Here is a 288,358-nt window from a genome sequence, read left to right on the forward strand (position 1 = left end):
CTCCAATCCACATCCTACTATTACCATCATGATAATGTAAAACTGTCTTAATGTGGTGAAGTATAGGCTAGTATTACCTTATTATGATGATGTTGCTGACACTTTTACAGTTTATTAACCACCTTTCTGCAGTTATTACTGTTTAAATATGGGAATTAAGTGATAACAACTTCCAATCTCCATGTTGTTATCTCCTCATTTCTTCTTTATTACCCGGCCATTACCACATTAATACTCAGCAGTAACAGAAAGTGTGTGCTTTTCAGATGGTTGTTTTGCTTGAAGAACTTAACATTTTGACAGTAAGCTGTTATGGGGACCATCTACTTGACTGGCACCAGTCATCCATGAATTATTCAAAAAACATTCCAAATATCACGTAATATCATTCTAGCAAACAGAGGAGAGAGATATTCATATTTTATCATTTGACTCCTGACCTTTTCACAGGCCTGTTTCTCATTCATTCCCATTGCATCAGTATAAACCAATAAAATCTGACGGACAAAGCCTTGATCAAATAGCAGCGCCAGCGAGGCATCCGGAAAAGAAAAACTGGAGATGAGACTGTCTCGCAGTTGCAAGCACTTGGCAAGTAAAAATAGCTCCAATAGCCTCAGGTAAGTTAACTGCCTGAAAGTCCCCAAACTGATTTTAGGTACAGCAGCGTGTGTGGGTGTGAAAATAGCCCCAAGAGTCGTTAAGCTGCTTTAAAAGAGGCAGCTGAGAGGATGCAGTGATAAAATATGAAACAGCGTGATACTTAAACCAAACATTCTCACCTATTTACACCCTTTGCGGGATTTTTTTAAAACATTTTTTACGCTTTTGTTGTGACAAGGTTTCACATTGCAAATTACAGATTAGTTTTAATGGGCTCTTAAGTGAAATACTTAAACAACACATTCAAAGCAAGTAAATAGTGCTTATGCTAAAAGTGATTACATGAATAATAGATAAACCTTTACAGGTTTTTTTCCCCTTTCCTTTGCAAACATTTGTGTCCAGCATGCATTAGACATTTCTTTTAACATAATGAATAAAACACAATACCCGTCGAGTGCAGAATGGAATCGATGACACCTTTCCACTAATTAATTGTTCCTGTTATGCCGAACATCTTGAACCCCTCACAGCATTTTTCAAGTGTTTGTTTTGCAGCCCACTTCATGGTTTTCAAAAGTGAAGTAGAAATGATATTCAATTACAGAAATGAACCAGTCAGATGTTAATGGATTATACCAGTGTCAAAAAAAAAAGGAATTCATCAAGCCTCTGTCAAAGGGCGCATGGGGAAATGAGCTCTATCACTCCCAGTGAATGCAGCACTAAAGACATGTTTTTCTCCTTCACATTTGTGCATTTTTTTTTAATTTTCTCATTTTTTATTTTTAACTTTACTGCAAAAGCTCAGATCCAACTTTGTGTGTACTTTGGACACCCCCCTCGCCCACCTGGGAAGTGCCAGCATCTCCAAATGCGATTGTCAGGGTTAGTCAGTATTGTCTGCTGGAATCATGGGGGGACTGCCAGAGCCGAGGCTCCTCGCAGGGGTTCAAGATATGTGAGGGCTTGCATGATGAGAACAGTGGGAATCTACAATTTTCTTCTGCTTTCGCACCATGCCGCTCCATGTACTTAGAAGTCTGGGTGGGACTCAGTAAGTGTGCGAGGGGTGGAGCGAATATATGAGCAAGCGATGAAGTGAACAAGAGATTTGGCTAACGTGCGTGTTCATGGCTGCGTTGGAAAGCAAGTCAACCACGACCCCAGTTTCCCACAGCTACATAACCCAGTGCCATCTCATGCCACAGAGTAAGTTTGTAGCGTAAACCACCTGAAATAAATGAGACATATTTCTTATATATGTTATCTAGATAAAAAAAAAAACTAAGGCTACTACATCAAGAGAAACAGAAACTGAAAGAGACAAGGACGTGTATTTTTGACGCTCTTTCTGATGCATTGCTTTATTTTCATTGTAAAGCAGGCAGATGGCACAGGATGAAAATTATTAGCCTAATAATTATTAATGATCTGTGTAATTAGGTAGAAAATTTTTTTCATAGATATACGGCACACCTATTGTGCACCAGAAAAATGATGGTCAGATTGTCAAAATAAATTTAAAATTTCTAAAAAGCCTGTGGAAATGAACAAAGGGGATCACTAAATGCTGTGCTGCTCTCTCTCTTTCTCTCTGTCTGTCGCTCTCTCGCTCCCTCTTTGTTGACTAAAGTACCTTACAGTATACTGGATGCTGGTGTTAGTGGGAAATGAACCCCTAACCCTGTCAGTGTTACAGCCACAAACTGCCAGCTGTGATAAACATCAGTCTTGCAGCCCAGACATGTCTTGTGGGTTGATCACACTGTGAAACACATCTGGCACTTTTCACTGATAGCGGGCTCCGAGTACTGTAACTACACAGCCAGTCAGTTTTTGGCTGATGGAGTATGACAGCAGTGGACATAACAAGAGGACATGAAGAAAAAAATATACTGGAAGTTTAGGACTCCTTCATGTGACAAATAGCATTTGTCAGATATTTATCTTATTTGACATGATTTTGATATATAAAAATTATTTGTAGTACAGGGTTTAAATACACATGAAATCAATTCTACAGTGTCAATGGAGATTTTCAACAGAGAATAGATAGAGCAGTTTAATTCCTTATCTGTTTTGAAGATTGGTTAGCATAGTGACTATTTTAAGTTAGTCCAGGACTAACTTTTAAAGTCAAGTTCAAATAAATTTAATCTATGCAACACACTATAACACTATTACATTTCTTTGGTAATGCAGTAATCTACTGTAACTCAACAGTGCACTGAATTGCGTTATCACATTGCAGTTACAGTTAAGTTGTTACTTGTGTTACAAAAGTTCTTCACTTGTCTGCATGATGGGCAGATAGGAAGAAAACAAACACCAAACATGTGTGGTAATTATTACTAGATTACTTAAAAAAAATAGTAACAAATGATACATTATTGTTTTTTTAATAACAACCCAAACACCACTTCCAAAACCTTCCTGTACTACACAAAATTTCTGTCTTTGTGTTTGTTTCTTTGTCTGCACACTCCTCCTGGACCTGTGTGCCAACCAAACTTGGCACACAGGAACATTTTAGGTATCTGAAGGTTCTTATGTGTACCAGATGTTGTGACATCACCATGTTGCGTAGGAATAGCCTGAAATTACCTTTTGTTTTAGCATCATTAGCATTTAGCATTATCACATTGCCTGGCAGCTACCTTTAAACAGGCCAAAATGACTTTAATCATTTCTAACAACCACACAACAATGGGCTAAAAAGACCCAGTTTTTATTTGTATTTTGTTTTTGTGCTTCTCTCCATATGCTAACTTTGCTAACATCATGAACAGGTCAAACAATACGGTAGCATACTAGCTTAAAATTTTGTGCATTTCTTGATGTCTGTATTAATGTTAATCACAACCTAAGTTTATGCAGAACAGTGGCAAGTGTTAACTTGAATTATATGGTCTACTAAACTCTTATACTTAAAGATTTCATTACAACTGCCTTGTCCCTAAATATTTGCCTTGTCAAATCCTGATGTATCCGGCCTTATTGTTTAACTCCTAGCAACAATCTCCTCTTATCATATTCAAGAGTGAATTTAAATGCAACCTCTGTCTGTCTATAACGATTCCTTTGACTGAGCCAAATTAGAACTGTGTTGTAAGATCTTATTTGTGAAATGTAACTAAGAATTATATCCCTCATATATGTAAAATTCCAGCTGCTTTCCTTGTCTCATAACAGTATTCATTACCAACCTTGGGCTACTCCAGAATTAACGGGTCAGCGCGAAGCTGTTTTATACCCCTCTGAGAAAAGGGCTCTGCATCGTAAAAGCTTTATGCTGTAGCACTGGCAGACATTTGGCATTTACATTTATCGCCAGCCCGGGTTAATTAAACTCGACCTGCCCACCATCTTGATTAAACAATGGTAAATAAAGACACAATATTTCTCTACAGGGGAGAGTGGTGTCAGGATGGAGGGCATGATAAAGAACACTGAAAGGCCTTTGACACATACACAGAACATAAATGTGTATATGCATAAAACATGTCAAGGATCCTTTCTAACAGCGAGGCAAACACATCTGCAGCAGGCAGGCAGACGACAATCTTCCTTGCTGCGTGCCTTTTGAATCATACTTACGTACCAATCAAGTTGTGCATAAGCAAAGGACAACAAAATGACATATTTGTTTGTCTTGCTTTATTTTCTGTGGCTGAAGCAGCACTTCTGCAAACATCCCTTTCCCAGTCAATCCTCTTAACAGCCTTGCAAGGGAAGTGCAGGTAAACAAAGCCTTCCCTAACCCCACCTCTGCGCAAGTGCTCAGCCTTTAAAATTGATCTTAATGACTCATGGCTTGTGCTGGGGCTGTTTGTATGAATGTGGGAGTTACAGTAATTGCCAGGCCATTAGAATGCCCGGGATTGTTTTATTTGATTTTTCTGGGTGCTAATTCATTGAGCTTTCATTGGCTCGTCATCTGAATTGGATTTTGGAGCGCAGCTATCAATTTTCACCTGTTGCCATGATTCCTTCCAGGTACACTAAGTTGTTTTCTTTTTTTTTTTTCTTTTTTTTTTTAAAAAAAACTTAAAAAAAAAACACTAAGTTGTTTTCAGTTCACTATGGGTGCAAAAAAAAAAAAAGTTGGAGTTAAGAAAGGCTTATCAATTTGAGGGGGCATAGGGTTATGCTCATTACTTTATGGATTTTTTTCACATCAGGACATATTAACTCATGTTACACCTGTCTTAAAAGATCGCAAGCTAAGGAAATAAAGTCTGTTCATTAACAAAAGACAGATTACAAGGTTAGTTCCTGTGCGACTGATGAGAAGAAAAGAGGTTGAGAGGACAAGAACATGACCTGAGGAAGAGGCCACCTAAATAGGCTCAACCTACATAGCTCAATAGATTGAGACAAAGGACAGGTGTTTGTTGTCACTCAACAAAGAGCACCTAGAAATTAAGGTCACAGATCACCTCTCCAGGGGCCATCTGAGGAACCCAAGAAGTGAAGTCTTTCATAGCTGCAACACTGAGGTATTCTCTGGGCATTTGATAAATTTCTAACAATCACAGGAGATAATAAGATGTAAGAGCACTGCCACACCAACTCTCCATGTTGGAATGGGTCATAATCCTGCAATGGAAGAAACAAAGTTTAACTAGTAATTCGGGGGAAATGGAAAACAAATTGGCCTACTTTTTTGGGGTTTTTTTACAGCCCTTTACACTCAAATAATCTTTTGTTTAATGATATACAGGAGATGGGTTTAAAAATACAGCACAACAAAACACTGCAAATCTACTGCAAATAGAGTAGTTTGGAAAACTGGCCCCTTAGTTAACGGATGCACATCGAAAGTCAAGATGAGAGCCACGATTCGGTGTTGGCTAATGATGATAACTGCTGTTGAGCATTTAATTTATTATCTTTTCAATAATGTTTCAGACATCTTTAAATGTAGAAAGATGACCTGACACTGAAACAGAATTCAGTGCAGTATGGACGCAATCCTCCAAAGTTTTGGTTCATACTGACGTGACAGTTGCTGCAGATTTGTCGGCTGCACATCCAAAATGTGAAACCACTGCATCCAAACGATGCATTATGGGTTTGAGATCTGGTAACAGGGGAGGTCATTTGAGTGCAATTTCATGTTCAAGAAAACGGTTTGAGATTATTTGAGGTTTGTGACATAGTGTGTTATCCTGTGGGGAGCAGCCATAAGAAGACTGGAACACTGTGGTCATAAAAGGATGGACACGTCAAAAATGGCTTTAATGCTAAATGTTGTGGTGGCATATAGCGGTGTTTAAACAATGCTCAGTTGGTACTAAGCGGCCCAAAGACAGGAAAAATCAAAGCTTTCATTTACACCATAATTCTGACCCTACTAACAAAATGCCGCAGCAGACTCATCAGACAAAGCCACGTTTTCCAGTTTTCGGTTTTCCAGGTTTGGTGAGCCTGTTTGTAGCTGCTGCTGCACTGCATCTGCTTGCATTCAGAGATGCTCTTCTGCACACTTTGGTTGTATTTGAGTTGCTGTTCCCTTCCTATCAGCTCAAAGCAGTCTGGTCATTCTCCTCAATGATGTCACTTAAATCACATTTTTTTTCCTTAATGTAAAAACTGAGGTTGAACTCAGTTTTTAGGTCGTCTTAACGATGTCTACATGTCTACATTCATCAAGTTGATGTGTGCCTAAAGAACTGGCCAGTTTGGCAAAGACATGATGATAAAATGTGTTTAATATAGTTAAAGAGTATGTTGTAACCCAAACAATGACCTTTCCTTACCCTCACTGAGCTGTTTTTATGCCTGAAGATAACCATGTAATGTTGGTTTAACCCAGGGGTGGGCAACTCCAGGCCTTGAGGGCCGGTGTCCTGCAGGTTTTAGATATGTGCTTGATCCAATACAGCTGATTTAAATGGCTAAATAACCTCCTCAACATGTCCTGAAGTTCCCATTGTTTTAGGCTGTAGGAACAAATCAAAAATCAATATGGTCGTTTAGCCAGAGAACCTTATTGTTAGTTAAAATATAATGCTGCCATCACTTAGATAAAAGATTAAACAAATAGTTAATGTCTTTCCAGAAACCACTTCTATTTTATCAGATAACAAAAACAAAACAAAACAGTATTTACACATGTATAGAGTATTTAAATCCGCACCATAAACACTCATAAAATACATGCCACAGTGTGTGACATATCACCAGCCAAGCTTTGGCTAACCAACACAGTAAAATCAGTCCTGTGTTATTTGTGTTGCCTGCCACTTGTTGTTATTTCACTCTCATTTACCCACAGCACTTTTTCCCCCTCCCCACCCAGCACAGAACATTGTCACTGGACCATCACTGACTGACTGGGCTCAAATGAAATCTAAAATTGCTTTGTTTCCCCTTCCTTGCGCACACATGTCACAGATGTTGTCTGGCGGAGTAATGCGGCATGCCAGAATCAAGCATGACACACCATTAGCAATCGAGCTGACTGCGCATCGCTCTGCCCTTCTTCCATTGTTCGTTTGTGTTGGAGGGCGAGAAATAACGCGGCCCGAGAAAGAAGTGATCTGTGCAGCATAGTGCATCTGTCCTCTTCTAATCGCGGAGCGCGAGCCGCTGTGAGTCATCTTTACCCCGAGATGTTGGATTTTGACGCAAAAACAAACGAGCTTTTAGGCCTTTAATGAATTGGTAGCATGTTTGTCATGTGATTGTGTGCAGGAATAGAGGGAAAAACAATTAAGCAAAGCACCAGAAAGGCTATTAATGGGAGTGCAGTAACCAATCTGAACTGTCACATTCATTCTGCTTTTCAAATAATTTAGATGAAATAAACAGCGGGTCTGTCTGTGCCGCTCAGAGATCTGCCGCGATATAGTGTCTGTTTTCTCCCTTTCTTCAAGCTGCTCCGAGGTCAACTTCAGATTAACTAACGTGATGTATCCCTGCTGCCACAATGCATTACCACTCACATTGTTCTCCGGGTCGGCTCACAAGGCAGGCATTGCTTTCGATTACACCCTTAACTTTTCTTTTTAATTAAATGTACAGGCAGATTAATTACAGGGCAACTTAAATGATGAAAAAATTAGAGGTGTCCTGCAACATTGTGCTCGACGTGAATCTGCCCGGCTACCTCTCCGGCCCCCTCCAGCCCCTTAAGCTGTCATGCCCGCTGTTCAATAAGCAATCTGGCAGGGAGGCGTACAAACGAGTGGAGTTGCGTGGGGCACTTTGTTTCTGTTTGCCAGACAGGTTCGATTCTTCGAGAGACACAGCCCACAAAACCAGACACCCAGGGCTGGAGGCTGGGTAAAAACTAATTATGGTGGTGTTAAAAGGCAAGCTCAATGAGGCAAAGAAAAGACAGTCAGACTCTCAGCACCTCTTGACTTAGGATCTGCAGGCCAGCAGTGAAAGTTGGAAGGACTCGCACTTTTGATTTGAAGAAACTCACTCCCAAACGAGCTGCCTTCGAGGACGGGACGACGCAGGGGGAAAAAAAGGGAAATTTCCTCACAAACGTAACGGTGGGATCGTGGGTGGAGGAGCATCCACGTGGAAAATACTTCTACGTGTACCCTCTAATCAATTTCAGTTTGATTCACAAAATGGGGGAATGAAATATCACGGCTCATTTCATTTGGGACTCGGATCTCTGCGTGAGACCAGAGTAGACAGATATCCATCACACCCATCCAAATGATCATTGTGATAGAGCTGGTCTATATCTGGAAGACACCAGAGGGCCTTTAAAGAGGCTGAACAACGGATATGTGGGTATCAGATGAAGGCATTAGGGAGAGAGTCTGAGTGACACAAACATGTTATGAGAGATGAGCAACATCTGGTGCAATGGATCTTATCCTCTTGTCGCCAGTCATTACTTTGAGTTCATACGCAGACAAACTATTTTCTCTATAATCTTGGCCCTAATTCCCATGTATCCCCTGGCTTAATGGACTCTTTGGAGTATTAGCATGTTTTACTCTTACATTGCATTCTTAAAGTATACTTTAATGTTTCTCCTTTACACAGTCGCAACGCCTGTACAATTTGCTAATGCTTATTAAGTGCAGAGCAAAAGCTTTCCGCTTGCTTTGTTTAAGTAGCATTACGAGGGATTTTCATGAACATCTTGCGTGAATTTAGGCATTCGTTCTAGATGATCAAAACACACACACGCATATACAAAGCAAAGGAATTAGGCGAGATTGTGCATTATTTTGCTGCCTTTTGTTTTACTGCACTTCTGCACATACTGAAAACACTCTGTCACCATATATATATATATATATATATATAGAGAGAGAGAGAGAGGGAGAGAGAGAGAGAGAGAGAGAGAGAGCGAGAGAGAGAGAGCACATTATATTGCTCCCTTTCAAATCCAGTGAAATGTGAGGAAGAAAGGTAGAGAGCAATACGAGGGGCTAGAGAGGTGGTCAAAACTGCCTCCGACAAAATGAGCGTAGCCCCTGAACTAAGCCCAGGGGATTGAAAGTGGATTGAATGCATCTCACTATATATAGACAACCAGTGGCACGGCGGGAACGGCGATAGGAACGGGGGAGAGACACAGAGAAGGGGGGACTTGGAGTGAGTTGACGAGTGCGACGGGGATGAAGAAAAGGAGCACTGGGAGGAGAGAAAAAGAGCAGTGGTGTGTTACCAGCTGACCGCTGGAGCTTTTCAACCCCTCCATTGTAAGATTACCGAGACTGAGGGCCCTGCTTTCATGCAGCCGTTGAGCATTCTGGTACAGAGCCAAGCCCGCTGGCTGCTCTGCTGAGTGTCCCACCACCTCGCTGCACTATCAACACCAGGAAATGGACACAATTGGAGGAGCCAGACTAATTCCTGGATGAAGAGAGTAAAAGGGCATTGGTTTCCCAGGGGTTAAAATGCCTTAATCTTTTTATCCTCTGCTAGAGAGAACTATTCACAGATTTGATACACTCACCCTAAATCCTTAAGTGACACGCCGGGGCAAAGCTGGGGGGGAATACCCCCACAAACAGATGAATCCTGGCGGCCTGCCGAGGACGGTGGAGCAGTAAATGATCAAATATATGGTGCTGGGATTATAGTGCGAATCACAGCAGTTTTTGTATCGTCCGGTGAAGTTGGTATATTATTGTGAAAACAATGTCACATTCCATTATTAGCCGATGGAAGTTTGTCTGAACTCCTTCTCAACAAACAAACCTGCCATTTAAGCATTTATATTCTTTCCTCTACTCTCCTCTTTCTTGGTACTCTCCGGCATACTCATGCACATTCTCAGCATCCCCAGTTCCCTAATGAGGCGTGATCACTGTGTTAAACTGCTAATTAAAATCAGATATTAAAGCCTACTACCCATAATCCCTCTTGGCTTGCGCTACAAACACCAGGCTGGCTGTCGCCTGGTATTACGCTCCGACGGATCTCAGGCAGTAGCTCCTCTCACCTTCACAAAGCAGCCAGTGCATCAATCAGCAGCTAATCTTTAAACTCGGTAATGTCGGCCATCACAATGCCCCATAACCTTTGATGTTTCCATCTCTTTTCTCCTGCGTGACCCACTTGCAGTCACAACTTGCGAAAAGAGAATGTGCGTAAGCAAACAGATGACAGAAAAGAACTTGTGACGGTGTTCGTCTGCACTTTTCTGATTGGACACAACTTTAAAACCACGCAATGTGTCGGGTGTTTAATGTTGATCATTACTATGCAAGGCTCTACTAGGAAATTTGGCTTGACAAGTAGCACCCACCTAAAGATTGTTAACAACCCCATTCCCAGCGGCCTTAATCAGCAGACAGTGCCTCCCTACCTGCTTGAGAACAACTTGAGGTCAAGGTGATGCGCTGATCTTCAAACTCTCAAGGTCCCCATCAGATCAAATATTTACAGAATGCATCCAAATGTCATCTACAGCAGCCCAAACTGCAACCCAGAGGACATGATGGATCCACTGCCATTCTTGCTGTCATACTACCACCGTACACCTCCACCAAAGGCCCTGTATCGCTAAACTCCCCCTCCCGATAGACGTACTTCCACACTGTTGTGTAAGTTTCATTGTTATGGATGATGAGTGTATTTGAACAAGCGAGGCCCTAATTTGAAAAAAGTGAAAGCGACACGTCAGAAAATGCACTGACTCCGCCATCTATGAGGGATCTGGCTTTCACAGAACAGCTGGCGAGCCATTACGGAGCGCGCTCTAATGAACAGCCATGCAAAATTGATGATTCATTGATCTCCCAATGTTCGCTGGATTTCACATAATGAAATTTGCTCTTAATTCTCAATATGTTAAAAAAGGATGAAGAAACAACTCCCTGCCTTTGTTGTTGACGAAAGGCAAAGCGATGCGTCCATTAGCGATGCGTGCGCGTTATTTTTGTAGTAAGCATTTCCAGGCCGTACTCAAACCCCCATTTTACCTCTTAAATCTATCACAGCATCAGGAGAAAAAAAAATGTTTCACCGCTAAATTCCAATTAATATTCTCCGCTGTAGTACGATCAAGACCTTACTGATCTTCTGTCTCCTCTGCTCAGGGCAACGCAGCACTGAGGGCACTGCTCCAAACAAACTCAGGTCTCCACGGTGGAGAGTAGGGGTGAACTCTGAACCCTACTCTGCTACCTCATTAGCCTGCGTACACACCGGCATCTGTTCTATCATGAACCCTAATACGACCACATGAAACCAGAAAATAACTGCACTCATCGGACCAGGAGAGATTAGACGGAGGAAGGAGGGGGTGGGGTGACCAGACTTCGACAACTTTCAGCCTTCATTCATTTGGAGAAGAATTGTCTGCTTAATGGTAAAAAAATAACTAGATGAACCTTTTCAGATGGGATGTGGCTTCTGTAGTCTGCTGATTCTTTTTTTTCCTAGTGCCGTTCTGCTCGAAGACAGAAAAGCTGATGAAATAAGGAGAGCAGAGAGAGCGCGGCCAAGAAAGAGGGAGAGGAAATCGACAGACAGAGTGAGAGGGGTCATTGAGCACAACAGGAACACGGGACCCCACTCAGCTGGAGGGACTCTGGCGAGGACGAAGCCACCTATCTTATGGTGACAAGCAGCAAATGGGGGCCCATTACCGTACTGAATGCTAATGCCAAACTTTGGGCCCCAGGGACTGGCCCTGTTCCCCAACCACAAGGAGAGGAGACCTGGCAGGGTGCATGCATGACAGGCTCAATTCACACCCACAAGTGCAAAAGATAATAACCGTATAAATCATAAGAGACTCTTAGACTCTTTCTTTCTCACTCCTTTGCCGCTCTCAATCCGTGTTTGGACCGCTTCTAACACTTGCTGTTCCTAATTGTCCCCTCATCTATTTTTCTTGCCCTTCCCTCTCCTTACTCCCAGCCTCCTTTGTTTCCAAACAAATCTTCCACGTTTCTCTTCTATTCGCTGTCATTCACGCTTTGATTTCCCGGGGTAAAAAAAAAAAAAGCCCAAAGATAGCTTCTGAAAACCATTCATATTGATTAAACAATCTGTGTTCATCATATCCGAAAATAGTGCTGCCAGTGTCGATTGTAATGCACATTAATAAACAAGCGAGCAGTAGTTAACAATGGTGAACGTGTAGCATGCTGTGCTTCATAGAAATGAATAGCAAAGAATGGGTATAAATGCCCATCATGGGAGAAAAGTGGTTTCTCTATCTTGAATATTTTCAGTCGATATATATATTTCTTTTCTGACGGTTTCTCTTGGCAGGAAAGGAATTAATTATTGAAAATAACTATCTAAAATGTGGATGTTTGCCCATTGTATTCATGAAAAAGGGGGAGAAAAGTCAAGGGAAAGATGAAGAGAAGAGACTCATGCAGACTTGTCTCTCTGTTCCCTCAGGCCTGTGGTGTGGGCACTGACTCTATTTGACATCGAGATACAGTGCTGAGAAAGACAGAGTGAGGCACAGACAGAAACACAGAGAGGGAGACATCAGAGCTCTTGTGCCTTCAGGGGCTGTGTAAATGTGAGTCATGCCATGATGGGGTGACTTGTTCAGGGTAACATCACCCTTATAACTTTCATTTCGTTTAGGGAGTTCAGACAGTTTCAACTTCCTTGCTCCTACTCTCTGCCGAGTGGCAAAAAGAACTGAGATAAAAATAAAGAAGTGGCAAACTGAGGTTAGCTATTCAAGGGAAACAAGGAGATGTTTAGCCATTCCTGTACATGAATTTCATCTGCCCTGAAAAGCATAAACCGACTGAAACGAGGGGAAACTGAGTAGTACAGTATACAGAAAAACAAGCGCTGCAATGACCAAACCACAGCAGTACAACCGAAACAAAGATTGTAATAATGACAGTTTTAAATGACCAGTGAATCATTTATGTCAATGAGCACATTTTTCTGTCTTTTTTTAAGATAAAGGTTTAGGAGGTTTATTAGTTTTGCTAAATATTTGCAAACTTAGCTCTGATGCTGTGTAAAATGCAAATAAAAACAGAATGCAATGATTTGCACATCTCATAAAAATGTATCTGTATTTTAGCAGAGTAATATGATATTGAAAACACCAAGAGGTCAAATGACCCCTTTGGCAGTTGTAGTGGTAAAGTAACAAGAAAAACAGTTTTCTGAAGTGTTAGGCCATGGAAATTATTTTCACAGAATTAGCTTGCTAAATCTTTTAAGCAGCTCTAATCCCTTTTTAGGCACTTTTCAGACGTGGGATACATAACATTGCTGGCTTCATCGGGCTGTTAAAGTGCAGGCATTCTGCCATTCAAACGTAGATCACGCTTACTGAAATGCTCCGTGCGGCTTCATATATACCGAGATGGAGAAAGCCATCGCACCTCCACTTTTTTTGCCTTAAGAGCAAAAGGCTTTTTAAAGCATTGCCATTGTTTTGTACATTTAGCCCTCTCTAATCATTCACACTTACACGGGATCTGTGTGCGTGTCCTGCACAGTCCTGCAGCAAGTGATATTTACTCAGACCCCTTTCCACATATATATTTTTTTTTTTCTTTTTTTTTTCTGAAAGGGAGAAAAAGGTGAGTTAAGTGATTTTTGAATGTGTTATGATTGGTGCAGCTGCTGGGATTTACACTAGTAAACCTTTACAGAGAAAAAAGAAGCGAAATATCCAGTGAGCAGCAGTTCTCTGAGCAAAAAATGCTTTTAGAAATGTTAAATATTGTTCTGTTAATTGTCCCTGAGGTTAAAGAGGAATGGAAAGACTGGTTCAAGCTGATAGGAAAACAACAATAAGTCAAATGACCACTCGTTACACCCAAAGTATGCAGAAGATCATCTCTGAAAACGCTCTACGCTGAAGCAGATGAGAGATTCACATCATTAATGTTCACAGTGTGTGAATGTGTATGTGAATGGGTGGATGACTGGATATGTAAAGCGCTTTGGGGTCCTTAGGGACTAGTAAAGCGCTATATAAATACAGGCCATTTACATCTTTTTTTTTTTTTTTTTTTTTTTTTTTAAATATTTTATTTTCACTTACTGAATACGGGACAGACTTGACTGGGGGAAAGAAGGGGAGAAAGAAAGAGGGAAAGAGAAACAGCTGAGAAGAGGGACGGGGGAGAAGGGCAAAAACCAAAAACCAACAGAACGGGCAGAGAAGAAAAAAATGCATATATCAATCACCTGGGTCACCTGCTGAGAAAGAAAAAAGAAAACAAGCAGAAGAGAACAAGAGTAATAGAATAAACAACATCACAATGATATGTGGGAATATGACAGTAAATACTAAATGTTAAACATTATTGTGCAGCACATAAGATCAACAGAACACAGTGTGCTTTGAGGTAGGAGCCAAAAAGGGTGTAGTTTGTGGGTGTGATCACCCGTGTGTACACCTGTGAGCATGGACGCGCTTGTTTTTTGTTTTTTTAAAAGGTTCCTTCATGTAATAATCTGCTGGGGGGGCCACAGCCCCGTCCTCCAGGGCGTGAAGCAGGTGTGGAGGAGATCAAAACTCCAGACATCCAGAGGCCCCCAGAACACAAGAGACCAAGGAAGACAGAGGGGCAGCTGCGCCACTGTCCCGGAAAGAGCTGAGGAGAGTCCCAGATGAGGGCTCACTCAGCAGCCGCGGAGCAGAAGCCAGGGGGAGTTGCAGTGACGCGCCCGTGAGCTCCGCCGGCAGCCAGCCGCGCCTGAGTGCACCCCACCTCCGAAGTGGCCCGAGCGAGCCCCAGGCTCCAGGCCCCGATAAGCGGCCGCCAAGGAGTGAGCCGGTGTGTACCTGGACGCCCATCCCCGGACACAAAGAACCACCAACGCACCGATGTCTGAGGGAGTCCGCCACTGGCAGGGGAAGTGGTGGTAGGGGGAGATAGGCCTCCATACCTTGGAGGGCCTGAGATGTCCCCAGAGAGGTGGCGCCTGACACCCAACCTGACATATAGACACAGACATACAGGCACACACAGATACAAACATCCATTCCCACCCTCATGCTCTCATATGCACTTACTCCACACTCAACCAACGTGGAGACAGACATAAAGAGACGTTGTACACACGATCACACTCCCCAAGCGTACTCTACAAACCGGGTCTAGGTGCCCCCGCCCCTGGAGGGGGGGACTGCACCCAGACCCAGGTGGTGTTTCCCTTTTCCCAGACCGCAGTCGGACGGCCAACTCCTCCTCCTAGCCCCCCCGCTCCAGCAGGTCGCAGAGAATGGGGGTGAGAGAAGACTCCAAACCTCCCTCCACCCGCTCATTGTAATGTTGATGCATGTGTGTTCTAAGGTGCATTTAAAACCCAGGAGGGCTTGGAGCTACCTGCCAGAGAGCAGCAGGTAAGCGCATGGTCCCTCCTGCTAGCCCTCAATGTCTACGTGTATTTAAAATTGAGAGGTAGGCAACGATGCCAGGGGTGGGGTGTACACCCTGATGGTACTTTGGACTCCGTGTATCGTGCCCACCCCCAAGATCCTATATGTATGTGTAATGAGAGTGTGAGTAATGTGAATGTCTAAGTTGTGGGATAAAATTGAGGCAGAGGCAGCCAGAAGGGGACAGAGGGGGGTAGCCTCCTCTGCACCCTGGTGACATACCCCTACTCCAAGGCCCTGCATGTGTGGGTGGTTGTGGTGGAGCGGGAAGAGGGAGGCAGCTGGAGATGGGGAGGGAAGGAAGGGAGGGGCAAGTGACCCCTCCCTGGGGCCAGCTCCCCCGCTGACCCCAGTAGGCACCCCCATACTCCGCGACCCGCCAGGGAAAGGGGGCCCAGGCCCATCCAGACCGGGCCCAGTGCAGCAGCGCCGCCCGGCCCCACAGAGCCCGGGACAGTCCACCCAACCCCACCACAGAGAAAACTGCACCCACCCCACCATCCACTCATCTTCCAGACTACATAAGACAATAAACACCCAGGCTGAGATCTTCCTCCACCTCTCCTGTATCTCCCCCTCCTGCAGAGGGAGCTTTCACATAATGAAATTTCCACATATAAGCTCATGGATGTAGAGAAAATGCATCACAGTCAAATCTTTTAAAGTAATGGCAGCATGCAAGTTTGATGAGTTAAAATATTATTTTGTCCATGTCAAGTCTACATCAAGATTACTTGGTTTCAGCTCGATACCAAGTAAATACAGTATCACACAGTACTAGTGTGTGTGTCAATAAGTGAATGAGAAATATACTGTAAAGTCATAGGTAGAATGGATGAAGGTAAAGGTTGTGCAAACCACTCATCATAAATAAATGCTACAAGGTTTGACCTAAAAAATAAAATAAAAAAGTCTGCTTTCTCAATTTTTGTACAATTGTTGTCCAGACTGCTCATTCAGACATGCAGCTGACTCATACAGATGCCATCAGATTAATGCAGTGTGCTATGAAAATAGATGGCAGCAGCACAGTGTGCATAGTTAGAAGTTAATGTGCTAAAACATGTAAAAGCTTGAGTATGGTTTTTAATTAGTTTTTGGCTGCTTTATTCATTCCTGTTTTGTGCTATTAATCATTTCTTTGCTAGAACTTTGTAACCCATTTTACAAAAAGGAAAGAGAAATAAACACTACTTTGCTCCTGCAGTGTTTTATACTGATTTCTACCACAACCCTAACCCCGTAATCCTTTCGAATCCGGACGGGATTCCCGGCCGCGTCCTCAGGTCATGCGCGGCTCAGCTGGCTGGAGTGTTCACGCACATCTTCAACCTTTCCCTCTCTCTGTCTGTAGTCCCAGCCTGCTTCAAAATGGCCACCATCGTCCCTGTACCCAAATCCTCCACCATCTCCTCATTGAACGACTGGCGACCTGTAGCCCTGACCCCCATCGTAAGCAAATGCTTCGAGAAGCTGGTCAGGGACTTCATCTGCTCTGCACTACCCGACTCACTGGACCCTCTACAGTTTGCATACCGCCACAACAGGTCCACTGATGATGCCATAGCCCTGACACTACACACTGCCCTGTCACACCTGGAGAAGAGAGACACGTATGTGAGGATGCTGTTTGTAGATTACAGCTCAGCATTCAATACCATCGTTCCCTCGAAGCTAGACAGGAAACTGCAGGATCTAGGACTGAGCAGCTCCCTCTGCAGCTGGATCCTTAGCTTCCTGTCTGACAGACGCCAGGTGGTCAGACTGGGCAGCATCACCTCATCCCCCATCACACTGAACACTGGTGCTCCACAGGGGTGTGTACTGAGCCCTCTCCTGTACTCACTCTACACCTACGACTGCACGGCCACTAACAACTCCAACATCATTGTGAAGTTTGCGGACGACACTACAGTGGTGGGTCTTATCACCAACGGTGATGAGACGGCTTACAGGGAGGAGGTCAGCGCCCTGACCCACTGGTGTCAAGACAACCATCTCACCCTCAACGTCGCAAAGACAAAGGAGTTGATAGTGGACTTCTGGAGGTGCAGAGAAGTACACACCCCCATCACCATCAGCGGCGCTGCTGTGGAGAGAGTGAGCAGCTTCCGGTTCCTTGGCGTACATCTGGCTGAGGATCTTACGTGGTCAGTACACACAAACAAAACAGTGAAGAAGGCGCAGCAGCGCCTCTTCTTTCTCAGGAGACTGAAAAGATTCGGCATGAGCCCCCGCATCCTCAGGACCTTCTATCGCTGTGCCATTGAGAGCATCCTCACTGGATGCATCACCACCTGGTATGGCGACAGCACCGCCTACAACTGCAAAGCTCTCCAGCGAGTAGTGCGGTGCTCTGAACGGATAATTGGAGGTGAGCTTCCCTCCCTCCAAGACATCTACAGGAAGCGGTGCCTGAGGAAAGCGGGGAGGATCATCAAGGACTCCAGTCACCCCAGCCATAAACTGTTCAGACTGCTTCCATCAGGAAGGAGGTTCTGCAGCATCCGGTCCCGTACCAGCAGACTGAGAGACAGCTTTTTCCATCAGGCCATCAGACTGCTGAACACGTCATAGACACCTCAGCTTCACTACTGGAACTTCAACATTATGCACTCCACACTGTATATAAATGCCACTTGTTTTGCACATATTCAACTCTGTATATTTCATATATTTTATTATTATTATTATTATTATTATTTTATTTTATTTTTTTACTATTTAATTTGTAAAAATGTGTATACACACACACACACACACACACACACACACACACACACACACACACACACACGTAGGAAAATATTTAGTATACACATCCAGAAATGCATACACTATTATATATTGTACATATATTTATTCGTTTCAGGTTGGCCATTCTTGTATTTTGCTCGTTTGTGTTGTTGTGTTTGCACATCTCTGTTGCTTGTGGGGCTCACACACAAGAATTTCACTCGCATGTGCTGTGCCAGTGTGCCTGCACATGTGATGTGACAATAAAAAGTGATTTGATTTGACTTCAACAGCGAAAAGTGGACCAAATAGGAGACGAGCCCCAGACTGAGATGGGAGTAAAACCTTTGGGTAATGCACTCCACACAATAGCCCTATTTATTGAGGCACCTGAAAGAGAGCTTCATGGTGCAAAACAGCACATTACTGTGTAGGAGGACTGTGTAGGGTTTCAGACCAATCACATCCTTCATGCGGCTAACAATAAACGTGCAGGTTGGAACGCGGATAGTAGCGGTTCTTGGGTGTACACATGTGTAGGTGTGTATTGACGAAACAATTTTTTCTTATGGATCGACCGGTGTGCGCGTGTAGCTGCTCGAATGTCTGTGTGCACACATTTTTTGATACAGCATCTCTGGGCATAACGTAAACATGAAAATGTATGAGCGTGCTACTTGTCAGGGAAATGGTAAATTCACACTGTGTGTTAAATGGAGGATAATATTTCTTCTTGGAAAGCGAGAAAAATCAGAGAGAAACATGACAAAAGGAAATGTGAATGCAAAAAGGGAAAACACAGCCCCTCAGCTTTCTAATTGTTCACTTTCTCATGTCTGCGGTTTCTTTTTACGGCTCAAAATGTTGTAATCTAAAATGAAGGGAAACTGAGCAGCACGGTGGAATACATTTTAAAGCGAGCTACCTAGCTTATTGTGCATATGTGCCTAATTATTTGTATTAGTGTCTGTCCCACCGCTTTGCCCGTCATTGTGCACCGTGGCCATTTGGCCGCACACAGTAAGAAATGGAGTGGTTGGTGTTACAAATCCCATCTGAATTCCCCAGCGAAAGGGATTGAGTGCCCACCTTCTGACCGTGCATTCCAAAAAAGCAGCAGGATGTCCTCTTTGATATCTATCCGAAGAACAAAACACAGCTCCATTGCCTATAAGGTGGCATTTTCTATCAAAGCAAAAGGCCATAATCCAGACTTATACACTAAATCCTATGTACACTGACATAATGCCCTCTAAGCTGCCTAATTCCTTCTAGAGCCCTTATTGTTTTCTCCTCTGTCTCTCTTATTTCTGTCTGTCTTGCTCTTTTTCCCTCTCTCTCTCTTACTCGCACTGCATCTTTCCTTCATGTCTCCCTTTCCTCTCTATCCCTTTTCACATGCCTGTCAGTTCACCCACTTCACAGTATTGTTCTTGCTTTCTCCTATTTTTTTCCTTTACTTCTTTCTATTCATCTCCCTTGCTAGCCCTTCTTTTGTGTCCCCAACACACATTTTTACGCCCCCTACATTTTCTCTATTTATGTATCTGCACTTGCCTCACAATAACAAACAACGAAAACAACAACAATCTTCCGCGCTACGTACTATGCACAAACAACCACCTGAGTGCTGCCGGTTGCTAGGATACCCCGCGGCCATTATAGCATCTCATTATAGCTGGGATTTGCCATTTAATCCAGGCCATGTAATTGGCCTGCTCTCCAGCATTCAGGCAGGCTTAACTCCTCAGACAGGCATACATTCAGCCGCGATGCAGTGCTATCAACAAATGCAGCAAACTAATAGAGATAGAAATACTCGACCCCGGTGCTCTCGATTCACTCGCCGAGCGTCGTGAGTGACGATGAAACAGCACAAGCTTTGTTCACCGTCCAGCTTGACAACAGCTGCGGTCGGCCACAGTGTGTTATATGACACCGAAAAAGTCAAGCTACATGCGGTTGAATCGCACGTCCTTGTGTGGGTGTCATGAGTGGGAACTGAGCGGACACAGCACAAACACTCACAGGATTTCAAGGTGGCCTTATTACATCGGACCAAGCAAACGATCCCTGTTGGCAGATGTGTCACATATGTGAACAGACAACCACACACACACACACACACGAGATGACTGTCTCTGTGGAAATGTGGTGATGAGACATATATATACTGTAGAATTGTCATGTGGGAGTATGTGTCATAGACAGAGCCTTTATATGCTTACCACAAACTCTGTGTGAAAGATGGACTTAGCCGCCATGATGTCATCCATACTGGTTATCAAGCTACATTCATAAACCGCATTTCAGAGACACAAATACCTCCTAATTAGTTCCAGGGACAAACTAAAACAGTGAAGCACAAAGTCTTTGGACAGAGTGCACCAAAAACCTGTGTCAGATAATTCCATTCACAACATTCAATCAGGAACAAAGTCCTGGGTTTGAGTTCAGCCTGGAGCCTTTCTGTGTGGTGTTTAAATTTCCTCCCTGTGTCTGCTTGGGTTCTCTCTCTCCAACCTCCTCCCACAGTCCAGAGATTAATTTGGTTAACTGGTGATTCTAAAATGACCGTAGGTGTGAATATGAGCATGAACAGTTATCTATCTCTAAGTGATAGCCATGGGACAGATTGCCAACCTGTCCAGACTGTACCTATGGCAGCTGGGGTAGGCTCCAGGCCTCCCGTGACCCTGAATTGAATAAGCGGAAGCAGGAAATGGATGGATGCAACCTTCAATTACATCTAAGGCCTGAGACTGCTTGGTGACCATCTGGCAACCAACTGTTAGGAGAAAAAAATGAGTATACCCCAACCCCAAGATCCTAACGCTTTCCGGAGGTTGCTAGCGGCCGCAAGCAAAGAGGTGCAATGGAAATGTACTGTATGATTGTTGTGGTTATTAGCATGTTGCTGGACGATATCAAGTATCTCCAAAACAGTGGAAAAAGTTGTCTTTAAAAATAGGGTTGGTTGCAACATCAAAGCACAACTTTTACTCGTGACACAGCACCCTCTTTGCAACCGATTTCAACGAGCAACAGCCAGAAACCTTCACCAGTCAAGGAAGTTTTCCCTAGCAACCAGAGTTTGCAGAGGGCCATTGACTCATCTGTGTGACTGCATAAATGTATTTATGCAGTTTTGTGCTAGTGCCACAAAATCTGTCTAACTTACAAGTAAATGGCTCACCCTTCATGTGTCTATGCTTACCTAATTACCTTCTTGAAAAGCCGCTTGAAGAAACAAATGAAATTTCACTCATTTGAAGTCTAATGCTGTAGTGACAGAGGACAAAATACTACAAACTCTGTTTTTAAAACTCCAGAGTTGAACTATCTTCTTGATAAAACATGACAAGGCAGAAAAACTTGTCATTTTGTAATGTGGGTGAAGTGACCCGTTACAATGATCTATTGCAGTGTCTCTCTGTAATAAAGCCTCATTTGATGGTTAATCACAAATTTGTCACAGATAAACTTTCAGCTTAGCGTAACCTTTAACCAGCATCACAAAGCTCTAAAAGTTTTTTAAGCACTTTCAGCTATTTCTACATGTGTGTGAGTGTGTGTGTGGTGGTGGTGTCTGGTTCTGTGTCCTATCCAAGTAAGACTTGCAGACTGTTTATCCGCTAATGGACTTATGGCTCCCATATGGCAGCCATCATGGTTTCAGCACGGGCATGCAAATGCATGAACACAGTGGCAGCTGCTGATTACGACAGGCTCAAGTACAACAAATTTTACGGGGCCTTCCCTTAGGCTGTGATCCGTATAAAACTACAAGAAAGGTATTTGATACCTCAGAAGGTATTTCAATATAAAGTGGAGGAATGTAGAAGGATATATAAAAGTATGTGCAAAAGGCTTCTGCAAGTAAAGCAGAAAGGATGCCATCTAAAATGATGGCTTTTGTATTTTTCTTTGAAAAAATGTAAAAACCTCATTTCAGTCAAAGTGCACTGAAAATAAATCTTGTAATCTCAGACTGACTTTATGGTGCTGTGATCGGGACTCTTTTGAGGACACGTTCGTTCTTTGCGTTTCTTCAAATCTCTGTATTCTGTTCATAATTGAGTTTTATGAATGAATTTCATTTAAAGTCTTATTATGTTTACACTGGTTATCATTAATTCAAAATATATACAAGATTTGTTTTAAAAATTCTACAGAATAAAATATCTATTTTAATATTCCAAAACTGATGGCATAGGAATATTAGATATTGTAGAAAAATGCATTTATAAGAATGAATAATTAACTAATTAACATATTTCGCTTTTCACAGTGTATTTTTTAAAATCTACTAATAATAAATATGCAAAACATATGCATTTGTGCTTGTGTGTGACAAATTCAGCCCATATAACTTTGATTAAAATGCCAGAGAATGAAAATGATGAATCCCAAGTAAGGATTAGCACAGGGGTCAGCAACCCTAGGCATGCGTGCCAATGGGTTAACTGATGGCACGACCATAGCTGGACTGACCATCGGGCATACCGGTCATTTGCGCAGTGGGCCGATGATGGGGTTTTTTTTGTAACGGTATAAACAATGAAAGGTGGTGGATTGGCCAGATGCTGGCCAGTGTGTAAAAATAACTCAGTTGTTTGGTGGTGGCTATGGCCGAGCTTCCACAGATTCAGTAAAATTAACAAGTGGTGGAGGCCAGCAGGTGGATGAGGGAGAGGGGAGGCAGGAGGAAGAGAGACCCGAGGCGGTGAACTGAACTTCAGGTAAGAATTTATGACCTGCAGTCTATCTGGGTCAGATATAAACCAAGTTTAGGTGGAGTTTATTTTCGTTATGCTGACGTTTTACAGTCAGTTACAATAACTCGTACTGCGTATTAGCTAGTATGGCGGAGTTTCTGTACAGCTGGGTGGGTGCTATGATGTTACTGATAGTGAACTTTATTTTATTCATAAGGTTAGTTAGTAGAGTTGCCAACCGTCCTGTACAAACGGAATCGTCCCGCATTCAGAGAAAATATTACGCGTTTCGTGTTGAGCTGAGAAGGGACGCAGTTTGTCTAGGATGGAAAAAGACATTTATTCTGTCTTTACGCTGCACAGCTGCCTCTTCTTCTCTCATTCTCTCCCGCTGCCTCTCCTGTTGCTACATTAATCATGAAACTGATCAATGATCAGCTGATCGGCTTTTCTTGTTTGTTTATCGCCCACTTTGTTAATTTCAAGTAGAGCAGGGTGATATGACCAAAAATATTTATCACGATATACATTTAAAAATTTGCGATAACGATATAACTGACGATATAATTGACACTAGACAAAATACTTTATAACTCCACAACTTTATTAGTGCAAAAAAAACCATCAATGTATTTTCACTTAAACAAGCAGCTGTTTTTATGTGCATTAAAGTTATATTAAAATGTAACAGTGCAAATGCAAATTCCTTGCTGACAGTTTAACCAAAAGGCATTTCCAGTGGAAATTGGCCGACATATCTTCAGCATAACCATGTATAATATCCACAAAACTTAGACAGAGGTTATACACACACAATACGGTAATATTATGTTGAAGCACAGTACGTATCACTCCGCGAGGTACCTACCTACGATAGCCGTAATGCTCTGACAATCCATCAAGCGGTGCAGGTTCATAGCTTAGCAAAGTCGTACTGAAACATTTTCCAGCGCCGTGTACGACATAAAATCATTTCTAGGTTAGTAAACACAACCAGAATTCATACATAAGGCACACGGGATTATAAGGGGCACTGTCGATTTTCAGAAAAATCAAAGGATTGATTTTAAGTGTGCCGTATTTTCCAAACAACACGGTAATAACGACGGCTCGCTAGCATGCGCTACCAAAAATAGGGCTTTGTTGTGTATCTAACGGACAAAAGCTAAACCAGTTCCACACCACTGAAGTTGCAGCATTTTTACAAACCAATTCTAGTTCATCCGTTTCATTTAACAATCCGCTTTCGGTGTTCTCAGTCTGCGTCACCGCCATGTGCGTATGTAAACATAGACACTGCGAATGCGCGTTTTACCCATATTCTATCGCGATATTTCATTTTCCTATCGTTGCCCAAAATTACACCGGTATTACCATGAACGGTATGATATAGCCCAGCCCTAATTTCAAGTATCAGCTGATGTTTGCTGGAGCCACAGCTGTAAAAGCTGCTGGTCATGATGTCGGTTTGTATATCTGGTGAGAGGGAAACATGAAGATGAAACCAGGAGATGTCCTTACTGAATCATCAGAGCTGTGATGGAGAAACAGGTTTACCTTTTAGGTGACATGAATGAGTTGAAGGGAAGTTATGAACTGTTTCTGAGAGACAAATAACCCCAGGATCCTTTTCTAAGCAGCTGACAGCTGGTAACTGTGCAGGGGCGGGTCTAGCAAAGTTTTGCCAGGGGGGCCATGTAGGGCATTAATAGGGAAAGGTGGGCACAAAGAAATACTTTCTTATTCTTTAAAATGTCTGGCTGTTATTAAATAATTATCTGAATCTTACAACCAAAGTTTTTATCTGACATAAAATGTATAGAAATCATACATATACCAACAAGACTGTACATCACTGTCACAACAGCATCTGTTTTCATTCAAAGGCTTTATGGCTTTAATACCTGGTGGGCCGGTCTTTAGTCAAAATGCCTGGGCTGTTTTTTTGTCCCAGTCCAGCCCTGGGCACGACGCGCAGTGAATTAATCTAAGAAGGTGCATCAAAAAATAAATGGCCGCGCCAGCGGTGCACATTGCAAATCAGCTCGCATAGACACATTAGTTGTGCCGCTTCTTAATGACGGTATCTTAGCTAATAACCGCAACTACCAGATTCAACTTGTAATTGGCTAAAAATAACTTAGCCTGCTGGTGAGAGGGTCGTTGTTAGCTTTCCATATTCCGACACTTCAAAAGCTTCAGGAGCTGTCCGCTCAGCACAGCATCAGCACCACGGAAATACACGGATACATCCGTAGACTCAAGACACAATGCGTTTTCAGGACTTTCAGGTGTATGGACCAATATTTTATTTTCTGAACAAACCAGAAAGCTTTAATGAGCAGCTAGATTTCTCTCGCATTAACTGGCTGAGTTAATGCCAGTTAATGCAACATCGAAGCAGCTGGAATCCATATCTGTGCGTGTTCATAGAGCTGCATTTTCACCTGCTGGACATCACTACCTGACAAGTTTAACTGTCTTCAGAACATTGCAGAGGCCTTATTGACAGTATTTGGCTCTACATATCTGTGTGAGCAGATTTTCTCTCACATGTGTCCTCAGGTAGCCGTCTGAATGCTGGACACTCGGAGACCTGAGTCTGACCAGAGATCACATTAACACATGTGTATTTCTGTATTAACAAACATGCCATATTGGCTCAGTTTATTTTTCTTATCATTGTTGTGAGGAGACCATAAATAGCATTTGTATTATCTGTTGAACAGTCCATTTGCTGTTATGGATAAAAAGTGTCTTTTTTTGTTTCAAAATAGCTGATAACTATTCGCTGATAGCTGCCAACATCTGCAGACAAATATAATTCTATAAAGTGGCTCTATATAGTGTGTAACTGTTAATATAGAGCGTTATTACATTTATTGCGAATGCAATCATATGGCACACTGACTTCTGAGGAAATTTTAAATGGCACTCGCCATCAGGAAGGTTGCCTACCCCTGGATTAGTAGATCACAGACATATACTAAACCAGCCAGTCACGCCCATGGCACACTGGTTCTTACCATTCATCTTCATTCGACTGTTTTCACTCCATCACCGCTGAAGGTCAAGCTGAGAGATACATGTGAAAGAAATGGTCCGCGTTTTGCAGTCAATTATATGTTCATGTGCCAAAGACATGATGGAGAGGATGTGGGCATGTTGGATTGTGGAGACCTACATGGCATTCTTCCACTTCAGGGTGGGAGGATCACGCTGGGTGATACGCAGCTTTATCATGTGAGGTCTGCAAGCAGGACGATAGGAAAATGTATGGCCCCATGTTATCCCGGTTTCTTTCTGTCTCCTCAGTTTCGTGGACGAGATAGTGAGACGTTAGGGGCGCTTGCTTTGTGTGTACAGTGTCAGTGGTGAAGACTTCTTTTTTCTAATTAAGCCGTATAAAGACTTCGTTTAACCGAATGATTAAACAATATTATGCTCTCGTCCCAGGGCGTTAAAACCTGCCGTTCTGTCTGATTCTGCTGCTGTCTCAAAAATACACAAAAATGTCTGTTGGCAGTTGGTGCACCGACCAGTATTGTTTACCTTGAGATAATTATCCGCATTACATTAGAGGGGTTGCTATGGAGTAAGAACTTTTTCAGCTAGGTTGGCAGAGAGGAGGTTTTGTCCTTTGGGTTAACCGTGCACGTTTAAAAAGTATGCTCATCCATAAATAAGGAAAGGATTGGGAGTGATGGACCTGTCTCACTATTGCCATAAAGATGTCATGGACCATGACTGCTATTGGTTATATTTCATGCCCTGGAAATAAGAGCAGGCTGCAGTTCCAAAACTAAAATAGCATCCGATATCGATTTACAATTGTTCCAAGGAAAATGCTCTGTGTGATTCTGCATTGGTGCATTAGCAAGAGAGAGGTTTTTCTAAATATAATACCTTTCACCACAATAGTACTTGAGGTAACCACTGAGTCACCCCTGAATGGGGGCAACAGATGCTTCAGTCATAAACATACTAATTTAAAAAACACTTCCAAATAAGTATAAGCAATAAGCGTCACATTTGTGCAGATTATCTGTTTTATTTTATTTTTAATTTATTTTTAATTATTTTATAAAATTGGTATAGGTGTGTTGCTGGCAGTAGAAGAAAAAAAAAAAGAGTATGAGTGCAGATTTCGTCACCTTCAGCAGCAGGTAGGTGTTTTTATTTCTCCAGAATCGGGGTCAGTAACGAACCCATAACAGCTTGGGGCAACAGAATGAACTAAAGAATAAACCACATTACAAGAAGTCAATGAATTTGTAAGAACTGTTTTCAAAATATGTTTCTCTGTAAATCCTATTAAGGCTATATTTCTCCCATGGCTGCTATATCTCCTCCAGGTTATACTCTTTATTGTTAAATCATTTTTAAAAGTATAGATTCAATTATTCTTTTATCTGAGTGGGATAATACGACACATAGACCAGAGGATTCTTATATTTATGAAGCAAAATCTATTATAGGTCTTTGCCAAATTTTGTTTGCTATTACTGTCAACATTAGCTTCATTGTCTACTGTTTGGTCGTCACCGCAGTGTTACCTGCTTGTTTGGAGCTGGAGCGGGAGGACAATCCAGGACAAACTTATATATAGGGGTACTATTTTATTTTGTGACAATAAACAAAGAAAACTACAGAAAAAAATGTAATATTTTATAACATGATACTCTATGACCCATTACAGCAAATCTTTAAATCTCCAAATCAATCAATTGATTAAAAGACTGAAATTATTCAGAATATTTTAGGTTAATTTCACAGTGGCTCCACGGTGTTGTGAGTGGCTCTGTAGGGTAGTGGTTAACAAATTTGCCAAATGTCAAAGATCCCTTGTTCAAGAAGGAGGAAGCACAAATCTCTTGGACCAGTTGGGACACAACAGAAGCAGATTTGAGACATAATTTATGTCTCAAGTTTCCATAATTTGGAGTAGGAATAATTAGAACTGTTAGAATTAGACCCAATTTTAAATACTTTATGTCTGTATGAGACATTTAGGAAACTGTAGGCAGCTCAACAGCTTCTCTCATGTTGTGAACCTCTCACTGCTAGGAAGCTGTTTCTCCTGTTTGGGAGGAAGAAAGAAGTGCCTATGGCTAACTGAGTTGACAGAGAGTCTGCATTTAAAGTAAATCAGGTGAATGAGTCCTCTGATTTAAAGAGCTAATATATTATAAAGCTTGTACTGTAACTTACACTCGATATGCCTAATGGAGAGCACTGGTGGAAAGGGCCTAAAGCTGGGAGTTGAAAAGTTAGATTGTCCTTTCCTGTGTTTTCTTTATTGCAGTGTTAACTAAAAAATAACCTGTTACATTTATATTATTTTGTACTGTGTTCACCTGTTTTTTCATATTACTGTTGTTGGTCGGTTTTTTTGTAGGTAACACCAAAAATGCTCTTCTTATAGTAATTTCCCTAAGTCAGTTGAAGAGCATCAGACAGACACTTCCAACAGTAGGCATTGAGGCTTTACTCACACAGCAGGCAACACAGCTCCAAATGGAAGTAGTGTTAATATCAGCCGAAATCTCAGGAACAGATATCTCGTGTAGTGAGGCTGCTGCTGTGCCTTAACACCATAAATTGCAATGTCTGTGGTTTGGCTCTGGCTGGAGACCTGTGTTGCGTGTCAGATTGTCAAAAACATTTTTTTAAAAAAGAAGGAAAAAAAAGAAAACTGACCCTACATAAGCACGTGTTTTTGGTCCTGGCATGCCAGGGTTTCTCTCCTCTCTTTCTCTCTCTCTCCTTCAGGTGGAGTTGTGGGCCGCCGTTTCCTCGCTGGTCTGCCCGTGAGCAGAGTGTTGCTTTCTTGGACTTTTTCCCCGGGCACCTTTTCTCCATTATCTCACCGTCTCATGGTGTTTTAGGACCGGCTTGTGCCGCTACTCTCTCCACCAGATCGTTGTTGCCATTATGGAGGTAATTAGCCCTCACATGACTCATATCCAGTGTTCCCTCTAATTTTTCATGTGTCTGAGCGAACACACAAACTCCCTGAGCGGTCCCTTGGACCACTGTGAGCAACAGCAGACGTGTGCACTGTGGTCACGCCAGCATCGAATCCATCTAAGTTACATGGTTTATTAAAATAATCAAATTACAGCATTTACATTTATGTTAGACTACTTTTAATTAACTGCTTTAGCCCACTTACAATGAAAATTAAAAAAAATCTTGTTCATGACCTGTGTAGTATGTTAACACTATTGGAAGTAAAAATAACTGGAACTCCAATTTTGAAAACACAACTTTCTTTTTATTTTTATTTTTTATAAAGCTGTGACTTGTATTATGAGTCTGTGGTCTGGGAGAGAGTCCTGTAACTCTCTGTCTGCAAAATACAGCATGTAATGACCAATGTTGGGCAATTAATTATATAGTTACTTCTTCAAAAAAGTAACTGAGTTGTGCAAACAACGAAGTTTATTTGCAGCTGTTTACCTAAAAATGCAGCCATTGTTTAAATAAAGATTTCAATCTATTTACAGAACAATCAGCTGTTCTGCATCAAATCTGATGCCACACAAATTATTTGTGCCACTCCAAAAAATAATTTCTGTCCACTATGAGATAAAGGAGAACAACAGCCTGATACCTGCAGGCCTGACAACAGGAGATGTATCACTGCTGTAACACCTGTAACATTCAGCAGTCGCCTCATTGTTCTGACACACACAACAAAACTACTGACTACACTACACACTAAGTACACAAGATTTGCACTAAACGTTGCAAATCTCTCACATCTCAAAACACCGCTGTCACTCCTAAAATTAAATGCCATGTTGCCACATCATTTTTTGATTGGTCGACATGGTACATTTTTCCACCAATAGGAAAGGGTGGGGTTTTGGTTTTGCTCACAGGTGGAGTGCTTTCCAGCGTTTTCCTTGTAAAACGCCGTTTTTACCGTTTCTTCGGGCAGTAAATATAAACAACGATAGTATTCAGGAAGAAAACCAAATATTGCATATTTTTATCATAACTCTGGTTGTACGTGGCCTATCAACACAATTTAAAAACTGGTGTAAAGTCCACACACTTAATTGTTCCGTCTGTCCTGCTCACATCTCCAATGGTTGTACACGTTGTCATTAACGTGGCTTCACTCCATATCAGCCACGCCGCTTTGCTAGCTAAAACACCGGTGTCGGCACATAAGGATGCTGTCATAGCCTGTCAACAATGTTGATTAGCTGCGTATATACGAATGTGAATCGCATTATTGGCTGGACTATGGGATACGGTGGCATCGTTGTAATCCCATACGGGAACAGCCAGTCAGTCACTGACTAACACTGCAAAACAGAATTGTTAAAGTATTCATTGTAATTCAGGTTAGATTATTTGGTTTAGGTTAGATTTTTTTTAAATTCAGGTTAGATTTTTTTTTTTTTGTGCTCAACGCAGATTTTCTGTGCGCAGAGACCGTGCCAGCAGTGCGCAATTGCGCAAGCGCGCAGCTTAGAGGGAACATTGCTCATATGTCATATCTGTTCTTGTGCTTTTTGTCCTGTAACCCTGCTTTCCCATTTGCTGTTTTTTTGCCTGCCAGAAACTTCTATGTTACCTCTGTCTTCCCGGATTCCTGTTACTTTGAATAATTTAAAGGATACTTCTCAATTTCCTTACCGGAACCCTCCAGCTGGACACTGCACCAAAAAAGAGATAACTTACCTCAATACACCTGCCTGCCCACTCGCTTCCACATCTCTCTCCACTCCCTGGAATCCCTGCCAGCAGCTACTCTGAATCTCCTGCTCAAGATGTCGACAAGTAAGATGACAGACTCTGATTCCAAATATTATAAAATCTCATTAAACTCCCTTTGAGTTGACCTCGCTTCTCTGGAAGAATCTCTAGGCATGTTCCAGTAGAGAAAAGTCCTTCCTGTACCACTTACCTGCTTCCTGAGAACTGAAAGAAATTCAGTAAAACTGCTGCCTGAGTCTGGCATCAAGGTCCACCTCATGGTTAAACATGACAACTTGCAATTTACAGCATTCACCAACTGTAGAAAAGAGATGGAAAGAAAGTAGTTTTCTGGGACTTTATCAAACATCTTAGCACCAATGTTTCCTCACGGGGACACTTTAAAATAGTAAGGGGGGGGGGGGGGGGGTGTCAAGTAATTTCCACATTCAAATTCATGCAACCATGTAAGTGTAAAGTTTGGTGACAGGGGGGGGAAAAGAGCTCTAATGCATAGCAAACATTCCCATGATGTCCAGAGGTTACATTAACCAGTACTGCTGGACGTGCTACTCTCCTCCGCAGCAGTCTCTTCTCAGCAGAGCCCAGTAGAGTTGCCGTTTTCATGTGTCTGACTTGTGTTGTTGTTGTTTTCTCCTGTGGGCTGAGTTTTACACAGTCTGTCAATCTCCTGAGCGTCACACATTAGAAGGACCAGTGGAGTGAGACACCAAGAGTGATCCCTCAGGGGAACAACTCTCCTACCACCTCCCACCCCAACCCCTTTGTGTTTGTCTCTCTTTATCTTACAGCCTTCCTCTTCTTCGCTCCCTCCAGCGCTGTGTTTTTCTCACTGCATGCCCTCCTCTCTTTCTTCGTCCTCTTCTCTTCCTCCGACTCCATCAACAACTCCCCAGACTCCTGGCCAAGTTTGAGCGCATCAGATCCCCTCTGTTTGGAAAGGCTAAGCTACATCTGTTGACGCGCTCAGTGCTCGAGTGATCGGCCAAGCTCAGCCAACATCTCCCAGCATGCATCGCAGCGAGTGTGCAGCTAATGAACACAACTAAAGGAATGCGCTCACACCCGTCCCCTTCCTTTCTGTTTGATAAGTTTCACTCTCAATAGGGGTACTGTTTACAATGATTCAGCCCGGAACATAGAGTGAAAATATGGAGTCAGATGACCGTGAAACGTTTGTGGAAACCACTCAGTTGAAACTAGGATCGCCATCCATACCGTCCTCTGACTTCTAAGAAAGAAAGTCAGAGAATCACATGAAGACCACGAGTGAGACTTCTCCGAGATGCAAACTTTAAAAGAATGAGAGAATCCTGACCCAGTAAAACACATGACGGGCGGAAATCAGAAAAGTCAAATGAAAAACAGCAAGAGTCAAAATGTGGAAATCAACTTTCTTTGCCCTTACTGCTGAATTTACTTGAAGGATTGTGTCTTTGCCTTAGTATGGAGATATGGGGATACGCAGGGGTCTGAGAGTTAAGGAAATATGAAAAGGCAGCCCTTTTAACTTGAGCCACTGTGTGAATAGCCCCAGCATTCTTTTGGATTTAATGAAAGCTCCCAAAGTGAGTGAAAGCCTGAAATAGCATTAGCTGGCACACAATAGTAGCCTTAAATGTAGGTATTAAACCTTAACAGCTAAGACCTAATTGGCAGACCAGTGAATAGGCCAATGGGTGGCTGACTCTTAGGCTACAATGTCAGAATGCCTGACTAGCCAACAGCTTGCCCTTGTTTCCTTCAGTCTCCCACAAATGAGAAAAAGTTGGACGTCCTTCTTGACCGAACATCCGTATCGACCTCACATCTCCCCTCACGACCATTCTTTTGTCTACGGGCTTTTCTTCACTGAAGTGTCTGTGATATTCTCTATTGAACGTGAAAGCCTCAGCCTTTTTTGACTAATGCGATCACTGTATTTCTTTCATTTATATGTATGTCCAGCGTTAAGACTTTAGGCCTACTCGAAGAGGAGAGTACTCCTTTCCTCATTGCTTCCTGCATTTAACCAGCCTTCATGTGAGGAAACCAACACAAAAAGACTCAGATCCACGAGTCCGGTGTTTTCTCCACTTGACTTTTACCACAGACACTGGATAGGGGGTCCACGGTGCATCCAATCACTGACTCCAGTGAAGTGAACTACTCCCTGACCAATAGAGGAACAAGACACGGGGAATGGTGGAGTACAATCATGCAGTGAAGCTCCCATTATCCAGCCAAGTGTGCTAATCAAAACCCTGTGTGCCTGATCAATACCAGTGGACAACAGATTGCACTTGTGGGGAACCGGTGGATGTTAAAGGGGTGTATCAAAGGCCAGGGGAGAGGGGCCAGATAAGAAAGACTGCAGAGGCTGGGGTGGGGTGATGTGGTAACCGGGGACCAGTTGAGTGATTTGAGCGGGTATAAAATGAGACACTGCCTGGCTCACAGAGAGTGAAAGATCACACAAAGAGAGACAAACACACACCCTGGGTAGCTATTTAAAGGGATCATGCCTGGGATCTTTATAACACTACAGTCTTAGTGTGGAGAAATGCTTTACAAAGGCCGTGTGCTCCGCAATGCAGATAAATATTATGAAACACAGATTCTCAATTCATGTTAACATGTGTTATCTTTAGTCTTGTTGCATTTTAATGTACTGTGACATTCTATGTTGTAATTTTATGTATTTCTATGCCTGTATTAGATTGTTTTGCACTGTTTGATGGTGTGTTAAATTTCTTATTTATTGTTTTTGTCTGACCTGCCAGGGACTACACATGAAAAGTAGCCTTTTGGCTAACTCTGGGATATTTACATTGGTATGTTCATTAATACGAACAGGTCATTTTGAATAAAAATATTCACATTTTCAGCATCAGGGTTTGAACTGTTAACTAAGCCAAACATTTAGTATATGTGATAGTGCAGTATGTAGATTTCCACTGTCATAGATTTTAAGGTTTTAAATGTTTTTTCGCATTTGTTGATAAAAAATGTTCATATCAAGCTCTATTTCATTCGTCAGATTATATCATCATATATTATATTATCAGCATGAGTTAGCTGTAACAACCACTTTTTTGCAACCAAGATGGCAACAGTAGAAACGCTCATCTCAAGACTTCAAAACAGGAACAGCGGGTGCTACATCTAGCTACATCCATCTTTTACACTTTCAGTGATATTGCGCTGCTTAACAGTTCTTAACTCATCTTGTTTCTTCCTCTTAAAAAGGAGGTTTTTTTCCCCACTGTCACCAAGTACTTGCTCGTGGGGGGGTTTGTCTGATTGTCTGACTGTTGGGGTTTTTCTCTGCATTATTGTATGGTCTTTACTTTACAATATACAGCGCCTTTAGGCAACTGTTGTTTTTGTGATTTCGAACCAAATATGATCAAAGTTTCAGACAGTGAGTTTTCCATCTTAGCCAAAGCCTCAGGCTTCTAACTTCTCCATATACTCAGTTTTTCTATATGGTCATCTCAGCCACAGAAAGAGTTGAAGACAAGAACAAAACATTATATTTATTTAATTTACAGTTTGTTTTTGGGACCTCCATTGTGGCAAGAACAAAAAGCCGGGCTCACAAGTACCAGGTCCTATTGACAGAAGCCAGACGAGGGGCTGCCAGTCTGAAGTGAGATTTTGGGAAGGGATACCTTAAGATGAAGGCTTATTTAAAGCAAAGGATTCACTGAGAAGCTGCATCAAGGACCAGTATAAAACAAATAATTTCCTTTTTTGAAGTGTGAGTCATGCCACTCAAGCTACTCTAGCGGAGTCCCAGAATAAAAACATGGAAACGAGCATAATAGGTCCCCTTGAAACTAAAAGAGGATACACTTTCCTATGCAGGTGGCAAACATTTAGAAAATGATCAGAGAAAAACCCTTTTTGTATTTTATTCCACAGTTGTTGGTATGTGACTCACAGCACTCGTAAGTAGCATATTAACGGTTATGTTGGGCAACAGTAACAGTAGTAACTCTAGAAGGATTATTGTGATAAAAGGAAGAAGATGGATTTGAGTTTTTTGATCATTTTATAAAGTCCTGCTATTTTGGAAACAGAGTTCAGGGACTCTTTAAGAGATGGTCAAGTTGTATTAATGCTAAATGGTATGATAGTTGTGCTGGCTGTAACCGATGCACAAAGACCTACAGAAATTAACAACGTTCTTTGATCCTGCTGTCGTCTCGGTGTGCTTTCAAAAAGAAATCGTGAAGCAGATTTAAAGCATTAAACTTTTAGTTCTAATCACATCAGTAAAGCCGGGGCCTTTTATCCTCCAAAATGTTTCAAAGACGGGTACCTTTTATCCTGCAGTAGGAGCCTTTTTTCTGACCAAGTGCGGTGTTCTGCTTGTGGATAAACAGGTGTTAAGTGAACGTTTGAGATTAATTAAAGCTTGGAAATCAGTGCTTTCAGGGCCATGTCAGAGTGCATGTAAATGAGAAATTCAGGAGGCAGCTTGGATCTGAAGAATTAATCTAGGATAATCTATTGATCAGTCCTGATGATGACATTAATCCCCGCGAATCACTGTCATTGATACAGCCACATAATGGATTCCTATCAATGGAGCCAAATATGGCTCCACCGCATAACTGCAGCGCTAAACGAGGATATTTCTGTGCAGACGTGAGCTTAACAATAACTGCGAACGATAGAGAAAAATGAAATTGATAATTAGAGATAATAAGCGAAAATCAGTAATCAGATCAAACTGCGAAGGTTGTTTTTACATTTATCACGTCCACATTTGTAAAGATGTAGTGGAGTAATGTAGACAGAGATGAACTCTTACTTCCTCTGTGTGTGTTGAAACCTGAGCTCCTTTTTCTGTGGTTGCCTTTGAGAGCGCATTTGTAAAGAGACTCAGAAACTAACCTCTCACGCTTTACATTAAAATGTAGTGTCAGGCATTCTGCTCTACAAAATCAAACAATTAAAAAAAGAGACAAGGACATAAACTGTTATTCACTTCATTTGTGTTTATGTGTCGTAACATTTGGACAGTGTGAGAGTCTCTCCTCTCTTTCACTGTGTATGTTTAACTGAAAAGAGGACAATATGACGTTACACCGGCCGAAAGTGGCTGGTAATCAGCTGAGTAACCACCGATTACAAGGGAAAATTAGTGTTGACCAGCTGGTTGCAAGTAATTGTTAGCAGTTGATGTAAAATGAAAAAGCCCCAGTCACACAGAGGAACCAACCACTGAACACTAAGGTAAAAATACAAATTCCCCCAACCGGTTAGCAAAGAAGTTTCTGGAGGTTGCTTGTTATTATTACATTAAATTGGCCATAAAGGGATTTATGGTCATACACTGAAACTTCTGCTTTGGTTGCTACGGTAGCGAATTAGTGCAGTCACCTGTGTTTTGATTGAAAGGCACCAACTTGTTTGCAAACATTAACTAACTACTAGTGAAACTTTGAGATGCAGTCCAGAAATGGACACTATTGACCTTCAGAGTAAATGTGTTTCTTTCATCAGACAACTTTTACTTTGAAGGCAAACATTTTCCTTTTCCAATCTGTGTTGCACTTTTTCAAGTTTCACTACCGTCTGTAGGTTAATTGGCAAGTGTTTGCAGACAAGTTGGCATCTTGCAGGCAACTGCAACAACCTGCTAGCAGGCAAAGCAATCACAAGGAAGGTTTTGCTGTAGTACTTCCTTTGCAATTGATTTCACCCAGCAACAACTAGTAACCACCCACTGGCGACCACCAGTGGGTTACCAACTCGTCTTTAGGCCTGTGTGACTTTGGAAATAAATCGACAAGTAACACGTTGGTATTGACAACTGTGTGTCATAAAACTCACTACCGTAAAGATGATAATAATCAGAATCCGAAAGGGTTTTATTGCCAAATGTTGAGCAGGTTTACAACATTAGGAAATTGCTGCGGTACTGAGTGCAATCATACTGTCAGATAAGGCTTAAATAAACATAAAAATACAAATGAAAAGTGTTAAGTAGATAGATAGATATACATGAGTGCAGGTGGTGATCAGTGCAAACATGGAATGATGCAGTGAACACAGAGTAGGGTCATGTGTTAGTGGTGGGAACAGTCATATGGTAATATGGTCACTACAGTGATTTCTCATGTTGATTTCTCAGTTTTTACTTTAAATGGAGACAGAATTTATATCCTAATCAGTTGCAAAAACAATACCTATACTGGCTGCTTACTTGCATGTGTCTGTTTCATTATGTTTCTTTAAGAGGAGTCCAGACTATTTTTTACTTTACCTGAAATCTTAGGGCAGGGCTGCATGCTGGTTTGGGGTGTTATTCATTGAAAATCAATATTTTCCATTTCTGAGGATGCAGAATGAATTACTACTGAGATGAGCATTGTGGAGAGATTGAAGGCTTAGTCTGAGGCATCACTCATCTGAAGACTTTCACAAGGACATTTACTTCTTTTCCCTTGGAGTTAACTCAGTGAACATGGATCTCTGTTTTTCTCACTACTGTCAGAGCACATATCATCCACTTTGTCCTGAAGACCATGTCGCACAGCAACAGGAGAACCAGATGCACACGTGTAGATACGACGACAAATAACTTTGAATTCATCAGGTCGTTAACGATGTTAATTTGCTTTCTGGGGCTAGTCCTCTGGGTTAGAGCTACAACATGTTCTAAAGTTCTTATGTTAGGCCAGTTAGGCAAAGCTGCTCTTTTTAATGAACATGTCCAAAGAATGCCAACCATGTAATTCGGCAATGACCTCAAATCCTTTTTGGAAATGATGAGCTAAACACAGGCACACTCTAATTAATGAGCCACTCACAATAGGAATGAACAAATTATGGAGCCAGTTTGAAATGTCAAGATAACCAATTATCAAATGAAAATGGCCATTAGGTAGTTCCTTCTGGCCACAGGTGATGAAGCCACCTGAAATAATGGGAAAAGCAGAGGCAGAATGGGTTTTATCATTGTCTTAGGCAAAGTATTAGATCAGCCTTAAATGTAAGGTGCCTCGGGGGCCGAATATACCCAGAGAAATTTAGTATCCATAGCATAAAATGAATGCTCATTGGCCTCTTAAAGGATAGATGTGCTACATGTAAAATTAAATTTTTAATGACAATATAGTTGAACATTTTTCCTGTTTATGTGTCGTGACATTGCAGTGACCCCATACTCTCTAAAGCCACCTTGTAATATATAATAAGTAGAAAAATGTCCACCTATGTTTGCGTTTCTTTGTTTCCAGGCTTTTAACTCTGGCTCAAAACCACTACCTCAGAAACAGCGTGATTCTGAAGTAATGGTTTTCATGTTTATTACTTTTATTTTGAGGGAATATATTTCTGTTACTGTGCCTTATTAAATTTAAATTTAAATTCTTTGTGTGGTTGGCCAGTGTTGTGCTAAGGGATCTGTGCAGGCCAAATCCTTTTACCGCAACACCGGGCAATGCTAACATCATCCAGAGTTAACCTGAAATTATGATGTACAGCTCTCCACTAAGACTCCTGTGGCACAACAAGAACAAACAGCCAGTTTTTGAAGATATTCCAGAAGCCCCTTCCAGTAGAATGGAGACTGTAACAGCAACGTATTAAATCACAATGAAGAGCACGATGTCTAGGTGTCAGCACGCTTTTGGCCGTTAAGCTTAGTTCTAAATCTCCGCTACGTCGGCTGTTAAATGACCTGAACTCATTAACTTTATCCACTTTGATTTTATTTGCAATTCCGTCAGCTTACACAGATCATAATCGCTTCTGACAAAGGTACCAAGACCTGCACCGTCTCACAGACAGGACCCAGGAGATAGACATCATGTTTTAGTGAAGAATGGACTTCGGAGTGACTGGCAGATACCTCACTGAGACAGAGAGCTCTGGCAGTGTTCCAGCGAGAGGGAAAGAGAGAGACACACAGAAAGAGAGAAAAGGCAGCATTCAAGGGGAGCTCCACTGGAGAAGATGAGATGCCCTTTCTGTGCGCGCTGAAGGATGGACAGAAGGGGGGTAGGGAAGTGGAGGAAGAGAGAACAAGGGAGCAAGAGAGGAAAAAAACAACGGGGAAGAGAGAGGAAAGGAGGAAACTTTTCAGCCTGTGTTTTCCATTCAAAGACATTTTGACAGGGCAGAGCCCACTCTGTGGCAGGGAGGGGAGCCATTTTGAAGTCTCCTACCGGCAGCTTGAGGGAAGCAGGGAGCCAAAATAGATATATCTCGGGGCTGCCTGGGTTTTTTTTCTCTTTTCTCTTTTTTTTCCTTCTCCTTCCACCGCACTTTCTTTCCCGTTTTTTGACAGCCAGCTCCGAATCGCCGACCAGGTGTCTTCTCATTTTCTGCTGAAACAGTGGGACAGTGCACACAAACACTCCATCGCTGTTCATAAACAGATAAACACATGGGCGGATCAGACAGACAGGCAAACAGACACGCACACGCTTGCACATACATATAAACACAGCGGCGGCACTCAAGAAGTAACTATGCATTGGAAATGACTACCCTTCACACATAATGCTTTCCACACGGCTGCTGAAGTTGAGAGAGGGCGCGAGAGTGTGTGTGCGGGGGGGTGTGAGAGGAGGGGGTTGGAGGGACAATCTGTGACTATCTCCACTGACACAAAATGAGTGTCAGAAAACAGAGCGCTATTTTCACTTTAATGCATGCAAATAACAGGCAGCCACTGACACAGGGGCGAGATTTAGTATGCTCTGCAATTTTTAGGTCACAGGAGAAGGAGGGGTAATCCATCCTTATTATCCCCTCACCAGATCCTAATAATGTGGCTACTGTTGCATGCTCCGGCTCATATTTTTCCTCTTTTTTTTTTCTTCTTTCGGGAGGGTAGGTCGCGGGGCTGCTGAATTAGAGGAGTTATTGTGCCTAACTTCCCTTTTAAGTGTCAGATTTTCAAGCTTTTTCTCTGTGACAAGTGTCGAGCTCATTGATGTTCGGCGGGTTGAAGGGAGGAGTACGGAGTGTTGACACCGGAATTAGCACAATATAAGTAGCCTCGGACCAAATTTCCTCCAAATCAGCCTATTCATGACAGCCACAGCAACCCTTGTCCCATTGAAAATGAGCCTCTGAATAGATGGTTTAAGAGGTCCTCCTTTTGAAGTCTGAAAAGCAGTGTGTCCCCACTGGTGTCAGTGATTAAGTTGTGACTGGGTGTCTGAGTGTCTGGGTGGGGGTGAACAATGTCTACACAATGTATATGCCCCTTGTACTGACTGTCATGATATGGTGCCAGTGCTTGTAATTGCTCAGTTCTTTGAAGGCTGAGTCAAACATTTAAATATTTGGAAATAAACACATTTTAAAATTTTTATTAGCTAATAACACTTGGTATATCTTAGTGTGGTGTGCAATGTGTCCTTAAAATATTTGAGGAACTGAATGATTAAAAAATAAGTAAAGATGAAAGAATAAGTGTCAGCCTTAAATAAAACAATCTACAGAGATGAACAGCATCCAAAAGTCACCTCCTAATGAAATAGTAAAAGAAATCCAGTAAAAACCTGATATAGGACCTGAGAGATGCATGTGGCCCTTCACTTGATCCATCTAGTGTTCACTGACACCTCATCAGAAATGGTCTCAGTGGAAGGCTGGCTGTCAAAAAGCCAGGAAAAGAAACAGGGAGAAAAGACCGAGGTATGCCAAACTATGCAAAATATGAAATCAGTGAACCAGGTCTGATGGAGTGATGAATCCGAATATCAAAGTTAGGCTTAAATCGTCATCAGTATGTACAGAGGAGGTCAGGAGAGAGGGACAACAGTGAGCGTCTGCAGCCATCTGTACAACACAGAATTATAAAAACAGAAAAGTACCAGCAGATTTTGATCCACCATTCAATACCAGAACCTGAGCTTGGCATGACAATGATCCCAAACACACTGCCAATGCAGAAAAGCATATCTGGATAGAAAAACACACAGTGGTGTGTGTTAGTTACCAGTTACGGTTTGGCCTCCCCAGAGCGCGGACATCAACATTGTTGAAGCAGTGTGGGATAATTTTTACAGAGAACTATTCCTAAACACTACTGAAAGAAACTGGACGAAAGCTGCTTCAGAGAGTTCAGGATGTGTTGAAGAATAAAGCTGGTGAAACCAAATATTGACTTTCAAGCTCGTTAGAATTGTTGTCTTATATTCTGTATCTCCATGTATTTTTTTCACATTCCATTAAATCACTGTACCTATGTCTCATTTTCCAAGCAAAAATACTTTTTTTGACATTAAGTTAAGAGTTGTATGCTGGTTTAATATCAAAGTATTTACCATTTTTGCCTATTTCACACATCCAAATGGAAAAGCCTCTCAAACAAGAACTTATTAAATGCTACAATTTGAATTTTCTGTAAACGTGTGTGTTTAGCATGTGGTTTAAATGCAACCTAACCCAAAGAAAGCATGCCAGTGGACCCGGCAGATGTTAAGAAGTTTTTCGATAGAAAAGGTTTTATGATAGAAATTATTGATATTTCTGTATTTGAAACTACTTCTTTGAAATGTAGCATCATTTTAGATGATACGTAATTACCAGTTTACTATCTCAACATAATGAGATCTTATTATTTTTGTTCATGGTCTTTTTCAAAAGTCAGCAGTGACCCAAAAAGAAACAGGAAAGACCTTCCTCAACCTTGTGGCCACTACCAGCTCCACCACCATCATCAAGTTTGCTGACGACACCGTCGTGGTGGGCCTGATCTCTGATAACAACGAGACGGCCTACCTGAAGGAGATTAGGAATCTGGAGAACTGGTGCCAGAGGAACAACCTCCTTCTAAACGTCAGTAAGACAAAGGAGCTGATAGTGGACTTCAGCACTAAGCAGGAGAGGAACTACCAGACCCCCGTCATCAACGAGTGCCCAGTGGAGAGAGTGGACAGCTTCAAATACCTCGGAGTTCACATCACGCAGGACCTGTCATGGTCCTGTCACATCAACTCCGTGGTGAAAAAGGCCCGACAGCGTCTCTACCACCTCAGACGCTTGAGAGACTTCCAACTGCCCTCCAAGGTGCTCAGGAACTTTTACTTGTGCACCATAGAGAGCATCCTGGCGGGAAACATCTTAACCTGGTTCGGGAACAGCACCATGCAGGACAGACGAGCTCTACAGAGGGTTGTGCGGTCAGCTGAGCGCACCATCCGCTCCGAGCTCCCTGACCTGCACTCAATCTACAGCAGGCGGTGCTGGACCAAGGCCAGGAAGATCGTGAAGGACCTCAGCCATCCCAACAACAGACCGTTCTCTCTGTTGAGGTCAGGAAAGCGATTCCGCTCCCTGAAGACCAACACAGAGAGACTGAGGAGGAGCTTCTTCCCGCAGGCGATACGGTCTCTCAATCACACCACCACACAGTACTGACCCACACATATGGTTCTTACACACACACTGGACTTTCTGGACTTTGGTTTTGCACAACACTGGTCACTATATTCTTCATTTCCGGTTAATACTTGTACAGCTGCTGTTATTGTGTATATATTTATTTATATTTAGATTTCTTCATACATTCTTATATAGTTCTATATTGTGTATTGTGTATTTTGTTGTACAGTTATTTTATTTTCAACTTTAATTTATATATTTTATCTTATTCTTCCCAGTTAAATTTACCCTTCATTCTAATTTGTGTTGTACAGTTATTTCATTTTTAACCTTAATTTATATTTTATTCCTTCCTAGTTAAATTTACCCTTTTTAATTTTTCATATTTATTTCCTATCTTATTCATAGCCTTTTCCTTTTTTGTTCTCTTTAGGTCACGAGCAGTTGTCCAAGCATTTCACTACATATCGTACTGTGTATGACTGTGTACGTGACAAATAAAATTTGAATTTGAATTTGAAATTTAGCACACATGACACTAAGGATATCTGCACTTTGTATGCCCATCGACCATCCAAACCACCACTGCAGCTACATGGGCACCATGAACGCATTGCTTCAACCCCTGCTGGTCCTGTGTGGAGCACCCTTTATGTTCTTCATAAGCAGGAGAAATACGACTCCGGTAACCTCCAAATCTTTCTCATTGAAATGCTAGCTGGTGTGCTGACGTTAGCTACTAGTGAGTCTATTGCAGTAGCATAAGATGTGATGTGGGTTTATAATTTTTTGAGTTATGTTACGTTTGCCTGCCAAGTCCTACAGACGGATGTTACTTTTTCAGTTAGAAATAAACTTCTACTAGACATTTGTGGTCTGAATAGGCCGAGCTGTTGCGTACTTTTAAAGGAGGAAACCCTTGAATTGGGAAACAGATGGAGACTGTGTGTGTGGCATCTGCACAGTGTACATGTTCAAATGATTAAAAAGAAAAGCAGCTGAGCAAGCTTGTGAGTATTAGTATGCAATGTGGCAATAAGAAAATTAAAACTTACTGGAATATAAAACATACTAATAATAAACAGCATGACCAATGTCTGGCTGTTTTATCTGTAATTAGGGGAAGTTTAGGGGCTGAGTGAAGTAAGTGAAAAGTATAGAAGTGAAACAAACGCACAAACCCTCATTCACTTATAGTAATAAGAATAATCTAACCTTGTTTATTTTTGTTTAGCTCTGTCTATTTTTGTATCATTCCCCAAATTTAGTGAAGAGTCCTGGCTTGCTGATATTTTTGACCAATGAAATTAATTCTGAAAGTTTGAAATGTAACATTTTAGCTGGTCTGAATGAATGTGACAAATGTGCTACTTGAAATTCTAATTACTCTTAAAAAGTCCATGTAAAAATAGTCCAGTGTCCCAAATTAAAATCCTCATTCTATCACTTCTGAAAGCCTTGCGTCTTCGCTATGGCTTTCATTTGCAGGACTCAGGTGTGCGAATTCTTTAATATGTCACTGGCTTCAGCCTGTGCTCTGTTAGAGTGAGATTTTTGACGGATTTAATAAAAAAAACACAAACAAATTCAGAGTATACTGTAAGATACGGTGATTAAAATGCAAACCATCAAGCTGTATCAGTACTGGTGTCAAACCAGCAGCAAATATAACTCATGAAAGTCACTGCTGTTCTGAATGGATGTGTTTAGAAGGAACCCGAGAAGTAGGCATGCTGCTTTCTCTTCACATTAAAAGGCACGGCGCCATCCATGTTACCCCCTGTGACTAGCTGAATTATCTGGGCAGTATTGAAACTTTTCTGAACCAATTCTATTGTATTGTGATCTCTTCTACAGTTCTTACAAAGCCCAGAGGGAGAAGGCAGAACAAGGCGTTGGGAGTCTCAAAATAGCAACTCGCCAGAGGGAGTTAGAGAGAAAAAGGCTCTGCTGAGCTACACCGCCATCATGCCGGACTTTTCCTTCTCCGTGCTGTTGAGTCACCGCTTGTTGATGTTTCTCTCTGCGGTTCAAAGCCGAGGATGCCGTGACATATTACCTCTCGGGCAGCATTACAAAGAGTTGCCTAAGAGTGGCCCAGCTGGCTGCCTGCCCGCCATTCTGCAGACTTTTTACACATTCTTGACGAATGGTTGTATTTCTCTCCCGAGGCCACGCCGTCAGAGTACACGACGAAGGGGCTCGGCACGCGCTCGGCAAGGGACAGTGACTGACACATCCACGTAGCGGCGTATAAGGAAAAACAGGCACATATGCGCAGAAAATATGCCCACACACAAGCAGTGACACATATGGATACGCACGGGAAAGCAGGGAGAAAGATAAGGGCACGCACATACACGGATGCTAAGGGTTAGGCTCATTCCTCTAACAACGGGGAGTGTCGACATAACGCAGATAAGACACTGAGTGGGTGTGATTTCTGTAAAAAGATAGCCCTGACAGGGGAGACTGTCATTTAAAAGGCACTGTTCACATTTAGACTGGATTGCATCTTTTTGTTTCTACCTCTCAGAGAGTTTTTGTGCTAAAGTGTGCACACAGAAAAGAGGAATTACCTCACTAATATATAAAGCCTTAATTATATTATTTAATGCCACTGCTTGTGTAATGTCTTAAAGGTTGAAAATATATATAATTGTGTCATCGTCTCTTAACTGCCACACTTCTTGCAAAGTCCATAATTAATCAAATGCAAAGACAGGCCAGCTAAGCATCTGCGTTTTTATGTTATTCAAAGCCCACGAAATTATCCTTCCAACGACGACAAATAGGCTGATTTTTTTCAGACTGTTTAGGGAATGAAGAGTAGAGTTATCCAGCTGTCATGGCATAGCATTAATGGCTGGATGAAAATAACCACATATGCAAAAGAAAAAAAAATGAAATGGGAAAGCCAATTAAGGAGTTGCATGCATCCTGAATTGTCCAGTTGTTGTTATGCATAGCACATTTCCAAAGAATGAAATAACTAATAACGTATGAAAATGAACTTCTTCTTCTTCTTCTTCTTCTTTTTTTAAACTGTGACAGCTTATCCTGGATTGTAGATGTGATGTTGCTGTTATACTCATTATTTCTAACATTTCTAAACTAACTTTCACACTTTCAAAGCAAACAATTATGATCGTATTCCTGCTTTCCACATGAAATGTGGGAATTATCTGACGTTACAATGCTAAAGTAAAGTTCCATCATAAACCGTTACGAAGAAAAAACACCGCTTCTTTTGAACCTGTAATTTCGAAGCCGTGCTTGAAATAATGGTGCCAGTTTTGCTTGTGACATCTAAACTTTCCACCGTGAGCCGAGAAGAATACCTGAAGTCTTGTTGGAAAATTGCTAGCATTGTGGTATCTACTGCATCACGGATGAATGCCAATTAGCAAGACTTTGGAGCAATAAAGCAGGGCTGGCAATCGTGCAGTTTGAATGTATGAGTTCAGCATTCTGCATTCAGATTGCAAATGCAGTGCCAGTCAGAAAAGTTTTCAAATTTATTTTAGACTTCAAATCAGAGCAAACAGAGAAAAGCAAAGAAGATGAAAGCTTTGCTTTAAGCCTCACTGCTTTATTATTGTCATTCATACATTTTCTTTTTTTTTTTCTTTCTTTTCTTTGCTTTCTTTTTTTGCTAAATTATATTTTGCGAGGCATGACATGCTTGTATAGCTGTGCCTGGAAAGCCACAGGTCAAACAGGTGGAGTTAGGGTTCTTTTAGGATTTTCAGAGATAAAGCTATTCTTGTATAACAGAATTGAGTCTGAGGTTTTTGCTGTTCCTGAATATGATGCTAAGATTAAGATTCAATGCAAAGTCCAATGTAGTGACCAACGTTTTTAGTCCAGATTGCTTACATGTCAACATTTACTTCATAATAAGTGAAAGCAACAAACATGCCTATTTCTACTTTAATTTGACCTAAAGTAAGCTAAAGATCTGCCGCAGTGTTTTGAATGTTAATCTAAGTTTCTTTTTGTTCCAGATAACACCTCCAAATTTTCACTTTAAGTACTGTATCATACTATAGTCATACAGCAGCTGGAGAAAGGAACCCGGCCTAAACCATTTGGACTTGTGATGTCAGTGACTTTGAAATGGTTGCTCTGAAGGTGGGGACCAGGTCTGCGACCGACTTTGGTGCTAGATGGTGATAAAAATGGAAATAAGTTGCAGTCAGTCTTTTGAATGGAGTCAAGTTGGCAGTTAATTGCAGTGTGTTTTTGATAATATGACAACGAACTGTGATAAATGGGCCAAAATCACCAACCTGTTGCTGCCTGCTGCAAATATGTTCCTATATTACATACACAGAAAGCCACATTAAACAGGAATTCATGTTAGCTAACATTCATAGATCTGAAGCATAACAAACAATGATGCAAAAAAACATGCTCATCATGCACATCCTTACTTTAATATAGAAATATGACCAGTATACAACCAGCTGGCAACTTGTTAAGTCAGGTCCCTTATTACAAAGAGAAGTGTTGCACACAAGTTGTGCTCATCTAAAAAAAAAAAATGAATCAGACTGATTGCAACATCTTGGTAATCCGCCTGTTTATAAATTAGAAGGCAAATATTTACAAACCTTCACCAGTCTGTCTGAGAGTGATTGCAGATTTGTTGGCAGACAGGTTGCCCACCACCAGGCAACCCATGCAATCACTTTGTGATCAAAAGTGAGATCCTCAGCTACTTACAACCAGTCGCTAAATGTGAAAAAAAATTCAGTGCGGTCACCGCTATTTGTAATTTTACTCTAGTGTCACTAAGCCATAAAGTGGCCAACAGTTTGCAGAGCATCACTTGCCTCTCAGTCTACAAGCTTTTTTACAAAACTGTGTACATATTCTGTATGCGTGAATAAATTTGCACCATGTTGCTCAAAGTCTTCTATTCAAGTGTAAATATTATCCTCTAACAGCACAGAAACAACACTGCAGCTTTGCCTTCATGTCTTCATCTGCACTTTTAGACATTGTTATTCTGTATTTACTAAGTCCGAGTAGCAGACCTTCTGCTGTGAGTTGAAATCTAGCTATTTAGCAACCTTACGTGCAAGTGATCATTTTTATATGCAAGTAATTACTTTGAACTGCAACATTTGTCAGCGCGCAGAGGCTGTGATAAATGTAGAGAAAGGACTTGCCGAGACACTGGAGGAAACAAATGCGAAGAAGATGGATATACTGTATGTGCACTTTTGTTACCTATAAAAAATTAATCTGTAGAACGATTATTACATGGTTAGGATTTAGGTGTCTCTCTTCATTTAAGCCATATTGGTGAAATGTGTCAAATCAATCCGGCAAACCTATAATAACACTAAGGTGTATTTTTGTGCTTCAGCCATGCAGCCAGTGATTTCAATACTCCCATTCTCTCATCAGCGGACTACAGGAATGTAATTTCATGTTGACAACGAACATAATTGCAATTTTATTGCGCACAGTGTCACAGCACTACAATATGCATTAACCACTGTAATGTGCCAGTAAGGACATAGGCAGCTTGTATAATGTTTATGAAATGAAAAGCATTAATTCGACAGACTGTGCAATCATCTCGGTTTTTCATTTTTTCCCACATTTCGTTAATGCTTCCAGACTGTCCATGGGGAATGAGCAAAATAAGTAAAAGTGAAGAAATGTGTAAAAAGATGTGTTTCTTTTGAAGCTATGACCATTTGGAAATCAGCCATTACTCAACATTTGATTCAAAAATTCTAACGTGGAAAACATTTAGTCTAAAAAATACTTTTTTCTGTGGCCAAATCATGTGATGCATCATCTCTGATCATACCACATTTTAATCTCGATCAGTCATAGCGTGGGAGTATGAGTCACTTTTTTTGAACATCTCATTTTCAAAACACCTCGCTCTCACTGATGAGGTCTTTGTAACGGCATCGAGTGCTTTCCCTTGCGTCATTTTAGACCACTCATTCACTCCAGAGCCGGAGCAGTGTTACACACAGATATGATAATGATTTTCAGTGATGATGCTGAGCCTTGATCGCTAGGGTTCTGCTGGTAAACATGGTCCCTGAATCACCTACGTGCTCATTTTCACTTAGTAACTGGATATTCCAACAGCCTTGGGGCACAGAGTAACTGCTGTTATTTCTTGCCAATTCTTGTTTGATCAAGTGGAGTCACACTGGTTAATAAAAAGTGAGACTTCAAAGAAGACATCAGTATAAATGTGATTGTGTTTTGTTTATTCTTCTCACACAGTCACTGGGTCAAGATTGCGACAGTTTTTCCAGTGCAGCACAGATGCAGTAAATAGGTTAACTTTATGATGTATTTGATATCCCCCGTGTTCCTGTTGTCATAATAATTACTGTTGATCTAGGTTCAACATTTCAAATGAGCAATCACATTCTTATGATGTCATAGTTCTGCAGGGTGAGGAAAGAAAACCCTGCCGAAGTCCATTCAAAACCTCCAAAAGAGAAGAGTTAGGATCAGGGTTACAGGGCAATAGTTGAAGCTATGATCATGGGGTAATGGTTTGGTATGATGCTGTTTCCAAGCTACAAAACTATGACATCACAACAATGTGATTGGTCACTTGCTATGTTGAACCTGAACCACATTTGTTTTTGATGATCCAGGAACAACACCAACACAATAGTGCTAACATTAGCTGGCGCTCATGGGTGGAATAGTGCTCTCTGTGTTTATGTTGGGCAATCCAATATAATATAAATGATTATTAATACAGTAGGACCTATGGTGGCGCAGTGGTTAGCACTGTTGCTTCTGGATTAGGCCTTTCTGTGTGGTGTTTGAATGTCTTCCATGTGCCTTCATGGGTTTCCTCCAGGTTCTAAGGCTTATAAAGTTATATAAAGTGTTTTATGTGTCTACTATAACATACTTAAAGTCTGGTTAAATATGGCTTGTGGTCTTAAGTGCTTTGAGTGGTTGGAAAGACAAACGAAATGCTATATAAATGCCAATCAATTTACATGTCTGTGTGTGGTTGTCTGTCTCTTCGTGTTAGCCCTGTGATGGGCTGGTGACATGTCCAGGGTGTGCCATGCCAAAACAGCTCATCACAGGGTAAAGTAACCCAGTATTGTAATCATCTGACTTAAACAGGGCCAGATAACCAACAGACCCATCAATGTTTAGTGCACGGATACATGATGACGTTAATAATTATCTGTCTCGCTAATACAGTCAAAACACTGTGAGTCATACAGAAAGCAGCCCTTATTTCATACATAAGTCAAGAACTGCTGTGTGTGTTAGTGACTGAGTTAGAAAGCTCTTTTTTGATTTTCAGAGAAACTAATCATCTGAATCAGGGCTGCCCAATCCCAGTCCTCGAGAGCTACTATCCTGCAGCTTTTAGATGCATCCCTACTCCAACACAGCTGAATCAAATGGTTTGATTACCTCTTCAGCATGCCATCATGTTTGGCAAAGGCCTGATAACAAGCCATTCATTTGATTCGGGTGTGTGGGAACAAGGATGCATCTAAAAGCTGCAGGACGGTAGCTCTCGAGGACCGGGATTGGGCAGCCCTGTGAATGATCAAGTGCCCGCAGTGCATTTGCACCACTGAGCTCTCTCTGCTGTGCTGCTGTCCGAAGTGTTTTGAGCGGGTTTGATTTTAGTTCGACAATAGAGGGCGCAAGTCAGCAAGGATAAACCCACTGCTGGAATTCAGAGAGCCGTGTGCGAAAGATGCAGCTGCTGAGACTGGCTGCCTCTTGTCCTCTCCCCCTCCTTCTTCCCATCCCACTGCCCCTCACTCATTCACTCACTCATTACACTCATCCACTGTATCTATAATTTCACATGCGCACAGCGCCGCAATGCTCCCTTATGATGACCCTCAGTTCAAAGTTGAGGATATCCACACGCACACGTATTAAAGCACGTTTTTTCTTTGCACCTAGCACGACAACGCGTACGTGCTGAAACAGAGACGAATCCACCTTAAGCACCTTAAAAATGTTCTCATTTACGTACCTCGCAGGCAATGAAATTATGCTGCTGGAGAGAGCGTCCGCGAGCATGTCAAGGATGTCTCTCAGAAAATGTGTCCTGCACAAGCAGTTAAATGACAACTGTAGTATTCACACACTGCACACACACACACACACGCACTAATCTGATACAGGGAAGTGGGGTTTGCGCAGTGGCCGAAATAACGAAACCCTTTGCTGTGATCGTCTGGATAGCCATGCAGGGCTGATCTATTTATTTTCCTTTTTTTTGGGGGGGGGGGGTCTTATTCCCTCTTTGTGGAAATGAATTCATAGACACGGTCTCTCACATTCCTGGACGCTGAGCGGACTGAGCAACACGCAGCCGAAAGACACGGAGCTTGCCGCGTCGGAGAGCACAGCCACTGGAGACCACACGCATTCGTATAAGTAACCACAGGGAAACCACAGCTCTGCGCACACAGGAAGCCCTGTCCCGTCTCTCCTGTCCTGCTGCTGCTGTCGTGTTAAAACCCGAGAACTTACACTGTCTGATTTTTTTGTTTTACCACGCAAGTTGTAACATGTGTAGGTAACATTGAAACCGATCACTTGTGTCGGTCTGGCAGTGCGTAAAAGTTGCACTCTGGATTTGCGTTCCGGGTAATCTCATGCAGCACAGGGTGGAAAATAGTATAAGAGCGGTACGTTCAAGATTTTCAAATCACAGTTTTGTTTGGTTTTGTTTTGAATCTGATCTCTCGCCATAGCCACAACATAGGATGTTAATGGATTAATACGAAGCATCCGAGAGATCCTCGCAAAGTGCCGAGCCACGTCTGAGTGCATGTTCCTCATATGTCTCCCCCTTTATTATTATTATTATTTTTTTTCCTAATATTGCCTGCTGGCCTCTAGACCTGGCGATCGAGACTTTAAGTCCGACCCTGTTTACGTGCGCTGCTGGAGTAGGGGGGGAGAAGCGAACGGAGGAGGGGGTGGAGAGAGGGAGAGAGAGAGGGGGGAAAGAGAGAGACTGCAATATCATTTGTGAATCCCTCTCACAGTGCTGCAGATAGGGGCTGCCAACACACGCGGCGCGTCTGCAGGTGTGGGAACAGGAGGGATATGTTGGACAAAGTGAGAAATTAAACCAACCGCTTCCCAATAACTGCTTCGGATGTACATTCCATCTTTGTTTTGTTTTATTTTGTATATGTATTTTTTCTATTTTTAATATTACCCTGATTTTTTTCCAGTAGGTTACACATTCGTGCAGCAAGCTGGTAAAAAAGAAGCGAAAGAGATAGAGCGAGAGTACTATTCTGCTAGTTGCAAGTGACTTGGAGGAAGACAGCCGGACAGGTAATTTCTGCCTTACGTTCGTATCGCCGAGCTCAAGACAGTTAACGAGCTGTTAACACAGTCGGCCGGGTGATGACTTGTCTGAACTGAGCGGGCATTTAAATGATCTTCTGACATATATGGACATATCACCGGACAGAGGAATACAGAGGAATACTGGAGCCTCACCCAAAAATTAAAAGAGCGGGAGCGAGAGAGAGGAGCGTCTACAAACTGTGAGTAAAACGGAGCGGCTTGGACTGAATCTACTTTCTGGTTATTTGATGCTCGGACTATAACGTTTCGGCTTTTTTTTTTTTTTTTTTTACACGCATGACATTCAGATATTTTGGGAGGAGGGGGCCACTGTCCGGGGCACACGGAGAATCCGGCTTGTTCTCTACATCACTTTAAAACAAACAAACAGAAAATACTAAAAGAAAGGAAGGAGAGACATTCGAAGGAGGGAAAGCAGAGGAGAGCTGGGTAAGCCCTTGCGTTTGCCGATTTTTTTTCACTGCAGCAGGAGAAAAGTCCGGGAGGATGAAGTCTCACGCATCCCAGACCAGAAGGCTTCGCTCTGAATGAAAGCGATATTTCCTTCCCATATTCGGACTTTCTATTAGTGATTTTTTTTCACTTATTATTAAAGTGGACATTTTTTTCCTCTCCATTCCCCCTTCCTTCTCTGGGCTGAACAATGAGGACTACTGGTGCAGTGGACTATTTGTACTATTGCATGCTCATCTTGCAGCTTGTGCATCAGCCCGCTGCCAAGCAAGTGCTCCGGTACCGTTTAGCTGAGGAGGGACCAGCAGATGTCAGAGTAGGGAACGTAGCCACCGACCTGGGCATTGTCGCCGGGTCCGGTGAGGTGACGTTCACCCTCGAATCCGGGTCCGATTTTTTCAAGATAGACAACATTACAGGTGAGCTCTCCACCAACGAGAGGCGGATAGACCGTGAAAAACTGCAGCAGTGCCAAATGATATTTGATGAAAACGAATGTTTTATTGATTTTGAAGTGTCGGTGATAGGACCAGCGCAGAGCTGGGTCGACCTCTTTGAAGGAAAAGTCATCATATTAGATATAAACGATAACACCCCGTCTTTCCCTTCCCCTGTCCTGACACTTTCTGTGGAGGAAAACAGACCCATTGGAACCCTTTATCTGCTGCCCACAGCCACAGACAGAGATTTTGGCAGAAATGGAATAGAGAGATATGAGCTCATTCAGGACAATGGGGAGAATTCAAGGCGATTGGGGTCTTCTGGGGATTCGTTTTCAGGAAAGAGGAGATTTGAGGAGGGAGCGAGCAGGAGCAGTGTCTTTGAACTGCAAGTTGCTGACACTACTGATGGAGAGAAGCAGCCTCAACTCATCATTAAGGGGGCCCTTGATAGGGAACAGAGAGACTCCTATGAGCTTACACTGCGTGTTAGGGATGGAGGAGATCCCCCTCGCTCCTCTCAGGCCATTCTTAGAGTAATGATAACTGATGTGAATGACAACAGCCCTCGGTTTGAGAAAAGTGTGTATGAGGCTGACCTGCCTGAAAACAGCTCCCCTGGCGCCCCCATACTCCAGCTCAAAGCGGCTGACGCAGATGTGGGGGTTAATGGTCAAATAGAATATGTGTTTGGGGCAGCCACAGAGTCAGTAAGGAGACTGCTGAGGTTGGATGAGAGCACGGGGTGGCTGAGTGTGTTGCACCGCATTGACCGTGAAGAAGTGAGCCAACTGAGGTTTACAGTAATGGCCCGTGACCGAGGCCAGCCACCCAAGATGGACAAGGCCACAGTGGTGCTGAACATCAAGGATGAGAACGACAACGTGCCTGCTATAGAAATTCGGAAAATTGGACGCATTTTCTTAAAAGACGGGATAGCCAATGTGGCTGAGGATGTGGTGGTGGACACACCCATTGCTTTAGTTCAGGTGTCAGATCGTGACCAGGGGGAAAATGGCATAGTGACTTGCACAGTGGTAGGAGATGTGCCCTTTCAGCTCAAACCGGCCAGTGAGATGGAGGGCGAGCAGAATAAAAAGAAATATTTTCTCCACACGTCTGCACAACTGGACTTTGAGGCAACACAGGAATACAATGTGGTCATAGTGGCCGTGGACTCTGGGAGCCCCAGTCTGGCGAGTAATAACTCTCTTCTCGTCAAAGTGGGCGACACTAATGACAACCCTCCTATCTTCAGCCAGAATGTAGTAGAGGTTTCGTTTCCGGAAAACAATGCACCAGGTGAGAGGGTGACAACAGTGAAAGCCATAGATGCAGATAGTGGGAGGAATGCTGAAATAGCCTATTCCCTAGACTCATCAGTAAATGGGATTTTCTCTATTGATGCAGACAGTGGAGACATCCGAGTAAACACCATTCTGGATAGAGAGCTAACAGAGCGCTACGAATTCAAAGTGATAGCCAAAGATAAGGGCATAAACACCCTTCAGGGTTCTGCAACAGTGGTCGTCCTTGTGGCCGACAAGAATGACAATGAGCCAAAGTTCATGCAGGATGTTTTCACCTTTTATGTCAAAGAGAACCTTGATCCTAACAGCCCAGTTGGCATGGTTACAGTAATCGATGCAGATAAAGACCAAAATGCAGAAATGGGCCTCTTTATTGAGGAAGAGGAGGACATTTTCTCTATCGAGAATGAAACCGGGACTATTTTTTCCACCTTGTCCTTTGACCGAGAACAGAAAGGTACCTACACATTCCGCGTCAAGGCTGTGGATGGAGGTGAGCCTCCCAAATCTGCCACCGCCACAGTTTCACTCTTTGTCATGGATGAAAATGACAATGCTCCATCTGTCACTTTCCCAATAAACAGCTCCTACACCCTTCTTCCTCCCTCCACTAACATCAGAACTGTGGTCAGAACCGTCACAGCTAGTGATGCAGATACTGGCATCAATGCGGTCCTGAACTTCAGCATCATTGGGGGTAACCCCTTCAGACTTTTTGAGATTGATGCAGAGAGAGGGGTGATTTCGCTAATGGCAAAGCTGGAGCAGAAGCATCATGGCCTCCACAGACTGGTGGTTCAGGTGAATGACAAGGGGCAGCCTTCGCAGAGCACCACCACACTAGTTCATGTGTATGTTAACGAGACACTTTCCAACTCCTCAGCTGTGGAGGCCCAGGTGGCTAAGAGCCTGAGCACATCTCTGAACACCAACATCGCCGGCGACCCCAACTATGACCTAAGCAAACAGCGGTTAAGTATTGTAATTGGAATAGTTTCAGGCATCATGACAGTCATCCTCATCATTCTTGTTGTTGTCATGGCCCGTTATTGCCGCCCAAAGAACAAGAACGGTTATGAAGCTGGCAAAAAAGACCATGAAGACTTCTTTACACCACAGCAGCATGACAAATCTAAGAAACCCAAGAAAGATAAGAAGAAACAAAAGTCCAAACAGCCGCTCTACAGCAGCATTGTCACTGTAGAGGCCTCGAAACCCAACGGGCAGCGCTATGACGGCGTCAACGAGAAGCTGTCCGACAGCCCTGGCATGGGCCGCTACCGTTCAGTCAACGGAGGGCCGGGAAGCCCAGATCTGGCCCGGCACTACAAGTCCAGCTCGCCACTGCCCACAGTGCAGCTTCACCCGCAGTCGCCGACAGCTGGAAAAAAGCACCAGGCAGTTCAGGACCTGCCCCCTGCCAATACCTTTGTTGGCACCGGAGATAACATTTCCCTTGGATCTGACCACTGCTCTGAATACAGCAGTCAAACTATCAACAAGTACAACAAACAGGTAAGAAGACACATTTCAGTGTTCTTTTGTCTCCCTCCACTACTCTTAAATGTCTTCTGCTTTTTCCTCTTAGTGTTCTCTCTCCCATAATGCTTTCTGACAGGGCTAGTCTCAGTAGTCTTGTTGCCTTTATGGTGCTAATGTGTGTCAAGTTAGCGGTATTGATCTGTTTTGGTTTGGAGTGCCATTCACATGTAATATTGAAAGGAAAGAGAAAGGGTTTAGATTAGCTCAGGAAAGGATACTGTTACAACTTAACCAAATGTCCGACTATTTTGGACTTTTATCTCAGCGTGTTAAGCTGCCTTTTCCGTCATGGGTGTCACAACTCTTAACCTTGGCAATATGTGTTAGAAAACTGTAGACAGCTCACATAAGGATTTGGTTTGCAGTTATTTTATCCCAGAGGGGCGCATGCATGGCAGGGGCTGGCTGCACTCCCCTCTGCCCTGCCCTCTGTCTGAGACAAGGCTACCTTTTCTTCTCATGCAAGGGAGGAAAAAAAATGAATAAAGGCAAAAGAAAAAGGGAAAAGGTAGATGCAACACAAATGTGGCTTTGTTAGGCCTCTGAGTCACTTTGAGAGAATCTACTTGACTAAGAACATCTGGCCCCGAGTCACATTAACATCACGGTGTGCTTCAAGGTCTGCATCAATTCATTGACCTCGCAGTGAAAACTGACACTTTTATATCAACTCCCATGTTGTGCTTCAGCTTCACATCCTCCGTCTTTTCTTTTCATCCATGTTTATAAATGTATGCCGTCTTGTACCTGCTGCTCTTTCTCTTCCACACGTATCCGCCCTCCACTCGTCTTTCCCCTTTCATGTTTCCTTTTTCTTTTGCCTTGCTTCCCCCCCCCCCTCTCCCCCCACCTTTAATTCTCTTCTTTCTTTCACAGCACAGACAGAACTTGTAGGTGACGCTATTAGATTTTTAAAGTTGAGGAAGTGTGCGCTTTTATGGACTCGGTCATTATATTTCTCTGGCTGCTTTTGCACTGTTAGGTGAAGCAACAGCGAGGAATCAAAGATAATACTTAATGAAGCCAGCTTATTTGCGTTTTCGTGAAAAAGAACACCATTGTATTTTTCCTTTTTTTTCCTATGGAAGTCTAATGAATTATTGATCTTTCTTTTACTTTGTGTCAGCACTACTCCTTTTGAAATCGGTAGTGTTGCTCGCTTGCTTGCACTTTTTTATTTCCTGGTTTCCCCCTTCTCCTTTAGATATCTTTGTTCTTGCTTATATTCTTCCCCTTCCCCTCTAACTCTTCCTTGGACCTTTGTAGAACTCCCTTGCATGTCTTGCATCCACCTGTGCCGCCTCCCCCCCCGTAGCTCTTCCTCTCCCTCTATTTATTCCAGCCTCATCCACATCTTAGCCCGCACAGCCCAACTCCTTTTTTCCCCTACAGAGCTTTCTTTTTTAATCTTTACTGTCATCTCTCTATGCCCTTCTCTCCTTCCCCTCTGTATTTCTCCCCTTCAAATCATTTCAGCCCTCTTTTAACTTCTCTTCCTTCTCTTTCCCTGCTCTGTCTCTAACAGCCTCTAATATAGTGCATTCACTGAGCTGCTTCCCAGAGTGTGAGGAGTGCTGTTGTTTTCGGATGTCTCCTGCATAATTAAAAGGGCACTCTATTTGCTGCTGCGGCAGCGGCATGTATTGTGTGTCACTATGCTCCACTTATATAATTATTTATTTACTCTCTACATTAATGCACCGCTAACTTTTATGGACTGTGCATTTCTTACCATCCAGCATCTTGGAGGAGGAAAAACAACAACAATCTGCAGCGCATTTTTAAAATGTATTTCTTTATTTTTTGATTCACAGGTGCTTAATTTTGGAACCCAAATGGCATTAAAATGGTACAAAATGTGCTTAGTGCTCTACTGGGCAATAACATCTAAGATCACTGTGTCATATAGCTGGTTTATCATTGAATATACAACTTATAGCATGTGTTCAAATTTCCATTTATGCCCTCTGGGCTCAGTGAATACTTACTGTTGATGCATTCAGTTTGGGTCATAAGGACATAATTAAATGGCTACACAAGAGAGCTAACTGAAGAGAAGGTGTGTGCTCATGTGCTCCAATTATGGCATTAAACAGCCACCTCTGTATGAGATTAAGTAGTGAAGCGGTCACGCTCTTGATTTTAAGATCACTGCATCTAAAAATATTCTGTTGTCTGGCGAGTGCTTCTGAGGCTAAGGACATAATGAAACACTCTAGGAAACTCGTGCGCCTCGCTTATGGGAACAAGTTGTGCACAAAAAAAGTGTTAGAAAATGATAAGATCAAAGAATGCTGCTTTTTTTTTATCACGTTTCATACATTTTTAGACCTAAACTCATGTTCCTGAGCTAATTTAAATGTCAGATTGACCCTTTTTTCACATTTGGCCACAATTAGTTTCTTGTAACTCTCTTTCGGAACATTTGTCACCGTGCACGTGTTTTGTTACGCACACACATACACACAAAACCTTTCTTTCTGGCTTTTTTTATCCATCTGTGGGAAGAAATAGAGACGGGCGCAAGAATGACGGCCCTGTTAGCGGTATAGAGAATGGCCCCCACTGTTTCACAAGGGACTTGGGGTTGGGTGGAAAGACAGAGAGAAGGACAGCGAGAGAGGGAGAAAAGTGCTGACCACTGACTGTAATGTCGGAGGTATCGGGTTCCATCTTTCTCCCTTCTCGCTCTCCTAATCTTACAGTAACCGCACAGGCAACCTGCTCGGGCAGGTAACCAGGCAACTGAGGAAGTTTATCAGTGAGGCGAACCTTTCTTTTTAGCCCGACAGACATTTAAAGAGTCATTAAGTTGAGCTAACTGTGAGGGAGAAGCCAGCATGTCACCCAGCTGCTGCTGAGTTTGAACAGGAGCAGCAGCAGACCTGACATTTCATCTCTTCCTGTCACTCCATTGATTGCAGCTTATGTCATTTGTAATTGTCTTTATTTTCTTCTTCTTCTTTTTTTTTTTTGCTATATGCGCACAACATTATGCGTGGTCTAACTGCTCCTTATATACGCACGGCCAAGCCATTCCATCCAAAGGCTGATGAGAAGCGCATTCACTTAACAGAACACTTAACTTTATTACTTTTGGCAGTAGCTTCTGTTCTGCGCAGCGGCAAAAAAATAATACCATCCAACCTTGTGAGGAATGAAATCACTTAGTCACTGAATTAGCACAAGCCATCAGCTTTTGTTTTATCATTACACTTCAAAGCGGCGCTCGTGCCCAGGTGGATCACTTTTAATCAGTAGTGAGCCACAGCAGCTTGTATTCTCTGCTCTTGCAGCGTAGCCCCTCAGGGCAGTCAAAGCCGCCGTCCAACCACTTACACCAGGTTGTCTTGCCTCGGGGCTGATGCGGCAAGCATAACTGGACGCTGCCCTTAACCCGGCTTCCCCGGTGCTCGTCTCGTGCACTCCGGCCAGCTGTTCCTCCTGCACCTCTCCTGCACGAGCTGAATATGGCCGCGAAGCATCTGATTTGCATAGGGCAAACCCTCGCCCCTCTGCACTTATATAAGACAAACAATATCGCCATGCAAATGGAGGTCACTTGGGTGGTGGTTGTAGCCAAAACATAGGATGCGATTGCCCTTCAGACTCTAAGACGTTCAGGAAACCAATATGGAAATGTAGCTTTTTGCCTACGGCATCATTTGTTTTAACTTAGGAAATGTAGCTGCCTAAACACCTGTAAAAACCCACAAGTGCACCAATTTAAACTGACAAAGGATCAGTTAGCCTCTATATTAATGCTTGCATTTAGGATCATGTAATCATGTCTCTGATTTCAGCCCACTGCGTGTGTTTTTTGTATTCTAAATACACATATACAGGCATCAAACTCTCATAAGTGGGAGCTAGTGACTCATTCAGCTCAGTAAGACAATTACTTGCTAAAAGGTTCTGCTGAGTCTGTCAGAACTTTAACAGGTTTAGTCATGCCCCAGTCTCCATCTAATTGTTGATTCAGGTCACTTATTTTGCTTTGTTATAATGTGAGCCAGACAGTTGCAAAATCAGGTAAGCAGATAGCTGGGCATGTGGCTGGTTGATATAATCAGATCAGATTTCGACTGAGCCAGATCATGAAAATTGATTGTTCAGATTTAACCGCGGGATATTATTATTTTAGAATTTGACATACATTATGAAAACAACCCATAATGCATTTGGGGATTGTGTATTTTTGGTTCTGTCAGATGACTGTTCTGCTTAATAAAAAAGAAAAAAAAGGAAACTGAAGCATTAAATACATTGCTTTATTGCACAGCTCTACGTCCTTTCATTTAAAACCACTTAGAGTCGACCCTCACTGCTGGCTGTTCTACCTGCTGTTCTTTGCTCAGCTAGCATCCCACACTGTGATATGTAATTGCCTTTAGAGTGCTGCTATTCGAGATTTGGTAATCTTGCGTCCGTGCACTTCGGTCTAATGCTGCTTTGAAAAACTGGCACAAAACTAAGTTGGATTTTCTGATCCCAGACACGGGATTTCCAAACGCACATCATTAGGACCCAGATTAAACATTTCTGGCCAACTGGCACCATTATCAAATTAGCAAAACTGGTAATGAAAACATTTCAGCTTCACAGAAATTTCCAACAGAATGCCAAAAATGGTGGGAAAAATGAATAATCTTGAAATCTTGTCTTTAGTAAGAAATAAGATAATGTGCAATGAGCTGGTTTGTTTAATGCCTCATTATTATTATTAGTGCTCGTCCTTTCTACTGCTGACTGTGTCTAATTTGATCAAAATTGTTTTGGATCTATTACGGCTTAATTCAATCTACGGCTGCTCGGGCTTTTGTTGTTTATGTTCCTAAAGGAAAATGGAGGGAGTAAGAGAGCTCAGTAATACTCATGAAACTGCAGCGGGCAGCATTTTCTGGTATAATGTGGTTTGGTGATTTGAATGCACTCGCTCTAAGGCAATTACTAATCTCAGGATTAGACTTACCTGATATATGGGCAGAAAATGGTGGCGACTGAGAGAAAAAGGCAGGGAGAGATTGCAACGGCTGGTTGCTACAGTGCCTGCTATATTACTCTGCGTAATATTTTAATACTGAGTGTGTTTTTTTTCCTCCCCGCACCTCCTTTACTTATAGCACGAAAGCATTTCTTCATTTCTTTCCCCCTTCTTCTTCACCTCCCTCTTTTCTTTGCATATGGCAGCGAGCACATAAAAAATCGCAGCGCTTGCCATCACGGAGGGCAAAAAAGCTTCGACTCACCTGCAACGTTTGTCACGATAACATGGGGGGAGTGAAGTGAGGGAGGCGAGAAAAAAACAAAAAGACGAGAAATTTAAGCCGCGTGCCACCTTGATTGCTCTCCACGCTGCTGATTGTAAGTGGCAGTGTCGAGGATGCCACCTTCTCCTCGCCGCTTCTTTCAATTTGATGTCATCGAAAATGGAATTTCATTTCATACTCGGCAGCGATCACATTAGATAGGGCTTACCAGGATAAAGCCGATTCATATTTGCAGATTTGCTTTTCCTGTGGCACTATCAATCACCGCGCGCTCGCCATATTGCACACTTGTTTTTCACAGCAATTGTTCTGAGGAGTTTGTACAGTAAATTGACTTTTACAAGGCTCCCAAGGTTTATGATATGCTATGCTAGCCTCGTTGCTTTCCCCGTTACTGTCCCCTCGTATCGACTCCACAGGCCGGAGCTCAGCTAAATGAGAACAGCACTTAGCTCTACTGCTGTGCTGCTACACCCCCCCAGTAAGTTCCCTGTTGACAGGTTGGCTCACAACACAGATCAAAAAGTAAGAGGGGCTGTTTGTGAGACTAATAGGCAGAACAATAGCTTACTGTGACATTGCACCTCATCAAAATTGCAACAGCGTCTGGCAGGTACATAATAATGTGGGGGGGGGGAAAGGTCACAGGTCATTTGGTCTCTTGGTGTTGATTCAGTTCATTTTAGTGTATGAACAGGCGCTTCCCTTTGCTCCCACAACCACCTGTCGGGGAGGGGTGGTGATTTAAAACCCCATCCAGCATCAGCCATGTTGTCACATGTGGCCTTCATGAAAATGAGAATAAGAGCCGTGAAAGCCAGACACGCCCATCCATAATTTACCCCTAAGTGCCACCCTTTGCCACCGGCAGGCAACTGTAAAGCTCCTCAGGGCAAAAGTGAACTTGTTTATTAAGCTGACAGGTGGAGAAAAAGAGGCTTTAACTGGCATGCGGTCTCCCAGCTGGGCAGAGGAAGGATGCTGGACTTAGTAAGACAATGTGTGTGCGTGTCTGTGTGTGTGTGCGTGTGTATGTATCTCATGGTGTCGACAGGGGGAAAGTTGACAAGTTCAAAGATGTAATTGGACCGTATTTAATAAGTAGAGCGTTCATTCTGGATTCAGTTTTTTGTTGTTTTTTTGGTTTTTGCACCTGTTCTGTCTTTCTTCCCACATTTTTAAAAGTCCTTTTTTCGTGTTGAAAATCTGTTGAAATATTAAGATGGACAGAGACCTCCTGACTGCATAAGACAAAGTAAGAATTGTCCGCGATAAATAATGCATCCAAAGGCTTTGTTGTTTTTTTTTTTTCCTTTTCTTTTCTTTCCAAAGGATTTGCCTTTTTATTAACAGGCTGCAGTCATGCATATTTACTAAGCAGCAGACTATAATGGATATGACTTGACTTGGGTAGGGGAGGAATAGGACAGCTTGACTGCTTCTATTAGCCCTGTTTTGGTGCGGCTCCCACCATGTGGCCCCCAAATGAGATTATATGTGTATGAAACAGGAGGCAGAGCACTCACCGACCATCCATCAAAGCCTGGGGGGACCTGTGTGAAAGTTTGTGCATGTGTACTCAGTGGGTTCGCTCACTGTGTTGATGCATGTGTGCATTTGTTAGGGTGTGATAAAGTGTGTGGGTGTACAGTATGCACGTGTGTGTGTGTGTGTGTGTGTTTATGCATCCTGCGAGGACTGGAGAAGAGAGCAAACGGGGGCCTCCGCAGTTCAGCCTCTCCATCATCCTTGACGCCAGGCACACGCGTAGCGACATGCCTGAGAGGGTTTCAATATCCTGTGTATGTGTGTTTGTGTGCCTGCGAAGCTGTGTTTACCCAAGGAATGCAGTTCATTATATTTGTATGTGTGTCTGGTTATTACATATACTCTCTACACACATGCGTAAAGAAGCAGATGGAGAATGAAGGCGGGGGCAATACTTTATCTACACCTTTTAAAAATCCACAACAAGCTCCAGCAGTCCGGGTGTTGATAGCGCGCCTTTTTTCGTGGCTCTCAGCAATCACAAGTGCAAAGGACTTGGAACTTCTTCGCCCCGGCTGAGCTAATTATTGCAACGCCAGCGCGTATATATTTACCCTTTTCAGCTTAAACGTTCGCAGTTCCACGTATATTAAGTCCTGCAGATATGCTTGGAGGAAAGAAAAAAAAAAAGCTGAAATATTCATTAGCAAAGTACTGGCAGGGGCAGCAGAAGCCCCTGTATCGATGGGACCTTACCTGGCAGAGAGCAGGCTATTAGCCAGGCCCGATAAATCTTGTCAGAGGCTGGAAGAATCTGCCTGCCTGCTGAAGAATGAAGGTCACGGGGCAGCTGGAGTTACGACCGGCCTCGCGAGGTAGCTGCTACCAAATCAGCTGAAATATGAAGTACAGCTAGTCTTCTTTTTTTTTTTTGAAAAAGCAAATTTTTCAATTTGCCTCTTTCTTGGTGTACAGTTCCCTCTGATAGCTTCTTTCTCTGTGCTGCATAGAGCTATGTGAATAAGTGCTTCCTACGTGCATTTAAAAAAAATCTCGTCTTTGTACTCGTGTTATCATGAAGTAGAAGCATTGACAGCAATTTGAGACCAATCCAGTTTTTGTTCTGTGGCATCAGTAGTGTATGATTTCATAATCAGTATTTATTTATTTATTTTTTTTAGAATTGAAGCAATTATTCAGTTGTTATGGACAGAAAATCAAGCATAACAGACAACCACAGTTTCAGTCTCGTGGCAGCGTAGGGTCTCTAACTTACATTATAAAGCACTTTGAGGGGACTGTGGTGATTTGACGCTATATAAATGAAACTGTATTGAATAGAATCTTGCATGTTCCTGTTAAAACGGAGTTTTTCCTTCCCACTGTTGCCAAGTGCTTGCTCATAGGGGTCATCTGTTGGGGTTTTCTCTGTATTATTGTAGCGTCTTTACCTTACAATATAAAGCACCTCACATACCGACTTTTGTGATTTGGCGCATGTAAAAAAAGATGAACTAAAAGCATTTTTCTAATAATATCTTTTAGTTTTAGAACTTTGTTTGAGAAAAATGAGAAAAATCAGTCTGAAGAAGTTAATTTGGGCTTTTGGGAAATGACTAGGCTTCACTAGATCAATAATAATCAAAATACAATCTGTTGCGCCTTATTTACCATTGGAGTAATGGGTCTGCGATTCAAATATGTGTTCATAACTTTCGTGATGATACAGCGCTTCTGTGGTAGATTTTGCTGATTAAAAAGAAAAGAAAAGAAAAAGATGTCTTGACTAAAAAGCAGTTAAAGTTTTTGCACAGCTCTGTATCATCCTTCAAGAATAAACGGCACTGTATATAGTCTGACACCAGCCCTTGTGCGTTGTGTGTATATACTTCCTCGACCGGCGCTGTTGGAAACTGCAATATAAAGCAAAGACGACTGGCTTTAGTCAGACAAATTCTACTGTGGATTGAGGAGCTCCAGACATTTAATATGGTTTCATGTATTGATTTGCGGCACCTTGCCCTATAGCCTGTTTATTATCTTGCTTTGGTTTCACCTTTTACTATTTTTCTGACAGAATCTCAGGAGATTGAGTCCTCCCAGTTATTTCTCCTCCGCTCTTACCGGCAACAAAGTTCTTGATAGCGACTACACATTAGTCTCTCTCTCAAACTTTGCACTGGGCAAACAACTGGCCTGCTGTTTAGGTTCGCCGATGAGTGGGCGACCCCAGGTGCTTGAATAATAAGAACGTGTTCTGAGCTGTGGCTTTTGCTCAGTTTTCTTCGATTATGGAGGAGAGACAAACGGGGGGTTGTAATCAAGACTGAAAGACTGGCCTTTGACAAGGTTCATTTACTCTTTGAGTTGTTCCAGTGCAACACTTGGGACACAAAAGCTACCGGTAATTTTAAATTACAGAGTGGATTCAGTGGTGAGAAGTGCCTTGAGGGGGAGCCGGTCCACAGAGTCAGGGTGGGGGGAAATAAGGGAATGTTGTTACATTTGTTGCCATTCGGGTCGAGGTTGATGAGGTCTGGGATTGGGGAGAAAGGCGAGGAAATCAATCAAACTGACATGTCCGGGGCAGCGAGATTATTAGAATAATGGTAAACAAAGCAGCTTAAACATGACTGGGTTTTTCCTGTTTTTTGTTTTTTTTGTGCCTCAACTTTATTCCTCACCCAGCATTTGCTTATTAAGCTTCACTTTACGTCAGATTCATCACTTTTAATCTGCATGTAATGATATATTAATAACAGTCTTCAGTGGAAGGAGGCAAACTGCTGTGTGCGTAAGTGTATAAAGGAAGCCTATCACACAGTGAAGGGCTCTTATGAACTGGTGACGTGAGGGGAGCTCAAAGTGACATCGACAAGCGGCAAAGTGCCTACACGGGTGACATTTACAAGTGCGTCGCGGAGATCCCCAGCTGGACTTAGAGGGAAGATTGTTACTTTCTGTTTAATCACCATCAGAATTCTGCGGGTGCTGCATCAAATGTTTGAGTAGCGCAGATTACTCTCCCCCGTGAAGCCAATTGCGGGCAATCGTTTGATGTCTACGCAAATGTGCTTAACATGTATAACCGTTCCTGCCTCCCTTCCCTTCCTCTGCACATTTGAAAGATTTACGTCGGGGTGTGAGCATGTGTGTGTGCCTACACTTTAAAGTCTCTTTGAATAAGCTTTTCTTTGCAGAAGCAGCCTCTTCTTCTCTGTGAATTGGGGACATGACATGACAATTGGAGACCTTGTAATTTATGTTTAAAAATGCCAGCATTATCCGTGCCAGCGTGATTTTGTTTGAACACGAAGGCACACTGGCTAGGGTCCTCAGTCGCTGTTTAAAACCTTATGCCTGTGTTTGCGCAGGAATCCTTGGTGGGCTATCCATTGTTACTATGGCAATATACCTCCGCCGCACTCTTCCCCCACCCACTGCAACTTCTCCCGTGGCCATATGCCTGGAGTTTTTTAAAAGGTTTTCACTGCTCTCTCATCTCGCTTGTACCCGGTAATTCAGACCCATCAGTGCCAAAAGCTGAGCTCAGGGGCAACGTCCTGCTTAAAAAAAAGTCACGGTATTTTAACAGCTTTGGCCCGAAGTTGGATGAGGCGTGGGAACGTCATGTTCCGCTAAACTGTTTTGATAAAGCCATCTGGGCAAGCGGGGAGCATTTCAAAGATGAAGGTCCCTGAACACTAAATTGGCAGCAGTTTGCTTTACTACAGTGGGCTCATCTCTTCTCTGTGTCACATCTCCTTAGGGAACCTTTGGGATTTACTGCCCTTCCCACTTTGAGTTCTTGATTCATGAGATCAAATTAGACAGTGAGAGAACATCAGTGGTTGCACAATGCTTTGCTCTTTAACTCAAGGCCAGTATGTTGGCAAAGCCTCAAATGCGCTCTACTTGCTGGTTAACCATTTCCTACATCTATTTCTGCTCGAAATGTGTGAATCATAATATGAAACTGCTACAGACAGATTTGAAATACTAGGAGGGACCACTATAGCCAAAAGATGATCGTGAATTCCATCTGCAGTAAATTATACTGGGTGGTATGGCTCTGTTCATGAACTCTGCACATGCAAACTTGCATACTTGGAAAGACCCATCTCACATTTCCATGAGCGTACGTGGAAAGACAGAACCAGGTAGAGCAGCGGTAAAAACAGAGCAGGTATCAGTGACAACAGATGTGCCATTGATTCATTCAGACGCAGCATTAAGCCTAGATTACACTTATCCGCTAGGGTACGCTTTGGTCCGATTGATGTAAATTTCATCAGGGTCTGTGCACACATCGCTATACCTATCTTACTCGTCCACGGTTGCTTTACATTACACTGAACCGACTGCACATGCACCTCAGGCGAAGACCTCAAGTGGACTTTGAAGACGTATAACAGGAATAACAGTCTCCAGAGTTTATTCGGGTCTTGGAGGAGGGTTACAAGGCATCTTGCAGTTGTGCAGCAATTGTGGGGAAGTTTAAACAACTTAAATAGTTTGCCTTATGTGAGATTGGATAATTTTATGTTTAAAAGGGTAATAGCTGAGGCACCAGCCGATATGGACTGGCCCTGGGATCAGCTGACCTACTGGGATTGCCTGAGCTTAATTTTGTGGCTCAGTTATAAGCACTGTTACAAGTTACAAGAGGAGAGAAAAAAATATGCTTGATGTGGCTAAACAACAGCAGTTCCAGCCCTTTTGAGACAAGAAATGCTTCGCAAGGTCGAGCCTATTATTGATGGGACGTATTGAAATCTTGTGTTTTTTAAACATTCCACGCAATCTCGTCATGAATCAAGAGATGAAACAAGTTGTCTGTATTTTATTCCATATCTGAGGAGAATGACGACTGAATAGCAATTAATCCAGTGAATGATGGCTGAATAGTAATGAATTCATTCAGGGAGATTAAAGGAACTGGTGTTAAGGATCAAAAAGAAGGAATGGTGAATGCATACAGTGAATGCCTAAGGACTAGAGCGAATGACTAAGTGTGCGTGTGTGTGTGTCCATGTGGTTGTGTTTGTGTACGTAGAGTGAAAGGCAGTAAATCACCCTATCATAACAAGAGGTACACAGGAAGCTCATCAGCCCACAGCTTAAAACCAGAAGCAAGAATAACAGGAGTGAACTCCAGAAGTTGTGTGTTTGTGCAACTGTGCGTGCATGTCTGTATTTGTGTGCGAGTGTGTGTGAATCTAGCTGGAGAGTATCTCTTCACCGTAATGACTCTCGGCAAGCATGCAGCCTAATGAAGTGGGACTTTGCCTGTGTGACGACATGAATGCGCCTGATTGGGAAGTTGCTGCGAAATTGCTCCCAAAGACTACCTGCAGTGTTTGAACACGTTCGCTCCATGTTTTACGCTTGGTGATGATAAACACTCACCTTTGTTTTGTCAAATCTTGCAGTTCCACTACCATTTCATCTTACGCATCTAATCCTGTAAGGAGGTGCTGTATTTCAGTCTCCATAAGACATTGCTAGTGTGCAGAGGCAACTTGAAGAATTCTCTTACAATAATAATATCCCTCCTCCTCGTTCTAGAAAAGCTATAGCTGCCTTTAGGAACACACATTGGCTCCTGTATGATTACTGGCCTCTGCGCCTCTGCAGACTTGGTGTCAAAGCTCATAATGAGCGCTGTGGGCAGTGAGCGCCGGGTTCCTCAGTGCGTGATAAAACGAGGGGCAAAGAAGGTGTCTGTGCATGTTTGTCAGACGTGAGCAACGCTAACACAAGCTGCATTTTACCTGTTCCACCTGCAGCAGCGGCCTGATCTGCTTTGCCTGCTTAGCATGTATCTCACTCCAGGCAAGGCTGCGTGAGAGGCTCAGCTGTTTTTATTAACATCCAGGAGGTATAAAAAGGTTGACGAGGAAGACAACCAGGTAAAAAAAAAAAAAAAGAAAAAAAAAAAAAGAAACAAGCTCCACTTCATAAACTGCAGCTGATGGAACTGACTAGGCAATGTGTACAGTTTCTTATATATTGCCTCAGCCATCGTGGCTTATTTATACCGCTCATACTTTCAGGCGTTTGTGTGATTTTTCAGCTCTGACTCAAATACGCCGCACGGATATTGTGTGCTGTCAAAACGCAAATGGAATGGCGGCGAAAAACCCACCGCACCCCCCCTGAAAAAAAACACACGCACCCTGTGTCCCTCCCACAATAAGGTTTGATCCGAGAGTGATGCATTGTGGGAGGAAATGGACGCCGCCGCCGCTGCCTCACGTGTTTGCCGTGCACAGGCACAATGACAACAACAGTTGCGACAGCACTAGGAGGAGGCCCCTTTTGTACAGCACGAGCTGATACACCGAAAGGGAGTGACAGGTTTGAAAAATTGGCAAACAGTGTTTGCTGGAAGGCTTCCTTGGGGCTTGGGTACCTTTTGAAATCATGTGCAAATGCAGAGGAGTGTGAATGAAAAATAGCTGTGTGATCCTGCCATGTTGCTTCTGTCAAGAACGCGTGATTTTCTATCTTTCTTTCCCTCTCTCACTCCTTCTCCCTCCTTCCCTCCCACAGCTTGCTGTCATCCTCATCTGCCCCTCAAAGCTCACCTCTTTTTCTTCTTCTCCCTTTTCCCCTCTCTCTCTCCGTTTCTCATCATCTCTGTTTTAACGCTCCCATTCTCTTACCAACATGCCCTCCTCCGTCTCTCCTATGTGTTTTTGCTTTTCTCTCGTTCTCACACCCCCCCAACAATCCCCCCCCCCACGCCCCTGCCCCCCCTCCCTCTGTTCTTCCAGCTTAGCGGACGTGGTTATTTAAGGCTTAGAATCCATAAAACCCGCCTTAGGTGTGTTTGCTTTTGTTACTTTCCCAAAATGGTGCAGTGACTGCCACATTGTTTGCTGTTGATCCTCATTCAGCCACTGCCTGTTAAGAGGAGAGCTTCATGTGGTTTAGCGGTGACTCGCGGCCTTGATGGGGCCCTCCCGTCAGTAGGTTTTAGGTAGCGTACATTCTACCTGCCCCTCACCCTTTTTTTCTTTGCAGCAGGGCTGTAAATGTAAGTTATGATTACTACCTGTGTGCAATACTGCAAATTTCAGTATCGAGCCGATACCAAGTAAATACTGGGCTAATATTCCCGATATCGATAGCAATACTGATACTTTATAAAGGCAGGTTAAGTAGAGGAGAGAAGTGTTCATAATTCCTCATCAATTTGCTCATTCTGAACACATTTTAATGAGCACGAAAACAGATTTTTTCTTTACTTTACACAATAATTACATCTTTCAGATTTTTCAAGACCTGTCTCTAAGGTGCAACTTCTGTTTTTTAAATGTGTTATAGGCGATAATTAAAACATTTAACCGTCAACACAGTAAGGTTCACACATTTTTCATAGTTCATCTTTGAGGTATATTTTTTCATTTCCAGTTCAGTGGGCTGAATATATTTGAATATATATTATATATTTGTCTCTGTGTACGTAGTCTACATGTACTCTGGATTAATGTTGAAGTCTGACTGCATGAGAAGAGTGTTGTCTGCACCGATGTGTCTCCTTTCTTGATGAACGGGTTCAGTGTACTGAACTTAGAGGACAGAATCAAGTCTAGTATCAATCCGATACCAATACCAGCATTTGTATCGATACTAGCATGATTTGTATCGATATGCTCAACTTTACTGAAAACCATAAATGCAATGCCGAGACTAGCAGAAGCCCAACCAGTACAGCAGCATACTCAGCTCCAGACCCATGTGTACGAAACAATTAGTTAATCTCCCCATCTGCAACAGCAAGATTTTTCTTCACCCCCTCCCCTTCGCTGCAACTCAGACCGAAAACAGTCACAGCGTGATTCTTCCTGCACAACATCTGTCCCAGATTGCTCTACCCTTCCTAATTAAACCCTGTTTACCTCAACAGTCTTAAAGCAGACTACTGACTAATTATTAGGCACAAGCTCCTCAAAGCTGTGTTTAAATTTCACAAGCTGATGAGGGTGCTGCTTGTTGGAGCTGGTGAGTGAGCATTAGAAAAAGAGAGTGAGACAGGAACAAGAGCCTTTCCCCTTGAGCGTCCCCTTCTTCGTGTCGTCGCCTGGCATTGCTCTTTCACACCAAAAAAACTTTAATTAATGCTCTGAACAGTTGTTAAACATTGTTTTGGTATATTCAATGGACGAGACTATAAAAGAGTAGAGAAAAGGGGAAATGGAACTTGCGGCAATTTCCAGTCATACATTTTTAATGTTTATTTCACGGTTTCTTAATTAAGTCCATGCATCAGAAAAGCCCCAGTATCAGAAGGGAGTTCAGGGGTTGGGTTAGCTGACAAATTTATAATGCGTTTATTTTCACGACAAGGCCCATGAGGGATTTTAATAGATATATATATTTTTTTCAAGTGGAGTTACACATTTGCCCTTTTGGTGGAAGGACTGGTGGCCCTGGTTAGTTTGATTTCTACTCGGGAAGCTGTGGATACGCCGCAACACATCTTTTCACATGTGAAAATATATTGGATGGTTATCTGAAGCATCAGCACAGAAAGATATATTTTAATGATTTTTCGGCCTGGTTTTACAGACTCTTTAAAAACACCCACAACTCCACAGCTTCTCTATCTTGTGCCTCTCTCTCTTGCTCACACACACACACACACACACACACACACACACACACACACAGAGAGTTATCCTGGGCGGCAGCCTGATTCAATTAGTAGGAGGTGAGGAGCAGAGAGATGAGGGTCACTCTCGCCTGTTCCAGCCCGAATGGAGATGCTTCCTGGGAGACCCAGTTTGTCTCTAAATTTGGCTGCTCCTGGGTCATTGTTTCATCACAGCCCCAGAATGGTTCCCCGGGCTCCCCGTGACTCTATAAGTCTATCTATACATCTATAATGTATATTTCAATTTAAAAGCGCCTGCTCCCTTGCTGATTTTGTTTTCTTCCAGTGTTCCCTGTGTCACTGGAGTGAAAACCCTACACCCCTCGAAGCTATTGGGAGATGCTTTGTTTGTTTTTCTCTCCATACACGAGTAAAGCAATGAAGCTGGAATTTACATTTACCAGCAGCGTAAGTACATGCGTATTACTACACTGACATTTTATTTCAAGGCCAGGATTTTCCCTGAAGGCTTTATTTAAAAAAAAAAATACAAAATTAAAGCTGGTGGAAAAAGTAATATATACAACTTCTATAAAATCACTTATCACCTATCCCCGAAAATATAACGATAACTAGCCATGCTAGTGCTCCTGTGTTATTGAAGATTTTTAAATGAGCATTCATAACAAGAAAAGTATTAGATATAGATTTCCTGTAATGGCAGTTACTGACAACGGCTGGCCCTCCCATCAAGGTGTAATGGACAGAGGGATCAATGATGAATAAACAGAAGGCCTCAGTATTAGAAAGCTACTCAAACAAGCAGCAGTTCCAATCTCTGATCAGAGTCCCATCAGACCGCTGAGCCAAGAGGTTCAGCGGTCTGATAGGATGCAGAGAAAAAAATAAAAATTCTTCCATGCGAACCAGTCCATTACATGTATAAATAGCACTTCAGTGCGAGCTCACAAAGCATAAAACTCTGTGGCTGCTTGTGTTCACACATTATTGAGGTCTTTTACTTTGCCTTGTTTGTCCACAATGAAAGATTTCTAACCTTTTAGAGCGAAGGCCTCGAAAAGTCTTTCTGGTAGTGTTGATTTTTATGAGAGGCGGTGGATTTCATTAGTGATAAAAAAGGCCAGAAACGTCTCTCCAGCAGAGCCAGCTGTATGTCTTACCGTAGTTTCACGTGGATTATCAGTTGCTGTAACTGAGCAGGTAGAGCAGGTCATCTACTAATCTGAAAGTCGGTGGTCAATCCCTGGCTGCTCCAGTCTGCGTGCCAAATATCCTTGGGCTAATCCCAAGTTGCTCTCTGATGCATCCATCGGAGTGTGTCTGATATGTGAATGTTAGATAGAAAGCACTTAATGGGTGAATGAGGCATGTATAAAGCTCTTTGATTGCTCAGGTAGAGTGGAACCAGCAAATTAGCATTAATCAGCATTAAAATGATCTCCTTAATATTATGTAGATTTCCCTCATGTCGCTGACCTATCGAGGCGCGGAAACAGGACATGTGGTGGTGTTGCGGGGCGGCCAGTAACAGAGCCTTTGGGTTGGGGATCCAATCCAATACAAAAACCCCGCAGTCTTCAGTGGAGTGGGTGGTACCTGTGGAAGTAGCGCGCAACCGAATACCAGAACCGAAGGTTTCCCAGTTAAACTTTACCTTAAAAAAAAGTTAATCCCCTCACCTGCCAGTGATTTTAATGTTGTGACTGATCTGTGTAGCTGTGCTGATACAGTATGCAGAGCGAGGAGATCATCTAAAGACATCAAAGGCACAAAGCAAGAAAGGGGGCTAGCTGTGGGGTGCCTATATTACAGATAATGATGGACAAGGAAGGAAATATTTATGCATCTCGAAAAAAGATCAGCCTAGAAAATTGCGTTTATTTATAAAAGAAGTGGTGGAAATATAATGTTTTCCCTCCCTTGAGGCTTAATTTGACTTTATTTTTAAATATTCAGTGTATTAAGAAAATATTATAAAAAAAGAAATCATGTTTTCCTCCTTCAAGCTCAGTAATTTTTTTTCTCCAGCCCTGGGTTGGTGTCACCTCTGCGGAGAGAGTGATATGTATCAAAGTGCAAATACAAAGGCACTTTTGAACACTTACAGAAGCTATCCAGGTCTTTTTGGTCTGTTCGGGATGAACAAAACGAAACTCCAAGGCATCAACAGCACCCGCAGGATTTAATGTCTCATCCTCTCCACAGCCGTGTCTACATGTATTAATAGCAAATCTTACAGGTTTCGAGGATACGGGCGTGAGTCTCCCAGAGTTAACATTGTCTGAAGTCGAGTGAGTTCTGGCACTCGTCTCTGAATCAAATTGTGTGTGAGGCATCTTCCCCTCAGGGGAGAAAGGGAAGATGTGAAGAAGCAAGGAGCTCAACAAAAACAAGTCTTTCTTGTTTTTTTTATTCCACTCAGTGATCGCTAATTACAGACTGACAAGGCTCTTGTTAAAACAGTATAAAAGGTGTGTGTGTGTGGTGGTGGGGGGATAAAGACATGAAGAAAACATTAAATACCCAGCGTAATTACATTTATTGTGGCACGCCGGATGGAACACACTCCTCTTATTCTCCAGAGACTCCCATGTGCTCGTGGAGGGAAATGAATCTGTTTCATTTTAATTAAATAAACACAGATATCTGATAATTTACAGTAGGTGACGGCTTGTGTCAAAGTTAAGAAGGTTTTCTAAGAGTTTTGGAATGATTTCTACACTCCGTTGAATACCTCAAAGGACCACCGTTGAATACCTGGCTCCTTTCCTGCTGACAGAAGTTGTCGCCAAGGCCAACTGTTCCCCTAACTAGTCTAAGCTCTTTGCCAAGTTTTCCTCACATTTCCTTACTTCACTTACACGCCCAGATCATAAACTTCAACTCACCTGGTTTAACTGAACAGGAAGCGGGCGACTTAGATTTTAGTACATGCCTCTATTCGCACCATAATAGTATTGCAACAACTGTAGTGCAGTTTGGATTAGTAGTAATTCTTAGATGAAAGGGCGCATGGCTTAGAAAAGCCATCTCGTGCCAAGTTTAACATGAAAACATTGCGGTTTTTCTTGAAGTCATTTCTTGGTTTTTTTTGGCTTGCTTTTGTGTTGCAGTGGGCGTGTCCATCCTGTGCTGTCACGTTGGAATGTAACAATAGCTTCTGCCTGTCATTTACTCTTCAGGCATCCACGTGGTTTGTTCTGGTTTTTCCTGTTCGGTCTCCGTTCGCGTGCATCTCTTTCGTATGCCTCGCTTCCGTCGCTGTGGCACGTAGTTACAAAAGTGTTTATTTCCTGACTGCAACAAGGTCACAGCACTCTGCAAGGTTATTCCACGTCAGGGCTCCAGTACTTCTAATGTCTTAGGGATCGGCAGAGAGTTGAAAGATGTAGATGTGGAACAGGCAGGGTGCTTATATCATAGTGATTTTTTTTTTAATTCAAGACATTTCCTTAGCCTTTGTAAAGGTTGCCTCAAAAGCGGTACAGTCAGAGAAGTATGAGCCACAGGTAAATGATGGTGCTGCATATTTTAGGAGAAGGAAGATTAGGCCGAGCAAATCAAAGAGATTTTCCCATTTGGAGGTGCTGATATCTGACCATTACAAAATCAATAAACAACTTAGAGATTTCCACAAAGAAGACTTTAATATGCTCTTTCTTCAAATTACCACCTTTAGTGTAATAGTTACCTTGCTTTTACTTTTAATACTTTCTATGCACAAGCGCAACAGTACTTCCCTCGCATTTATACTCCAGAAGATGGGAAAGGACTTCTGCGATTTCTTTGAGACCACCACGACACCTGCCTACCTGCCTCTTTCTTTCTTTTTTTTTTTGTTTTCTGAGATTTATGTGATCCTACAAGGAAATGTTGGATTCTGTGTACAGTAATAATTCATCTCATGTCTCAAGCTCACAGGAGCACTGTCTGTTGCTCACGTTTCAAGCCCCTCTGCATCATTAAAATGCCTCTGGCAACGCACTCCTCGTGTAAGCTGTTTCTTGTCTCACACTTACTATCCAACATCTCATTTTGGCAGTGCGTAGTTGGATCACCTCAGAAAAGTCCAAATAAGGTGTTTTCTTGCAGAAACACCTTTTTTTTTCTCCTCCTTCTCGCTTTCCACTCCCGCTCTTGCGGCCCCTCATTTTTCTAAATCAGCATGCTCTATTAAAACAACGCCAAACAAGGAGCTGTAAGCAAGGAAACAAGCTTAGAAAATTCATTAGTCAGGGCGTTGTTTTTGCAAATTAAACATTAACTTTTCTTTCTTCTTCTTTTTTTTTCTCTTCTTCTTCTTCTTCTTCCCGACACCTCGCATGAGACACGGTTGCCTGAGTGTTGTTTGTAGCTGTTTCATTCGCCTGGGATAATGAGAAAATTCTGCATATCAATATTAGCCAAAGAAATCTCATATCCATACTAGAATGAGGCTGGGTAATTTGAATTTATACCAAGGGATTTACAGTCATTCTGTGTTTTCTGAAATAGGAGGTGGAAAAAAAAAAGTGGTTTACAAACTCTTTTTGCTCCCTGTCAGCCCGTGTCGGTTTGATAAATGAGCGATGTTAAGCTTTTTTTAGTCGATCTCGGAGAAAGTAAGGAAGGTGGCGTGTGCCTAATCACGATGTGATGCACAAGGCTTAAAGATTGGTAGAGGGCCCCAGTCTGTCTATCTGTGCGCCTAGATAGGTCTCACTGGAGGAAAGCTACTGTAGCAAGTAGGGTTTTGCAATCTAGCAACTCTTCTTAGTCTGACTGCAGAACCAGGAAATGTAAAGGAAAGGGTGAGTTTAAGGCCTGATTCAGACTTCTGTGGTGAATCTTTGTTGAGCCCACAGCATAACCAATGGAAGTGGCTGATGTCATTGCCAACTTTTACGCTTGTCTCTGGTGCATTATGTCTTAATTCACTTTTATTTTCAGTTTTAATTATATAGTACCAAATCACAACAGCAGTCACCGCAAGGTGTCTTGTATTGTAAGGTAAAGACCCTAGAATGATATGCCAGCCAATGCTGTGCCAGCCAATAGGAACAGATAAAATTCTTTTTGTTGTGGTCAGTTTTTTACAAAAAATGTTGCCACTTCTTTGTACATTCCCTCAAACCCATTTCAATAGTTTCCCCCTCCAGAAATTTGCTGAGATTTGTGGGTGCTTATAGTAATACTATTGAGATACTGAGGTGATAATATCAGTGATGTACTCAGCAACTGCAGCAAAAAAATTAGCCATGCATAGGATGAACATGCACGATCGCAATAGCTGCGGTTTGCGATGACCCGACGTGTAGTTAGATTTCTTTGGCGGCGCACATCAGGTTTCAGGGTTTCAGAGGGGTTTGCGGTCAACGCCGTTGATTTCTCACTGAAGCATAAATCCCTGGTCTTGCTAAGAATTGAAGACTGGAAACCAGAAGACTTCACTGATAACGAAGAATAAAATCAGTAAATATACAAAATAAGTCAGCAACGCACAACAATCAAGTAATGTGTAACAAAACTTGCTGGGTTTACTAGACAATGAAAAGATGTACTTTGATGTGACTGATGTTAACTTTTACTACAACATGCAGGATAATTTGCAGATCCTATAATAGTCCATTAGACATTAATATAGATTGGTCTTTAACGAAGAATTTAAAAGATGTGAGACAAACAGCTGTAAATCCTGCATTTATGATGTATCACTGTGCACACTGTACTAGCAAAGTGTGTGGATATATGTCTGCAAACACACATTAAACTTTATCTTTCCCTAATGGTGTTTATATGACCTACAAATCTGGCCAAGTACCATTAGGTCAGAGTGTGCCACCAGCCTGGCTCTTTCTAGCAAACACATAAATTCGAGTACGTCAGTCGGTCGAGTCTCATTTTCACTTCATTACTGGAGGTAACCGAATGCATTAATTTAGCTCTGCATGCGGAAAATGTGTTAGCCTCAGCATTTTCATCCACGGAAGGCCTTTTAATGAGAGCTGTTTTTATACTACAATGCATTATTCAATTAGAAGGATGAGTAAAGAAAGGCCCGCTGTAAAAGTCTCTGGCACGGGGTACTGGCCAGACAGATCTGGGACCTCATTGAGACGACTGGAAAGAGAAGGCAGAGATGGTGAGATGGAGTAATGAAAAACATTCAGTCTCAGTCAGATTATTAACATGAACCCAAATACACACTCACGCTACCATAGCTTTGCTGGTGGTAGCGTCACTAACCAGCAAACGAAAGCAGAATGATGATAAAATATTTTAGCTTGATCGGCGTGGTACATATAGCACTGAGAGCTATTGTTGAGTTGCACATTTCTTCGATGTTCTTGCTTCTTTGGAATATTAGGCCAACTATTTAGCACTTTAGATCAAGTTCTTTGAGAAAATTGGAAACTGAGTCTGTTCAGGATATGTTTTCCGCAGAAAGCAAAGGCACGTCTTGAGCTTGAGGAAAATGGTGCCTTTATGTTTCCATGTGTCCCAAGCCAAGTTTGCCTTGTGTGGTGTCAGGGGCCCATTAAAAAACAAGCAGGTGCACAAACATACTGTAGCTGCGTCGAACAACACTTGTCAATGGTTCCTTCTCACTCAGGCAGTGAGCCCAGTTTCTCAGGGTCCCTGAACAAAATGAGCGCTGATTGAGCCTGATGTTTTCAAAATGCTTCGCTGCTTTTCCCCTTTCTGCGCTCACACCGACACGCATGCTCGCATGTGGGCGCAGGCAAATAGCCGGAGTTGTGTTGAGAGTAACACGCAGCTGAAAACGAGTTGAGATATCGCCTCGAAATAGCAACTGCCAGATGATGTCTGCTCAGAGATTTCTCTTCCAAACAATAACCTGGAATCGGAGAGGCAAAAGCTGGGACACAGTCTCACTCAGCGGCCAAAGCGGGATAAGAATACAAATGCCCGTTTTGTATGTGGGAGAGAAAGCGAGGCAGGCTGGGATTGCACACAAAGTCCCTCAAATCCTCAGAGGCGCTAGGGGCCATCATGTGCCGAGCGGTAAATTGATCGTGACATAGCTCTGTGGAAAAAAAGGAACTGAGAACGTACGAGCATGTCAAAGCCACAAAAGATGAGGCAGTGGATGCAGGGCCAGAGAGAAAGGGAACACACACCGACCGCATCATTTAAACATCTTCGCTGGAAAGCGGCGCTGCTGCGTCTTTATGTCGACGTACCTGTGCGCCCGATATAGTAGGATGCCACTTTACCCCATGCACAGAGAAAAATCAGTCCTCAGAGATGGTTATGTTGACATTTCGCTTCAACTTACAGTTAAATTTAAGTTTACAGGCTTTGAAAATATAGAAGTTGAGCAAGAAAAAATATGGATGGTTTCAGAGTATATTCAGTGTTAAACAAGCCCTTCCTTTGAAGTGAAATTCTCTGACCCAGAGTGTGCAAGCACTTATGCTCACAACCTTGAAATATTAAAAGCCGCGTGCTGCAAAGATATCTCTGGGAATCCTCTGTTTGCTTTTTCTTGCTTTTTTTTTTTTTCTTGGACCGTCGCACGCAGGACAGTGACCGTCTGGATAAACCTTGCAGGATTTAGTAACATAACCAAATGACCAAAGAAGGTAAATCTAGCAGTGAAGTATTAGGAATGAGGTCAGGCGAGTGACTGGCTTAACCCAAACAATCTGGCATTTTTAGAGTGAAGACACAGTAGAAATGTGACTTTCATCTTGTGCGCCTATGCTGCTAAAACGTGAATGGTCCACTGCTTCATATGACAAGCTGTTTTGTTTCGATGAGTGTAAGCTTGGGCCTTGATGACAGCAAGTTTTATGTTAACGCTGTTTTTACATGTTAGGTTTAATAGTTTATCCAGCCTTGTCTTGGATAGGGAGGTTGCTTTGCTAGGACCATATTCTGTTTTTTATCACTGAATCTCTGGATTGATTTTGGATTGTGGTCTAAACTGGCCATATAAATAACCCTTGGTTACCATTGGGCTACTTGAATGTCCTCTTTGCTAAGCCATTGTCCGACTTGCTTCCATACAACTGCCCCACCCCCCCTCTTTGAAGTGATGCTTACCCTCAGTCTGCCCTTTGATGTGCTCGCCTTGGCCTCCCTTGAACTCTTAACTCAGTAAATTTCTGCACATGCCATTAGGAGTTTAAGAACAGGCTGAATGAATACGGATAAATGAAGGCCATCCCAATATCGCCGTTTCTCTAAGGGGCAACAAAGCAGTCTTGAGGTTTTTTAAGGAGCCTGTGTCTTTTGTTGCTGGATTTTTGTCTTGCATAAGAGGTTCTGTTGAGGTTTAGAAGGATTTCCCCAAACAGGTGCCCTTGCACCTAAAAAAAAGAGGAAAAAAAAGGAAAAATGAAGAGAGAGAATAACCATTGTGCTTGTGAAGAGTAAGTGCCTCTCCTAGCACATTTTGCTTTTGACCAGAGAATTGTGTCAGAATATTTCTGTCTCTATTCATGCGATACCCTGCCCTGTTCCCAGCAAGTGATTTGGTTAACCATTGAGCAGCTAGTGCTGATTCTTTATGACTCACGCCAACATCTTTTTCCCTCATCACAGTAGGGGGGCGACCACTTTGTCTTTTTATACACCCAACAACAATAGAAAATGCTGTTGAGTTTTATTCCTCCTTTGACATCAATAGCATTTTAGAACTATGCTGTTGCTGCCGAGCTGGCCTCTCTCTGCCTGGGGCTACAAATGATGCGTGCAGCATACCTCAGCAGGGCTACACAGCTGAAGAACCTTCGCCCCGGTCCCCTCTTGTCTCCAGTCCCCTTCTTCCCTCACTCTCCCGGCCAATTACCAATTCCCTTTTGAGATACAATGACATTGAGTTTTGACAACTGAGGGTTTTCTCTTCTTTTTTTTTCTTTTCGTTGCTACTGAACTTTTTTTCTACCCCCCCCCCCCTCTTCTTCTTTCTTTCACTCTCTCTCTCTCTGTCTATTTTTGAGGTCTTTAATCTCAGCTCAAAGGCAGGTGGGGCGGTTTAGCCGAACACTAAATGAAAGCCTGTGGAATTGTAGTTGCCTCTTTGACCTCAGGTTCTCCTTGCTCAAGAGCCGGCCTCGTTACCATCAGCAGGATGTCACCTCGGCGCGAGCCAGATCAAACGCAGCGAGAAGCGAGTGCTCGCTCGCGTGCGCGCATCAGCCAAAATCCTATTAGAAAACCTGATAATGTCAAAAACTGATGGGGGATCGAGATTAAAAAAAAAAAAAAACTTGACATGGACGAGTTTCACCCGACTTTTTAGGCGTTCAGACTCCTCTGACGGGCTCGAAAGTTTTAGCCGGAGGATCATATTCAACTCGGCTGTCATTCTGTTTCAGCTCGTCTCTTGATAACCATCTGCTATTTACAACTTAAAGGTCAAAGTCTGCATGAGGAAAACTGAAACTAATCCATCTGCTGAGGATAACTCTTTTTTGATGACACTTTCTGATGAGAATGGCAACATCCTGGGTTTGGAGAAAATCTAATATTTGCAACATGCTGTGTTATTGAAAATGAGATTTTCCATCGTAGATGGAAAAAGCCTCTGTAGACAGAAAAAAAGAAGTTTCAAAACTATTTATAATATTCTCCCCCTGCAGTTGTTGTGTACTTTTGATGCCCGGAGCAGCATCTTTCCCACTATTACACTCTTCTTCTTCTTCTTTTTTGTCCGTCTCTCCTGTTTATTTAGTTTTGTCTCCAGTCCCCTCATTCAATCTTTCCTCAATCTGGTGCTTCTGTCTCCAGTGCGCGAACAGGTCAAGGGCAGGAAAATGATAACATTCACTCATTCTCTGGTCAAATTAGGAGACTGCAGACTATCAGGCGCACACACACACACACAGCACTGATGGATGAAAGGTCTCACACCAAGGATGTAAACATGATTCATGGTTCCTTTGTGGGTATTAGTCCTACACACATCCACGTGAATGCGCGCGCATGCTCTTGACTGTGCTTGTATTTCAGAAATGCACTCTTTTGTCAACACATTTTCTTTATAATGCCAGATGGATTCCACCCCTGGCACTTCACTAGCAACAAAACCTACTACACTGTTTGAATGTCAACAACAAGAAAGAAGCAGGGAGCATTCAACACACTGCCTCCAGTCAGTCACGGCAGGTGGAAGAAGGTTCAAGGAGGTGTTTTTATACCCAGACACACTGCCACACACTCAAGCACACACCCAAGACACAGATGTCGAATGCCTCTGATAGTATTAGCTTTGTTTATACGTGTAGGCTTACGCACATCAGGCGAAGGGACGCAGCAACACTTTCTTGATGAGTGCACCCCCCCACTGATCTCTTAAACAGGCATACATTCAGCCTTCAGAAACTCCAAAATGCTGAGTGGGAAGAAAAGAGAAGAAGACACAAAGAAATGAGGAGAGAGGTAAAACATAGGAATGAAATGTGAAGAGAAAAGGGGGTTATGAAGAAGAAAGGAATGAAGGCAAAGACAAGGGTAGAAAAAGATCAAAGAAGAATAAATGGTCTGGGTCTAAAGCATAAAGAGGAAAATATTTCATGCACAAAATGTGTGCAAGACACACTGAATGCAAGAAATTTTTATATTAACAACATGAGGATGCAAGATTAGTAGTCTATAGTCACACTAGCTGCTCTAAATGGCTACAGCTTGACCATAAACTATACAAATTATAAAAGTTGGGGGACTTCACTCACGACTTTGTGAGGTCCTATTTCGGAGCCTTAATTTTGAGCATTACTGCTATCTCAGTCCTTTGGAGGTGGAATTGACAATAATCAGAAAAGAAGTTTGAGTTAAATTTTGTTAGTAAGGTACATCCATAACACGTATTGATGCTTTACACTGACACAGATGGCTGCTAATTAGCGCTGAGCACAGATTTCTCGGCCATTCCAATAGGCTCTCTGCCACAGTGTGTCCCTTGTCCTGGCTGCCTCACCTCACAGCCCACTAGTTGCAGCAGATAGCTGCCCCTCCCTGAACCTGGTTCTACCAGAAGTTTTTTCCTGTGAAAATTGAGTTTTTCCTTCCCTCTGTCACCAAGTGGTTGCTCATAAGGGGTTGTCCGATTTTAGGGGTTTTCTCTTTATCATTGTAGGGTCTCTACATTACAGTATAAAGGGCCTTGAAGGATCTGTTGTTGGGGTTCCCTCTAAACAGGTCGGAGAGCAAATACAGAGACACAGACAACCATTCACACCTGTAGCCAGTTTAGACTCACCAGTTAATGTAACCCTGCAGTGCCCAGAGAGAACCCATGCACAGGGAAGAAGATGCAAACCCTACATATGGTGGATCGGAACCAAGGCCCTTCTTATTATAAGGCAACATTGCACTTTCACACATGGTGCTTTGAACCATCAGCAAGCTAGCACACAAATAGCAAAAGGGAGAATATGTTAAAATGTTAAGTATATTGTTTGACAAGATTTCTGTCTTAGTTTAACTTTCTCTGCCTATTGACAAAGTAATGTAATATATCAAAAACAAACATGAAGGACAAATCTGAGGTTTGCAGTAAAGAGATCCCTGAGATCAAAACATTTATCCTCCATGAACTTCCATTTCAGTAGCTGTCTAAAAATTAAATATATGAGTTTCATGTTGGTACTAGACCTACATGCATCATGGGATCCCCAAAGTCATTAGGATTCACCAAATGCAGAACATCAGTGTCTGGATTTATTTATAGTAAATGGTAGATGTAGATGTTAAGGAGTCTCCCTGAATGGGTAATAGCACTGACCCACACCACAGCTTCTGGTGGAAAGTAAATAACTAACACGTTTCATGGCAATCCATCAAATAGAATTTGAGATGTTATATTTACGCTATGGACCAAAGTGGTGGACAGCCCGACAACACTGTGCGAATCTTCAGCATGTGACCATTTTCTCTTTGACACACAGTAATAATTTAGACATCAGTCTCTGAACTTAAGCTCCTTTTTGCTCATCTTCTTCCATGCCCCCACTTCTTTCGTTTCATCTACTTACAATCTCCTTTATCTTATTCATTTCACCGACTCTCATCTCCTCACTGTATCGCTTTTTACAGTCCCCCCCTCCCCCAAGCGTGCACGCTCACACAAAAGTATCATTTTCCCTTTCTTCCACTCATTTTTCTTTGTTCTCTGTTTGGCTTTTTATTCACACACTATAGATGATGTCTACTTTGTCCCTGTGCTGGATGCTGAAATCTGACCTATTTTTGCTGGAAGATTTGGAGGCAGTTTTTTTTTCTTTTCAAACCAAGGCCAGTCTAGAAAAGCTAATTGTATAAAATCCTCACCACATCATCTATTGTGAATTCCTCTGAGAGAATTATTTAAGATGCCTGACCAGGTTGATATGGATAAATGTTCCCATTACCACTAAGTGAAACCCGCAGCTCCGCTCCGATTTTAGATGACACTGACAGCAAAGACAGCTATTTCTCAAAAGAAATGTAATTTAATTCTCGTGTACTAAGATTTTTCATCATTTGTCGCCATCAAAATTGAACTCTGCACACTTTGCTATTTCTCTCAAGCTTATTTCCCACAGTCACATTAGTATGTGACCACGGGTAGGATCATAGCTCACCCATTGGGTGCTGTCCAACGGATTTGATCCCCTGCTCTGGCCACGGCCATCTGTGTCTGTTGGCGTTGTAATAACAGAAATCCGCCCGCTGGTCTCTCCTCCAATACCCAGCCAGTCCTTGTGCTTGTGCTGAGCACTGGACGATAGTAATTTGGTACAGGCCTTTCATATATTAAGACCACGTAGTCCTGTCCCTCTGCTTGCATAACCTTGCGGATGATGAAAACCGGATGAAAGGATAAATATATATTTGGAAATTGAAAATGAGCCAGGCACAAACAAGTACTATTTTGCTGTCTCTCTGCTCAGTTAGGCTAAAGAGATAGGGGAAACATTCTGCTTATCCCTTCAGCTAATCCCTTTAGACAAACGCTGAATCCCTCAGAGCATGGTGCTCATTGCAACATTAGCCAATGTGCTCTATCATAACTGATGATTGATTACTGTCCTATATTAAAATATATATATTTTTTTGGTCATTTTTCAAATGAATTTTTCTTTGTCTTTGACTTCCCATTTGTGCTTGCAACAAAATTTTGACTTTAAGTTTATGAAATATTTGCAGACGTTATCTTTGAGTGGTTAAAAATACACATACCACAGACAATTCTACAATTCAAAATATAGCATGACCAAGACATACAAAATAAATGTAAATTCTTATTCAGTATGATACTCTATGAGTGACAGAGCACATAAACGCCGCAAGAAAGACAGAAATCAATTTTGTCATAGACTTCTATAGGACCAAAAATCCTATCGCCATCTGGTAGCTTTCAGATAGACTGCAGGTTAGCTTCTTTCTTTTTTTTCTAATGTGAAGCTATGTCCATGACGTCTATGATCTAAGTAAAAATGGCGGTTGCTCCTTCCCTCTCCTAAGCTGTCTTTGTGTAAAGCATCATTTTTTGTCCACCTGTCCAGTAACACATTTGAAAACTCTAGCTATACTACAAAATTAAGAGAATGTTACCTATCAGTCAGTAGGCTTTATTGTGTGAACAAGCAGGCATTCATTTATAGCTTCATATGTTAAGCAACAGACAGTAGATGGCTAGCTTAGCTTACCTTAAAGACTTGAAATGGGAAAACAGGTAGCCTAGCTTTGCCTGAAGATAACAAAATCCATGTACCTTGCTTGAGCTTTATAAAACTCTAAAGTGTTAATACAGCATCTTTGAACCATCAAATAGGGTATGCAGCCGAAGATATGCTAGGCTAACCAGCTATAGCTTAGCTACTGGGCGGAGGGTGGGAGGAGCGGTATAGGTCCTTTCATCCAACCTCCAGTAAAGGGAATAAGAGTAGGCTATTCCCAGAAATGTCAAACTATTCTTTTAATAACGAGTGTCAAGAGGGAGAGAAAGTCTTTAAAGTGACTTGTGCATATGAGTGAAAGTGTGTGTGTGTTGGGCTCTAAATCCCATAGTGGGTGCCTCCCCATAATAATGATGCTATTAAACCCTTCTCTTAAGCTGACTTTGCTTTCCTTTTCCCTCGTCCTTTATCCCCCCTTCCCGCCTCCACCTTTCTCTCTTTCTATCTCCCTCTCTCACTCTCTCTTTACACCCCTGGCCCCTCTCTCACACTTTCTGAACGCTCAGTTGACCACCCCAAACGCCCAGTCCCTCAGTTTCTCCCCCCTGCTGCATTATTATTGCGTATGGCTCTCTCCTGGCTCTGCAGAAGCCATTAGCTGAGATTAGCAGTGGAGGAGCCAGGCTCTCTCTCTCTTTCTCCCCTCCTCTCCTTCTCTCTCCCTTTCGTTCACTTGCTTTATTTCTTTTTTTTTTTTGATTCAGGCTAGCTGTAGCCGCCACGCTTGCTGAATGATTACCATCCATTATAGGACCTTATTGTGCTGACAGAGGCAACTTCAGACCCCAGCCCTGGTCATAAAGAGAAAGAAAGAGTGAGAGGGGGAGAGGGAGAGAGAGAGAGACACTCACAGTCTTAGGCACATTCCCTGTAAGTGTAATGTGTAAAGTGTAATGTGTGCAGATGCATGTGTAAGGTAGAGAGGCAAAGAGCGAAGGATGGAGGCCTGAAAGGAGAGGAGGGAAAAGATAAGGCAAAAGAGAAGTGGGGTGTCTGCATAAGGGGTTTGGAAGCAGGAAGTGGCTGCTATGAATGCGAAACAAGGGGTGGGAATCTGGCAGCGATCGGGCAGTTATTACCAACTATTCGTCGAGGTCTGACGGATGCTACGGTACTGCACAGCCGGATGCTCGTGCACACTACATGCAGCGATGTTAACCTTCTCGGCGAGGGACGGGGCTCCCGTACCCTTGCTGTGATCCCTCAGGCAGGAGGCATCCAAACTCTCACACGATGCACCTTTTTGCTGTACCAAGAAAATTAAAAAATAAATAAAACACTAAAACTTCAGACAGGGCGACAAATCAAGTGTGATTTTTATTTAGAATAGGGGGGTGGAAGAAAATTTCAACAAAACAAGCTGGGCTCATTTCCTGGCTGCTGGATCGGATTGTTAGAGAGACAGAGAAAGACGCAAGCGAGAGAAAATTCTGTCACTTGACTGAAACAGGACAGTCATGGAATATCAATCATTTCTCTCATTTTCTTCCTCCACCCCCCCCCCCCCTTTTTTTTTCCCTTTTGTTACAACTTCTCCCTATATATAAAAGAAAAGTCTGTTCTCTGTTGGCAGCATTTTTTTTTCCTCTTTTAGCCCACAAGGCCTGCAGCGAATAATGCGAAGCTCAAGCTCCGATCATAAAAATACATTCTTTTGTCTCCATTTCTTTTTCTCCTAAATGTTGTCTGGAGAAGAAGTGGGCTTTAAAAAGTTGCAAGTATACTTGGGGAGGAAGGAGGCGGAAGGGGTTAAACAGTACAAATCTGTGTGATTTCATGTAACAAACAGGAGGAGGGGGGATTTCTTTCAAGTGTTAACAACTCTCAACACCCCCAAAACACCCTCCCTTCCTCCATCTATCAGTCTGCTGCCTCTCTCTCTCGCTCGCAGCTTCTTCTTCAGAGGTTTGCTGAGCTGCATTTCAATGAGTTTGTCCCAAAAATAAAAAAAAAAGCCCCGTCAATTTTCTTGGCAGATCTCTAGAGCGTGATACTGTAAAACTAGATAAAAATGACAGGCAGCGGCAGAAATTCACCTGACTTTAAATCTGTGTCTGGATTGTTTTTTTCTTTCAAGAAAAGGCATGATGAGGACAGAAGAGTGTGTGTGCGCATCTGTGTGTGTGTTCCTCTTCCGCATGTGCACAATTTACTCCCTCCATCCGTCAGCTCATGGTCACCACCATGTGTCTGTTGTTGACAGCCCTGGTAGTCTTTACAAGGTCTGGATTAGCATACCGTCAAACCTTGGTCCCACCCCTTTCACCTTTCATAGTTGCTATCTTTAGCCAATGCTAATACAGATACCGACATTTTTATCATGTAGAGGCAGCTAATGTGGGGCAAAGTAGCAGGTTGTGATTTATGAGAGGAATCAACATTAGTTTGCAAATTCTGAACACTAAATCATTGTGATTTTTACTATAATAATTAACTAACACAAAAACACACACCTTTCAGCTGTTCGTGTACTTTGTGCCTGTCTCGAAAGCACTTTGTCTCTAAATAAGCAGTTGGCTCTAAATAAAATAGAAATGCCATTAAAAAAACAAACACACACACACAAAAAGGTTCATACATTTTTCACAGCAGATGTTTGAGCTCTAGCTTTTTTAAAAACAATTTACTTTGATCCACACGTATCGATCCTATCATACTAGTATCGATCCGATACCGATACCAGCTTTGGTGTCCATGCTATCTATATTTGGGTCGATTGGCCCACCTCTACCGAATACCTCTGCTCTTAAGTTTGCACCTTGTATCACTTTCACCTGTCCTCAGATACAAGGTGCAAAGCATCTCTGGCACTGGTTAAAGCATCACCTTCCTATATTTCGACCCCATACATTAGCACTTCCTGCAATTGCATCCACTTCGTCTCCACTCTCCTCCATCTCCTCCTGCCCCCTTCGTACGCATCACTCTCAATCACATCTATCTTCTCGGATCTCCTCCTCCCATTTTCCCCTTTCTTGAGACCCTTCTTTATTTGTAATCTATTTTCTCTCTTTTAGTGAACCTCCCCCCCCCCCTTGCCAATACCTTGCTATCTCTTCCACTTCTCCCCTTCTTTTTTTTTACTACTTTCAATCTCACCCCTTTCAGCCATGCTATTCTCTTTTAGTTTTCCATCTCATCTCGCTTACTCTCTCTCCCCCCTCCCTCTCTGTCTCTCTTTCTCTCCTGCCTGTTTCTCACCAGTCAATAATGAAAATTGCTTGCTACCTTGAATGGATTATGGGTGTGCGCAGGGGCCCCAGGTAGTTTGTTTGAAGGCGCAGCGGTGTCAAATGAAAAGGCCCGGGCCATTTTCTACCTGCCACGGGCCTTCTGCCTCCATCACTGTTCCTGGGGAAAATAAACAACAACAACAAACTGGCGCGCACGGCGGGGTGCGGGAGAGACGCACGAACGGCCACATGATGGAAGCAACCGGACGTGAGCGCGAGCACACCTGCATCCATCTCATCGACGACAGCGGATCAAGCGTTGCCACCGCACTCAAGCGCTCTCCTGCACCTTTCCTCTCTCTTCATCTCTCTTTCTCTCGGTCTCTCTCCTCCCCCTTTCTCCCTCCGGTCATGTATTATGAATGTTGCCTAATTACGCAGCCCCAGAAATTCCTCATACGGGCTGGCACATTTATTTGTTTGCTTTGTATCTCTTTGCCTTTCTCTTGTATGCAAAATCCTTCTGTGATAGACTTGTTTATTCCTTGGCTCTGCCTCGCTGAGATCAAACAATGAGCAGATTGAACGGGGACCGGTGCGCGATTGATGGTCAATCCTCGGGGTCGGTACGCGCCAATGGGGGGACAGACGAAGTGGTAAAACATGCTAAGCAAAGGGTGCATGTCTCTCCAATCCGAAGCACATATGCTTCGACTGTGACACAAATCTAAAGAGATGCGTTTTGTTTGCCTGCCGTCTTAATTATGCCAACCAGTTTACTGCAAAAACCTGACTTCTGCGAATGTGTGAATGCGTGCGTGTGTGTCTAAGATTCGACGTATTACCACAGTTTGGTGCTGTGTATGAGTTAATGCTGCTGTCTTTTTTCGTTTTTCTATCATTTTCTCTTCTCTCTGTCTGTCCCTCTTTCTTTCTTACAGCAGTGATTTCTCCTAACGGTGACTCATGACAACTATTAATTAGGCCCACGAGTGGGAGTGTGTTTTGAAATTCGGTCAAGCTCTGACTGACAGCTGCTGCGTTATCGCCATTGAAAACATAATCACATAAAGCTTTGCATATTGCATCGTCCTCCGGCGAGCTAAGTAGCCGCATCTGTTTGACAAATATGTTAAGACGTCGCTTTTTCAACATTGATGCGGACAGAGAGAGATAGTGTGTGTGTGTGTGCGTTTGTCCAAACGAGGCTGCCTGTTTTAATGTCACATCCACTTAAACGCCACGTCCGTCCCTTTGCGAGTGCGCAGATGTGAGCTTGCGTTGTTTCGGCACTTGTGTGGGAGTGTGTGTGGGAGTGTGTGTGTTACTGTACTGGTGTGTGCGAATGCACACTTTTATTAATGTATAAAGATTTGTGCATGTGGGCTTCTCTTCTAAAGATCTTCGCTCATATAGTGAGACGTGGGCTTTTTTTCTCTTTCTAAACTGTCCAAACACCTTTTTAGGATAATGAGGATCAAATTGAGATGTACATATAAAAGAGCACAGCTGGGGAGTGAGAATGGGGGAAGGGCATTAGAGAGGGAAACAGCACTACCTATAAGCGTCTTGTACGAGTGAGCAATCTCTATTCACTGACCTTAATTGTGAATTTTAATGTAAAGCAAATGTTGTTTTTTTTTTTGTTTTTTTCCAGCCAGCGACCAAAGTAAACCTGGGTGGAACAAAGACAGGCCTCCTTTGCATCTACAGCAACAGGTTTTGGACATAATAGTGCTTTTGTCCTTCACCCTACATTTTTACTCCTGTATGAATTTGTGCAGAAATCCAAAAAAAGAAAGAAAGAAAAGAGAAAAAAATCCTCTTACAGAAAACCAATAGTGCTTTCTGACTGAAGTCTGTGAATGCAGAAGGAGCTTTGGGGCTAAGATTTCACAGCCACTAATAAGCATTCAGCCTCATCTCCTCCTCTGCCTTGTGGTGACTTGGCTGCTAATGTGTGACTGACAACCCTCGGCTTCTGTGTTGATTGGGGCCGTTTTGCAGGTTGGATAAGCGCATGGCTTGATGGACAGATCTGGGCTGCAAGTGGGATGGGCGTGTCTCCTGTCGTCTCGTGCGGCTTCGGATCATACGCGTCAAAGCTTCGTCTTTTGTTGGCTACGCTTCCGCGAGAAGGTGTGCATCTCTGCTCTCTTATTGGCTCGCGTCGCTGGGGCTTTTGCCGAACACTATAATGCTGAAAAACTTTTCGGTGGATTTCAGCCATCTCTCTGGGATGGCCTTGGTTGGCTGGTGGCAGCGGGAGCATTGGTTTTTTTTTAGTTTGCCAGATTGCTGGGCCTTGCCTCTCTTGTTTGCCTGCTTAAATTAGCCCAGCAGGGACCTGTGGTTGCCAGAGTGATTTTATCTGGTCAAATTTTAACATAAAGTCCGTCCATATCTTCTTTTCGCTCCCTCCACATATTCCCTTCCCTAACAATCCGATCGATATGTATTAGCTCCAAGGAGGCTACCAGGCTTAGACGGTCACAAGGTCACGTGTGTGTGTAGTGCACTGCACAGAAAGCAGGTTTGGCTCTCCGTGATCACTGCTAATTATTAGCAGTGAAAAAATCAGCAGTAGTCCTGACCCACATCAGTGTCCATCAGAGCCACCGAGCATTGTTTAGTGCTCTAGAAAAGCACACTGAGCTCCTCTCTGTGTTTATGCAAACTCCACTTGGTATCTTAAGCAGATAAAGGCTCGGGAATCTTTTTAAATCCTATCCAGAGCCACCGTGCTCGCATCCGAGTGAAAACAACAGCATGTGACTCGCATCGCATATTGGTCCCTGCATTCAAATTGCAGAGCAGTGAAGAATGGTGAGGACCTCCTGTACGTTAACACCCCCCCCCCCCCTCTTCCCCCTTCCCCACACTATCTTGTTCTGACATTCTGTCTGTTAAGCCTCCCAGCACTGTGAGGTATGGGCGGGGTTAATCAAAGGTCTTGAATGAATGAGGCATTGTTAATCCAGTTCAGATGTTGTATCTAGGGTAAACCCACGGAACCCAGCATGCACCAAAGACCTACACAGCACACAGTTAATGCTCCTAAACAGATGTCTTTTGGTGAGAGTGCATGCCAGTGACACACACACTAATAGCAAGAGCTTGCAAATTTATTGTCAAAACACACAGCCTCGCACAACTATTGTACAAATATTCAGCTGGACTAAGTGGCGTAATTAACCGTCATTTTACAGTCCACTGCGCCTCCAGCAGCCATGGTGGTATCACATTCTTACTTTCCTAAATGAGGAAATGTCTGTCTTTGATGCCTTTAAAAACCGAAATTTTCGTTTATTTATGTGGATTCTGGTGGTCTCTTTGCTATATCCACCTCACACGCTCCGTCTCTGCATGTCATCCTCTTCCCATCCTTCTTTTAGTCCTCTCCAACTGCAGCGAGGGCTGAAATGAATTTCGACTTGTCAATTCTGTTTGAAAAAAAAAGGGTGCAGAGAAGGGTGAGGAGAAAAAGAAGACAGAGAATTAAAAAAGCACGCCAGGTCGCTGTTTGAGTTTCTAATTGCCGGGGCCCGGAACGTGACCTACAGATGTGAGATTCCACCACTTGATGAAATATTAACTAGATTGTAGGACTCGGCGGAGATCAGCTGTGCCGGGAAGCGCTGCATGGAGAGAAAGGGGGGGCGACGGTGAAGAATATCAGGGAGACGGTGGCATCTCAACACGATTAAGGTTGATAGGGTCATGTAAAGGAATGTGGGAATGAAATGGAACTCATTAGTGGAGAGGGAGAAGGATGACAGGGACCTTTATTCATATGTGTGTGTGTGTGCTTCCTCGTGAGCATTGAGACACCCGAAAGTTCCTCCAAGGTCTTTACATGGCAGACAAAGCGTAATGTGAAACATACCGCTCACCTTATCACTGGATTTACAACCCAACAACCCCATTCGTCTTTCTCCACCTTGTTAGTATTACGCATCAGCCCCAAAGTGCTGAGATAAGCCAAGCGCGAGACACGAGAATTAGGGAGTGGAAGTGAGCGTGATGGATGAGATGGCGGGAAATATTCTTGACAGATGGATGAGAAATGAAAAGTTGTTGGTGCTGAAAAAACAAACTCACTAATGGCGATGATCACATCTGGATGGGCTGATACCTAGCAAATGTTGGTTTAAATAAAAAAAAAAAGCTGCTTGACTCCTGCAAAAACACCAAGAGCATTGTCTTGTTTTTATGCAGAACACGTGTTTCTTTTCCGTCTTTGCTGTCTTTAGCCATTGCGGCACCATTTCTACACCGTCAAGTACCAAAAGAAAAGGACACTCACCTCAAACCCAACCCTCTTCAAAAGCACTCCCTTGGGAATACATGTCAATATTAAAAAATATATATTTATATATACAAAGGCAGCATGTGCAATTTTCCAGGACTTGAAATAACATTCAAAGACAGATTTGCTTCATGGTGGTAAAGTTGCATTGCATGCTAACCACTAGCAGGGCCACCACTCACGCGTCTTTGTGGTGTATTATTCTGTAATGTATTGAGTTGTCATTTCTGCCTGACCTGCTTTTCTTTCTGGAGTAGAGGTAGAAAAAGAAGTAGAAGAAGAGAAAGACCAGAGGCACAGTGATGGGTGGAGGAAGGGTAGTGGGGGGGCAAACTAAGTACATGGGGGATAACAGAGACTGTAGCCTTCTAAATAACTAGCCTTCCAATGCCCCAAATTCATAATAATATAGTCTGCACTGCAGATAAATAAAACACACCCAATTTTCTTGTTAGTGTAGAAATGTGGGCCAGGCAGCTGCCTCTGTGTCTTTTTTTTTCCCAGATCTTTTACGAGATTTGTAGAGAGAGGAAGAGAGAGAGATTATTGTTGTGTTCTCTATCCAACTCCCTCCATGACCTCTACCTCTCAATTTACGCAGGGGGGTTAAATTAGCCAGCCTGATGAGGGCCGTCATTAGTGCGGTAGGGTGCTGGGCTTTGCTGTGCTACAGCGGTTGGCTCTTGCTTTTGTGAGGCGCTGAATAGGGAGAAAACCTGTTCTGCAATAACTAGGTGCAGCAGAGTGGATGGGGTTTGGAAACAGCCCAGTCTGAGGAAAACCCTGGGCATTGTTCTTAGATCAAAGAAAGAGAAAATGGCAATGTAATACAAGCTCAAATTACATGGATGTTTTGTCTTTTTATGTGACAGCCTCGATTTGGGAGCCTTGAGTCTTGATGTTGGGTTGTGGCTTTATTTTTTTTTTCTTTTTCCCAAGCAGCCCTGTTGTGACTAGGTGGCAGAGGGAGGAAGATATTGAAATAGAGGTGGGAAGGATGGAGGAGGAGGGACACAGAGAATCCACAAGGACGCTGGAAGGCCTATTTATGGCAATCACAAACACACATATGGGTATTGATCTGGCATCACAGACCCATGATGTTGCCACTGCACGTGACGCGTGGCGCTCGTCACTGATAGCGGTCACGCTGGTCTCGCTTTAAATCGATGCCCAGACTGCCGCACACGATCACTGCCACCTACATCAGCTAGTAGTGTAAATACAGGGCCTGTATTGCATCAGTCCAATACCAATACCAGCGTTGGTATCGATGCTATCGATATTTGGACGGCTCCAGCCACCTCTAACACCAGCTCCTTTGTGGAGCTAGCGAGCAAAAACAGGTGCCGTCACTGCATATTGTGTGTATGCATGTGCGAGCGAGTCTCATCATCATCCCCTCACTATTAGTCCAGGATACCTCAATGGCAGCCATTGTTTTTCTGCTCCCCCTCGAAACCCCCGGCCTTCTAATTTCTTTCCATGTCTTGATTAAAAAAATTTTGAGGGTGGAGGTGGGGGGGCTCCTGCTTCTGCATTCCAGTTAGGTGCTTTCACTTGCACCATTATGAGAGGAGGGCTTTCACTTCAACACAGGATCCCTTCCATCTGCACCGCTGACACTCTCCCACCCACAATATTCCTTCATCCTCCGCCGCTGCTGGCTATCTCGCTGAAGAGTCTTTTATTCCTAGGATACCAGCTGCCCGTAAGGTGATAGGTGAAACAGGTGAAACACACATGTAGACATGCACACAAGTGGGCGGGGACCGAAGGCACAAGGGGGCAATGCTACGCGGGCACCGAACTCCTGCGGGAGCAGACGCAGGTGTCGAGTAATAATGGCTGCTTGACTTCTCGGTACCCTTTGGGTTGGCTATATATATATATATATATATATATATATATATATATATATATATATATATATATATATATATATATATATATTCTCTACATTCTGCCTGATGCCTTAACAGAGAGCTTCTTTGTTGGTGGTGTCCTATGTAACCTGACCACTTCTTATTCAGTGAATGGGAACAGCTTGCAGGCTACAGAGGGCAAAAACAAGGCCAAAGTCAGTCAGTTCTGAATGAATGTCTTTTGCACTCCTCCTCCAGTGTTTTCATTTTTTTTCTTTCCTGCGTTACTTTTGACTTATTTAAGGAGAAATACTAGAGGGAACAAACAAGCCGGGCTGTTAATTGTGTTTTTCGACACTCCTGTGTTCCCTTAACAAAGTGCCACAAGCAGAGTGCTGGAAAGCTGTGACAGTGGAGACCAAAACAACCTGACGCCATTATCAAATTTCCCATTAGCTTCCCCACTCCCGCCAAAAAAAAAAAAAAGTCTGCCCAGTCAACAACCGAGTAATGAGATCTAATCGGGCTGGACGAAAATGAGACCTTAAGAGCATGTTGTGGATCTCCCTGGTTTTATCTTCTTTTTCTTCCTTTCACTGGGAATAGTGTCAGAGAGAAGGCAAGATTGAGGAAAGGAGAGCAGAGAGGGGCTGCTTGCTAAGTGCACTCCAAGAAGAGCCTTGGAGGAAAAGGACTATTTTACATGCGGATTAGTGTGCATATCGCCGTCATCAGACAGTGATACGGGGCCTTGATAGACTGTCTGTCTTTGATGCCTTCTGAGGCGCGGGAGCCTTATCCCTTTTTGCCTATTTTCCTCAAACACACATAGACTGATTCAGCTCTTTAGAGCGGCTGAGATTCTGCAGATTGGATTGTGAGATGCGTTTGCCACTTTTTGTAAAAGAGATCATGTGCCTTTCAAAGTGCAGGCAAATATCTGAACTGGCCCGTGTTAGTATGCAAACGTGCTTTAAATGGCACACACACAGGCACACCTGAGCGAGTCAGGGCATTTGTCTTACCTTTAAACACCACACATAAGTTTGAGATATTTACTTTTGAGAGAGACACAGAGACCTACAAAATGTGCACGTTTACTGTTTTACAGTCCATCGTTCGCTGCTGAACAGCTGTGTAGTGCACTGCTACGGCTACTTCATTTTGCATTCCTACGTCAGACAAAATGAACTCTGTCGGCTGGAAAAGCGGCGCCGCCTTTATTCCTCACCCCCATCCCAAATGCTATTAAAATTTTTGTTATGTTTTCCACTTCATCCCCCCACCCCCACTGGAAATAACACTTGGGGATTGTCTGGGCAGGAGCCAAACACATATAAATTTCAATATTAATTTGGTCGGCACCTCGGCAGCCTCCCCAGCCTCCTAATCTCCTACTGCATATCTTCATTATCTGAAAGTGTGCTTTCATCTTAATTCCATTTTCATCCATCAAACGTCGGGGAGGTTTGACCTTGCGTGATCTCGACCAAGATAGCGAGTCAGGAAGGGAGCCGCCGAGAGTGACAGAGACGGAGATAGCGGAGCGAGGGAAGGGGGAAGTTGGGAGATAAAGGGGTCCGAGTGGAGATGATGAGCAGGAATGGAAGGATTGTTGTTGAAGCTGTGTTAAAAACGTCTTTTGAATGCTTTTGGTAATAATCCTTACGTAACGCCGGCTGGAGTGCAACACCGTGACTCCTCGCTCCTCTGTCGACTCCTCTCCTACCCCGCTTCTCTTTATTCATTCCTTCCCTCACTCGCCCTGGGCTCTTTCCATCCTCCTTCATACCTCTCCCTTCACACCGTCAGTTTATTTATCCTGACATTAGGGTTTAATTACTCATTTGTAGTAATTGTTTTCATAATTGTTTGGATCGTAATCATCCCATGCTTCTGTTGTCAGGAACAGGTGGTGGATGGGACCTGTAAGGGAAGCCTCTGTGTGTCTGTGTGTGTCTGTGTGTGTGTGCATTGTGATCAGGACATACAGTTGGAATTCATTTGATTGAGGCAAAGACACGCCACCTGGTGGTACTGTTTCATTGAAGTGTGGGACGTGTGGGTGTTTCTAAAAGATGACAAGAGGGCGCAGACAACAGACAAGAGCTGCAGACACGCAAGGAGACGCACGCTACTTATCCCACATGAATGATACATGCCCCCATGATCATACTCAAATAGAACGCCTCATTAGTGGATAAGCTGGATATGCTCTCTAACCTCCCTCAATCTATCTCTCTTCTCTCTCTTTTTGCCTGTTTGGATGGCAGCCCTGATCCCCTAAATGCAGGTTATCTGTCATCAGTGACTCAGGATGGTAAATAAAGAATCATTTATCAGCCTTATTAAAGGCTCTACAGTGTCTCTTTCTCTCCTCCTTATCTCTGTCTTTTTCGTTCTTTGTCCCTCCCTATCCGAAGTCTGTCTATCCCTTTTGATCATATCGCTCCTTTTTTATTTTTCCTTCCCTCTCCCTCTCTCTGCGGTGGCGTTCGTTTTCTTTAGATATGGCATTTGAAGGCTTTTTACATCTTCCATCTGTGCATGTGCGGGACAGGTAGCGACACAAGCGAGCTGCCGCCTCTCATATCCTCAGCGGCGAATGCTCGGCTCCAGGCATTTGGCCGCTTTGCGCCGACTCCGGGCTTTGTTGATGCCATGTCATGCTTTCTGCTGACACCCAGACCTGTGTCACAACGAGCTAATGTTAGCGCCAGCCCCAGGCTTGTCACAAACTGACAGGAGTAGGCCGTTGGTCAGACGCAGCGCTGCCAGTGCCTGTGATGGATCCCCACATGCGACACCTAGATACCCCCACCCCCCCCACCCCCCCAAATGCCAGAGCTGAGAACCTTAGCTGAGGGGGGTGACATGAGAAATGACATGAAGATGCCAAAGACATGACACATACACATGAATGCTGACACTCAGACAGAGGAGAGGGACACTCGCACACACCTGAATGTGCAGGGAGCGATTTCAACTCGATACGCGCACACACTCAGTGAATGGCACGCCATTCAGCTGTCATCGCATAAACCGAGCACTGAAGTAGAAAAGGAGGGGGTAAAAAATACAGGAAATGCGATCTCAGGATTTGCAGGCAGACTCTATGTAAGCAACACCAGGGTCAGGGTTTGGTTGACACTCGTTCCCCATGTCTGCCAGCACTTGTGTCAGCAGCAGCAGCTATAACACGACGACACAGGAGAAGATCCCATCCATTCCTAATGAGAGGATGCAACATAATTCGTAGTTGACGGTAGCGGATGTTGGTGTTGAAACCCGCAAAAAAAGGGGGGAAAAAATTACCACCCTATACATGGAAGTACATCGACACTGACAAGCGTCCCTTTGTGAATTACGAAGCTTTCATTTAGGCCTTTGAATGTCCTTTTTTTTTGCCTCATGCGGTCTGCTACATGACACTGGGCTCGTCTTCATAGTGTTCTTGGAGTTCAGCATCCAAAAAGCAGCTGAATCCTACAAAGGATGTTATTTGTCAGCCCAAAGCTAATCCACTGCCAGTCAAATCTACCCCAACCCTCCCCCCCTTCTCTACTGTCCCCACCAACAACAATTCATTTTGCTCCAACACCCCATAAACCAAAAAAAAAGGACTTTCTCTTTGGCATTCAGAACAGGTCAGGGGTTGGACTAAGCTTCTGAAGATGTTCAAACCCATCCCACCAGAATAGTATCTCTGTTACACCAGTGGCCTAATCCGCCACTTGAAGAGCAATTAAAAGTTTAGCCCAGACTTTAAGAAAGTAACCACGTGTGATCTTTTTCCTGTCTTTTTTTTGCTTCCTCCGGGCCCGTCTCTCTGGCTTTGTGCATGGGGTGCATGCTAATAGCAAAGCGCTAGCAGTGGCACTCTTCCAAAGGCATTCCAACCCCACTGAGGAAAGAAAAGACTAAAGTGGACGAAGAAAGGAAATGGATCTCGGGATGGAAGGATCACCAGTTTTTATATCTTTTTTTTTTCATTTCAATTCTTTAACCTTTCTTTATTCCCTACGCTTCTTTTCAAACTCTTTCCAACGTTTGCATCTTTTTTTCCCAACTTCAATGCCCACTTCCTCATTTTTTTTTCTTTTCTTTCTCGATCCAAAGTGGTTCCCAAAGCACAAGCTCTGAGAATTGATCCCCGCAGAGTTTCCTGTGCCTAGCAACAACTTTATATGGCACAACCCCAACCATACAACAGTAAGAGGCATCGGAGAGTTCGTGTTTCGGGTTCCCCGCTGTCTTTTTGAATTTCCTTGAATGGTTTTTTTTGTCTTGCTGGACCGCATATGTTTATACAACTCTTCGTTATGCCAAAATTGAGGGCAATAAAGGGTCAGTGAGACTCAAGAGAACGGCGGTAGATGAGCACCGGAGGACAGTCAATTGATCGGCGTTCTGTCAGACCATAAAAGCGACCGGCTGGTAAAACAGAAGAGTAAAAACCACCCTCACGATTCCAAAGATCGACGGGAGAGTGCTAATGGCATCATCTACGCTTAACGAGACCGTGCGCCATGTTGCCCGTAATATCTGCACCTCATGTAATAAAACTTTTTTTAAAAGGTGTTTAAAAATGTTATTATCAAGCTTTGCGCCCATGCTTATTAAAGGACCCCACAGCTCACTCACGTAGTTATGAAAAAGAGATTGTGTGCACAGTTAGGGCTAGAAGGTGGAAGCTGGATGCCCTTGTAAGCTCGAAAAGAAAGTTAAAATAAAAGAAAAAAAACTTTTCCTGAACTCAGCAGAATAGAAAAAGAAGAAGAGGAGGAAAAACAACAACACTCTTTGCATCTTTGTTGACTCTGAAGATAACATTGCAAAAAATAAAACCCTCAACTCGCAGAAGCCTCTTTTATCTCGTCTTTGTTTTTCTTTGGTTTCTCCTGGAGTCTCGGGTGTTCTTTGGAAACGGTACCCCAGTTTTTTTTCTTCCTCCTCCTGTCTCTCTTTTTCTTTCTTTTTTAATGGGAAAGAGTGACCTGGGTGGAATGTGCATGGACTAGTGAATTCTGAAGAAGACGAGGAACGGGAAGAGGAGCGCTGGAGCTTGACAGGGCCAAAGCTATCAGTCAGGCTAGAACCTGATACCTTCGACTCTGCGGGTGGTTGCCCTAAAAGAAAAAAAAGTTGCAGCCAACTGCTCTGTGAAAATTCCCACAACTTACTCAGCCCTAACCGAATCATTTTAAACCTCCGCCCCCCACCGGCCAATCACAGGGGGGACCTAACGGGCCGGAGAGACCCTCCACTTTCAGCCTAACGCCGCTTGCTTTTAACTGCTGAGGCTGCAACGCATCAGCATTCTCCTCTGTAACGTGGTACCTGAGTACAACTGAGCTGCACCCAAATAGAACCTGAACCCCTCTTGATCAGATTCCGATTGATTTCCAGTCAGTTCACCTTGAGGACATTTGTCTCGTTTAACGCTTCAACATCAGTGCATCTCATGATCTCTGGAATTTGCGGTACTCGAATCACACCGCGTGCATTTGATCTTTGCAAAGCGAGCAGGCGCAATTGGGTTAAGCCAATTTTGGATCTCTGTAAGTATGTTGTTTGGTGTACCCTGGCTATTTGGCACTTTCTTTGTGTCTCAGGTGGCGTATCACAGGTCACTGTCTGGCTGCCATTAAATATGAAACATGGGTTCTTAATTACCGATTGGCACTTTTGGCAATCGCGAATGTTCTCGTGTGTCATTCCTTTCTCTTTACTCTATCCTGGCCTCTTTTTCTCCTTTCTTTTTTTAAGCAGGGTCTGTATCTTTCCTTCCATCTCCCTTACTCAAACTTCCTCCTCTGGATCCTTTCTCTTGGTTGACTGCAAAAAGACACTGGTCCTGCAGTTTATGTTTGCTCCCCTCGCCCCACGTCCAACCCAGCCACAATTGCTTCCTGTGGTTCACGGTAGCGGGTCACTGCCATCTGCCAAGGGTATTTACAGCTGAAATTACACACACACATACACACACACACACACACACACACACACATACACACTGTGCATTTCAGCTAGACTCACTTCCATCGTTCTTCCATCCTTTTCTTCATTCAGGGGCTCCATTATAAAGCCAAGTCTTCCTATATGAAGAATTTTAACACCAAACACACACATTTAGTGCATGCAGTGTCACATTGGCATTAATGAGTCAGTTTTGCCAAGTTAAACAAAGAAAGTAAGTGGACTTCTTATAATAAAGAGCCCTTTGACCGTATTGACGTTAAAGTCCTTGTATAACCTAGACTGATCTTATCAGCTATTTTCAACCAGGGTTGTTGGTCTGAGGTTTCATGAAAAGGCAGAGCTCTCCACTTTAAGCAGTGGGTTATCGTTCAAGGTTTTCTGAGAGATAAAAGAAGAAGTAAGACTCACACAAAGTGCGGCTGACAGCGGCTCAGCATTTTGTTTTTGGGGGGGGAAGAGGAAATGAAAATCAAATCCAAGAGGTCACACATTATTGACACTAGTGGCACGGGTCTGTTTTTATTGGCTTTAGGTTTGTTTGAGCGCAGGCTGCCCATCTGTTTTCCCTTTAGCATCCAGGAAATAGCCCGGGCCGAACTTCAGCCAGAGGTCCCAGTAAACCTGTGGCTTGTTTGCACTGTTCATTTTTTTTGAGGGATGACGGATTTGCTCAATCATCCGTTGCTGTCACAGCTGGATTTAGATTGCAGGCACACCCCTTAAAGGCCCTCTGCTGTCAGGACCCTATAAGACTTCCTGGCATCTGGCAAAAATAGAGCAAAGGAGCGTTAACTTGTAATGAAACCCATATATTAAAAGGTTGGCTACTCTCTGACAGGTAGCAGCATGGGGTTTTTACAGCGTACTTTCTCACATATAAAACGATGGCTTTTTGTACAATCCTCCCCTCATCCCCAGCGGGTCACAGCAGATGGCTGCCCCTATCTGAGCTGGAAGTTTCTTCCTGTTAAAAGGGATTTTTTTCCTTCCCACTGTCGCTAAGTGCTTGCTCACAGGGGGGTCGTTTAATTGTTGGGGTTTTCTCTTTATTATTGTAGAGTCTTTACCCTTGAATATGAAGCGCCTTGAGGCAACCGTTGTTATGATGTGGTGCTAAATAAAAAAACTGAATTGAATCGTCTTCAAATGTCCCCAAAATATCCATCACATATATTGGACAGTCAATAAAGTGAAGTGGCTTAATCACAGCTTAAGTTTTTTTTTATTTTAATCCTATGGCTGTCCTTTAAAATGCCATTTTCATTACGTGTGTGTATGTGTGTGTACATGTGTGGCAGTGTCTCTGGCTCAGTCACTGCTGAAATGACTGGCAGCTGAGTGGAGCAGAAGGGCAGGAGGTCAGGGTAGGAGGTAGAGGGACCAGCATCAAAGGGCATGTAGTAAGTCAGGCTTAACAAACACTCCAGGTCTGAAAATGGCCAATATCTAGTGAGAGGAGGTCAACTCTGTGCCATATGACAGCATGGATAGACAGTGAGGAGGGCAGCTTCACTCACTTTTTATTTCTCCGTGTGAAATCTCACTTGCCCGTGCTCATGCATTACATTATCTTCGAGCAAAATCCCATTTGTCAACCCAAGTCCTGTGTGTATTGTTACACCCCGGCCTAGGCAACCGGGGTGCAACGCAGAAAAACAAAGATAAGGAAAATAAAAACCACGAAGGCCCTCCACCAAAAACCCAAAACGAAAATATCCCATGACGAAAGTATTTACAACAGACTATTTATTTACACCAAACTATTTACAACTCGGGGGAGATCGCGACCATGACACACTGAAACACAGGGTTTAAATACATAGAGGGAGCAATCAGGGAATGGACCACAGGAGGGAAACACAGCTGGGGCAAATTAGAACTGACGAGACAGGGAAAACGTAAACTGAACACACTAAGATAAGACAGACTTTCAAAGTAAAGCAGGAAACACATGACAGTCACGCAAAAACAAAACACTAACACACCAAAACGTAACATTTCCCCCTACCCAAAAATCAAACATGTAACCCCAAGTGAAATGTTTGATTCAGACAAACGAAGGCTGAAACGAAGGCAGACGAAGCTGATGGAGGCTGGAGCGGTCCCACTGACCCTCCAGCAGACGACGAAGGCTGGAGCGGTCCCACGGACCCTCCAGCGAAGGCGGATGAAGGCTGGAGCGGTCCCACGGACCCTCCAGCAACGACAAAGGCTGGGGCGGTCCCACGGACCCTCCCCCCAGCGAAGGCGGATGAAAGCAGACGAAGCTGATGGAGGCTGGAGCGGTCCCACGGACCCTCCAGCAGACGACGAAGGCTGGTGCGGTCCCCCGGACCCTCCAGCAGAGGCGGATGAAGGCTGGAGCGGTCCCTCGGACGCTCCAGCGAAGGCGAATGAGCAGCTCACTAGCTGCACACATGGACCCGCAGCCCACCAGCTGCACACACGGACACGCAGCCCACCAGCTGCACACACGGACACGCAGCCCACCAGCTGCACAAGGCTGGAGCGGTCCCTCGGATCCTCCAGCGAAGACAGAAGACCGAAGCTGTCCCTCCTTCGGACCCGCCAGCAGACGACAAAGGCTGGGGCAGTCCCCGGACCCCCCAGCGAAGGCAATCCCGGACGAGCCCCCATATGTTACACCCCGGCCTAGGCAACCGGGGTGCAACGCAGAAAAACAAAGATAAGGAAAATAAAAACCACGAAGGCCCTCCACCAAAAACCCAAAACGAAAATATCCCATGACGAAAGTATTTACAACAGACTATTTATTTACACCAAACTATTTACAACTCGGGGGAGATCGCGACCATGACACACTGAAACACAGGGTTTAAATACATAGAGGGAGCAATCAGGGAATGGACCACAGGAGGGAAACACAGCTGGGGCAAATTAGAACTGACGAGACAGGGAAAACGTAAACTGAACACACTAAGATAAGACAGACTTTCAAAGTAAAGCAGGAAACACATGACAGTCACGCAAAAACAAAACACTAACACACCAAAACGTAACAGTATGCATGCATGCATGTGTGTGCGCGCGTGTGTGTCCGTATGCAAAGGAGATAATTGTTAAATTTTCCCTGCGGTTTGGACATGTGTCGAGTCCCAAAACGGTCTTCCCTGTGAATGAGAGAGAGAGAGAAAAATTGGTCGTGACAACCAGAAAGCCATATGTTATTTCACACAGCATGCTGGACAATTATTTATTTATTTATTTTCCTGTGCTGGCAACTAGCGAAGCACGCACCTAGATGTAGGCACACAAAAAGAAGTTGAGAAAAAAAAAGGGAACCACAGAGAAAGAATCACTTTAAGAAAAAAAAAATTCATTTATTTAAAAGACACAGAATGAAGGGAGCGAAGGTTGCTGTGCAGACGGCGGCGGTTGCTGCAGATTCTAATCCAAAGCCTCCGGCGATCTCTGCATGAACTCCATTTCTGGTCTGCAAACAAATTAGGTTTTTTTTTTCTTTTCTATCTTGCGTTCCCTCCAGTGAAAATAAGGGGGGAAATTCAGGTGAATAACATGCATTTGTTCATTTTCCTTTCTTTTTTTTTCCTTCTTTTCTCCCTTCCAGTCAGTTTCTTTCCACCCCACCCCACAAACTCAATTTTTCCTCGGCGTGCACCGGCTGGAGTGTTTCTTTTCTTTGCCGCGATCTCGCCTGCTATTCATTAGGCAGCAGTCATTTAATTTGTATCATTAGAAAACCGTGTTTCCCAAGGACTATGGCACTGCTCTAAATCTGATCCAGACAAAGTGCTTTTTTTTTTTTTTTAGCTCAAATGGACTTGTTAACACACACCTCTCACTAAACAATTGTTTTGAAGAAATAGAATAAAACCAAACAAACAAACCAAAAAGAAAACAGGGTTTAATATCTTAACATCTCTTCAAGTGTTATTACACTTATAGAGAGCAGTTCTCCTTCTGGGCTCCGGTTTTAATTATGCAACAAATGTTTGACTATCCAAGTGAAATTTGCATGAATATTTATACCAATTCATTTGTTGAGTGTTGATTGTAATTACATGGAAACATGATTTATTGCCAAGATTGCTGTGTTAGCCAGCCAGCCATAGAAAGACAACCAGGCAGAAATATATAAATATATGTAAATTTGCCCACATACACACACCCGTTCAGCAAAAAAAAAAGCTCTTTTTTCCCAGTGGCTTGTGGGAAATTTTCATTATCAGAAAGAGAATACGCCACACTGTGTGCCTGGCAGAACTTTCTTAAACTAAGTTTAAGAGTTTAAATGATGGAGAGGTCCACTTAAAAAAAAACATGACTGTTCACCTCAAAATCAGGTTTACAGCTTTTGACTGTGACCTGTAGTGCTGCGCTGTTTCGGTCTCAATTTGCAAGAAATTATCTGTAGACATGCTGGACATCTCTTGAATATAATAGAAGTGAATTGCACTCACTGTGTTGGAGCCCAAAACAGTAGATTTTACAAAAACTCAGCATAAGTGTTTCTTGTCATAGAATCATGGCCTGGTTACTTAAGAAAAAAAAGGAAAGAAAATCTGATAAATGAAGTGTAAGTAATTATATTTGATCTTAAGTGATGTGGTGACCAGAAACTTTTGGCAACTTAACTGACTTTGAGCCAAATAACCTTTGGTGACTGTTGGCGGATGGGACCCGAGATAGACTTTTCTCAACTTATATGCACGAGACTGAAGCGACTACCATGAGAAGATAGGATACCACTGACTGAGACATGAACTGGTAGTACATCCAAGAGTACGGTACCTAGATAACAGAAGCCTGGAATGTCCGAAATGGACTACGAGTTTGTTTCAAAGCAAATTGTTTCTAAGTGAAAGACAGTATAAAAAAATGGACGTAGTTACCGTGACATTGCTAGTTGTTCTTTTGAAGTCTCCCTCAGATTCCTCAAGATGAGCTTTGTCAAACAATAGATGCGTCGAGAGATGGTGGGTCTGACTGTAAATCCACAGTCTGAGTCGCTAACGAGTTCTATTGAATAACTTACAAAATATACTTAATTTTTATTCTAATATCACCTAAAAATGAGTGACTGAGCCCATGAGCAGGAAAGAGTGTACAAAGGTCATTTTAGAAAGCCATTTTCCAATAGACCAGTAATCTTTTCCCACGTGTGAGACTAATAAAGGTTTATCTTATCTTTTTTTTTTTTTTTAACTCTTTATTTTGTACTTTTTCCTTTGTATTACATACGGACAAGACAATAATAATAATAACACAAAAAAAAAAAAAAAAAAAAAAAAAAAAAAAAAAAACCACGAGAGGTCCCGCCCTATAAGGCTGACTGAGACTTATAAATTATCCATTTTGTCCACTGTTTTCGGTGTTTGTCAGATTTCAGTCTCAGAGTGTAAGTCATTTTTTCCATTGTATATATGTCCTCGATTACGTCCATCCAGTCTTCCAGTTTTAAAGGATCGCTTTTCAGCCAATTCTTTGTTATCACCTTTTTGCTTGACAACAACATAATCTTAAACAAATACCAGTCCTCCTTTTTTACATTTTCCCATATTCCAAAATACATTACTCGTGCCTCACACAGTACTTCATACCCCAGCACCTTCGTCATTGTTGCCGCGATTCTTTCCCAATATGATTTAATATATTTACACTTCCAAAACACATGTGAGTGATTGGCGTTCCAGTCTCCACATAATCTCCAGCATTGTTGGGGTGTTTTCAACTGCTTGCTTTTGATATATGGAGTAATAAAAAACCTAATCACATTTTTCCAGCCATATTCTCTCCATCGTCTAGAGCTAGTGGAGTTATGCTGTGTGAGACATAAGGATCGCCAATCATCCTCTGACAACTCAATTTGTAGTTCCGATTCCCACTTTTGTTTAATATATAATGTTTCATTCCTATTCGAATTTTGTAGGCCATCATATAATTTCGACAGAATTCCTGATGGAAGATTTTTATATGCACCTGTTATTGTTCCTATTATACGATTTCTTTCTCTCGAGAGCTTCTTTCTAATTTCTGTATTGTAAAAGTGTCTTAATTGAAAGTACCTAAATAAATCTGATTTATCCAATCCGAATTGTTTCTGTAGATTCTCAAAAGATTTAAATGTTGTCCCATCTATTAATGTACACATTGCTGTAATTCCTTTATTGACCCATCTTAAAAATGTACTATCCCATTGTCCACTTTGGAATTTTCGAGAGTATGCAGGCCAAATCAGCAATTTACAATCTTCTGTAATTCTATATTTCTTCATTATTGTCCACCAGAGTTTAATAGTAAATTCAGTGATGAGATTTTTGTTCGTGGGCTGGGTAGTTTCTTCTCCCAATCTTGCTTGTGGATGACATGATAGGCAATAATTTAACTCTATATGCTTCCATTTTGAAGTATATTCTGATGAACACCAGTAAACAGTATATCTCAGCTGGGCTGCATAGAAATATTCCTTGAAATTCGGGAGGGCAAGTCCTCCTTTTTCTTTTCCTGATTGGAGTATTTTAAATCTTATTCTTGGCTTTGTCCCTTTCCAAATAAATCTACTAACTAATTTATCCCATTTACCAAACTGTGCATCTGTTATTTGGACTGGTAATGAGGTGAATAGGTACAATAACCGGGGAAGCACATTCATTTTTATTACCTCTATTCTTGAGCTAAGGTCCTTGACAAGCGGAGCCCATTTAATCAGATCTTTTTGGATTGTGTTACTAAACTTCACATAGTTTGCCTCGTATAAAGTACTTGTATCACTAGTTAAATAGACACCTAAGTATTTGATCTTATTTGAATCCCATTTTAGTTTAAGTTCATTTTGTAATAATTCTTTGGGGAAATAATTCAGACAGAGTACTTGAGTCTTTACGATGTTTAGTTTATATCCTGCGTTTTTACCAAAATATTTTAATGCTTTAAACAGCCAAGGAAAGGTCGTATCAGGATCCTGTAGATATATAATTATATCATCTGCAAAAAGACCTATTCGTTGTTCAAGTTTGGAAACAAAAACCCCTTTTAAGTCTGTACTTTGCCGTATATACTGAGCCAAAGGCTCAATATACAAAGCAAAAAGAGCTGGACTCAAGCAGCAACCTTGCCTAGTTCCTCTAAAGAGCTCAAAGCTGTCTGTCAAGTCCCCATTTATTTTAACTCTAGCCATTGGCCTATGATACAGGGATTGTATACACTTGATGAAGATACTGTCAAAGCCCATTCTCTTCAAAACAGCAAAAAGAAATATCCAAGAGACTCTGTCAAAAGCCTTTTCAGCATCTAAACTCACTAAGGCTGTTGGGATTTTTTCTCTATTAACTTCATTAATTATATGCAATGTGCGTCGTATATTGTCTTGTGTCTGTCGCCCCTTAATGAACCCTGTCTGGTCTTCATCCACCAGGTCAGGAAGGAACAGCTCTAGGCGTCTTGTGATTATAGATGTAAATAGTTTATAATCAACATTTAAGATGGAGATTGGGCGATAAGAATCACAGTTTTCCTTGTTTTTACCTTCTTTCGGTAAGACTGAGATGATGGCCTCTTTCCAGGAAGGTGGAATTTTAGCGTGTTTTATTGTCCAATTAAAAGAATCTATCAAAATAGGGGCCAAAACCTCTTTGAAAGTCTTATACCACTCATTGGGGTACCCATCACTCCCTGGACTTTTATTCGTCTTCAATCTCCTTATTGCCTTATCCAGTTCTTCCTTTGTAATTGGTTTGGTTAATAGTTCATTTTGAGTTGTCCCTATTGAAGGGAGGTCTAACTGATCCAAAAACTCTACAATTTCTGGTCCATTTTTCTGATCCGGTTGACTATACAATGTTTTATAATATTATTGAAAGGTGTTTTTTATCTGTGTTGGTTCATATAGTAGTTCCTTGGTATTTGGATCTCTAATCTTGTTGACTGCATTAGTTATTTGCATTAATTTTAACCGTTTAGCCAATACTTTAGTTGCTTTGGAGCCAGACTCATAGAATGTTTGTTTTGTGAATCTCAGTTTCTTTTCTATTTCCTCCATAGTCAAATCACTTAGTTGTTTTCTTACGTTTTTGATTTTTTCGGCCAAATCAGGACTCAAATCTGTATGCTTTTTTTTTTCCAAATCCCTTAATTGTTGTTCTAATTTGGACTGTGTAAGCTTCTTCATTTTTTTGAGGTAGCTGGTCCTTGATATCAAATACCCCCGAGTTACTACTTTCACAGTATCCCAAATTATTGTTGGGTCTATCTGATCATCCTTATTGTGGGCAATACAGGTTTGTATTTCTTTTTTGATCTCTTTTACCTCAGATTCATTATTGAGAATACCAATGTTCAATTTCCATAATAATTTCTTTTTCTGATTATGTAGGTGAATGGTCAAATGAATGGCGTTGTGATCCGACAAGTCGGCTATACCGATATTGCATTCTGTGACTCTATGTTTATCACTTCTATTTATCAAAAAAAAAATCTATCCTAGAGTGAACCTTATGGGCTGCTGAGAAATGGGTATAATCCTTCTCCAGAGGGTGTAATTCTCTCCATACATCACAGAGATCCGCTTCCTTTATTAATGAGTTAAGAGATTTAGATTTATTATCTTTGCGTCTTTTTTTGCTTGTAGTATCTTTAGTATGATTTAATATACAGTTCCAGTCGCCCCCACATATCAAGGTCCCTTCACTAAAGCTTATAATTTTTTCAGATAGTTTTTGATAGAATTTTGAGTTGTCCTCTGGAGGGGCATACACATTTATCAGGGACACCACTTCATTATTAATCCTCCCTTTGACAGCAACATATCTACCCTCCTTGTCACAGATTTCCTCTAACTTTTCAAAATTTACCGTGTTAGCTAATAAAATTATAACTCCTCTTCGTCTGCTATTCTTACATGAGCTATAAAAAGAATTTACATAGCCAAGCTTTTTAAATTTTTCATGTTCTTCTTTTGACATATGAGTTTCTTGAATGAATATAATCTGTGCCTTGTGTCGTTTCAATTTAGATAGCAATCTACTCCTTTTAACTGGATTCCCCAGACCATTGATATTGATTGAAATAATTTTTATTTTACCTACACCACTCATAATTCGTACAGTGTGCAATGATCATCCCCTCTAGTTTAAGAAAATAAAATAAAACAATATTACTAGACATTAAACAAAAATTAAACACAAACTTGCGACTCCCAATTAGTAGGAAGAAACTGTCTCCCACCATGACCCCGTTGGTAGATCTAGGGTAAAAAACCTCCGTAAAGGAGGGCCCTATGAAATATTTGAGAACTGAAGAAGTAGTTCCCAAATTATAGTCCAACGTATTTACCTCCATCCGGTGTTGCTCCTCCAGAACTTTGAATTTAAGAGGCCTATAATTTTCTGATCAGTGACAGGGGGAAGATATCCCCCGAACTAATCAGCATTTCTCTGAAATTCCTCCAATTTTTTTTTAACTCTCTGCCTCGGGGAAGAAATTTGCTCTCGATGGGAGATTGAGGCCCGTTTCCACTCTCGACACCTTCTGCTTAGCGCATCGTCCTCCTCAGATGCCGCCGGGATCTGGACATCGTATCCCCTCCTCTGCATCTCCATAGCCGCCTCTCGTACGTTACCGTAGTTTCTGACTCCGTCCTGCCAGTGGATCCGAATGCTCGTGTAGGGAGTTTGGAAGCGCACTCCCGCTTCCTTTAGTATCCGCTTAACTTCTCTGTATTGTTTGCGCTTTTGAACAATATCTGATGCATAGTCATGATCAAAGTAGATCGTCTTGCCATTCACCTGGATTTGCTTCTTTTTCCAAACTTCTCGAAGTACGAGTTCTTTCGTTGTGAATTCCTGGAAATTAATAAGAATCGGACGTGGGAATTCTCCAGGGCGCGGTTTCTGTACAGAGATACGATGGGCCCGCTGGATCTTAAGTTCTAGCCCGGCCGGTATAGGTATCTCGTGCTGTAGCAGCTCCGAGACAAAGTCTTGGACAGATCTCCCCTCGGAGCCTTCCTCCACTCCAACCAGGCGTATATTATTTCTGCGGGATCTTGACTCCAGGTCCACCAGCTTGTTCTGAATAAATTTCTGTGTTTTCAAGCTTTGGAGGAGCGCTTCAATTAACTCCATTGTCACATCTTCTATATTTCCCACTCGATCCTCGGCTTCCCCCACTCTCTTCGACAGAGTTTTTATGTCCTCCTTTATCTTGTCGAGCTTACCGCCCAATTCCCGCTGTAGCGTGTTAATGCCTTCTCTCAGCCTTTCATTATCTTGTTTCATTTCTGATTTCAATGATTCGATGGCTTTTAGTAATTCGCCAGCCGAATCTCTAATTATGCCATCGGGGCTCGTGCAGTCTTGTCCTGTTGCGTTATTGGTATTTATTTTTGCGGCTTTATCATGTCCCCTTGGCATTTTGGCCTCCTTTTGCCTTATTCCTCACCAATTATATTCGTTTTGCTCAATTGAATTGTCTGTTGACGAGTTTTCGGTGTTTTAAATTCCTGATAGGGAGCTACCACCAAACGCGTCCACTCAATCCGCCATGACACCCGGAAGCTGTTTATCGGTTTATCTTATCTTATCGTTTATGTAACCACTGCTATCGTCCTCTGATGGCCTTTGCTATGTCCATGTTTCATGCCACGCTCCAGATACATCGGAATTCGGATGTCCGAACTCAGGAGCAATGTCACTTAACGTCTAGATGCACCAGTCAAAAGAACCAAGTAGCTGGCCAACATCACAGCCAAGCTCGTCCTCATATCACCAAGCTAGATGCTTTTTTGGGGGGTGGGATACAGTTGGTATTTTCGGCAAAATCAAGTGTGTTTTCTTTTCTTTTTTGGGTAATTTGGTCCTGACAATAGACATTTGTGCTGAGTATATTTTTTTTAAAGCATTTTTATCTATTTATTTATTTTTGTCTTTTGTGGACCGCAAGGCTATTGGCGTCTACTCAACAGAAGGGAAACATTTTTAGAGCTGATTTCTTCAAAACTAGGCAATTGGGATCAAAATGTTTGACTTTGCAGTGAGCTGTCCCTTTAAGCTGGCCTTTCAACACTTTGTTTTTGAGTTAATGGATCTCTGCCACGTGTAAATATCTGTTGACAGAAGGAGTTTGACGCGATGCTTTCACATCTGCATCTGAGACTGAGCGACAGTGTTAGATGAGTTACGCATGATGTGCAAATTTCAAAGTGCAGGCAACCGTGGCTGATAATAGATTGTACTTCATCAGGTGACACGAATGGGGAACGAATGGAGGGAGAATGCTTTAAGAAGAGAACATTTTTGAGTAATGGGCCTCTGTCCCTGTGTAATATTCTTATGATGAAACAAGGAAACAAGGAGAGCAGAAGGAGGAGTATGTGTCTGTGTGTAGAGGTGTGTGCGTGGGACGTGGGGTAAAATCGGAAGAGATGGAGAACACGAGAAGGTGATGAGGTCCAGTGAGGTGCAAGAGAGAAGATGTGCTGCACCAGAGGCGAGCTCCGACAGTGTTTGCATGTAATTAATTAACGGCATTAGCCATTTGTAATGCCATTTATTCTGGTAATGACCAAGCCTGGTGTTTGGTTCTTCGCCCTGCGCTCATTCTTTCTTTCATTTCTCCTCTCTGCCATTTACCTTTGTACAACGCTAAGGCAGGGGATTAGGAGACACGGAGAGTGGAAAAAGAAAATCAGGCTGATACAGTGAGAAAGAGGCCTCGGCTTTAATGACATGCTCTGTTACTGCTTAACACAAGACACTGTTCAATAATGTGTTAGAGCGGGCTACGCATATTGACAGCGTGAACCCACAGCTCATCAAGAAAAGCCTTTTGTACGTGCGCACTTAGTCGCATGCTGTCAAGTGGGTGTGCCTATTTGTGTGCGCCCGTCTTTTGCCTTTTGCGCCTTCGCTCTCTGGCAGCGAATCAGACCTCCCGGAGAGCTGAAAGCTTGTTCACCTTGTCCTCGTTTTAGTGGGAAAGTAAACAAGTGAATGAGGCTGATGCACCACCATTCCCCCACTCCCACTCCCTCTTTCCATTTTAGCTGTATTTAACACACAAATCTAGCTAGCTACCATGTCTCCTTGGTCCCTTGAGTTCTAAGCGTGCTTGTGAAAGACTCCTTTGTGCAGCTTCTTCTGTGTCCTTTTGAAAGTTTTCAGGGTTAGAGAAAGGCAAAGTAGTTCTTTCTTGGCTACTCTGATAGAAGAGATCATAGTTTTATTTTTGAGGGTGGCATTAGAGCTAGTTTGGTTGCTAAGGTAGCTGCTAATACCCTTAGCCATGGCCTTCACTGAGTCTACGTATCCTAGCCTCCCTTGTTTTCCTAACCTATGTTCCTGCCATCCTGACTTGAATCCCTTCTATTTCCAAAGGATCCCGCTCCCAAGCTGACATCCAATAATAAAAGTTGAAAAAAAAAAAAAGTAAAGAAGTCCCTTTAATAGTGACCCTCGGCCGTTTGGTTTCTCTTGTAGCCGTTTCGCCGAGTGACCTTCTCGGTGGTGAGCCAGCCCCAGGATCCTCACCAGCAGGGATCGCTGCAGAGCTGCTACGACAGCGGCCTGGATGAGTCGGAGACACCGAGCAGCAAGAGTTCGTCGGGCCCCCGGCTGGGCGCCCTTCCCCTTCCCGAGGACAGCTACGAGAGGACAACGCCGGATGGCAGTGTCGGTGAGGCAGAGCACATGGAAAATGGTAGGGGCAAACACTGAAAGGAGATGTAGAAACCGTTAAGACACAGGAACAACACATGCACATAACTGGCTAGAGAAATCCAAGCGGGACGCTGTAGAAAGCATCACAAGCAAAGTGCAGAAACACACGAGCGTCCCTTTTTCTTTCTTTCCTTCTTTTTTTGTGCTAAAATGCTTCTGTTGTCAGTTCGACATTTCTCTGTGCCAAGGGTATGGATGTGGTGTGGCGCTTGTGATGCAACTATTTTTTGCTGAAGCCTAAAGCTCATTCAGTGTACATTGTATGAACAACGAGGTCCGGGATTTATTATAAAACCGAGGTCTCTGTTTCAGAAACAGAAGGCTTATTTGATCAAAGGGGCTACAAGAGGGAATATGTAGCAGACGAATTCTTTTAGATCAACCACCTTTCAGGGCCGTCTTTATCCTTCTAGTTTGTTGCTTTGTTGCACCGTTTTACAAATCCCGCTGAATTCCGTTTGCAGGCTAGATCTCAGCTGCAGGGGAGGATAGGTGTTCAGAAAGATCTCGCTCTCTAGCTCGCCTTGCATTCTTTGAGATAAAGTAAAAGAGGTGTAACGGGGAGGGGGCTAATACTCTGAATTGTTTAGAAGCTGTACAGGCAGCTGCTGCACTGATTTGTAATTTGTGTTTGGCCTCGAGGCCCTCACCAAGGAGTTCATTTTGCTTCAATTAAGGGATCGAACCGATGATCCGTGTGTTGTAATGCATAAAGACTCCAGCCTAGAGAGAGTGGACGGGAGCGGTGGCAGAGTGAAAAAAAAAATCCTTTGTAAAAGCTTCTTCTCTTGCAGAACCTTCTCCTCACAGCTAGCCTGAACTAGTTTCCTACCAAAGCCAAAATATATGTGTGTGTGTGTGTGTGTGTGTGTGTGTGTGTGTGTGTGTGTGTGTGTGTGTGTGTGTGTGTCTGGGTGTGCAGTGAGAGATGAGGGTAATGGTCCCATTCATAGTCTAGGAGTCTGAGGCGATGCTTAACAAGGAGTAGCTGTCTTGAGAGTGCTAAGCCTAAGTGCAGAGGCTTCCCCACTGCAGCTTAGGATAAGGATATTCAAATGGCTTAAAGATTCACATCCTCTCTTTTTTACAATGGAGCTGTTAGGCGGATGATGCCCTTACCTTATTTTAAATCAGTGCGGTCAACACAAGCACCATTACATCCACAAGGTGGAGCCTGGACAAACACCTGGTTCTACCTCAAGGGCCGATGTCTAGTTATGGTGTTTGCACTGACTCGAGACAAGCAACAGAAAGTTAGTCAAATCAGACAGATGGGCACATCAAACAGGCCGTTATACCGGAGTGTCCACAGTGAGCTTTTTCAAATTTCGGCCCCGACACAGATTGAAGGGGATTTGAAACACTTTGATGTGAGCATGTGAGCTGATAAGGCTACCTCGTGGATATTAAAAATCTCAATTTTCCGACAACGAGTGCCCATTAAATTACCAAATAAGTCTTTAAATTAAAAGGATCGTTTCATTTTGGTTTCTGTTACAGGAAGGGGGGTGAGTCGATAGCGATCCGGTTAAGGAGCCTGTCGAGTAAAACCACTTTTAGAATAAATACGGCACAAATAGGGAAATGCATTAAACCAAAGATGGAGCGTTTGATACCCAAGGAGCTCTCATACTGGTCCAAATATGCCCACCAGTTTCACTTCTTAGCTCAATGTGCATGTTTTCGCTAATTCCTCAGCTTGGTGAAAAGCATACTGACGCTTCAGAGGAGATTTGCTGGAGAACAGAGTCAAGGTCAATTCATGAATCAGTCTCCATCTAAGAGAAACAACACTCTCCGCTGTTGCTGCTATCTTTAGTGAGATCGGCTGAACTGGTGTGTGTGCGTGTGTGAGAAAGGCAAGGCAACAGCACATGTGTGATTGGAAGAAAAGGGAGCGCTTGTGAACGCTGGCTTGATATTGTTTAAAAAATCAGCCTCTACATCTCACATTTCTTTTGCAGCACAGTTATACAAATTGGAGTTCTTACACAGTTTGTACTCCAAGGCTATGAGCTGATATAATCTGGTAGGCAGCGGGGTGGCCTTGTGGTCTGAGAGACTATAATTGGTCTAGGTCCTGTGATTCAGTCCCAGAGAGAGAGAGCGAGAGAGAGGGAGGAAAAAAAAAAAAGCATCTCTGTGCTTCCAGTTAAAGCGTCCTTGAGGACACCGCCGAGTCCCTGCTTGCTCACTTATGGCAGGTCGCTCTGAATGAGGGCATCAGCTAAATACCTAAGTGTAAAGTAAATGCAATCATCTAAGGTTAGGCTAAATATTGGCAAACTGCTTCAGCCTCTGCGGTCTTTAGCATCCCTTCTCGTGTTGTGGCAGGAGCTCGCACAGAAAGCATCAGCACCGCATTTACTCAGTGTTAACCCCCACCACCCCACCCCCCAAACATGCCTTTTTTTTCCATTTTTTTTTTTAGAAAATGAGGGCATTACGAGGAAGAAGGAAAACAAAAGTCAGCAGATGGCTTGCTGTGGCACTTGTTGCCGACAAGGGCATCATTAGCGGCATGTAACTATGTAACTGCAGACATTTATGTGCGTAATGCAACGGCTATGTCCTATAGTAGGCCCAAATCTCAACCTTGCCCCTGGAAGCATTAGTATCTGTTTGACAACTTTAGAAACTGAGGATTTGAGAGTTGTTGTATTTTTTCCCCCCTTGTTATCGAGCCATCATGTTTGATTGCCGTCTCTTTGTGTTAGGGTGAAATGCAGACAAAAGCGAGTGTCTGCTTTTTTCGATTCGGAGCATTTTCCAGCTCTCGGTTACTCGTTGTCGATCAATGTTCGCACGAACAATCGGCCTCCACCGCAGCTGCTCACATTCATGAATGCATGCATGCAAGTAGCCCCCACCACACACACACACACACACTCACATTGTGTGTTCACCCTGCCTCCTTTTCCCCGTCCTTCCTTTCTTTCCACCCTGCACAGATGTGCTGAGGGACCGTGTTTTCTTTTCCTCATCTCCTTCATCAAGGTCATGTTGCAAACTTTATTATTTTCTGTTGGGTTCCTTCTTTCCGTGGGGAGCGTTAAAAGAAAAACATTTAAAATAAAAAAAGCAAAACAAAAAACAATCAACCTCTCCATCCAAGACAGATTCTTCCCACACTGACTCAGAACAGGGAGTTCATCGTGGGAATATGAACACATTGTTGACCTCAAACACACACTGCTTGATCAGCCTGAGAGACATCCAAAAAGTCTGTGCCAGGAAGCGATAGGAAGTTTTGCTGCACCTCTCCCAACGCCGCTGAACAAAACTGAAATTTCATACTTGCGAGTTACCTGCTCAGGACGCAAAATAATTCAATTTTGCTGCCATTATACTTGGGCCTCCGTATCGCTCAGAGACGCCACTCGGTACGTCTCAATGAAGTCTTGGTCTTTTTTTGATGCTCAGTTGGACCCCCACTCCTCCTCGCACCCTCGCATCCTCACTTATTCATAAGCTTACCCCGGCGCTCATCAGATATTCATAAACATTTGGAGTCAAACAGCCGATTAGGCCGTTATGGATGTCGAACAGCCCTTCCAGATGTACGCCGTTATCGGCGGGTCAAAGACTCGTGCTCTATTATTGATCGCCGCATCGCCAGGGGGGCAGAGGATTTTTCAATTTTTAGTTCAAGTGCACTTCAAAATAACATGCTTCCACATTGCTCTTTCATGATGAGTTACGTGTCTGAGGTGTGCAAAGTGTTTTTTTTTTCTTTTTTTGTAAAGGCTCTGCATGAATCTGAGCAGCTCCCGGCACTGAAGATGTAATAACATTTTTCAGTAGATCAGTGCAGCTATGCAGTGTGATGTGCTTGTTGCTGTAGGTCACGCTGCCAAGGATGTATCGCATTTGATCCACAACATCACATTATATACATATATTTTTTCTTTACAAAATTGCTAATATATATCTATAACCTCTTACTTTTAAGGTTCACCTTTTGCATTCAAACCATGTTATGTACACTGAGCTGGCAGTGGCTATGCTGGGTTTAGCAAGGCCTGCTGATACTACTGTATGTGGACATAGCACCAAATCACAACAGCAGTCGCCTCAAAGTGCTTCATGTTGCACGGTAAAGAACCTACAGTAATATAAAGAAACCCCAACAATTCGAAGACCCTCTATGAGCAAGCATTTGGCAACAGTGGGGAGGAAAAACTCTCTTTTAAGAGGAAGAAACCTTTCCCAGAGAGGTGCAGCTATCTGACCTGACCATTTGGGAACGTTGAGAATGTAGAGGACAGGACAGTGTTAATAGACTTTGTATTTTCTGCCTGAATTTTGTTTTCAAGAAATATACAATGCTTGTGTGATATGCGCAGTATAACTAACGTATAACCTGACTTGTACCTGCAGGAGATCGTTGACTCAACTTTTTATTCACCTCTGCATCACAGTGCAGATCTCACAGAGGCTGACGCCTGTGCTGAATGCAGAGGCAGAGGAGCACCGCAAATTTATTGTAGCCTCTAAGAGAGTGATAGCACGTCCTACTGGCTGCTAATGTTAGCATGCCTCCCACGTTTTCTTTTCTGCATTGGCTGGCAGACAATCACCCACAGCACACACACACAGACACACACACAGACCAAACACTACCTTTCTCCTGTCTGTCCTGCTGAGAAATCTCGGGGTACCACCGCTGGATTACAAACATCATCATTTAGCATTGGCTAGTCGGTTCAATAGAGTAGGACAGACAAGTGGCGCATCACAGCGGTTATCAATCAGGTAGTCAGCGAGAACAAACACCATCTGAGCCTTTGCTAACAAAATCACCAAGTACAAAGCAAACGCCGGACAGACAGACGCTCAAATGCCCACTTTTAGACAAAAATCATCTCTTTGTCGTCTTACACACACACACAGACGCGTGCGCGCACGCACATCCACCCTTCATTCGGCGCAATGAGCCACTGAGTCATTTTCCAGCTCTGTGAAGCACCTCACTAGATCACTTCATTGTTGTTGTTTCTCCATTTCCAAAGCTTTACCCGTTGGAATGCCGCTTTTCCTGGTTAATAGTGTGCGTGTTTGTGTGTGAGGCTGTTCATTAGGCAGGCCCAATTGTAGGGCCAGATGGCAAAGCGAGTTTGTTTAATTAAAACCATTCATATTTCAAGAGTCGAGCGGCAGCAGCGCTGGTCTTAGGTCTGATTTCCCTCAACTTGGTGGCGAGATTTGTGTGTGTGTGTGTTTCTGTAACTGGTAGTGTAAAAAAAAAGAAAAAAAATCACTCAGCGGAAGGGAGCCGTGCTATCAATCAGCATGTTACACAATATATTCACCCCACCGCCTCCCGCTTGTGCATTCCCCAAGGTCACGGCGTAAAAACACCACAGCATTAATCCGAAAATTAAAGTGAGCAAAGGAATGAAAGGGAATGATAATCTGTTACATCTTTTAAAAAGCCTATAAATTATTCGGGCGCTTGTGCATTTTGCAGCAAGGTTTAAATTCTGCGCGCGCCTCCAGTCGTGCCGTGTGTCTCTCATTCATTTCCATCTGTCCCTAACCACTCGCCCCTTATTTTCTTTTATTTTTTGAGAGTGTGTGTGATATCTTCAGGCAAGGGGACAGCATGAGAGATAGAAAGAACAAGAGAACCTGGTGTGATGATGTGAGAAAAAAAAACACTGGGGGGGGACATAAAAAGAGGCATGAGTGGCAAGACAGAGTACATGAGTAACACGCCACACAGGAGCCTAGAAATGAATGGGAGGTTGGAAATAGACCAGGAGATAGCGAGGAAAAAAAATTAACAGACAACAAAATAGAGAGAGAGAGAAACAGAAGGAAAACGCCAAGGATGGAGGTTATGGAGTCGCCGGCAGGGAGTGGCGGTTGACAGACAGAGATGATTGATCACTGCTCAGGTGGAGGAGGCAGGTATTCAAATCATACCCAAGTGTCACATCCGTGATCCCATCTTTCTCCTCACACAGGCACATTTGGACTTTGAAGCCCCTTCAGTGCAGCCTTCACTTCAGTGCCGCAGCACGCTGACAGAATTAAGCTCGAGGAATACCTGCTCTTAAAAACCAACTGGAGAAACCCGAGGAAGGAGCGGGCGAAGGCTCATTTATGTTTGCGATGAAGGATTGGTTCAAGCAAAGTGCCGGAAACAAAACTTTCTCTCATTTACTTCCGTTGGCATCCACGGAGCTACATAAATCATCTGCTGGTATCATCTTTGACCCACATCTGAATGTTGAGTCTCACTAAGCTCGACTGGGCTTCGATGAACTGTTTAATTCATATTTTCATTTTCTCCCCGCTTTGATCATCGCAGGTCACAGTCTTCATAGTCCGTCTCCAATTGATGCAGAATGCAGCAAGTCACATAACACACCTACTTTTGCTTCCCTTCACTGGCTCCAAATGAAATCCACTTTAAAATCCTGTTATTAACATATAAAGCGCCACATGGGCAGACCCCTCATTATATATATCCAGCTACTGACAGCTTGTCGCGGCAGCCGGTTACTCAGATCATCTGATCAAGGTCTCCTGACTGTTCCAGCCTTGTCATGTTTATAAGGTTGTAGCGCCCAAACTTTGGAAAAGCCTTCCTCGGCCTATCAGGTTAGCCGAGTGTGTGCTTTGTTTTAAATGGCTCCTGAGAACTAATTTCTTTAGGTTAGATTCCCCTTAATCATTCCCTCAGTTTGTTAAATCGTATGAAAGTGTGTATGTTGGAATGAATGTGTGACTCTGTGTGTGTGTGTTTGAATGTGTAGCTTAATGGTGTGGCTTTTATTCAAACTGTGAAGGACATTGTAACTCTGTGTTTTGAAACGTGCTATACAATTAAAGTCATTATGGAGACTTCACGGTTTATTTGAAGAAAATTTAATGATGTACATCGGAGTGTTTTTTTTTTCTCCCAGTTTACAGCGTGGAAAAAATGCAGTTTAAGAAAAGCATGAGGTTAGTTTTCTGTGGACAGAAGCAGCGATTTCAACTCAAAGGTAAATAATGGGATTATTTAGTTGGGAGATGATTTAAAGATTTAATTGTGCAAAGTAATTATGTCATTTTTACGTTTTTGGGGGGAACAAATTAAATTAAACTCACCTGCCTGCAATTTCTTTAGGGAAACAGGAGACAGCGAAAGGCAAACAGAGGCAAACCAATCCACTAAATCAGGGATGTCAAACTCATTTTACATTGTGGACCAGATGTAGACCACTTTGATCTCAAGTGAGCCAAACCAGTGACACTCCTCCTTCTGTCAGTGTGAAAAAGTTTAACTACATGTTTAATCCCTGAGATATGTTAACATAAAAAAAGGAATCTCAACAGGACATTTTATTACATGATTAAGAAGTGCTATTGTTGTAGATGAAAGAAACCTGTCAGCACCAGTCTTAGTGGTGAAAAAGTTCTGTTAGCGACAGCTAACTGACTGTCCTACAATTATAAAACTGAAAGTTGTAGTTAGTTAATTGATTTTACTGAGTATCCATTGTACAAAATATACATTTCTACAGTAGTGAAAAAACAGAAATTTTCAATCATTGAATTTTTTTATCTATAACTTTAGTGTTTGAACAGCCATGTGGGAGGTCTTTAGCAGTAACGATTAAGTTGTAAAACCTATGAAAATGCATTAAAAGGACAAATATTTTGCCTTCTCTCATGTTTTCTAAAGGGATTCAATAGGGGCGATGTGGAGTCCTTGCCGGGCTATTTTGGCCCCTGAGCCTTATGTTTGACATCCCTGCTCTAAATCAATTAAAATGTGGAAGAAGATGTAATTAAGAGAGATTTGTTGTAAGACGTGAAAAAGAAAAGATTTGTTGGTATGGTTCTAATATCACTACCTGCAATGTAACTTACAAAGCAACCTGCCACAAACTGAAAACATACGTCGTGCACACACACACCTAAACGCACACACACACACTGTGGCTGTCTGAGTGTGGATAATGGAATTGCTGCTGTGGTGTTTTGTGAAGCCAGGGGCAGACTGACACCCACTCCTGACAGAGATTACAAAAGCCATTCTAGCTGGCTTACAAACACCGATACACAGAGAAGCATTACACAACCACAATGGCCATTTGGGTTAAGAGAGAAAAAAGTGGAGCCATTTTAGATCGACTCTGTATGTATGGTGTACGCACGCACACGCACACACACACACACACACACACACACACACACACACACACAGAAAACGTGGCAAATGCGTTTTTAAAGTGTCATAGTCAAGTGATTCCAATAAGACCCCCCCCCCCCTCCCCCCCAACTGAGAGAGGCAGCCATATTGTTTTGCCAGGAATGTGGAAGGATACTCGCGCCTCAGAGTTGGCAGTCGGTTGCATTTCTTCGTCATCTCCTCCGATCCGGATGCACATACTTGATAAAGCGGGCGAGTCGGGTCTTGCAGCAGAGAGATTAAAACTGGGATGGGGCGGTCTTCAACGAAGACAATTAAACACCTCCCGGACATCCACCTCCACCCAAAAGCTTCCTGCACTCCACTCTCCATTCCACTCCTTCCACCCCCACCACGTTTGTCTCAGGGCGCTCTCGTCTTCTGCTCAGTTTCCCTCCTCACCTCCTGCCCTGATCTTACCCTCCTCTCTAACTCTTCTTCTTGTTTTTCTTTTTTTTAACTTTCTTCTCTCGCGTCCAAGCATCCTGTTAAGATTCCGTGCACGGTTGCGCCGAGGTGCAGAAGTTGTGCAGAGCGAGCACTCTGGAACATCAGGTGTGCAGCACTGGGACACAGTGGGTGCCGTGTCTTTCCCAGCGTGAGGTCCACAGCGAGGAAGGAGGATTGCCCGTAAGGCATGACAATAATCCTAACTCGCCAAGTTTTCATTTATTTATTTGCGCATTTTCGGATTCTCAAGCACGCGATGACGAGACCGTAAGGTCAGAGGAGTGCGTGTGTTGCAGCACGCCAGCTTCACACCTGAAGCAATATCTGAGAGGAATACTGAGAAAGACAAAGCATTAAGGTCCTATTTTTATGTATTTTTGCTTTTCTCACTTCAGGGAATTCATCCAAAAACCCCACAAACATACAGGATTCAGGTGTTCGCACGTTCTTTAGGCCGACGCCGAGCCGCGGCTCCTCATGCATTCATTCATGTGTTTGCCAAACATATTTTGTGTGCAAACACCGCCCCTTGCCACCCCGCTCCGTCAAATCTTGAGGTTAGGAGATGCAGACAGAAATGCAAGCGTAATAGCCCTCCTGTAGGTTTTTTTTCCTTGCTTTCTTGCTCAACATTGCACACATCTGAAAACTTTCAATTTAATTTGCATGCAAGGAATGCCGCACTGATTGCAAAAAACCAGGCAAACCTTTGCCCAGAGAAAGAAAAAGAAAAGGTGAACAGGGAACAAATTAAACTGTCCAGAATGGGATGTAACCTACTTGTAGCCGGTACATGAACTGTAAAATGTAGCTCTCATTTTGGAGAAAGTTTGTCAGAATTGCTGTAAGATATTGCGACTCCGTGTGTGTGTGTGAGGCTGTGATGCTGTGAGAGACATAGTTTCAGCCTGAATATAAGCAGTGACACTGTTTTTGACCTTTAAGCTAGAAAATGCAAATTGTGTATTTCCCCCCTCTCTGTGTTTGTGCACGAGCTGACTCATGCATGTTCTAGCTCTTCCTCTGTTTATCTTACACATTATTTATGTGTGGCACCCAGCCTGCCAGTAGCTTAACCTTTGACCTTATGTCACACTGTGCTTTTTTTGGCCACCCGCAGCTCTGCCGCTCATTCACATTTAAAGGAGTGAAAAGCAATACGGAAAAAAAAGAAAGAAATACATTTCCATATTTTCGTTCTTCTCGTCTCGCTACCTCGTCCGAGTTTACCCACGTGTGTCTATTTACAGAGCAGCTTGCTGTTCCACATCTCCAGTAGGCACGGCTGTGGACTGGCATTCCTTCTGGAAAAGGATTTTGTCAGGAAGCTTTGCCAGCAATATCTGCTGCTACCGCTAATTGATAGCAATTAGGTCGCATTATTTAGGAATTTGACATCGTGTTTGTCTTTAATCGGGCTGGTTTGATGAGTCAGATGCACGGCTAAATGCTGTAAAACTGTCAAAACAGGGAAACAAATGCTTGCTTGCTGCAGGCATTGAATAAAAAAAAAACCAACTAATAATAATCAGTGCGTGCTTCTTTGTGATAGGATGGCCTCAGTGTATTGTGTGGAGTGTATGGATGGTATGACCTTAAGATGCATTGTGAAACGTTCCCATGCTAAAGCTATGCATCTTTGTCAGTATTGCCTGGAAATTGCTGATAAGCAAAATAATTGTAAATCTCAAGCATCATTTTCTCATTGTGACAACTGAGTGAACGTCATTTGACGGTGGAAATGATGAAATGTTCAGGAATAAACCCTGGGCCTTAAAGGGGACTTGCAATGTGCATTTCCACCTTTGCATTTCTATTCTTGGACTCTACTAGAATAGCTTTATGTGTAGAATCTGTATTTACTTTTTACTGAGTCTTGGTGCAGCCTGTCAAACAAAGCCCAGCAGGTGAGTGGCGCTCCTGCGCTCACAGCCAGCGCTCTATCCGTGACATGACCATTATATAATATTGCGCAAATGTTTGAGTTCCATTGTGTGTTTTTCTATCTAGGGATTCTTTTACTGCGTTGTTACTTTCCAGAAGGAATTGCACGATGGATCAAAATCTCGTGGTTATTTCTGTGTTCAGTATTTTAACGGTTCTGACAAGATCCCCAACAAAACTGACTTTAATGTAGCAACAGAACAGGACAGAGCCACCACTGTGTTTTGCAGTTGAGTATAGACTCTGTCCTGGCCTCCATTGTAACAACACGTTATCAAACCTATTGCTGTGGATTTTTAGGCTAGTTGCTTTGCAATCTGACATGCTTTCCCTTTTTCCTTTTCTTAATCATTTTCATACACCGAGAGCAGGCAGGACTGTGGCAATAATGGCTTCTTCACAGCCACCCTTCCACAGAGACCATTTCTAGTGAGGCTACAGTGATAGTAGTTGGATGAACAGAAAGGCAGATGCGTCTCTCAGGTCCTTCATCTGCTAGTTTTAGACCTGCCACTTCTTTTGTTCTCCACTTGTCCAGTTTCCTCAAATATTTTAAGGACACAGTGCACGCCACGAAGAGAAAGGTGAACTTTTCTGCTAACAGCTCATTGGAAATCACATTTTTGTTGCAAAAATACTGTTTTATTTCTGTCAAACTGTGTTATCTTTGTCATTTTTCACAGATTCAACTAAATAAATAGAAACATGCTGTTAGTAACAAAGTTCCTAAAGACACAATTTAAAAGATATAATTTAAAACTGGCTCTTTGCTCAGTTGTCTGTTACTTTTTTTTATCCTTGAATGATTCATAGGTCAGTGTTAAGTGGCTTAACAAACAAAATAATGCAAGAAAAAAATGAAATATTTTTCCCTTGGAGGGAAAATATAAAGACGTGAGGGGGTGGCTCAAGACTTCTGCAAGCCATACGCTGTCTGACTGACACCACCCAGTGGATTTACAGCAGCCTCAATATGGAGCTGTTGTCTCATTATTTGTGGAGACACCTGACTATTTGAAACTTTGGCCATGTGTAATAAAAGCAAACACATTATGTCATTTTAAGAGGCTTAATTGGTGCAGAATCACACCATTACACTTACGTTATACTGTATCGTCTATTAAACTCTTACCATACCAGCTATAGATACTGCGATAATTACTTATTATCAGTCATTATAGATAATCATAAATTATCAATTAAGCATTTAAAGAAGTGTTAACAAATGCTTAAGACGGCAGGATAAGAAAGTGGAGGAAATCAGTTCTAACTGCTGTTAGTGCGAGCATGTCTGTGTGTGCATAGATGCACTCGAATCCAAGTAGAGATGCATCATGCTCTCAGCGGTGCAACAAGACTACCTCGGCCCACCAGAACTTATTTTTACTTCCCTCTTCCCCTCTCAGCCCTCCGCTCCCCTGCTCTTCGCCTCATAAAAATAGATGAAAGCGTGTAACAATGGAAGAAGGGGGATTATCCTTCCGCTCTCTCTCTCTCGCCTTCTCTCTTTGAGGACACAATTAATGTGTCTCATATGGTGGAAGAGCGAGGGAGGAGGGAGGGAGCAAAGCGAAGCGAGGGAGGGAAGGATGGACTGAAATGAAAAGCTAACACACGATCTACAGGGTGGGACAGTCCGGCCCGCCTGTGGCACAGTTCGCGTTGGAGATCTCCGCGCGGGCCCGCGCTGCCACCTTTGACATCGGTGATGCTGGAGGGCTTCACAACACCGACACACACCGCTCCGAAAAGAGCGACACGGCTGCATACAAAACACTTTGACACACACACACACGAAAGCATCACAAGTACCTCTATATACAGCTGTATGCATGGATGTGCACACCTCCATTCACCTCGAGGGACAATATCCTCCTGAGCTGCTGTAGCTGAGGAATTTCATTATTTTCTCCCGTCTTATTTCCATTCAGCTGCACTTTTTCTTTTTTTAAATAGGAACTGTGCTCATGGACACAATAACTCTTGGCCATATATGTATCAGCGAAAAGAAAAAAAGAGAAAAATCCTCTCTCAAAGCAGATGTATGATTTTTTTTCTTCCTCTTTTTTCTATTTCGCAGGGAGGAAGAATGCTCATTATTTTTCTTACCCTGAACAATCCTTCCGCGCTTCTCTCAGAAGTCGCTGAGAATGACTTAATGCATTTTCCAACAGACGTTTTTTTTTTCTTTACAAAGGCTCGTCCATTTAGTCCATCAAAGCAGTTTCCCTGGCGAGAAATTCGCAGAACGGTCAGCATTAGCACCATACATGTTTTATGAAGGCCGGGAGCTCACCCTACTTAAGACAAACGGCACGCATTCGCATTCAGCGCATTCACGTGGCTGGGAAAATGGTATGGTTTGTAGGTGTGTGTGTGCAGAACGAGAAAACTGCCTGTGTGTAAGTGTGTGTGCTGCCAATATTTGCACTCTGTCTGCTTCTCCTTTGTTAGTGTGACGCTACTTGCTTATGCATTGTTGACCCATTTAAGGGCTTTAGTGCTCTCCTAGCTCACAGTGTAAACACTTTATTCCCCTACATATAGTATCTGCAGTCACAAACAACAGCATAAATATATACAAAAAAGAAAAAATCACAGCATTTGGATGCTTTAACAAAACAAGATTTCTAAGCAGGCCGGCCCTTATTTGTTTTCCCTTCATAAATACTCTCTCTCGTTCGCTTCCTTCCTCTATAACCTTGTCTCCCATCTTGGAATGCGAGGATTCGAAGCTAAAATGAAATGTCGTGAGTCGCAGCAGGCAAAACATTGCCTGGCTCTGCTGACAGCTTGGGAATTATTTTGGGGCACAATGCACCATTTCCCACCCCCCTCCCATCATGCTGGGGGATGAATATGCACCCGGTAATTGAAGTGCGGCGTCAACTCGAGCCCGTGACTTGACAAATTTCACCTGGCCCTGTTTCCATCAATGCACGCCACTCCCTCCTCCGTGTTGTTTGCGACTTGGAACGCACCTGGTCGTGAAAGGCAAGGAAGCGTGCTCAGATATTAGATCCCGCCCTTCCTCCAGGTGTGGATGTTATTCTTTCCATTTTGTGTGTGTGTGTGTGTGTGTGTGTGTGTGTGTGTGTGTGTGTGTGTGTGTGTGTGTGTGTGTGTGTGTGAATATTTCTTAACCCGAGGTCACAAAACAAGGAGCAAAAAAAAGAAGAAGGAAGAATTCTCCCCATCCTTTGTATGCCATTCACCGTGGCAGCTGTCCTTTCAAGCCTCTAAATGCAACGCAATCACCTCACAAAAGCAGGCGGCTTAGTTATGCGTGGGCTCCGATGACTACAGTCCTGAGCGTGCACAACTTCCTGTGAGGGATGATTAGAGTGGCCAAAGTGGCAATCAAAAGCCTCAGTTTTAAACCACAAAAGGAAAGAGAGCCCAGGAGCCAAAACACATAGGCAGGGACGCACAGTCAGCGCGACGTAACCCGACACCTTCAGCCAAACAATGAAGGCAAATGTGGTGTGGATTTGATGAGTGATATAGCCTGGTGACTGTCTCCCCCCCCCTCCTTCTGGGGTTTACAATAAGATTAACTCCTTGAACAAATGCAATGAGGGCACACCTGGTTTTTTTTTGTTTGTTTTTTTTGTGCACTTGTGGCAAAGTATGTGTTTCTTTGTCTGTTTCCTGCCCTTTTGTTTGCAGTCTCGCCCGCAGACTAATGGCTACCTTGAAGGCTAAAACAATAGCATTTATCTTCTCTGCAGTTCAAACTTAAGCTTCAGGCAATCACTTTAGCCGAGGTTTGTAAGACTAGAAGTGCCTGCACACAGGGCGCAGGGAGGATTGAGTTTAAGTGGTGGAAAACTAGCGAGCAGTGATCTACAGAGAGCCAAAGAGCTGTTTAAGGAACTGCTTTCGAAGTCGTTTGTCTTTCCTTTTATTCCTTATTACTTTGTGTTAATTTTTTCCCTGTTATCACAGGTTCAAACAGCCCTTCGACTTTTATCAGGTGTTACGAGTGAGTGAGCAGAAAGAAACGAGAAGATATGATGACAAAAGATCCCCTTGCTGCTGATGAAATGACAAAACAAAGCATCCAAATCTAGTTGGTGCATACTGAACAGCACACAAATGTGCATAAAGGCTCATGTTGAGGATGCAAAAAAACTCCCAAAAAATAGATATATATTCAATCTCTTTATACATGCCTATGCCCAGGGATCAGCTTTTGCAAACTTCTACAAACATTGCATCGCCTGCAACTCACTGCGAGGTGTTTTGAGCAGTCGTTGGAGAGATGCTGCTGGCGAGATGTCGACCTCAGGCTGTGTACATACGTAAGCAGGAAGGTGCTGTAGGTGTTTAGCTGGCTTTGGAAGTTTTGAACGATTATGAGAAAATGCGCTCGGCTTACTCCGGTGCTTTTTTTTTTTTCTTTTTTGCTTGCACCGGGCTACAGTATGCACAGGGGTCTGGGGGATCCAGAGTAGTGCTGTTTAGGCTGCCTCCCACACACAAATGCACAGCTCGGATTTGAAAATCTCCTGGAAGTGACAGATTGGGTTCACGCACGCTGCTGGGAAACAAGTTACTGTCATTATCCAGTTACAGCTGCCGCGAGGAACTCGTCCTCGAACTGCTCTTAGGGTAGTTGTCTCGTTTCATCTGTTTGCCCTCTCTCAGCACTCTCCAAACCGTAAACATTATTGCTCATTACGGCCTTTAAATATTTAAAGGGTAATTCACATCAAACTCTGTTCGAACCTCTGGGCTGCAAACAAAAAAGTATTTGGATGTTTTCTGGCTCCTGGAGGGAACCGAGTGTAATCTGATGAACTGCTTTCAAGTGATGTCACCTGAGACAAAAGAAGGACTCAGGTGGAAGACTAAAAGTCTGACACTCACAACAAACGTAGGGGTTAGAGTCAGGCACCTTTTTCAGCTGTCATCAACCCATTAAATGGGCATTATCAGTTATTGTCAGTCCGTTATGTGTTGAAAAAGGTAGTTATCACCTCACTGAAATGTGGCCGTTCTGCTCTGCTGAACAGGAGGAATGGGTGGTGTCTGTCTGGTCTGAAAATAGCAACAAAAGTCCACATTAGGAGGTAGTAGGGGTGTTGAAGAGTAAATCCATTTAACTTTCAGCAATGATACATGAGTTTGAGACGCGTCGTTTGAACTTTATCTTCTATTTTCTTGGCATAAGCAGCAAAACTTTTAGTTCAGGAATGGAAAAAGGTCACAGTGTTTGGTTAAAACACACCTTTTTTTCTCCTTTCAATGCGAAGCACATATTGCAGTGCCATAATTTGCTAGCTTGCAGTGGCATTCAGCCACAAAGAATTCACACATCCGCAAGGTGTCCTACACAATCTGGCTCGCTCTCTGTTTATCACTGATTAGAATGGATGATAACCACCTTCCTAGCTTGCTAGTAGGTGGAGGAGGGACTGATAACAACTGACAACGGCAGTTTAATGTACTGATAGCATCGAGATCGGATGAGTGAGAAAGAAGGAACAAGAAGAGCGGCCAAACCTCTGTAAACATCCACGTCTCTGCTCGAGGCTAGCAGCAAACCGGCGGTCAGATAGCATTGTGAGAAATGCAGATGGCGGCTTTTGACAAGAACGTGTGTGCACTGGTTGTGATGCATCTCTTTTTTTTTTTAACTGTTCTTTGCGAGTTATTTCATAAGAGTGCGACGGTAAGTCTGCGAAGTGCTCTTTTTGTGACACCCAGAATCCTCCTGTTTACGCCGAATGCACTTAGCCTAAATAGCACCGGCGGTAATGAGAATCAACACTTTGTAGACGGTTTAGCTTTAAGAGGAAGAGCTCTACAAGTTAGTTTTTTTTTTACTGACAGCGAGAAGGAAAGAGGGAGACAGATGAATGATGGTTCCATCACCTTGCACATTGTGAATGTGAAGTCACTCCAGGGCAGCATAAATCATCTTAATCCCTGAGTGATTGGAGATGAAGCAAGGACACACACACGCATCCATGCAAACACCTCACCTTGTTCCAAACCCCCTGAAATCACTGTTTAAATCGCTCATCCTTATTTTTAAAATCTCATGCCCTCTCTTAATAGATCACGGGCCTCTAATCTTAATCAAAAGCAGCTGCAGATTATAACCAAGAACAGATGGTTTGGGAGTGAAAATAGTATTTTGCGGGCATTTCTTGATTGTTTGCGCTTTTTTCTCCCCTCCTTAACCCCTCCTCTGTGTTATTATGATTATTACTATCCCTGCTTTTGGCGATTTCATTTCGGCCTCGTACGCATTATCAGAGCTTAAGAGTTGTTGACCAATTCCCAAACCCCCCACCCCCAAAAAACCCCACTCCTGTCACGATCTTTCATTAGCGTCAAAGTCTTAATCCACCTCAATACATACATGCGGTAATCCCCCCCTCTCCTCTTAAAAAGACCATAGCTGTCAACACTCGTGTTCTTTGGCTGAACTCAGCGTGAGGACAAAGCAATTTGTTTCTAAAACATCAGAGGGGCTAGCGGGGGGGGGGGGGACTTTGGAGGAGGCAGATGCCAGAGCTGGCTTGCAGAGTGGCGAAAGTGCGAAAGGGATTGCGAGAATAAAGACAACTACCTCCTTTTGTGTGTGTGTTTTTTTTTTGAGGGGGGGTGCTTTGATACGAAGCCTGCAAGGCAAAGTCTTTATCCTCTGGCAAAAAGTAATGATGGAAGAGAGGAGGGAGCAGGAGGCAGAGAGAGGGAGAGACTGTGGGAGTGAAGCAGACGCCATCGGATTCTCTTTCAGGTGTTACGCAACCCGGGGAGAGCAGACGCTTACCCTTCCTCGTGATTAATTGTGTGTCTCGGGAAGGAGATTGTGTCAGTTTAATCTGAAGTGCTGATTGTGTGAATAGGGCAAAAAATAAAGAAATAAAAATAATAATAAAGAGAAACAAAGAATGCGCATTTAAGAGCCAGAGAGCACTTCCCCTAATGAAATGCAATGTCTGGTTTTTCATTGGTGCGCACCCTCTAAACGAATGCCTACTCTCTTGATTTGTTACAAGAAAAAGAATAAAAGTACAAAGGAAATAAATTACATTCGGCCGCTAAATTGTTTCTCATATATTGCGTTCCTGAATGTAACGTACACGTACCGGAGTGGATGCAGGCGAGCGATCTGTGCGCGTTGTTCTTCCCAAAGAAAGAATTGTAAAAAAAGAATGTTGTTTAGCTTCTACCCGGTGCCGAAACAGAGCAGTGATAAGGTTTTCCAACGTGAAATCACTTGTTTGTGTTGGAGTGAGAATTAGGCCACGGACTAGCCTGAGAAGAGAGAAAAAAAAAGATTGCGCGAACGCACGAATAATCTACAAGTTGTTTCAAATCAAGCAAAAGGCAAATGTTTACTACCCACTCAGTGACACCAGGGTTTTGATTTAGGAGCTCGATGTGTGTTTGTGTGTGCATTTCTGTGTGTGTGTTTGCGTGGACTGTAAAGGTCCACTGGACAGGGCTCGCTTTACTCACCCTGACAGGCTGAAAGCTGTAAAAAATTGCACCATATTTCCTCTCAAGTCTCTTCAGATACCGAGAAGCAATGTTTTCACAGCTGCCTCACTCTCTTTTCTCCAGTTTCCCACTGTGTGTGTGTATACTGTACATGTGTGAGCGCTGCTGTGTGTGTGTGTGTGCTTGCATACTATTTCTTTCCTCTTTTTATCCTGTGTGAGCAGAAATACAAAACAAAAACTAGGTGCCAACTATTTGAGGCGCAGAGAGACATGGAAGAGAGGGTCTTTCTTTGTTCCACAAACTTCTCCCCCCTCTCCTTGTTGTCTCAGATCTGTCCACACTTCAGCAAAATACACCCCCCACCTCCTCGTTTTCCCACTTCTCCGCAAACATCTTGTTGTAATGATCTGTTCATGCAAAAAACCCCAATATGATTCACTGGCTAATCAGCCTGCCACCTCCCCAAGAAATGTTATTTCTCGTATTTTGGGGCTTATTTAACTGAAAATGTGATTCTCGACATTCAATGGCGACTCGCAGCATGTGAAACAAGGATGTGGCCTCCTCTGTATCCAATTAGAAGCCAGTCATCTATGATGACAGCGCTGTGTCGACAGGGAGGGAGGAGGCGGCTGCCGCTGCTGCTGCTAATAATAGACTAATAACTCTGACGGTGTCTGTGAGTGGTGTTATATTGCCACGAGACGTTCAGCAATGTAGGAAAGTTTCATGTTCTTATTATGAGAGTGTTCGGTTTCCATTTGCATATGAGTGAGTGTGTGTGCCTGTCCAAGTCCAAGCGTCTGCTGCTGGGTTGTTGAATTTTTGACCTTCTGCATTGCTTTGTCCTTTGTTTTTTGACAAGGAGTGAATAAAACAAACAAAAAAAAATAATCATGTCAATCTACTTCCATAAAGCTCTGGGTTAGCTCTCACAGGCTTAGAGACTCATCAGTAACCCTGTAGCAATAATGTATTCCTCGGCTACTTGCTGGAGGCTGCTGGCTTTAAATAGGTGAAATCAATCACAAACAGAAAAACCTCCCGGCGATTACTTTGGTCAGTGGCAGATTGCTGCACTTGACCATAGCTAGCATGCAAGATAGAAGTCGTCTTGTCTGCAAACACTCTCGAACTACTCACCAAGCGGTAGCTGACCTTGTAAATGTGCAGTGCAAACTGAAAACAGAGAGTGTTCACCTTAAAATGAACGCTCACCTTTACAACCAAAAAGTTATGAAAGGTTCAGGTTTTATTATTTTCACCTAGAGAACAGCCACTTATCAAAAGAACAGGGAGTACTCTTTAACAAGTGACCTGTGGTTGCCAGGAGGTCACTAACGACTGAGCCTAGAGGTTTCTTCCTGTTGAAAGGAAGTTCTTCCTTCCCACGGGTCATCTGATTGTTGAGGTTTTTTCTATATTACTGTAGAGTCTTTATCTTACAATATAAAGCGCCTTGATGCAACTATTGTGATTTGATGCTACATAAATAAGTTAGAAAAGTGTATAGCACTACTGTTGTGCATTTCATGTGTCAGCTGGCATTAATTACATACTATTAACATTTAACTCGGTTCAGTCCTCTTTTTCTCCTGCCCTGCATCTACACTGATTACTTTTTAGTGAAACTGAAAGACTTTGGACTTTTTGCTACTCTCAGTGCTGCCTTGGTGTTTGTTTTATTTCAGAAACTAAAAGGTGTTGGGGCTAATAGCTAATTACACCAGATTTAACAAGCAGATAAGCAGGGTGCAGATCCAAGGAAGGCACCAATAACTAACAGCAGGATGTAGATTACACTTTTACCAACACAACAGCAATCTTCATAGAAGACATTTCAAAAAAGACGGAGCTCGTGATTATTTTTCTATCTCATCCAGAATGACACGCAAACTCAGATGTCGATGTTTTTGCTTCCTACCTTAAAATTCTGTGCCCATAAACCCCACATCTCCTGCCAACCTTGACTACACGCTCCCTCTTTTCCTTTAGGAAACAGGTCGAACACAGAGGCTTGTGCTGCTCAGCTCACCCCACGTTCCAGCAGCTTGTACTGGGAGAAGATATCGATCTGAACGTATTGCATGAAACCTTGAGCGTGGAAGGGTTGGTGTTTGTGCTTCACGTTGCTTCACCTAAAGTCCTCTAGCTGACAAACAGGGAAAAAAAAGTCATTAATGATGTATCGTCTGCTGCCAGAGCAGACAGATCTAAATAGGTGTAAATATTTGCGAGCTGGTTAATTGCGTGTCCCCTGTGAGAGCGCGAGTGGCGGATTCTGCCAGCAAGACCATCACACCTGCTCTCAGAAGCCGCCACAAATGAAAATCAAAAGGAGTAGCTGGAGAGCCCTTCTATATTAATAGACGTATAGAGGTCTGCAAGCAACGCTGAGTGTTAGAAGAGGTGTTTTCATAATGGGATAGGGAGAGTGTGTCGTGGTGTGCCATTGTGTATATACGTGTGTGTGTGTGTGTGTTCGACCAATAGACAGCAACAAAGAAAGCACACTCCGTTGTCTCACCGCATTCCTCTCTGTGTGGCACATCTCCCTTCCCCTCCCCACCTATGCATTGTACATAACCTTGGCTTAACTGTCACCCGCACGCCATGGCAAGAGCAGCAGGACACAAAGCCACTGACTGACTGCTGTGAGGCCAAAGGCTTAGGCAACCTTGTAATGTGTTTAAATGTCAACTCTTCTTAAACAATTCTCTAACCTTGGCTGCCATTCAGCCATACTGTGCCCTCATTCACCTTGTGTAAGGTCAACGGGATCACACTGAAGCGTCAGTACTATAGACATGGCAAACAAAGTTACCGTTACTGCCGATCTTTGCGTCCACCTTTAGCTCGATACACTTAAACAGGCTGATTAATAGAAATGGATACAAGGTTAAAACTGACTTATGCATAACTACTTACAGTTCGCTTTACTCATAATCATCGAGTCAGGTACAGCTCTTGCCCATTTTTAAAAAAATTGTCTTCTGCTCACAGTTTTGGTAGAAGGTAGAGAGGCCCGAAGGTAATGTTCCTGAGAGTAGCTGCTGTGATTTCAGAATGGAGTGTGTGTGTGTGTGTGTGTGTGTGTGTGTGTGTGTGTGTGTGTGTGTGTGTGTGTGTGTGTGTGTGTGTGTGTGCACTGCTGACAGGAAGATGATATACCGGCTGTGGCAAGTGCTGTCTGACAGTAAATGTCTCTCCCCAACCCCACCCCCCTCCACCCAACCTCCTCCATGTTTACAGTCTTAAATGGATTATGGTCCATGGGCAGCTCCACATCGGCTTGCGTGCACATCTGCTACCGGGTGTTCACGTGCGTTGGGAAAGAGATCCCGTAACCGGCACCTCCACCGGGTGCGAACGTGGCCCCCCCGGTTGAACACTAGCATGTCACTAATCACGTTAGCATCGATCGCACGAGCGCCCCGGCTCTGACCTTGGTGTGCTGCGCTCCCCTCTGAGCTTCGATGGAGGTGCAGAGCAGCGTTAGTCAAGCTGCACTTCTTATGGAGCACTTAAGGGCACGAGGCTAACGGTGTCAGTGCATTAAAGAAGCACTAACATGCGGAAACTGTGCAGAAGCTATCACTCAGCAGACTCTTCCCGCTTTCTTTTTTTTGACTGCGGTTGGAACTGTGGGGTTGGGAGAGCTTACATGTTTTATCCCCTTGTGTCAGTGTGATGTGTGAGTGTGTGTGTGTGTGTGTGAGGGTGTGTGTGTGGGCTGCCACCGCAGATACCCCCCACCCCACCCCGGCCCCCTCTTGTAATGCGCTAATATGCATTAGAATTAAGCTCGTGCCTCTGAAATGAAAACACCGGAATTAGCCGTCAAAATGAGAGCCACTGTGAAGAGAGCTGGAAAGAATAGGGGGTGGGGGGGTTCGGGGGGGGTGGGGGGTAGCAATATTATGAATGTAATGTTTCTTTTCATAAAGTCAGGGATGAGGTCGCCACAAATGATTCCCCTCGACGTAAGTCCGGGAAATGAAGCTTGCTCTTTTCAACGGGGATAATTAGCTGGGCTGACAGTCGATCCCCATTTGTGACACCGATTTTTTTTCTTTCCCCTCTCTAGTTTGGGACTATAATCCCTCCTTTGAGGCTGCGCGAGTGACAGAAGTATTTTTGTCCTTCTAGAATATTCCAGCAATTAGAGAGGGGTACAATAATACCCATCATCTCCTTGTAATTAGCGAGCATTTGAGAGGATGCGAGAGAAACTGAGAGCCCTTTTGACCTCAACAAGGGGCTGAGCGGCGGTTTTGTGTGTCTCTGGGTCTCGGCACGCAGAAAAGAGAGTCGAGTTAGGATGAGTAAGCAGTGTGCTTCCCACCAGAGCACGGTGTACCCATCCTTCACTGAAACTGCTGATTCGGCGTTAAAGCCCGTGCACGCACCTTCAAAGAGAGTCGCCGTGTTTGTGTGTGTGTCTGTGTGAGGTTGCGGTTAAAACCCGGGGGGCAGCACCTCTGTGTGTGTCTTTGAAAAGTTCCCTTTACGTCTGTTGTTGTTTTCAGCTGCCAACTTGCTGTTGACTGTCTGTGTCCGGCGATGGTTATCACAGCTGATGATGCCCTTCCCTGTCAGGCCGTGACCCCTCGCTTCCAGTGAATTATCATCCGTCAGAGACAGAGCGAGGAAGAGGGAAGGGGGAGGTGGAGGAAGGATACAGAAGCGCAGGGGACAGAGGGAAGTTTTGGATGAGTGCCTCAGAGGTGTTTAATTGTCTTCATTGGTGACCGCCCCCACCTGCTCGCTTGACACGCGCTTCCCAGCCAAGGCATGTCGTGCATAAACAAATAACTCATGCGCCGAACCATACACCCATATGCATCTGATGTTTTCTAGCAAATGGCAACTTATACCTTTAGGCCACTCCAGCCAATAGGAAAAAGTTTGAAACCATCTGGTTTTTCCACAATATTCTCTGCACTGATTGACAGCAAGCATAGTTTCTTTTTTTATTTTTGTGGTTTTTGTAGCTATCTTCAGCCCATCCCTTCCTATATCTCACTCCTGCTCCATGTCTCACTTGAATTACAGCCTCTTTGCAATGACTGAATTAACAAGTGAACACTAGGGGTCATTAGATTACGGTTACCAGAGATTTATGACATCTCGGGGTCTTCGACCTTGGCTTACTCCTGATTTTATTTCACCAGCAAAAAAGCTAAGTTGCTTCAAACAACTTAGACAAATGCTCGTGTCATTAAATTTAATTGCGTGGTACCGGGTGAGATGGAAAAATAAGAGAAAAAAAACATGAGCTCCAAATAACACCCCTGCTTTTGAAGCAACCTGGATTTGAATATAAACACATTGCAACAGTTGGAAATGCAGTGGGATGTTACTGCAAAAGAACAAGTCAAAACAGTAACCCACTCCTCTTTTTATTTTCCTTCTCTAGAGTTTTGCTCAACTTGGATGGGGGGAAAAAAAGTATTGAAAAGTTTCAATTAGGAGTTTCAGCCACGGCCGCGTTGCGCTCGATCTCCCCCTGCACCCCGACTCCCGCTCTTCATTGCAGACGGTAGTTTGTAAAGGTCAGCGCTGTCTGCCGGCTTTATTTGAGAGTGTCTGAAGACCCATTTAAGACTGGCTTTAACTTCAAATGTGCTGACCTAGACAGCGCTGATCTGCTTGAGTCCAGGGTAGCAAGCTTTCTACATTAGCCTCTCGCAGTGCTTCATTCATTTAGATTGCTTTCTGAGAGAATGCTGAAAGCCCTTGTAAAATGCTTAAGCAGGCTAAATACCGCATGCAATATTCAAAGAGGCCTTTAGTTAAGATGTGGGCATTTCTTTTGGCAATGCATCCAATAAAAAAAACATAGATTCATATTATTTTATTGTATGATTAGTATGCTGTGCACATGCGGCACATTGGTGTCAAATTAAAGGGAAAAAACACAACATTAAAGTATCTTTGTAAGGTGTTAGGTAACCTCATGTCATTCAGTGAGCTACTATATGCTTTAGCTTTGTAGAAGCAACTGGAACTTCACTGGATGGATACATAAAAGTTCACTCATTTAGGATTTTGCTGAGGAGGATGGAGACCTAACATATTAATATCAGGTCTAACTGTATTATTAATGTAATATTATCCCATTCTTACTTATACAGCAAGTGAACCCACCAATTATTTCCTTTAATTTGTCACCCCTCTGTATTTAAACGACTAATGCTGTAGTGAGAGAGCACATTTCTCTGATTTTAGCTTCTCGTCACTGACTAAAGTTAGTTAGAAGTTAGAATTCAATTCAAAATCCTTCTCCTCACATAGAAAATCTGTCACAAAGACTTAAAATGACTCTTCTTGCTGCCTTCAAGAAGCTACCAGTCATTTAATGTCTTTGGACACCCTGTTTTTTACTCCCATGATTGCATCTTACAAGTAGATATTACACTGCCTTTATATAAACATTTTAGGGCACTGAAAACTCCACCTTTTTCCTGTTTCAACCTCATACCCATGTATGACACTAACTGATTCAGACTGAAATGGAAGAACCGAGGGAGGTAAAAGACATGGGGGTGTGGGAGGGGGGTAATGGAAGCAAAAGAGTGAAAGGGAGAGTCGTAAAATAGCTGGAGGTGATGCTGTCGGCCAGAATGGGCCATTTGTGTGTGTCTGTGTGTGTTTTTGCGTGGCTACGGTAAATAGATGTCAGGCCCTATCATCCTCGCCAGCTTAACGAGGCATGGCACTCTCACTAGGTGAGGCCAGGAGGGCAGGCAGGTTAGTAGTTGTTACAGTAGCAGGCAAGCTCACACACATGCGTGCGATACAGCCTCCCTCGCACAAACGCACTGAGGCTTTCTGCCCATGCAGACATGCTGTGGGCTGATATAACATTCCTGTTACATCAGGGGAAAAAAATACATAAATACATTTGTCAGCAGGTTCAGATTCTAGGTTTCCCTGTTAGATGCGAATTCCTTTGCAGAAAAGCTCTTCACAAATTTGAAAATGCATTGACAGGAAGTGCAAAAACTCCCACAACCTACAGGCCCACCGGGTGTGATTAAGGTGAAGTAGGAACATGTTCAGTTTCCATTTGTGCAAAAAAAAAAGAAAAAAAAAAAAGAAATACAATAAAAATTAGAGGCTCAGAGGCCGCATGAACATACTCGGGATGAGGATGTGTGTGCTTTTCGTGGAGGACGCTGAAAATGTCCTGCCCCACTTCTCGCGCCCCTCATTTCTCGGTGAGGTAGTGAGGGAGGCTGCTCTTTAAATAGCCCTCCCCTGGGTGGGTGGAGGGGGCACCACTGGACACATGCAAAGTCAGCCTTGCTACCCCGCCGATATTCTGGAGCCCGTTTACCCTTCACAACACGGGCGCATCAGCAGCGTTAAACATCGCCTGTCTGATTCTTCACGGCGCTCAGGCCTGCACTAAAGTCAGCACCTGCTCTCCATTTCCACAAAACCATCTGTATGCCACATGTCTCCACCTCCTCACGTATCATCTCGTCTTGTCTCACAACCCTGCTACTTGTCCATCAAATCCTTCCAGCACTCGCTCATTCGCTCAGCTTGTCTCTCCCCGACCATCACCACCTCCACCTCCACCTCCACCACCACCCACTGATGCTCTCTCCCCCTTCGCCGGCTCCCTCTACTCTCTTCAGAGCACATCCAATTTGCTGGGAGTGAGTTAGAGAGAGGTGATATGAATCTTATCTCACCGGTGCTTTAATTATTCCATCTTCAAGGTGCGTTCCTTTTAGAGGGGGCTGGGGTTATTAAATAGTGTCCATTTTAATCAAGGCATGCTATAGCCTCAAATTGGGCAAGTAATTAAAGGTGGAATAATGAAATTGAATCGGAGAGTCAACTGCACATTTCTCTGAACTGGATTCGGTTCATTTTGCGGTCGCCAATTGGTCCTCGCTGACAGGCGGCAGACGCCGTGGGACTGAACTGGATTCTTTTCTGAAGAGTTCCTTTCTCAAACATTTAGTAATCTCCCCCTCACCTTCTGTTCCTCAAACTCTACTCCATTCCCCTTTCTGTGTTTTGACACAAATGGGCACAAAATGATACTCCTTCACTGCTTTTTTTTTTTTACCCCCCCTCCCTTCTTCTGGTCTGTTCTCTTCCTCTCAGTGTCCTCAGTGTCTCTCCAGCACTTTGTAATGAAGCATTACTGCTTCTGTCTCCCAGGCAGGCAGTGATAATTACCAGCAAAGTGAAGCAGACTGCAGTGCGGTGGCTTCATATACCACAAAGACACCTTTTATGGGATTAGAGTGTCCCTTTTATTGTGCTCCTGTCATGTAGAACAAGTGCACATTTGTGCGTACGCGTTCGCGTTTCCTTAGCAACGTGACAAATCGCCGTGTCCGATGGAGTTTTGTTGTTTGTCAATCATCTGCGAGCTACTTTTAGTGAAAGTAAAAGCTTTTAGATGGAGCCTGTTAGCTGTTTTCTATCCAAGTACACTGTGAGCCAGCACTTCCTTTTTTCCAGCCTCTGATCTCGCAGGAAAATACCGTTTCAGAATAAAAAGAACCACGAAACTCAGTCACCGTAATCCTCCATCTATCTAAATGGCCTTTTAATATTGCTATACATTAGGGCTGAACATATACAGTAGTAATATAAACACTGTTCGCACATTTTTCCTTCAGGCTGGTGTTCTCAGATGACACTAGACTGACATTTTTGCAACTGTGAGGAATGTTGGTTTTCTTATTCCCATCATTGGTAACTTTGCAAATCAATGAGCAGGATGTAGATAGATATGGGTAAGTACAATGTAAGTACAATTTCACGTGTCTGGCAATGGCTGGGTTACACAGTAAGATTTTTCCAAATCGATTTTCTTGAAAACATACTACATGCCTACTTTTTTTTAATCAATAGTGCAAATTACAATAACAAATCAAGCAAAATAAGATTTACATGACGTCCCTCCCCACTTTCCTACATTCTGTCTGCCGGTACTTTGGTAGCAGTTACTTCCAGAGGTGTACAGTAGATCATGTTGACTGTAAGGCTTTGCAGACTTTGCTGCAGAGCATGGGGAAAACCAGGGATCCAGGAGGTTTCTATCTACACCAGAACTTTGGGTACAAAGCCACCACCTATCCCGCGCATATGCATCGTACCTCCCGACATTTTCAGCATTCTCCCTTCAAGTGTGCACACATAACCGAGCATCGCAGTCGCTCTCCTCTGCTTTCCCGTTACCTCACATGCCTCTTCCCGTATCCCGTCTTTGTGCCCCAAGGTGCCCAAGTGCCCTATCAACTGCTCTCCAAACAAACAGCCGCTGGATCAGTGAGGCTCCTTGGGATATGCCTCAGGGATAGAGAGAGGAGAGAGAGGGAAATGGAAGTAGGAGGAGAGCAGAAAACAGGAACTAGGAGTGAAGGAGGAGAAGTGAGACGCACAAAGAGGAATCTGAAATGGGGAAGCAACAGAGACGGCGACTGGTGAAAACAGAGGAGTGTTGGGGGGTTTGAGAGCGTATGTAGAGAGAATGAGAGAATGAGCTCATTAGTCCTTAGTGTACTGTATATTTCTCTCTTCCAGGTAATTACACGCAACACCAGGGTGTCTCATTCCTCTTGGAGCGATGAATAACAGCCGGGTGCGAGTGAACATACAAGTCCACGCGTGTTGTTCTACTGTATGGATTTGCATATTCAGACTCACATCAGCATGCATACAAGGCTGTTTGTTAGCAGCGCTGATGGTTTTTTTTTCTTTTTTGTGTGTGTTTGTGTTCTTAGTTGTCTGAAGGGAACAACGAGGAGCGGTTTGCATATATATATATATATGTATATATATATGTGTGTGTGTGTGTGTGTGTGAGAGAGAGAGAGAGAGAGAGTGTGTGTGTCCAGGGTGGTAAAGATGTTCTTTGCAAACCCAAGAAGCATGAGCGACTCTCATTCTGTCTCGAGCTCTATTTCTGTTTGTGCCTTGGCAGGCCGGATGCAAAGCCTCTGTAAGCAGGTAATTAATGGGAGTGAACACTGCAGCTATGGAGAGGGGAAGAGGGGAGGGGCCAGTTTAGAGCAAAGCAGGAAGGGGGGAAAAAGAAATAAAAAATTTTGAGCTGTAGAGAGATTTTCCCTCTGTTGAGGGGAAAATAACGTCAGGCTCAACTTCACGTCGAGGTTGTGAAATCAAAATGGCTGCTGTGGAAAAAGGCTTTTATCCTTCGTGAATGTGCTGTTTGCTGAGTCACAGCTTAGCTCTTTAGTAACGCTTTATTACTCATTTCACACACTCGAGTTTTCCATGTGTTAAAGGCAGCGGAGAAAAGAAACGGGTCCGGGGGGTGGGGGCCAGACGACGCTGATTGACGTTCAATTGTTGATGCAGGTTATAATGCAGGTGATCGCACCTGACGTGCCTCTCCGTGGTGTGGTGCGGCAGGAAGGCAGTCCCATCCCTAAAAGGACAAGTCATTTAGGCTTAATGACGCGCCACCTGCATAGATTCCAAGTTGGAAACCCAACGGCTCACTTCTGTCCACATGCTGGCATCATTAGCCGGCTTGTGTCCACTTCCCCAGTCAAGGGTCACGATGACAATTCGTCAGTACCATATTTAGGAACCTTACCGCCATAACTCACAGCAGTAATGAGGGGAGCAGCAGATGGATGCCATTCTAGAAACTGTTTTTAATGACTGAACAGGGGATTGGGCTCCTGTCCCCGATTGGACCCTGCAGACTCTCGCTCTTAAAGGGCAACTGCCAGATATCCGAGCCAAATGAAGGCAGGAGGGCTCATTTCTACCCTTTTTCCCTTCTTCTTCTTCGTCATTTTTATTTATTTATTTATTTTCCTTTTTAGCTCTGTCTTGCTCTGGCGGTTATTCTCTCCCTTGTGCTTGTGGCGAGTGGAAGCAGTAGATGAGAGGGGGAGCATTATCCTCGGTTTTCTGTTTTTCTTTCCGAGCAGGCTCTGCGAAGCTGGCTTTGGTTTTATCCAGTGTCGGCCATTTGGGAGAGCCTTGTGTTGCTTTTGTCCGCCTCCTAACCCTCCAATTCCTGATTCCTCCACAATCCTCTGTTTTGTAAATGGATGCTTGTGATGGCTAATCAATACTGGCAGAGTTAGAATGGGATTTAGCATTACAAAGGTGGTCCCTCAACATTGTAATCCCACACCCCCTTTCCTCCCTCACACTTTCATTAGGGAGCAGAAAAACACTGTATAAAAATAGCTTTCATCAACATAGACAAGCTTAAGAGCTCTTTTCCAGCTTTTCCTGTGCTTTTGCCATTCCGCCGCCGCATCGATCAGTAATGCCGACATTTTGCAGACTAATATTTCAGGTTTTAATTGCTACACAGAGACCCTGAGCACTGGAGAGGATAACAACTTGCTTATTTCCTTCCTACTGACATGCGGTCCTGTGTGTTTTCAGCCAAGCCTCACGACAGGTTGAGATTAAGAAAATAGCTGTTTAGAAAGTTGCTGTAAACCTCCAGGGGGAAGATAGGGAGCAAAAGGTTGCAATCGGGGAGAGACAACAGAGTCAGGGTGCACATCCCAACCCCTCAAGGCTCTCTTGCCATTACCTCATTTCCCCTGTTTGTAATTAGCGGCGTGTATTAGCGGCTAGCCGGCACAGATGAAGGCGTATCAGGACATCAAGGAGGCCACGGGGGGTATACTGCAACAGGATATCAGGCCGTCTTCTCTGGTCCCAGAGGGCAAAGCAGGAAAACAGCTTAAGCAAACAGCCTCCCAGGTAGTGTCCTCATTAGTGCTATCATAGCTATTAACAGCATTAGTGCCAATGTTTTGATTGCTGTCATTATCATTAGCAGCTTGAGCAGCACAGCTACCTACCAGGAAGGGGCTGGCAGTGACAGGTGTTTTAACTCAGCCCTTGCTGACAGCCCAAAGCTAACAGGTTGTTGTTTGTAGGCAATCAAGTCATTGCATTCTTGGTGCCAATGTTGTACATTCATCTGAAATGGATCAGAACCAATTTGATGTTGGTTTTTTTTCTATGTTCAACTTATTTGACCAGTGCAGGTGTTTCAGTAAAAACCTGCCGTTTCAAAAACAAGCCTATTCTGTAACACCACAGCGAGCTTTAAGTGAAACCTCCAGGCTCCGTGTGCTGGTTTCTCAACCATCCTCACCCCTCTTGGCTGTATTGACGTGATTTTTCAGGCCGTTGAGTTTTGCAGCAATAAATTGCATTCCACCCATAATGCACCCATAATGCCCCGCCCACAAACTGATAAGCCAAAACTCACGAAAACCATGCTGTTCAAACACACTCTAATTGGACTCCTGCTAAACATCTCACCAGCTTACCTCTGTCGCCCATTCGCATGTTAGTTTGACATCTTAACTGTGCGTCTCCTAAACAATTAACCTGTCAACAGCCAACAAAGGTTGTACACAAAGAAGGAAAGACCAGTGGAGGTACAGGCGGACAGGATGGAGGCAGTGGTGAGAGGCAGTGTGTACAGCTGCACATTTTCTAGCTTGTTGCTGCACTGAAGCACATATTTCTCAGACCATCACGATTGACAGCTTTGGTATCAGCGAGGGAACGCTTGCATGGGGGAACAGGTGTGCATGCACGCAATCACAAGTGTGCTTTCTCCTGTTGAACAGAGACATACAATAGAAGGGAAAGAAAGACGAGAAGGGGAGAGAGGTGGTGGTGGTGGGGGGAGAATTACATTTGAAATGAGTGAGTAAGCAACACCATAAAGGTGAGATTACGTCAGCAAAGTGCAAACTCTCTTTGTCTCTCTCCTTGCTCTTTCCCTCAGGTGGCGTTGTTCAATCGTGGATAGTCATATAATACAGGAAATGGAAACAAGGGAGATAAAAGAGGGAATCAAAGATGGCAGCCTTTCTATAGCTCGTCTCTGTCTTTCGCTCTCATTTCAAATGGTCCTTTTGTAACACGCGGTGGCATCTCCCACTCTATGATCAGGTAGTGGTACTAACAAGCGTTCGACAGGGGGGGGAGATTAAACGTGCAACTGTCAGACGCTGCACCCAATGCATTAAATCACAGCTGCTTACATGTGACATTAAGAAACCTGCCAGTGCTAGACACATCAACAAAAGAGATACAGAGAGTGAAAGAGAGGGGAGGGGAGATAGGCACTGGATGTGATGTCAGAAGAAATTAAAGCCTTTCAACTACTTATTGACTGTTCTTCAAGACTTATAGATGGATCTGGAAAAAAAGGGAAAGGAATAGGAAAAAAAATACCAGTGACTGCTTCCAAGCTCTTCAGTGAAAGTAATTTTTCCTCTCAGCAACTTTGAAGTCTCTGCGTGCTAATGTTATAGTGGCTTAAGTAGTTGCTGACTGCCACCTTTTGTACTGTTCTCCCATCCACTTAGGGAAGCACTTGTTCTATCTATAAATACATTTGCAGCTATGTTTATTTGTCAGTTATATTACTTAACAACTTAAAGGTACAGGGTGTAAAATCTCACCACTAGATGTTAATAGATTGCAGATTGCAGTGAACAGAGTTCTGTTTTATTATGCCTCCCAATTGAAGTGCATAATCCTAGCTACAGTCTCCAGTGTTGGACAAAAAAACTCTGGTTGCCATTCATTTGTGAGTGTGGGCTGTTAGCCCGCTGATTAATTCAGCTGTCCACATCCATTTACTCTAGAGGGCACTGCAAAACTTTCTGAAACGAGTCTGATACTAGTGGTACTAATTCTGAACTGAGTTGTTGAGTCTTTCCTTAACCACCGTTAGCCTGTGTTAGCTGCTGTTAGCTGCTGTTAGCATGCGTTAGCTGCTGTTAGCCAGCATTAATGAAACTTTTTTGAAATTTATCTAACATTATTGGACTCAGACATTAAGTGATTAAACACTCAGACAATGTGATAATATAATCAAAGGCCAAGTGTGACTTTTGTTTCAAGCCTAATATGAGCTAGCATAACGTTATCTTACAATCGGCTACTATTGTCATTTATCTTGCTAAAAGGGTCGCATGTCTAATCTGCTGACAATAAGCAACTGCCACAATATTTGGAATAAATAAACCTGTTTATGCACATATACATGGGTTAGAGCCCTGGCTTCAGTTCAGGCTTGACGTTAGGGGGAAGAGGAGGACGTTTTATTTCATGCGTTCTCTCTTTTCTTTACATTTTCACTCCTTTGGTGAAAGAGGCCCTTTGCTCTAATGATAAAAATGTATGTGTTTGGTCTTTATCCACAAATACAAAACACACTTCCACAAACCGGCACCACTCCTATGTATAATTTAATGGATTAAGTTTAAGTTTATAAGAATGCATTTCTTGAGCTAATCATAGTAATATCATTGTGCTATTAAATAAACCCCAAAACAACTGACTACACCTTCAACAATATGTGTTAATGTGTTAATGTCGATAATAGATAATAGATCTATTATCGATTATCCATAATCCATAATGTGGGGTTTAATGCAAATACTAACATGATTGTGTCTACTTTTTCTGAAGAGCAAACGTTGACATTTGTGCACTGTACACAGAGAAAGTGGGTTTGAAAATAACTATTGGCATCAACCCAGGATACCAACATCTTTACAGTCTAATCCTTCACTGAGGCCATTGCCAAAGCCATGGGGGTGCTATTGATTGTAATCTGAAAAGAGAAATCTATGGTTTTTACACACTCAATGGCTGCCTCCCTGGTGCCTAACATTGGAGATGAATCACACTCCCCTTAAGGCCCATTATTCACCCATTATTGGCAAGTGCTTGTGCTCACTTAATTGGACAACTTGTCTGCAACTGCCAACCCCCTGGGCTGGCCAAGACAGAGCCTAAGCCAATCAGTCTAATTGATCCCAACAAATGGTATTAGTCACTGTTCGTGGTTGCTGATAGTGGAATCATTTTTTGGAGAGTTTTTGGTGAGCTTAATTTGTGGGAGCTCTGGAAAAAATAAATGAGATTGTTGGAAAAATCTTATGTTTTCATACCAACAGAAATCAACAAAAATTGTTTATTTACTTATTCATTTGGCAGATATTTCCCTAGCAGTCTTGCCAGTTTTTGCCCGTTCTTACGCCAAGATTTGCTCATGAGGGAAAAAAAATTAACCTGTAAAATATTGGATAAATTTCAGCACTGTAACACATACAAGCTTCAGTGTCATATCACCAAACGAGAAAGCTGCACTGGAAAGGTCTCATCTTGTCCTTAATTCCCAAGGGCAATGTAGGCCACCCAGGCTGAAGTGTCCTTTTCTTGGCAAGACGCAAGACAAAAGAAGAACTCCTCCTAAGTGATTTAGTGCGGTCTCTGTCAGCAAACATCGTTCCATGTCAGTAGTTTCCAAAGCTAATACGTCTAGATTGTTCAGATGCTCTGCCAAAGACAGAGCTGTTATTTCCAACTCGTTTCACTCCTGTGTTGTGAGGAAGAGGTGAGACTCAGGCGTACATAGTTGGAGGGCGGGGTGCAGAAGAAGAGACTTGCCCTGGAGTCAAGCTCAGACTTCCAAGGCCTCTTGTGTTTCTTGCTAAAACGCTCACAGCCAAGAATGATGCACTATTCATGGGTCCTGACGGGGGGAAGAAAGGCTTTGGCCCAAATAGAAATAAATAGCACGAGGAACAAGATGCATTAAGAACGGGAGTATTCACATCAAATGAGCTCATCTTCGCTCTAAGATGTAAATGAGGGAATTGTTGTGCGATAAGACGTTATCTAACAGGTGAGGGGACAGAGGCAAGAGTCTGCGGCAAATGGGTTCGATCAGCTGAACCACAGACCTGATGTTGTGTCTTCTGCATATACAACAGCAACAAAGTCAGAGGAAAGAAAAAGGAGTAGAGACGGGAGGGAAGGGGAGGAGGGGAAGATAGCAGAGCACTCAGTGGGCATTTTAAACACTTTGGTGTTAAGCAGACACATACTGATTCTGCTCCTATCGTTCCAACTGGAGCCAAAGATGCATTTACATTCAGCTGCTGATTAGAAACATAAAGAGGAATGTCAGGAAAAGCTGTGGAGTCTGAGATTTCTAATCACACACTCTGCTTCTTCTTTTTTCCACCCCCCCTCAACTGAAGACGTCTGTGATAGAGTAAAAGAGTACCTTTGAATTTGATGTGCTTTTGATCCAATCTGGCAACTCCCAAATAAATGGGGGTAAGGTTGGTGGTGGGGGGCAAAGAAAGAGGCACGGAAATAAATATATAAATAAATGAGAGAAGAGGAGTCGGGCTTGTGCGCGGACGCCTGCTGTCAGGTCCTTCTGTCAGTGTGAAATATTGCTGATCCCACCACACTTCCAGTGGGGAGGTGCTTGTAATGATTCAGTCCTTGCGGGGTTTCAAAATGTCATCTGTCTCACCTACCTCTGAGTGTACTGGTGTCCTCTAAGTAAAGGCCTCTGCAAAATAGAGATGGCTATTTAAAGTGTAGCGGCGTAGCAATGCATTTAATGGTAGTATTAGCACTGGTCAAGAAGCAAAGCATAGTAAATGCTTTATTTGTTTGTGAAGGCCAACGCTGCATTTTGGTACTGCGCAGAAGTCAACATTGACTCTCGGATTTTCATCCAAAGAGAAATTGACGTATTTCCCACATTAATTACCGGTGTCAGGGGTTTTGCCGCGATGCTTTCCAGCGGGCCACATTCCAGCTCTTTTTCGCTCGCACGCTTGACCCTTCGAGCAACCCTGCTGCCCCCCCCCAAAGCTAATCGATAACCTGCCCTGATGAGCGGAGACTCTATGTCACCGCCTCCTCGGCCGACAGTAATCAATAAAAAAACAACAGCCATCTACATCCATGAACTCGGGGCCCATTTGTTTTTCCTTTTCATCACTTATGGATGCCGCTCTATCGGAACGCCTTCCAACGGCAAGTGTGAGGTTGAGGGGGGAAAAAAAATGACTATAAAGAGAAGTGTCATTACTTCAGCAGCTGTTGGGGAATGCACGTTGCACAGATGGCAAAGCTTTTAATGTCTACTAGCATTCAAATGTATTCAACTAGTCAATATTTGTCTTAAAAATTTATCGGCATTAAAGAATAAATCTGCCGCTAGTTTGTCTGCTCGCAGCAGTCGAAACGTCACTTATCGCCAGTTGCGTTCAAATAAAGCTGATCAGCCCATCGAACAACTTCTGCATCTGGCAATCTTTAGCAGAGCGTGAAGAATTGTTTATGTCTCCTTTTTTTTATGTTTTTTCAAAGGCCACAGCAATTCTGAACCTCCATACTGTTTAGTTTAACATTCACACACTGGCACTGAGCAGTGCGCATCTCAGTAATATGCTCCCTCGCTTGTTTGTGTCAGTAAATATGCGCTCACTTACAGGAAGATGGCCTAATCCATACTCAGCTGTTAGCGGCTGATATGTTTGTTGTGTATTAAATATTTGGTCGGATTTCCTGCCGTGTTGTGATACGCGCAGCTCAAATCGATTGGTAGAGATTTAGCACCCGGGATGCGTCTGTGTTTGAATTCCAAAACCTGTACATAGTTGCATAGTGTTGAAGATCGGGCTGCCACATTTGTATGTCATTGCACTCCCACACACGCAAACACACAAACAGCGCAAAAAAAAAAAAAAAAGGCAATTTGAAGGATGACACAATGTGTTCTTTATAGCGTACAGACGGAAATGAAGAAAGAGATAACCAGGCTGGTATTGTATGAACTGTAGCAGTGTGTACATTGCCTCTTTTCTTCCCCTCCCCGCATATAGACAGAGGTTTTTCACATGACACAAAAAATAAAAAACATTTGAAAGCACTCTATAGCATATTTATTTATGCTGCACACTAACTCCCCAAAATATAGGACAAATAGAATCCAAGAATAGATGGCATTTCATAGCCTAAGCTCATTCCTTTGATTCTTTTGAGGCTCTCTTGCTGCTAAATCCAATGAAAATGTGGTTTTAGTCTCCTTTTCCCTATTCTTATTTTTTTTTTTCAAAGGCATCATAGTAGGGAGGTTGTCTCCGAGCTTGGCCAGCAAGGTATGCAGTTGCATGGAATATTTACTGACAAATAGCTTTGACACTTCAAGGACTACACCTACACAGCCCCCGAAACGGCCGGGCTGACCTGCAGAAACGAACCGGAGTGGTCATTATTTCTTCACACTTTATAGACTGTGTTGGTTTCACATTCATTTAATACGCCACAGCTGGCGCTTGCATAGCAGTGCGGCTTCTTCAGATTTGAAGACTAATCTCAGACTTTAGGCAAAGTACAATAAAACGGTATTGGACGGATGAGCCGTGCCATACATCAAGTCCCCATCGTGTGAATGATGGAGCCCACTGTGTGCTGCAGGCCTGAGTGGGAGAAAGAGAGAGAGAGAGAGATAAGTGATCTGGGGTGAAAAGGTTATGACTGTGGCCAAAACAAATGTAGTAGGGAGTAGGAAACTTGAGAAAGAAAGGGAATATGGTGCATTCATCTGCTGGAAACGGACTCGTATTTTTCATGTCTGCTCTTAACTAGTGAAACAATGTAAATAGATATAAGCTGCATGCCGGAGCAGTATTCTGGTTTGCGGGTATGAATAATAGGCAAAGAAAGTGACATATTTGGACTTGGGGTGGCTGTAGCTCAGGAGGTAGAGCAGGTGTCTATCCCTGAAAAAACACACTGATCCCCAAGTTGCTCTCCGATGCATCCATCAGAGAGCGACTGTTAGATAGAAAGCACTTAGATAAAAAGAGCATAGAAAAAAAGTGCTTGAATGGGTGTGAATGGGTGAATGATGCATGCTAAGTAAAACGCTCTGAGTGCTCAATTAGAGTAGAAAAGTGCTGTGTTAGATATTAGCTAACCTAACCACTACCATTTATTTGGATAGTAAGTTAAAAAAAAATAACAGGAGGCCAAGCTCGAGGTTGCAAAGATGTGGAGATTTTCATTGGGAGTGACCAGGTTGGAGAAGATTGATGGACAGAAATGAGCATGAGTCAGACGGACCACTCAGGTTGGGCGGCTTGTGGCTGAGGACATGTGGAGAGGAGGGACAGTGGATATATTGGGCAAAGGATTCTGAAGGTGGAGCTGCCAGGCAGGAGGAGAAGAGGAAGACCGCAGAGGAGATTTATGGATGTAGTGAAGAAGGACATGTGGGGGGTTGGTGTGACTGAGGAGGATGCTTTGGAATAGAGTGAGATGGAGGCAGTTGATCTGCTTTGACGACCCCTAAAGGGAGCAGCTGAAAGAAGATGAAGGAGAAGAAGGTGTTGTGTTGTGCGAAAAAAACAAAAAAAAAAAACACTTTGTGAATGATTAAAAAAGATTTTGCACACTATCCTCTCAAGAGATCGGTTCTAGATCTCAGCATCACTCTTTTTTTTAAATGAATTCATTCAAAAAAAGGCAAATTAATTGTATAAAGTGATGTTTTTAACAAACTTTGTAAAAGTGCTGAGCTGGCACAATGCTGAAGCCTTCTTCTCTGCACCAAAACTGGCCGCTGGCAGACGAGCATTCGCTGGATTTAAAATCGGACTTAGCGGCCGCAAAAGTGGTCTTAGTCTGTTTTCAAGGTCTGACCACAGGTCCAGCAGGTGATTTTCAACTGTTGGCAACCGTGTGCACAGATCCTCCATCATTTTGTTCTTGCTGTCAGTGAGAGGCTGCACACTGTGCCCTGACAAGACAGAGAACATTCATAAAGTCTCTAAAACAGTCTCGGCAACCTTGACAAAACGCTGTGTGCATGTCCCCACCCCTTCCTCCAACACAAAAACCACCCCAGAAAAGTAGCCAAAGAGCACCTGCCACATTCTCTGCGCAAAGACGTCAATAAATCTGGCCACTAATGTACCGCAAAATCTTTTTTCTCTGACTCCCTCGCTTCCTCTGCCTCCAATATTAATGAAAGCCAGCTGAATGCTGCCACAGGAAAAGACAGAAACACGTTCTTTCCACTAAGCTAACATGAAAAAAGGTGATAGCTTCTTCCTTAGCTCCCTGAGTGGAACTGGAAGCCAGCTCACTTGGCCGGCGAGGCTTTGCTGCAGAGCCACGGGTTCGCATTAGCCGAGCAATACGCAGGAATTGATGACTTTGAGAAAGGATATTGAAAGCCGCACAAATGAACCTCCCGGCAGCAGGAAAATAATTCTCAAGCTAAGTGATTAAAAGTTGCAAAGAAGAAAAATCATCTAATACCGCGAGTGAATAATAATGTGCGGAACCAGTATGGAAAATGTACTTTTCCATCACCAGCACTTCAACCCAGAAAAATAGGATAGAAAGGGTAGGTGGTGGTAGTGGTGATGGTGGTGGTGGGTGGGTTACGGCACGTGATGAAACCTTGGGGCTATTTTTAGAGAGCGCCTTTGCCTGCAACTCAGCAGTTGTAGCAATGAAAGAAACTCTCTATTCTGTATTCTTCTCCTAAAAGAAATTGTGATAATGAGGCTTCACCAGAGACCGCATGTGCATTAATATTTGATCAATCTGAACACACTGGCATCACACGCCGGGTCTCACAATACTGTACACAACATATGCAATCAAGGAAAATATCAAAATGTGAGACGCTGTTGAATATTTCTGTGTGTGTGTGAGAGACAGAGTGTGTGCTGAACTCCCAGCCCACCATCTCTTCGAGAACTAACATCAAATCATCAGGGTGTCTGTGTGGATCTGTGTGTGTGTCTTGATATACTTGGCCTATATCCTCTTGTGATAGTCACATGGCTTCTCTCAGACAGCAGCCATTTGTTACTGTCCTTTTAATCATGCTAATGCAACCCCGCTCTCCATCAGAGAAGCCGACCAAACTCTGGCACACATAAATTTGTGAGAACACACACTCGCATGCGTGCAGACATTAAAGGCGAAAAGAGAGAGAGAGAGAGAGAGAGAATGGAGCGCCCAGAGTCCCCAAAGGCGTATGAATATCTTAAGTGGAGAGTTCTATAACTCCGTATCTCCACATGCCCGTGGACACACTTTTTACATGCACCCGTACACGGTATTCGCGCAAATGGTCGCGCACATTGGCACGCGTAAACATAAGAAGAATACAAATCCGAGATGCTACAGTATTGAATCAAATTAAGTGGTAATTTCGTAGCACCGGAATGCTGCCGCTGTCTTTTCTCCGCTCCTTTTTCTCAAGTGCTCCACTTTATTAGTATTCTGCTGAGAATCTACTCCGCTTTCTTCTCCGACTCTCCTCCTCTCTCTCGCTCTCCTCCTGGGAGTTGAGCCCAGTGCATGTTAAGTGATATGGCTTCAGAGCCTCACCGGCTGGGTTTGTGGGTGCCACATAACTCGCATGTATCCAGGAATCCAGGAAGTGGGGAGAAGAGGGTGGGTGAGGATTGGCGGGGAGAGGGGTTCCCTTTTAGTAAATCCACCCAACCGTGGAAAAATGATCAATCTCATGAATTTGCCAATTGGGAGTCGTTGGCCGATGAGCGGAGACAGAGGCAGATAATGAGAGAAATGAGGGTTGGGTGTGGGGGCGGGGGGCGGGAGTGACTACAGGGACGACAACGAGGGAATATTGAAAGTTATTGAAGGGAAGAAGGGGAAAAAAAGGAGGGGAAATTGAGCAAGTGTAAGAGAACGGATTAGGGAAGACAAAAGAGCAGGTGAGCCTTGATAGACAGAGATGCTTTAAAAAAAATGGGAACATCAACGTCTGCTCAGTTGTGCAGAGGGAGGGAAGGTGGAAGGGGGAGAAAGAAGAGAGAAATGGGGCATGTTTTTTCTCCCCTTTCACGCTTTGCGTCCCCCTGTCTGAAAGCCAGCAGGCCGTTTTGGCGGCAGTGGAGCAAGGTACATGTTTGGGGTTCTTCTTGTCAAGCGTGAGCAGGTCCCAGTGAGGTAGTGACAAGAGAGCGGATGGGGCTACGGGGTGGTGGTGGTGGTTGGGTAAGGCAACTGCAGAAAAAAAAAAAAAAAAAAAAGGGAAAAAGAAGTGCCTGTCCTAAATTTAAGGCCTGGTATAGCCTTAGGGTGATTCCTACACTACTAGACAGTGTGGTATGTAAATGACACAGGAATCAACAGAGCGAGAGGCTGTCTTTCTCTGTTCGTTTGACAGGACATGACAGGTCATGGAAGGGGTGGGGGTACATTTCTCAGCTGTGCTGGTGTCAACATGAACAGTCTGAGTTTGACATACCTGAGTAGGGTCGCACCTAAAATGCGACTCGAGGAAAGTCTGTGAAAGTCACACTGAGCAGAAATTCTGAAATACTCAATGAAACCACTCAGTTCAGTGCTTATTTGCCTGTAAACATACGGTGGACTTCCAGCATGAAATACCACTTAAGGTCAGGATGATGCCGGTCTTCCTGGTCAGTGTGCTTTGGATCTTTTTCAGAATAAGGCCATTATTTAGTAAAATGCCATTTAGCCCATAAGTTAATGAGTGAGATCATGGTGGTTGTATCCACTTCTTTTGTTCAGTCTACGACTGTAGGAGATGCACGTTGTAATGTCAAAAGTATATGGACACTTTTCACATACTGAGTTACTCAGACGAAAAAAACATCTCTTCCCTCTCTGTCCTAAGCCCCTCCCTCCATATTATAAATCATGGATGTCATACCGTTTTTTAACATCAAGATGAGAGTTCCCGCCATCACGATATTGCATGCAAAAATAACGGCTATAATGAGAAGGGGTGTGCCTGTGAAACCATACAATCACTGGCTAACAACTTGTGACTGAAATATTAGCCAAAGACTATGCAGATAATTAATTTTCAAACATTGCATGACCAAGATTTAGAAAATAGACGTGAAGTTTTTATGCATTATCACCCAAAATGAACGAGTGAGCCTGAGTAGGAGCCATGTTTAAAGTGGTCAAGACAGAGAGACATTTTTTCCTGTAGGGCTATTGCCACAGCTATCGCCATCTGATAGTTTGCACGTTTAAGGCACATTAGCTTTGGCTTCACTTTTTCCCCCTGGCAGTTTTGTCTGTTTTTTAAAATACTTTGTCATCAGAATGGTCAAACATTTGGGTAGAATTTCTGACTGCAGAATGGCTGTGGTCATTTTTGGCATAAACTGCCAGTGAAGGGAATTAACAGTGAATAAATTATCAGCATTAGTCCAAATGAATGTTGCGCTGGTATTCATTTAATCGTGTTTTTGAAAAATATCTTTTGTGATCAACAGAATGACCCACCATTAGAGGCTTTTTAAGAAACAAAAAAAAAGAGCGTTGCTAAACAAAACAAAAGCAGAGCTTAACAATTAAAATTACACAGAGTTTTCCTCTGTATTACACAGAAAGGTTCGAAATGCGGATGGGGCGGGTTGGGTCTCTCTTGCATCCACCGCTCAAGTCCACTAACAGTGAACAAAGCTGACTATATTCAGCTGGAGTCAGAATAAGTGTGCAGCATGTGTGACCTTAAAGAAGGGAAGTTTGGAGAATCGCAGCGTAAGGAGTAGAGAGTGAATAATTCTTTAAAGTGTAGCCTGGGGCGCATTAGCATACTGCGCTAGCTGTTGCGGCGACACGTGGCAGTTTTTTTTTTCCTTCCTTCGTTCGTTCTTTTTTTTTTTTCCACGGCGCTTTTAGCACACCCCGTTTGTCAGAGGGAGGCATCATCCTTTATCGGCACATTTCATGTTTCCCAGAGGACTCTGTGAAGCGGGTGATATTATTGAGGAGCGCTGAGCCTTATTAAATTCCCAAGCATATTACCAGTCTCTCTCTCTCGCTCTGTCTGTGTGTCTCTCACTCTCGCATACACACTTGCATCTCTCACTCTTTCCCTACCAGTCTCTTAATTTGGCTGCACACTCCACTGTAACTCAACAGCCGCCCTCCTATTCCATTCTCAAGAGGAAACAAAGGAAGTAAATACATATTATTACTTTTTTTCCCCCTCGCTCATCAGGTATTAACACAGCATGCCCTTTCGTGGCTCCAGAACCTCATATGACTCACTTGCTTCCTCATTGTATATGCTATACTGCAGCCTCATCTGCTCTGTCCTAGTCTTAGTGAATTCTTTTCATCGCAGGACAAAGACAATGCTAATCTTTCATCCAGTGAACTGGATAGAAAGCGAATTCTCTGTCAGCTTTGTGAGAATTAAGTTAGGAGTCATCAAAAGGTTTTTTTTTCTTCCTTTTCTGATCTATCTATTTGCATGGAAAGTGATAATTCCAGAGTACTATGAGTTTAATATCGCGGTACAACCACTGCAACTGTAACTTCTTTCTCTTCTGCGTTCTCCATGATAACGCTTTTAATAGAGCTCAAATCGTATCTGGTCTCAACACATGACAGGAGAACATGTGATCTGTTGTGGTTATAATGGGGATGAAGCGAACATACGTCTTCATAGCCCGTGCACAGAGCTGAAACTTCCAGAGCTCTCTATTTCCTTATATATTATTTGCTTAGGCCAAGGGAATGCGTGTGACTGTGCGCCAGGCATATTTATCAAACAAGGCTTTTGCCATTTTTTATGACGCTGACACGGATGGTGATGCCTCTGTCTACCTTGCTGCAAGCGAAGCCTATTTACATATGACCTTGCGTTCAGCAATTGGTGAAACGGGGATTCGCAGAGTTTTATTTTGCTGAAATGATGTGCTTTTACCTCGGATGTGACAGCAGAATATGAATATGAAAATACGAAAGGAGCAGTTGAGTCAGCACGGGTCGTGATATTCATGAGGATTAGACATAATGTGTTTACTAGCTTGGCTGCTGATGTTACTGTATATTATGTCATTGGACTGGTTTAAGACTATTTACATTTACATATATGTGGCTCATTTCACATGTAGCACACATATTGTTCCCTACGTATGAATTAGAAGCTGTCACTTAATACTAGTACAGGTTCGACAAATGATGTGAAAATAGTAATTTAACCTCACTGGGGAAGAGTGCGTGTACTATCGCTATGTGCAAAAGTCTTGAGCAACCTCATCTCATTTCTCTGCTTTGTTTCCAAGGAGCCAGACTTTCCTACAATTGTTGCTTGTAGTAGTCTTGTAGCCCCAAGCGATAGTTTTTTGGTCTTTTAAAGTTTCTCTTTAGACATTGGCTGCTTTTTCACTCAATTTAAGTCCCGTGTACGTGACCATTTTCAGAAAATGTCTGTTAAACTAACTCACACTAACCTATGAATAATTCAAGCTTTAAAAGGGCACTTAACTCAAGGGATGAAGCAGTGTTGTGTCTACATATGACTGCAGACAACTGACTGGTTTAAATTGTATCTTTTAATTTGTGTATTTAGGCACCTTATTACTAACATCCCATTTCTTTAGTTGAATCTGTGAAGAAATCAAAGAATAATACAGTTTGACAGACATGAAATGGTACTTTTTGTACCGACAAAGGGGTTCCCAAAGAGATATTCGCTGAAAACTTGGCATATTTTGGCATGGTGTGCAGTCTGTCCTTAAGAAATGTGAGACAACTGGACAAGTGCATAGCAGACCTAAAAAACTACCTAAAGTAGATGAACATATCTGAAAGTTGTGTCCTTAAGAAACAGGAAAGACCAGACACAGGAGCTTAGAGATGCATCTGGCTCTTACATTAATCCATCTAATATTTACTAAAGCTTTCTCAGAAATGGTCTCAGTGACATGTGGCTCACGTGGCTGTCAAAGAAGCTGTGCTGGAATTATGAACATGGATACAATCAGATTTTGGTACATGTGGTTATGAACAGATGAAGCATTTGATTGGCAAAAACCATGGCATCATTTTTCAACACTGATCCCAAACACACTGCTAAAGCAGTAAAAGCATACCTGGATAGAAAAACATAAAACTACTATCAGTCGTGCATTGGCCTCCCCAGAACCAAGACCTCAGCATTATTGATCACACAGGGATCATCACAGTCATCATCACTTTAGATGTTGTTTATGGCATGTATCAAAGAATAAAGATGGTGGAAAAAATATTGACTTTTAAGCTGGTTAGAATAGCACAGACTCTGTTTTTGCCTCATATATTGTCTTTACATTTATGTATTTTTTTCAATAAATCACTCTTTTGTCCGATTTTACTAGCAAAAGACAAGGAAATGAAGGGCAGCTCAAGACATTTGCAAAGTTTTTTATGTGCACATGCAAGAGAGACGATAAACACCAACGTAAAGCATGGCTGAAGAAAAGGTAAGAATAAGAATACATGGCATACGGTCGATGAACCATAAAACAATACTTGGTCTGTGTCCCTCAAAGAAAATCAAGAGCGGGAGGGAGAGAGTCACACGCTTTAAGAATTTCATCATTTTAGCAGAGTGTGTGTGTGTGTGAGACAGGGCTGTCGAGACTGCTTGATGGTATGAAAATTTGATGCAGAAAATATCCTGTTGGCGCTGCATTTTTAATGGAGACCACGCAGATGCAGGAATTATCTTCAGAATGCTCCCTCTGGCCCCCAGTACCACCTCATGCATAGCACCCAAACAATTCTGCACCTTCAGGACAGACTTGTATGGATTTGCTTCGGGTATTTCAATCATTCTTAGAGAAGTTCTATTTGTCCCCTAAAACATTGTCTCTGACGAGTGACAGCTCACAGGAATCATCGCAGAATCCACAAACGCTCCATCACTCGTCAGACGGCTGGTGTTTTGGTGTATATTTTTCTGTTCTCTATTCAGTTGTTGGAAAATGAGTCTGGCCTCTGGGGCTTTATTGCCCTAATCTGCAGTCCAGCCTGCACTTCTCCCTCTGGTGATTGATATTTGGAGACATCGGTGGGACAAAAACAGTTTGAGTTCTGACGCTCATGAAAGACCCATCAGCTCTGTCGTCGATCAATGTGAATAAATATTTCCCACAACCCAGAAGCATTAGAATCAAGGACGGGGAAAAAAGACAGACAGAGGAAAGAGGAAAAATCAATTGGTCGAGAGCTTTGCTAAAAAGGGGGTGGGGAGGCATGGTGGTTGGGGAAAAGGGGGTTGAGGGGAAAAAAAAAGAAAAGAAGAGGCCTGTCAGGCTGGGTGAATAATGAAGCATGTTTTCAGTGCTTCAAAGGCAGAGGAGAAAAGGCATAGTGAAGTCATGTTATGGACTCTGTCATTTAATGTCACTTTATTTTTGGCTCATATGATACTCTATTAAAGTACAGAATGCTGAGGTGAACGCGGGGCTTTTGAACTCTCTGGCATTAATTTGCGGTTCTCAAGTGGCTCTTTAAGGTTCAATCAGTAATATTTGCACAAAGTATCAACAGGAGTTCTCAATAATTGCATATCAGTGTCAAGTTAGTACTCTGCTCCTGCTTTTTTTAGGGGCTTTCAAATCTAACTGGCTCTGTGTATTCACTGAAGTGCTCCCCACCTTTGTCTGTGACCAAATGCCCACTGAACTAGCCACTTATCTTTGCAACATTTGAAAGAGACGCTTTAGACTGTCAGTTGGACACCTGTTAAGTAAAAGCCCTTTAAATGGCTGGTTTAAGCAACATGAGCTATGCTATCAATAGTAGCTAAAAGGCTGTTTTTCCATGTCCTTAACTAAATGTCAGCTTCACATTTACATTTAACATTCATTCTATTCTCACTTACAACTGTTTCCTAATAAAAGTGGCAGAATTCAAACGTCAAAGTTTTCTGCAGTTACCTGAGCTTATGCTAGAGTTGCATTATATTAGAATGTATTTTTAAGATATTGCTAAGCTATTAGTTAGCATGGTGGTTAGCACTAATGCTACACGTCAAGAAGACTGGGTTCAAATGCAGTTTCAGAGGGTGGGACCTTTCTGTGTTCCCCCCGTATCTGTCTGAGTACTCCGGCTTTTTCCTACAGTCCAAAGACATGGAGTAAGGTTAATTGGTGATTCTAAATCTAAATTGCACACAGTGTAAATTTGAATACCTCACGATCCTTGACTTGATAAGAGCCTTGGATTGGATAGTTTGGAGTGCAGGTCAACACCAGCACCTTTGGTGTGTTCTTGGTATTTGTGTGTCACGTTGTCCTAGAGAGGCTGTGCCTGGTCTTCAACATTCACAAGGCTTTCTGCCAGAACGCTGAATTTTAATTATTTACCTTAGTGGTTTTAATGTAAGTGTATGCAATGTGGCTTTCCACAGAAAGAGCTGAGAGGCTAAACTGTTTCTATCATGCAATATATGTGACCATTTACCCAGTTCAGCTGAAAAAACTGCCTTTGTCCTTCTGTAATGATAGCGTTTCTATCCCACATCCAACAATTTAGACAGTAGATGTTCACTAGTGGCTGCCCACCTGTCTGTACTTCATCTGCCTGTGAAATGATTGTCTTTCTTGCTATCTTTCTATCTCATGCACTCTCTTTATTTTGATAGGGGATCCATTTGGTTTAAATTGACTCATTTTGTCAGTGGGAATCGGAGCAGAGAATCTGAAGAGGGAGAAACAGCCAAGGCTGCTTTGATCCCTCTGACAGGCAGCGTGAAAAGTGCATTTCATAAAGGATGTTCGCCTGTGATGAGCCCGCCAGAGTGACAAATTGGGCCCCTGGTGCTTTAAATAATACACTATGTATGGCTCCAGCTGTGGCACTATGTTCTATATTGCTAAACTGGCCAGTTAAAAGGGGTGTGCTTTGCGAGTTGAAGGCAGGGCATCGGTAGTAATTTAAATCCAGAGCAAGTTTCACTTCCGCTCTGAGCCTTTTCTTGTTCACCACTGTGACGCGTCCAAATGTTAACGTGTCACATGCATTCACGTCTAGATTTGGAGATGCAGGGACGGAAAGCAACTTTTAAGCGATGACTAAGAAGAACCTTGTTGTCTCCCTGTGGCACTTATTGCTGAAAAGACATGTGGTGATGAAAGTTTAAAACGTGGTGTGCCACTGTTACAGACACTCCCCTCAGCTGGTGACGCAGAAGCACCGAATAGAAATGCCTGGATTGACGCTTTGCTTCTTCCTCCTGAATAATTTGCTCCAACATGCAAAACCTCTAGGGAGAAGACACGGGTACTGCACACGCAGCTTTCCAGCTGTGCGTGGGGTAATATATGTTACATTTCAAATGAGAAAAAAAGTCACAAAGAAAAATATCACACAGACATATGCTGTGCTGACGACAGGTGTCACTGTGCCTCATTCATCTTAACCAGTGATGTCAAACTCATTTTACATCGTGGGCCACATACAGCCCACTTTGATCTAAAATGGGCCAGAAACTCCCCTTCTCTGTTCGTCTAAAGAAGTCTAGTTACACATGGAATCCTTGAGATATCTTAATATAAGAAAAAGTAGTGCAGATTCAGTGTTTTCTACAAGATAACAAAATGTGCTGTACTTAATGAAAGAAATCTGTCAGCTCGACTCCTAAATTGTAAGAAATAAACCTGTAAAATTACAAAAAAAGTGTAGCCATGTGTGCAATGCATAGTGTGCAGTGGTTACACAGTGTTATTTTATTTTTAAATGCATCACCTAATTACTCTGGTGTAGCATGAATGGGCAAGTGGGAGGTCTTTATCAGTAAAGATAAGGTGTTAAAAATTTTAAGAATACAGTTAAAAGTCCAAAATTTCCAATAATGCTGTTCAATGGGGCTCGATTGCTGTCTTTATTGGACCAATTGTGGCCTCCGGGCCATGTTTGGCATCTCTGATCAAAACTCTTTGTTTGCCTCTTGTATCATACAGATATTCACATGCAACAGATACAGACTGTCAACCAACCCCACCATCTCTCCTCTTCTCTGGATGCACTCCATAATGGAGGAATCATCAGTGAAAATCTGGAGGTGGTTTGACCCACAGTTGAGTCTCGAGTCAAAAGATAGATTGCGAATAAGGCAGGCGACAGCACGGTGCCTCACTGCAGAAGCAAATCCAATATATTGCTCCAGAAGGGAACAAACTGTGGCCTATCTGCGAGATAGTCTATAATCCAGGACACCTTGGCGTTATCAGGCTGTATCGCTGTGAGCTTCAGCCCGAGCAAGAGTAGCTGGAGAGTATTTAAGGCACTCAAGAAATCAAAGCTCTCCATTCCCACTGAGCTCTTCTGTTGAAATAAGTGACTTTTTGTCAGTGCACGGTACATCTGGATATGTTTTGTACATATAAGCAGTATGCAGAAGTGGCTTATTAGGACCTTTTCACTGGATGTCTGCCATAGTCTGGGATGAGGCCTTAATGCTGTCACTGAGGCTTTCGCTTTCATACTTGAACACTCAAACACTGCGGGAGGTTTTGCACAGCAGAGGCACCCTGGTCAGACTCAAGGATACATTAAAGAGGTGCTGGAGAACCTATTTGCTGACTGGCACATCCTTTTAGCACTTTCATCAGGGGCTCTGCACAGCCATTTGTTGCAGTTTGTTTTTTAACCTTCCCAGTAGGTGTTCTGCCTGTTCTGCGGGGGAAATTCTCCGAAATCTGTCTGATCGCTTATTTGGTTTCCCAGGTCATTAAAGTGTAAGACTATGTCTTGTAGCATTACTACATTCACATATCCTTAAAAATAAAAGTCGAACTAGAGGGAAAGGATAAGTAGCCAAAACGACATACAACGAGATCCCATGGGACACAGCAACAGGTGTCCCAACCAATCAGATCATTATCACATCATTTTCTAACCTTTGTTATAAAGTAGATTTTGAATCTGCTATTAGTTTAACGTGCACAGTATTCACCGCCCGCTCAGAATTGCACTCGCTAATAGGCTCGGCTTTCCAAAAAAAGGAAAAAAGAAAGAAAGCCAACTTTTAATCCTCCTTAAATCAGCAGAACCTGGTCAGCTCTGTTTCCCTTCAGAGTTTTTTAGGTAGAACACAGAAGTCCATCATGTTTTCAGGACCTGCTGAAACACCGAAAACAAATCCCTCTGGGAAACACAGGCCCCAGATAATTTGCCTTTCCTGCCCCGGAGTGGAGCTCACTTTGCCTGTTTATGAGCCTACATGGTGAAAAACTGAAAGCCTGTCCCTTTAGGTCAGCATAATTACACCCTCCACATTTCCACCACTAGCTTTCCATTAAGGTGGTGACTCACCATGCCCGGCTCACTCTGGCCTAGAATGTGCTAGCAGCTGAGAGCTAATTACCACACACAGGATGACAAGAATGGTAGATAGTAGGTGTTATTTGGCTGACTCACAAGCTAACTAGCTCGCCTGCTGCTGCTAACTACTTATTACAAGTGGAGCCTTTGTTTTAGACATTTCGTGCGGAGATTACTTATCTGGGCTTTTTTTTTTTCTTTCGGTCTTTTGTTATTTAAAATAGGGTCGTTTATTTTTTTAAATAAAGATGACGCAATGCATGAACACAATCTGAGATATGTGGGTCACACGGTATCTTTCTAGCAAACGGGATGAATAATTCTGACGTGCACGCGTCCTCGCCACGTGGTAAGATATTGTACTTTCTCTTAAAGAACGTGCGCTGAACATGAAATGTGTTCTTTTTAAACCGTATCAGAGAACTATATAGATTTTTTTTTTCTCAAATGTCCCCATCTTCTGAGCAACAGCCTGCTTATAGTGTGTAGCTCTTTCTCCATGTGGACCTACAGTACGTCCATGAAATCCTATGACTTAGATGTTTTTTTTAATAGTACAGTCACTAAAAAAAAGCACAAATCACAGAGTTTTCTTTTTTCTTCTTCTTTTTTTTATTTTAGGGAGGATTTAATTGAAATTGTATTTTGACAAATAACCATTTAATGGTGTAAAACAGGCTATTGTGTGAGTGTGTCTGGGAGTGTGCGATAAGAGTAACAGTGGAGGGGAAGCAATGACACTTCTTTTTCTAAAGACTGGAGAGAGAGAGAGAGAAGGGGCGGCTGGGATGGAGTGTGTGTGAGAGAGAGAGAGAGAGAGGGGGGATAATTTATAGGAATAGTAAGGAAAAAGAACTGAAGGAAAACACACATTTTTAACTTATTTAAACCCTCGCTAACACTCTCGCAGCTGCCTAGTGAGCTCTTGCCATTTTGTACACCGATGTGCGTTCTTGTGTCCGCCCTGTTAGGTGACGTAGCACGCTAGTCTTCTCATTTTAGGTATAACCCGAAACGCTTCTGTGAAGTTTGCTACGGCGGGAAAGAAACCGCCAGCGCCTGTGTGAGCGCGCTGCCGAGTTGTTGTTTTATCGGTGGCTAGCATGTGCTGCATGTGTTCACCATAGCAGAGCGGCTAATTCTAATCCTCACACGGGGCTTCCAGAGTGTTCTGTGTGAGCTCAGAGTAGCATGCTGGGCAAAATGGTGGTAATACTTTATTATATATCGTAATTGGGTGTTTTTCAAGCGGAAACAAACTGCGTATAAGAATGTGTTGAGTCGCAGCTTGTAAAGGTGATTATAACTGCTGCACTGCTAATATGAAGCCCGATGAGAAAATCGCCTTTTTGTAAGATTCTGGGTGTGCTGGGCGTAGCTTGGAAGCGTTTTTGAGTTGTTTCAGTAGACTTCAGTGTGTGTGTGTGTGTGTGTGTGTGTGTGTAAATGGCAGGAAGCCAGCATCATCAGTCTTATTAGGAGCGTGGATGAGTCACTCGCCTCCTCTCCTCGCCACATCATCTTGCAGTCGCTCTCCTTATAGATAGTTGGGTCAGAAGTGCACAGATGACACAGTTTGTTGTGTCTACATTTATGTATGTGGCTTTTACCTGAGAGAGAGAGCGAATATGCTCCCAGCCAAACATGACAACCACCTGCTGTACAAAGAGCCTGCGCTCGTATGCGCACTTGCACACAAGTCTGCATGATCGCAAGATGAATGAGGGAGCGTGACAGGCTGGGACGCTTTATTTATGGGGGTCTTTGGCTTTGAGTGCTGAGTGTTCAAATGGGCCGAGAGAGGCAGAGACCCAGGGAGGGAGAACATGTGCAGAGGGTAGGGGGAGAGCGCGAGGCTGCATTTGATAATTGGCTGAGAGATCGTCACCAGAATGAAATTATGCTAGTTAATCTCTCCTGAATTAATTACCTCAGGAGCAAGCCACAGTACATTCATTATTGCGGAAAGAGTATTGACCCTGCTGAAAGAGAAAAGCAGTCCATATCATACCCACAATGCCTACTTGCGGCGTTATTGTAGTGCTTGTTAGCGTATAGACTGCAGGCTGCAAACATGAAATGGAAATGAAAGCGGTGATATCTTCTACCTGTCTATACGGTGACCCAGAAAAAAGATCCTCCCATAAGTTCTCGATGGCTTTGTGTGCATATCTTTTCAAATGTTTACGACACTGTTAACCGCAGAGGTTAGGTATCTAGGGAAATGAGGAAAAGGGAGGCCACAGCTCACTGCGAAACCTGATCAGAGCTTTATGCTCATGTCTGAATGTTTTCTCTCCCCTCTTACTGTCAGGTTTTCCTCCAGCTTGTCTTGCACCTCTCAAGGCAAGGTTTTGGTGGTGGTGAGGCAGAGGGTGATCCAGAATATTCCTTTAGTTGCTCTTCCCAGGTAGTAAATACTTCAAGAGGCACAGGGAGCTGCAGAATACACCTGCTGCCACATTCAACAGCTTTCCTCCAACCGGCCTACGAGCAGCACGGCTAAGGCAGAAAGATGTCGGTTATGAAGAAAAAGGCCACATGTGGGTCAAGTAGGCTCAGGAAGAGTGCCTGATTTGCATAAAAGTACTAATAACACTACTAATAACACTAATAGTCATTTGTAGAATGGTAATTACAGGATGGGAAATTTGTTATTTTATGCTCTTTCGATCCAAGCGGCCTCCCACTTGCAGGATTTTAACTGGGGGGTTAGATGCCACTGAGAGGGGTGAGAAAAAAAAACAAAAAGAAGTATCCGCTGTTGATGTTAATGCGGTCAATTAATGCCGCTGCCGCCGGCGGCGCACACCACGTCTCGGGTTCTCAAAGGTCATTACTCCCCAGGACTTCCCTTTTTGTTCTCGTTTTCCCCTGCGCCGCTGCTTATCTTCCATCCCTCCTTAATTGTCTGGCAAACATCTCAGCAAGAGAAAGACAAATATCGCTTTTTCCTGTGGATATTGTTCTGTCTGAACTCGCCGTCGCCGCGTTAATAATTTAGCACCTATTCCTTTTTCTCGCCGCGCCTCTCTCCCAGGAACATTTCCTCCCTCACCTTATTTTCTCCTTTTAGACCCTTCTCCCTCTTTCTTCTCTTTCTTTTTTTCTTTCCTTCTTTTTTTGCTCTCCATTTCCTCTCTTTTACCCCCTAACCTCCTTCTCTAACCCACCTTTGGTTGGATTATATCTGCAGCTAGGGCTGTCTACCCATCTGCCTTTGATGCTGAGGACCTCTCAGCTTCAAGGCAGTGCCACAGGGGCCCTGCAAAAAAAAAAAGTGAGACCGCCAAACACGGAGAGACTCGCTCTGTGCCATAATTAGTCGGCAAGTTTTCAGCTAATTAAACGGGACCCTATTAGAGGCGCGAACGAGTAGAAAGAGGGAAACAAGAAAGACGACTGCTGAGCAACTGTGGGGGGAACGCTAGCACTCTTTGGTGTTGTTGTTTTTTTTAATGCTTGATCCCTAACTCGGGCTCATTTGTTCCACTTTTTCTTGTCTCCTCGTACCCCTTCACACTTGTCCCCCCTTCTTTTTTTTGCATTTTTCCTCACAGACACCAGAGCGTTTCCAAAAGCTGCTCCAACGACACCCGGCAACGTACGTCGTCACTGTGCACCGTGATTGCAAAAATAGAAAAGTCGATACAGGGAGGGCCTTTCACCAGGGCTGCAGGGCAATCACATGTCCGTTTCTAGGCTAGACTCTGCTCTCACACACAGACACCTTCTTCAAGGCCCTGAAATCTTTCTCTTATCTCTTGTCTTAATCGAGAAATTGAAATCATGTGGACGGGCGTAAATGGCATTTGGGAGGTCATAGCCTTCCTTTTTTGCCTTCTTAATAAAGGAGAGTGAGACAGAAGCACATTAGGTTGAGTTAGAAGAGAGGTGAGTGGCGCCTTGCATCTGGCTGCACACAGGACCTCATTGTTTAGAGGAATAATCCGAAGCTTGAAACAGGCTAAATTAAGGCTTTGGATTGATGAGTTAATGTGCGCTTGCTAGAACAGACATGGAGTGGCATACCAGGAACTATTTACACTAGACCACATATTCTGTTTTATTCTTCTGGCCTTTCTTTATCCTCCTGCGATCTCCCCCCCTTTCCTGTCTTTGCTAATGTCCTCAATTCTTCCTCATCTCCCCCTTGTCTCCCCTACTCTCTTCTCCTCTGAACTGCTCTCTTTGGCAGTATGTTTGGCCTGTGACGGCCCAGAGGCAGCCATGCTGTCTTCTCCAGTCAGTCTGCTGTTTTTCCTTCTCCCATGCCCCGACCCTGCTATACTCAGCACACACACAAACACACACTCTCTATCACTCTCCTTTATTCTCTTTCTGCCTGTCCTTCGCTCTCTACATCATCCCTGTCTGCGTCTTCTCCCTCATGCCCTTCGCCTCCTTTTTCCGCTCCGACCCCTATCTGCTATCCAGCCAAGTGCAATGTCTGTCAAAGACACAGAGTAGACACACATACAAAGAGAAAAAGAAGAAAAAAATGCGTGCAGGCGCATCATCTCTATTTTATTTCCTCATTTTCCCTCCATCCCTTGCTTTGGCTTTTTGCGTTGAATCTGCTGGCCAGAAATGAGAAAGCCTCAGAGATTGTTGCAGAAAAAAAAGTGACCATCACATGAACTCGCTGACACGCTGTAGTGAAAACACGCAATACGCTACTCTGACATAAACAAAACAGAACAAATTTTAATCTGTAAAGTGTGTGCAAATGCCCGGACAGTCTGGCGCTCTGTTTTTTTTCTCTTTTTTTCTTTTTTTTTTTACTACCACTGCAACATCTTAGCAAGCGCTAAAGACACCGCATCAAATCGCTACTGTACCCAAGCAGCGTAGGCTCTTTGAAATACCCAAAGTGTAAGCTAGTCAGCTGATAGGGGTGGCTGACTAAAGAAAAGCCGCAGCTCGACGATTGGTGCAGCCGCTGGCCCACTTTCAGCCTGCTTCTTTTTTCCCTGCACAGCTGAAGGAGGTCTTCTTTTTATACCCCTTAAAAATGTGCGCGCAGCATGGGGCACTGACATCTCAGAGCGTCGCTTGTACTGAGGCATCTCGGCACTTTTGTTCCTCTTCTGGCTCTTGTCAATCCCCGAGTCATTATCGGCACTCCTCCCTTCATCCTTCAGAAGCCTCCTTTTGAGCGAATGTAAGTCGTGGCCATTATTAGCAGACCAGCCTCCACTCGGCTGAAAGTTCTTGTCTTCCAGCCATGTAGAGAGTGGGCATCCACACTAGTTTTCTAGCTCTGGATCCCCATATAAAAAAGCAACAACAATAAAATAAAAGGTCTGAGCCCTAGGGATGTGACCCAGGATGGAGAGGCCTCCTTGTTTGGCTCTCAGTGTCGCAGTAGGCTTTTTTAACACGCCAGATCTGACCCACTTGCATTGTGCCGTATGGTGGTCAGCAAGCGTGGGTGCGGAGGACGTTTGCGAATATTGTAGCAAAAAGCCAGCGACTCTGCTGTGTGGGCTCAAGGGCTTTTCCTTTGAAGATATTCTATACGACCTCATTTCTGAATTGGCTCTTGAAAGGGCCCCGTGTGTGTGTATGGAAAGCAGCACAGCGCGTCCTCTCCATTGAAACAAACTGGCAATAATTACACTATTTTATTTTTCAGCTTTCATTGTTCAGATTTACATCCTTAAGATTTCGAGTGAGTAGGAATCGAGCGGCCCAGCGTGGGCTCATAAGTGGGAAAATGTAGGAATAATGTTTCTTTCTCTTCTCGGTAAGATAAACAATCAACGTGATGCTAGATTTCATTTAGCACGGCCTCAGCCAGCAGGTGGAGGAACTACTCTCAGCTGAACCCGGCTCCGGCGCACTTATTTGTCCAAAGCTAAAGGACAGATGGATTTAAATGGTTTCATATTGATGGTCCAACCTCTGGGGGAGGTCACGCTCGTGAAGGGAGAAAGAGAGAAGAAGAAGGGAAAAAAAAGTATTTTTGCTTTGATGTAGCAGCCCAATTCATTAGCTCAGTCGGAAATGTCTTCATTTTTAGCAAGCCTGCAGAGTCAATGGACCATAGCTAGAAAATCAGCCTCCTTACAGTGTGCACAACACACTGAGCACTGGCTAACTACCTCAGCATCTCACTGCGCAGGGCGGCAGAGACGGTGCTGCTGAAGGTTGACTGCTTACCCACGAGAGCTGGAGGTAGCGAGTGGTCTTCCCTGCCCTGCTGTTTTTTTGTTTTTTTTGTGGAGTAGTTTGCCTGAATGTGAGTGAGGTGAGAATCCAGTTGGATGAGCATTCAGGAGCAGGGCCACGAAACGGGCCCCGAGAGAGCTGCTGTGCATTGTGGGTAGCTTAATGGCTCAATCCTATGTGTAAATGAGCGAGACAATCAGTACTTGGTGTCCACTTATCTCCTTGATAGCTGTGAGGCAGGGAAAAGGAAGGAAGGGAGGGAGGAAGAAAACACGGTGCCGATCTGAAGCAAAGGTTATCATTTGCATCACACATCAGCCGCCATTAACTGTGATTGCGCTCGCATCTATTTCACTTATTTTCCACGCCATTCTTCTAATTTCTTTAGCTGTTTACAAGTCATTAGGCGCGAATACTTGTATTGTGAGCCCTCAGACATGGAAAAATAACCCACAGATTTGTTTTATTTGGTTATTTGAGTTTCTTATTGCCGAGCGGTGCTTATGCCCCTGAGGCTTTGTCTATATATTGACTAGCATTACACAGTTGACGCCGACATGAAAACAGACCGCAAACAGATCTTTAACAAAGATAAGCTTCCGAGAGCGTAGGAATGGCACTCTTGAAGTCCTATCAGATGCTTTGCTGTGAGGCAAATTTCATAGTGGAACAAGTGATTTGTTTGATGAGGCGAAAACCAAATCAGCAGGACTTTAGAAGACCCTCATTTCTGTGTTATCTGTCTCCCCTTTCTTTGCTGTCCTTGTCTCGGCTGCATTCTGTCCTCAGTCATGTGTCTGCTCTGCATAAAACTTTTTTGTGCCGCTGTCAGCGTGTCTTTTAGTTACAGTTTGAAGGCTGCTCAAGGTTTCTCTTGCAGTACATATAATATATATATATATATATATAAAATGCGTGACATAAAGGCATAACGATTGATTTCAAATTTTTTTTGTCTTTTACAGGAGAAAAAGAGCATTAAAAGTAAGCCATGGTCCAAACTCTTTTATTTTTCATTTCTGTTGTTGTTTTTCTTAAAGGTAAAGGCATGCTTGGCTTGGTTTGCACTCACCAACGCTTTTGCTTGATTTTTGGGTTTCCATACTTTCCATCAGGTCATGAATAAAAAGACATTAACACAGCATCTCTATAACACCGGCACTTGTGTTACCTTTGGCACTGTGTAGCGTCTAAGCATTCGGGATCCTCCTTTTCTTCCTTCCTTACGGTTTTGGTCTCATATTGAACCAATTCATTAGCTCTGCTTTGCATTTGGGTTAATATACTTCATAGAGTCTGACAGTAGCTATTGACAGAAGGATATCTGTCCAACCTGTTGTCCTGATTTAGCACTGTAAGCACATAATTTGCTTTCTACAATAATGCAGTAGACGTGGTTAATCTGAGGCCAGCGCCCTGCTAGGCAATTTGTTAAGACTCCTATTACGGAATTTAAGAGGATATCAGAGTGCTTGAGCCACGCAAAGCTATTAAGCTACTTAGATCAGAGCATGATAGCCGTCTGCCAATCACCAAAATAAGAAAACAGGCTCTTGTCGGTGCTCTCTTCTCCCAAAAATCCTCAGCCGCACGATTATTAGAGACACACACAAGCACACTCCCACACAGAGCAGGCTTAATTTTGTATCTTTAAACACACCGAAAGTGTAAACTGACCTCTTCTCTTCTATCTTCATCACTGGTCCCCTCTCCTCCCTTCCCCTCTCCTCCCTTCCCCTCTCAGCACAAGCGCGTTTTGAAGCATGACATTATTTCAACTCTGATTCACGCCACAGTTTTTTTTTTTTTGTTTGGGGCTGTTGTCGTACCAGTGGAGTCTTCTCTGGTTTTTTTTGGTTTTACTTTTTTCTGTCATGTGGTATGGGTTCTGCATGAAAACGAGAACAACCTCTCTCCGTAAAAGCCTTATTGGACTCACTAGGGATGAAAAATTGGAACTCAGATTAGCTGTGGAAGTGGGTGCCTGGCAACCATCATGACCAGTTTCTATTGTTTTCTACCTTCTTCATTAACATTCAGATGCGTTGATGACCTCATTAGGGAAAAGTTACAGATTCACGCATCGAATGAAGGAATTCATGACAGCCCAATCATGTAACACATACCACAAACAAACACTTAGTGGTAGGAGAGTGTGTCATTACCATCGTTAGTTTTATCATTAAATAGCCCACTTTAGCAAAACAAGCAGCGTCACTTACTTTTGGTTTTCTCTTCTGCTTCTTCTAGACTCCCGGCCCTTGCCTGACGTAGCCATGACTGGCAAGTGCACGCGGGAATGTGACGAGTATGGCCACTCGGACTCCTGCTGGATGCCTGTGCGCACGTCGCCCGAGCGACGGCCATCTAAGTCAACCACCACCCCCCAACAACCAAAGCTTTCTACTTTCATGAGCGGCAACGGCAGCGGCAGCAGCAGCGCCGAGCAGCCCGGCAGCCAAGAGACCCTCGCCATGGCCGCCATGGCCAACGGAGACCCCACCGCTGCTCACATGATGGGTGACCGCAATCGCAACCTGCTCAACAAGAAGATGGCGGCCTCCTCCTCCTCCTCCTATGAGGCCTTCGGCTCGCCTCCCTATGGCTCGCCAGGAGCCGGGGAGGAGGTGCTGGGCCACCCCACCGAGGAGATCCCCCTTGCACCTACCGGGGAGTACAAGCCCACAACATGTGGTACTCTGACGCGACGGGAGGTGTATCTGTGAGCTGGAAGAGCTCCTCGTGTGTCACAACGTGTGGCATTCAAACACAACAATAAGCATAGCTGCTTACCCACCACCATTACAGCTTTAGAAGCTTTTAGCCACACTTTCTCCAAAGACTTTTTTGCGACAGCTTCTTAATGAAAAATCCCTGTGGATATATAAACATAGTCACCGTTTTTTTAAAGTGCTAATTCTGGCCATTAACTGGACGAAAGGAGGAGGAGGAAGAACTGCTGAGGGCACTGATTCAACTCTCTCTGAGGTTGTTCTACTGGCGAGTCGGGCTCTTAGGACACAGTCTGCTGCCTGACAGTCAGTCTGTACAGTAATCAGCTCATTTTACATATACAGTGCATGCATGCATTAACCCCTGTTCTCATTAAGGGCCCCATTCCCTGAAGTTGACGCTATACAAAAGAGCCCACGTCGTTTTTTTCTGTTTGTGTTTTTTCTAGAAACAAAGCTGTACATGTAAACTATTTTGACTTTACAGTGTGTCTGGATATGCCCTTTTTTTTTAAATTTCAAAGAACAGTGTCTGGACATGATGTTTTGTGGCTGAAGTAATATACTGGACAAATTCATGGTCTCATGGTGTAACACGGACCACGGATTCTGTCATCTTTACTGTTTGTGATAAACGTTGCAGACCAAAAGTCAACCGCTTTCGAATCTTATAAGGAGGGGAAAGACTAAGCTTTAAATACTCGTTCCTCTCCCGATGTGGGAATTCGTGGATGGAAATGGGAGCCAATGCAGTTTGCTGCAGTAACCCCCATGGTTTGACTACAACCCTACTGATAGACTGACAAACTTTCAGTGACTGACTCTAAACTACCAGTGTGCACGCTCTCTACAGGAGTCACTCGTTGTACATAAACATCAGCTCATAGCAACAGCGCTAACCGCTCTCATTCCCTTTTGTCTCGCTACCTTTCCTCAGTCTCTCGTTCTTTGTCTTTGATTGGCGAGATTGAGACCCGAACCTTCCTAATAAATGCAAGATCTTACAGCCATCGTCTACAACCGCATTGGCTAGAGCAGCATGTGTGTCCACAATTGTACATTTCGGATCACCTTAGTGGGATGCTAGTATTTATACCAAGTTGTGATACTTACCCTGTTTTTCTCAAACACACACATGCAGACACACACATACAGAAAAGGCAGATTCATTTAACTGAGGCCGCTGGCGCTGCTATACTGACTCATTGAAAATCCTGGGTAAGCACAGTGTGTGGCATGAGATTAAAATTGTCAAGGTTCAATGGAAACTGTATGTGTGTACGGGCCAGATATGCAGTATATAGTGTGTTTGTATAGGCCACTGTAGATGTACACCAATAATAGGCTGGGGGGAGGGGGGAAGCATACACATGGCCTAGTTGGTCCTAAAAACAGCTGCAAGTACAGCTTTTTCTAAAAACTGTTATTTTCTTTTTTGTTGTTGTTGTTGTGTGATAGGACTGAGCAATAAATATCATAATGCACATGTGACCAACAAGCATCAACTTCTCTTTCTCTTCTTCTCAAGCCTTCGAGGTGACATTAACCCACAAGTGGCTGTCTAAGACCTGTTCTACCAGTAGTACATGCCGCTTCCCTTAGTACACAGCGAAGGCTCTTTGGGCATGAATGTAAGAATCAGCTCAATGGAGAACAATCAAAACGCAACTTCTGAATGAGCAGATTCCTGAAGGGTTTTGGATTACAGGCTGAAAAATTTGGTGTTACAGTTAAAACCAAAAGCTTCGTAAGTAATACGAAGCATTCCCTTTTTTCTTTTTCTTTTATAACACGCAGACACAAAACAGAGAGAACTTTGCTGTAAGTACACGAAGAACTATTCTTTTTTTTAAAAATGAAGGTTTGAGTTTGAACGATAAGAATGTGATGTCTCAACAAAACATCCATTACACCCACAGAGCTGATGCTTTATGACCAGTTAAACAGACACATAACAATGTTGAGATGTTGTGCCTCCCTGTCTCCAGTGACTTTTTTTTTTTCTTTGCAGCTACAGAGGTGCAAAATCTCATGACTGTAATAAAGCAAAAGATGCAATGGAACTTTTTGTATGTTAGCAAAACCCCTTTGGTTTGACCGGAGATGCTTTTTCTTGCATTTCCGTTAATCTATAGTCTGTAAGTACTACTCGTTGTTTGAAAGAAAGTGCTCCTATACTTATCAACTGTATACATAAATACTTACTTTTTACTGCACGTTTAATGGGAACTTACTTCACTTACTGAGAAGGAAGAAGAAAAAAAACTGTAAAACAAAATGTACAAAAAAAATGTTATCCCTGTAAACACAGAAATTCATCGTTTTTGCTTTTGTTATACCTAAAAACACGAGTTACGTAGGACAACTTAGTACATCGATTTGGACTATGCTGTGGATTTATTTTACCCCCTCCATGCATTTTTCATGCTTAATTTTCATTATTGTTTCACCTCGTGCTACAACAAAAACCCATATCTTTCATATGTTTTCTTTTTCATCAACTTTTTACCTGAAGCTTTTGATTGCTTTTTTTAAAAAATACTCCTTTTTTATTTGATTTTTTTAAACTCACAGATATTGTTTCACAATAACAGTCAAAAGCCGTGAAAATGATCATCAGTATACTATGTGTTTTTTCTTTACCTGGTGCCACTTTGTATATTTAGAGTGAAAAAAAAAGAAAAAAAAGGGAAAAAAAAAAGAAACATACAAAAAAAAAAAAAACTAGAGTGAATGCAAATATGCAATTGTGCCTTTTTATACCAATCGGTATGATTAAATGTTGGTTTGGAATGGTGCATAAACAATTACGTTGACATGCAACACAAAAATAGATGGGGTGGCATTTAAGGACTGAAATACATTTGCATATCTTAGATGAAATCCCATGATGTCAAAGGCTTGTTGAAGGACGACCAGTCAAATGTCAGTGAGCCTGTAGGTCTAATAGTCAAACGGCTATTGCTCTTTGGGTTCAATTACCTTGTTGAAATATCCATTCCTAGCTTAGTGCATTACCGAATGAGTGCGGGTACATTCAAAAGTTGCTTGTTGGTAGAAATAATAACGATATAATGGATTTTTTTGTCGTGTTCCACTCATGTACATGTGTGACATCCGAGGTCAAGTAACCTTCTTTGTGCATGAAACAAGCTCTAGGACTGATTTTAGAAGCTTAGCAGGATAGAGAGAAGGAAAAAGAAATTTAAAAAAAATGCTTGGAGACATTTGACTGCTCAGAGTTGAGGGAGCCTAGAGATAAAAATGCTAATGTGACGGTTTACTAGGAATGGAAGTGTGGAGGGAAAAAGCTGCAAGGTAGAGTGGCTGACAGAACACACACCTCAGGATGTGCCATGCAACACAACACTCGTACAGAAAGATTTACAGTGTATGCATATCAGCAGATGATGAAACCCTGTCCTACAACTAAGCACGGTACAGGGTTCGCTATGGTGTTGCAAGGTGATGCCTTGCATTTCGAGATCAGATAAAATGAAAACAAAGTCTCTGTAGAGCAAGTGTCTGAAAAAGAAGCAGAAATGAAAGCAGAAGCACAGTCAACACCATATAATCTTTGAGTGGTGATAGACTGTTTTTATTTGGGGTAGTGGTACAAAAATCTGGACAATAGCAGGTGGGATTTATGTTGAAATTCTCTTTGTTGCTACCTGAGGTATGTGTTCAGTCTGTGCTCTGTTCTATACGTATAGCATTCACAATGTGTAATGAGATTTGTAATATTAACCATTACTATTTGTCCTGCGACTTGGATGTTGATATAGAAATCAAGGAACAAATTTATCATCGTTTAATATGAGTCACTATGCACGCAGCTTAGCTGAACATGGCAAAGTGTATTGAACGCAAGTCCACTTCTATTTATGAGATATTTTACATAATTTAATTTGCTTTTGTACAGGTTTGTGTAAATAAATTGCTTGTCATTTTTGTCTCTGCAGAAATTAAAATATAACATGGTAAAACAACACCTGTCTTTGAAGAGTTTTTAATTCCATTTTTTTTTTAATGTGTATGTTTAAAAAAATTACAAAACTTTGATCATTTAATTGCTAATTCTACAATTACTATTTTTTGTCCAATGCTAGATGAATTGTAACCTTGTAAAGGTAGCTATTGCTAATGTGTTAGCAAACTGTTGCACATAACAGTGGCAGTGTCTAATAATCTGTCTATACTAAATATCTTACAGTTTTGTTTTGCTTTTCTAAACTTACATTTTTAGTCTTGACCATGAGGTAAGCAAATTACTTATCACAACTTATCTTTATATAAAACAAAATGTTTATTTATGTATTTATTGTGGCTGAAAAATGAAATTAGTCGACACGACATCCAAAACATTAACATGACTAACTCCACAGAGATCAAGTTCATTGCAGAATAAGGTAATGATTCTTTGTTAGTTTGACTCTGTTTGCAACACTTACATTACACATTTGATCCAGTTGTAACAAAATTCATGCAGCTTAAATTTATGAGAACATTTTAAATGGATTACAAAATAGTTTTGAGGATTGCTCTATTAAATATTCTAAACACGATCTTGTAAATTTGCATCCTCCAAAGAAGAATAACATTAATTTGTCAAATTGAGTTTGGAAGCTTTGTCTGTTATTCTTTTCCATATGGTATTAAAAATGCGATTTAAAAAAAAGGAAATATAATAAGCTTTGCAACTCTTCTTATTATAATTACACTTTCTATGTTTGATCAATTCGTAATTAATTATACTTTGCTTTATAAAGAACTTTTAAAAAGTTCACGTGACTGAATAGGATAAAATTAACATCTTTTCACATCTTTGAAATTGAGCATTTTCACATTGATATTTTTTCTGCACAATAATGTCAGGTCCCTTTTCATTTTTCACAGGTAAAATATTGCTGAATTTCCAGCCATGAGAAACATTTTTGTCCTTGTCTAACAATAGAATCTGCAATCAAAGTCTGCAGTGCAAACAGTTTCAAAGCAATTCAATGAATGTTTCATTTTACATAATTGTATATATATCTTTATTGTAATGTTTCACATTTTAATTTTTCTCGGTAGCTGTAACTGATTACTATTACTGATATTTTAGAAATCAATTACATAACGTTATCTCATTAACATGAACTAGTCATCACTATGGATAGTATTATATTCATATATAGTTTAGTATAGGTTTCCAATCTTGCCTTTGTGTCTGGGTTGATATATGAGGCGATTACAGTCTAGGTAATTAGAGATCCATTCTAATCCTTTCCCTACGCTCTGATTAACAGCCTGCTGCAGCCTCTCCTACACACTCAAACTGCTAATGGCATCTTTATATAGAACTACAATGCAGTGTTCAATAACATGGAGAAAGTCCCCCCCCCTTTAGCTGTCATAGAGACATAAGAGAACATACAATGAAAACATGACTGTAGAGTTGTGTCGTATCATTCCTGAAAATATTGGACAGGAGAAAAACATAGTTCTTCCACAAAGCCGAGGAGTTTGTTTATATGCGACAATTATCTTTTTCTCCATGTTTGTCTTCAAAAGATGCCACTTCTAAGAAATACTAGGATTCAGTCATGTTGATATGCAAATTGTCTCACTCATTTTCTTGTTCTCTCTGACAAAAAAAAATGAAAATTTGAATTGCCTTGCATGGGATGAACAGCGGGTAGTATTAATTTTTCTGTTGAGACAGGGGGAAATTAATACAAATTAGAATGAAACTGAATGTAATTAATGTTTAGGCAATGCATACCAATGAATTGTTTTGAGATTTATTTTTAATGAATAAAAACAGTGACTGAATATTATGAATACTATAAATAAGAACAAGAGACATTGTGCAAAAATGCCTGACATCACTGGATGGCAGGAGACAGCAGCAATACAGTCAAATGTGAAACAGATTATCTCATCGTTGGTGTTAAATTTGCATATCTATCTATCTATCTATCTATCTATCTATCTATCTATCTATCTATCTATCGTAGAGATGCCTCGGGTCCTATTTTACTTCTACCTATATGCATGGCCTTTCAGTACACCAACAGATACCAGTAGGTAGTTTGAACATGAAAATCTTGGAAATATTACTACTGGGTGTCAGTGCCAAATGGATACTTAATTTACATCAGAAATCCACAAGAAACTGAGATTTGCAACTTTTAGTACTTTTAGTGCTGAAGTCATGCGCTAGAGCTGCTACCTTTGAAATCGTTCTATCAAAGTCTTGACTTGCAAAGCTTTGAAACTAATGGTGCAATCACCATGATGGACCAATACAGAGCAGCAGCCAAATTCTGACATAAAAAGATCGGTCCTAACCTGACCATTATTTGGGTTGGCTGTGGCTCAGGAGGGCACATACTAATCTTAAGGGTGGTGGTTTGATCCCTGTCTGCTCCAGTCTTCTTGCCAAATATCCTTGGTTAAGATACCGACCCCACCCAAGTTGCTCTCTGATACATTCATCTGAGTTTGAATGTTAGACAGAAATCACTTATGTAGAAAAGCTTAGAGAAAATGCTTGTATGAATGGGTGAATGAGGCAAGTTATATAAAGGGCTTTGAGTGCTCAGCTGGAATTGAAAAGCACTACATAAGAACCAGCCCGTTTACCATTTACCTCCATTCACTGCTTGAATCAGAAATTAGTACTTGCATTCCATTGTCAAAGCATATTAAAGGGGTAAGTGAATTTCAAGTGTTTGTTTACTTGCTGTGCTCATTTTACAAATTTCAAAAATGACATGGCAGAGATGATGGAAAAGATGGATGACATGTGGACAGATCCCTACAAAGCAGGGGACAGAATATAGAAGTGTGTCAAAACATTATGTTAAGCATTATGCTACAGTAATTTGGGGCCTTTAAGATTTGTTTAAACTATTCTTTTCCAGGGTGTATATTGTACAACTTCCATTTTTATTGACATTTTATTCTGCTTAATCCACACAGGGTCAAAAGTATACGTACAGGCCCCCTAATACTTGGTTAAATATCCAATAGGAAGTTGTACATGGGCCACTCAACACTTTTGGTGCCCATCAACAAGATTCTGGCATAATTCTGGCTTGATATTTAACTACTCTTCTTGGCAGAATTGGTAGAGTTCAATTAAGTTTATTGGTTTCCAGGCACAAAGCCGGCTTTTAAACATAGTTCATAAATTTTCATGGCCATTCCAGAAGCTTAATGTTAGTCTGATACATCCATTCCAAAACCAGTTCGGATGTATTGATCACTGTCCTGTTGTGTCCAAATTTTTGGACACAGCTGGGTAGTTGTTGATTTCAGGTGAAATTCAAGAAATTGGAGGTAAATCTATTTAATTATTCTATCCACTTAGTGCAATGTACCAGGATCAGAGGCAGCAAAACAACCCAGATCATGACGCTACCACCATCGGGCTTTGCTGTTGGTACAGTGTTCTTAGGCTTGAAAGCTCCAACTTTACTCTTCTGAAGATAACTTTTGTAATTGTGGCCAAATAGCTCAATCTTTGTCTCATCTAACCATAAAACCTGCCTCCAGAATCGATTAAAACTGGTTTCACTGTGCACAATGATACTGGTGTTCCAGCAGTTTACAGTTCATGGCAGGCCTTGAGCCTTCTCGGATCCTGGGATTCCTGAATATGCTAACTAACTTCTTCTCATCTAAGGGTGACCATTTCAGTCTTCTTCCAGACCTTGGCAAAGTGTTGACACATCACAAAAAACGTGTACTTATGTTGTTTGAGCTGATGATCCTGTGGACTAAGCTTAAAAGCCAGGAATCTGTGTAGATTAGAGAAAATCCAAAATAAAGTCCAACTTTTGCATTTGTTTTATTAAGATGTTTGCAGTATAATCCTTATATCCTGGATATAGGACAGTACCAAGAAATCAAAAATACCATGACTTTCATGCCCATGATGACTACATTTAATATTTGTATTTCTGTAAAGTTGTACAAAGACACATGGATTATTGTAGGGTCTTTACCCTGGGCCAAGGACAAGGCCAAAACACAAGATTGAAAATATTGCTCATATAACTAAAGCACATCAAAACAAAAATCTACAGTCTTTCTAATTGGGATGTACAGTATAGGCTGTCTTTGTGATTATATTATAAAGCAGAGCACTGCAATAGCTTCACAAGCACCTGATTATTTTTTCGTTGCAACAACAAAACATCCATATGCATACAAATTTGCGAATAAGTCTGGAAATACAGTGACCTCCGACAGGCTTCACTGGGCGAGCACAAGGCCTCACCAAGCCGCAGGTGAGGCCTCGATAGTAATCGGGCATTCGCCTGAATTGAAGGTCCACACTGCAGCGGTGTCGTGTTGAACCAGCCTATGAGGACAGATAGTGTGGAACCAGCAGGCAGATAAAACTACAGGCACCGGAGGATAAGAAAGGGTACGTCCTTAGCATACTGCAGGGCAAAAGAATAATAGAGAAAATATATGGTAAAAGACACTATTCCCCACACTCAAATATGTAAAGCTAATTAATGAAATCATTGATCACTTCTCCAACATCAAACATGAGGTATGCCATTTAAATAGAAATTTCAATCCCATTTATGCTCACTGGTGCGAATTAACGACCTAAAATCACATCAGCGAGGGGAATTCAACCATAAACCTTTGAGGAAGCTATTTGATATCCACAATTTATGACTTTTTTATTGTCTTAAAATTTTATTTTTCCCGGGCAACCACGGGAAATGGCATCTAAGGAATAGCAGTTAGGGCTTTGTTAAAATGATTTCTGTTTCATATTTATTTTATGAATGCGCAGAGGGATTGAGGGCAAACTTTTTTTATGTGTTGTGGATGGAACAATAAACAAGTTCATAAGGAAACTCCTGCAATAACTTTGATTTAATTGTGATCACATAAATTCTATCGCTGTTTATTTTGCGATCATATCCCTGAGGATGATGTCATTACAGTTAATTTTGTTGCTTTCACAGCAGAGATGGACACACACGCGTTAAGTGCTTCAGCCTGTGAGCACACTTAATCTGCTTGAAGTCAATGTTTTCTGAAAGAAATGTATTAATATGAGTAAATTTATGGCCAATCACATACATTTCTATAAAGTGCAATATGGTAGGCTTATTTGTATTGCCTCAAATGTTGTTCAAGCCATAATTCAATTTAATTTTATTTATGTAGCGCATCACAACATTTGCCTCTGGGCACTTTATATTGAAGGTAAAGACCCTGCAATAATACATAGAACAATCCCAACAGTCAGATGACACCCTTTGAGCAAGCACTTGGTGACAGTGGGATGAAAAAACACTCCTTTAGCAGGAAGAAACCTCCAGCAGAACCATGCTCAGGGATGGGAGGCCGTCAGAACTGACTAGTTGGAGGTGATGGGAGGCAGACATGACAAAACACACACTGTGGAAGACAGCCAGAGATTAATAATAACTAATGATTAAATCCAGAGTGCTGCATGAAGAGGTGAGAGAAGAAGAAACATTCATTGCATCATGGGAAGTTTCTAGCATCCTTGGCCAATTGCAGTGTAACCTAGGAAGGATTCAGGGTCACCTGATCCAGATGTAACTATAAGCTTTATTTAAAATGTAAGTTTTAAGCTTAATCTTAAAACCAGAGAGAGTGTCTGCCTCCCAATCCCAAACTGGGAGCTGGTTCCACAGAAGAGGGACCTGAAAGCTGAAGGCTCTGCCTCCCATTCTACTTTTAAATATTATAGGAACCACAAGTAAGCCTGCAGTCTGAGACCGTGTGTGTGTGCCACAATACGTAAAGCCACAATTCACTTCCGTGAAAGATCCTTTTTCAGGTGCCTCAGGGCTTTAGCTGTAGCTGAACTACAGTAGATGTTGACATTTGATTTCAAGATGCACATTCCTGTGAGTCCTGATGCACTGTATTTAGATCTGGGCACTGTGGGTGATCCTTAACATGATCTCTGGCTCAGTTTGGCATACAAGTGTATTTGCTTACTGCAGAAGTTTTAAGTCCATGTAAGTGTTTGGATCTGGACTTCCAGGGAGCAATGTCAACAAACCAGCAGAACTTGAAGCACTGTAGAGGTGCAGAGTGAGATGACCTTATTTTGATTTTTATCAGCATCTTGGAAACTCCTTTAACACTTTTACCTCAAACATTAACAGCAAACTTGGAGAAAAACAGATGCTGTAAAGATTGCATTTTCTATGAAATAATATCTTAACCTAACCACTAATAGAAGTGGTGTTTTAAATCTTGGACTCAAATGTCCATATCCTGGGTTTTGTATGCCCACTGCTATCCCCAATAAACTATAACACCTGCAGTTCTTGTGTGATGCTGATATACGATGCTCTTGAAAAATGTTACCTGGTAACAGAAGCTCTGGATATCAGAGCATTGAAAAAAACAAAACAGTAAGTACACTGACAGGGAGGAGGTATGACTGATATAATACCAGTGTGTGGAGTCAAAGGAGCTTGCAAAGAAAAGCGTCTGGACTTCTTTAAGTTGCTTGAAGACGTTTCACCTCTCATCCGAGAAGCTTCTTCAGTTCTAGGGTCAAATGGTGGAGAGTCCCAGATTTAAACCTAGTGGGAGTATCCCCCCACAAGGGTACAAAAGGACCCCCTGATGGTCCTCGATTGCCTGAGCCAAGGTGTGAAACTGGGTGTGGGTCCCAATCAGCCAGGGTTTTGGGTGAGCGCATTGTGAAACCTGGCCCCACCTTATCATGCGAATTCCTGAGGTCAGATGGCCCAGGATGTGAGTGGGCGTTAAGGCGTCTGGGGAGGGAACTCAAAACCAAGTCCAGACGCTTTTCTTTGCAAGCTCCTTTGACTACGATGACCTGGATGACTGAGAACCTTCACAGACACCAGGCAAGGCAAGGCAAATTTATTTGTATAGCACAATTCAACGACAAGGTGATTCAAAGTGCTTTACAGAGACATTAGAAACAAAAACAAATAAAAAGCATGATTTAAAATTGATTAAAACAAGCAAACAAACAAACTAACTAAACACACACATTTCACACCTGTTCGCGCGATCTGAACCCTTATCATAAGGGGAGCTACCAGTTCTTACCAGTGTGTTGAGGTCTCCAGTTATCATCCGCGAGACTCCCTGTGACCTTTGCTGTCACACATTCCGCACAGTGACCTGCAGCCATGAAAGCCATTCATGTGAAGTCCCTCTACGGATATGAGGTATTGATGCAACGCGTTGTGAGGCCAAAAATAAAAAAAATTAAAATCTGCAGTGGAACAGGCACATGCACTCACACTCATTAATCACACATCAGTTGTTAGTTGAATGCACACAAATTTATATGTGCTAGATTTATGTGGCAGAAGCAATTTGACAAAAATCCATACAGGTCTTAGTAGTTGGAGCTGCCCAGTGATTAATGAGAACTACTTACATAACAGAAAGTGAGCGGGGAGACAGAGCTGGAGAAGGCAGAGAAATGACAAATAGATGGAAGTATAGATGGGGGGAAAAGATTGAGAAAAAAAGACGACTAGTTGATTGAGTATCCAACACCCGAACCCCTCCATCCAGACTTTATGCTCTAAAAATTAGGCCTTGACATAAGATGAACACGTTTTGGTTTTTTTTGTTGTTGTTTTTTTTATTGCAGCCAAAGTCTTAATAGGAAGTTGGTGAGATTTTGAAAACAACTGCTTTTTAATATATATCTATATCTATATATATATATATATATTCTGAAGTCATTCTAAGGTCAAGTTTACCAGCCACACACAGGCCCGTTTACTGGCAGACCTGTTGAATAGAACCTGTCTGACCAAGTAAAGTAGACTAGAAGATCTTTAGAAGCAGCACATCATGCCACCATCTAATGAAACTCTAGAGCTGCTGAGAAACAAGTCACTGATATCTATCAGTCCTGAAAGGGTTACAAAGTGAACCTCAAGCAGCAAACAACAGGAATAGCTCAGTAGGTAGAGTGGTGACTCTGTGATCGGAAGGTCGGTGGTTCGAATCCACTAAACGACTACACTGAGATACCACTGTGCAAGGTACTGTCCCTGCACACTGCTTCCCGGGTGCCCAGTGGTTCCCCACAGCTTCACTGAGTAAATGGGTTAAATGCAGAGAGGAATTTCCCCACGGGGATCAATAAAGTATACATAACTGTTGTTATTATTAAACCAACCATGTTCTCTCCCCCCCACAAGTCAAGGACCATGTCACGTTTCATTTCACTGCGTGTTACACTTGTATATCTATGCATGTGACGAATAAAGAACCTTGAACCTTGAACAGTAAGAAAGAAAGAAAAATCACATCTGTGGTTTGGATAGCTTTTCCCCCCTTAATAAATCAAATAATAATAATAATTGAACAGCTTTTCGTAATTACTCAGGTTATCTTTTTCTAATATTAACATTTGTTTCACAATCTGAAACATGTGAGTGTAACAAATATGCAACCTTCTGCCCAAAAAACTTAAGAAATCAGGAAGGCAGCAAATACTTTCGTTTGGATGAAAAACCAGAACACGAGTTCGACCTTTAGTCAAAGAGCATTAATAATGAAAACATACAATACTCACACTCTGGGGAAAGGCCACTATGTAGAAATGTTCATTTATGGCAGACTTTGTGACGAGGATCATCTTTGACATATGAATCATGGGGAGATATTATGCAAAATTAGCCTCGATGATAACGCATACTGCTTACACTTTGGCAGCAGGAATCATATCTTGTCTAGAATTTTACGCGTTGCCATTGCACACAGTGTTGCAGACTCTCAAATTAAAACACTTCACTTCTGCCGCCGCAGTTAGCCTCTGCTGAAGTCTAACAAAAAAGCAAAGCGCCCCGGAAGATATGAACACTTGAACCTGCCGTCAAACCGGTGACATGAAATCCACAGCTGTTCTTGTTCTTTAACTTTTTGTTTTGATTTCCCTTCTTCTTCCTTTTATTTTTCCCCAATTCCCTGTCTGCAGGCTTCTTGTGTATTCCCTTCACATGCTCTAGTTTTTGCATTAACAGAAGCCAGAGGGAAGGAATGAGTGAGAAAGAAAAAGGAAGAGGAAAAAAGAGAGAGGCGCATGGATGGAGAGCTGGATTTTCTTCTTGCCTCGTGCTGTTAGCATGCAGAGGGCACCAGCCATGAAAATGCAATGGATTTCTTTTTCTAAGAGAATGATCTTAGTGATCTCATTATTTCCCATGTGGACAAATGTATAATGGAGCAGTTGTATGTGCAGGGCCAGAGCGCACACATGTGAGAGTGCCCTGCTTATGCGCCTAAAGAGCCTTCTAGCTCAAGAATGAACCCAGTCTTAAGTGTTTCTGCTGTCTGTCTGTCTGTTTAACTCCTTTGTCTCTCTTAGTCACCCTTTGAGGCCAAATCACGAATATAGCGGTTGACTCAGACATACACACACCTACACTCATACTGTAAGGTCAATAAAATCACTCCTGTCTGCATGTGAGTGTGAATGCCTGACTCACCCTGTGGCTCGAGGCCAGAGTGCAGCACAGCTATATTCCATTTTGACACTTTGATAGACACCAAGCCATTTCCATCCCACTGTGCCCTGCTAGCTCTGTCACTCTGCTGCACTTCTCATTACTGTTAAATTAAAAGAAATGACTGGGTAGGTAAAAGGATTGTCAAAATGCGAAGCATAGAAAGAGAGCTGTTTGTAAAAGTCATAAACCACACTGTATGCCTTTTATTGTTATTATTATTAGTTAGCTGTGTGTGAACATCAACAATACACCAAATAACCTTCCAGTAAAAGAACCATAAATCACTCTCCCCATTAGAGCCATTTACTATAGTAACTGTTGTGGAGTTGTCAATTTGAATAGGATCCAGTCACACAGGCATAAAAAAGTGGTTGGCAACCTCCTGGCAACCACTGGTTTGTGCAGCACTGTACGTATCTTTGCGACTAATTTCAGCAACTCCTGCAGCAACTATCTAATCAAGTGGAAGATGCACATTTTAGCAACTTCCCTAGTGACGAGAGTTTGTCAGGGTGTTGCTGAATGGTGACTGATGGAATATGTTGGAGCTGTTATTTATTTATGCAATCAGGAGGTAGTTTTAAAAAAGTGTCCAAGCAGCACCTGAACCAGGAGTGGCTGCATACGCACTTATTTTCCCATACACATTTCGATTATATTGAGTTGACTTTCCACCTGATTCCAAGTGGAGGAAGCAATGTATTTAAATCCCTGTTTTTCCTCTTCAGTCTGGGCTTCGGGGACAGATGGAGGAAATAAGTCTTGAGAGTAAAGACAGTAACTTCCCACACTTCTTTTCAGTGATCTGAATGATTTTTTTTGTCAACAGTTTGCCTCATTCTACTTAGTTCTCTAAGTAAAACAGAAGCAGACCAAGAATAACACTGTAAATAAAGCCTTTCACTGAAAAAGAATAATGGACAACAGAATAGACCATCCAATTAAAGCAGGCCAGTAAGGTTTGTAATGAATCTGCAGGATAGACGGTGCTCAGTGCATGTAAACATAGCACGTGTATGTGCGATGCTGAATTAAATCCTAAGTCTAGCTGACAAATAGCATTAGGAGAAGAATCAGCTCATCACTGCATCATCAGCATGACGAGAAAACGTAACACTTTGGCTGGTATTGAGTTTTAGTTCAAATAGCAGCTGAAAATGTGCAACCTTTTCGTCTCCTTCAGGCTTTCTGACGGAAAGGATCTGTTCTGCCAGAACATAATGTGCTAGGTATGAACTGAAGTTAGTAATAATGAATCACACGGATGTACAGATATGAACTTGAACAGGTATAAAGATGATAAACCCAAATATATTTGAGGTACAGATGTTTTCATTACCCACAGAGGAAAAGGACTGACTAGGAGGAGAGATCGAGCTCAAAGGGATGGTTTGAGTGATTAATGATATAGATGGAAATTTGCTAACAGGAGAGTGAAGAGAGCATTGAGAAGATAGGAGTACTGTGAGGATCTGATGAATGTAGAAAATGAGAGAGCGAGGGGAGGACGGACGGAGGACAGTTAGGAGAAGAGGAAGACCACAGAGGGTTAATGCGACAGAGGAGAATGGAAGAGATAGGATGAGATAGAGTAAGATGATCTGCTGTGGTGATCCATAAAAGGACCAGCAGCAGCAAAGGAGACAGTACTTAAAAAGAAAATCTGTGCATGTGGTCTTTTTGGAACTTTAATTCTGAAAAGCCAACCTAGTGTTTCTGTGCATCATTTATTTTTAAGTGTCTTAGCTCATTAATAAAGAAAGAACTTTTACAACTACGAAGATGTCGGCCTTTAGGTTTTGTTAGAAACATATCAGAAATAGATTCATACCAGTCTGTGCATTTTCAACTCCTGCCTTTCTTTTCATCAAACAGTCCGTACCGGTGCACTGAATCCCTGCTCACATATGCAGTGTTTGACGTGAACATGTGTACATACATTAGCAAATGAATTCACTCCAATCCATTCAACTATTGATCCCTCAGTGATCTCTTAAACCTACTGCTGGTCCAACCTGCTGCTATCTATTTACATATCTCTTTTGCATACCAAAGTAACACTGTCCCTGACACTTGCTCATGAATTATTCATTATAGGTATATTTACATAAGGTACAGAGCCAGGCCTCAACCTGAAATCTCCACCAGTGGTATGGGAGTGACTTTCGGATGGGTCTTTGCCGTGTGGAAGATTTTTGCATTAAGTATTCTCTCTGCTCACCCCCTCCTCCTTCCCCCTGACGGCACTAATTAATTAGCTACTTTCAGCTTCTGCCAAGATCAATGGATTTGGCTACCCATGCAGACTAATACAATTCACATAATGAGGGTCGAGTGTAGAAGCATATACATCCGTGGGCCAATTGTCCTGGGAGAGTGGCCTCTTCCTTCCACTTTTCACGGATCCTTGCAACTCAACTCTAGCAAGCAAAACACAAAATACTTAATGCAAAGCCCTTCTTGGTCTTAAACCTTGAGTCTTTCTACCAGCAAAAGGCCTCAGGAGACAATAAGTTTGTTTTTTCTTTTTCTTTTTTGTCTTGTCTTGTTTTTCTGTCTCATGAGTGTCTCATGAGGTCAGTGGTTGGTCAAGTTTGTCATCTTTATGCAAAATGCTTCACTGCACCTTCAGTACACTGGAGAGAGGCAAGTTTATTTATGAGGCAGTTTCTCATATATTCATTTATATGTGGCAGTGGCCATATATAAATGAATGTATCCATTTGTCTGACACAAATTGATTTTCTATTTTTGGAGCCGCACACCTTGTCCGTACACCGGCCCTTATTCTGTGACATAGCCCACCCAAAGAGATGTGGACACACATGCGCTGTGAACCATTCTACCCATTTCTGAATGGTGTCTCTCTGTCTCGGCACTCCCAATGTCTACACTCAAGAGGTGTGGTCCTGACATCTCTGTTTTAAAACCTTCAACACTTAAAATCTACATCACTTTGTAAAGTACCAACCATCACTTTAAAACTGAGGGACACTTCACGGTGCAAAACATCCTCAAACCCAAGGCCTAAAGAAATACTAGAGCACCCCTTGGAGTTCTGTATAAAGTTTATGTTTGAAGAGGATGGAACTTATTTTTATGGCTTCTTGCATATGCATTTATAATGGGTGCTTTTGCATAACTGTGGTAAAGAATTCCAAAGTTCTGGGGGGAAAAAATCTAATCATTCAGGCACTTATGCATGCATACATCTACAAATTTATATAAATACATTGCTAAGAACAAGGCAACTTTTTTGTTGATGTATTTAGGTCAGAAGCGCTGTATAAAAAAAATCTTAGTATCAAAAGACGCTGCTTGGTGACAATTACTGATCAGTTTGTTGTTTTCTGATTGATGTATGGGTTGCGAGACCAGAGATTATTTGAAATATGACGCTGCAGACGCTAATTTTATGCGACGTGAACTTAAATTCACCCTTCTGCAAAATTTAATGTCACGTAAAAAAAGCAAAGCACCTCAAACTGATTGTGCATCCTCTTTTTTTTCTTCCTGTCTTTTACTTGAAGACACCCACGGCCCGAGTGTGAACTGCAGCATCCCTACAGCCACTTTGTTTACTTGCTGCCTCTCTCTGTTTTGCTACACCTAATATGATGAAGAGAGCATTTTGAGGCGTGAGGTGGGGGGATTGGAGTTACAGTGCGTTTCCCACGTTGAGGCTGTGTGTCTGGACCCTTTGGTGAAACCTCTGCTTGCTGCCTTTTTCCTTAAGAAGAAAATTGTATTTGTGCGTGTGTCACGTGTTAACTACACAACAAACACATAGGCGATGTACATACAAACTTGTTCTCACATTCATAGTAATGCACACACACACACACACACACACGTGCACTCTCCAAATCTACATGGATTTGATGATGCTAAGCAGCAGGAGCCCCTGGGAGCAGGCTGTCTTGACAAAACAAAACAGATGTTTATGTGCACAATGCCATCCTAATGTCAGCAGCCACGCTCTTATCCTCTGTATTAATCACACAGTTCCACTATTTGGGCTTCAATTTCTGTTCTCATTTGATGTTCCCATCTCTGTGCTGTTGAGTCACATGGGATAAAATGTGTGATAAAACCACCTGTGTCACCGCTGGGATGTTGAGAATTTATGCCGTCAGGTTTCATCATCTGTTTCAAATGCTTGTTTATATAGCAGCGGGATCTACTTCTCCATCGACAATTACTGACAGTGTGCCCTTGAGCAACACCTTTAACTTCCTTTGCTGTGTGATTGTTGCAAGTGGAAAAGACTCAGCTTGACAAAGTGTCTGCCGTGACTCAAACTGACAATAGCTGTGCTGCAGAATAACTCTTTAAACTCACCTGGATAAATAACAAGTGTCTTCAGATGCTTTCTAAATGACTGGGGATGTAGCCATGGGTGGCAATACAATCTCACTTGTACATGCAGTAAGTGAGATTACACTTCCTGAATATAGTTGTTGGCCCTAAAGTGCCACGGTTGAAAAATATTAAATTCATACATCAGCTCTGCTTGAGCGTGCCCTCTTTGCTCATGCAGTAAGCTGTAGTACTGCATGTATTTGGTGGTAAAATTGTGGTCTGCACATTTTTAACACCAAATACCATTTTAAATAATAATGTGCAAAAGTCTTGAGTCACTTATTTCTTTATATTTTGCTTCCAAGGAGCCATACTTTACTATTTTTTGCAGTCTCGAGTAATACTGTAGGTCTACAGGCTTTTTTCTGAATTCTTTAGAATTTTTCAATGGACACTGGTTGGTTAGCCACTGGCTTAAGTCATTTAAATTTCTTCCCATTTCTTTAGCTGAATCCACAATTTCTTCCAAAGATAATACAGTCTGACAGGCACAAAATAGTATATTTGCATCAATGAAGTGATTCCCGAGGAACTATTAACTGAAAAACTGCATGGTGTGCAGTGTGACCTTAAAAAAACTTGAGGAAACTGGATAAGTGAGGGACAATAGAAGTGGCAGAGCTAAAAAACGATGTAGAGCAAATTCACATTATTTGAAAGTCATATGCTTATATGCTTAGGGAATAGGGGATAAAATCTACACAGGAGACAGGACCAGAGAGATGCAGCCGGAAATGAAAAAAGAACTGGACTGAAACTCTGTGGCAACAGGTAGTTTTTTTAAATCCAGATTTGAAATGCATAGTTTAAACCCGTATTAACAGTCAGTGTCTACAGCTAATTGTAAAGGCTCTGTCATTCCTTGGAGCTGCATTTCAGCCAGTGGTATTGGAGACTTTATCAAAATTGATGGAATTAAAAACACAGAAAAGATTTTGATTCACAGTGTAATACCATCTGGAGAGCATCAACAGCTCATCACGGTGATCCCAAACACACTGCCGGTGCAGTGAAGGTATATCTACAGATAGTCTTTTATTGTGTGTTTTTCTATCAGTCATGGATTGGCCTCCCCAGAGCTCAGACTTCAACAATATTGAAGCAGTGTGAGACCTTTGCAGAGAACAGAACGAAAAGGCAGCCAATATCCAAAGAAGAGCTTTGAATTTCCTTCAAGAAGCCTAGAGAACTATTCCTGAAGACTACTTAAAGAAATTATAAGAAAGCTTGACTAAGAGAGTTCGGGCTGTGTTGAAGAATAAAGGATGTTGACTTTCAAGCTCATTAGAAGTTCACTGACTCTTGTGAAATGATGAGTCACTCAAGACTTTTGCACAGAACTGTACACATACGCAGCAGTTATATTTCAGCTTTCATGAATGAAACTCTAGGTTTAACTCGTTTTTGCTGCAACTCTGCATTCAGGCTTTCACCTTAAGAGGCACATCATGTCATGTAGTGGCACTGAGTGCCGAAATGTTCAATAACTTGTCCTAGTTTTGCTCAAGACAAAGTGGCCCCTACACTTTTTGTTGAACTTGTGACTCTCTGGATATTGAACTTGTGACCCTCACTGTCAGACCACTGCCTCCTCTGTGTAAAGGAAGTGCATAAAACTCTCAGTCTACCCCCGGTCGATGTCATTTATTGAGTCTACTGACGTACTGTGGCAGCATTACTTCTGCAACACTTGTTTATCTGTGAAAGTGATAGCAGCCCATGCAATGCCTCCAACCTGGCACATGAGATTAGTGTCTGCTCTCTCTGCTGCCATGCCAATCAGTTCAACAGAGACAGAGGGATGGCAGGCCACCCACAAACACACATGCAAACATCACGCAGACGCACACAGCACCACCACTCCCCTCTGAAGAGCCAGATGATGGCACAGGACTGGTGTGCTGGTGACAGTTTTTCTTGCGAGTCAACATGAGGAATACAATGGAGCGTGTTTAGCCAGAGGGTTGGGGGGCGGGGCAGGGGGGGGGGGGGGGTACAGACACAAGGGGAACGAGGGAGTAAGAAGGAGAAAGTTAGAGAGATGTATTGTACACACAGTGCACATTGCAGATGTCTCCTCTATCCATCTGCTGTGCTGTAAGAAAAGCAGAAGTTTGATTTTTTTTCCTCCCCTCTTGTTTCACATCGTCAGTCAGGATGTGTGTGGAGCAGAATTTAGATGACTGATTCAGAGCACTATTAGGCTATAGGAACAGCCCACACATGGTGAACAAGCTGCAGTATGAACATTGCCTCCAACATACGTATTTCATAATCGTTTGCAGTAGACGGTGTACTTTTCTATGTTGTTGATACATCTTGTAGGTTTACATGCTTTATTGATTTGGATGATGGTAATCTCTGTATGTACAGTATCTTTTCATGAAATAAAATTTAAAATATTCTTACCAAGATTATTTATTTTCTCAATATGACAGTTAACACTTAACGCAGTAACGTTCAGTGACCTTTACAGAAAGGCAGGGACTAAGTCAGGTTTGCTTAAAGGTACTATTACAAACCTTTTCAAACTGCACTCTAACTACTCTACATTACACACGCTGGCCAAGCTGATTAGTAAGAGAAAGCTCATCTGGTAAGTTGATAAATAGTGGTCATTTGCTTGCTAATGCTAGCTCTGTTTTGACAAATGCACAGACCATACTCATCTCAAAGCAGTGAAAGCAGAGCCAGAAGCTTCTCCAGTAAATAGATCAGAGGTTTATCCACAACGCACATGCACAACCAACCAAAAAAGATGCTGTCCTCACAGCTTCACCAGGCTGCTGTTAAAGGGACACAGACACTCCCGTGACAATCAACAGAAACTCAAGCAGACTTAAGCCTGTGTCCAGAGTCAATAACTGAAAGCAGCCACTAGATGTCAGTAATATAAGTGATAGAGGCAAGCAGGTGAGAATGTTTTGAGATGAAAACAATGGTCGCTTTCCCTTTGGTACATTTTAATTGATGCTAGGGCTGAATAATTATGGCCAACATGGTTTTATATATCAACATAGTTCAACATGAATTGCAGCTATAAAACCCACTTTAAATTGCATTTAGTGCATTTTCAGTATCTTAGTCTTTTCAAGCTTATCTTGATTCATATTCACATTATCTTAGATGTAAAACATTTGCAATAAGGTCTGGAGCATCCTTTAACTTACAGTTGGAGTCCATTGTCATGCACATCCATTGTATTGAATAATAACTACAGTAAGATACAGGAAATCTTTCAGAGGCAGATAACCAGACAGCTGCCTTACTGTCCACATCAGCCGGATAATAAGAAAGTAGCCTACACAATTTTTTTTTTTTTGTAGATGATAATAAATCCAGTGTCCAGTGAAGAAAACCTGAGGTCCACAGAGGTCTATCTGCAACAGAAAACTTTGCGTTTCTCTCATCTCCTGCTGTCTGCACATTTCAACCTGCTTTCTGGAAATTGCCATGCTTTGAAAATGATCTGCACCACTGCAAAACCTTGATTTGAAAATAAGAAGCTATTGTCAGAATTTACTGAAGGGACACAGTAAGTTTTTAAAAGGAATCATCCAAACCTGATTTACAAAAGCCTCCTGCAGAAATGTCTATATTTTACTAAATTTTACTGTAAAGCTGTAAATTCGGTACCAAAGCTTTAGCTGACTCCTTTAGCTCTTCGGTCCTCACTCTAAATGTTCAGAGTATAGTCTCAACTATCTCCTTAATAATAGTGGCATATTTCTTTCTTTCTGTCTTTATTTTTTACTTCTCTCTAGTATTGGATCATACTGAAACATCTGTCAAAAGGCAGGAATTAATGGGACAGATGTGAAGTGTGTTAGATTAATATCACAAAAATTCTAACATAGTACTGTTCTCCTGCATCTCACTGATCTGAATTGCATAAAACATACATTTTAATGAATTCTGGTTGTTATAGATTATTGATTTATTAAATAGACTATGCCTTTGTTTGTACATTAGCATATCTTCTGTGGCTCACCAGTAAAACTTCCCCTCCTATAGATGCATTTTTACATTTGCAGCCTCACATAAATATGCACCACATAGTATCTGGCCCACAGAGTCACACTGGCCAAAATACACCTATATCACCATTGGCATCTAGCTAGTGGCAATATGTCAATAACAGTATCATTTACTGTTATTGTGTATCATTTACCCATTATCAGTCATAACCAGAACTCCAAAGTTGTTCTAAAAATGAGAAGTAATTCACAAACCCTATGTAAAAGCTAAAATATTTTGTGTTTTCATTTTTCTGCTGCTGTTTTTTTCGGTTTAAGATTTAAGGGTACATGATGGTTTGGGTTGAATTTCACCTTTCATATTAAAATGCCAATTTTTCCCAAACCTCATTTCCTAGCATACAGTGGGGCAAAAAAGTATTTAGTCAGCCACCGATTGTGCAAGTTCCCCCACTTAAAATGATGACAGAGGTCAGTAATTTGCACCAGAGGTACACTTCAACTGTGAGAGACAGAATGTGAAAAAAAAATCCATGAATCCACATGGTAGGATTTGTAAAGAATTTATTCGTAAATTAGGGTGGAAAATAAGTATTTGGTCACCTCAAACAAGGAAAATCTCTGGCTCTCACAGACCTGTAACGTCTTCTGTAAGAAGCTTTTCTGTCCCCCACTCGTTACCTGTATGAATGGCACCTGTTTGAACTCATCATCTGTATAAAAGACACCTGTCCACAGCCTCAAACAGTCAGACTCCAAACTCCGCCATGGCCAAGACCAAAGAGCTTTCGAAGGACACCAGGAAAAGTATTGTAGACCTGCAGCAGACTGGGAAGAGTGAATCTACAATAGGCAAGCAGCTTGGTGTGAAAAAATCAACTGTGGGAGCAATCATCAGAAAATGGAAGACATACAAGACCACTGATAATCTCCCTCGATCTGGGGCTCCACGCAAGATCTCATCCCGTGGGGTCAAAATGATCATGAGAACGGTGAGCAAAGATCCCAGAACCACACGGGGGGACCTGGTGAATGACCTGCAGAGAGCTGGGACCAAAGTAACAAAGGTCACTATCAGTAACACACTACAACGGCAGGGAATCAAATCCCGCAGTGCCAGACGTGTTCCGCTGCTGAAGCCAGTGCATGTCCAGGCCCGTCTGAAGTTTGCCAGAGAGCACATGGATGATACAGCAGAGGATTGGGAGAATGTCATGTGGTCAGATGAAACCAAAGTAGAACTTTTTGGTATAAACTCAACTCGTCGTGTTTGGAGGAAGAAGAATACTGAGTTGCATCCCAAGAACACCATACCTACTGTGAAGCATGGGGGTGGAAACATCATGCTATGGGGCTGTTTTTCTGCCAAGGGGACAGGACGACTGATCCGTGTTAAGGACAGAATGAATGGGGCCATGTATCGTGAGATTTTGAGCCAAAACCTCCTTCCATCAGTGAGAACTTTGAAGATGAAACGAGGCTGGGTCTTCCAACATGACAATGATCCAAAACACACCGCCCGGGCAACAAAGGAGTGGCACCGTAAGAAGCATTTGAAAGTCCTGGAGTGGCCTAGCCAGTCTCCAGACCTCAACCCCATAGAAAATCTGTGGCGGGAGTTGAAAGTCCGTGTTGCTCGGCGACAGCCCCAAAACATCACTGCTCTCGAGAAGATCTGCATGGAGGAATGGGCCAAAATACCAGCTACTGTGTGTGCAAACCTGGTAAAGACCTATAGTAAACGTTTGACCTCTGTTATTGCCAACAAAGGTTATGTTACAAAGTATTGAGTTGTATTTTTGTTATTGACCAAATACTTATTTTCCACCCTGATTTACGAATAAATTCTTTACAAATCCTACCATGTGGATTCATGGATTTTTTTTTCACATTCTGTCTCTCACAGTTGAAGTGTACCTCTGGTGCAAATTACTGACCTCTGTCATCATTTTAGGTGGGGGAACTTGCACAATCGGTGGCTGACTAAATACTTTTTTGCCCCACTGTATTTGTGACGGTACCAATCACCATTATGATTACACATCCTCGGTTACCATAGTTATCCATCCTACAAGAGCGATGACACCAGCACTTTCCCCCCACAGATGTTGATGGATCCCTGTTGAACGCTACCAGGCAACCCACCACATCACAATGTGTCAGTATGTGACAACTGGGGAGGTGAGAAAGGGCTGCAGTTTCAAGAAAACATTTCTTGGCAAAAACACTAAGATTAGCGAGTCTTGTTACACACAGAGTCTATAATTTCTTGAGGTTTTTGCGACATTTTTAAAGGAAATCTTCTTACTAATTGTGAAAATATCAAAGAAAACCAAAACAAAACTGAAGGTAATCAGTGACGTGTGAAGAACTGAGAAGTTGTGTGCATTTGTTTGACGCAGATGCCCCATCTCCCCTCTGTGTCACTGCACGTAAACCCATTACAGCTGCTGTAGATGTATGTGTTTTGAGTCAACTTCATTCAATATGTTTTAGAGTAATTGAGGGAAGATTGGAAAATCTGGGGCCTCTGAATTGCTCACCATCAGCATTCCTGCCCAACTTAGTGGCTTATTTGTCATCCCATTGACACCTCTGATCACAGAGAAAGGTCGGCAGTCTATCATATTACATTATATCTCTCTCCTCCCCTGTATTGACACCAGTGGTTTGGAGAGGGGTGTGCTGGTGTGTTATTTGCTATGCATCTCATAGTGGAGTGCAGCAGAAATATTTGCATTTTTCACTCTGTGCTGGCCGGGCAGACAGTTAGTCACTAGAGACGGGAAGTAATGATAAAACAACAGAGAGAGATGTGATGATGTGCAAAAACAATGAAGTGAGGAGGGATGTGGGTGTGCATCAGTACATTCACCCACGACTGCAGACCTGCTGATGGTTCCAACACCATCATTAAGTTTGCAGATGACACCACGGTGATTGGCCTCATCAGTGACAACGATGAGGCCGCCTACAGGGAGGAGGTGGATCGTCTGGCTGAGTGGTGCGACAGAAACAACCTGCTGCTTAACACCGAGAAGACCAAGGAGCTCATCGTGGACTACAGGAGGAATGCTGACCCACATCCACCCATCCACATTAAGGGGACGGCTGTGGAGCGTGTGAGCAGCTTCAAGTTCCTGGGAGTCCACATCTCCGAGGATCTCACCTGGACGACCAACTGCTCCAAGCTGGTCAAGAAGGCTCACCAGCGCCTCTTCTTCTTGAGGACTCTGAGGAAGAACCACCTGTCCTCAGACATCCTGGTGAACTTCTATCGCTGCACCATCGAGAGCATCCTGACCAACTGTATAACAGTCTGGTACGGGAACTGCTCTGCCTCGGACCGGAAGGCGTTGCAGAGGGTCGTGAAAACTGCCCAGCGCATCGCCGGAGCACCACTTCCTGCCATAAAAGACATCTACAGGAAGCGGTGTCTGAAAAGGGCTGGGAAAATCATCAAAGACCCCAGTCACCCATCACATGGACTCTTCACCCTCCTGCCCTCTGGGAGGCGCCACAGGAGCCTCCGGACTACGACCACCAGGTACCGGAACAGCTTCTTCCCCACAGCTGTCAGACTCCTGAACTCTGCCTCCTGACATCTGACCCACGTTAAACTCATGGACTGAACATACACACACCCACAATGGACAACTGTACCCTCAAACACAATAATAACATGGACTGAACCACCACTCACAACCACTAGCACTTTATATAGCCTCTGTAGGAATTATATCTCACTTATCTTAACTGCACTACTGTATAGCTCTGTGTAAATAATCATTCTGTACATTCGATAATCTTTAATCCTACAACTGTTTACAACTTGCATAGTTCCCATTTCTGTATAGCTGTATATCCCAGATTCTGTAAAGTTATTTATTTCATATTCTGTATAGTTTTTCATATTTATATCCTGTTCATATCCTGTACATAGCTTGTACTCACTACAGCCTGTACATACTTATAGTTATAGAATATTCACAACATACTTCATACCGTGTACATTATAACATACCATAATAGACCCATTTCTGTAATATACTCACATATCTATATTATTGCTAATATATATTGTAATATATCTATATCACTAAAGCACTTCTGGATGGATGCAAACTGCATTTCGTTGCCCTGTACCTGTGCATGTGCAATGACAATAAAGTTGAATTCTATTCTATTCTATTCTATTCTATTCTATTTGTTCTCCTTGCTTTCACTGAGACTGAACTGGCCTGATCCTTTTTTTTTTGTCACATGCACACCTATTTGTGCACATAGCTGTCTGTGCAGGTCCCTCTGTGTTCACCTGTCAGCTGGTTTTGCTTAATGTCATTTCCCATGCGCTCCTTCTCTGTATTTACAGCTTTTTCCATTTCCATCACTCTCTTCAGTCTTCCGTCTTTAACGCGTCAGCTCTCCTCCTTCCTCGTTCCTTTCCCCTCATTTCTCCTTCCTGCCTCGTCTCCTCCCCACAGGTCCTTTCTCCTTTCACTCGCCCAACACAGTGAAAAACACAGCGATGATAATGAGCGCTAGTTGGTATTCCCAGCCTGCTTGCTCCTCTACCGTCCTACTATGCTCTGCCTCGCTTCTTCTCTGACATTTATGTTTTCAATTAGGCACTCCACAGACGAGCCCTGTGCCCCTCCGCCTTAACCCCTGCATCCAAAAAAAAAGAGAAAAAAAATGCATTAAGTAGAACACCTCCTGGGACTTTTTCCAAAAAAACTGAGAAACAGCCAGGTGATGCTGGCAGCTGATACTGTGCATTTAAAGCAGCGTGGATCTCTCCTGCTGAAACACATTTTAAATGGCACATCTTCTGCAAAATGACTCTGACATTCGCACCAATTGGGGTAAATGCAGTCCACGAGCTCCCTGTCGATTTTCCATTTGGCAGAAAGTTGTTTTCCTTTTTTCCTTCTTTTTTTTTCTTTTGATTGCGTTCAGGCTCCATGTGCTCTGTGCTTCCATCTCTTTATATAAAGCTATGTATTGCAGGGGAAGTGTAAATGTTTGTTTTGGGGCTTGGAAATGGTCAATCCTCTTTCACTGTCAGTTTGAGGGCTAAGAAATATTTCCCCAGGAGTTCTGTAATCTACTCCGAGTCTTGCTGCGTGTGTGTGACAGACTCCCTCATTTTCACTCACTTATCCGGCAGCCTGTATGTGTGCGTAAGTGTGCTTTTTCCCTCCGCCACACATGTGCTTCTCTACTTCTCCTCCTCTCCCCCGTTGCACACTGAGCAGAGGTGAAGTGATGATGACTGAAGACAAAAATAAGGAGGGGAGAGAGGCTTGGCTCGCTGTTTGACTTTCCCATCTTGTTCCCATGTCTTCAGGTATTGAGAGTGTGGGTGTAGGGTTGAGCTTGCAATTAAGATTCTGCTCAGCCTGCCTACTCCAACGGCTCAATGGGGCAGGAATGAGCAAGCCCGTTGGTGATAAATGGCCCACATCGCTGTCCATGTCCTTCCAATATAACCTGGGCATTAATTACACCAATTGGTATTGCACTGTCATCAATATCCATCTGTACTGTGGCCCACATGCGCGAGAGTGCATGCGGATATGTGAATTTGTTCGATGTATCGCTCTCACCGAGCAAATATTGGAGCGCTTGCACCGAGCACTGGAATGATTTCATCTTAAAAGCAAACTTCAGTCAATAACATGCACTTGGCTTGTTCAAAAAGAGTGAAGTACACACAACAAGATTTCAGTGACCGTTTGCTTTAAAGACAGCGCACCCTCATTTTCTGCTTTTTAAGCGGCTGTGTTATTATGGGATTTTTGCAAACATGCCTGGATTGACCTTTCTTACATTATCATTCACAGGTGTCTCTGCCTACAAGCTATTCAATTTTAAACAGTAAAAAGGGAAAAAAAGTTTTTCGTTTAATCAATTGGTGAAAACGTCGAGTGTTTGATCATCTTTGTCAGAGTTACTTCGCACGAGAGCTGCAGAGTCTGGAGCTGTCAATCAAAACACATAGGGAGAGGAAACAAAAGGGAAGGAAAATATGTAACAAAGCAGTCCGGGCTGGTCTAAGTAACTCTAAGTAACCATGAGACATAATCAGTGGCTTCGGTGTTGGCAGGGTGTTAAGTTTGATTATCAGCTTAATATTCATGTGTGACACTCGACAAATCAAGTAAATGTTAGCTAATTGAACAGACATGCTGAAAAATAGCTCGGTATCTTCTAAAACGGACGTTATTGGTCCTGTCATGTGACGCATCGCAATAATGAGTAAGCTGCAAGTGACAGCTCTTTCTTGCAAATGTGAAAAAGGACTTACTGAGCAGTTGAGAAAGAACACTTGATTTACTGAAGTGCAGTTAAGTGCAATTGTGAGGTATTTGTACTTTGCTACCTTATCAGAGGTTTTCAGGTTTTTAAGTTTTAAAAATGTCCCCAAATTTATATAGTACAAATTAGTGTATGCTGTTTTATTATTCAAAATCATTCATCATGAATAGATAAGAGGTCCTTTATGGGAAATACGTTCAGGCAGCTCATCTTTTAAACTAAGCATCAATTACAACTATCCAAATATCACCTTGAAAAATGTGTCTTTAACCTCTGTAAACATAGCTGACCCTAATAAAGATTCATTGTTTTAAGACATTTAATCCAACAAGAACTGACCTCGTGAAGTTATTGTACTGCTTTGAATTTACTGACCATAATTTGCTGTGTTTGCCAATTCAGCAGTAGCAGTACATTATAGGCAGAAGAAGGTGAAAAGAGTGCAACTACCTAAAGTGACTTTGGTTCGAAACTCAGGCCATCTGGCCTGTCACTTAACCTGCACCTTTATGTTTGCTCCTTGTCCCTCGAACCTTCACCGTACCAGCTCTGTCATTCTTTCTTAATTAGCAGAGGTACATTTCACGAACTACATTGTAAGATGGATTTATTGTTGGCGTTGGTGTCAGTGCCAGGTTCAACTGACCAGAAACCTTTGAGAACCATATGGTGAGCATGCCGATGTCATTCTGAAGTCTTTGGGCAGTTAACTTACAGAGGAAGTCGATCTGATGTCTTTTGCATTCTAATTTTGTGCCAGAACTGAACCCTTATGCACTGTTCAGGTCAAATTTAACTCATTTTGACTAACGACAGCGGCGAGAATTCCCAAATGTCAATCTTTTACCTTGAAATTTGATGATAGTTCCTTACTGTCAGGTGTGTTCCTGCCACATTTGCCCACATTGACACAGAGACAGGCTGAGGTTTGAATCAGAGGTCAAAGGGCACCTTGATAGAGATGCACACCTGTGCATTAACAAAATAATCTAAAAATAAACAAATCAGATTCATTTTTTGAGACTGAGATTAAATTAACTCAGAGCTAACTGAGATTAAAACAGAGGTTATAAGAGGGGTTGTAGGGGTCGTAAGATTATAACAGCACCTGAGCTGCCATTGCAGTGAGTGTGCGAAACACATATACAACACTTGGAAGCTTACAACTGGCATTTTTATGATTTCTGTTCTAAATGTTAATAAATGTTGAAGTTTATAATTTTAGATGGTAGTTACGAGGATTTTATTTACGATACAGCAGTGAATGAAGCATTTAATGCATTTCGTTGCCTTGTACCTGTCATGGTTCTCAAGATCTGGAGAGGTCGTGGTGTGTGTATTGTTTGTCTTAACCTCTCCCACCAGGGCGGAACTGGACCTTGGTTCCCCGCCTCTGAACCCACCCTGAACACACACCTGTGGCTCATTCACACTGATCCTGGCAGACTACTTAAGATGGCAAGAGAGGCTGCTTCCTCGCTGGATCGTCACATTACCAAGTGTCAGTGTAGTGTAACCTATGAAAATGTTCCTTTGATCCCCTAGAGTTTCCTCCTGACTTTGTTTTTTCCTCTGTGTACAGGCCTTCTAGACTCCCTGCCCGTCTTCCCTGCCGTCTGGATTTCTGTGGATGTGTGTGAGTGAGCGTGAGCTTCTTAGTGTGGACATTTTTGAGTTACGGATCGAGTGGAAGAAGAGCGTGTGTGTACCCCCGTCTTGGACCTTCCCTTCGGACCCCGCCCTACTCCCTGGAGCCCCGTGTTATCTGTTCCACTGTATATATGTATATATTCTCACTTGGTGTCACATTTCAAATAAACCCTCACCCTCTCTCTAAACTTCAGAGTCCTGCGAGTGAGTCCTCTGCCTACTAATCTGTGACAGAACGATCCAGCCACTATGGACTCAGCGGATTCTGACCCTGTTCAACGGGCTCTCCTCACTCAGGAAGCCCTGCTGGAGCGGCACGAGAAGATGCTCCACCATATCAATAAAGAGCTCTCCGCTCTTACACAGGCTCTCGCCCAGCGCACACCCCTGGTAAGCTCGCCCTCTCCGAGCGTAAACCCATCTCCGCGTGTAAGTCCCTCTCCATCTCCGAATCCCCAGACCGCTGCTGCACCCCCCGACCCTCCCGCTGCCTGGCTAGAGGCCCCAGGGAGGACGATGCCTAGCCCCGAGCCGTTTACAGGAGAGCTGGAAAAATGTTCGGGTTTTCTTGCCCAAGTCTCCCTGTTTTTCCGTCAGCAGAACAGGACGTATGCCAGCGACGGTGCCCGGATTGCTTTCTTTGTTCAGCTATTACGAGATCGCGCGCTCCAGTGGGCTCAGGCGCTATTGAAAACCCTGCCGAATATCTCCTACCTCGACTTCCTGACTGAATTCAAAAGCGTGTTTGAAAGGGATGGCGGGCCCTCTGCTGCTGCACAGCATCTACTAAATCTGAAACAAGGTAAACGCACTATGGCTGACTTCTCGGTTGACTTCCGCATTCTCGCTGTAGAAACCGGGTGGAAAGAAGAGGCAGTAAAGGAGGTTCTGCTCAACAATATTGCGGAGGATTTGAAGGATGAGCTCATGACGAGGGAATTACCATCATCTCTCAGCTCATTAATGTCCCTGTGCATTCACGTTGACGAGCGCCTGCGAATGCGCCGTGGGACGCGCCACTCAGTTTCCCAGAGTGCTCCGCTCAGTGTTGGGATTTTTGCCGGTAGTGCTGCTTCACCACAACAGCCGGCCTCGGTGGATGTGAGCCCCGGCGAGGCAGAGCCGATGCAGATTGGACGTGCCCGGCTTACACCAATGGTGAGGCAGCGCCGTTTCATGGCTGGTGAGTGTTTATACTGCGGCCGTCACGGACATTTCATCGCCGTCTGCCCCGCACGAGCAAAAGGGCGTGCCCGCCAGTAGAAACGGGGGTACTGGTGGGCGAAATAAACATCTCTCATTCCCCTCCTCATCTTTTGTTACCAGCTAAGCTCACTGCTCACGCCACCACTCACTCACTCAAGGCTTTGATAGACTCAGGGGCCAAACAGAGTTTTATTGATGCATCACTCGCTAAGAAACTGGGCCTAACTATTGAACCTCTGCCCCATGCTCTTCGAGCCTCATCTCTGAACGGACAGCGTTTGCCTGATGTCACCCATGTTTCTGAACCAGTCACCCTGTGTTTGTCTGGAAATCACACTGAATTAATCAGTCTGTTTGTTTTCAAAGCTCCGCTGACGCCTCTGGTTCTGGGCTATCCATGGCTGTTGCAGCATAACCCACTGATTGATTGGCAGGCGGGCTGTGTGTCTAGATGGGGGGAGGGTTGCCATATGACTTGCTTAAAATCAGCCATTCCATCCATTGGCTCCTCCGCATCACCCCCGCAGACTCCTCCGGACCTAACAGCAGTTCCTTCAGTGTACCATGAACTAGCGGAGGTGTTTAGTAAGGATCGCGCCCGTTCCCTTCCCCCACACCGGCCTTATGATTGTGCCATTGACTTGTTACCAGGAGCTCCGTTGCCTACTAGCCGACTCTATAGCCTGTCACGGCCAGAAAGAGAAGCCATGGAGGAGTACATTACTGATGCTCTGGCTGCGGGACTCATTCGGCCATCTACCTCTCCCTTGGCATCAGGATTTTTCTTCGTGGACAAGAAGGACAAGTCCCTCCGGCCATGCGTTGACTATCGGGGCTTGAATGCAATCACTGTCAAGAATAAATACCCGCTGCCCCTGCTGACCTCGGCGTTTGAGCTTCTCCACGGGATGAAAATGTTCAGTAAACTCGACCTCCGCAGTGCTTACCATTTGGTTCGCATTAGGGCAGGGGATGAGTGGAAGACTGCCTTCAACACCCATCTGGGACATTTTGAATATCTTGTAATGCCTTTTGGATTAACAAATGCCCCGGCAGTCTTCCAAGCCCTCGTAAATGACGTCCTCAGAGACTTCCTCAACCACTTTGTTTTCGTCTACCTGGACGATATACTCATCTTCTCCAGGTCAGTGTCAGAGCACGAAAGACATGTCAAACTGGTGTTACAAAGATTGTTGCAAAACCGCCTTTTTGTCAAAGCAGAGAAGTGTGAGTTTCATGTAACCACTGTTTCTTTCCTTGGATTCATAATTGAGCAGGGAAACTTGAGACCGGATCCTGGAAAGGTCAAAGCGGTTTTGGAGTGGCCCACACCCCCAAACCGCAAACAGCTTCAACGTTTTTTGGGGTTTGCAAATTTCTATCGCCGTTTCATCCGTGACTTCAGCAAAATTGTCTCACCTCTTACTCACCTCACTTCCCCTAAGGTTCCGTTCCAGTGGGGACAGGCAGCCGCGGAGGCGTTCATTCATCTGAAACAACGGTTTGCCTCCGCTCCCATCCTCTCCCAGCCGGATCTCAACCAACCCTTCATCGTGGAGGTGGATGCTTCGGATGTGGGCGTGGAGGCCGTCCTCTCTCAGAATACTGAAGGTAAACTCCATCCATGCGCTTACTTCTCTCGTCGGCTTTCACCCGCAGAGCAAAACTACGATGTTGGCGACAGGGAGCTACTCGCCATCAAACTGGCACTTGAGGAGTGGCGGCATTGGCTAGAGGGGACGGCACAGCCTTTCATTGTGTGGACCGACCACAAGAACCTCGCCTACCTTCAGGCAGCAAAACGCCTCAACGCACGTCAAGCCAGGTGGGCGCTTTTCTTCACCCGTTTCAATTTCTCCATTACTTACAGGCCCGGGTCCCGAAATGTCAAACCAGATGCTTTATCACGTCAGTTTTCATCCTCTGAGGGGGATCGGGAGGTGGCGTCGATCTTTCCTCCGGGCTGTGTCATAGGAGGCCTCACTTGGGAGATTGAGTCAATGGTGCGGCAGGCCCAGCGTACCGAACCTGATCCGGGGACAGGACCCCCGGGGCGGCTCTACATCCCTTCGTCCGTACGATCCCAGGTGCTCCAATGGGCCCACACAGCAAGATTCTCATGTCACCCTGGAATCCAACGCACCATTGCCTTTCTGGAACGCGCCTTCTGGTGGCCATCTTTAGCCCAAGATGCCCGAGAATATGTTAAAGCCTGTACTACCTGCGCCCAAAATAAGTCACAAAACACTCCTCCCGCAGGCTTACTTCATCCACTCCCTACCCCGGGTCGACCGTGGTCACACATTGCCCTCGACTTTGTTACTGGACTTCCACCTTCGGCAGGTAACACAGTAATTCTGTCTATTGTCGATCGCTTCTCTAAAGCAGCACATTTTGTAGCATTACCCAAGCTTCCCACAGCCCTAGAGACCGCCCAGCTGCTTACCAACCACGTGTTTCGCCTTCATGGAATTCCCTCTGACATCGTCTCTGATCGTGGGCCGCAGTTCACATCCAAGGTATGGAAAGAATTCTGCTCATCCATTGGTGCCCAGGTCAGTCTCTCTTCAGGGTACCATCCCCAAACCAATGGGCAGACGGAGAGGCTGAACCAGGAACTGGAAACAGCCCTGCGATGCGTGGCCTCGACAAACCAAAACACCTGGTGCTCGCATCTAGCCTGGATTGAGTACGCTCACAACAGCCACACCTCCTCCGCCACTGGAATGTCGCCTTTCAAGGCCTCGCTTGGATATCAGCCGGCCCTTCTCCCATCTGTGGAAGGTGAGCATCTCGTTCCCTCTGTGCAGCACCACCTCCGCAAATGTCGGGGACTCTGGCGAGCTACCCGTGCCGCCCTCCTTCGAACCAAGGAACAGAATCAACGGCTAGCTGACCGTCGGAGGTTGCCCGCACCCACCTACACACCGGGGCAAAAGGTATGGCTCTCCACGAGGTTCGTCCCTGTCCGCACTGAGTCTAAGAAACTCACACCCACCTTCATTGGACCCTTTACCGTCGAGGCTGTTGTTAACCCAGTCTCGGTCCGTTTGCAGCTCCCGCGTAGCATGCGTGTCCACAACGTGTTCCATGTGTCTCAGTTGAAACCACACCTGTCCAGTCCTCTGTGCCCTCCTTCCAGGCCCCCGCCACCCGCCCGGCTCATTGATGGCCTGCCCACGTATGCCATTACGCGAATCATGGACTCGCGGCGCCGTGGACGGGGAGTTCAGTATCTGGTGGATTGGGAGGGCTATGGCCCGGAGGAACGCTCTTGGGTCCCTAGGTCGGCCATCCTTCACCCGGGTATGGTCCGGGATTTCCATCGCGCCCATCCGGACAAGCCTGGTGGGTCGCCTGGAGGCTCCCGTTGAGGGGGGGGTACTGTCATGGTTCTCAAGATCTGGAGAGGTCGTGGTGTGTGTATTGTTTGTCTTAACCTCTCCCACCAGGGCGGAACTGGACCTTGGTTCCCCGCCTCTGAACCCACCCTGAACACACACCTGTGGCTCATTCACACTGATCCTGGCAGACTACTTAAGATGGCAAGAGAGGCTGCTTCCTCGCTGGATCGTCACATTACCAAGTGTCAGTGTAGTGTAACCTATGAAAATGTTCCTTTGATCCCCTAGAGTTTCCTCCTGACTTTGTTTTTTCCTCTGTGTACAGGCCTTCTAGACTCCCTGCCCGTCTTCCCTGCCGTCTGGATTTCTGTGGATGTGTGTGAGTGAGCGTGAGCTTCTTAGTGTGGACATTTTTGAGTTACGGATCGAGTGGAAGAAGAGCGTGTGTGTACCCCCGTCTTGGACCTTCCCTTCGGACCCAGCCCTACTCCCTGGAGCCCCGTGTTATCTGTTCCACTGTATATATGTATATATTCTCACTTGGTGTCACATTTCAAATAAACCCTCACCCTCTCTCTAAACTTCAGAGTCCTGCGAGTGAGTCCTCTGCCTACTAATCTGTGACAGTACCTGTGCATGTGCAATGACAATAAAGTTGAATTCTATTCTATTCTATTCTATTCTAATGGTTTATTGGTTATATAATAATTCTCAGCAGTTACAGAATTTTCTTGCCATTTTCACTTCTTCATTTTCACATAAAACATATTATAGCTGATATGCGTTCATGTGTAAGTAAAAACAGACATGACACTGTGTGATAGTTGATGCTTTTCGTCAAAAATGAGTGTTATAATACATATAAGCAAACAAATAGACAAAAGTCTTCCGTCACTCTAAAAGCATAAATGAAGAATTATTCATCCATTTAATAATGTCAGGCAGGCCATTTAAACAGATTTGTGATTCAAAATAGGGTACAGACACTTACTGTGATGAAATCCTTGGCCCAGGTCAAAATAACTGTGGAGGCGCTTTTTAAAAAATATATTAAATGAGTTAAAATATGATTTATTTCAGGCTATTCTGTTTAACTTATTATCTGTTGATATTAGTTTCTTTGGTATTTACTGTTGTATAGAGAAAATGTTCAATTCATTTCCAAACCTTTCCCCCCTACTTGATAAATGAAGTTTGTGTGTGAAATCAAATAGAAAATGTCAGCTGCTTTGACCTTTGCACTGTGTGCAGTTACACTCATTTGTGAATATGCATATAAAAAGAAATATATGAGGAAACTTTTTTGTCTCTGGTGTTGGGGATACTTTATTTTCATGTGTCGTATATAGGTTTAGCTAATGAGGAATTCCTTGGTGTTAGGGTTAGTTAGCAATTTCAAATTGTGCTTTTCTGGTCATTCGACATTCAATTTGATCAAAGTCAGACGCAGCATGGTATTCAGCTAGCTATGAGGCCACAGAGCTGTGAACAGTGTGTGTACTACATCATGCATATTATGTTGAGCCAAGTGGCCGTTTGTCAAGATTTATGCATGACAGAAATGCACACAAAAGCACGAGCTCAACGAACTGCTAATCAACCTTAATCAGGTTTTGGAGTTATGAGTCGTCAAGTTCAAGGAAAACACAATCCACTGACATCATCAAATTTCCCTGGCTGGGCTGGCTAAAAGAAACTTTGAGAACAGTCATTAAACATTGAAAGTCATGACAAAGGGCAGATTAAATTATTATAATGTATTACCCAAATTTGGTGAAAAATTAACAGCATAACTGATAGAAGCAACAGGCTGTAAGTAGGGGAGAGCGGGGTAAGTTGTCACACGGGTAAGTTGTCACACTGTTCATAACTCCAACACTAGAGGCTCTATCTCAAAAATGAAATAGCCACTTTGTGTGACTTCTTCTTCTATAGTCAACCTCCTGTTCACATGTGGTCAAGACTGCTCTAATCTGAGGTGAGCACATCTTTTTTATTTTTTTGACCTAAAAGGAAAAATAAATCACTTTAAATTTTCTTCAGTACAACTTTGTTAGGTATAGATGTTACAGATTATTATTTTACACAAAATAGAGGAGACATTAACGTGTCTTTTGATACTTCAGCTGATGTGCTATGTTGAGCTAACCCTGACATTTAGCCAAAATTAGCATAAATGTCAGTTTGGGGCAAGTTGTCTCATTAACTTTGGGGCAAGTCGTCACATGTGACAACTTGCCCCAGTACAAATAAATGCTCCAAAAAATTGTGATATTGTAATTCATTTGTATTTGTAATAAGGTTTTTGAAGAAAGGAAGGAGAGGCAGGAATTAAGGAAGGAAGGAAGAAAGTAAGATGGTTCGAAATTATCAACGAAAGACAGAGCGTGGCAGAACACCACCTGACATTATGTTAAAGGCAGTCAGGCAGGTAAAGATGCAGAACAAATCAATCACAAGTACAGCAAAGGATTTTGACATAAATTACCGCACTGCAATTACTGACAGCGGACTACCAACTCCAGAGGACATCCAGCCATATCCAAAAGCTGGCCGCCGAAAACCATCCAGCAAAGGAAGAAAACGACGCAAATCAGCAATTCTAACCGACACGCCAGTGAAGCAGCAACTAGAAAAAGAAAAGAATAAGGCTGAATCTAGCAAAAAGCTGTTTCAAAAGAGAGGGACGCGAGGGGGGAAAAACATCTGGACCTATGAAGAACAACGCAGCTAAAAGAAGAAAAATAATTCAAGAGTCATCATCAGATGATGAAGAGTGCTTCTGCCTTGTCTGTGTGGAGCCATTTTCAAACAGTCGTCCAAAAGAGACCTGGGTAAAATGCGTAAAATGCAACAAATGGGCCCATGATGCTTGCACCTCAGGCCAGGCAATTTATGTGTGCCAGAATTGTGACTCTGAAGTTGAGTCTGATTAATCAGAAATAAGGCATCTGTTTTGTTCAGAGTATAAACATGTTAAGTAAAGCAAGTTATTTGCAGCATTCCATTCAGTTATGATGGATTTATGTGCAAGCCAGAGAACATTTGAGTTTAAAGTTCAAACTAAAGTTTTCTTTCTACTTAATGTTTTGATTAAAATGTGTATTGGATTGAAATAATTGTTTTTTTCCAAATTCTCTTGGCATAATTGTTCAAATTTCCAGTTTTGGTTTGAATTTAACAATTAAAATCAATAATCATAATTAAGTATTTGTGTTCATATTTTAAGATAATCTAGTGTGACAACTTACCTGCCGATTGGGCAAATTGTCACAAGTGCACATTCTCCTTTCAACAGTCTACAACTCCGTAATGAGATAAGATATGAAAATGTAATCAATACATCATATGTGCCCGAGACTTCCGTCTTTCATTTGGTGAAACATTTATTACGTTGTGATGTATGGTGCTCAGTAAAAGTTAGTCAGTGTGAAGAGTGTGACAACTTACCCCGCTCTCCCCTATGTGGAGTGGAACATATAAGACATGAGTGATTCCTTACAAAAATGTATTTAAAATTTGAACACCAATATCTCAAATATCCTATCTTTTGCTCAGCCTAACATTGTAATATAGAATAGCTTTCAAACTAATTCTAATACTGGTGGAACCACATATAGTGCTTGCACAGTTTTATTACAGAAAGAATGAATGAGCAAAACCTTGGGACAGTCCCCAGTTGACCAGGAAGTGGAGTGTGAGCAGGCAGGTGCTTCTTCCAGGGGGAAACTGCAGCAAGCAGTGACAAGCTTAACATGAGAATCTGACACACTGAGGAGACAGGAGGAAAGGGGACGACAGTACACAAGAGTAAAAGGTATGTGCTTTTCTTCTCTATTTGAGCACTCGAATAATAACATGTACAATTAGAATCACCCTGATGAGTTACTGCTACAAAAACTGCATGATCTGGTGAAACCTGCAGGTGGACCTGGTAAGAGTGGGACTGCCTGGCATTCATGCACACATGGGAAAGAGGAGGAAAAGGTAAGATAAGGAAAAAGAAGAAAAAAGGTGTCCATTGAAAACTTCTGTTTTTGATCAGAAAAAAAGTTGTCTGCAAAAACAGGGGAAGGAGACTGAAACACTTTGTTTCGGGCAGAAAATGAACTGAAGGGCTACGTCAGTGGTGAGTGTAAGATAAACAGTCCAATGTGTATCATCTTGATGCATGCTCAATCCTCCAGGTAAGTAAAGACCGAAGAAGTCACTTGGGGACCGTGGGGCACGATAATGTGAATGAACATTCTTATATATATATATATATATATGTAGCCAAGTGAACTAATACTACGCATGGAAAGGGTTTAAAAAGAGGGAATTGTGTTTTTGACTGGTTGCCTGTCTACCGGAGGTCTGTTGTAGGGTTGTCATGGTGATGACTAGACCTCGCGTTTTGGGGGTATACTGTCCCTTTAAGAGCCGCCGTAAGCCAGAGCACGCATGCACTCAAGTTTGTGTCACACTGAGCGCTGTGAGCGGGAGCACTGGAGAGTTAGAGACTGCAAAAGATTCTGTGGCTAGCTACACACGAGGTAAATGTGCTAAAAAGTGTAGCATACTGCAAAATATTGTCACCAGTGTTGTAGTAGACTGTAATTAGCTACGTTTCTTTAGCAATGACTCCATGTTTGTGACCATTTCTGTACAGTTCTTAACGCGCGACGGGTGCATGTTTAATGGTCACGTGCTGTGAAAGGGACTGAAGAGCGGGTTGGCGTGAGTAGTTACAGTGTCCTAACAGATTTCAAAGTTGTTAAGTTTATACTTTTACTCACTTTGCATAACTCTGTATGTTTCTGTTTGATTCAGAGGGGAGATCACTTGCTGTGTGATTCCTGCGTGTGTACTTGTCCTAGCACAGTAGCTGTGTGGAGAAACCGAAGTGAGTTCATGATGTTCTCCCATAGAAATGTATGTTTAAAAGAGAGTTTACAGTGCACTTTATTGCCAGTTGACCTGCGAAGTTGTGGGATGTAAACAATGTGTTTATTTGTTTTGTTTTCTCTTTTTTTGTTGTATTTGTTTCTTGACAGGTCACTACTGTTGTCTATACTGTTTGGATTTAACATGTACATATGATAGTTACTGTTGTCTCAGACCCTGAAAGGCAGTTTAGGCTGAGCCAGTGGAATAGTTAAATTTTGCCGTTTCACTCAAAACTACAGAATTAAAACTGTGCTCCTCCGAGTACAGTCGGAGAATAAAAAAGCCCACAAAAGAGTATTTCCTGTGTCCTGTCTCATTCCCCATGACCGGGCCACATAGTTTGGTGTCAGAAGTGGGATTCTCAGGTTAGTTTTGAGTTTTAGTATAGAGAGACACAGTGAGTGGGGCTTTATAGACAACAGTAGTGGCTTAGAAGATCCCAGTCCTTCCCAGAGGGCGGCAATCGCAGTGTGGACGTCCTGAGGTGGTTCGGTGCAGTGGCAGTTGGTACAACAGGAGCCTGCTTCAGCCATTGGACGAGGAGGGCGCCTGACACAGATTTTGGACTGTTGAATCTCATCTACAAGTGACTGTGGGAATCTGCTGCAGTAAAGACTCAGAGACATTGCAGTATGTCGCAAGAGGACGAAGGGGAAGGTCCTTCAGGGGCCGGAGCTATCCCCACTGAAGACAGTCAAGCTGCCTCGTTGTTTGACAGTGCAGGTAACCCGTTGGTGGAGCTACAAACAAAGATTAACGAACTGAGTAGGAAACATGATGCTGTTATGTCTAGTATTGCTAACATGGGTAATGTTCCAACCAGATCTGTCGTGTACATTCCAAGAGAAAAGGTGATTGTACCTTTTAGTGGGGAACCAGCTAAAGATGCTTACACTGTTGATGAATTCATAGAAGAGATGGAAAGAGCAATAAGAACTAGGGGTCTGCGTGGAGAGGATCAAACCGACTTTATCCTCTCACAGCTGAAAGGGTCTGCCCTAGAGGAAGTTAAGTTACGTATGGCAGGCCAGGTGAAGCAACCGAGTGATCTCTTTTCATATTTGAGGGAGGCATTTAGAGAGAAGCGCACCACACCACAGCTCTTGCATGCTTTCTATGCACGCCGCCAACTAGATGGGGAAGACCTGCGAGATTATTCACATGCACTCTCTCAGTTGCTCAATGCTGCAATACAGCAGTCCCCTAATGTAGTACCCAACACACAGCTGGCACTTCGGGATCAATTCATTGAAGGTGTGCATGCCCCAAATCTTCGGCGTGAACTACGTAGGCTCACTAGGGACAAGCCTGAGTGTAGTCTCTTTGATGTTAGAGAGGAGGCAATCATGTGGACTATGGAAGATCGTCCACGCAGCACTAATGTGGCCAGACATAGAAATATAGTGAGTGACAGGCCAGATGAAAGCTGTGAAAAGACAACCTCCACCAGTGATGTACAGACAGACTTTACCATGGCTCTGCAAGAGATGGTTAAAATAATCACACAACAGGGTAAAGCCATAGGGGAGTTAACTAATGCAGTGAGGGAGCTCACAACACAGACTGCCAGTTCTGAAGACAGTAGAGGTGTTAAAGCTAAGCCCAAGCCTAAGTACACTAGAGAGGGCCAGCCTATTTGTCTCCGATGTGAAGGGGTGGGACATATGGCCAGACAGTGTAATGCACCCCAACAACCTACGAGCCAGTCTGCAACCATGTCCAGTTCCTCGCTAACGGGAAACGGGAACCCTCCATTGCTATGAGCCGGGCAATGCGAGGCAAGTCAGAAGGCTCAAAGGAAGCTCTAACCAAGGAACATTTTCTAGAACATGCTGTTGGTCAGTGCCCTGAAGTAGATATCCAGATAGGTGGTGTATCCCTTAGATGTCTGCTTGACACAGGAAGTAATGTAAGCACTTTGACAGAAAGCTTTTTCAGAAATCATCTCCAGGGAGAGGATGAAGATATGCACTGTACTGCCAAGTGGCTTAAAATCACAGCAGCCAACCAGTTGCCGCTGCCCTATTTAGGCTATGTAGAGTTAGATGTACAGGTCATGGGGCTCACTATACCTGAATGTGGTTTTCTTATAATCAAAGATGATAAAACAGAAAGAGACAATCCCAAATGGTTGGATTTGTCACCCCATGGCATTATAGGGATGAACATTGCAAAACGATGTAGACAGTTAGTACTCTCAGAGTTTGACACCACTCTAGGGGGAGAGCTGGAGTCCAGCTGGAGGAAGGCCTGCCACTGCGTACAAGCTGCTGAGCTTGTGGAAAAGGTGTCTACTGCCCGTGTTGCAAGCAAACACAAAGTGCGGGTGCCTGCCTCATCCCTGACCACTGTCTATGCAAGGGGCCATGGCAAGCAGTTTGGTAGCGCATTGGTTGAACCAGGGAATGTTCAGCTCCCAGGTGGCTTATTGGTGATCCCAACTCTAGTGTCAACTAACAGCCTGGTATTCCCAGTACAGGTGATGAACATCTCACAAGAGGATGTCTGGCTTCCACCTAAGGCTAGACTAGGCATTATTAGTCCTGGCCGCTGCATTGAGGGTGACCCATGCGAGGTGAAATTTGAGCGCATATCTGCCAACCACGAGGAGGTGACTCTTAACCAAAAGGACTGTCAGGGGGCCAACAGCTGCGTACAGGACTTATTGGGAAGATTACACATAGGTGGCACACCAGGACAACAGGCCGAGGTCAGGACTCTTTTGAAAAGGTATGCGGATGTTTTTGCACTTCATGATGAGGATTTGGGGTACACTGATCGTGTGAAGCATGAAATTCCTGTTGTAGATGAAGCCCCTGTTTCTCAGCCATACAGGCGCATTCCACCAAATCAGTACAAAGAGGTCAGGGAGCACATTTCTGAACTGTTGAGAAAGGGGGTGGTTCAGGAGAGTTCGAGTTCCTATGCTTCACCAGTTGTTCTGGTACGCAAGTCAGATGGGAGTCTTAGACTGTGTGTAGACTACCGCAGACTAAACGCGAAGACCAGGCGTGATGCGTTTCCACTCCCTCGCATTGAGGAGAGCCTGGATGCCTTGAGTGGTGCAGAGTTCTTCTCAACCATAGATCTTGCCAGTGGCTACCATCAGGTAGCGGTACATGAGAAAGACAGAGACAAAACAGCCTTTACCACACCATTTGGCCTGTATGAATACTTAAGGATGCCTTTTGGGTTATGTAATGCCCCCGCGACGTTTCAACGTCTTATGCAGGCCACAATGAGTGATTTGGTCTTTCAGATTGTATTGATCTACTTGGATGATCTGCTTGTGTTTTCATCAACATTCCAGGATCACATTGTGAGACTGGAGACTGTTTTGAAAAGGCTGAGGGATACGGGGCTGAAGGTTAAGGTTGAGAAGTGCCATTTCCTCCAGCCCAAGGTCAAGTTTCTCGGTCATGAAGTGTCGGCTCAGGGAATAAGCACAGATCCTGACAAGATAAGCGCTGTGGCAAAATGGCCCATCCCTAGTACTGTGAAAGAGCTAAGGTCCTTTTTAGGATTTTGCAGCTACTATAGGAGATTCATTGAGGGCTTTTCCCAAACTGCGGGGCCACTCCATGATGTGGTGAATGTCTGTGTTAAGGAGATAAGTCCTGTCAGGGCTAAACAGCTTTTTGCTTCAGCCTGGACACCGCAATGCTTACAAGCTTTTGAGTTGCTTAAGGGAAAGTTGACTAGTGCCCCTGTTCTAGGCTATGCTGACTTCAGTCTCCCTTTCACGCTGGAAACGGATGCTAGCAGTCTTGGATTAGGCGCTGTCCTGTCTCAGAAGCAGGGGGGAAGGAATAAAGTCATAGCTTATGCTAGTAGGAGGCTCAGAGGGGCTGAGAAGAATGATCAAAACTTTAGCAGCATGAAGCTTGAACTCCTAGCGTTAAAGTGGGCAGTCACCGAAAAATTTAGGAGTTATCTGCTGGGGTCCAAGTTCACAATCATAACGGATAACAATCCCTTGTGCCACCTGCCCACTGCTAATTTAGGAGCCATTCAACAGAGGTGGGTAGCTCAGCTGTCTGTGTTTGACTTCGATGTTAAGTATCGCCCTGGCCGCTGCAACACTGCCGCTGATGCCCTCTCTCGGCAACCAACAGTTGACACGGCAGAACCTGACAGTGAGGATGCAGAATATGATGGCTCTATAGCCATATGTAATGTGCTAAGGGCAGGTACAAGTCTAGGCTCAGATCTTGTCATGGCTGGAGTTGAGACTTGTAGGATCAGACTGCTGCAGGCCTCCGAACCAGATGGGGAAGCAGTCAGTGAGGCTGTGCTGGGCAACACCCCAACGATGCCTGGTTATTCCAATGCAGAACTCTATCGCTTCCAAGTGTCAGACCCAACAATTGGTGTCTTGAGAGAGTTTTGGAGCAGACAGAAGAGACCCACCTACAGAGAGAGAGGGGGTCTGTCTAAACCGGTACGTTCTCTACTGAAGCAGTGGCCTCGGATCAGAGAAAAGGATGGACTGCTATACCGTGTAATTGAAGATGCTCACCTTGGACAGTGCCATCAGCTGCTACTACCTGCCTGTCTTAAAGAAAAAGTGCTCAGGAGTGTGCATGATCACATGGGACACCAGGGAATCGAACGCACACTGGGATTGTTGAAACAAAGATGTTTCTGGGGAGGCATGTTTGAAGATGTTGAGCACTGGGTGAAGAAATGTCAGAGGTGTGTGTTAACAAAGATGCCTCAACCCAAAGTTCAGGCACCCCACGCTCCATTTTTGGCTACCCGCCCACTTGAAGTTGTTGCTGTTGATTATACCACCCTTGAGCGGGCTACAGATGGTCGTGAAAACGTTCTTGTAATGACTGACGTGTTCACCAAGTTCAGTCAGGCATTTGCCACACGAGATCAAAAAGCAGATACCACAGCTAAGGTTATCCTGAAAGAGTGGTTCCTGAAGTATGGGGTACCAGAGCGCCTGCACTCAGACCAGGGCAGGAATTTTGAAAGCGCAGTGATTGCTGAGCTATGCAAACTGTATGGAGTGAAGAAAACGCGTACAACACCCCACCACCCTCAGGGTAACCCACATTGTGAGAGGTTCAACAGGACTTTACACAACCTCTTGCGTACGCTTCCCCCTGAGAAGAAGCGGCGCTGGCCCGAGCATCTGTCAGAGCTGGTGTATGCTTACAATGTCACGCCGCACTCAACGACAGGGTATTCTCCCCATTACCTGCTGTTTGGGGTCCACCCACATCTACCCGTTGATGCATTGTTGGGCCGGGAGGAAGTGAAGGATGACAAACTGGACTGGTTAGCAGTGCACCAGGAGCGTCTCCAGGATGCACATGCCAGAGCCAGAGAATTTGCCGAACGGAAGGCTGCAGAGAGAGTGGTTCAGCAGCAAGGAAAGGTGTTCTGTCCACCTGTTGACATCGGACAGTTTGTGTATCTCCGTTACCGACCACCAGGAAGGAATAAAATTCAAGATGCCTGGGCAGCCCCTGTGTACAAAGTGGTTGATATCCAAGGGACAACATACACAGTAGTGCCACTGGAAGGAGGGCCGGTGAAAAGAGTCCACAGATCTAACTTGAGGCCATACGTGGGGTCTATACCTGCACCCAACCCAAGGCTACGTGACCAGGAAGTCAGTTCTGCAGATGAGCACCAAGTGTCTGATACGGAGCTTGAGCATCCAGAGTTTGCCTTGATGGAGGAGGTCCAGTACCCAATGGAGCTGCCAGTGGCTCAGGGACCTGGGAACTTGGTTCCGACGGTCAACGAGCCTGGAAACCAATTGGAGAATGGAACTGAAAATATGGGTGAGGATCTGCTAGGGCAAGAGAGCAGCGACAACCCTGATGACCTCGAGGTGGAGCCAGCAGCTTACCTTCCACCTGGGCCAGGAAGCATTGGATTCTCCAGTGAAGAACCGGTGGCAAAACCTGTTCCAGCTCCTAGGAAAGGAAAGAAAGAGAAAGCGGAGGCCGGTCCACCCACACCTGCTACACGCAGGAGTAGGAGAGAAACTGCAGGGGTCCACACAAACCCATTTAATCTACCTAGGTCAGCATGCAATGCAGTATCCTTCAGTCCAGATGTACTCTCCCAGGTGTTAGCCGGTATGGTTCTCTACACCACCAAACTCAGGGGAATGGTGGATGAGCAGGGGGTCACCGAGGACGTTGACTCGTAGCAGGGGAGAATGTAGCCAAGTGAACTAATACTACGCATGGAAAGGGTTTAAAAAGAGGGAATTGTGTTTTTGACTGGTTGCCTGTCTACCGGAGGTCTGTTGTAGGGTTGTCATGGTGATGACTAGACCTCGCGTTTTGGGGGTATACTGTCCCTTTAAGAGCCGCCGTAAGCCAGAGCACGCATGCACTCAAGTTTGTGTCACACTGAGCGCTGTGAGCGGGAGCACTGGAGAGTTAGAGACTGCAAAAGATTCTGTGGCTAGCTACACACGAGGTAAATGTGCTAAAAAGTGTAGCATACTGCAAAATATTGTCACCAGTGTTGTAGTAGACTGTAATTAGCTACGTTTCTTTAGCAATGACTCCATGTTTGTGACCATTTCTGTACAGTTCTTAACGCGCGACGGGTGCATGTTTAATGGTCACGTGCTGTGAAAGGGACTGAAGAGCGGGTTGGCGTGAGTAGTTACAGTGTCCTAACAGATTTCAAAGTTGTTAAGTTTATACTTTTACTCACTTTGCATAACTCTGTATGTTTCTGTTTGATTCAGAGGGGAGATCACTTGCTGTGTGATTCCTGCGTGTGTACTTGTCCTAGCACAGTAGCTGTGTGGAGAAACCGAAGTGAGTTCATGATGTTCTCCCATAGAAATGTATGTTTAAAAGAGAGTTTACAGTGCACTTTATTGCCAGTTGACCTGCGAAGTTGTGGGATGTAAACAATGTGTTTATTTGTTTTGTTTTCTCTTTTTTTGTTGTATTTGTTTCTTGACAGGTCACTACTGTTGTCTATACTGTTTGGATTTAACATGTACATATGATAGTTACTGTTGTCTCAGACCCTGAAAGGCAGTTTAGGCTGAGCCAGTGGAATAGTTAAATTTTGCCGTTTCACTCAAAACTACAGAATTAAAACTGTGCTCCTCCGAGTACAGTCGGAGAATAAAAAAGCCCACAAAAGAGTATTTCCTGTGTCCTGTCTCATTCCCCATGACCGGGCCACATATATATATATATATATATATATATTAGGGGTGCAACGATACACAAAATTCACGGTTCGGTTCGGTTCGATACTTTGGTGTCACGGTTCGATATTTTTTCGATACAAAAAAAATGTTCATGCCTTTTTAATCTGTCATTTATTAAAATTATAAATATATATTTTAACTCAAAAGTACAGTTTTTAAATTTAACCCTAACCCTAACCCTTGTGCGCGTTTTTTATTTTGACAGCGAATGCGCACCTGCGGACCACTTATGTGCAGCCCTGGTTATTCAGCTCGTCATATTGCAGCCACAGAAATTCTTTTGTCCATATAAACCATAAAGCTGCACTTTCTTTTTGCCTTATAGTCTGATTTGTCATAACTTCTCCGTTTTGTGGTAAGCTTTTCTTTGGCTGTCACTTCTTCACCCTGACCTGTCTTATTTGACTCAGAAGAAATGAAATATATATCCTCCTGCTTTTACACACGCACTCACATAAGCTCAGCGATTCTCTGCGCGATCAACCTCTCACATGTTTAAGCTTGCTGCGGGAGATTTCACTTGTCATGTTTGCATAGTAAGCTAACGATTAATAAGACGATGTCAGAGGAATTGGTGCACAAATTATCATCACTCACAGATCAGTGCTGTCGCTCTCTATACACAGTTCGCGCGATTGCAAAGTGAAAGCAAAAAAACAAGCGCAAATTCAAACGCGATTTCAATATGTCACATATTGACAGTGGCTCACCGATGCCAATGACATAATTACCCAGCTACATTTCTGAAAGAATGCAAAAGCATTGACATATATTTTTCCTTCCTACAATAGCCCGACGGGCAGGGAAGAGATAGATTTTGGTAGCCCGACTGAAAAAAATCGCTAGCCCCAGGACGTCGGGCTAGCGATATTGCAAGCCCTGTATCTGATTGAGGAATCACTCATCTTTGGAAAAGAGAGTTTATTACAGAGAAATGGCTCTTTCCAAAATAAAAGCTATACTATACGCTTCTTCTGGGCTATATTCTCAGCAGCATAAGGAGAATCATGTGCTAACAGCTGTCTAAATGACTCGGCTAAAGTTAGTTAGTTCTTTTTGTCTTTGCACTAGGATGATGTCGGCGTAAATGTGCAGTCATATTCGTTGTGTTCCCACTAGTGCTTTCAGGTTAATCTCGTTGAAATGACCTTAACGCCACAACACGGCAAATCTCCGTTAACGAGCTACCGCCGATCGCCCCGTGCATGGGGCTAGACGGCCAACACGTTAACGAGCTAACTGCGCTAACACACTAGTTCCCACCCATGTAATTGAGCATTGCACGGCACATCCAACATACTGTTTTACTTTAGTCCATGACTCGCTTACCTTACTCGAATATCGTTGGTAATTATGTCATTGGCATCGATGAGCCACTGTCAATATGTGACATATTGAAATCGCGTTTGAATTTGTGCTTGTTTTTTTGCTTTCACTTTGCAATCGTGCGAACTGTGTATAGAGAGCGACAGCACTGATCTATGAGTGATGATAATTTGTGCACCAATTCCTCTGACATCGTCTTATCAATCGTTAGCTTACTACGCAAACATGACAAGTGAAATCTCACGCAGCAAGCTTAAACATGTGAGAGGTTGATCGCGCAGAGAATCACTGAGCTTATGTGAGTGCGTGTGGAAAAGCAGCAGGATTTATATTTCAGCTCTGCTGAGCCAAATAAGACAGGTCAGGGTGAAGAAGTGACAGCCAAAGAAAAGCTTACCACAAAACAGAAAAGTTATGACAAATTAGACTATAAGGCAAAAAGAAAGTGCAGCTTTGTGGTTTCATGGACAAAAGAATTTCTGTGGCTGCAATATGACGAGCTATATAACCAGGGGTGCACATAAGTGGTCCGCAGGTGCACATTCGCTGTCAAAATAAAAAACATGCACAAGGGTTAGGGTTAAATTTAAAAACTGTACTTTTGAGTTAAAATATATATTTATAATTTTAATAAATGACAAATTAAAAAGGCATGAACATTTTTTTTGTATCGAAAAAATATCGAACTGTGACACCAAAGTATCGAACCGAACCGAACCGTGAATTTTGTGTATCGTTGCACCCCTAATAAATATATATATATATATATATATATATATATATATATATATATATATATATATATATATATATTTATTAGGGGTGCAACAATACTCATATCGATATTGAACCGTTCGATACAGTGCTTTCGGTTCGGTACGCATATGTATCAAACAATACAAAATTTTTAATTTATTTTATCAACTTTCCTTCTGACGATGCTGTCTGTGTTGAGCGCTCAGTGGATCTGCGCTCGACAGTGCAGCCTAGGCGGAGGAGTCGAACGCAGATTCACTGAGCGCAGGGCAAGCTAGCGAGACAAAAGTTAAGCTCTCCTTGCAACATGGCAAATTGAACCTCCCCCACCCTCATTCAGATCTGGCGTTTGGAACTATGTGACGTATGACCCTGAAGGTAAGCGCGTCATGGACTAAAGTAAAACAGTATGTTGGATGTGCCACGCAATGCTCAATTACATGGGTGGGAGCTAGTGTGTTAGCGCAGTTAGCTCGTTAACGTGTTGGCCGTCCAGCCCCACGCACGGGGCGATCGGCGGTAGCTCGTTAACGGAGATTTGCCGTGTTGTGGCGTTAACGTCATTTCAACGAGATTTACGCTGACAGCACTAGTGGGAACAAAACGAATATGACTGCACATTTACTCCGACATCATCCTAGTGCAAAGACAAGTGGAAGCTGACAAAAACAAAGCAGGCATGCTACAAACTTTACCCGAGTCATTTAGACAGCCGTTAGCACACGATTCTCCTTATGGGGACCTGATATGTTTAATATGCTGCTGAGAATATAGCCCAGAAGAAGCGTATAGTATAGCTTTTATTTTGGAAAGAGCCATTTCTCTGTAATAAACTCTCTTTTCCAAAGATGAGTGATTCCTCAATCAGATAGATTTATTTTTATTACTTTGTTGTTTCAGCAACATTAAATTTAAAAACTGTACTTTTGAGTTAAAATATATATTTATAATTTAAATCAATGACAAATTAAAAAGGCATGAACATTTATTTTTGTATTGAAAAAATATCCAACCATGACACCAAAGTATCGAACCGAACCGTGAATTTTGTGTATCGTTGCACCCCTGATATATATATATATATATATATATATATATATATATATATATATATATATATATATATATATATATATCCAGTAACCATCACAGTGGCAGATATCCAAGAAAGGGTCTCCAGTATGAAGAGTTGGACAGCACCAGGACTCGACATGGTTCACGCCTACTGGCTGAAGAAGCTGACTGCACTCCACGAGCGCCTGGCAGCACAAATGAACCAGCTGCTAGTTAACGAGAGACACCCGGAATGGCTAACCGAAGGTCGGACGGTCCTGATCCCCAAGGACCCCAAGAAGGGACCGGTCCCCTCCAACTACCGACCAATAACCTGCCTCAGTACTACATGGAAGCTCCTGTCAGGCATCATATCGGCTAAGATGAACAGGCACATGGGTCAATACATGAGCGGGACACAGAAAGGGATTGGCAAGAATACCAGAGGCGCAAAACACCAGCTACTGGTAGACAGAACAGTCAGCCGAGACTGCAAGACCAGACTGACCAACCTGTGCACTGCCTGGATTGATTACAAGAAGGCCTATGACTCAATGCCCCACAGCTGGATACTGGAATGCCTAGAATTGTACAAGATCAATGGGACCCTAAGAGCCTTCATCAGGAACTCAATGGGGATGTGGCGTACAACACTAGAGGCCAACTCCAAGCCCATAGCACAAGTCACCATCAAGTGCGGGATCTACCAAGGAGATGCTCTGTCCCCACTGCTGTTCTGCATAGGCCTGAACCCCCTCAGTGAGATCATTAACAAGACTGGCTACGGATACCGACTACGGAACGAAGCAGTTGTCAGCCACCTCCTGTACATGGATGACATCAAGCTGTATGCCAAGAGTGAACGAGACATCGATTCACTGATCCACACTACCAGGCTATACAGCAATGACATTGGAATGTCATTCGGACTGGAGAAGTGTAGTCGGATGGTAACAAAGAGAGGGAAGGTAGTCAGAACTGAGGGGATTGAACTACCAGAAGGCAACATTGCAGACATAGAGGACAGTTACAAGTACCTGGGGATCCCGCGGGCGAATGGGAACCATGAAGAGGCCGCTAGAAAAGCTGCAACCACCAAGTACCTGCAGAGGGTCAGGCAAGTCCTGAGGAGTCAGCTGAATGGTAAGGACAAGATCCGGGCCATCAACACGTACGCCCTGCCCGTGATCAGGTACCCTGCTGGGATAATAGGCTGGCCAAAGGAGGAGATAGAAGCCACTGACATCAAGACAAGAAAGCTCCTTACCATGCATGGAGGGTTTCACCCCAAGTCCAGCACCCTGAGGCTGTACGCTAAGCGGAAGGAAGGGGGCCGGGGACTGGTGAGTGTCAGCACCACAGTCCAGGATGAGACAACGAACATCCAAGAATTCATTGGGAAGATGGCCCCAACTGACCGAGTGCTCAGTGAATACCTCAGGCAGCAGAAACCCAAGAAAGAGGAGGGAGACGAGGAACCATCATGGAAGGACAGGCCCCTGCACGGTATGTACCACCGGCAGATAGAGGAGGTGGCTGATATCCAGAAATCCTACCAGTGGCTGGACAAAGCTGGACTGAAAGACAGCACAGAGGCACTAATCATGGCAGCACAAGAACAAGCTCTGAGCACAAGATCCATAGAGGCTGGGGTCTATCACACCAGGCAAGACCCCAGGTGCAGGCTGTGTAAAGATGCCCCAGAGACAATCCAGCACATAACAGCAGGGTGCAAGATGCTAGCAGGCAAGGCATACATGGAACGCCATAACCAAGTGGCCGGCATAGTGTACAGGAACATCTGTACCGAGTATAACCTGGAAGTCCCGAGGTCAAAATGGAAGATGCCCCCAAGGGTGGTGGAGAATGACCGAGCTAAGATCCTGTGGGACTTCCAGATACAGACGGACAAAATGGTGGTGGCTAACCAACCGGACATAGTAGTGGTAGACAAACAGAAGAAGACGGCCGTAGTGATCGATGTAGCGGTTCCGAATGACAGCAATATCAGGAAGAAGGAACACGAGAAGCTGGAGAAATACCGAGGGCTCAGAGAAGAGCTCGAGAGGATGTGGAGGGTGAAGGTAACGGTGGTCCCCGTGGTAATCGGAGCACTAGGTGCGGTGACTCCCAAGCTAGGCGAGTGGCTCCAGCAGATCCCGGGAATAACATCGGAGATCTCTGTCCAGAAGAGCACAGTCCTGGGAACAGCTAAGATACTGCGCAGGACCCTCAAGCTCCCAGGCCTCTGGTAGAGGACCCGAGCTTGAAGGATAAACCGCCCGCAGGGGCGTGCTGGGTGTGTTATTTTATATATATATATATATATATATATATATATATATATATATGTCATGGAACAGGAAGGGGAGTGTATGAATTTCAGATAAACTGTCTTCGAGGAGATTATTCCTAAGAATTCTGGTTTAAAATTAAATGTTTATTGGGATTTTAAATGTTTGCAATTGGAAAAAAAAATGTTGCAGAGCCACCCAAACCCCCACAAAGTGTGAGGTTTTCTGACCCACTCGGCTGTGCGACAAGCAGTTGTGGCAGAGTCAAATATTTCTGATGGTCCCCGAACAGAAAACACGGGCTGTGATCTCATGTCATATTTCCTATGCATCTCCTATTAGGCTGTTTTTCAAAGGCATCGCTTGGAATGAAAGCAATCACGGCACTTTGCTTCTCAATTCGACCTTTGCAAACAAACAGGAAAACAGATAGGCTTCTGTGTTTAATACTCTCACCCCCTTTCCTCCAGCTATACTACACCACAGAGGTCACCGAAACGGGGCCTATGGACAGAAATATCCCCTTTTGTCTGAGCAGCGGTGGATGGTTTGTCTTCCAAACTATATTTATGAGATCTCATTATTTTCATTTCCCATCCTGTCACTTAGTATTAGGTTTCTTCCGTTCAGTGCACACAGGAAAAGCTCCACTCTTGATACGAAGCCAGGGTCCTCTGAAAGAAATGCATTTCAATAACAAAGGGATATATCACTAAGGATTGGCGGTTTAGTACCGTAAAATATCATTGATTTTGCTCAAATGCTTCAATCTTTTTACTGTGCAGGGATGTGCTCAGCTGAGCTGGAATGGAAATCAACATAAAATGGGCTACTTATTACAAGCAGAATGGGTCTCTTCTTTAGTCCCTCCCTAATAATTTTGCAAATGAAATTACAAACCGTTGTGTTCCCCAGCACCATGTAGAAATGGAAATGCACCAGTGTTAATTCATGCATGAAAGCATAGTTGGTGCTGTTGAAAAATTCCACTGATTCCAGACGCCGGAATCCACCGTGGTATTATCCATTAAGACAAGTGAAACGTTGGGAGTCTGCAAGTGTATCTCAAAACAGGGCCGACCATATGTTTAGTGTCAATATGACTTCACGGTTGCCCATGTGGAAAATAGCTCCGGGCCACAGAATGCACACTTGCACAGAGCTGTGTTTAGATAAATAATCTTGAACTGTGAAATGCGAAATAGGAAACGAGAGCCATGTCTAAAAATAATTTCCATGTATTGCTTCTTAATTGCGACAGAGATGAAACTAAATGGTCGATTATGAAAAAACAAAACAAAAAAACAACTCAGGTCTGTTTTTGGGAATAGGGAAGAGTTGTCTGATTGTTTCCAATGCCCTTGGTGATTCTCCAAGGACTGGCCTGGCATGAAATTGGCAGAAGCATGGACCGGAGCGAGGAGTGAAGAAGAAAGCAAGAAAATAATGTGCAAGCGAGAACAGATATAACTGTGGGTAAAATGTCCAAGAGTAAAGGAATGGTGTGCAAGAGAGCTGAAATGATGAAAAGACCCAGAAAAGGGAGGAGGATAATTTGAGGTCTGCTGGGTTTCCTCCCAGCGATATACACTCCAGAAACTTTGCCGTTAAAAAAAAGAAATCCTCAAAGTTCAATACAAATGACCAGGAGCCTTTAGCGAGACTCAGACACGGTAAAGCTTCTCATTAACGGGAGGGTTCACACCAAACGCGCCGTCACAAATGCATTACATTTGAACATGTTACCCCTCGTTCTTCCGTGGTGTTACCAATAATTAGAAGAGATTTCTGGTTTCATCGTGTGTGTCTTGTAGTAATAGAATGAACTCGCCAAATTAAAGAAGAACCACAAGTTACCAGTGAAACTCAGTGAACTCGTTAGTCCTTCAAAACCTTGGGAAACTTTAACTTTACGCTATGATAGGAGCACGAGATACATTTACAGTTTTGCTTGGCTAACCTGTTACATCGGTGAGAACACGTCTTTCTCCCAATTACAAGTGTAGTGCTACAGAAGATATTGCAAACTATAACAAGATGGAAAAAAAATTAATGGCTTCAGATATTCCTGACTAATCACCAAGTAAAGCAGAAAATTCCCTCCAGCTTCCACCTTCCCTCCAGCTGGAATCTTCCCCAAAGCACTGCAGTGAATTTTGCATTTCAACTCACATTTCTACCTGCGTTTGCATTCATCCTGTTAAATCTTAAAGTCCCATGCTTATCTGCAGTTTTTTCTTCCTGTTAAAAGAACGCTTTGGATCTTTACCTTTTCAATATCAATCAAGAGCATAATCATCAACAATCAATACAGCTGGACCTTTCAGACACAGCCTATTCCCCAAGACAAGGATCGTCCTTTCTTTCATTCCCTACTTCCCGAGAGACCCCTTGCCACTGTGAGCTTGTGTTCCACGTGGCCTCTCTCACAGCTCCCTGCTGTTTTTATGGACCCGTTTCATTAGCCACCTAGCTTGAATAGTCCCAGAGGAAAGCCAGAGGGGCTCACTGTTTACTAAATGTACCTTTTACTGCACATCATCCTTGTAAAAGATGCAAAAGCCTCTATTTAGGAAGATGGAGCTAAACGAGAACGTGGTAATGGGATTGGCATTTCACAAAAGGCAGATTTGACTTCATGCTAATGTGATTGTACTCTCTCTCTCTCTCTCTCTCTCTCTTTCTTTGCAAGGAGACCAGAATGAGGTGGGTGAGAGTTTTCTAGAGGACATATGTGTTCAACCTACTTTTCAAACCAACCAGGCTTTTGCCTTTTTTTTTCTCTTTATGGGTAGTCATTTTCATTTTTCGCTTTATATATGAGGCAGTCAACTGACCTACCAATTGCTTACTTTTGAGGTGTTCATATATATATATATATATATATATATATATATATATATATATATATATATATATATATATATATTTCTGTGTTTCAAGTTATACTGAATGAAAGTGATTGACTTAAGCCATCGTTTTGCGGGATTTCATAAACTTTGGTTCTTCCCCTGCACACCTCATCCCCGTCTCTGTTTTTCCCCTCTAAATTTCCACACTACCCTCCATTGCAATTGGACTAATCAACCTTATCAGCTGTTCGACTGTGGAGCACTACCCAATTACAACCTCAGCGGATCTCAAGACACTGACGAGTGTGGGGGTATTACTGTCCAATCACATATCCAGCTCTGACACTCTGCTACGGGCTCATCGACTCGGCCTCCTAATCCTGTTCCAAGTATCAGCCTGACATGCAGATGGAGTTGATTCTAAGTGTCTCCATTTGTTTTTCTGCAGTGGCTGATGTACAGACTCAGGCACTCTCACTTCTTTCTATCTGCTGATTAAGACCGATCCTCCGGCAGGCTGAGCCAAAGCTAAATTAATCATCCCAGAAATGGGTTACGTGTCAATTTTTTGGTGATAAGTGTTGCGCTGGATAATGGCTGTCATGCTATGTTGGATGAGGGAAAAACAGAACAGGTAAGGAATGACTGCTCCTGATGCAACCACTATGGATTTCAGTGGTATGGATTATGCTCCGTGTGCTGCTAATGCAACTGAATATGATAAATTAGTTTTTTTGACATTTGACATACAAAATAGCACTTTAGTCGGACAGGTTTTCCAATGAACCAAATAACAACCTACAAAATGAAATGTCTGTTTGGGCTGATTCTTGGCATCTGAAAGTAAACCAGAGCGAGAAGGGAAATTTGGGTTTTGCACATAAACAACCCCAAAACGAAAGTGAGGGCAAGAAAGTTGTTTTCATCCTGTAGTAAACAAAACATTCCCCTGCGGGGTAAAATCTCCTCGAACATCTGGCTCCATTATAGGCCCTGTCCAGTCTGCACTTGCTGTAGAAGCTAATTAGAAAGAGAGAGCAGATGAGGGGAAAGAGTGAGGGCAGAGAGAGGAAGACCCAAGATAGAGCTCCAGATTTTTCAGGCCAGTAATACACGACCCACATTTTCTTTAAAACCACTTACATCTCAGAGGTTTCTTGAGAGCTACAAGGCAACAGATGAGGAAAAAAATGGAAATAGACTGGTCCTCGTCTGTCATAAATAAGTGGTTAAGGCATTCACTAAATAGATTGCTGTTTTTGATGTTATCTTTCCAAAATTGTGGCACAAGTTCAACTCAAAACAGCCGGCACCGTCAAGCCCTCTCTGAAAATTAAAATGCTAAAAAGATGCTAAGGGGGTGGATGCTATTGATGTCACTGCAGCATGAGTTATATTTTAAATAATAATGAGTGATAGTGTTTGTTGGTCCTAAAAACAGGACATGAGAGGCTACACATCCAAATCCTTTATCCAACCTCAAACAGGCCTCAGACAGGCTAACGCTATATGTTAGAAAGCATGCTAGCTTGTGTCGATACAACGATAATACTGTTAACTTAAATATCCTTTCAAGCTGTGTTTGCTTGACTGATGCAGATCATGAAGGGTTGATTTCAGACACTGTAAAAAGTTGTTTCCATGAACTTAAATGTATTTAGCTTGATGATAACAGAAGTGCCAGAGACTGGGGGACTGACCAGCTTAGCCACTCGTCCATTTGGAAACCTGTGGAATTGATTCCTAGAAAGTGCTAGACTGTTGCATTGAACAATTGCACTTTTTCAATGTTGGTACAATCTTGTTTATTTTTAAGGCGTTTGCACTAGTAGCTAATACTCTTCCAAACTTCAAGCTACTAAACACTGGCATGTTTGGATAATGAGTTTGGAACGAATGCATGTAAAACAGTAAAAGTACATGGCTCCTTCTGGATTTCTTTTTTATATTTTTGCCACACTTACATGTTTCAGATCTTCGCCTTGTAATCGGAAGGTTGCCGGTTCGAGCCTCGCCTCTGACAGTCTCGGTCTTTGTGTGCTTGGGCAAGACACTTCACCCGTTGCCTACTCCAGAGGGCCCGGTGGCGCCAGTGTCCGGCAGCCTCGCCTCTGTCTGTGCGCCCCAGGACAGCTGTGGCTACAATGTAGCTTGCCATCACCAGTGTGTGTGTGGATGACTGGTTGTGTAAAGCGCTTTGGGGTCCTTAGGGACAAGTAAAGCGCTATATAAATACAGGCCATTTACCGTTCTAAGGAGGATGGACAAACCCTCTATAATGCATTACAACCTTCACATATCTGCTTGCGTAGGTTTGCACAGACGGTCACGGGGACCAGAGGTATTAGCTCCCCAGTGTGTACAGAATGGTTTCACATATGCGCATATTCCACAAGTTTCACAATAACACGTCAACAAATAGAAACTTTGGAATGGATCTTCCATTAATCTGTTGTAGGGTCGTTGTCACTGCAGACATTTTGTTGTGTTTTTGCCTGTGACTTTTTGAGCTATGTGATGAAATTGAGCAATCATAGGTAAAATTAGTTTGTTATGCTTTTTTCTGTCACAGCACATTGTTTGCTGGGGGAGACGGGGGGACGGGGACAGGGGGACGGGGACAGGGGGGGGGACGGTCTTACACATGAAGGTGTGGTCATTAGTGTGGGCACACCTTCTGATGAGCACTGAGCTTGAGTTGACCAAAAAGTGCACACAAACACTCATGGAAGCAGCAGCACTGTCTTAATTGACAACATCCTGAGAGAAATCTGCCCACTGGGCCTGAACGGCTCCTTTGAAAGGCCCTTTGACAGAACTGCGGGCCATTCACTCTGAGGGGCAGAGGAGCGCATCACCTCGCATTTCCGCCTCATGGCTTGTTGGAAATACTTCAGGAGAGGATGTTAGAAACCAATCTCTCCCCAAAGCCCTCATGACAAGCCGAGATTGCTGACGCATACACTTTGATAGCTGAATGTGACGGGGCCCTCTCCAGCAGAAGCTGTGGGAAAGAGAGCGCGCTGTCGAGCAGCTCACCAAATCAGCTTCTCTCTCCTTATACCACTTCTGAAAGCTCAACAATTTACCTTGCAAGCAGAACTGCTGCACTGTGCATGCGTATTCTGCAGAGTCTGCACCACAGAATCATAAAATCCTAAATGCACCAACCTTTGCCTCTTACATTTCAGGCAGCATTAGGCAGCTCTAGGCTCTGCATTGGCACCGTGCTATACCGGGAGACCAACCAGGGTGTCAGCTGAGCAGCTGAGTCATGCTGTATGCCAGAATCAATGTCTGCATCTCAAGTCAGTGGCAAAAATCTCTGTGTGACTTTTGAGTTTGTTGGAAAAAACTCAATTCAGAATGGGTGCTTTTGCCTAACTTCTGAACTTACTCCAAAATTCTATCTATTAATATGAAACCAGTCGCCTTTACCCAGCAATGCAATGCTCAGAACAGTGAACATCTTCATAAATATATTGGGATTCTTTGTAACATCAGGATTCATCAGGAGTGTTGTTGTAGTAGTAGAAATGGGCAGATTGCATGTGTGGGGGTTAGATGGACTCTGTGCTGGTAAGACGTGTTCCTTTGTAACTGTCCTCTCCTAAAGCCATAAACTGATAAGTGTAAATGCGGCATTTTTATTTCTAATTGTAAAGGTCATAAAATGTTTTTCATTACTTACAGCACAAAAAATATACTTTTAAATGCTGTTTGGTATTTATGCATTAATATATTTCTATGACTATATATTTTCTGTGATTTATCTTTTTGGAAATTTAAATTTAAGCAATTAGCAACTTACAAATGTAATTTCTTCATATCTATTTGAATGTTATCACACTTTTCCATTTTGTGTTTGAAACGGCTAGTGTGGGAAACCATTCAAATGCTTGAATAATTTTTTATGTAAATTTTTTTTTACATTAAGAATTAGACAGGAAGGGAAGAGAGGCCCGCTGCCATTTGTGCACTGATTTTGCTGTTTGGTCTTTTCGTCTAGATAATAAATTCAGCTTTGCAACTTGTTCCTGTTTGTTGATACAGTGCAGTCAACTAGCTCATATCTGCTACATATGCAAGATGTCATGAGTCACCCCTGATGTAGTGTTGTTTTCATCCATGATGACACACTATGAGAGTTAAAGCGATGGTCTGTCATCCAAAACGCCCATTTTCATTCCTGTCCCAAAGCCAAGCCTTATGTCATTGGGTTTGAGCTGATGTTGTGTAGTCTGAACCTGGCATAAGGTGGTCATAAACTAGCATATATTAGATCCGTAGGCCACTGCAATGCTTTAAGAACCCGATATGAAAAAGTTTTCAGGTTAGGCTGATTAGTTGGCAGGAGCTTAACTTGCCGACGCTGCCATTCTAATCAGTGGTGGCTAGCGTGGCCAAATTAACTGCTAAAACTTAAGAATATATTTGAGGAATTAACATCACTTGTGCAATGCAATTTTCCAACTTTAATTTATGGAAATAGTCATTAACAAACCTACTCAGGTGAAAACAGTCTTAAAGCTTTCATTACATACAATATTTATGAAGAAGTCATCCAATTAGTAGCGCACTTCTTAAGTTGAATTCAGGCGGAAGATGAAGCAAAATTCAAACGTGTAAATGCATGCATCAGGATCGGAAGACAAATGGGAGAAAAATGAAGGAATGTCGTTAAACTTCCTGGAAGAGTTGTAACACTGACGATAACACTGTAGCAGCTTTTTAGCCACTTGAATATGGATTTAATCAAATGCAAGTTAATAAGTAAATCCCGAATTTGGCACAGATTATATTAAGTATTGCACAATGCTAATTCAAAACCAGCTTTATTTTTATTGGTGAATAAATCTATACAGCTTTTCTGACCCTTCACTGACCCTCCTCACACGTGTTCGGAGCCACGCTGTTATCTCTGTTAGCCACATTAATGCACACCGGTGTTGCTGAGTTACATGTATCTCGCTAACCTCCCACTGTAATTCTGTGAGCCGAAACGCCGCTTGGATTAAGCCTGTGGCCCTAACCTTTCCCTCTAGCTGCGGAGAGAGCAATTTGCCTGATTCTGTCGCCGCCGTGGGTGGCTCCCCTCCCGATGACATCTCCTGCTGTGCGCCCAGCGTCGCAGGCCAGCTCGCTCCCTGAGGGGTGATCAAGATGCCAGAAAAAAAGCTCACTAACACCTGCCACCGAGAGCATTGTGCTGATTAAGGGAGAACTTTGACTCTCAGCCGACAAGAGCAGAAGGAGAGGGGGAGTGCGTGAGGAAGACAGTGAGGGACGGGGGAAGCTAACGGGCCCATTGGGGGTCAGGGGCAGCAGTCTTGTTATGCTGACAGGATCGCCAAAGTCACGGCACTTTACTGCTTCGCTCAAGCATTCGATTTGCATGCAACGCAAAGATTTATTTCTTATGTCAGTGGATTCAGTCTTTCTAAAGCTCAGAGCTTTTGAAACAAGCGTGCGAAGCACCGAGGTTGAGGAGCGGGCAGAGCATGCACGAGATGCTCTAGTTCACACTTTGTAAATTGGCCAGTAATCCCGGTGAGAACATGCTTCAGCTGCTTGTACATCCACACGGTGTATTTTATATGCTTTTAACGGAGTCTCCCACAGATGATATTCGTAATGAGCCTTGCAGGAAGCCCCTGTCATCATTAGAAGGCCCCGGGGGGAAAAATTGGCTCGACTGCTTCCCGTTTGACCCTGCCTTTCTATTCGACAGACAGAGGGGATGAGGTGGGCTCTGCCCAGTGAGGCTGCGGTGTGGGTGGCTCTGCTATTAGAAGTCAAGAAACCCGGCGCTGGCCCTGTTGGTAATGACCAGAGTGACCACATGCAGAGAGAATCCGCTGACCCCAGAACGGCTGTGGATTATAAAAATAGAATGGGAAAGGATGGAGTATCAGAGGCAACACGAATGGCATTATTTGGTCAGGCTATTCTTTATACTGATGTTTGTTCTTCCTTATATGTATTGATATTCAGGATGTGCCTGCAAATAGTCACTTAGCTGAGCAATTGCACACAGAAAAAAAATGTTATTTGTTTGGCAGAGTCCCTTTCAAAAAGCAATCTGTATAATTTGAGTATGCCAATTATTCTCAACAACTAAAAAGAGTATTAATGAATATTAAATATTTCTCATGCTTTTAAGACCAGTGGGAAACCTTTTTGTGTTTTCTTGTTCTTAATTAACCCCTTCCTCTACTGAATCTACTGTTTGAGATCCCCTTTAGTTTACAGGATTACAATTACATCCTAATCACTGTTTGCAGCCTTTTCTGTGTTTGTGTAAGCTTCTAATCACTGTGTTCTGTTTTTTGGGGGGCTCCATGCTGGGTTTCATTAAGGAACAGCACTCCCCCACCTCCAAACTCTGAACCATACGGGCTCTGGGATGCTACTGGGAGATTGCAGGCACGATCTGTTGATTGTAACTCATTAAGCTGAGGCAATTAGTGCCTGTGAGATAAGTTTAGTAAGATTTGGTGACTTTTTTTTTTTTTTTTTTTTTTTGCTGTGAAGGTACCACCGTTTGAAATAACCATTAGCAGTAATTACAGCAAGGCGGAAAAAAGAAAGGGCTATTCTGAGAACATGTTGCATAGCTAGTTTACAGCCAAATAATGTCCCCCCTCAGATTAGCCTGAAAGGAGCAGCCTCTGTAGTTGGCCAGTGTGTGAATTTCTAATGTAGTTCCTTTATTTTATTTTATTTTTTTTTGAAGTATCAAAAGAAATTCAATATGTTAGAAATCAAGGATAAGAATCGTGCAGTATATGCAAATGTTAATATTATGTTTTGTTTGACAAAAAAATCTTTTGTTTTGGAAGTCTTTAGCATAAATCCTAATTTCCTTTGACGGAACATCATGTGGACTTACGTTGCACAAACACTTGAATTAACAGGCTTTATTGTGCAATGCAATCTGTGGAGTCACATTCATTTTAACAAACATAAACCGTTTGCGCTTGCATAAAAATTCTCTATATGGAATGAAATAAGGTCTCTTTAAATCAGACTCGGTCGTGATTGTATTGCAAAGCAGAATTCTGCAGTTCTGGGGCCATGCATGGTCAGGGGAGGATGCAGGGAAAACATAATTGCAAAAGCTAGTCAAGCCTAACAAAACATTGCTTAGAGCCTGTATTACTATTGCTTCTGAGCGACCCTTTTTTTTTTTTGTCACTCCCATTATTCACAGTCTATGCGAACCAGGCAGGAATTAGTTTATTGTAATTCTAGAGCGGAGTAATTGTGAGGCAATAGCTACAGAAGGAGGAAAAATGACTGAGACAAAGGTATTTGAGTGAAAAAGAAAAGCTTTGAATCTGCAGCATCTCATTCACTCGTGTTTCTCCCAATAGGCTGAAAGTTTAACTCATACATATAGAAAGATCGTTGCACATTCTGTATCCCTTGAGCACAAAGCAGCCATCCATTGCACAAAAAAGAAAAGAAGGGAGAAAAAAGAGAGCATGTGGGCGCAGTGGGGCCATAGACCTACTGGAGACAATATACCATTTTAATCAATGCTGCACTTTATGAGAATGACACCTGCTGAGGCACTTTTTCAACTTGAAGAAGTGCCTCAACTTAAATGATTATTTTAATCCATGGTGTGTAATTGTAATTGGCAAAGGTAATATTGGATGGATGTAATTTAGATCTCTATTACCTTTAATGTTCTTCTTTGAACGACTACAGAACAGTTAAGGAGTCCGCGAGGAATCGAGGCTGAAGGCTGAAAAAGGCTGAAGTCCATACGTTCCCATAGCTACATATGCACTTGTATCAGCAGCATTCTCATATGTGACACGCACACGCACACAAACTTCGGCTATAATAAGCGCAACACACTCATTGTAATATAATCCAATAGAGGAGGAAAAATCACCACATTATTGGATAGAGGCAGAAATGCCCATCTTGGGTACATGCCATCTGTCTCTGGGAATCAATCAATCGCCTCAACCCTATTACACCATCCAACCGAACAAGGGGAGAGACAGAAGGGAGGCACTGAGGACAACTGTAGTCTCCGTCTGACCAACTTTGCACAGCTTAGGATCTCTGAAATTTATTGTCAGTCAACTCATTGCGGCTTTCTGCAGCTTACGATGAAATGACACACCTGATATCAAAACAAGGTCCAATACAATCCATAAACTACACGCCAATCACACAAATCCACTTTATTGTCTTTCATTTCCTCCACACATCTGGTGCCACTTCTAATCGTCGGTGCAATGCTATAAAACCGGGCCCTTTGAATTCACCATAGCTTGCACTTCAAATTCTTAATGGGCAATTTAATGGCTGTTTGGGTGTGAATCTTCCTATGATAACTCTCTTCTCAGCCTATCACGTGTACTCACCTGTATCCAGAAGTGGGTTAGGGTGCTACTGCTCTTCACTCTCCTCCTCTTCACTCGTTGGCAGATTGTTCTTCTACTCTGTGTAGTAGTACAGCTCAGGCGTTGTTAAACCTAGACGAGATTATCAGTTTACCTGTGAACATGCTTGTCTTGATCCTACTTGCAGAAATCTCAGTTGGTGTGCTGTTAGGAAGATTTACCAGACTTATACCTGGAAGTTTTGCCCTGTGAAAAAAAGTAAATGATGTCATGTTTGGAGAGTCCTTAGCCAAGTTATGGTAAACAGACGGGTTCTTATGCAGTGCTTTTCTACTCTGCTTAAGCACTCAAAGCACTATACATCCACATAAATTTACACAAGCACTTTTTTCTTGGCCTAAGTGCTTTCTATCTGTCATTCACACACATATGAACACATTGGGATCAACTTAGGGCTCAGTATCTTGCCCATGTATACTGGAATGCAAACTGGAGCAGCCAGAAGTTGAACCGCCAACCTTACGATTGATAAATGACCTGCTCCTGATCCACAGCCAGAGAGTTGTAGTTCTGGAAAATCTGGCAGTAAAGTAGTGATATTTTTTTTTATCAATTTATTAAGGCCCGTTAAACAATTTTCCTACTATTGAGCCCTTTAAGGGAAAGCATAACAGATAGTTCCTTGTTTTGCGATATTAAAAGAAAGTTGATATGAATCTACACCGCAATTTGACTGGTTGTTTTGTTCGCTCCACAGCCGAAAAAAAGAAAGAGAGCTGTGTCTCTGGTGGGAGGTCAAGACGTCAAGAGCAGTGCTGTCCATACATTTAGATTTTAGGTGTCCTTTTGTTTTTGTTTGTTTTTTAAAAAAAGACAGTAAAGAAGAAGTTGCTAAATCTAGTAACAAAGTTGTTAAGTCGGCAACAGCAGGATGAACTGATGATCACTGCTGTAAGTGAGAGTGAGCAGGATGTCAGACACCCAAGCTGATACAGAAAATATAAACATAAAAAAATCATAATCTGAAAACTGAGAAGCGTTTTTTTAAAGTAATCTCCTTACTCAAATATACATCTAAAGCATAGCAGCACCTCTGAAGCCCACTGGTTATCATATTCTAACTTATTTAATTCAACATTTTCTGCTTTTAGTATTTTTACAGATATATATCAAATGTGTCCACTGTAAATAATCCTAATGCAAAATGGTACCAAAAAGTTTACTGCTACAATCCCACAATGCAATGCATTATGGATGCAAACCTATCGTTGAGCATCCTTGTATCTGTCAGTAACCATGCAACATTATTACTGGATGTCCAAAATCCCAATTTACTGCTCACAGTTGACAAAACGGTTTAGCGCTTATAATACAGGGACTTGGGAATGAGTGAGCAAAGGGGGCGATTTTGCACAAAGGCTATTTATTGGCCATGACTAGCACCTTCCTGGCTTCTCTGCTGGTTGCCTGGTAACTGGTTCTCTGACATTTTTTCTCTAATTTAACACTCTACAAGAAAATAAATAAGCCTATTTCCCAAAACATTTAACTTTTTCTTTATCAATACGGCAGTGACTAGCAGTTCACACAAGCAGTCAGGTACACAGAGCGCAAGCACACATTAGAGACCTAGAGGTCCGACGCCTGAAAGCTGCACTGTTGTGTGCAGAGCCTATCGTTTCCTGTTTTTCTAGTGCAGTATCCCAGGCATGTTAGCAAAGGTAGCGGAGTTTTATTCATAAACTGCGATATCTGGAATGCTGACGCTATGGGGTCTCGTACGAGTGCAACATCATTTGTGAGGTGCCACCACAAAAAAGTCTGAAGTAGATGATAATAATAGACTTTCTTTCTATAGAGCCTTTCTAAACCAAACTTACAGTGTGCTGCACAGAATTCACAAAATAAAAGTAGCACAAGGTGAACCACTGTCAAGAAAAGCAACGGGCAGCCCTTCACACACAGAGATTCCTTCATTTATTAAGATGCACTTGACCTCCCTGAAACTTGAGATTTTCAGTATCTGATGCAATCGTATTGGAAAAAGGATCAAAATACAAAACACTCACAATGATAACATCGTTTCGCCTCATATTTTACACCATTTATACTATTTTGCAACACCGCCAACCTTCCAAGGTCACAATTTCCTCTGCTTCCAGAACAGATTTTGTATTATTTCCTGTTTTTTTTAAAAAAAACATAAACTACATTACATTCTTGCTTATTATCGGTACAGATTTTCTGGAAGCTGTATTAGCCAGTGTAATTACTGCTTTGTAGCAATGGTGTGCATGTGTGTGTGTCCCTGTGTTATCTGTAGAACTTCAACAACTGCAAAGATTTGGTTTAATATCTCCCCCCACTCGTATTCCCACCAGGGGTGTAATTTCCAGGGGGGTTATGACCCCCTCCAATAATCAGACCAACCAATATAACGTCTCCAATAAAATTATGAACTATCTTGCATAAATAGGCTGTTGATTTTCTTTACTCATTTCAGGTATTACCAGCAAAATAGTTGCTCAAGCTCAAAAACAGCAACATTAATCGCCATCATTTGGTTCAAAAGTTCCTACTATTCCATTCTCTCTTGTCTCCACACATTTTTATATCTTTTTGGGAACATATATATATATATGACAGAGCATTATTTTGCACTCTGCTCTCACCCCCCCATCCAGACTGGCCACCCCAGGTGCCACCCCGAAGCTAAAACAATAAAATTTTATGAAATATCAAATGTACGATTATGGTTTCACAGTGAAGCTCAGATATCCGAGGGTAAGTGAATGCAGCACCGGCTTCTGCACTATGCGCATCATGTTAGCAAAGGTAGGAGAGCCAAGCACGAAAAGCACCGCAGAAAACATTTTTTCGGCGAAAGATTAACAAGTTAACATAGCTGGACTAGCCATCGGACATTTGCACGGTGGGCTGATGACTTATTTATGAGAGGTGGTGGATTGGCCAGATGCTGGCCGATGTGTAAAAATAACTCTGGTGGTGGCTATGGCGGAGCTTCCACAGAGGCAACAGGTGGATGAGGGAAGGTGAGGCAGGAGGAGAGACCCGAGGCGGCCGCCGGTCCGAGTGTCAGGTGAACTGAACTTCAGGTAAGAAGTTATGACCTGCAGTCTATCTGGGTCAGATATAAACCAAGTTTAGGTGCAGTTTATTTTCGTTGTGCTGACTTTTTACAGTCAGTTACAATACCTCATACTGCGTGAGCTAGCATGACAGTTTATACAGCTGTTCGGTTGCTATGATGTTACTGATAGTGAACTTTATTTTATTCATAAGGTTAGTTAGTAGAGTTGCCAACAGCTCCTTAAAAAATGTGATGGTCCCTCATTCAGAGAAAATATTACGCGTTTCGTATTGAGCTGAGAAGAGACGCAGTTTGTCCCGAACTTTAGCTAGAATGGAAAAAGACACAAAGCTGGAGTTATTCTGTCGTTACGCTGCACAGCTGCCTCTTCTTCTCTCATTCTCTCCCCCTGCCTCTCCTGTTGCTGCTTCAATCATGAAACTGATCAATGATCAGCTGATCGGCTTTTCTCTCTTGTTTGTTTATCGCCCACTTTGCGCCAGAAACAGGAAACCAGCGGATGTCGCGGTAAACAACAGCAGCACGTTTAAGCTTGATCAGCTGTTGTTAGAATTTATTTAATATTAATTTCTAGTATCAGCCGATGTTTGCTGGAGCCACAGCTGTAAACCTGCTGGTCATGATGTCGGTTTGTATATGTGGTGAGAGGGAAACATGAGGATGAAACCAGGAGACGTCCTTACTGAATCATCAGAGCTGTGATGGAGAAACAGGTTTACCTTTTAGGTGACATGAATGAGTTGAAGTTATGAGCTGTTTCTGAGAGACAAATAACACCAGGATCCTTTTCTAAGTAGCTGACAACTGGTAACTGTGCAGGGGCGGGTCTAGCAAAGTGTTTCCAGGGGGCCAGGTAGGGCATTAACAGGGAGAGGGGGGCACAAAGAAATACTTTTCTTTTTTATTCTCATTTAAAATATCTAGCTTTTATTAAATAATTATCTAAATCTTGTGAACAAAGTTTTTATCTGACGTAAAATGTATAGAAATCATACATATACCAAAAAGACAGTGTACATCACTGTCACAACAGTGTTTGTTTTCATTCAAAGGCTTTATGGCTTTAATACCTGGTGGGCCAATCTGTAGTGAAAATGCCCAATTTTTTGTCCCAGTCCAGTCCTGCAGGTTAATACTGGCAGTGTCACCATGCCAGCTGACTGTATTTCATCATCAGCCAGTGTTGTTCTTTATACATCAATATTACCAAAGTTTATCATAAGGCAGCATATAAAGTATTTACTTGCTTTCAGGTTTTATTCAAATGTTAGTCTTTTCATTTGTTTCCCCACTTTTTTCCTATTTCAAAATCAAACACCAGTTTGTGAGAAGATTATCTTCTTTTTTTTAACAGGCATTGGCTAATTTGCCAATTGTATGTTAAAAATGTTCGTATTTTAATATTCAAAAATGTTTTTGCCCAAAACATATGTGCACTACATGTCAGTAAAAATACTATGCAAATATTGTTGTCCTTGAATGCTGAGTAAACACTGACAAAGCACTGATTGTATCTCTTGTACTTTATCAACGCAGTATCTAAAAACTTTGCACCGTAGTGGTTAAAATCTCATTCTAATAAGAGTTAAAAGTGCATTCGGTTATTAGGTTTATAGGATTATTGAATTATGGTTAACGGTTGGTAGAATTGTTTTTAACATTATCTGCCAATTACATCTGCCACCCTTCTCCAAATCTGTGCCCCTACCTGGCCCCCCCAACAAAAATTCTCTAGACACGCCACTGCTCTCACTGGCTCTGGCCTATAAATAGGACTCTGATGATTTTTCCTCCAGCCAAAAAACTTCTGTGTGAGAAGCAAGAGTTGACATCTGACCTCATTTGTTGTCTAAATGTTACAAATAACTGTAATTTACCATGCCACAGCATTGACCTTATTATGTGGTGAACAATAGCGCTGCCACTTTTTTGGACTTCCTCTAGGCCAATGCCGAGTCCTTGATGATATATAATACCACTTGGCAGGCAAGTTAATTATAAGCTGGCCCCCAACACTCGGTGTCGGTGAAGCCCGCCATCTGAAGGCAATGCGACTGCGGTGGTGGTGTGTGTGTCTTTATGTGTGTGGGCAGTGAGGAAAGCAGGGTAGCACTGTTATCCAAACTGTCAGAGTCACTTTCAAAAGAGTTGGGGAGACAAGACCGGTGTCCACACCTCTTCTGCGTTCACAGCCATTTAGTGTGTACACACTGTATACAAGCTGCTGCAGATGCTACAGCAGAAATGTGGTGGAAAAACAGGATGCCCGACACATATTGTAATCTTGGCACATGATAAATGCACATATGGAGTCAACATTGCAAAGTTACACAGTTTGCTCTTGTTGAAATATTTTATGTCACATGTGAAATTTTGTCAACACTTCTTCGTTAGCCAAAAAGGCTATATTGTTTTAGCAAACAACACAGCACGAAACTTATAGCACAAACACAAGTTCTTTAATTTTATCCTACAGCTAAAGAAACAACAAAACAAGGTTTCTGTATTGTGCCAGGAAGGTTTTTTTTTGCCAGGTGTGATAAGATAAAATGCTGCATTGTTACTCAGTTGGCTGTGCAAATGGCTAGAAACCACTCATTTGCCATGCTCTAGCAAAACATAGAGCGTGGCACTGTGAACACACTTGTAACCCTGTCATAAAAGCACAGTTGCCAAAATCATCCTTTTCTGCTGCAAACCCGGTTAGACTGGATCACTGAAACTTGCACTCCTATCCTAAAAAGATGGCTACATTAATCAACTCAACTTTAGTAAGCTAGCTAGCATTAGCAAATTAGCAGCCACTGAGTGCACATAATAAATCTTCCCTGTTGACAATTGACAGCATCAGGGATAAAATATTTAAATTTAATCTTGCCTCCAAGTAACACCATGTATCTGAATTTCCACCATGACAGTTTTTAGCAAATACTTTCTTTTCTACACTGAATATGCTTACATGGTACCAGCATATGTTAGGAGAGACAACAGATAGCAAACTGAGAATGAGAGTTTGCTCCTGCTGATATCTTTTTGGGAAGGTATTGATGATAGTTTGGTTTGATAAACTGCCGATGTGAGGCTTCCTAAAATATGCTTACACACTTTATCTGTGTTATCCATTTACAGTTTTCCACAGCGGTGTAATGTAATGCTGTCTGAGGATAATGCTCAGTAGTAAAGCAAAGCATAACACTTTCAAGCACATAAAATACTGCAGGTTGCATCAAAAAGAATCCAAATTCAAAAGGCTATATTTTATTTTAAGTAATGGACATAGACACTTTCTCTGTAATTTTACTGTATTTTTTTCTCCATTTACTATACCAGCCTTTTTTTTTTATCATGTAGAATAACTGCTGAAATCGGACCTCTCTATCTTATAGTAAGCTATCTCTTACTAATGTAAAGTTAAACTTCTTTACATTGAGAGAAAAAGGGACTTTCACTGATCTGGCCCACTTAGCTCTACAGTGGATTGTGTGTAATGTTAAATGACTTTGACATTGCCGATGTAAGATATTAAAACACTGTTTTTTATGATCTTAAAGTAATAGTATTTGGCTCTCCTGTAAGACTTCAGGATCAGGGTCCAGTATTTCACCAAAAATCACAGAATTAAGAAAAAGCCCAAAACCTGATTTTTTGTGTGGAGCTGTTTCTTTTTTCCAGTAATAATTTCACAACCTCTAATATTTATCTGGTGTCCTGCATATTACATTTACTACAAAGAAGGTCAAATTAGCTTCATCTCAAGCAGCTGTCACACTAACATGCTTCTTATACAAAGTGATGCTATGGTGCACTGTAAAAAAAATTGTAATATAAAAGTATTTTTACTGTGTATTTTACAGTTTTGTACTGTTCTTCTAGAATATCATTAAATTCACATAGATAGACTGTGATTTTACATTTCAAATGTAAATTAACATAAAATCACTGTAAATGTAATAAAACATAATTTTCTTGTTTTTTTAATGTATCTGTCTGTACATATGCATATTTAGATTGTTAAAATACATTCACAAATGCATCATAATTTCACAAATATTTGTCCGTTATTTGAAAGATTGAACTGTTAAATTCAAATGTAATGCTATGGAAAAATATGTAAAATGATTCATTTAAACTTTTTTACATCAAATAATTATTATTATTGTTATTTAGGGCGATCGTGGCTCAAGAGTTGGCAGTTTGCCTTGCAATCAGAAGGTTGTCGGTTCGAGCCCCGGCTCGGACACTCTCGGTTGTTGTGTCCTTGGGCAAGACACTTCACCTACCACCAACTGGTAAAGTGGAATTGTAAAGCACTTTGAGGGTCTCATAAAGCGCTATATGAATGCAATCCATTATTATTTAAACTAACTGTATATTTCTGTACAGTTAAGTATTATTATTCATATTGCCGCATTCATTGACCTTGTTTATAGGTAATTTCATTGTTTAATCACATTAAATTGTTCTTAATTTAATGTTTAAAAGCACTTGAAAAAGGCAAAATCCCATGTAAAATTATGGCAACAAACTGTATTGTCATTACTGAAAATAACCGTATTTTCATGGGAAAGTTATTTTCTGGTATTATTTTATATATTATATTATATATTTATATATTTATATTTATAATATATTATCCCAGCTGCCGGAATATTACTGTTTTTTTTAGAATTTTTTTTTTTTACAGTGTGGTAATAATCTAATCAAATCTAATAAAAGATTTCATTTAAGGGCTCAACTTACATTTGGTACTGAGTGATGCTCTTACTTTTGTGCTTTTACTCAAGTATGATCTTTTATAACTGATTATTTTTACACTTGGAACTTTTGGTGATTGATTTGAATACTTTTCTCACCACAGGTAAAACTTAGACAAACCTAACTTATTAAAATACTTTTTAAACTGGTGACAATATTAATTATTTTTTTAATTTGGGCAATTTAACATCCTATGCATTTCTGAATAACTGGAGACTAAACATGCTCTTTTCAAATTAGTGGCTACTGGAAATTATTTGTTTTAAAATGCCCTAATTGTAGATTTTAACTAAAGACCTTGTGTTCAAGTAAAATTAAAAACTGTTGTACTGTTTGCGGTCGAACTCTCAGCATGCTTATGTTCACGTTTTTCAGCCAGCTTCACTTTAAAGCTAACACCATATTTATGTCCTCAGAATTACAGCTAATCTCCCCATCAAACAGGGAAGATTTACAGCAGCTTACAGGCAGAGAATCCAGTTTGGCTTTGCCTGTAACAAGCCGAGCCATCTCCCCCTTGTCTTCCATCAATCTGACAGTCAACATCGCTTCAATAAACCTGGCCCCGTCTAGACTCACTCTTGCAGATTTAATTCAAACAGCTGTTCACTCCTTACTCCAGACGCCCTGAGCACTTCCACTGAGCAATCGGAAGTGGAAGGGGGTGGGGAGGTGGAGTGGAGGGGCTCGTGCCTATCTGGAGAATGCATGCTGGAGGTGTGGGAGGAAGTGACCGCGAGGATATGAGGATGTCAGCTGCTAGTTAGCTACACATTTTGGGTTGTTTTGTTTTCAACTCTCATACAAATTGCTATGACCTGAACAGCTGTTGCCGCTGCTTTTAGAGCACAGAAGATATATCAATGTTGCTGTAGCACCGAGTTGTTAATTTGCATGATGCAGATCTGTGCAGAGTCTCTGTGTTATGAAATAAAGATGATCCTGCGCAGTGCCTAAACTTTTGGTGTATAATATACCCTCATATGTGTTTTTCTCAAGATTCTTTTTTTTTAGATCATTTCAGAGTGTTCCAAAGTTAGTTATTTACAATTTCAAATTGTTGCTAAGGTTTCAAATTACAATGTGCAATAAAATATATTTTAAGCACCATTATAAAATAGATACTCATTTAATATATATATTTATAGCAGTGAGCTGAGAAATCTAACAAAGCTCCCACACAGATGTTATACCCCAAACAGATAGGGGGAGCTCTTTATTGAACACTTAAGCTGTACCACAGTGTGCTTCAGAGCGTCAGTAACTGCACGTCTGAACTCTCTCAGGGTACAACATTCTTTCCATCAGCAATAACTGTCGGTGAATTTATACTGCAGCATCAACAAGAACAGTTAAGAGAACAGTTAAACGCCACGTAACAATAAACAAACGTCTTATCTAAACTATCTAAACAGCAAGCAACACATATTCCCAAGGCATATTCCGAACACGCCATATATATATATACATATATATATATTTTTTTTTACTTCTTAAGATATTAATATCCCAATGTTGCTATGATGTACAAAGGTGTAGGAAAGTTAATTAATTTTTTACTTTCTACTTTAATGAGTTTCTCCACAGAGTCCCTAAGCCTTGTCTCATGCTAAGCTTGATGGCGATATCTGAGTAATAAATCTGCAAAGGCTTCAAAAACAATTGCAGTGGTGTGGAAAGTACAATACTTTCTCTATGAAATTCACTGCAGATACACTGCTTATTAGATCACTGATTGATATGAGATCACTTGTCATAAAAACCAGAAAACATAAACCTATCAAAAACGTGTTTAAAATAAAAAAGTATAATGAATTACGATAATCAATTCATTATAATTAACAAACTGATTTTATGTTTTTACAAGCAGCCTATCTATCTATCTATCTATCTATCTATCTATCTATCTATCTATCTATCTATCTATCTATCTATCTATCCATCTATCCATCTATCCATCCATCCATCCATCCATCCATCTATCAGTAGGCAAATTGATATTGCATCCTTATCAAAAAATAATAACTTTGTAAACCTGGAAAATCCATACAGTTGCCTCAAGGCACTTTATATTGTAAGGTAAAGACACTACAATAATACAGAGAAAACACCAACAAACATATCCCCCCATGAAGAAGTGCTTTGGCAGCAGAAGGAAGGAAAAACTCCCTTTTAACAGGAAGACACCTCTGGCAGAACCAGGCTCAGGGAGGGGCAGCCAGCTGCCGTGACTGGTTGGAAGACGAGACAAAGACACCCTGTGGAAAAGCATTTAAAAAGGTTGTTCATACTTGTGGGTTAACCATTAGAGAAACACACAAAACAATTTTTGGTAATTAGCAGCACCTTTCATTTAGAGCAGCTGTAGGATAAACCTGATGTTGGATGTTGGTACCATAAATCTGTTAGGCATTGCATAAGTGAGCAGAAAAATGAAATACTCAAGTAAGGTACCAAAAAACTCTGTCTAAAGGTACAAAGTGTTCGAATGTTAAATCATTTGAACATTTTCAGATATAGTTTAAAAGAGCTATTTGTAATATTAAAAATAAAAATAACTTCTAAGCATACCGCAATTTATGAGGAACATCTCAGCCACTGTAGTCAAGATGTCGGGGGCAACATGACAGCCTCCACAAACCCGCTCCTATCTTTAATTTTTTTATTGCAGTTGTTATTTTAACATGATCTGTTTCAGTGCTTCTGTTCAGTTAATAAAGACATGTAGCCATCCCTTTTTAAAACACAGCCTAAAGGTGTTACAGCTGTCTGGTTGGTGGGTGGTGTTTACTGTGCAGTTGGCCTCTTTTCTGGCAACCTGCTGGTTACTGTTACAATGAACGTACAATAAATGATATCCTCATACCTATTTCTTCAACCCAGTTCAATTAATATTTTTCTCAAATAAATTCTATTGTGCAGGCACTACTTTAAAAAAAAAAATATATAAAAAAGCTCATTTACAATTCTTTCAGACAACCCCTTGCAACTTTAGAAATACCCCTTGAGATAGCCATACCCGGCTGTCTGGGAGTGAGTCGAGGCTGCATGTGTGCATGTGTTTGTTGTGCCTCATCTACCATCTTGCCTCAGCTCTGACCAAGCCCCTCAGTGGGTATGGGAGCGCCTTGTTTGTGTATGTGTGTCTGTGTGTCCTCCACAGTCCAACATTCAGACTGGGGCTCACAGAGCAGATTGCCTGGCTGCTAAAGAGGTGCTGAGGCCTACGGTGCTTCCCACCCTCCCCCACCCGCCCAGCGGAGCTCCGCAGATGCCCAGGTACAGTAGGCGCTCTTGTGTGCATAAGCCCCTGCCAGTAGACGGGATGGGTGGAAGGAGAAGTGACAAGCATGGCCCCACGCTGGTCTCCAAGCTGTCCTGCAGATCTGCTCCCTTTGCCGCTCTCTCCCTCTCACAATTCAATTTTTATCCCTCCCTCTCTTGCTCTCTCTTGTCGACACACTAAGTTCTGCTTCACCCCAAACTGAACTGATAAAAAAAATGTGGAAGAAAGGAGAAAAAAAAGAGGGACAAATACAAGGGAGGGCGCAAAGAGGAGGGAAGGAGGCCCAGTGTGAAAGAATTGTGTTGACAGTGGGAGAGCCGGAACGGAGCAGTGAATGCCCTTCATTATGAACAGTTGGAGGCCACGCGTGGCAGGACACATCTGTCTCACTTTTGTTTGTGTGTTATTTCCTTTTGTCTTTTTCTTCTTTCGTCTTCTTCCAGCCTCTTTGCAGAAACACCTCTGATACATTGCAGTTTTGTAACCAACTCCTCATTACAATGCTCTCAGTGGAAATAACCACTTTTCACCATGGCTTAACTCGTTTATTGCGAATAGTGAGTCCTCCCATCCAACCCCTTATTTCTCTAAAACTTATGGAGTGGGGAATGAGTGAATGGTGACACTTCCTAATGAAATATAATGGCTTGTGATTGGATTCGAATGGATAGCAGTGACTTCATTACTCATAGCAGTGTTTCAAATGTTCAAAAGTCACATGACGGTGATGTATGAAAATGAAGTTTCAGAAAGCTGTAAAAGCGTTAAGAGAAGGAAATGTCAGGAAACACAACAGAAGTTGAAAAATGGCCACTTTGGCTGTGAATTCCCACCTTTATTTAACATTCAATTCAATTCAATTTCAATTCAATTCAATTCAATTCAATTCAATTTTATTTATATAGCGCCAAATCACAACAAAAGTCGCCTCAAGGCGCTTCATAGATACAGAGAAAAACCCAACAATCATATGACCCCCTATGAGCAAGCACTTTGGCGACAGTGGGAAGGAAAAACTCCCTTTTAACAGGAAGAAACCTCCGGCAGAACCAGGCTCAGGGAGGGGCGGCCATCTGCTGCGACCGGTTGGGGTGAGAGAAGGAAGACAGGATAAAGACATGCTGTGGAAGAGAGACAGAGGTTAATAACAGATATGATTCAATGCAGAGAGGTCTATTAATACATAGTGAGTGAGAAAGGTGACTGGAAAGGAAAAACTCAATGCATCATGGGAATCCCCCGGCAGCCTACATCTATTGCAGCATAACAAAGGGAGGATTCAGGGTCACCTGGTCCAGCCCTAACTATATGCTTTAGAAAAAAAAAAAGTTTTAAGCCTAATCTTAAAAGTAGAGATAGTGTCTATCTCCCGAATCCAAACTGGAAGCTGGTTCCACAGAAGAGGGGCCTGAAAACTGAAGGCTCTCCCTCCCATTCTACTTTTAAATACTCTAGGAACAACAAGTAGGCCTGCAGAGCGAGAGCGGAGCGCTCTAATAGGGTGATATGGTACTACAAGGTCATTAAGATAAGATGGGGCCTGATTATTTAAGACCTTGTATGTGAGGAGCAGGATTTTGAATTCAATTCTGGATTTAACAGGAAGCCAATGAAGGGAAGCCAAAACAGGAGAAATATGCTCTCTCTTTCTAGTCCCTGTCAGGACTCTTGCTGCAGCATTTTGGATTAGCTGAAGGCTTTTCAGTGAGTTTTTTGGACATCCTGATAATAATGAATTACAGTAGTCCAGCCTGGAAGTAATAAATGCATGAACTAGTTTTTCAGCGTCACTCTGAGACAGGATATTTCTAATTTTAGAGATGTTGCGCAAATGGAAGAAAGCAGTCTTACATATTTGTTTAATATGTGCGTTGAAGGACATGTCCTGGTCAAAAATGACTCCAAGGTTCCTCACCGCGTTACTGGAGGCCAAGGTAATGCCATCCAGAGTAAGAATCTGATTAGATACCATATTTCTAAGATTTTCAGGGCCGAGTACAATAACCTCAGTTTTATCTGAATTAAGAAGCAGAAAGTTAGCGGCCATCCAGGTCTTTATGTCTTTAAGACATTCCTGCAGTTTAACTAATTGGTGTGTGTTATCTGGCTTCATGGACAGATAGAGCTGGGTGTCATCTGCATAGCAGTGAAAATGTATGCTATGTCTTCTAATGATACTGCCTAAGGGAAGCATGTATAATGTAAACAGAATTGGTCCTAGCACTGAACCCTGTGGAACTCCATAATTAACCTCAGTGTGTGAAGAGGACTCTCCATTTACATGCACGAATTGGAGTCTATTAGATAGATATGATACAAACCACTGCAGCGCAGTACTTGTAATACCTACAGCATGTTCTAATCGCTCTAATAGGATATTATGATCAACAGTATCGAACGCTGCACTGAGGTCTAGCAGGACAAGCACAGAGATGAGTCCACTGTCAGAGGCCATAAGAAGATCATTTGTAACCTTCACTAAAGCTGTTTCTGTGCTGTGCTGAGCTCTGAAACCTGACTGAAACTCTTCAAATAAACCATTCCTCTGCAGATGATCTGTTAGCTGTTTGACAACTACTCTTTCAAGGATTTTTGATATGAAAGGAAGGTTGGAGATTGGCCTATAATTAGCTAAGACTGCTGGGTCTAGAGATGGCTTTTTGAGTAAAGGTTTAACTACAGCCAGCTTGAAGGCCTGTGGTACATAGCCGATTATTAGAGATAGGTTGATCATATTTAAGATCGAAGAATTAATTAATGGCAGTTTTGTAGGAATGGGGTCTAAAAGACACGTTGATGGTTTGGAGGAAGTAATTATTGAAGTTAACTCAGAAAGATCAATTGGAGAAAAAGAGTCTAACTTAATATCAATGGTACTAAGAGTAACTGTAGATAATATTACATCTGTGGGATGATTATTGGTAATTTTTTCTCTAATGATAAAAATTTTATTTGTGAAGAAGTTCATGAAGTCATTACTAGTTAATGTTAAAGGGATGGTTGGCTCAAAAGAGCTCTGACTTTTTGTCAGCCTGGCTACAGTGCTGAAGAGAAACCTAGGGTTGTTCTTATTTTCTTCAATCAGTGATGAATAGTAAGATGTTCTGGCTTTGCGGAGGGCTTTCTTATAAAGCAGCAAACTATTTCTCCAGGCTAAATGATGATCCTCTAGATTTGTGACACGCCATTTCCTCTCCAGATTACGAGTCATCTGCTTTAGGGTACGTGTTTCAGAATTATACCACGGAGTCAGGTACTTCTGATTTGAGGCCTTAGTTTTCACAGGAGCTACAGTATCCAGAGTCGTACGTAGTGAGGAGGTGAAATTATTAACAAGATAATCGACCTCTGTTGGGGTAGCGTTCAGATAGCTGCTTTGCTCTGTGTTGGTACAGGGCATTGGAGATGATAACAGTGGGTGGATTATATTCTTAAACTTAGTTACAGTGCTTTCAGAAAGACATCTACTTTGATAAAGTCTACTCTTCACCGCTGTGTAATCAATTATTGTAAAAGTAAATGTTATCAGGAAATGATCAGACAGGAGAGGGTTTTCAGGAAACACTGTTAAATGTTCAGGTTCGATGCCATATGTTAAAACAAGATCTAGAGTGTGATTAAAGTGGTGGGTGGGTTCTTTTACATTTTGAGAGAAACCAATTGAGTCTAATAACAGATTAAATGCCATGTTGAGGCTGTCATTTTTAGCATCTACATGGATGTTAAAATCACCCACAATAATTATTTTATCTGAGCTCAGAACTAAATTAGATATAAAGTCTGAGAAATCAGACAGAAACTCTGTGTAAGGCCCAGGTGGACGATAGATGATAACAAGTAAGACTGGTTTCTGAGTTTCACAGCTGGGGTGGACAATGTTAAGCATCAGGCTTTCAAATGAATTAAAAGTCTGTCTTGGTCTTTCATTAATTAATAGGCTGGTGTGAAAAATTGCTGCCACACCGCCCCCTCGGCCTGTGCTTCGAGATTTCTGGTAGTTAGAATGGCTCGGGGGTGTTGATTCATTTAAACTAACATAATCATCCTGCTGCAACCAGGTTTCTGTAAGGCAGAGTAAATCAATTTGTTGATCAATTATTAAGTCATGTACTAACAGAGACTTGGAGGAGAGAGACATAATATTTAATAATCCACATTTCACTGTTTTACTCTTTGGTTCAGATGTGGATACTGTATTGTTCTTTCTTTGTAATTGTTTATGTTTAAGTTGTTTGTTGCTGGTTTTTAGTTTGTTTTTTGTCTTTTTGGAAGCTGACACAGTCTCTATGGAGATGGGTTTTTGGGGGGGTAGCAGGAGGAGAGAAGCTGCAGAGAAGCGTGTAAGACGTGTAAGACTGCAACTCTGCTTCCTGATCATGGCAGTGATCAGGACGTACACTGACAAACCTTGTGAATGGAGATGTCAAAACAGTGTGGTGAAACAGCGCATATGGACCGGATGCTACATCGCACCATGAATCATGATGCATAATTAAAGCTGGCAGATACTGAGCGAGGCTGTAAGGTGTTTTAACCAAAATGACAAAAATAAACCAAAGAAAGAAAAAGAAACTGCAGCTATTCCTCGCAGATGTTAAGCTTTTATATACAAATTTACTTTGTAGGTCTTGACTTTAGTCCAGGTTTATGCTAACTTATATTTTAAGGTTGTTTGATCAGAAAATAATGAAACCACCCGATGATGTAATTGCTCTTCATTTCTGAATAGGTTTGCTTTTAATATTTTGCTTCCAAGACCTTAGAGTTTTTAATATTGATCTTAAACAAAGGTTCTGGATGATTTTCCAAAGTTTTTGGACATTTTCACTTCTTCCCTGTCCCGTTTTTATATCTGACCATTTTATTTGTTAAATGACTTAACACTGACCTGAATTGTTCAAGCAGACAAATACACCTAACAACCAGTGTTGTGTCTACACATAACGGACAAGTAGCAAAGAATCGGTTTGAGGTTATCTGAAAGTCACATCCATAAAGTGCAAAACAGACCTGACACAGGACCTTAGAGATGCATCTGGTGGTAATCAAGAAGGCATTTTTAAGGAAGAGAAACCAGTAGAAAAAAATGAGGTGTGTCAAACAAGACAAGAACCAAACTTAAAATCGGCGGCGACAGGTCTGATGGAGTGATGGATCTAAATGTAAAATTTTGGTTCAGAGGACGTCGGGAGAGAGGAACAGAGTGAGTGTCTACAGTCATGTGTAAAACACGGTGGAGGCTCTGTCATGGTTTGGGGCTAAATTGTTGGAAGTTCTTCTCGAAACAGAAAAGCAGCGCTGTGCAGCAACATCTGGAATGAGTCTGATTGGCACTGAATAATAAAGGTGGTTTCATCAAGCAAAACAGATTTTTGAACATTCCTGTATCCTACATGTTTTGCTTACTGTGCTAACAAAGCACTGTGCGTGAGTGTTTTGTCACAAAGTAACTCACAGAAAATGCCATTTTATTGCAGAATCTGATTCTGATGTAAAGTCAGTTCATTTACTTCTTTAACAACAGAGAAAGAAAGAAAGAAAGAAAGTAAGTCAGACAGTGGCATGATGCTGGAATAGTTTTGTAAATATGTGTTGTGTTGCGTGTAACTGGCCACGTGCATTTAATCCCATCCCATCGGATAAAGGGAGGAGGGGTGTATCTTTGTGCAGAACTAACTCCATTAGATGAAAAGTGATCTCTGCATGAGAATGAGTAATACTGTGGAAAGGTGAAGAGTGCTTGGTCCCAATTGACATCGAGTTAAACAATTGGACACTGGATTTTTAATAAAAACTGTTCTACTGGAAGGTCAGCAAGCCTTGTATTTTTAATGGACTGTGCACATTTATTGTTGTCATTAATGCAATGAATTGAAATGGTTTTCATTTAACATTCACCGAATAACTGACTGTATCCGCGATGTGCAATTTGTGCTGGTGGACCCACATCATATCTCACAAATTACCAGCAGGTTTTTGCTCTTTTTTTTTTAGCTGATTCATTTATTTATTTATTTATTTTAAAGGAGCACTGAAGGTCATGTAGTGGCTGAGAGTCTAGCCTTCTCCATATCCATTTGGCCAGAGGGACAGTAAATAAAGAGGGGATGGAGAATGCTAATGGAGCTCTTCATTTTCTCAATAGCATAATTGAATCTCCAACTAAAAAGTGTTATGCAGATCATCCTTTTGCTGTGATGACTGCAGACTGGTGAAGAAGATGAAGTGGTCAACACACACCCAGACAAACACACATAAAGACACACACACGATTGACAAGCAGGTATGTGCATTCATACCCTGGAGGGCAATTATGTTCTCCTCCTAAACACATGTACGATGTAGTTACAAACAGGACAAACGGACAGATGAACACAGATCGGAACGGACAGGTATACAGAAGGATACCCGCACACATGCTGGGAGCAAGTACTGAGATGCCCCACTGATTTGGCAGCCTCTTGACCCCTCCAGCGGGTACTTAAAAGGCTTGAAGACAATCCTCTCCTCCTTCTTTCTGTTCCTCCCTCCCTCCCTCCCTCTCTCTCTATCTCTTTCTCTCTTCCACCTTCTGTCCTCGCTTTGGCCTCTGTCCAGACAACCAATCAGAGTGATGGCTTTGTTTTCAACTCTCTCAACCCCCTTTCCTCTACCATCGCATCATTTCCTCCTTCAGTGTGGGTAACATCCAGGAATCCAGGGCTGACGAGCCCAAAGAGATGTTCTGGGATGCAGCCAGCACTGCCAAGCCAAATTGAGACCAAACTCATATTGGCCTTAGATCAGGAAAGGGGAGGGGGAAACTTTGTGCAGATAGTGTTACTATTTAATCTGTTAAAGCATTTTGCATTCTAGGTATTTTTTGTTTTTTACGCCTAAATTATTTATCTCAAACAATTTGTACTTTTGGCAGAAAGCTGGTCACTGTGGTCAGTGGGCTAGTGGCCAGTTCCATTCATCAGTCTCTTAATGAGATTCCAGTGTTTACATGTTAGCTCTCAACTCGCTGGAGTCATTTTCAGCTTGTGGAATCTCTTTTTAACTAGTTGCATGGATTTTCTCGAGTGCACCACTACGAAAGTGAAAAAAAGAATGCGTCACATTTTTTTTTCTCAGCTACTAACAATTAAAAATATGAATTTTTGTGGAATAAACGTCAGCATATGCACGCTCCACCTTTAGTGGCTCACACTGGAGGTGGAGAATTAGTCTTACAGCATGTTGACCTGTGATGCTGGCCTGCCTTATTCACTGTCTTCCACTCCTTTGGATAAAGCTTTACTGGCCATTACCTCCAGCTCCTCATGTTGCAAGTTGATGGCCATCATCAGCGGACAAATTAGCCTTTTTTTGGCTCTACGTTAATCCTCACGGACACGCTTCTGTTGTTCACTCCATTTAGATTCAGTCATTTGGAGCCAATTTTAGGAAGTATTATGGGCAAAAATACTCTGTGCTGTCTTGATATGAGTTCCTCCTCTGGTGTGATTGCTCATGCGTGTGCGCTTGCATGAACAGCAGCTCTTCAAAACATGTTTATGATTATCTTTTCTTTTTACAAGCCCCAAATATGATCAGGTTTTACTGTGGTCACAAACATATGTTTCAGTTTCAGTTTGAGCAATAGAGGGAAAATATAAAATAAGCTCCACCCCCTGACACACACATATACACACACCTCGCCTTTTATGATAGAAACATGCAATTTCATTTGGGATTAATGCTTCCTTTATGAGGGCGAATATGCAAATGGAACACTAATGAACTTAAAGTATTCTCTTTGTGAGAACTGATTAACCAAGGCGCTCCTCTGCTGCACATTTACATTTTTCTCAAGTCAAGTCAGGGTTCTCCAGTCACAAATTACAGTGCTTTTCCAGGCCAATTACATTGAACAAGTGCACCATTATCCAGTTCTGAACATCACACATGTATATTTGCCCCCTTCATTTTCTCAAGAGTGCTTCAAGCCAAGGGCTCCTCCAGTGAGAGGGGGTACAAGAGGAAACAGGGGAAGTCGGAGAATGAGGGCGGAGGGAGAAACAGAAGGCAAAATAGAGAGAAAGATTTTTTTAAAAAGTGGAGCACAGAGAAAGATAAATTGGAGGCATATAGGTGGTAGTGCTGTGAAATAATTTTCAGCAGCTTAGCCAATTAAAATTATGAACAGGAATTATTTTCTCTTACAAATGAGACCAGCATGTTTTTTCTTTTAAATTTCAGTTAGTGGGCTGACCTTTTTCTGAGAGCAGTCTTTTTTCAAGTGACACAAACAAAACAAAAAAAAAAAAGAATGGCAACAAGGTCGGCAAAAACCTTGTTACCAAAGATTTCAGTGGCAAACTAAAACTGCATCAAAGCACGTGAGCAGAATGCTAAACGTCCGCGTGGAACAGGCCAGGACTCTTATTGCCGTGATAATTTGTCAATATGATTGTTGGCTTTTGTGTGTGGCGATTTCCTGTATTAGCAAGGCCAGTCACAATATATCAAAGTGCTGTGACTTGATGTGCCAACAGTCACCACTTGCCTATTTCTGTCCCCGGAGGACCAATAAGGTAGCGTGACTGCACCGCAGCCCCCCACAGAATAGGCTCTAGGATTAGATTGCTTTCGTTCTCTGCTCATGCATGAGGAAGCAAAGGGCAGGAATCACATATTATTGTTGGAATCCCACAGGATACAGAGAAACATATTTTTTTTCACTCCTCCTTCTAAGGCACTGCACCTAGCCACTTACATGTGAAGCTGTGCTGGCATTCAAGCACAGAGTGACACCAGCTTTTTTGCAAAACAACAATAATAAACCAAAATCCAATCTCACAACAGAGACACAACTCCTGTTGGAGTGACAAATGTTCAGGGGCCATCTCCAGCTAGCTTTCCAACTGTTCTATTCATTACCTTTCCCTCTCTCACTTATTCTCCTCAGCTGCCGCTGCCGTCTCCTCTCCTCTCGGCATGAAATAGACACTCCAGGAAGTACATTTTGTGCAAACTCTCCTCCCGCTGCTACAGCTGATTTCACAAATGATGGTGGAATGGCCAGGAGAGCGAAGGGGTAAATGGAAAAAGATGGCTGTTGCACACTATGACCATATTCCTCCGCTCTCCTTTTTCATAGATAACAGGGGATGATTAGAAAACAGCAGATGGGAGGGCCGGCATTAACCTCCACCAGGGCCGTGGTAAATTTAGTTTGAGGACTCCTCCGCATGGAGTGAATTCTGAGGTTAGGCTTACACGAATACGTGCGGACAAAGGTTTGCGCACATACATAAACACACAAAAATAGAGCAATCCCATTACCACAAATCCTGCCTTGTTTAACACAAGGCTACTCTCCAGCTCTGACAGGAAACATCAGCACAGATATTTCAGATGTTTCCTAAGTGGTACTATGTGATTATAGTTTGTAGATCCTTTGCCCTTGTTGGCTTGTATGGTTGGTGGCTAGTATTAGTGTGTTTTGGAGCATGTTTGTGAGTCAGGGGCGTCTGTCAAAATAGAGCTACAGCTTTTTATTAGTAATGTGAGGAGCTTGGCAGCTAATAGGATGCCTCACAAGCTTTTTTTGTGACCCACCCCCGTTTTCACACCTTGGCTCGTGTGATTAGGTAGTGGATCAATAGGGGGTCCATGACCCTCTTGCGGACAGTCCCATAGGGCTTAAAATCTGGGACTCTCCACCAATTGCTCTTAGAACTAAAGAAGCTTCTCAGATGAGAGGTGAAACATCTTCCGGAAAACTTAAAGAAGTTTAAACGCTTTTCTTTCCAAGCTCCTTAGAGCACGATGACCTGGATGACTGAGAACATTCACAGACTCACAAGCTTTTTTTTTTTTTAAAGAGCAAGTCCAAGCCACACCTCAAGTAAGACAAAACTTGAGTGAAAAAGTCACATTTCTTAGAGGGTAAGTTGAAGTTAGACAGAAAAGTTTTGTTGTCCTCAGTGAACATGAACAGCAGCATAATGCTCAAAATGTAAATGTCCTGTTGCGAGTGACAATCAGAGGATTTATATCTGCAAGACTGGACCTCAAAACAAGGCTGATGCTGTGTAAAAAGATGACGATGACTTTTCCTCTGGAACATTCTGGCGCTCTGCAATTTATCAAAAAAGTTTGGCAAAATCCATAATAATGCACGCACGTATGAAGGGTCAATTCAAGTTGGAATTGTTTTTTTTTTATTGCTATAATAATTGAACCCAAGGATACTTTTTAAACATATTTTTAATTTTGTACATTGGGTCCAACACACAGTGAGTGATGTTTACCATCAGTATAATGAGGCGTCTTTGGTTGTTAGCTAATTGGCACACAACAACATCATATTTTGATATGATCATTCACAGGGAGAGCCATGCAACTTTTTTTTCAATTCAATTCAGTTTTATTTACATAGCGGCAAATCACAACAGCAGTTAACACTTTATATTCAATTCAATTCATAATTTATTTCTATAGCACATTTAAAAGCAACAGAGTTGACCAGTGCTTCACAATCAGTTAAAAACAAGAGAAAACAATAGAGAAACAAATACAGATAAATGAGAAGACATTGTATTAACATTAAAAACGTAAAACAGGCCTGATGGTACTCAAAGTGAACTTGAATTAAAGGCCAAAGTAAAAAAGTAAGTTTTAAGAAGCAATTGTAATATATATAAGTAAAAACCCCACAATGATCGAGAGAAAACAGAGAAAACCCAACAATCACATGACACCCTATGAGCAAGTGCTTTGGAGACAGTGGGGAGGAAAAACTTCCTCCTAACAGGAAGAAACCAGGTGCAGTGACATGCGGCCACCTCACCTACTGCCATGACTGGCTGTAGGTGAGGGGAGGGAGACTGCATGGCAAAATTAAATCAATAAAAGAAACATTTTCATATATAACAACAACCGCTTGTTTATATGCTAATAACCTTTTATGGTTGCTTGCTCCCTGCTAGCTGCCCCAATCCTGCTTCAACACATTATCAGATGCACTGCCCTTTCATTTACATGCAGTCACCACTACACTCTCTGTAAGATCACTTTCTAGATTGGCCTGTTGAAAGAGATTTTCATCTCAAATTATGTTTCTTCATATCTTTGAGACTACTTTATTATAGAGAAGGACTAACATTCAGCTGGACACCAATCTCCGTAGCATCAATGGATTCCCCCAGTGTACAAACTCCGGCTCTTTAACAAGTTCCTCAGATTGTGAGTGACAGGTTATTTGCTGTTGTGATTCAAAATAGACAAATGGGAATACTGCAACATTTTCCCCTAAACTCACCAGTCTAATCCAGCCAGAGATTGTCTCACTCTCCAAATGCTGTTGTCAATCCACAAAATCTTAATGCCACATTGTTTTTTTTAAATTATTTTTATCTTTATCATAAACCATTTAGGAATTTCAAGTTCGGCTGGTTGATAAAACGAAATTAAATATTTCAATTTATCCGTGTGTTACTGAAGTTTGGATGGATGGATGTGGTTTCCCAATATTTTCTTTACACAAAGATAGGAATATGATAAAATTTACAATGTGAAATAAAAAAAAATGTGTTAGTCTTTGCAGAGCTACAGAAAACAACGTATCTTATCTTGAAAACCTAAAAGCAATGCAGATAGATAACACAGGCTCGTGACTTGTCTCTCCTCTTATATATTTTCTGTTTGCTTTGTAGAAATGTAATTTGTCACACATTAATCACACAGTCTGACATGTCTCTAACTGACACCTGTCTGACTGTAACAAAGACCAATGATGCATAGGGTGACCCAGATTCCTTTAACCAGACCACAAGCTAACCCCAGAGCCAATTGCTCTGCATCCTACTTCTATTCAGTTGGAGCGCATCACTAGGATTTAATGTCTTTAATGAAGACATGATGCTTCTGGACCAAAGCGTCTTTCAAATTAATTTATAAAATGCACTGTTTGGTTATGCCCTGTAAAATTAGACAAGATGATCTATGCGATCATCAGCAGGTTGCCATTCGTTCATCTCCTTTAAAGCACACTAGGAAATTGAATCAGTCTCATGGTGCGACAGCGCTTTAGCACTTGTGTTTTTACGGAAAATATTATGTCTTCTTGGGCTAAAGGTACACACTGTGGTAGTGGTTTAGCTTACAATACAAGCTTTTCTTAAGGCTAGGATCCTTTGTCACAAATTGTTTGGAACTGCAACGGTGATACTTACATAATGTTCTTGGGAATGTTTCCTGTTTCCTTTTTAGTTTCCGCAGTGTTAGTGTTGTTCCATGCCCCCCAGCCCCCTCCTAAAAAATAAATAAATAAATAATTTCAAAAGAAAATGCTTAATTGATTAACCCATTGTTGTTTTGGGGCAGGAAATTACTTTATTACTGTGAATATGAAACATTTATTCTATAGATCAGGGATGTCAAACTCATGGTGGGTCACATACAGCCCACATCTCAACAGGGCCACACCAGTGAAACCCCCTTTCTGTCCTTTTAAAGAACTTTAACGACACATTTAATTGCTGAGATATTTTAATATAAGAAAAAGATTAGCAATTTCAACAATATGTTTTAGAATGTCAGTACGACTCTTTGTGCTTAAATTGATAGAAATAAATGTGTAAAATGACACAACTTCTGTTAGTTCATTGTGAAGACTGTCCTGTAAATATGATAATTTTTATTTATTTATTTATTTATTTTACTGTGAACCTATTGTAAGAAGTTTGAATACTTATAGTAGATAGTGAAAAAAGTTGTGGTATAAATGGCCATGGTGGAGATCTCTATCAGCAGGAGAAGCTGCAAAATCTTTGAAAATACAATTAAAAGTTTAAAAAAAAATACACCCAGTGGCTTTGCTGGGCCTACTCTGGCCCCCGTGCATTTTTTTTTAAATTAATATCAACAGTTTTTCTGGCAATAGGATTAAATAATAATTATTACTATACATGCCCATCACTGACTTGTATGACAACAAATAAAAATAAGGTTCATTTGCAAACCTGAAAAATGCATTTTCAGGTTTGTTTGTAATGAAATAACAAGTAACATTTCCTTTCCAGCTAATAAATCACTGCCTTCTATAATTGCAACATTTGGCCTTTACTGTTCTATCAGTTAACATATATGTCTCTCCTTTGTTTGCTTCTATTGATGCCCATAATCATTTTCTTTTTTTACAATTGGGATGCCGAAGCATTTATACTGCTAGACTAAATCCAGGCTCCCGGATCAGTGCTCAAATTGAATTCTCATTACACTTTCTGTTGATGTATACACAATAAAAGCTCTTCATTTGAGACTGCACCTGTGTCTAAATTTGTTCTGTTGACTGTGAAATACAAGAAAGAATTTGATCTCATCATATCAGCGTCTGTATGCCTCAGTAATGTTCTCTGATGAGACAGTAACAAGCACCGAGCAAAAGCTGTAAATAGTGTAATAGCTAACATTTGTGTTTGTATAGAAAGAATAATAGCCTATCATCGTAATGATGCCTCAATGTAAATGTTGCTAAAACACAGATCGGGATAGCGAGAAGTTATATATCAAATGGAGCCGGAATCATAAGAGTAGAAGCTGCATTTCTCTCAGTGTTTTTAATGAACTGATTCAATGTTACAGCAGCGTGCCATGCATAATGTTCTAGGCAGAGAATAATGGTTGTCGCAGAACTCTGCAGAGTTCAGCATCGTTTAGACAACAATTTGATCCATAGTTGAGCAATTTTAGTTGTTAAATACAATTATGGTTTGTAGTTGAGCTACATTTAATATGAGATCAAAGTCTGCTGGTAACTCTTTTGCACATTTAACACATATTTTACTCAAATAACTAATATTTCTCCTTAGAAAACAAAAGGATACAGCTGCTTCTTAAATAATAATACTAATTTTAGCAGATTATGTTATATCACATCAGACATTTGCTTTTAATTGGTGTACACTATATTTTACCTTAGTAAGTCCGATTGTGAACTAGTCGGGGCTTAATCTCTTAAAAGTGTAAACATGATGTATACAATTTTGAGTGGTTTCTAAAATACTGGTAATATCCACTTTTTCCACATATCCACTGTTTCACATCCACCAAAAAGCAATGAAACACATTGAAATATCCACAGGATGTGCCTTGACCACATCTATGGTGCAAACCTTAACCCTGCCTATAGGTTGCGATTCATGTACAGCATCCACACTGCCCAAATAACATCAAAGAAGGACCATCAGTCTCATTAAGAGGGTTCCTTAAAGTAAGCAGACACAGTCACACAAGCTTTGTGAGGTTTCCTCGAAATGTAATCCAAATTGTTATCTCAGTTAATAAAAACAGCAAAACATTAGCGAGACCCGAAGTTGCGTTTGTTGCTTCGAGCTGTTTGCATGAGTCTTTCTCATTAAATACTTTTACAGGGTCATTGTACATAAGCACAATCCACAGTATCCCCCATAGCAAGAGAGTTGCACACATTTGCACACCTGGCACAACAGCAGTAACTTCATTAAATTTTCATAACTACTAATTATTCTAGTGGGATTTTTGCTCCCTCTGTTTAAGCTTTGTGTGTCAATTGAAAATAGCAAAAACAACAAAAACTATTGCGGAGAAACACGATGACATTTACAGTAGCTGTTGGTGGGACGCTGTCCATGGTGCTGAAACAGCTCAGAGCACAATGGATGTACATTAGTTGGGTTTCTTTCCTTGCTTGATTTGTGAGGTTGCTTTGTAGCAACAATCAATACAATGCTGGCATCTCAAACACACACAGCAACATTTTGTATGCTCAATTTAATAAAATGTGACCCCAAAGTATTGTATATTGTATTGTTGGAGCTTTTTATGAATTGACTAAAGTGCTCTGAATTGAGTCAGCAATAAAGACAAAATGTCCTTCTTGTAGCTCATCTCGGAGCCTATATTTGGCAGAACTTGCATGACACACCAAAATCTTCAAACATGTTTGGATCATTTCTGGAAAACTGTCCTAAATACAACAGCATAAAATGATTTTATACAGTAATAAAGGAGAAGTGTTACTTCTTTACATTGTATGCCTCCTGTTATAGTTTAAGTGCAGAAGAACGGTGAACCTGGGGGTCATAGTTGAATTAAGTTTAACTTTGAATACATAACCACATACAACCATTTTGCTTTGCTTCACCCAGTTGCAACATGGATCATCTGAACAGTGTTGAATGTTTAGCATGAAAATTAGTTCCACATATTACCAAAATGTATCCTAAATATAAAGAGTGCTTCAAAACAAGGCAGTTTTGAAAACTAATCTTATTGCTCCCAAGTAATTATCTTTTTCTTGAAGTAAAATGTATATTAGAAAGTGTATATTCTGCAGAAAAGAAAGTCACACACAGAGACAAAGAAGAACCCAATGAAATCAATTCAAATAATACAAAAAGTGGATGCCACTAATGATCATAGGCCACAGGATCAGCCACTGCAAGGTCTGCTGCTTAAGTAACCAAGGTTAGTTTAGCATTCTCGTTTTCTAGTTTCCACAGCAACATGCAAAGTAAAATACTATAAGGCCAGATGGTGCTGATTCAGTGATGTTTAGAGATGCAAAAGCAAAAAGTTCAAGGTATGAAACTAAAGATCCAAGACCCAAATTGATGAACAGCAAAATTGAGCCATACATTTTTTTTGACTGATAGCCTGCCTAAAGAATATACTGCAACTTGAAACAGAACCAAACTCAAAAATACTGCAAAAGCACACAAACCATAACAGAAGTTGCATAAAAAACAATGGAATTGATTTAGGAGGGACAATAATGTGACGGAACAGGTACTGTAAACATATAATAGCAAACATGATTCTACAGGATTAAATAAATCATGTGATTAGATAACACAGGACCTTGCATCTTTTCCCCCCTTTCTTCCTCTGCTTCTTTTGAGCGTGTCTTGCTGCACTTCTTATGTTTTGGTTCCTGTCTATTCTGCAGCTGTTCGTTATTTTCTCCCCAAAATCACTTCCACTGCTTGAGATAAACTAGCTAAATGTCACGTTAGGCTAATTTGCAAGTTTGAGTTAAAAACATTATGGGCTACTCCATTTATACCCTGGCCTAGTGATGTCTGTTGGTTTGACCATTTTTTAGCCAGAACTGAATGTCTATCTGTGGCGGCTGTTTGTTTTGCATACTGCCACAATACAATAAAGCATTCAAAAGGTTTTCCACCTTGTAATGGTTTATATGCAGACTACCAGATGATATATATCATAAGCCAACTATTTAATATCTATATAATTGTTTTTCATTAATCAAACATGAGCCTTGTTATTGTGTTCAGAGTTGTTATGCCTGGGCCCACTGTAGTAAATGTTTCCTTGCTGGGCTTCAATTTCTTACATCGATTCTCATAAACCCTTAGCTTGCTACGGCTAATATTACTAGAAGAATGAGTGCACGTTTCATATCATATACCCATGGCACCAAATTAGCGGTTGCAATTGTACGTTTGTAGGATAATTATAAATGCATACTGGAAAGTGAAAAGAGCATACCCTTCCAGCAAGATGGTCCCTGTGGTCAGAGTCCACAGAGTAGAAGAAGAGAGAAGTAGCATTGCAAAACCACTATATTTACTGAATCAATACCTACAGGATTAGGTGAAATATCAATCCGCTAAAGGTAATGTGTGTAACTGAAAATTTAAAATGCCTAATGTGGTTTCAAGCAAATATCCACAATTAAAGCCGGAAAAAAGGGCAGGATACATTAAAATGAACAGAACTGGTTGAAAGCTTTGAAAGATAAACCTGTTTAATATCAATAATAATTTCCTGGAACCAGATAACAATCAAACCTATTTATGAACTTTTAATATACATTACATTGTTTTTATAAAACGATGGTAACTAAAAAGCTTTTATGTTTTTATGGGCATTTAAGAACTCAAGTTGAAACTTAGATATGCTGTCTAATTACAACAACAAACTTGCGTGGAATTCTCACAGCCAAATTACATTAGCTAAATGTCAACCTGAAGAGGCTAAACAGCCGCATCCTTACCAAAACACCAAACAAAGTCATCAAAGTCAACATGGTCTTGAGAATACACACTCCTCCCAGAGATTAAACAGTAGGAGACCATTTAATAAAAACACCAGGCAAATAAAGACTGCGTCTAGTAAGCAGACATTAGAACAAATTATTTGTTGAGGCTGATCAATTAATGGGGTACTTGGCCTGTTGGTTCTCAGTACAGCACTGGGAGACTTGGTCAGTAAATCTATTGGCTTCAGTGTTGTTCAGAGATAAACAGTTATTATTTTAAAAAGGGCTTTGGCTATGCACTGTTTAATTAAGGGCTTTTGGGAATTATAATCAACTGCAAAAGAGATGCCATGGTGATGAAGCATAAATCCATAACTGTGCAGCAGACAGCTTGGCCAGTCTAGTGCATCTGCAATATTGTTCACTGGATAAACAACTCTGTGCGTGTGTGTGTGTTTCTTTCTAAAAACGCTCTGAGATTGTCACAGCAGTCGGAGGTAGGTTTAATCTGTGTGTTTTTAGGTTTGTCTGCTGGTTAATTAAGTGCTCCCCCCAAGAACACTGAACCTTTCGAAATATCTTATGTTTTCATTAGTGTTTTAAAATCCTCGCGTCGCATCTCTTCTGTTGTTACTGGGCAGCCGTGTCAATTTGTTAATGGCCAATCTGTCAGGAATTTCAGAAGGAGAGAAGCTGGGGGCTGTTTTGTAAGTTTGTCACAGTTCTGTCCATCTGTTAAATAACTCTGACTTGTGTTATCTATTATTAATTGTGGCAACTGTCAGTTTGAGAGGAAATTGTGTTTGGAGTGTTTTGGTTGGTAATTTGGCTGAATTAGAAAATGGTATAACTTGATGGTGAACTGTAATCAGCTAACAGTCAGTCATAGTGTCACAAAACGGCCGGAGGCCGAGCACCAAAAATCAAACCCACGTGCAGGAAACCCAAGGCGGAGGCAGAGTAAAGGGTTTAACAAAGGTTTATTAACTAACACCAAAATGACGTTCACGTTAGTACTTGTTTTAAGGCTTGATATATGGGGTGTGAGGGTCTTGGCCAGGGGAGAGGGACAAGCAAGGGGACAGGTCCAAGGAAGCAACAGCAGCTGCTGGTGATTAGGTAAGTACTGGAAGAGAGGAGAGCAGTGTTAGAGCGGTAGCCAATGAGGAGTTCTGGAGAGAGTGGAAGCTATGAAAATCTTCGTCTTACTGTGCAGGTGGGAGATGGAAGCGTTGAGGGAGAGGTGGTGTGGTCCAGGTGGGTTAGGTGGTGTGTGGCAGCTGTCCTGAGTGGTGAAGGTCCCGAGGTGGTGTAAGGGCAGGAGGGCAGGCAGGTGAGGCAAGGAGATGATTCAGCGAGCTGGCGGGTTAACCAGATTTCCAAGATGAGTGGTTCAGTATAGTGATGGGACGTTCTGTATCGAGGCTTCGGAGCGTGTGTCGAGTAATGGAGGGGGCGTTTCCGCGAAGCGCGTATCGAGGCTTGCTTCATTTATGGGAGGAGCTGAAAATGATGACGTCCGAAGCCTCGCTGCCCGGCTGTACCACGTGACTGGTTCATGAAGTGGTTCGAACTTTGCCGCGAGCTATGACAGCGATATAAACCCCTCAGACTTCATTCAAAAATGTGGGTGTTTGATGGAGAGTTGCGGTTAGTGAGAGTTTGGAGACCGTTTGGAGGTTTATGAGAGTGAGGAGAGAAAGTCAGGAGAGAATGGAGCCAGCTAAGAAGAGGAGGATGTCCTCCCCTGTGTGGGAACATTTTGATCTTATTCCTCCCAACAAGGTATGTAAATTTCTACAGAAGATGTATTTTCATGATACTGATGGTGCAATACAATTTATGTTGAGCTGTCTTGACTTTTGTACAAGGTGAAGTGTTTGCTATGTGCCAGGGAGCTGGGATATAACAACAACACTTAGGCACTACAGAGCTTTGCATGAGAATAAGGGGAACACCGATTGTGGAGCAAGACCAGGTGAGCCATCAAATGTCATGATAATATAGCATGCCGTAATGTTACTAAATGATATAACAATATTATACAGCTGTTATAAGTTACGTGTGTGATATTTATATTTGTGCTTTATCTTTATTGTCTTTCCTCAGGAGAACAATCTCAAATAGATGAAGACCTGGTCAGCATGGTGATTGAGGACTCCCAGCCATTTAGCATTGTGGAGGACAAAGGATTCAAAAGATTTGTTAAATCATTAAATCCTAGCTATGTTCTCCCCACTAAAAAGGTCGTAAAAGCAGTGAAAATTTAGTTTTTACAGAATAAAATGTGAACAGGCAGGACTGAGGCTCAAAGCCTCAGTGTGTAGCTGTCCATACCTCAACGTTACAAAAGCACAACCACTGTCCACACCCCAACCACACCTCACCTCACAGTAAATGATCATTTCCATTTTAAGCATTTCCAAATGATCATTTTCCATACTGCCAGTATAAATATACACAGTATACTGCATCACTACAATATACATGTTTTACACACTCCTTTTGTTGTTGACATTTACAGGCTGTGTGCAAAATGCCACACTCTTCAAATTCATGCCAGCTATTATTTCTACGTCCAGTAGGTGTCCTGCTAGAGCAAATGAAGCTTCATGAAGCTTCGCGTTGGGGTGAACCAATTGGATGAAAAGCTTCAGTGCTTCATGGGGCTTCATCTGCCCATCACTAGTTCAGTATGATGGAGTTTTCCTGGAGTAACTAGAACATGAGATTACAAGGTTAGTAGAGCACTTGAGATTCATGAACATGAAGCGTGAGGCCTGGTTACCAATATAGGGTAGTTGAGGAATTGGCGAGGAAGCAGTGTCAGCAAGCAGCTTAAATCTCCAACCTGATTGCCTCAATCAGCTTCAGGTGAGGGGGGCTGTAGGCCCTGCCCATGGGTGGATACCAGGGAGGTCCAGACCTTCAATGGAATTTTACAGCCACACACCCAGACCATGACACATAGATTGGACTACTGACTTTTCTATTAGTACCTCCTAGGATTGACTTGGCACAGTTCACCATGATGCTCAGGGTTTTCCATTAGGTCATTGTACCTGGTACCAGGTACTTTTTTAGTACACCAAAAAGCACACCAACAAGGGTAAAACCAAACGAATGTCCTTCTAGCTTCTTAGATAGCTGATGCTGACTGTACATACAGAGAGTGAAGGTAAACAAGCTAACGGCCTAGAGAGAGAGAAAGCACTCACTTATCCTGTGTTATCCTGCAGCAGCACCACAAGCATGCAATTCTGTTGTTGCTGTAGGTGAAGCCTATCTGCAGCTTATTTATTTGTAGAGCTAACTTGAATAAAAATTCACAAACATAACACTTGCATATATTTTCCTGTCCCCTTTCCATCTCAGCCTAACATCAGTGTGTTGTTGCGAGCACGGTAACACAAGCATTTCAAAACAATGCTGTGTTAAAGTCTCACCGAGCTGTTACCAGGACTGTTTACTCTTGTTCATTCGCTGTATGCAGGTTTTGCATAATGAGATGCACTTTGCCTAAGATGAGATTCATTTTCATGTTTACTCTTCAATGTACAGAAAGAGTTTGTCAGACATATAGTAGCATATATGTGTACAGGTCATAGTAATGATATGGTTGAAACTGAGATGCCCCTCTTATCAAACTCTAGAACTTTGTTATTTTCACATGTACCAATATCATCACTAGCTATCTCAATTTGTATCTATTGCTAAATATAAATCTTACATACTGTGTTATCTTATAATATTATATATATCTATATCTATATATATCTATATATATATACACACACACACTATTTATAGATTATATGTATAGTATTAAAACTGAGTCCATTGCTATTACTTACAGCATTTTTTTAGAATGTGGTTCATTTTTAATTAAATCCCAACAGTTAGCCGTCAAATGCAAAAACAACCACCAGGTTTCCAAATCCATGCTGACAGGGAATCCAGTGGTCCGACTAGGGCAAGAGCTGAAGAGTGTGGAACTGTATTTTCTCATTTATTAAATGGAGACATTCAAGTTGATGGGGTGGCAAAACAAAATACAAAGTGACAGGTCTCAGAATTAGACTGCATTCACCCTGATTCCTCAGGAGAGTCAGAAGTTTGTTGAGCCTGCTTAGCTTGCACAATATAGAGGTACATCAGGAGTCATGCAATCACAGAAGTGAAGCTGGACCAAAGTGACGCCTTTTTTAGAGTTGCTGATCCAGCAGCAATTTTCAGCTTTAATGCATGTCTCCAAGGGTTGTGTATTCAGCTAAAATGACATTAAAATGAAAAAAAAAAAAGTCCAAACAAAATAAACAGACTGAATAAGAACATTTATTTACTGTATACATACATCTCAAATAGCACACCTACTATACACACTGGTTCTTAAGAAAGCTGCTAAAAACAATATCTTTGGAATGACCTAATGGCGTGATCACAATCCCATTAAGGTTCTTCAGTTATTGTACTCAAATTTTGTCATTTTGTGCTGTATATTTCAAATGGTTGTGTAAAAGGGGTATATTCTTTACATACTGTTAGTTTCCTTTTAAAGCCTCTCAAATGTGCATTTACAAAGTAGGTGCATGAGATATGAATCTCTATGGAATTAACATATAAATGCACTGAGATGCCTAAAAGCTAAAACACCTAAAGAGTAAACATTTTGGAGAGACGTGCTTTCACAAGACAACGAAAGTGCTCTTAGAAATATCAGATTATAAACTACTAAAAGTTCTAAGAGATGATGTCACTTTTTTTATTAGGGACATAAATTACACATAAGTGTGATGGCATCATTCTGGAGGGGGGAAAAGTACTGTCAGATAGTAACATTAATATAATGATAGTGTTATATTACACATAGTAACACAGCTCACAACTAACGGCACAATTCCCTTTAATTAAATGGAATTCTAATAATTTTATCAGAATGTCTATGTATTTATATCTACCTACAAATGTTTAAAGGTAGGTACACTAGAATAAGGAGATACTAAGTCGGGTTTTTAGAGGAAACAAACAATTAATTATACTGGGAGCAATTTTAAGTATTGCTTAATTTCTTGGTAATTTAGTGGAAAAACAACATCTTACATTGTAAGCACACTGTACTTTTGGAGAGGCAGGCTGTATTATGGAGTGACTTCACCTTTCCTGATTTCCAGGTATAACGAGACACTCTTCCTGTACACTCTTTTAAGAAATTTATGTTTGAACATTGCAACAGAATAAAATAAGTTAGACTTATAGACACATAGGTGACATGTGCTTGCAAATTTGGTGCTAGTAATTTTTTCTTGAACGGGGGAACAGTCCTTAACACATTTATAGTGCTAAATAAAAGGACAGCTGAAAAATACAAGACCCATCATGCATATTAACATAATAAATATTAAATAAGGATGTGAAAAGGTGAATATCCAAAAAGACAAAATTAATCCACTTCAGAATATATCCAACAACCTTAAAGATATACTTTTACAAAGTAAGATGGGGAGATATTATCTGTTTCTGCAAAAATTACCCTGAAATTTAAAATTAATAAAAAAATAAGTCAAAGTGTGTAAAATGTAAGTGCACTCCTATAGCTTCCATAGAAATTAAGAGATTAAGAAGAAGCCATGTGCTGCCAATCAAATGCAGTTTTAGCATTTTGATTTTGTTAGTTTGGAGCAGGGATGGGGAACTCCAGGCCTCAAGGGCCGGTGTCCTGAAGGTTTCAGATCTCACCCTGGGTCAACACGACTGAATCAAATTATTAGTTTATTACCAGACCATTAAAGAACTTCAAGACATGTTGAGGAGGTCATTTAGCCATTTAAATCACCTGTTGGATCAAGGCTACATCTAAAACCTGCAGGACACCGGCCCTCGAGGCCTGAAGCTCCCCACTGGTCTGGAGCATTCAGGTGTGTGGTAACTCAATGGCAAAGAGGAAAAACATCAGCAATAATCTTAATGGAGCAACAGTTTCTGCCCATGAATTTGGGAAGAGATATAAGGCCATTTCCAAACATTCTGAAGATCATCATCCTACAGTGAGAATATTATGCACAAGTGGACAACCTTTACATATTCATTCAAGACAAGTCTTACCAGGAGTGATAAATTCACTCCAAGGTCAGGCTCTGTCAGGGTTTGGCAACTTTTAGCATCCAAAGAACCTTTTTAGCTACTCCTATCAAAAAATAGGAGAAGAACAGCTAGAGACATGGAGACAGATGTATGGATATAACTGTGTGTAAATCCATACCTATAGTAAGTGTATAAATAGGGTTAGGTGTGAAGCCTAATCTTAATCTGTGCCCCAAAACATCTCTAATTCTGTCTTGTCTGTCCGAAAGGACTTTGTTCAGACATGAATTTGCAAACGTATCTGTGGCTCATGAGCTGCAAGCGGTTAGTTTGTACTTACCTAACTGTAAAACCTGGTAACCACTGAGTTTATTATGACTTTATGTAAAATCTTACAATTGACAGATGTTGTACTTTCTTTTCACTATGACTCTATGTAGCCAAAGAGGTTGACCTTCAAAATGTGCATCAAAGCGGAAAGAAATTCTTAATGGGATTTGTAATGAAGACGTTCTGTTTTTACTTTGTGCAAAAAGATGTAACTTGATTTGAACAAAGCGTGGTCGGAGGTCCTTTTAACAAACCCTTGGTCAAAACTGCACAAAGTGGCCATATAGGAAAAAAAGACTGCATTTCAAAAGCGCAGAAGGCTTCGGTCAATTCATATCAGATGAACCAGATAACACACTGTGCATTGTATATTATATTGATGTAAGTCGTTCACAAGAATGCTTGTTCATATTGATTGCAGCGCTCCCCACTGTTGTGTTTCTGCTGCCAGTGCTGAAGTGATTACTTTTATCATTCGGCATTGATCAAGGAAACATATTTAATTTCCAAGGGCAATAAATGTAATGTTTGCTGACAGCGTTGTTTATACGAAAAAGAAAGAAAAAAACAATGAAGAAAATAATTAAGAATTGTAAAAGTAAAATATAGTAAATCATTTTCCGGGGCACTTTTATTGTAATCAGAAACATCATTTTCAGTGTATATTACTTTAATATTGCACCGAACACCACCCAGACATAATATTGCCTTTAGCAACAATGACGTTAGAGCAGCTCATGTTTTTCTCTGATGTTTTCAATCAACTCCTTCGGCGTATACTCGACACGGCCAGTCATGCACGAATGTGAAGAAAGCAATTATTTGTGGCCACAAAATGGATTTACTAATGAAATGCTACATACGTATACATACCATTCCTAAGCAACAACTGCAACCAGTGAAACATTATAACGTTGCAATGTTAGAAGGGTTTTCCTTACATCTGCACCACAGGTTGTCTGCAATAATGGCAGTGTGAATTGCTATTTACACTAACTCAAATAGAAAAATAAATTAAGGATCTCAAGATTGTAATATTAAAATAGTCCATTGTTTTCATATACAATAGCTGTATGTTTCATCATAATTTTAAAAAGGGGAAAAAAGCCGCCTTGTCGTATTAAATGCTACTTAGCTAGAGTCCTACCTTGGATTTGATGTCTGACCCGAGGAACCTAAATAAGCAGATGAGAATTGCTTCCTATTACTCTGCCTACTCAGGCAAATCTTTTCCTTTCTTCTTTTTTTTTAAACCGGTATTAAATTGGAACATGCTGATTTTAATAGGTAAAATCACTTCCACGCTCTGTTATTTATAAACTTGGTTTCTGGCTCTTTCAAAGCCAGAAACCACATGTTTCATCATTGATTTCTTGCTCCCGTACAGCCTAGAGCTGCTGCGATGATGACTACTATCAGGAGAATGAGTACATACAAAGATACTTTGAACTTTATCATCCTGTTGGGTGTTTTATACTATAATGATATATGAACAATTACCTCTATGAAATCCAAATCAGCATCACACCGTTCCTGCCCGCAACCTTCTCATGTGCAATCCATATGATTGCAGAGTATGTGGTTATGGAAGGGTGCAAATCATTATTTGTATTTGTAGCTATGAGAAAGAGAGCTCTGCATATGCGGGTGCAGAGCTGATACACAGATGCACGCATAAATAAAGAAATGAATATTGACATTGTTTTCTTTTCTTTCAAGCGAAAATACAGAGTGGACGAAAATGCTGAGGCACTTGGAACTGGCGTGCCCTCAAATCCGTCTGTGCAACTTCAAGGCAGACCTGCGGTACGTTATTTTGTTTACAAATGCCCTTTCCTAATAAATTGCAGTGCTATTCTCAGCTTTAGTCTCACAAAAAAGAAAGGAAAAAAAGTCTGTTTTGTTCTCTCTGCAGCAGACATTTTCTCCAGTGCAAGAAATAAGCTGACAGAGCCCAAAATGTTGGAACAACCCCCCCCCCCCCAAAAAAAAACAAAACAGTCTTTATGTTCTGGGAAATGTATTGTTCTCTGCACAGCTGTGAGAAACTGCATAAAAACACACAAAGGGTTGATCGTGGCTTGGGGATTGTTTGTTTTTTTTGTCCCCTTTCAGCTGCACAAAAGCAGTTTTCCAGCTTAAAATTATTTCTCCCATTCCTATACACACATAAGAGGATGAAATTATTTGTCAAAGTGAATGTCATCTCATTTGGGTCAATGTAATCCTGCATGCTGATACAATCTTCTCAGATGGTCTGAGCTTCTGCCGAGATATATTGCTCAGCAGCTTCCCTTTTTAAGATCTCAATCTACATAAAGCGCCTCGCCTTTTTCCACTCTCTTTCCTTCCACTGTATTTTATTACATTGAGGGCATCTGACTAATGCAATGCACTGTTGGCCTGCTGCCACTTGCCAATTTATAATACAGCAGCTTTGGCCACTCCATGCATACCAAGTAATGCTGATTTGTTGTACTGGCTATACTGCCTCTCACTCTGCTACTAGATTTTTTTTAACTCCCTCTCTCCATTACCTCTTTCCAAAATGGTAATAAGTGTGGTAAAACACAGCACTTAGAAATGGCGGAGAGGTGATAAAGTAGATGATGAGTATAAAATACCAAAAAAATACCATAAGCTCAATATGGACGCGTCACTTGAGTAAAAGAGGGAAAAATCTCATGATGGAAAATACATTTGATCCAATGCGACCATAAGCCTAAGAAAAAAGCAGGTATGTGTTTACATGTTGTTCCATTAATGTGACTGTTTAGTATTTTTTACACATGCAAACTTGAATACACAGTGCATGCAGGCCTTAAACCCTAGATTGTTTTTGCTTCCTGTTTATTAACCTTAATGTTGGTTACATGATCTCACTGATGTACTGTATCTTCCTCATAAAGGTGTTATTTTAGGAACAACTATACATCTATCTGAATATAAAATTTGAATCCTTGTTCGCTGTTCTTTTTTCATAGATGCCTGGCTTTTCAAGGCATAGAAAAACCCTGAATAAGCTCTTGCGAGAAACACAATTGCTTATCATTGCTATTGCTATAATCCTTTTAGTACACACGCTATGAATTTAACCACATGAATGGCAGCTTTACTTTATTTAACCAGGAACTGAAACTCTTGGGATTAAGAATGTGAGAGTGTGCTGGGCCAAGATAGGCGGCATTACCCCAGCATGTTTTTCAATGAGCACAGACGGAACATGCAAACTCCACACAGAAGGACCCTCTTGCTGTGAGGTAACAGCGCTAACCATCGAGCCGTCGTGCTGCCATTTGATGTCGGAACGGCAAGTGAGAGCTCCTGAAAAGCTGGTAATAGTCCACATTTGCACATGAAAACTAGCAGCCCTTCTGCTACAACTGAAGTGTTTGTGTTTGTCGACAGCGATGAACGTTTAGAAGAGACAATTTGGCTAACTGTGTCAAAAAGTCTGATGATTCTGACAAACCGCGTGTTTTTACAACACACGCCATTGTCTCATTGCTCATTGCCACTTTGTCTGACCTGCTTTTAGTTTTGCAAAGTGCTTTTTTTTGCTGGGTTTCTGTGAACCGCACAGAAACCGTAGTTGAAATGAACTGTGAGCTTCCTGATGCTAAATGGAGGTTATGAATTTCAACAAGTTCTATGAGCGATCGTGCCTCAAGAATTGGGAGTTCGCCTTGTAATTGGAAGGTTGCCGGTTCGAGCCCCGGCTCGGACAGTCTCGGTCGTTGTGTCCTTGGGCAAGACACTTCACTCGTTGCCTACTGGTGGTGGTCAGAAGGCCCGGTGGCGCCAGTGTCCGGCAGCCTCGCCTCTGTCAGTGCGCCCCAGGGTGACTGTGGCTACAATGTAGCTTGCCATCACCAGTGTGTGAATGTGTGTGTGAATGGGTGGATGACTGAATGTGTAAAGCGCTTTGGGGTCCTTAGGTACTAGAAAAGTGCTATACAAATACAGGCCAGGTCAGGTGGAACCCTCTGACATACAGTAAGGAGCCAGTTAATTGACTCTACATGTGCTTATAGAAGAAAAAGACTCCCAATAACTTTATATTTTTGATGGATTCAAGTCTTATGAGGGTGATAACAAACACACACACACACACACACACACACACACACACAGCAGCTTAATTAACCCTGAACATATGCATCCAAAAACAACTACACTCCACCACTTCTCTCTCTCTCTCTTTTTTGATAAAAGATCAGTATGAAACATAGGTTTTAAAATGTCAGCCAGTCTTAGCTCGCAACTGCCACAGCTAGGTTCAATGAACGTCAAGCACCTATTTTTACATTGCCTGCTTTTACTCCCTGTGAAAATGTCAGTGGCTCACAATGTGTCTATTTGGAACACAACTGCCTCCTCTGAACAGATGCATTTAAATACTGGTCTATTAGTTAAATGGATCATCCACAAGTGCAGCTGTCATGAGGCAAGAGGCATCTGGACTCAAAGCGAGCCAAGGAAAATTGCTGCATCACCAGGACTTTGTGATGGGAACATCGCTTGAATGTTTTGCTCACTGAATCCAAAATGATTTCTAGATAATCTGTAGACGTTGCTAAAACGTTCAAAGCTTTGTATGTGAATACATTTATCCATAAAATCCTAAAAAACAAACAAACAAACAAGCTCTCGAGTTTCTTAGAAAAAAAAAGGCTTGTTAAATTGATAGCACAGAACAGTTTTGACAATTTTAAGACAAACTTTAAGATGAAGTTTATGTCCTTTAGCTCTTGTAGCTCTTGCTGTAACGTAATGATGGAACACTTCCCATTACACGACTGCAGGTGCTGTCATTAAGGTCTTTTAGACCAAGCTAATCATGATACATAGCATGATGAAGGGTTGCTCACTCTTGAAGCTCAGCTTTGGCAGTCATATTTATTGGCCACCTGAAATGAGAATGTGGCCCCTAGAAGGTCAACAACGGGGATTCTGAAGTGAAGAATCTGAATAATTATCACTTCCAATTCCAGACTAGAAAGGATGTGGTGATCCGGAGGCCACTCAGTGACACAGTCACTGAGTGAGATTAGTTGGATGGAGGCCCAGTAGCAAAAGGTTAGCCCACTATAAATAGGACGGGCAGAGAGTGCTAATGGCAGGAAAAGCTTGAAGAAGACCGTGCAAGTTTTTTGTGGTGTTCAGTCACAGGCACTGTCAAGACTTCAGCCTTGGTATTGCTTTTGATATTTTATTTGATCACAGTTACATTAAGGGTGATGAACTGATATATTGCAGTCAGCTATGGAGGTGTTACTGAATTTGTAATCAGACTCATTATACTGGGCTGGACTATCTAGTACAGGAGTGACACCTTTATGTGTGTTTAAACTGAAATGCTCTAATTGGATTTAGCAGGGCTCATGAGGGTGTCTACCCCTGACTACACCCACTGCTGCCCATCAGGACTATTTACTGCATCGGCCTGCTTGTGTGAACAGCAGTGGGACACGTACACATGCACAAACACACAATGAAAACAGAGGGAGAACTATGAATCAGGAGATCTTGGATACCCTGACTGTAATGAACCTCCTGTAAGGGCTCCTGGGTAATTCAATCTCCATTCAGGAACGGCTCTCCCTGCATAACGCCCATTTCATCTGGCTTGCATCAAGATATGTCTCCATGTCGGCAAATGAAAGAGCTCAGAAAGCGGCAGTAGCATTAGCTATTGCACGGGCACCAGGCCTAAGTGCGCGGATAACCTTTCAGCCATGCTAACACTGGGAATTTAGTGAGAGCATCCTAGCGTTAATTGTATGGTGAAGTAGACCTTATTTCAAAGCATGCCTCCACAGTTTGGTAATTGTTACCATTATGGCTTGAGAACACCACTCACTGCACTTTAAGTGATTCCAAGCCCTTGCTCAGTGGCATGAATATTCCACCCCACTGTTCTCACCAAGCTGTCTCCGGAGAGCCAATGCTCATCAGCCCTGAATGGGCGTGTGTGCTCAGCCATTGGAGCCGATGCCCATCATGCTGAAATGTGCTGGAGTTCTCACTTGAAACTAGGAAGGTGTTCACTTTAGGGAAAAAACTGAAATAGCTGTTGCGGCATAAAAGATACATACCATCAGTATAAAGGGGTGATTCGCATAAATCTTCATGTTTGCCATTGTAATGTTACGTGCTAGTGCACAGCAGCTATGCAGCTAGTGCTACGTGACATCTGTCTATCTCAGTGCATGTGGGACGATTTAAAAGGTTATTACTGTCACCCAGTAAACACACATATTGACAACAATATAATATAATATTGATAACTTGTTAATATTAGTATGTTCAGTTTGTGAGTACAGTGAATGTTATTTGAAGTACATGCAGGTTTATTGTTTTTTAAAGAGTACAATATACCCATCTCTTTAAAGCAGTGGTCCCCAACCCCTGGACAACCGAGTGGTGAGGTGAAAAAATTGTGAAATTTATGGTTTTCAGGGTTTTTATTGGTTTTTATCGTTGTTGTTTTTTTTATCAATAACTCGGTTTCCCTGGGTCGTTTCCCGTGTGTTATGAATAAATCTTCTTTTTTTTGGGTACCGGTACTGGTTTTATTTTGTTGTATTTATCCTAACACTTTAAAGATAATAATGATAATATTGTCGGACATAAACCAGTTCGTGGCGCAAAAACGGTTGGGGACGGCTGCTTTAAAGGATACAGAGTTAACAAGCCTTCTTCACAAATGCATTTGAATAATGGAATCAGATTTGAAAAGTGTCTAACAATTTCAATATCCCACTTCTTATTTATTATGGTGCCCCCCCCCCCCCCCCAACCCCCCAATCAATTTCCTGAAGGCCAAATGGCCAATTTATCTCACCACAACCCAAATAAAGCTGAATGGGTTTAAAATGAAAAACACATAAAAGAGAGGAATGGCCTTGGTTCGTGTTTCCTCTAATGCAAGAAGGCAAGGACAAAGCAATTTTGAAAAGAAATTTGCAAATATGCTTTTCATATCTGTCGCTTTTTTAAATGCAACCCCCCCCCTCCCAAAAAAACCCCAAAACAAACAAATCAAAACAAAAACACATGAAACATGTTGGAAAGCCAAAATAAATCTACCGTTGCAATTAATTAGCTTAAAAGCAAGAAGATAAATGTACATGTTTTCACATAGACATCACTCAAATCTCAACATAATGACAGACATTTCCAAAAAAAATTTCTGCGCCACTAACGTAATGAAAATATGTCTCTTGAATTTTCATTTCAAGTTCAGCCCTGACAGTATTGCGCTAAATTTAAAATAAACACATAATGTAAAACAAAAAACAAAAATGGGATTGCATATGCATTTATGACACAATAAGGATTCCTGCAACATGCTTTCTCTTTAATCTGCATTCCTGTAAGTTGCTGGCATCAACAACAACACCCATCACACATCCTCAATCTGTCAAACAATGTGACAACATGCTTGCAGGCATGAGAAAACATGAAACATGATTCTGATTAAAGAGGTGTAAGTGGACTGGAAGGGAAAAAAAGTCAGAGTAAATGGTTAATGCATCGCCGTTTTATTGTGTATAACTGAGAATCTGTTGCCACGGTCCATTTGTTGACCTTGTGACTGACATCAAGCTGTTCAGAGGATGCCCCTGCCTGTGGCCCATTTGAACCAGCGCTGATCTCCATCAGCCCTGTACAACATGGAGTGTGTAGCTCATGAATGAAATGAAAGAAAAAACAAGAAAAACAAGGCAGGATTGTTTTTAATTGAGCGGTGTGCCTCATTATTCAATTACTAATTGCCATAGAACTATGTTACACTTGGCTACAAACTCCTTATGTTTAATACTAGTTCATTTTTTTTCAACAGTATACAAGCTGAAGAAAATGAGAACCCCCCCCCCCCCCCCCCCCTTTAAAGATTACTCTTCCTTAAAACCTTGAATCCTGTATGGGAGTATAGCCACATGCAGCGCTGTTTATCATGAGGAATTTGAATTACTGTACGACTGTATGATGTTACATAACATACCATACTGCAAATGAAGCCAAATTAAATTCGACATCAGATCTCCCCAGGAAAATTAGACCTCATCTGGAATTCAGGAGATGCACTTTCTGTCACCTGTGTTAATAACAAGGTTTGATCCATGCTCCCATGTCCACTAATGGCCCATCCATCTGTATCTTGATGCGAGTGCACAAAGAGCACCGTTTCCCCTGTCCTCTCTTCTTGTTTCTAGTGCTCTTTCCTCTCTTTACACTGTGAATGATAGCACCCCAGTGGCATTGTGGGTGATAAATAAATCCTGCAGGAAATAGGAACTGGATCTTGAAGGGGAGGGTCCATGCGATGGAAAGAGAGATCAATGCATCTTTTAATTACGAGTGCAGCTAAAGCACACTCTTGGGTTCAGCTACCTACAGGAACCAGCTCTGTTACACTGAACTAACCAATTAGATAATACACTGTACATTATTATTAAATGTAACATACATGAAATGTGTTTTTCTGACCTAAAAGCCACAGTTACAGATCTCTTGGAGGCCAACAGATACCTCTGGTTATTTCTGCAACATTGATTGAGCACAATTATTAACAACTTTACCTTTTTTTCACAAGAATGTATCCCTGGTGTTGTACCAAATAAAACAGTACCCTGAGTTTCAAAGCTTCTTATGATATACAGCTTTCTGCCTCCATCTAAAACACAGATAGCAGCTGGTACTTCACTCAAATGTTGAAACTGCATTTTCCTTAAAAGAAGAGCACAGTCTGTGGGTGAAATATGTGGGAAACTGTACTATATATTCCAAAGGGGCTAGTACAGCTGTTATCATCGTTGTGTCTTTTTAAACTACAATGCTGAAAAACACACACGGGCACACAAACAGTATGCATAAACACATACTTATCAGATTGAGAGGATGCAAGGTGGTGCACGAGGATTAGGACAAGGCTGTAGCTTAGCAGCGATGGCTAGCGAGTGAAGGATTCACTTGCATCTCACCCTTGACCATTAATCCCTACTGTAACTGAATGAAGCAGATGGCAGCAAAATCTAGTGACACTGATGGAATCTCGGCTAATGATGCTCCCAATCCACAAAGCGAGACAAACAGAGGAGAGGATAGTAGGACTACAGGCTTATTTCGTCTCTGAGAACAAAAACCTTTCCCTTCACTTAGCATTCATGTACGCACGGGCCTTTTCTCAAGTCTTTGCACTGCAGCTGGGTTTTTATTTTGGAATGTGGTCTAATACAACATGGCTTAGTACATTACACTCTCGGGGGGTAGCATAATTGCTTGCTGAAAAAAACGACCTGATTGATTTAAGTGAGCAACATTTCACTGATCCAGGATCATCTAATCGTTAGTTTTTGTTGTTGTTGTTTTTTAATTAGAGCATGACTTCACGACATGTGACGTCTTCATGAAAGAAAGAGCTCTCCTTTAGCTTATGCTAACTTAATTATATATATCAAATGCAGATATATTCATTAGTCATTTGAAATCACTCTCCATTAAAAAACACTGGAAGGCCCCAAAATGCTAAATAGAAAATTAAAAGTCTTTTTTTTAAATTAAAGTTTAAATTGATTGAAAATATTGCAAATTACAATTAACGGTAACATAATGGCTACAGACCCATTTGCCCCAGTGCAACACTGGTCTACAAGTTCATGGTGTTAAAAAGTTAACTGACTGCTAAAAACCTCTTAAGAATGTTAGCACAGTTGAACATGGTACTCATTAAAAACAAAACAAAATTGTGTTTGGCTTATAGAGTGTGTGGAGTTTCATATTATGGGGGCTTTTGATTTGGCTCAATATAGTCTGAAAATTATTTTTTGTCATGAACCCTGTCAAAACATATTTTTGTTCCAATAAATGAAGGGCATTCATTGAACATTTCATACAATGGTGTGACTACTTCCTTCACAGAATAGAGCAAGCTATGCACCGCTAACCTGATGAAAAAGGGCCGCTAATGAAAAACAGGGGGGAAAAAGATCTCTAACGGGCACCTTCATCACCTACCTGTAAAATCTAAGTCTTCGTATCAACAGTAAAGATGCAGGCAAAACAATAGATTCTGGACAGAGGAATGAAGGGCAACCTTCATGCCTTTTTTTCCCTCTTTTTTTCACCACATGTTAAAAAAAGCAACAATTTTTTCCCCTCTACCTTAAGATTAATCTAAGATTTTGATTATTGTTTGGCTTTAATGAAAGTTGAATGAAGGCTGTGGAGCTTAATACCATGGTTTACACTTGTGGCTGTAAGTGGTGCTCTAATCATCGCCTCATCAACACCACCCAATGTTATGCTTACACCACTTGATAAATTCATCACTGAGCATCCATTCATTCAAGGGCAATAAATAAGTAGGATGCACTGCAGGCGCACACGTATTTGGACATTTGTTTTTTCTTATATTGAGAGTATCTTTGTGCTTTTTCTTGTGTCAGACTGCTTTCTTTCCTGTCTTTTTCGCTTTCTCCTCCATCTCTCACTGTCTCAGATCCATGCTTTTCATTTTTTCTCCATTGGTTAGGAATCAGCTCATGTTAAGACCTCACTGATGTGATGAAAAGGGTAATCATCCTGTCACTGTGTGCTGCTAGACGAGCACTTTCAGGTTTTAAGAGTTACAGCTGACACCACTGACAGGCCAGGTCACTGTTCAATGTAGTCAGGAGAAGAGAGAGGGAAGGAGGTAGTGAAGAGAATTGAGGTAAAAAGGAGTGGAGGAACAGGTAGTGTTTTGTAGCAGATATCACAATTTGTGTTTGAAGGTTGTCAAAATTAGTCAAAACTATTAAAAATATCTGCCAACTAGGGAAAAGGTATTCAAACAGTGTCAAAGAATGTAAATGATTCAGTTTAGGTGTGTAACAGTTCTGAAAAGAGATCTTTTTCACAGTAGACATTTTGACATGTCAGAGGATCACTCTCCCTCTCTATGAGTAAACCACATTGGAACTGGAATAAAAGTTAGGTCAGGTCACATAAAATGACATAGTGAAATGGTAAGAATGCACATAAACATGTTTAGCTTAATAAGCTCAGGGAGGATATATCTTTATTGCCAGCTAACATGTTAGCCATTTAATGGGTCGACCAGGGGTCATTTGGTAAAAAAAAACTAAATTTAGGTGGGAATCTGTGTGATTGGATGAATAACCATAAAGATGGAGAAACCAAATGCATGGGTTGAAATTAAAATGCTAATATATCATGTATATTAAATAAAATTTGGCATGATGTTCAGTAAGGTAGTTGGCTGATTTCTTTAGAGGGTCAGAGCTGACAAATTACTCCTTCTGGTGGTAGTAAGGTCAGGAAGTTGAATATGTGGCCAACATTTACCAATTAATTTACTAATTGGTACGTTCAGTTTGGTAGCACATTACTCATCAGTTATTAACAGTGGGGTAAAATGATCTTGCTAATGAGCCTGTTGGCTGATTACTAACTGTTGGTTAGCGAGATTCGAAGCTTTTCTGCTAATGAAGTGTTTGATTACATAGTTTATTTAACAGATATCTGCAGCATCTACTCATCCATGGTTTTGTACAGTTTAAACTCAAGGTAAAATAAGTGTATTTTATCCAAATGTTGCACTCTGATCTCTCAATGCTTATCAGAAACCACTTAGGTTGAATTCAGCATGCCACAGTTGCACACTCATACTCACGTAAACACAAGCTGATTTGATGTGCACCCGTGAACAAAGCAACTTGTTGCAACAATGATTTTGAAATTTTAAGATTTTTACTGAACGATTGTCTTTTTTTTTAATGCTAATTCGACCACACATGGAATAGTAACAATGGTCATTTCATGTACTCCTGTAACATAACATTTCTACAGTTAAAGTTGCATATTATAAGTTGAGCCACACTTCGGCGCAGAATATAATTAGTAAGTATTCAGAGTTTTCATGCCCAATTTAATGATTTCAAAACACTGCTGTCCTCTGTCTGTTTGTCTTTTGGTGTTAATACGTGGCATGGTTTTTCAGCAGCCAGGGCAGACTGATGTCACATCAGAGTCACCCTCTCTGTCTCCAGGTGACAGAGCAAAAGCGATGGATCACTGGGTTGCACCAGAGGAGAGTGGAGGCAAACAGAGTATAGGACAAAATGCTATCAGCTCTCTCTACCGTATGTTGATGGCATTAGGCATGGATGGGCAAATCTTACACCGTCAAAGATACACAAGGGACTGTGCTTTTCACCTGTGTGAATATTTGTGAGTGTACGTGTGTGTGTATGCGTGAAAGTGTGTGTATAGGGGATTGCACAAGGGTTCACCCAGCTGTGGTGTGAGGGCCTACAAGTGATCGACTTTTCTTTCAGAATTTTCGGACATGATGTCGCCTTTTTTCCACCAAACAACTCTGCAGTGAAAGCTAAAATAACAGACTGAAATTAATTTGAGTGCCGTCTGTGTCCTTTATGTTTACATTAGCAAGTTAAGTGTGCTATGTTAGCATGAGCCTGTTTGCTAGTTTGGTTCACAATATTATTAAAACGTTTTCTTATTACTGCTAGATAATACATCACCTCTTAGTTTGTGGACTATCACCTTTAAGCCAAGAGTTGGCCATGTTAACTAGTAACTGGTCACTAGAGTGACTTTAAAAAAACTGCACAGGCTAGCTAGCATAGCGAGGTAAAGCTATGATTTAGTGTAGCACTGTATGGAATGCTAACTGGGTCAAACTGATATAAAAAAAAAACACCTAATTTGAAAAGGTCTTATAAAAGTAGTGGTTACTTGTTAATTAAAAGCTAAAATGTTAATTAAATGCAAAAAATAATTAAAAACTAACTACCTTCTTGGATTGCCTTACCTAAGGATCTTGAACCAGTAACAGTTATTTTTTATAATCTTTCTAAACCTGTAATCAGGTTTTTATGTAGTTTTAATTCTTACTGTGTGTTTTTTTTAGCTTGTATTTCTTGTTTTTAAAACATTTTGATAGTTTTTGTTTCATTTTTCTACTTTTGTCAACTTTGAAAACAGTCTCAATAGTAATAATAATAACAAAGGGATTAAAATTATTATACAAATGTAGTAGCAGCAGAGCTTAGGTCAGTATCAGCATTAGCAGTATATCTGTACTGCTTCCGCACATGTAAATACAAGGACAGACTTTCTCTTGCATCAGTACACATATTTCCACGAGCCCTAGAGACAATGCGAGAGGGTACACACTACTTCACAGATTATGTGCATTACCCAACTTGGTTTTCACCTCAGTGGCACTGCAGTAAATAAAGGAATGACATTCAATATTGACTAAAGAATGAGCTATTGTATGCATTCATCTTAGCTTCTCAACTCCCTTCCAACTGTGCTCTTTGTTATTCATTGAGGGGGCAAAGACAATAATGCTAATGAATTCTGAATATGCATATCTCTGAAGAAATGGAAGAAAAATGTAGCCAGATTAGTTTTTCATGTCAAAGCTTTGGGTTAGCACTGATTAAAATGTGTGCAATTCCCAGTGGGTTACACTGCAATTATTTGTTTGTAAGGATAAGTCATAAACTTCAAAAATGAAATCCGCCCTAATGAAGAGAAATTGCTATTGCGGAAGAGAGGCGAGATTAGAGCCGATTTTTCTGCCTAAATTGCACAAGTTATAAGAAATCATTTACACACATGTTGGACTTTGCCTGAGAAATCATTCATTATTTTTTGAAAAGAGAAATTAATAACTTGAGCCCTCAAAGCATTATGCCTATTCTTCACTTAAGAGTTTAACAGTAAGGCTTGAAACGAAGCTTGTTTTGAGCTGAAACATGTATGTCTTATTCAAACTTTAAGAAGCTTTAAGAAGAAAATGTCACTGTATTTTTCTTTCTTTTTACATCCCACAACATGCAGTCCCTTCCAAATTACTCCTACCGCTGCCAAGAAACATCTACCTACGAAAAGTGTGTTCACAGCAATAAATATTCCCTCATCCCTATGTTTCTTTTTTTTTTCTTTTCTTGTTTTTTTTCTCCTGCAGCACAGATGTGCTTTTTTGGCAGCGGCACCCGTCATTGCATCTGCCTGTACCTCAGTGCTCAAGGATTAACTGGGACAACTGAGGATAATTAACCATGCAAAAACCCACCCTGACTCTACATCCACCTGTCTAACAGGGTAGATAAATAAATTGATGACCCTGGCTTGCATTAATATTCAAGGCCCTTTCACGAGGCATCTGTAAACACTTTCTCCTTTATTTTCAAAGGATTTCTTCTTGTCGGAAGAACCGCATGCCGCTCTCTCTTCCACTCTCACTGCCTCTACAGAATGTGTAGGTGGAAAACTTCAATGAAGGACCTGTGTGCTTGGAAATGGGACCTTCTCTTGCTGTCTCCAAACATGAGCGGGGAGATGAAATAGTCAAATCGCTGCGAGAAGGCCTAATTTGCAGAACGACAAGAAATCCCGGCTCACTGGCTCTTCTCCATCGATCGGCGTTGTATAAAGCAAAACCCGAACCGCTGCATACAAATGATTGGATGCAGCCTGTTGAGATCTACTTTATATGGGTGAACCACAGAGGGTATCGCAAAGTTTTAAAGCTTTGAACTTCATCCCGCATGTGTAATCAATTGAAGGATACGTGCCGGGGAACGTGCATCGATTGGCTGAATGCGAGAGATCGGGCTGTGCGTCTCTGCCACGTGGAGAAGACGCCATTAAGAGGATTACGTTTAGAGATTTCGCCATATTCATGGTGCAAATGGGATCACTGCAACTACAGTTCACACACATTTGTGGAAGCCAGTGTTATATGGCGCGGTAATAGGATCATGTTAAAGGCATTAGGTGTAATTTAAGTTCACCTCCTTAGCTGTTTATGGATGTGCAAAAAAAAAAAAGTACAAGAGAGTTGTGGGGTGGCAGGTGGCGAGAGTGCTCTTTTTCCCTTAACCAAAAGGTCACGCTATCGATTGGCACAAAGAGAGTGGCCATCCATGACAAAGTGTCCTTGAGTAAGACACCTTCTGTAGCTGCTGCAGGAAGGATGCCCAAAATGACTCACTCTTATATAAAACAGCAAATCCATTTATGCATTCCAAAACATTTTTATAGATTGTTATTCTTTAATTAGTATGCCATTCAATATAAACCCATTAATTAATAGTTGTTGGATTTTTTTTTCTAAATAATGAATTGGAAGGAAACAGAATGTGCTGAAAATGCCACCTAAGGGCCCCAGGGAAGGCAGAGCATTAGGTGCTGGTGAGACGGCTCGCCTTATAATGCTATTTTCAAATGACAGAATAATATGTTATGGATCATTTGACTCCTCTCTCATCTTTTTTTTTCTCCCTCGCTCCACTTGCATCTCCCTGAGACGAAGGCGTGTGCTGCGTACAGGCTGAACAACACTGCCTCATATAATGTGGCATCTGGCAACAGTGAAATATCAGAGCGTGTAAGGCAGCCAGAGGGGGAAGGGGGTGGGTCGGGGTCCTGAGGTACGGGAAAGATAGGAACTCACAGTCGGCAAGAGTGACTTTCCATGGGGTATATGCCATTCAGACCCTCCTTTCCCTGAAGCTGGAGGGCCTTTAAAGAGTCATCCCCCCACGTTTCTGTGGCTGGGAGCTAAAGAAGTGGTGTTAGCTCAAGAGGTTCTGTCACATGATTGTGGGAAAAGGTGCTCAGTGAGTGGAACACACCATCACATGAGAAAATTGCAGACGGGAAGAGCGTGTGTGTGTGTTGTACACGTGTACAAAAGGGGTGGGCGGGAGGTCTTTCATGAGAATGGGAACAGGTTAGCAGGCAAAAATCATTCTTTGAGTGTGTGCTATGAGCAGGCAATGGGGGAAAGAGAGCATGTGTGAGACTGTGTGGCTTGCTGCTGTTTACCCTGACATTTGCCTGAGGTATTGCTACACTGACCTTTCCATCTAGTTTTTAATTAGTATTTCTGCTCAGATGAAAATAGTATCAGATTTACAGTCGAATAAAAGAAAAAAAATGAAGCATGTGTTTGATGTTCTTTCACTTCATTTATCCTCTCTGTTGTAACATTTGGTTTTGACAGGCTTGTGACTGTCTGTCTACACATTTGAAATGCCAAAGAAAGGGAGCGAGGCATAAAAAATTCAGACAGACTGGGCGAGAAAAAAGAAGGGAAAGTGAGAGGTAGAACCAATAATGGTGAGATGGAAAAAAGAGGGAAATTTGCATTGGTAATACAAGTAATGATTATTATCAGAAGTGAGAGTAAAATTTACTGTGGCATGAATGGCACCCTGATCTACTGTGCTGTGGATGCCCAGGGCCATGATTACTCATCTCCTCACTGCATTTGAAGTATGTCTATTAGCTGAAATAAATAAAATACAAGCTTGGCATCTTTTTTCTTGTGATTCCATGCTAGCACATAATTGACACATAAACACTTTTCCCCCTCCTTTTCCCCTTCCTTCCCTCCCCTTTATCCCCTTACTTATTTGCTTGCTGGCGTTCCATCAAAATAACAGTAAATACATAAAACACTCAAACTAATTAATGATTTTGGAAGACTATGGGGTAATGAAAAGTATATAGATGGTGTAGGAGTGCTTAAATCCATTTAATTACATTTAGAGACAGGAATTAATTAGAGGATAGAAACCCAGCCAAAAAGAAGCAGATTTATAAAAGTGTGGAGTTCAGCCAGTCATCCTTCACTCATTAGGGTGTGACAGTTGCCGGGATGTACAGGAAGTCATCCAAAAGCGGGGTTGACACATGCATTTTTCAGGTAGTCTTTGTACAAGTGACCTTGGTGGCCTAAAAGTGTCCATACCACATAATGAGCATGAAGGTAAGACTTTAGAAATGCTTGTGCTTGTTTTGACTGATTTACTTTTGACTAATGTACTGAGTGCATTTTTTGTTTTTCTGCAGTAAACAGTCCCTATATTAATGCTCTCAATTTTAGAATTTAATTTAATTTATTCATTTATTTATTTTGCCTTTGACTGATTTAGTCAGTATCGTAATTTGCATGGTCAGACATGCTCCTACTTTAGGAAAAGAAGGAAATCTAAAGCTATCAACATTTAGCAATTGAGAATGAGTAACTTAAAAAAAATCTAACTCAAGGGGGTTATTAGGCTATGAATGAGCATAGTGTGTATTATATATAACTTTCAGACTACTTTTTTTTTTTGCATATTTTGTTTATTCAGTAATTTCAGGTTAATTTCAGTGGTGTGTATTATAGCTAGGTCGTCAGCAGCCTAGTTACCTGGTCTTGCTATCTACCTCTTAGAACTACTACTACAGACAGACACATACAAAACAAAACCAAACAAAAAAATCCCCAAAATGCATAAGACAGAGAACAATGTGTGTAATTTGTGTGCTCCAAATACACGTAGCCTATGGGGTATTTAGCATTCAGGAGTTAGCTAACACTCAGCAGGTACTGAAGTATGTATGGAAAATAGGCTATATGTGATGACAATAACACAGCAGGTGTGGAAATAATGTGGAGAACAACTACATAGCATTAGCATTAGCAAGTGGCAATGACTTATTGACTTTGATGACATTAACTCAGTTAGCTTAGCTTACTAGCTTCTAGTTTGTAAGCTAGGAAACTAGTATGAGAAGCAAGAGGTTTATGACAATGCGAGTGAAGTATGTAAATCGGTATCCTTATGTACCACACGGTATAAGAGCACATATAATAGTAAATATACTAATTTCTTACTTTATAACTTTATAATTCTGGCCAAAATCTGCCAAACCCCTTTAAGTGGTAGTTTTTTAGCCCCTAAACCTCTGCTATGTACCGGATGTGTACCACTTAAACTTGACAAGTGTAAGGTTACTTCGAGAGACTTTCTGAAATTCCTCAGCACTTTTGAGACAAGTGCTGAGAGCACTTTTCCATGAGAGTAGTGAAAGTGACACCATTCATGAAACGGGAGGGTGACAAGAGAAGAGAGAAAATAGGGAAGGGGGAAGAGAGAAAGTAGGATTTTGGGAGGGGTGAGGGTGAAGAAGAACAGATTTGGCGGGGGTTACTTTGCCTTTGCATTTCATCTCCTTAGAGCGCTGACTTCAGCATGGATTAGGCAACGTGTTTGTTCTCAGTGCTCTGTTCTTCTGCTCAGAGGAGGAGACGAGAGAAGCTGTACTTCATGCACTGTCAAGGTCAGCAAATGCCCTCAGATAATCATATTCCACTGTAATTTTACCTGTGTGTTGAAGCCAGCTGTCGGCGTGAATAGATGAGCACCCAAAGTACACTCTAGATCCCAGAACAAATGGTGTGGCTGTGTAGGTGTTTGTAGTTTTGTGCACTAATATCCACCTTTGTGTTAGTTTTTCTGTATAAATTAGACTACTCATTGAGCTGGAGGGCAAATACCAATTTAAAACACTGTGTCGATTTGGCTTATTTCCACTGGTGACTTTGCCTTTAGGATAATGACAAAGAGCCTTGAGAATCTCCCCTGCCATTTGTTAAATGAGCCTAAGGACGGCACGGCAAGGCAAGGAAATCCCTTTTGAGTGAAAGATACAAGGAGTTGTATCATTGCTATGATAACTTTCCTCTGGTTCACAATGTGCTGGGTAGTGGAGCTCGTGTCTCTATAATGAACCTCATGGGCTTTGCAGAAGACACTGTGAGCTGCCTGAGCTGTGTGCGGTAGCCCTTTCCCATAGCCTCTGGCAACCTAGCACGCTAATGATGCTGTGCTGGTTCAAAGTGTTCCACTGAGCACATTTCTGTGTGAGCAGGATACCCAATGTACTGTTTTGCGTTTGTGTGTGTGTGTGTGTGTGTGTGTGTGTGTGTGTGTGTGTGTGTGTGTGTGTGAGAGAGAGAGAGCGCGAAAGAGTGCCTTTTCATGTATCTGCAATTGTGTGTTTTTGCTTTCATGTATATGTGTGGTTGAATGTATTGCTGAATGTGGCCTCACAAGATTATTGTGTTTTTTTTAAAGCACACTGTGGATTATGTTCTAATTAATAAAAAATTAGCTTTGAAGGCCACTAAAATAGCTGACCGGCATTTGAAGGAGGAGCTGACCAAAGTACAAATAAGGAAGTCCAGATGCTGCACTGTCCCATGGCGCTAAGTTATGAAGGATCAACTGTTGATGCAGTCATTACAGTCTGGGATAATTACCTAGTCCACCTCATGCACTCCCAAGAGGGAGTAATTCTGGACTACCCTGCCAGAAAACACAACATATAGTTAGTCAGCTATTTTTCAGTTACAACACTGGGAAATTTACAGCTTATTCAGTGGAAGACAAGCAGCAACTGCACCCAGTAAAAGGGTTGACATAAACTTGTTTTTATTTTAATGTATGTTTTGTTTATTATGTTTTTTTCCCTGTGGTTTCAAATGGAAACTCGTTATCAACAATGCAGCTATCGCCTAGGTGTCATTGTACCTTGGCAGAAATGTCTAGTTGAAGTCCAGTTTTGTGTTGAATTAAAGATCAGCAGGGGTAAATCAAAAGTATAAATTACTTTGCAGGCATAAATAATGTAGGGTATACAGAACATAATGGCTCAGTCTCACTAGAGGAAGAGCTCAAATACAACCTTGTGAATCAGTGGTTACCTGGTGTTTGTGCTTATTTTGCTGTTGGAGACCAATTACGAGTAATTGTGGTGGCCCAGAGGTTGAGTGTGCAACCCTTTCAACTTCTGGGTGGTCGCTTTTGATAACAAGGTGACTGAAAAGGTCAACAGGTGGGAGACAACTTGTCTCCAAACAATTCTGGTGTGACTCAGATTGACTGCAGTCACTCCCAGACAGTGTGGTGACGTTTCGCGAATAGTTACCCTCTAATTTACAATTGCAGACTGCATTACAATCAATTTGAGTAACTCTGTGCTGATGACCCAAAACATGTCTGCAATGTGTTGCTATGCAAAAGGGAACTCAATTCAACTGGTCGCCAACTGGCTGTATTCTGGTTATATTTCTATATAAAAGTAAGGTTGTTGTCATCGTGCAGTTAACAACTATGTTACTACATTACTCTCTAAGGAATTTCTGAATCTTATCCATGAGGTTCTGGCTAGACTGAATGATATAGCTATTTTGTGAACTTCTGTGTACACGGGAAGAGATTGGTGACCAACGGTGACAGAGTTGCAGTTTTCAACGATCACACATAGATTGCATGTGATTGCCAAATTTACTCCCATTCAGCTGCAAACTGACAAAAACACTTGCACCAGTAAAATCAAACATTTAAGTGCTCTGACAAACAGTGTCACCAAAATCCTCAGTGAAATGACACAACATGTTGCGCAGCTCTTGATAATGATCCCTATTTTATAATGCATTTACTCCCATATATGTCACTTGGATCCTTTACACTATCAACAGCAGCCATATATAGAAGTAATGCAATTCTGTAGTACTCGCAGCCAGCTGCTCTCTCACAGTGGGTATCTAACCTTTTTATCTGGTGTGAAAAAGACAGTGTTGGAGCAGCGGAATTATCCCGACCTCTAAGGTCTGAGCTATACACTTCTGCTGACGTGCTCCTCGGCTAAGGTCTTTATACTGTGTCACCTAGCCCCTTCCAATACCA

At 42.3% G+C, this 288,358-nt stretch overlaps 2 protein-coding genes across 8 annotated transcripts; both read left to right on the top strand.

Annotated features, from left to right (window-relative positions):
• Window positions 1-50,961: 50,961 nt before the first annotated feature.
• pcdh7b (protocadherin 7b) lies at window positions 50,962-174,036 on the top strand. Of its 7 annotated transcripts, none has more exons than XM_086281210.1 (4): window positions 50,962-55,042; window positions 111,905-112,124; window positions 168,287-168,305; window positions 169,572-169,709. In XM_086281210.1, exons 1-3 carry the CDS (start codon window positions 51,968-51,970, stop codon window positions 168,301-168,303), a joined length of 3,312 nt encoding a protein of 1,103 aa, XP_086137336.1. In that variant the 5' UTR covers window positions 50,962-51,967; the 3' UTR covers window positions 168,304-168,305; window positions 169,572-169,709. The 7 variants fall into 7 exon arrangements, with proteins under 7 accessions (XP_086137336.1, XP_086137324.1, XP_086137332.1 ...); XM_086281190.1 differs by lacking the exon at window positions 168,287-168,305 and having other exon boundaries at window positions 50,963-51,503; window positions 51,612-55,042; window positions 169,572-174,036; XM_086281195.1 differs by lacking the exon at window positions 168,287-168,305 and having other exon boundaries at window positions 51,033-51,063; window positions 51,183-55,042; window positions 169,572-174,036.
• A 34,664-nt stretch (window positions 174,037-208,700) lies between these two features.
• Window positions 208,701-211,116, top strand: LOC147335702 (uncharacterized). Its single transcript, XM_086286105.1, has 3 exons — window positions 208,701-208,959; window positions 209,076-209,143; window positions 209,237-211,116. Exon 3 carries the CDS (start codon window positions 209,986-209,988, stop codon window positions 211,114-211,116), a length of 1,131 nt encoding a protein of 376 aa, XP_086142231.1. The 5' UTR covers window positions 208,701-208,959; window positions 209,076-209,143; window positions 209,237-209,985.
• Window positions 211,117-288,358: the final 77,242 nt, after the last annotated feature.

This window comes from Aulonocara sp. 'chitande type north' Nkhata Bay, linkage group LG3, assembly GCF_057382095.1.
Source record: "Aulonocara sp. 'chitande type north' Nkhata Bay isolate Kocher_YH1m ecotype deep benthic linkage group LG3, A_spYH_male_GT1.1, whole genome shotgun sequence".
Taxonomy (NCBI): domain Eukaryota; kingdom Metazoa; phylum Chordata; class Actinopteri; order Cichliformes; family Cichlidae; genus Aulonocara; species Aulonocara sp. 'chitande type north' Nkhata Bay.

Bases quoted from the DNA above. Each gene is read 5' to 3' on its own strand.
- pcdh7b (XM_086281185.1), top strand. From the start codon at position 51,968: ATGAGGACTACTGGTGCAGTGGACTATTTGTACTATTGCATGCTCATC. The intron at 55,043-111,904 runs GTAAGAAGACAC...TTTCTCTTGTAG, and splicing joins TCAACAAGTACAACAAACAG to CCGTTTCGCCGAGTGACCTT. The intron at 112,125-169,571 runs GTAGGGGCAAAC...TGCTTCTTCTAG, and splicing joins GGCAGAGCACATGGAAAATG to ACTCCCGGCCCTTGCCTGAC.
- LOC147335702 (XM_086286105.1), top strand. From the start codon at position 209,986: ATGTCGCAAGAGGACGAAGGGGAAGGTCCTTCAGGGGCCGGAGCTATC.